Source organism: Carettochelys insculpta, chromosome 3 (genome assembly GCF_033958435.1).
Source record: "Carettochelys insculpta isolate YL-2023 chromosome 3, ASM3395843v1, whole genome shotgun sequence".
In the NCBI taxonomy this organism is placed as follows: Eukaryota; Metazoa; Chordata; order Testudines; family Carettochelyidae; genus Carettochelys; species Carettochelys insculpta.
Window position 1 is genome coordinate 100044000 of NC_134139.1, and position 288358 is coordinate 100332357.

At 43.6% G+C, this 288358-nt stretch overlaps 1 protein-coding gene across 3 annotated transcripts; it reads left to right on the top strand.

Annotated features, from left to right (window-relative positions):
- The first annotated feature begins 32980 nt into the window (after window positions 1–32980).
- On the top strand, window positions 32981–216769 carry HIVEP2 (HIVEP zinc finger 2). Of its 3 annotated transcripts, XM_074990457.1 has the most exons (11): window positions 32981–33599; window positions 58471–58544; window positions 151248–151345; window positions 186202–186511; window positions 188524–188568; window positions 190496–196100; window positions 197160–197314; window positions 201272–201447; window positions 203826–203927; window positions 204521–205419; window positions 214210–216769. In XM_074990457.1, the coding sequence occupies exons 6-11, from the start codon at window positions 190872–190874 to the stop codon at window positions 215020–215022; spliced, it is 7374 nt and encodes a 2457-aa protein (XP_074846558.1). In that variant the 5' UTR covers window positions 32981–33599; window positions 58471–58544; window positions 151248–151345; window positions 186202–186511; window positions 188524–188568; window positions 190496–190871; the 3' UTR covers window positions 215023–216769. The 3 variants fall into 3 exon arrangements, with proteins under 3 accessions (XP_074846558.1, XP_074846557.1, XP_074846559.1); XM_074990456.1 differs by lacking the exon at window positions 186202–186511; XM_074990458.1 differs by lacking the exons at window positions 58471–58544; window positions 186202–186511.
- Window positions 216770–288358: the final 71589 nt, after the last annotated feature.

Consider the following 288358-nt stretch of genomic DNA (forward strand, 5'->3'; position numbering starts at 1 on the left):
GCGCTGACCTGACCCCCCCACCCGGCTACAGTCTGAGCACCTGTTCACAAAAGCTGGCAGAAACCCCTGCACATTAGTGACTGGTGGTAGCACTGGGGGGGGGTGCACTACCTCCTTGTGCCCCCTCTAAAATTAAATTGCCAAGTGGGGCACCCCTACATGCCTCCTCCCTGCACCCTCTCCCCCCACATACACCTAAGCATACATGCTTACATGTAATAGAGACACTCGCTAGCATGCATACATCTTGACACCTATGCATGAACAAACTTGTGCACATGCATGCACACATATCTGCACATATGCTCAAAGATACACAAAAGTGAGCAAATGTACAGGTACTTTGATATGTTCACATACATACATGCTCACACCCAGCTTTGTTCCCACATCCACACATAAAGAAGACTGGGTGTTTTTGAATGTGAGATGATGTACAAATGTGTTAATTTGTTCCAAAGAGGATGGAGAGAGGCAGTTCTCAGTGGAACAAGGAGCAATGGTCTCAAGATGCAGGGGGGGACGTCTTGGTTGCGTCTTAAGAAAAACTATTTTAATAGAAATGAGGTAGTGCAATCTCCATCCCTAGAGGATTTTAAGTCCTGGTTTGACAAGTCCATGGCTGGGATTGTTTAGTTGGGATTAATTCTGCTTTAGCCAGGGGTATGGGCTTGACGACCTCCTAAGGTGTCTTCCATCCCTATGATTCTGAGTAAAACAAATAAATGTACATTTTTAAATGCACACTTGCACGCATTGCTTTGGTCCTATGCAATGACGATTATGAACCTCTTAGAAATGTAGATTCATTTTTCTTGTCTACAGATCCAGTTTAAATATATACAGTCAAAATAAAATGGCATTTTGCATATCTGTTTTTAGGACACCTGTAGTTCCATGAAGGCAGTATTGTCTTAATGTTGTAAAGGTTGTTTAGTTTGTTTTAGTCTAGGAGTTTAGAACACAATAGATGTACATATGTGATTCAATAGTTTAGTGAATGAATGACAACAGTTTTGTTTTTAAACTTGTCACTGTTCTATTAAACGCTTGGATCTCCTTCACCAAGGAGAATATAAATTACACACACTCCCAGTTTGCCTTCCAGTAAATGCTCTGGGATATCAATTGCAGCAAAATGTGGGCAGCAGATATTTATTTAAACAGGTCAGATTATCAAGTTTTAGCCAACCAAATATGGGGTCAATTTATGAAAAGACAACATAGGCATTTCCTGTGGGTCCATTAAAACAGGTGTCCACTCCAAATAGTCTGTGAGTCACAGCGTACTTCCAAAGTGGGGGTTTTGAGGGAAAGGAGTGGGCAAACGATTTTTTTTTCATTCTCCTGTTGCAGAGAATTGGAGCTGAACAGAATAAGTATAGTATAGAGATAAATATATAAATTAATATAAATATAATACAAATACGGTGTAAAAAATACAGTATAGTACAGAGTAAAAAATATGCTCTAAGTGCCTGATTGTGCCCCAATGAAGTGAGTACTAATTCTACCAACGACTTCAATAGTTGCAGGATTAAGCCCTACATGTATTCCCTGTGTAAATATAATGCAGCATTGTATGCCTGTTGCACCCTGTTGTACTATGTAATAAATAACCTTTAGCTTTTAGGACCATTGCTGTATAGCAAGTCATCCTTTTCTTTCTATCTTTCTTTCTTTCTTTAATTTTACTGAAACCTCCAGATCCTAAATGTTTGCAGCCAGTAAGTAGACTTCTAACCTATATGTCTATAAACTAACTTCTCAAAGGAAAGAAAACACTAAAACAGGCCCTGAAATCATCTGTGTGTTTTATTGCCCAAAGTGCTCTATACTTAAAAAATAATTTGTAGTGTATTTATAAGAGATGACGATATCTCAGTAAAATAGCCCTGTTTGGATTTATTTATTTTAACAGTGCCACAAGGTGAGCTAGGCTTTTAATGGGTTCAAGTTCCAGCTCAGTCCTGTGCCTGGCTTTCCCCCTCCCCAGTTGCATGCATTGTCAGGTGTCAGGGGACTGCAGGCTGACAAAGGATCTGCTATAAAAGAGGCAGATTTCCCTCTCTATAGGGAAAGCGAAGGTTGAGACGATATCTTGGCCATGCTGATCCAAAGGTGAGGCCTGAATGACCTGGGAAAGAGTTGAATGTTCAGGGGGAACAGCCTGTGGGGAAGCAGGGCATTCTCCTGGAATAGGAAAATTAAGAGCAGGATAGTGCGTGGGGTAATAATGAGAGCTAAAGTTCCAGTGTTGGTAATAGTCATTGTTAAGGGACCACAGGAACTTCTGGGGCAGGGCAGGGCGAATCCAATGTGGGGCAGACCCTAATGAAGAAGGACTAGAAGCTGAACTGAAGATGGGTGGCAAACAAAAGACTGGTGGAGCTGGCGAGGGCTGAAGAGGTTTTTGTGTGTGGACTCTTCCCTCATGCTGAAAGGGCAGGCCTCTGAATAGGTCTGAGTGGAGGAATAGATATAAAATCAGTCTGCCAGCTCAGGATGGCTATTGTGCTCCTCCTTTGACAGGCAGGGGCTGTGTCTAGGCAGGGTGAGATAAACTACTACCCCTACAAGCGCCATGTGCACACACCTGCCCTATACAATCAACACCTTGACAAACAATAAGGACCTGGTGCTCTTGCAGTTATACTGGTAGAGGGAAGCAGAGAATGGTGCCAGGCCTACTGACAGGAATCCCAGGGCAGCACAATGAGCCTCTGTCCCGCTTCCTTGGACAGAACCACAAGTGCTACCTCTCAGTATGGTAACCCCATCCCTCACCTGCCTGGATGTGCCCTCACACCTCCTTCCCCTCCTCCGCCATCGCTGTCAACCCTGCACAGCTCTGTCCCTCACCAGTCCTGTGCCCAGCTTGTCCCCTTCCCCTCTCTGCCCACCAACCCACCTCTGCCTCACAGCAGTCCTGTGCCCCACCCTGACTCCACTGGGCTTCTTTCTCCCAACTGACCCTGTCTGCCTCTGCCCCCACCCCTCTGCTCCTTTCCCTTCCCAGCCCAGTTTCTCCACCCCTTTCGGCCTTCAATCCTGCAGTCCTGTGCCCTGCTCTACCCAGAGCTCGGCTCCTCCTTCTCTTCCCAACCTGGCTCTGACCCGCTCCCTTCTCAGCCTGGCTCTCCCCTCCCTGCTCATGCACAGTTACAACCTCTGGGCCCCACTCCCACCCTACAGCTTTGCAGATCCAACCTCCAGGACTCCCCGCAGACCTACCACCCTGCTACAGCAGCACTATTTAAAGGGGCCCCCTTAAATCCACCGGGCCCTGACGCAGTTGCTCCGCTTACCCGCCTCTGTTGGCAGGCCTGACTGGTGCTAGGGTAGGACAGGGTTTCTCAAACATCATCGCACTGTGACCATCTTCTGACAACAAAAATTACGACACAGCCCAGGAGGGGGAACTGAGATTGTCCAAGCCCTGCTGCCCCATGGGGTGGGAGAGGCAAAGACTGAATCCCACTGCTCCAGTGTGGGAAGCACAGAGCCAATACCCACGGGCCTCACCACCAGGCAGAGGGCCTGTAACCTCAGCCCCACTGCCCAGAGCCAGAGCCACTGGGTTTCAGCTTTGGCCCCGGACAGTTGCGCTTGGGTTTTGGCTCCAGGCCCAGCAAGTCTAAGCCAGCCCTGGTGACCCCATTAAAATGGGGTTGTGACCCACTTTGGGATCCTGACCCACAGTTTGAGAACTGCTGCATTAGGAGAACCAATAGCTCTGTGACATGCTCCCTGCCCTGACAACATTCATCTAAGGCCTCTTCACCAGGCATCTCTGGTATCTGAGCCCTGCAGTGTGGAAGGGTATAGTCAGGGAGCCATCCCGCGTAGTTCTTCTATTTTTTTCCATCTACTGGGCATAATAAATGTTGTTATGTGCATCAATGCATGTGTGGATGTGCACCGCTACCAGGAGCACATTCTGCTGGCTGTGGGGGGCTGTGGACACTCTGCCAATCAGCTGAGCAGCACCTGAACCTCTCCTAGGTGGCTGCCCAAGCGCTCACGCTGGCCATCCCCCACCATGACATGAGCTGTCTCAGTTTTTCGCAAACTGTGTTGTGCAGAACATTAGCTGTCTGCGAACAACTCGCGGGTGCGCCATGGGTGTTGGAAAAGATCCATTGAGGGTGTATGTGTTTTCTGTTCTTGAAACCAGATACAATTGTACTTCTTCATTGCTGTGATACCTGGTTTAATTACTTCATTTTGTTTTTGCTGTATATGTTGCTGTTCGGTTGTTTTTTGTTATGACAACAATTTAAAAAAAATTCGTTGGTATTCCGCATAAAATATATTATTGTTCGGTGTTCTGTGATCTCAGAAAGTTCAAGGAACACTGCTCTGTGGGGTCCTGGGAAAGAGAATTTATGCAGCTTCCAGGTCTCTGCCTGCACATCCCTGGAGAAGGGAGTTATGGTTCAGATGTGGACAGGGAAACTAATAGATGCATGGCTTCAGCCAGTGCCATGCTGCCCTGGGGGTACAATAGAGGGGATTGATTTCATGCAAGATTTACATGCAGATTCTTGAGCTGTCCAGGGCCTAGAAGTCCTCCTGTCTCGTTTTCCTCATCAGCCCTCAAGCCCCTCCCCATTTAGGGAGACTGCAGCAAGTCTGAGTCTGATTTCCAAGTGTTTTCTGTGAACTTTTTTCTTTTCAGTCCAGTAAAGATGAGTAGAGGTTGCACTTCCCTGTCCCAGTATGGCTGGGACCTGAACATTTCTGAATGAGAGAATTTGCTGGACAAGGGTAGGTCTCCTGCCACTAGCTCCCAAGCACCTGCTTTGGCTCCTCCCTGCACCTCCTGGCACGCTTGCTGTGTCCTGTGTGGCTCCGGCCTGCTGTGGGAATCCAGTGAGAGCCCCAGGTCCATGCTCATGCTGCTGCACAGCTGCCCTGGGGCTCTGGCTCCCACACTGCCACTGGGGTTCGAGCCCTTGCCCCTGCAGACCTCTGGCTCTGCCAGTGGGGTTCCAATGCCAGCCCCAGCCCCCATGTTGCTGCCACAGGGCTTCACTCTGCCCTGCATGCAGAGCTCCAGCCCCACTCCTGTGCTCCCCAGGGCTGCAATGGGACTTTGGTCTGCCCTGTGCGGCTGTGGGGCCCCCATCACAGAAGGGCTCCAGCCCAGGCTCTGGGCCCCTGGGGCTGCAGTGGGCTCTGGTCTGCCCTGTGCATGGGGCTCCTGACCCAGGCTCCCCATGGTCCCTGAGGGCTCCAACTCCAGCCCCTGCTGGGGTCCAGCTTCTGGCCGTGGGCTCTGTCCCCAGCCCCATGCTTCTGCCACGGGGCTTGAGTCCTGACCCCTTGCTGCTGTGAGGCTCAGGCCCTGGGCTACCCACCTCCTTGCAGTTGGCAGTCTGCCCTTCCACTCCCAGGCTCCCTGGTCCAGAACCATCTGTGATCCAGATGCTGCCAGACCCCAGAGTGCTGGTTTTCCTAGGTGCAACCTGTATTTTACGGGTTTACCTTTATCTTAGCATATACCTGTAACTTACCAATGGGTCAAACACTTAAAATATAAGTAAGTGCTAACCAATGTGTAAATTGTGAAAAGATACCTATACTCGTAAAGGATGATACATAGGGCTGGCCCTAGAATTTAAGGGCCTGGTGCATAATGTATTATGCGGGGTCTTAGTTGGATTCCCATGATTCATACACAATAGCTCATCCGTAGGCGGGAGAGTTTGGCAGCTTGTTGGGTCATGCTTGTCATTCGGGGATATGGAGGGAATTTAGAACCTGGGGGAGGAGAGTCAGGAGGGTTGCTATTTCTGGTTTGGGATGAGGTTGATGGGTTCCATCTACTAGAAGAGCTGTCAAAAGGCTGTCACAAAAGTAGGGAAGGGTTGAGTGGGCCGCTGATTTCAAGGTATCCTGGATGCATGTTAGGAAGGGGTGCCACTGCAGTGGGTCCTCCACATTAAACAAGCAAGGCCCTTTTGAGGCTGCACACCCAACAATAATAATGGTAGCATGCTGTGTTACTATGTTGACAATATCACATGTAACTTCTTCGTCTTTGTGTTTTAATCTGTATTTAGTTGGTTTTAATAGAAGCTATTTTTGATGATGATTTTCTTTATAGGATCATTCAGTGAATTTCTGGGCAATATTAAGAACAGTGAAGGTTAAAATACTCTCAAGTAGAATTTGGTGGCGGATGGTATTTGCATGCAGACTTGAGATTTGTGCAAGGTTGTTTTTTTTTTTTAACTGTGTTACAGAACAGTGGACCTAAATGGATACATATTATCTACCAGGTACTCTGCTACAAACAATTGGCCTCCATCAGTAGGTCATATACTAACTGTTTGAATTCATAGGACATTTATCAGAATTGTCTCATCACAATGTGTTCATGCTAATGCTTCTGATAATATTGCCATTTTTGGTGCCTCAGGTTGAGTGTATATAATCTGCCAAAGCAAACTCTCTTGAAAAATGGCAGATGTACTTCAGTTGTTCGTGACTCTAAGATATATTTAGACTATTTTGTTTTACCATCCATTAATTCTACCTTTTATTAGATATTGGTTTCTATATAGTCCTATACAATGCTGTAAATTACTTTTATTTTAGTTCATTTAATAATAATGTCTAAGTTTTTTCTAAGCACATAAACCTGTATCATACCTTCCATTGATTTTAAAGGAGCAGGATTAATCTCCAAATATTTACATTAAGTATGTCCTTAAGTGCTTTGCTTGTTTTAGGCCAATGTCCTCATGGCACCAGAGAAAAAAACTGTACATAAGAACATAGGTAGGATTTATCTAGAAAAAAACTAAATTTTGAACTTCTCACTAGACTCATCAGCAGAGTTCTTTGTTAAGAGTCCACTTGAATGTCACAAATCAAAAAGCAATCAAGCAAACAGAACAGTCTCTCTCTCTCTCTCTCTCTCTCTGAGATCCTTCGAGTGAAGTAAGATTTCCTCTTGGACGCCTATAACTAATGAGTGCAAAGGTGAGAAATTAAGCCAGTTCTGGCAAGGAAAGCTCTCTGGCAGTGGCTGCACATGAAGTTTCTCTCTCCATCAGCACCATCACCAGCAGCACCGACATTCACCTCCTTACATCTGTCTCTCTGGTTTTCTTCATAGAGATAACACTTGATCTCAAAGTGTTGGGCACTGTTCTTGGTGGTGGTCCTCCAAATTACTCAGTCCTCCACCTGCCTCTCCCAAGTGTCAGCATCAACACTTTAGCAAGGTGTTCTTAAGGACGTCTCGATAGTGCTTTGTCTGCCCACCATGAGACCTTGCCCTGGCCTCAGCTTAGTATAAAGAATCTATTTATGCAGATGTGCATCAAACATCCTGACCACGTGACCAGACCATCGTAGCTGCCGGTGGGCAATTGTTGCCTTAATGCTGCAGGATCAGCCTCTGTAAGGATGCTAATGTTGGTCCATCTGTCCTGCCATGTGATGCCCAATATTCTCCTCAGGTACCTTTGGTGGAATTTCTCCAGATCTTTTATATGACATCTATAGGGAGTCCAAGCTTCAGCTCCAAATAGCAATGTTAAGATGACTACAGCACTATAGACGTTGATTTCGATCTGCATCTTGATGTCACGGTCATCAAAGACTTGCCTCCATAAACAGTCTATAACGTGCACTGGCACTGGAAATTCAGTGGCAGATTTCATCATCAGTGTCAGCATTGCGGATCAGATAGCTTCTGAGATGGGGAAACGGTTGACAAATGGAATAGTGGAAAAAAACCCAAAAAGCTGGTCAAATGAAATAGTAGTACAAAAGAAAATGTCCAGTAGATTCGGGAGTAGTTATGATTCTATCACAAACACCCCACAGTTTTTTTCACATATTGAACTAGATATATTGTTGTTACATTATTCCAATGCATAATAATCACTTAATTTTTACAGAAAAAATATTTTTAGACTGAATTCATACACCATGTGGAGTTACTTACAATTCACTAATATTCAGTTAATTTGTTAAGATCAGCTCTCCTTACTCTTTAATTGTCAATAATCGGTGTCACTTCTCTATGAAAGCACCTCTGCAGTCTAGACAATATGTAGTCATGTGATAAATAATGGATAAATACTGAGTGTGCCATTAGTCGTTAATGTAGTGGATTGATTCCATGCATCACACACTCCCCATACTTGTTTTAGCCACCTGTCTCATGCTTTTATTGCATGCTGCTTCAGTAAGAGGGTTAAATGGGGTTCCCTGATCATTCTCAATTTAGAGCATTCTTATCACCTCATAAATATACTGATAGAAAATAAAGCTCATCTTTCTACAACAACACAGAAGAAGGTACAGATCAAAAGGTGTATTAGGACTGATGCTTTTTTGTAGCATATTTTTAGCACAATTACTTGTGTGCACTACCTGCTGCTAAGATAACATACCCAACCCAATCTTTTCCCCAGCAGGAACATTTAGCATAAAAGGGCTGGTGTCACCAAGCTGAGTCCCAGTGGATGAGTCAGGAAATAATTGGAAGCTTGTTTTCACACCCCAGCATAGGTAAGAGCAGGGATTCTGAGGGAAGCAATCAGCATTTGACTCCCATTTCAAAATGGCAGGAATCTGCAAGAGAAAATTGAAAAGTATCTGATTCCCATTGTCAGAAGCAGGAGCTGCTGTTGGTGGATCTCTCTCTGGGTTCATTCAAGCTCCCAGAGAAGACATGGCAGAACTCCACTGTTACTGAGCCCTCTAGTAACTGAATGCATTGCATGACAGACATGCTCTGTCTTTCTCTCTCTCTCTCTCTCTCACACACACACCCTTTCACTCTTTAGAAGGCTGTGAGACTGTTTTTCAATTCAATTTTACGCCAAAAATTTCTAATGCAATTAATATGAAGACTTGTGCTTTCTGGTTCAGCATTATGAACCTAATTGTCCTCCTTCTTGAATAGAGCCAAAATATTAAAATTGGGACTTATTCATAAAGAAAAAGAAGACAAGTTTTTCTCACATCTACCCACAACAGCAATGAACCCCAAACAGCACTCTCCTGTTTCCCCAACTCATAAAACACAGTGAGCAGCGTAGCCTGATGGTGCACACCTGCTTAAATAAGGCCATGTCAAAAAAGAAATAAAAGTTTGGCCAAAGGAAACAGACCACTTTTGAATGGATAATGCAGAATTAGCCTTTTCGTCTTGATTAATAGCCCTTTCAGACATGTGCACACAAAACCTGTACACAAACAGCTAGTAAAAGACACACTACAAAGCCTGAGTCAATATTTTACCTGTAGATCTGATTTCTCAAACTGCAGCCTCCTCTCTGTTATTTGAATGCAATTGTCTTGCACATCAGGGTGGCCAGCAGAAAACAAGAATACAGAGAAAAGAGTGCTATATTTATCTGTGCACTGTGGTGATGATAATGGACCACAGTACAGAGATGACACATTAGCACATTATAAACACAGCAAAGGGCAAATATCAATCCCTAAACAAAGAGTTGAGAGGTCCAGGCCGTGGTAAATATGCAGGAGATGAGGCATATAGAGTCGTTAGTCTTTGTGAGAACGTAGATTTCATAGCCAGCATCAACTAGTTGCTTCATGATGTTGGTTTGTTTGTTGATATTGTTTGCACAATGTTTGATAGATTTGATTGTTGTGATGAACGTGGTATAGTCTGTAGATGTTTTTGGCTCCTGACGATGTGTTACTCCATAGCACAATGATAAGTTAGGGAAGACAGGCACCCATGAGACACGATTGATTACATGTGTGTGTTTCTTCAGATACCAAGCTTGTGATTGCAAAATGGTATCAATCAGGTCATTGCAGCATTTCTGCATTTCGTTTCCTTGACATAAAAACCGCCCTGTTCTAGGCTCCTTTAGTCTACACTATCCCTTTCCCCACTCCCTGTACTGCCTTAGCATTTTGTTAGATGGTTGTCTGAATCCACACTTTTTGTGGTCTGGGCTTGGTCCCTGCCAAGAGATACATGACCAGACTTCTTCCCCTATTTTACAGGCACAATGTACTTGAAAGACATTTTCCTGTTGGTGACTGCATACCCACCTACAGTATGTTTTGCCTTTTGCATGAGAGTGGGAGCATTGAAGTAGTGGTACCCATTTTTGTACTCCCTTTCCGTATTTCCTCCAACAATCCTCTCAGGGTACAGTGGGAAAATTGGGGCCTATAACTAGATAATAGTTCAGGGTGGCCAAGCAGCAGCTCTTGAGCCACATACAGTTCTTTGAGCCTTTAAATGTGGCTCCTCCTCAGAGCTGCATGCTGGGGGTGCAGTCTGCACACTCTACACATGCGCCCCACCGCTTGGTGGGAGAAGCGCATGCTGGCAGTGGCAGCTCCAGTGACTCTGTTGAGTCACTGCCATCAAATTAGAATGGGGGTGGCAAAGGGAGGGGGCTGGGGTGCTTGGCTCTACGTGCGGGGGGGGGCATCAAGCCACATATAATTATATATATATATAAAATCTATCTATCTATCTAAAATATATAGAATGTGACTCTTTGCACTATATCTACCATTATTTTGATTCTTCATCTCTAACTGGTTAGGCCACCCCTGTAATAGTTAGTGCTAGTCCTACTCCAGCATATACTTACCATACACCTTCTACCATTATATGCACGTTACTTTCCTGAATCTGTGGAGAAAACAACAACAGAAGAAGCAGTCCTTAAACATGTCACAATGTATAAATTGGGTCAAAGCATATCCATGGCTCTGTTACTCTGACAGTGCACTTCGGCCAGAATTTTCGGAAGGGGTCAGCATGTATCGCTAGGGTCTGGTTTTGAAAGAAGTTCAGCAGATAGGATACTCAGGCCACGAGTGTCACAACGGGAGCTGCTCAGTACGGAGCTCTTTTGAAAATCCGTCTCTCTATGGAATGGGAATGTAGTGTAGCATTTAATTAGTAATGGTATAACAAAAAAATAGGGACCTAGCTTTCAACAGCTCTTGAGTTCCATTTGCACAGTGGCAGCTCTTACAGACTCAGTTCCTCAAAGGTAGAAGTGCCTTTCAAAGATATTTCCTTCTGAAAGAAGAAATACACTTTCCCCCCACGTCCTTTTCTATATAAGGCAATGGAAAAACTCATTTTTTTAACATTTAAAATGATTTTTGTCATACAATTGAGTCCTGCTTACTTTCTGCCAACACTTACATCTTGCAGAAATATTAGTATTTAGTATTAGTATTAGTATTAGTAATATTAGAACTGAAGCTCTAGGGGAATATTTCAAAGTGGTGCACACCAGAACCAAATCATCAATCTGGGTTGTTACTGGAAGTTGTAAAAAAGGAGATCATTTGGACAAAGACCAGAGTTACCCTGTGCCGGTCGTGTCCATAGTGAAAACCAGATTGTCAGGGCTTAAAGAAATCTGATGGCTCCAGGGATTGATGATTGTCTCACAGAGAGATTAACAATAAGGTGATTATTTGTGAGATTATCAAGAGGTCGAGTCTTCAGCAAGAGTCAAATAGAAGCTTTTTAAAGAGAGGCTGGTAGCTTGCTCTTCTGAACAGAAGTATCGAGAATGTTCTCCCAATTATGGAGCTGATATCTCCAGTATCCAGTTCTACTTCAAGACACTTCAGCAGCTCTGTCCCCATAGTGTACAGGCACAATGTGCTTCAAAGGCAGCTTCCTGTTGGTGACTACATACCCATCATCAGTACAAAGCCAAGTAAAATAAGAGATAAGCTTGCAGATCAAGGGCTGAATCTCCTAAGTTGGAGAGGTGGGAGGGTAGCTCTAGTGGTTTGAGCACTGGCCTGCTAAGACCCAGATTGTGAGCTCAGTCCTTGAGGAGGCCATTTAGAGGTCTGGGGCAAATAGATTTATTAAAAAAAAAAAAAAAAAGCTGTCAGAGATGGTGCTTGGTCCTGCCAAGGGAGCAGGGGACTTGACTCAATGACCTCCCAAGGTCCCTTTCAGCTCTATGAGATGTGTATCTACATATTTATTTATTTTATTTTATCTAGTATCAAAATGAATTACCTTAGCTAAAACCAGTGCTTTTTTGTGCCCATACGTGCTGGTATTGAGTACCAGCACCCCCAGCTGCCAGATTGGCTGAAGGGGGCGCAGAGTCAGCTGACTACTGGCTCCTTTTTTTTCCCCCAATAAAGCACTGGCTAAAACTAAAACATAAGAGACCCTAATTTCTCCCTGATATGCTTGAATCTGATTTTTTTCCCCTATGGTGTAGATTGAAGATCCTGAAGTAGAGTCACAACCTAGGCATTATGACCTACAATAGAAAAAACTATCATCATCCACATGGTCCTTGCAGTCACCCAGAAAAATGTTTTAATGACTCCACCACACTGATTCATGATTTCCATCATTTCCACTGATTTAGTGGGCAGCTGTTTAACAAATCCATTTTAAGCTCCATCCCAACATTCAACTACAATATGGATACACACTGCTGACATTTACATTTATAGGTTCTCTCCTACAGACAACCTCCCAACCTCATGAGGATCCTTACTAACAGCCACAGTCTATACCCCAGGAACACCAGTCCTGGAACCTTTCCCTGCAACAAAGCCCACTGCCAGCTTTGTCCACATATCTTCTCTAGAAATACCATCACTGGACCTAACCAGGTTACTCACAGAATCACGGGCACTTTCTCCTGCTCCTCTACTAACATCATATATGCCATCATGTGCCAACAATGCCCAGATGCTTTGTATATTGGACAGACTTCTAACTCCCTTGGACAAAGGGTCAATGAGCACAAAACACACATCAAAACACTCCAGATCCACAAACCAGTTAGTCAACATTTTAATGGAATGGGCCATTCTGTCAATGACCTCGAGGTATGTGTGTTACTGAAAAGAAATTATCGCTCCTTTGTAGAAAGGGAAGTGGACGAATTGACATTTATATTCAAATTCAGAACATTAACACATGGTTTAAATCGTGATGTGAACTTTCTGAGTCACTATAGGGGCTCGTCTGCATACTTAACTCAATCTAATTCTTGATCTTCCCCCCACCCCTCCACTCTCCGATTTGCTCACCTTGATTATCTTTTTCTGATTTGTCCTCCTTGCTTACTGTTTTTGGTTCTCTGTGTCTTAAATATTGAGTCTGTTCTGGTCTGGCTATGGTCTGAAGAAGTGGGTCTGTCCCACGAAAGCTCACCTAATAAACTATTTTGCTAGTCTTTAAAGTGCTACTTGACTGCTTTTTGTGCTGACATTTGTTTTGGAGAGTGGGGATTTGTTTTGGGAAAGGCCTACCCTTCAGTCACACAAATGACTTTTATCTCATTAGTCAGATTGTTTTGTCTGCTAGTAAAGCAATACTCCTGTCCCTTTTAGGGGTTAAATGGAAGTCCAATGAAAAAAAGTTCAACTGAAGATCAAAAGCTTTCACCCAATCTTTTCCCTGAATCACAGTCTTCCCTTGTGGGCCTGACAGTCTCCACCCTTCTTTGGAGTAGAGAAGTGATATCCTCTACTGGTTGCACAGAAGCAATAGGACCTCACTTATTCTTTCATTAGCTTTAACTAGTACTCAATAATACATCTACAATGGGGGTCTCACTGGTCAAGGCATCGAAAATTAATCATACTGGGCACTGACTTTGCATTTGACAGGAATAATTTAAGACTTCAGTCCCTGTCGGTTTACATCTTGCCCAAATAAGATTGAAGATGAGACCAGTGGAACTGATATCTCACATGTTCTCCTCTTTTAAGCAAGACCTAATCAAGACAACAATAAAATATGCTTCCTTGTTCAGTATTGGGACCAGAGTCTCTGCCTATTAATATAATTTACCATGTTCATTCATCTCATTCATCTTGACAGACTTTCTTTTTTAAACTAAGATGGTGAACTTTAGCTAGGTTTTAGCCATGTTCTTTTTCTTGAGATCTCTATTTACTAGTCATTCAAATACAGCATCTGCTGGCCTACCTACTACAGCTCAGTTCCCCCTCATCTACAGTCTGAAAAAATCATTTCATTATGTCTCAAGAATAACTCAAATGAGTCTAGATTTTGCTCTCAGTTAATCAGGAATAAGTCCACTGAGTCAAAGCCCACTGCCTCCCCCTCTATTCCCCATCAAAATGGAGGCATGCTGGGAAACTCCATGAGCTAAAACTTGTGGAGATTTCACTTTTCTAAGCTGTAACAATCCTTCTGAGGGACATTGGGGTTGTCTATCTTTGAAGTGTGTGTGTGAGTGTGTGTGTGGAGATGCATATATCTGTAAATGAATAAATTCAGATACCATCGGTGAATCAATTTATGCCCATTCTAATTTTAAAAAATAAAAAGAATGTGGAAAATATCAGTGAAATAGCCCCTCCTCTCTTTCGTGCTTTCTGCACATGCTTCTTCCGCTAATATCTGCATCCCAAACATGATACTAAAATCTCAGTAATTTGCAGGAGAATGTATGACTGCACAATTTAGTGCAGGGATCAGCAACCTTTCCAAGGAGTGCTGAAATTTGTCCTTTTGACCTCTATGTATGGTCCGAGTCTTGTTGGTACTTTTTAAAGTCATTAATAGTCCTACTTACAGTAAACTATGTCTTAACCAGCATTCTATCATCCAGACCTGCCAAATAACCGGCATTTTAACCATACGTAAATTTTAGTTACATTGTCCATAAGTACAGCATTGTGCAAGTAAATGCAAATAAATACAGCAAATACAGTATAAGTTTACAGTGTACAATACTACTGTTGCTGGTAAATAAAGTACTCTACATATTTTTTTTTGTTTCTTAATATCTAATCTTATTTTCCTTTAGTGTTAGGCATTGCTAGGTATACGTCTCTATTATCCAGAATATTTGAATATCTGGAAACCTCCCCGTCCCGCAGTTGCTGGATATGAAAGAGTTTGCTGTACAACAGCTTCATTAATAAATAAATTAAGATGCAGAGCTTTATCTGCATTATTAGCATTATCTGGTCTTCTGTTAATCCACGGGAAGGATGGCTTTGAGTAAGCTCCCAGCTGCATGGGAAGAAGAGGTAAGGGGGCTGCTGACCTCTGATTTAGCCAATTAAATCCATTTGCTTAAAAGAATGTAACAGAAACACACCCTCCTATTTGAGCTGTTTATTCTGTGGAGAAGGTAGATACTGTACCTGAAAATCATATTTATATTAATCCATGAGCTGCCAAAACCAAGAGAGATTAATAATGTCTTTATAATTTAAAATTATGGCATTTTTGACATTAGTTTTACTTAAAGTCTTTGTGGAATTTCAAAGAATTTTATGCAACTGATCCATGAAAATTAACATAAAACCAGAACAAAATAAAGCAACTAACTTCAGTTTCAGTCTGATTAACTATTAGAGTTGAATGTTGGAAAAAGCAGTAACAGGCCATCTTTAAGTAACAAGCATAACTTACTGCAAGCCTAGTTATAACACTGAGCTACACATCCTTTAGTTTCTGATAGCCTGCCTCTTCTCTACAAGTTTTGTTACTGCATTTTGGATCCCTGCTACAACAAAGCTCCTTCGGGCTGTGCATATAATAAAACACGTGACCTGTAAACAACTGTGTCTATGCTAGCACCTAAACTGATTTATGGGCACGGGTTTGCGTATTGCCAGTCTATGAGAAAATCATGCAGAAGAGGCTCAGTCATATTTCCTTTGAATTCAGTGTGAAATTTAACATTTATATGAGCAGAACTCTGGACTTCTGAGTGGTATGGGCCTGGGATTTGTGAGACTGAAGTTTTATGCTTGGCTCTGGCACACCATTCCTGTGTGGCACTGGAAAGTTATCAGAAGTCAATTGAAGTTGCGCCTTATAGTTCAGGGTTTTTTTGGATCAGGCCCATAGCACTAGATTGAGGCTTTGTTTACACTAGGTAAAGAAAGCTGATTGCAGCTATGCAATTCTATCTATGGCAGTTGCGTAGCTAGAATCAATGTCTCTGCAATTGACTTATCTGTCCATCCACAATGAAGAAGGTTGATTGGAGAGTTCCTCCTGTGGACCTCCCCTACTCCTTGCATCTCATGAGGAGTACAGGGGTTGGCTGCGAACCCTGAGAGGCCGGTTTTGCATGTCCCTACCAGACCTCTGAGTGGGTTGATCTGCCAGGCTAGTGTAGACATAGCCTGAGTAATTTCTCTACCTTTCATCCCCCGACCCCATGTAAGGAGCAGCACATGGGAGGAACAGGAATTATATGTTTCAGAAAGGCACACTTCCCTTCATGCTTCTGAAGGTCAGCCAGCTGCAAGTGACCCTGCCATTGACAGATTATTAATCTTAATTAATTAATTAATCCCTCAGCAGTGCTCGATATCAAGGCTCTGACTGTTCCCTGGTGCTCTCCATACATATTCCACAACTGTATGTGGTGGAAGTGAGCAGGTGTGCAGTGACTGTAGCCACAGTATGGTGGAGGTTGCCCAGAACAGTGGGGAAGTTTGCTCCCTGCTTATGTCCCTGAATGACTGAAAAGGTGAGATCAAGAACTGGCTCTCAACCTGTCTTTTCTCCGGTTTCCTATCCATTAAAGGGATAATTCTGATTCTCTATTTTGAGGGTAAATGTATTAACTTTCTGAGAAGCAGTCAGGTTCCTGTGGTCACCTAGAGAGAGAGTTTTCAAAAGGAGCTGATGCAGGTTGAAGAATTGTGCTGAATTTTAAAATTTAGCATGGGTTAGTTAGTGCACATTCATGCACACACATGCACACAAAATGCATACAGGTGAAAGGAATTGGAGGGAAAGAGTAAAAGGCCCTTGAAATATGAGCACTAATTAATGCAGGCCAGTTTGTTATAATAGTCATGAGTGTGAATTCTGACTCACCAAGAGGCGTATTTCCTTTAAAATCATGGTTTTAAAGACCCATTAAAACTCTCCTGTTCACACCTGAGTCTGCTCTGACTTTTCCAGTCATTCTCTAATATCAGACTAAATTTCAGACTGTGTCAACAGACCAACAAATAAACCCAGACAGTCAGCTCAAACAGTGCTCTGTTTCAGTGAGTTCAGTAATAATGAAGATTGCCTTAGAATGTTAAATGGGTATTCTATCACCTACTTTTCCAAATATTTTATACTAGACCTTTGTTAATGTTTTTAACTAATGACCCAGAAAGTTCAAAAGCAGAAATATAGTTAAACTTCATAGTGGTCAAAGATTAATTGCATGGAAGAACTGGGACGTATAAAAAGCCCCCATAACTCTAAAAAAGGGGACATTATCGATCACAGTAGCTATAAAACATTCTAAATAATTTTTATGACTTGTGTAACTGTTTTATATGTTATAAATGTCAATTTATCACAACTATAAATATTAGTACATCACAGTAAAAATCCAATGAATGTATGAAATATAAAATATGCTCCATCAAATGGCACATTAACTCATGTTGATGGTTTTAGCCTTCCATTACTAACCTTACTGGATATTTGGGATATTTATAGTGGATTAAATAATAATTAAGTATTACTTGTGCGGACTATGCAATACAGATTAATAGTTTTAAATGACTAGTACTATTTAATGGTCTCTCCCTGAGCCATGAGAAATACAAACTGTATGTTGAATGATGAAGGCAAATAATTCAAGCAATATCATTCCACTGGCATCAACATGGGAAATTTGAAAATGTTTTATGTATTACCAGAATTTTCAATCTGCAATGGATAACAAAAGCTCTACTTGTTTTAAAAGACCAAGCTGAGTTTATGAAGGGGAAAATGCTTCTCCGTGTTTAATGGATGGAACAGAGAATGGAAATAACCAATAGAACACAAAGAATTTTTGTACTGTTTTGAATGCCTTACCATTGCTCATGCCATCTGTCATGCATGTCTTCATGAAATAAACAATTTTCAGAAATGTTTGTCCTGAAAATGCAAATTATTATAATTTCTTATTTATTTCCAGCCATTTAAATTTTCTGTTTTAAGGCATTTTTGTGTGAAGGTATTTGTACATTGCCTACTTCAGAAAGAGAGTTAAGGTGTGTTTGGGGTGGGGGATCTCAACTTCCTGGCCTGCAGGCCATCCCCAGCTGGAGCAGTTTCACTATCCATGAGTTTGAGACCCCTGGTTAAGAAATTAAGAAGCCCTGTTCGGGAAGGGTGCTTAAGCATGTGCTCAGCTTTTAAGTATGGAAGAAAAAGAGGTGGAGAAATGAGAAGCCCACTTCAGAAAGGTACAGGTTGAATCTCTCTAATCTGGAACTCTCTCATCCGGCAACATCTGTAATCTGGCATGATTTTAGTTAGCCAGAGCACCTCTTATCATGGGCTTGGCCAAGTTTCTCATGGTCCCATAAAGTTTGTTTTCAGCCACCAGTTCTGGCTTTCAGTGTTCTGTGCTTTTATTTAGCTGTAATTTATCCCTAAATGTCTTCTAAGAGCCCAGGAAACAGTGGGAGTGTTGGTAATGTGCTAGACAATATTGACCTCCCATGGTCCAGCAAATTCTCTCATCCAGCAATGGTCAGGTCCCAAGGGTGCCGGATGAGAGAGGTTCAACCTGTACTTGAATACATGCCTAATTTGAAGTACATACACCCTGATTCGGGAAGGTACTTAAATACATGCACAAATCAAGTGCTTTCCTGAATCAGGGCCCATTTACTTTGCTGGTTTCGCTCATTCCATCCACCCTTGTTCTGTCTTTGCCCCTTCACTTTCTTTTTCTCTCTCCTTCTGTCCCCTTCCTCGTTTCACTTATCCTACCCTCCCTTGCCTGCTCTTTATTCTCTATTTTCTAATTCGTCCCTCACACTCCTTATTCTTGTGAGCAGATGGGAATAAGGGGACTTTGAAATAGGTGGGGTCCTTTCGAAAAGGAGCCCCGTTGGGACGAGCCGCGCGGCGGTGAGCTGCATCAATTTCGAAGCGCCGCTGCCGCCCGCATGCTAATGAGGCACTGAATATGCATTTCAGCGCTTCATTAGTAAACTTCGAAATGGCCATTTGCGTGGCCATTTCGAAGTTTGGGGCTAGTGTAGATGTAGCCTATGAGCCTCATCCACAGCTCACTGAGGCAAAAAGAAAAAAGACCATTGTCTTGAATGGGGTTTGAATTAACCCTTATACATGCTTCTTTGGCGCCCAGTCTTACCCATGCTGTGGAAATTGTATCCCTTTCTGCCTCAGCTTCAGCTGCTGATCCCATTTCCTTGAAAATGGAAATCCTGGAGTGGAAAAGTTTCTAAGCATGTTATTGGGGGCAATATGAATAGAGATTCCAAATGACAGGCAATTAGAGTCACCTACGAGTTGCGGTGACTGCCACTACTTCTCTAATTATCTGCAGACACTCTGGGGTTGAGGATGCAGGAGAAGCCACTCTTCTCAGATGCAGTAGTTTTCAGGCTTGCGGGCAGGGGGGTGAGTATCTCTTCCCACCCCTGCAGGTCCAGATGACCTAACCTAGTGACAGGACAGCAAATTCATCAGTGGAATGGGCTGGTCAGCTACAGAAGCATCCGTGGCAAATATACCATTCACTGCAAAGTGAATACAGGTTGGAGCTCTATTGTCTGGACTTCTGCAGTGCAGCAGCTCTGTGCTCAGCAAGTCCATTTGCCACCGGCTGTCCCAGAGCTTCTGGAGTGCTGCAATAGCTCATTTGTGCCCTTCAAACTCAGGGAAGGAGGGGAAGGAGCGGGAACAGTGGGACCCTCAGCAGAGCCTCATGGGGCTACACAGCCACCCTTCCTCTTCCTCTGAGTACCCCCTGCTCAGTCCATGCTGGCCCCTCTGCTGCTGCCAGAGCAGAGACCTGTAGATGGTGGAAGCAGAGGGGTCAGCATGGGGGCGGTAAGGGGAAGATGCAGGGTGGCTGTACAGCCTCAAGATTAGGGGCCAGGAGCATAGCCTGCTGGCTGCAGAGCTCAATGCATCCCTTCCTGTTTGTTTTTCCTGGACACCATTTTGAACTTCAGATTGCATGGGCGCATGTGCTCAGGTGCTAGGCTAGTATCTGCCATTAGCGGATACACCCTGCTAGCTGAGGCTTCCCATAAGTTGTGTATTGGTTCATAGAGTGGAAATCCCTCCCATTATTGTATCAATAAACATTATTTCACAGACCAAAACTTACTGGGGCAGCTTCTGTCTCTTCCTTGTTTGCTGTAGGCTTAGTAGCAGGAGGTGCATCAAATAGCTCCTTTAAGTATGGACCCAGAATTTGCTGCTGGTCTTGTTCCAAAGTGTGTTCTGGGACTGGTTTCGGCAACAGAGTAACTTCATGGCACTCACTCGATGCCTGCTATTGGCTCCATTCAGAGTCTCCATGCTGGATTCGAGGGTCAGGGGGCACCATCCAGGCTGATCAGATCATCAGGCACTATGGTTGACTTTTTGAAACTCCTCATGGACACAGTACCAGTTTGTTGGCCAATGTGTGGTTCTAGTCTTTGGTTCCTGGTCTTTTGGCATTCACTCCTGAGCTGCTTAATCCACTCTCTGCACTGGTCACTAGTCAAATAAATTTGCAGTGCTGCCAATTCTTGGGTATATGCTGGTATGTGAGGTCATTTCTGGTATGCTTACTAAAGTCCACAGCCTTCTTGGCCTTGAACCAAAGAGTTATCAAAATCTGGTTGTACTCCTGTGACAAAGAAGCAGTATGCTTTGCAAAAAGGCTTGTTTTGGTTAGTTTCCATTGCAAACACAAAGGGATCTCTGATGGTGAGTTTGCAGCGAGGTGGTCAGAAGATAATGGAAGGACTGACTCACTGAAATGCTGAGCTACACCTGCACTAGCATTCCTCTTTTGAAAGAGGCATGCATATGAGGGAAAATGCAAATGCAAATGAGGCACAGATTTACATATCTGGCACCTCATTTGCATATTTTCCTTTCAAAAGAAGAAAAGCAGTGTAGATATGTCTCTTTGGAAAATAAACCCCATTGTCAAAAGAACCCTTATTCCTTAAAAAAAAATAGGAAGAAGGTTTCCTTTGAAAACAGGGTTTATTTTCAAAAGTCAGGTCCACACTGCTTTTCTTCTTTCAAAAAGAGCTCTTTTGAAATAATATGCAAATGAGGTGACAGCCATGTAAATCTGCATCTCATTTGCATTTTTGATTTCCCTTATTTGCATGTCTATTTCGAAAGAGGAATGCAAGTTTAGGTGTAGCCCCATTATGTGTTGAAAGGGGGCTGGCATCTGTATTCACCTGAGCGAATTGGAGATTCTTGGGATAGTGAGGACACAGAAAATTATTGCAAGGAATTTTGTGATACTTTTGTAAACACCCAGGACCTGAATCAGGAGATTGCAACTGCACTGGTAACAGAGCTTGAACCTTCAGTCTTGGCTTGACTTAGCCTTGAATCCTTTACAGGATCCCCGCAGGGTCCCAGCATCCTAGGTCTCTGTCTGAATCATAGACAGAATTGCTAGTGTGTAGATAGAAGGGTGGGGCTTGGGTTCATGCCTGAGTTTGAGCCCTCGTCTTTCTTTTCAGTACGGTATAAATGCACTCTTTTAGCTCTGCAACCTGAGTCAATTGACCTGGACTATGAGATTCAGTGCAGCAAGCTTTTTAGTGCAGTGTATACGAACACCCTTGATGGTGTTTTACAATCCACTGATATATCCTTCTTCTATAATGGGTGCTTACACAGCACAGAGTAACTTTGACCTTATTGACACTCAGACACATGACTGTCTTTGCTTACCTGTATACAACCTCACTGAAGTCCCTTTGGATTGAAATCAATGGGCTTGCCTGGATATAATTGTCAGTCAAAACTTTTTCTTGTAACAGAGTCACCTGTTTTGTTTTGTGATTTGCTTTTGCTGATAAAATCTAGTGGCTTATTTTCTTTTATTTGACTGAAAATGTGCCTTAACCTAATGAGTTAAATGATTTTTTCTACAGCAACTTTCTACATTTAATCTAATCAAAACAAAAATGTAGTCAAGTAGCACTTTAAAGACTAACAAAATAATTTATTAGGTGAGCTTTCGCGGGACAGACACACTTCTTCAGACCATAGCCATACCAGACTCTAGAAGAATTCCACAGAGACTTTAAGAATCTGCACCCCACCATCAACTTATGCCTTGATTACTCCATGCAAGAGATACATTTCCTGGACACTACAGTACAAATCAAGGATGGCCTGATCAGTACCACACTGTACCAGAAACCCACTGATCACTATACTTACCTACACCCTTCTAGCTTCCATCCTGCACACATAACTAGATCCATTGTTTACAGTCAAGCCCTTACGTACAATTGCATTTGCTCTGATCCAACTGACAGAGACCAAAAACCACAAGATCTCTACCAAATATTCATAAACCTGAATTACCCACCAGGAGAAACAGAAAAAAAACCAAAAAAACAAATCGACACGACCAGATGAATACCCAGAGACCAGCTACTCCACGATCGGCCCAAAAAAGCCAAGAACAGAACACCACTGGTCATCACCTACAGCCCCCAACTCAAATCACTGCAACAAATTATTAAAGACCTACAACCTATCCTTAATCGGATGCCACACTCCAGAAGGCCCTAGGTGACATGCCTGTTCTCTCCTACAGACAACCTCCCAACCTTATGAGGATCCTCACCAAGAGCCACAGTCTATACCTCAGGAATACCAGTCCTGGAACCTTTCCTTGCAACAAAGCCCGCTGCCAGCTTTGTCCACATATCTTCTCTGGAAATACCATCACTGGACCTAACCAGGTAATTCACAGAATCATGGGCACATTCTCATGTTCCTCAACTAACATCATACATGCCATCATGTGCCAACAACGTCCAGATGCTTTGTACATTGGACAGACTTCTAACTCCCTTAGACAAAGAGTTAATGGGCACAAAACAGACATAAAAACACTCCAGATTCACAAACCGGTTGGTCAACATTTTAATGGAGTGGGCCATTCTGTTAATGACTTAAGAGTTTGCGTTTTACTGAAGAAAAATTTTCGCACCACTATTCAAAGGGAGACAGCTGAGCTGTCTTTTATATTCAAATTCGGCACATTAACACATGGTTTGAACTGGGGTGGGAATTTTCTGTGTCACTACTGGGGCTCGTTTGCATACTTGGCTTAATCTAATTCTTGACCTCCCCCTGTCCCATACCCCTCTACTCTCTGATTTGCTCACCTTGATCATTTTTTTCTGATTTGTCCTCCTTGATTACTGTTTTTGGTTCTCTATGCCTTAAATATTGAGTCTGTTCTGGTATGGCTATGGTCTGAAGAAGTGGGTCTGTCCCATGAAAGCTCACCTAATAAATTATTTTGTTAGTCTTTAAAGTGCTACTTGACTGCTTTTTTGTTTTGATAGTGTATAGACTAGCACACCTCCCTCTCTGTTATTAATCTAATCAGTGCACTTAAAGTTTCTATTTATTTGTTTGTTTGTTTGCTTGCTTGTTTGTTTGTTTAGAGCTTATAGACAAATTCTGTGCTGATTTAGACACCAGGCATTTCCACTGACTTATAATGGATTGGAGGGGTCATAAGTCAATGCAATATTTGGTGTATAGTCTTTAGTTTATTTTTGTTCTCAAACTAAAACCTCTATTCTGCTCCTCTGAAGATAAAAGCACTTCGCTTAAAAATGTAACAGACCTCTTTTCATGACCAGTGCAGAGAAAATGACACACAATTATGCCCTTTTGATTTTTGAGCCTCTGTATGGATATGGCTGTGACAGAGGCTTCCACATTCATGCTCTATGTTGAGTGTGGTCTGTCTTTGATAATGCCAGGGAGAATTTCAGAAATGTTGAAATGTAAGTGAAAATTGGGGTAAATGTCTATATTGTTTTGATTGTTTTCTTCCCTGCTTTTCTGCCTTACACTAGTTCTAGTATCTGATCGACCCAAACATTTCAGGGTCGTATGCATTCCTAGCAATTTTCTGTGGCGTTCACCCTCACGTTGTTGTTCCTTTAAAAATAATGATGTAAATGAAGCACTCGTGTAATTTCCAGACTGTTGCACCGCAGAGCTCCAGTGGCAGAGGACTTTGACCCAGAGCACACAGGAGCTTGAGTATGTCCCATAATGAGCTCTACATAAATGTTTTAGGCTCTATTATGTGACCTGTTCTAGTTGTTCAAACAGAACAGATTCCTTGACTGGGTGTAATCATTATAGCAGTAGCAATTGCTTTTAGCACTGGAGAAAAATAAAGTACTTCTGTACCTTGTTGAATTGGGCCCTTGCTAAATATGCTGCACACTTGCCTGGCACTCTCGGGACCTGACTGGTGCTGGATGAGCGAATTTGCTGGACCATGGGAGGTCAATATTTTCTAGCACATTACCAACGCTTTCACTGCTTACTGAGCTCTTACAAGACATTTGGGGTAAATTACAGCTAAACAATGGCACAAAATATTGAGACCCAGGACTGGTGGCTGTAAGCAAACTTTATGGGACCAACTCGGCCACACCCATGATAAGTGGTCATCCAGCTAACTAAAATCATGATGGATTATGGACTTTGCTAGACGAAAGAGTTCAGATTAGAGAGGTTCAACCTGTACTATAAATACCATATCTTGACTCCTATTGACTCAGGTTCTAAGGGATGTTGAATATTTCATTGGAGAAGTGTTGTTTCTATGACAGTGTACAACATATTTATATTTCAAAAATGTTATTAAATGTGTAGTTTTAAAACATAGTTTATCTTTATAAGAAGCAGATTTCTGTTTATCAATCGTCATGTATCAGTAGATGAGAAATATACTTCATGAATATGGTTAATGAATCGTATTTTTCTTCCATGTTAGTTTATTACATCTGAATGATGTATAGATTATAAACTACAAAATATATTCTGAACTTGTAACTGGAGGTAGAATATGTTCTAAAACAATCATGAGAAGTCCAAAGTATTTTCAACTAATACAAAAGTTTGTTGTCTATAATTGCTCATGTTTATAAAACTGTGGTATTCAGAAAAACGATTTTTATATTTGTGTATTAAATACTAGAATCAGCTAATTCCTAACAAAATAAATACACACTTCTAGGGACTTTTTTCAAAAAGACAGATTTATTTTAAATGTTTCTATTTCAAAAGAGGGAGACGTAAAATATATTTTGCAACTGCATCCATTGTTACACTCTCAGCATAAAAAAGGTAACTTGAAGAAAAAGCTGAATTTTTGATCAAAAGCTTCTGCAAAAACAATGAGAGACTTATGCTTCAAAAAATCTGGTAGTCTATAAGGCGCCATGGGACTTCTCATTATTAAAGCAAAGTTCAAATAAGTACAAGCTGCTACAAGGATAATAAGCCATCCTTAAATATGTGCCAAGTTTTTTTTAAAGATGTCATAATGTTTCAGTAATATCCCAGAATGACACATTCTGCAGAGTAACCTAATAATATAAGATGCAGGTAACCACAGATTATGACAGCACTTCTGGGGGAGGGGGTTCCTTTGTTCTTGCTCAATCAAATGAGTAACTGAAGAAAGTGCACAAAGGGAACTACTATCTTCCAATGAAGCAAGACTTTGAAGGGTGTTCCCTAATTTACTGGGACACATAACGAGCAAATACGTCTGACGGCGGTACACCAGCTCATCCAGCTGATGTAGAAATCAGATGAATTTTTGTGAGAATTCACTTTTGAGACAGAACATTTGTCAATGCAGCAGCAGCAAAGTTTTATATTGGCCTTCAGAACTGAGAATTTAACTTTATCTCAAGCTGTTACACTACTGCAAGTAATGGACTGAACCAGTCTGTAACATATTTGTTCATTTTGGCAGTGAGGACTCTTAGGGGTTTGAGTTTTCTAGCTTTCACAAACTAAGCCGAGTGAAGGCCTGGTCAGTAAGTTGAATGGGCTACCTTTAAAGAAAGCCCTCTTCTGCTTTAGCAAGTAGCCTGTATCATTCAGTAGGTGGCACACTTCCCTCTGAGACAGTATTGAACCAATGCACCAACATAGTATTCAAGGGCACTGTGCCGTGGAAAATACCAGATGGGAAACCAAGGCCCCAACCACTTGCGCTTATTAAGAGTCACATATTGCATTTCAGAAGAGTAATAATGTTAGCCTCAGTAATATGCAGTAGCTGATTTGTTTTGGGTAATTTAATTTTTCCACTCTATCTGCCTCCCCCACCTCCATTCCAATAGCATATGGCATTCTTCTTCACCTATCCTCAGATTTTCAGGCATTATTACTGTGTTACACCCCAAAGTAAGTGAAATTCTGTCTCTAGGACTATATCTACACCAGAAGGTTTTATCGAGAGATTCCCAAGGCGTTCTGTTGATAGTAAGTCAACAGAACGCAGCACTTTTGTGCACAGCTGTACCCAGCTCTCAACAAGGAAGAACACCTCTGTCAACAGAAATTTGGTTTGGACACTCTGGGGGGGAGGGGCCCTTGGTTGACACATAGGGCTTCCAGGACACCAGGCAACCCTGTCTGCTGTGCTTCCGGTTGGCTGTTTTGCCGATAGAGCAGCCGGGCAGATCCACTTGGCAGTTGGCCATGATCTGTCAACAGGAGTTTTGTTGGAAGATATCTTCCCACAAAAATTTATGTCAACAAATCCCTGTAATCGAGACATAGCCTATATAAAAAAAGCCTTCTGGATTTTTTTTGGAATTAAGATATTCTAAAAATTGAAACTGTCTGTTTGAGAAGGCTATTAATCAAAGGATATCAAGTAGTAATGAGAATGTAAATAGTTAAGTTTTAAAAAATTAATCCATTTAATTGTTAAGGTTATGTAACTCAGATGTTGTTAAATCATTCCATGCTTCTGGCAAGCTCTTACCTGCTAAGAAAAACTGAAACAAACAAAAAAAAAAGACTAAATACAGTATGCAAAATACATTTCATAACTGTTTTATCAGAAAAGAAAAAGAGAGAAGTGACCTGTACCTGTTAGAATAGCATGGATGTTGACAGCGGGAATTTTTCTAATGACTGAAAGTAACGGTTTCTTTAAAAAACAAAAAAACAAACTAATCTGAGTCTGATATTAAAATGCAAGATCAAACTCAAGCTGGGGTGGCACTCCAGGGATTAATTTATTTTAAATTAGAAGTGCTCTTAATGGCTTGGCAGAATACACAATGCTGCCTGTACATTCTTCTATCCAGCTTGCTAATTAGCTATTAAAAAAGTGAAGAGTAAGAGTTACATTATTCAAAATGTTTCCAGGATTGGCGAGCCTTAAATGATCCTGAAAGTACCAATATCTGTAGTCACTGTTTTCAGACATCTACTGCTCTCTCTTTTTTTTAATTCCTAAGTACCACGTCAAATGGTGATGTGCAGCTATGAAGTTACAGATATTCACACAAAGCAAGGTAGTTCAGCAGTTCTGCCCCAGCCATGTTTAATTTCAGTAAAAGTATAGCTTTTACAAAGAAAGTCACATTTTTAATAGACAGGTCAGAGAAACATTCTGAGATGAGAACACCCTAGGGTGCATGGATCAGCATTCATATCACCCACCTACTCAGCCCCTGGACCAGACCAGAAAAGCTACTAATCCAACCAGCAGACCAAATTTGTTGATGAATCCTGCTGATATGCCACCTGAGGCACAGTTCATATATGCTGAAAACGAACACATCCCTACTACTAAGCACTCTGTGAAGATTACAGGTCAAACCTCTCTAATCTGGCACGCTCTTATCTGGCAATATCTGTGCCCTGGCATGATTTTAGTTCTCTGTATGTCCACTTTTCATGGGTATAGTCAAGTTTCCCATGGTTCCATCAGGTTTGTTTACAGCCACCAGTCCTGACTCTCAGTGTTCTGTGCTGTTATTTAGCTCTAATTTACTCCTATGTGTCTTCTAAGAGTCTACTAAGCAGTAAAAAGTGATGGTAATGCTGCTAGACATCTTTGAACTTCTGTGGTACGGCAAAGGCTTTCATTCAGCACCGGTGAGGTCCCAAGGGTGCCAGACTACAGAGGTTCAGCCTGTATTTACACACATTGTAAAGCTGAATACCTTCACCTTTGTGCTCTTCCACATCATTTGAGGGTGAGCTCCAAGTAATGTCTTACACAAAGATCTGCTTCCTGTGACTTCATCAGATTAAGTTGACAAACCATGGAAAAAACTTGCATCTGAGGAAAGATTAGTATTATTTAGAGAGTGCATAGGTAAGAAAGGATACAATAGAGTTCTTAAAATAATAACTGGGTTAGAGAAGGTAAATTGGGAACACCTTTTTACTATTCCTTACTACGAGAACACAAGATGGGATTTAATCAAAATGAAAAGCAATACAGCTAAAAGTGAAAAAAGGAAACATTTTTAGCATCATAAATAATTGACTTGTGGAACTCACTAACATTAGATATAACTATACGCAGAATTTATAGGCATTCATAAAATGGTGGCATGTGTATATGAATAAAAATATCTCCAGTCACCTGAGCAAGCAATGCTTTATGGAGAGACCGTGCTGCTCTCTATGGTAGGTCAGAGACAAATACTAAAAATTACTTTCCTTTCTATAGCTCCCTTGCTCTGATTGTCTAGAGCCCTCTCCTCCCTCTTCCTGGTTTCAGAGCCAATACTGACCAACCCTGCTCCTCCCTCTACCTTGCTTCCAATTCCTGCTCCCTCCTCTTTGTCCCCATCTACAGCAGAACACTGAGTGGCTGATTGTGAGGCTGTATCTCCACTTGTCCTTGCTCAAGAAAACTCCTGTCATTCATGAATGCTTTAAAACTCCTCCTCCAGCCCATGAAGGACAAGATCTTGCTGCAGCAGGTGCATGAACGAATGCTGCTTTATAGGCAAGAGTGCTCCTGCCGATAAAGTGAAACCACTCATTGGGGGTGGAAGTATTTTGTCAGCAAAAGTGCTGACCAAAAGCATTCACACACATGCTAACTTTTCCCTACAGGCCTGTCGACACACCTTTGTTGCTAAAAGCTGCTTAGCGTAGATGCACCCTAAGTCAGCTCACTGCCTGGTTTAAGACTAGTAAGCACAATACAGTACAGTGAGTTCAGACCAGTGCTCCGAGCCTAAAGATACAGCTCAATGCCTCTTTCCTCAAAGAGAAAAGAAAAGAATCTTTCTGCAAAAGCCCTTCCCCTGACAGAGACAAGAAAGGCACTCTACCCACAGCATCAGAAGGACATCTTCAACAGTGGGAGGAGATGTCTTTATAGGCCTGAGGGACAGTGTGTGAATGAAAATGTTGCGGGGGGGGGAGCATGGGAAGGTTTGAGGAAGCAGTGAGTGAGAAAACAAGAGAAACTGGGAGAATAAGGCACACTAAAATATACTGTCAAGTAAAATGAGAACAGGCGTGAAGGAAAAGAGAAGGAAGTATAAACAATACATAATACGTTACAATAATATTAACGTAAAGCTATTTCTATTAATGCTGGTTCATTGATTTAGATTCTCATTAACAAAAGATTTCCTATCCCTTGAGCCACTCAGTCCACGAGAAAAGAAAAAAAAACCACACAATTAATGGAGGAGTAATGATAAAACTACTACTAATTTGCACCTCTTCCTTCTGAGACCATCAGTTGTTTATACATTTGAATTAATTTAGCCACACAATAACTACTTTGAAGCAGGTAAATTTTATCAGTTCCTTTCTACAAAACAAGAAATTGTACTACTACTATTATTTCTATAATAGTTGCTTTATCACAAAGTAGTCTAGTCCTCACGTACACCATGTAAAAGGATATAGATCAGGTAATTTTTTCTCAATAAAAGAAACAATGTATTACTTTAAACATGTGAATTATTTTTAAAAAATATTTTACATTTCACTGCAATGATATTAGAGTCAGAAAAATGATGTCATTTTTATAGTCTGGTTGTGGGAGTAGCGGCAAATTTCAAAGTTGATAAATAATGTAAGCGACAACATCAGATTTTAATATAAATTGCAATGTTTAGTAAGTTGTGGACAGTGTGGCTGATTATCATAATGAATTAAAATTTCACTATAGCAAGAGCTATGCTCGGGTGCTTTCCACACGGACAAGAATGAATGATGCTGGTGACCCTGTGAATTTTAAATAACAGTTGTAAATCTCACCTTTTGGAATTCTTTTACTTCTGGATTGTTTATTAAGAATAATGGTATTGTTTAAAATGTAAGTGTAACAATGCAAAGGTAATGTTGTCACAGAGCCAGGGAAGCATAGAGTGTGGGTGATTTAGGTGCCTCTACTGCCTCTGGCAGATTATAAAAGAACCAGCTCTGGCATTTCAGACCATGTCTACACTATTGGGATTATAGTGGTAGTGAGGGTGCTGTAGCTCTACTGGCATAACCCTATCGTGTAAATGCAGCCTTCATAAGGGAAGTGGTTTCTGTCAGTGTAGGAACATCTCCTCCCCCAAAGATGGTAGCTAAGTTAACCAAAGCATTCTTGGTCAACCTAGCTGTGCCTGCACTGTGGTTAGGTTGCCATAGCTACTGTGCTCAAAGATGTGGATTTTTCACACCCCGGAGTTCTGTAGCTATGTCAATTTAAAGCGTAGACCAGACCAGGTAGCTGCAGTACCAACCTGGGACAGTGCTTCCACTGGTTCTCTGCTGATGTTGGTTCTTTTAAAATGCACTAGATGAAACTGCTTTCTAATAGGATGCGTGAAGAGGGAGTGAGGAATGAAACAAGCATCTTTACTACCCGGTAGGGTAGGGATGAGCAACTTTTAATGTGCTGCCCCAGTTTTCATCCTTCCAATTAGCAGGGTCCCCCAACCTGGCTAATGTAATCCAAACTGACAGAAATTTCAGTTATGTCCATATGAAAAAAAAAAGCATTTGGCAAATGTAAGAAAATAAGTCTGTAGACTGTAACAACTTTATTAATCATTATATAAGTGTGAATACACATACATAAAACAGCAACACATTTCAACATTTGTAATGAGATGGGTGAGCTTCAGATGCAGCAGCCAATCATGCTGCTCCCCCCTTATGAAATTTCATGCCCTCCCCAAAGGGGTGCACCCTCCAGTTTGCGCATCCCTGCTGTAGGGAATCCCTCCCAAACTGGGGTCCCTGCAGATGCAGGCTATGCAGCTTGTCAAAAATTGCTTTGGAGCCAGAACTGAAAGAGACCTTCATGACATTGGCTTAAAAATAATTAATGGTGGATTCTTTTTGTCTTCTGGCATGAGAGTCTTCAGTCTTAGTTAATATGAGGGCTGGAAACTTTTTTAAATAAAAGCTGAGATTTTCATATAATCATATTACTTCAGTAATTGGGGCTTTAAGAAAGTTAACAAATGTTCCAAGAGTAGTGATAATTTTTACAAGTTTCTGTACAATTTTTACAAGTTTTCCCATTCTAATATGCCAGTGTACCTTAATTTTGATGTGAAAGGACTGTTACTGGGTTAAAAGCATGTTTGTGTCTAGCCACATCCATATTTTGGCTTTTCTACTGAGGTGGCAAAAAAGGATGCCAGCAGTCAGTGCTAAAATTTTCTGGTATGAAAATTGAAGAATACATTAAAAAATAAACTTTCTGCTCAAGCACAGTTGAGCCAGACTGTAAGACCATTGTGCTAGTCCCTAGAAACAAAAGTGAAACTAGACAGCTTAGTTCTACTCTGAGCAAAATCAAGAACACAAATGGTGAAAAACATAACTGATTTGTAAGGTCCACACTGGTTTATTATTAAAGATATTATTACTACACAGGTCAGGGTTTTTATTTAAATATATGACTTTATTTTGACATTACTTGTCTGGTTAATTACTAGTTTGGAACACCAAAGACTTATTTTATGAAGCAGATAAGAAAACTAGTGGATTGAAGATATAAAAGTTAAATCACATTGTTTCTTTCTTCCTTTACATAGTATTTTCACAGAATACTATGAGATATATACCTGAGTTATTTGCTTATTGGGGACAAAAAGAAAAAGGTGGGAACATATATTCTAGCACAGAATGGTCTGTTTTTCATACCCCCTTTACTCACTCAACCATGAAAGCAATAGCAGCTGATATAAAACATTCTGAATCCTTATTGGCTGGTCAGGGTAACCACTTAAAATAATAGCAAACTGCAGAGACCATATTGGGCACATGTGTTAGAGGCACTTGTCGCGTCTCACTGTCTGCAGCAGCCTGCAGGCCTCTCTTCTCAGAAATACTGCTAACAAGTTCACATGCATGACATCCGGGATTCTTAAAGATGACTGTCACCTGACTCTCATCTATAAAATGGAAAGCAGGGCAGCCCTGCGACTGATAATTTTTGTATTAGTTTTGTATATGTATATTAAACAAGTTATGTCACTTTTTAAACTGTCTTCTAGTGACTCTTCAGATAAAAAAGCTATTAAGTATTTTAAAACAAGTAAACAAAAAGAATCCCAGAAAATGGTTAAAATTGAAGATTCTCCTTTGGACATACAGTTTAGAAAAGGACAATAGATAATCCAGAGTAGCCTGGAAAAAGCCAGTACTCCTCTGAGCAATTTGTTTTGTTTTTATATTTCCCAACCCCCATTTAGAGAGTAATGGAACAACTGCTGAGAACTCCCTAAACCTCCCCTTTGGGGGTAGGGAGCAAAGCAGTACATTGCACGATTTAACCTACACAGTGCCGGACACGTTAGACTAGCTGTTTGGACCGGGATTGCGAACCGCGAGAAACCAGCTTCAAACCCTCACGACAGGCAGCCACCCTCAGGAACTCTCGTGTTATTTGTCCTTCCCGACAGATACCACGATCGTGCCCGGGCGGGGCGGGAGAGGGAGTAGAGGTGGTGGAAAACAAAAAGGGCGGGTGGGGGGAGGAGGATCCCCCATCCCTGGAGGAAATTCTCCGGTGGGAAGACGCAGAACTTTAGCACGGCGAGCTGAGCCTGGCTCTCCTGGGAGTTCCCTCTTCCGAGGAGGGGGAGGGAGGAAGCAAAGCTCTCCTCCAGCTGGGGGGAGGCAGCTGCTTGGGATCGGAAGCCCTGCCCCCTCCCTCCCCCTCTCTCTTGGTCCGCACGGTGCACCTCTCGCTCATGCACACACACGCGCGCGCGCGCACACACACACACACAGAGGCAAAGCCCATCGGTCTCTGGAACTGGCTCTTCTGGTTGAGCCTCCCTCCCTCGCTCCCTCCCTCTCTGGGACGCGCTGGGGGATCCGATGACATCACTGGCGGAGCGCTCCCCTCTCTCTCCTCCTTGTAACTTCTGTTCTGGGAAGTGGTGCCAGGAATAACCCGGTCTGGCTGCAGCTCCGCGAGGCTCCCTCCTCCGGAAAAAAAAAATTAAAAAAAAAATAAAGAAAAAAAAAAAAAAAACCAGCGGCGGCTCCTCCGGCCTCTCGCTCGCCCCGATTTCAGTCTTATCGCTACTCCAGCGCCACCACTGAACGCGAGCAAGGAAGCCCGGGCGCAATGGTCTCCCCTGCGACCAGTCAATGAACCAGACGGCCCTGGGCGGCCGGGATCTCTCGCTCTGTCGCTATATAAAGCAATGCCGCGAGCCCCCTGGCTCCCGGCACCACCGTAGCAAAGGCGCAACAAGAGGCCCCCCCCCAGCGGAACCAGCAACAACAAGGGCACCAGGAGGGGTTTCCTCCTTCCGGCTCGGTGACTTTCCAGGTGAGCAGCAGCTGCTGCTGCAAGGACCCCTCCCCCTTTCCAGCCCCCCTCCCCCCCGGTCACAGGCACCAGCTGACAGCCGCTTGGAGCTGGTGCTTGGGGAAGGGGGGTAGGGGGGAGACTCGTTGCATGGTGATTTATTGATTTATTTTGACTGCAGGGGAAAAAGTCCTTGACAAGTTCGGTGTTGGGGGCGGAGGCTTGCGAGGGTCTGGGGAGCAACTTGGCAGACTGGCGTGCTGTGTAATGGGGGTGTGGGGGGGAGGCTGTCTGGCTGCAGGGGTCCGGGGAGCACACGTGGAGAATGGGAGGGGGGATTGAGGAAACCCCGGGGGAGGGCTGGAAACCCCATCCGAGCGGCGAGTCTCCTCGGGTGGGGGGGGGGGGGGTGCGCTGCGCTGGCTCGGATCCGCCCCTTCTCGCTAGTGTCTGGGGAGCCATGGCCAGTCTCCCGGCCCGGGGCTGGGGGCCGCTCTCTGTTGAGTGGCCCGCTGTTAGGAAATGTGGGGAATACCCAGCATGTAAGTGTATGCAGATGAGGAGCGGGCTGCCTTGCGTAATCTCCTCCCGTGGCGAAGAATGGGCATGGTTACTAAGGAGAGACACTAGCAGGAGGGGACACGACTGCTGGGCTGGGCCGGGCTCCCACGCTGGGCTCCCTATGGCAAGGGGGGGAGGCGCAGACGCTCGCCGGAGGGGCAAGAGGTTGCACGGAAGGAGGTGGAGGGGGGCTGCTGGAATTTCAGTGAGCCAGGGGGGCTGGGAAGGGAGATAAGCGGAGGGGGGAGGTGGGGGGCTTGACGGGCGCCTCAGCTGGCTCGTCCTTGGGCGCGTATGTTCCGGGGAAAGCAAGGGGCGGGGGGCGGCGGGCGCGCGTGTGCGCCCCGGGCTGGAGGCGGCGGGGGCGGGGCTGGGCTGGGCTGAGCGCTGCGCCTTGATGCCTGTTCCCTGAAGTGGGTGGAACGCTGGCCCGTTCCGGGAATGTTCCATGACGTGTAGAAGCCGCAGGAAGGGGGTTAACGAGGGGCTCTGCCTGCTGCTGCTGCCGCCGCCGCCGCCGTCCAAGCAGATGTGCTCACTCTGCTTGTGCACAGGCTCAGCAGACCATTGTTCCCCGGGGCGGGGGGAAGGGAAGTCAGCTTGCAAGGAGGAGGGGGAGAGAGAGCTGTCACTGCAGAAATGGATGTATTATATAACGGGTGCCTATGGGCTTGCTGCATCTTATTATGTAACGCGCACATCCATGTTTGTTGTGTGGGAGACCCTACCTTGAAACCTCCACGCTGCAGTGTGTGTGGCTGCGTGGACTCATAAAGGGCAAGCGGACGTTGTTCGTCAGGGAGCTCTGTGCTGTGAAGGAGGAAGACGAGGGTATTCTTCACGGGTTTTTTTCTCCTCAAAGTTTTCCGTGGACTATATTACCTCTGTAATTATGGGAAAATAACATTTGAAGGGGAAGTCCCAGGCTTAGTTCCGCTCTGTGCCTCCACAGTTACTGTCTGGAGTTCTTTAGATTTTCAAGGTGCTTCATAGACATTCACCAGTCTCTGCTGACAGGGACACGGTAAAGGCCGTGATCCCCATTTTGCAAATGGGAACCTGAAGCAGAGCAGAAGGAAATGCTACCTCTGTTCTGTTTAATATTCTTAGGGTCTGTAATTCTCCAGAATATGCCGAATAATCATTTTAGTGCAACTGATACAATAAAAAGCCTCATCTAGAAAGCCCTAAACCTATCGTCATGGCTTTGTTGCCATTATTTCCATTACAATGGCAATGTGACTTCTTAAGTTGTCCTATTGTTCCCATGTGCTAGTGGAATCTAATTCAATTTTGCGCTCCCATAAATGATTATACTCTTTTATAAAAAATGTCTGATTCCAATCTGTCATGAGCACTCAATAGTTCTCTAATTTATTGTCAGGAATATTCAAAGTATTATTATATTTCTGTTATAGCAATAAAAATTATATGTACTAATAAAGAAGTCTAAAAACTCAACATGTTAATCATTTCCTTATTAATTTTAATTAAAAATTTAGATGGAACTCTTGGAAAATGCCATTCAGCTCCATTTTTTCCAAGAATTTCTGTTCTTTTCTACATGTGCCGTGGAACAAGTTTAAATATTGGAATTTGGATAATTATGCACCTCACTAGTGGTAGTAAAGTTGTGTACATAGAGTCAACAATACTAATCTTTTCACTACCTTGATCTAATAATGAATCTGTGTTATCCTCTACTCTATCAGCATCTAGCACCGGGAGGCTCTGATCATGATTAGGGTTTTAGATTCTAATGTTAGGTTAAGTAAATAATAATAAAATTATAACATTGAAAGAAAAAGTGGTCTACCAAGGAATAAAAGTAGAGAATGAGCCCGACTCTTAAACTCTTTATTCAAGCTAAACTCCCATATACTTCAACAGGAATCTTATTTTCAGATTAATTTAAGGACATGGTGTGGAGTCATAAGTATTTTGATAATGAAAATGACATGTAAACATGTTATCCTAATACAGCTAAGACATTGTAGTGTTTCATTTCTGGGTTTGCAGTATACAAACATATGCCATCACTTCCAAATGATCTTGAAGGGTCTTTACAGTTGTATTTTAAATTTTTCTTCATGTCAGATGTTAGGACTCCCTTCTTTAAACTTTGGGAATTGGAAGCTCTGGTATCTGGCACATGGTGTCTGCGTTTTGCCTGATTTTTTTTAAACTGTGACCTGTGAAAATGCAGATTATTTCTCACACAGAGCTGATTTTTGCACATAGGTTTTTATTTGTATACCTGTAAATGAACTCTAGGTTGGTGTGGTTTTCACCTGTGTAAATGATTTTGATGTGTGACAAAATCAACGTATCATTAATTTTGACATAGCTAATGAAATCTTCCCAAGTGCTTAACATTGTGCAGTATACATTTTTATTGCAATTAGTGGTCATTATTAAATGTGCTAGGACTAAATTCTGGCTGCAGTGACATTTCAATATTGTTGATATTATGAGGTAAAATGAGAACAGAATTTTGTTTGAAGAAGAAGACATTTAGTTGTACATTAAGACAGCTAAGTCCTATTGTGTGGCAACAGTACAAAACTGGTCTCCCCAAAGATAGATTTTTTAGATTCTCAAGTGACTAGATTTCTGCCTATGTGAGGTCTGTTTACAAACCTTGTTACTATGAAGACAAAACAGAATACTATGCATTCATGTGGTTCTTGCTGAATAATGATAGGTACATATGACTGCTTGAGTGTTTGGCATTAGATTCGTGTTTAAATTACTTAATGACACTCTTTTTTAGCTTTTGGCATACTGGTTCTAGCAGAAAGTATTTATTTTAATAACTCTTGACATCCATGTTAATGTTTAAAGACTGTACCAATTGATTTTAAGAAATGAAACTTTATTTTATAGTCAAGTGTTCATTTTAACAGATTTGGTTGGTTTATTTATTAGTTAGCAGGAGTGATTGTAAATTGGCTTTAAGCAAAAGTGAAAGTGACAAGTACCATTTTGGTATTTTCTCATTGTCTCATTATGAAGGACAGTTGTTGATATGTAATTTCAAATCTACGCATTTTGGGAATGGCAGCTGGAATGTGGACATTCTGTGTCTGGCAGAAGGGGTTGCTAAATACTGTAATATTTAATCCTCTAATTTTCCTTTTTAGGGAAAAATATTTACGGTTAAACAGTACTACAGTCGGTTGCAAAACAGCAGTAGGTAGAAGGCAAATTACTAAGATCATCTGTGTGAGATGTAAAGTACTGTGAAATAAGGAAGGTCATCAGACTTCAGTATGTAGGGTGATGGTAGGAGGCTGTAACGAATCTGTGGTTCTGTATACTGGTGGCTTTCAGTCCAACCCTGGAAGAGGAGTATGGCTGACACTTCTTCCACATGATTCTCACTTGAATTTGCACATGCATTTCAGTGCAAGATAAAATGGTCAGGCCAGCATGCTAACCTTCTACCATTGGACTGAGTTATGACTTAAATTAAGTGCATCTTCATGGTAGCATCAGGGTACAGATGAGAGAGTGCTCTCTTCAGTCTAATTCACCTGTTTGCAGAAGAAGTAAACGTGAAAAATGTGTGGTTTTAAAAGATCTGTTGAGCTCACAAGACAGATGCATAACTGTTATTAAATTTAATGGTTATAATCTTTAACAAAAATACTCACTCTTGAGGGAATTGAAGGGAAATGTTGTATGCAGAGAATGCATACTTTTCTGCTTGATCAAGACAAGTTGCAAGGGGACTGAAGCTTAAGTAGTGATTCTGGCAAACATTACAGAGATACAGGAAACTTAATTTTTTAACTGATTTTAAAAAAATCCTGCATTTGAGAGAAGATTTTTTAAATAGTGTGTTCTGAATTTAAAACAATCAGTAGTAGTTATTTTAATGGTTGTTTTGCTTACTTAACTTTGTACGAGACATTTCTGCAAAAAGAAACTGACTATCTGGTATTACAGGGGAAATGGTAAACAGCCTAAAGACACAAAGTAAGTGGCATTTTTTGCTAATGTCTTTCAGTTATATTAATCTTGCATATTACTTGTCATTATAGTAGTCCAAAATTATCATAGAGAAAGGAAAATTTCAGACTAGCAATGTCTCTTTAAAGGCTACAAACAGCAAATAAGAGTCTTCTAGTTTTTCTTTCGTCATTATGGGTGTTTGTACGTTTATTAAGCAATTTTCAGGAATTGTTCTCGCTCAAGAACATAAGAAAAGAATATTTGATAAGGGTACTTTAGCCTTTCTCTAGTGAATTTAGGGCTTATCTCAAGTACTGGATTGACAGCCTAAGAGTAAAAATTCATTGCAAGTACAATTTTTACAAGTTTTCCTGAGCTAATCTTCCAGCATACCTTTATTCTGACCTGAAAGGACTGCTACTGGGTTAAAAGCATGTGTGTGTCTAGCCACATCCATATTTTGGCTTTTCTACTGAGATGGCAAACAAGGATGCCAGCAGTCAGTGCTAAAAGTGGAACCATGAAGACCTGGTCATTTGTGAGATCACTAGCTGTTTACGAATACTACTGAATCACTATAGCATATTTGCAAAATGTTCCTCATTCTGTTTTAGACCCCAACAAAACCCTTCCACAGCTAAAAAAAATGGGTGGGACATTCTGGCCCATGTATTGGGGGTAGCCATGTTAGTGTGCATCCATAAAAACAACAAGAAATCCTGTGACACATTACAGACCAAAATTCTTTGGAGGATAAGCTTTCATGGGCAGACACCACTTAGTCAGATGCACATAGAGGAAATTCCAGAAACAAAGTGGGTCTTTGCCTACGAAAACTTATTCTCTAAAAAAATCTGTTTGTCTATAAGGTACCACAGGACTCCTCATGGATTATTCTGTCCCATGTTTCCCTGACTCCTAATATGAAGTAATGAGAAGAAATAAAAATATTCTAAATAACTGTGACTGTCAAATTAAAATTATGTTAACATTTTTGTTTACCTTATTTAATATTTCACTCTCCTCTTTTGTAGTCAAAATATAAAACTACATCTGGATGCAAAGCCTTAATTTAATTTGCTTCTGATTTGTGCACCTGCAAAAATGGTTAGTTTCTGATCACACCATACTGCTATAATGCGACTGCAGTCTGGATAACAACTGCTTGTGCCCACAACATAGTTTGTGCATCTGTGTCTGCTCATGCTGCTCTGAACATATATTTTTTAATGTTTTTCCTGGCAGAGAGTTGAAGGCAAAGTTGAAAATATGGCCTTTCTCTTTTAGTTTGATATTTGAATGTAACAATGTTGATTTTTCATGAGATAGCAAATGCATGTGGATTTTTTTCTATACTTTCTTTAGATGAGTGCCACAGGTAATGTCTAGTCGCACAGTATTTTACCCCTTTAACTATATCAGTATGTATTAAGTGGTGCAATGTCTCCAAATGTGGATGCGGTTATACTGGTAAAAAGATGTTTTTATTGATGCAGTTTATGCTCCGTATCTTATGGGAATAAGCTATATCAATAAAAGGCCATGTCCACACTAGGGCTATGTCTACACTACAGCAGTCTGTCAACAGAAGTTCTTGTTGGAAGATATCTTCCGACAAAACTTCTGTTGACAGATTGCAGCCAGACATGAAAGCAGATCGCTCTGTCGATCCGGTCTGTTGACAGAGAGTGGCCAGGCTGTCCGGCTGCTGTCTTGACAGAATGGCCCACGAAGCACATCAGACAGGGCTGCCCAATGTCCCGGAAGCACTGTCTGTCAACAGAGGGCTTCCTGGAATGTCCACACTAGCTTTCTGTTGACAGATTCTGTCAAGAAAGACATTCTGCCTCCTGGGGGAACAGCAGAATGCTGTCAACAGAAGTGCCACATTCCGTCAATTTACTGTCGACAGAGTGCCTTGGGAACATGGATGCTCTGCCGATTTTGTTGTCAACAACACTTTCTAGTGTAGACATAGCCTAGGAATATGAGCTCTCATATTGTGGATGCAGCTATTTTGACAAAGCTGTGTTTTGTACCAGTTTAGTAAAACCACTCCTTAGCTGTGTCTACACGTGCACGCTACTTCGAAGTAGCGGCACTAACTTCGAAATAACGCCCGTCGCGGCTACACGCGTCGGGCGCTATTTCGAAGTTAACTTCGATGTTAGGCGGCGAGACGTCGAAGTCGCTAACCTCATGAGGGGATCGGAATAGCGCCCTACTTCGACGTTCAACGTCGAAGTAGGGACCGTGTAGACGATCCGCGTCCCGCAACGTCGAAATTGCCGGGTCCTCCATGGCGGCCATCAGCTGGGGGGTTGAGAGATGCTCTCTCTCCAGCCCCTGCGGGGCTCTATGGTCACCGTGGGCAGCAGCCCTTAGCCCAGGGCTTCTGGCTGCTGCTGCGGCAGCTGGGGATCCATGCTGCAGGCACAGGGTCTGCAACCAGTTGTAGGCTCTGTGTATCTTGTGTTGTATAGTGCAACTGTGTCTGGGAGGGGCCCTTTAAGGGAGCAGCTTGCTGTTGAGTCCGCCCTGTGACCCTGTCTGCAGCTGTGCCTGGCACCCTTATTTCGATGTGTGCTACTTTGGCGTGTAGACGTTCCCTCGCAGCGCCTATTTCGATGTGGTGCCGCGCAACGTCGAAGTTGAACATCGACATTGCCAGCCCTGGAGGACGTGTAGACGTTATTCATCGAAATAGGCTTCACGTGTAGACGTAGCCCTTGTGAATGAAATAAGCTACACTAGTAAAATCTCATCTTTGCTAGTCCAGCTGAATCTATACTGTTTGATTCCAGCTGGAATCATATCTGTTTTCACTCTTCCCACACAGCTGTGCCGGCCAATCTCTGTAGTATAGAATTGGCCTAAGTTACCTCCAGGCTAACTACGTCCACACCAGTTTAACTGTTGTGTAGATCAATTTTCAGTGGCAATTCTCGATTCCTCAAAATTATACACTAACCAGAACTATCTCTGTGTGTTTTAATGACTGCTTAAGCAGTGCATCTTTTTTTTTTTTTTTTTTTTTTTTTGTAAAAAAAAAAAAAGAGGAGCCAGTTACTCAGCCAGCTCCCTGCCCCCCGTTCTGCCTACCAGCTGGGGATCCCACAACTGGGGCTGCAGAGGTGCCGGTACTCCATATTGGCAAGTACCAGCACAAAAAAAAAACCACTCTACTATACTTATGTGAATATTTTGGGTGTGTTTTACTGCACCTTATTTTTGTTTTGTGTGTTCGGTAGAAGATTTATGTGCTGAAAATGCCCTTGACATCATCTCAAGTCCAACAAATTTATACCGATTCATAAAATTGACACTTGCAATATCCAAAAAAACCTCCAGTCCGTCAAAAAGGAATTATTAAAAAAAAAAAATTCCAAGTCCTGAGCACTATCTATTTTAAAATACAGCTTCACTTGAATACAGCCGTGATAGGTAGTGTTGTCAATGGCAGCTATGGTATATTGGCTTTAGCAGAATCTTTCTGGTTTATATGAGCTGCTAAAGAAAAAAATGGTTTACATTGTTTTTGAAAGGTGAACTTTAATTACGACTTTGTGATGTAAATAAGAGAAGTCCATGCTTGAGTGTTGCAGAAACTGTTTTTAACAAGATTATCATAAATTCTAAATAAAGAATTACACAGTAGATAATTTGCATCTATATAGTTTAATAGAAATTTAAAAAAAAAAGCTAAAGGGAATTGAAACTATGATGTTTGCTGACATGTAACAGTAACTCAGTGGTGTTAGAAATAGAAATGATCTGATCCTATTCAAAGAGAAAGCTACAATTCTTTCATGCAAAGCAGGATTATCAGGAAACAATTTCTGTTAATTTGGACTAACTCTTTTTTGATTCGATGCTCCTTTCACACATAATTTCAGTGAGTCTGAAAATTCCACTAGATACCATATCATATGTTAGAAATTTAATAATAATGTATTTTCTATCTATTAAAGCTGCAATAATGTTATGTACCTAATTTCAGAAGATTATCTTTTCATACTACACAGTGAAGTCAGGAGGATTCCATGTGTGGTAGACTTGCAGAACTAGGCCCAATATTTTCTTTCAAAGTGTATTACGAATCAGGATGATTGTTGAAGGTATTGAATAAGCAATTGAACAATATCAAAGAATCTATACATTATTTGTCATGGAACATAACAAAAGTAATAGAAAATAATATTTTAAATTTGTTAAAATAGAATTTTTAACAGGTGTTTTTTGGATACTGTGTTTGTTCATAGCAAAAGAAAGACTGTCTGTTAAAAAATTAAAGGGGCATGATTAGAATTACTATATCTTAAGCCTTCATTGGCTGTGTTATTTTGCCCTTTATACCTTATGAAGCTCAATGTTGTCATTATTTTAAAATAAAAATCTACACTTTTCAGCAGTTCTAGGTTTTAGTTTGGAGTTGTTTTAAAACAAAGTACATGTGTTGTAAATAAACTGGTGGTCAGATATTAACTGTGTTGTTATTGTAGCACATACATTGGCTTGTATTTATTAGGATTATTTTGTAAAAATAATTGTTATCCATGTAAAATAAACTTACTGCGTATAATTTTAATGATGGCATCTAAATAAAACCTACTACTAAGTCATGTGCATTTTGTTTTTTGATTCAGCTCAAGTACAGTCAGAAAACAAATACAACTTTTTCTTTAATAAAGATGTCATGGCTGTTCAAGAAACATATAAAATTGAAATATACTTATTTCTGAGATCGTAATGGGGAATTCCCTTCATTGAAGCATGATCCGATAATATTCAGTTACAGAGGAAGGACAATATGCCAGAGAACATATCTCGGTTGCAGGTATTAAATGTGTTTATGATATAGCAAAACAAATTTTTTAGTGCAGATCTGCTTGGAAAAGAGAGAGATAATAACATCTTATGGAGTTCCATGTTTATCGCCTCTCTGTGATTTCCAGTTAAGATATTTTCAGAATACAGTAAACTCTTTTATATCCACAAGCCCCAACACCAGGAGGTTGCTGGATATTCAAATATTCTGGATAACAGAGAGGTATACCTAGCAATGCATAATACTAAAAAAAACCCAAACAAACAAAAAACAAGCTTAGATATTAAGAAACAAACAAAAATGTACACAGAGTACTTTAGCAATGACAGTAGTCACTGTTGACAGATCTTCCCCAACAGATCCTCTGTCTCCAGAACACATTCACCCCTCATACAGACTCCCTGTCAATGCCCTGTGTCAACAGAGAGTGGCCAGACTGCCCTGCCCTCTGTCGACAAAACAACCAACAAGAAGCTCTGCAAACAGGTTCTGCCCAGTGAACTGGAAGCCCTCTCTGTCGACAGAGGGACCCCTGTAGCAACTACACTATATTTGTCCCCAGAATCTGTCGACAGAGGCTCTATGCCTCATATGGTCAAGACAGAAGTTTGCTAGAAAGACTGCGGCATTCTGTCAACAGATTCTCGACAGAATGCATTTGTAGCATGGACATGCCCTAGTTTTGTTGACAGAAGGTCTCTTGCGTTGACAAAACTCTGTAGTGTAGAGCCAGCAATACTGTATTTATTTGTATTTGCTTTCACTTTACTGTACTTATGGAAAACATAACTAAAATTTACTTATGGTTAAAATGCTGATCATTTGAGAGTTCCGGTTGATAGAATGCCAGCTATGAAAGAGTTTACTGTACAAGTGAGCATATTTTTCTATATGTAAGTGCTATGAAATTATGCTGGCATCTGAGAGTCAACTTTTTTCTCACATGCATGAAGAGTAATGAAGGTTCTACCAAATGAGTTAGATCCTTGGTGACAGCTGTTCAATCCCGGCCCCTTGCCTTCAACTTACAGGTTGAACCTCTTTAGTCTGGCACTCTCTCATCGGACAACATCCGTGGTCTAGTATGATTTTAGATAGCTGGATGTTTGCTTATCATGGGTTTGGCCAAGTTTCCTGTGGTCCAATAAATTTTTTTTACTGCAAGCGGTCCTGGTCCTGGCTCTCAGTGTTTTGTGCTGTTATTTAGCTGTATTTTACCCATAAATGTCTTCTTAAGAGCCCAGTAAGCAGTGGAAATGTTGGTAGTGTGCTAGACAATAGTGACTTCCTGTGGTCCAGAAAATTCTCTCATTCAGCACCGGTCAGGTCCTGAGGGTGCCAGACTAGAGAGGTTCAACCTGTAGTATGATCAATTGTCATTGGCCCTGGAATTGCAACTGAGTAAACAATTTTGTTAATGTTGCATGAAAAAGAGTAAAATCCACTAGTTTCTTTTAGAGCTATGAAGATGCACAGTAAGGAGGAATAAAAAATAGTGTTAAAATAAAGTTTTGGTGATTAAAATACACTTTTAGGTCTGTGAATAAACAAAGAGAACAGCTCTACTGAATGCAATGTTGTCAGTTTTACACAGTCACTTTTCAGAGCAGAGTCACAAACATGATACATTTTGGGCAAGTCAGCTCTATTGTGTGAAAATAATTTCTAGCATGTTGGTGCAGTGGATTACTTTAGATCCTGTAATACATTCATGTCACCACAGCTTATGTGTGGAAATAACCTCAGCAGTAAAATAATCACCCTTGCTTTCTGATAAAAGGATACGATCAATTACATTTGTAAGGTTGAAGGCATTTGCTTTTTGTGCTTTGAGGACACAAAAAAGAGTTTATCTGAAAGCAAAATACTAATATTTAAATGACAATGATAGAGTCAGAATGAAATTCTGTCCCTATTGAAGTCAGTCGTAGTTTCCCCACTAACTTCAGTAGTGCCAGAATTTCACTACAAATGTTAAGATCAGAAGCCACGATTATAATCTAGTCTGACCTGTGTAACAGAGGATATAAATGTGGAATAGATCCATTTAAACTACATGTGACTTTCAAAGAATGACTTTTTCATCTACTTGCCAAGGCATTAAGATGTGGACTTTTCCATAGTACTTTGAAAAGAATAGCACACAAAACATGTAATGTATTAATTAATTCTTTTGTGTGTAATTCTCCAGTCCCGAAACAGAAAAAAATCTCCTGGTTAAACAAGTTATGTTGTTGGCAAGGAGTGGGGTCACAAGTCACTGCTGACGTGCTGGTGAAGTTGTATGGGGAAGCTCACACAGTGAGTTCTTGTTGTTTTGCTTGGCTGTGGTCAGTGCTCTTGGTCCCCAACATATTAAAAGAGGAAAACAATGGGGATTTGTTATTGGCAGATGGAGTCTTTCTCCTCTTTTAACGGATTTGATTTTTGGCTTATGTCACTAGTAATTTTAAAGCTCTTACCACCTTATGGCTTTTTGGTGGTGTTTGTGAAGTGAGTGGTGTAGAACGGCTTGTCTGAATGTGCCATGAAGCAATGGTGCAGCTGATGTGCTTAATGAATACACTTTCTATGCCAACGATAGAGATTCTTCAATAGGCATAGGTACTCCATCTCCCCAACAGATGATAGCTATGTCATATACCAGGACCTGTCATATACCAGGAGCTGTCTATACCACAAGTTTGGTTGACACAACTGCATCACCAATGGATGATGTTTTTTCACATTCCTGAGTGATGTAACTGACATAATTCTGTAGTGCAGAGTAAGTTTTAGCCTAATTTTTTTGTGGTCAAAACCCACCGTCTCAGGCATGGAAATGGAACTACTTTCTGACTCTTCAAAAGGAGACCTTTGGAATAGGGATTGGGGTCCCATTACAGGGAATTAGGGGAATGCTTACCCCTATTACTTGACAGCGCCGACTCACAATTTTAACTGTGATAATTTGGTAACTTTCCTTGATGCTAAATTAACTTGAGGACAAATACTGATACCAAGCAAAGGCCAATTCTCTGAGGAAAGGGAGGAAAGGAATCTTGATCCTATTGCCCTCAGATTTGTAGATTTGATGCTGAGTAGTCATACAACTGCTACTATGGTCTCTAGTAGTGGCTGAGGCCTATGCCTATCCTCTCCATGTTTGAAGGTGGAGATTGCATAGATCAGTGGTCCTGCAGAGTAACAGCCCTGGATTTCTGTCATTCTCCTCCCTAAATCAAACCTCACATTTTAGTGGAGAGGCACGAAGAGGAGAGAGACATCTCCTTGGTGAGTACCCTATAGTTTGAATGTGGCAGATCTGTGAAGTGTTCTTGGCTCATAATGTGCTGTTAGGAGAAGGATTTAATTGTGATGGTTTTCTACGATGCTTTTCTCTTAATTTCTAAGAATACAAGGAACACATAGCACAGTAGATTATTCTATGTGATTGGATACATGCTGGCTGAGGATGAAGTACAGACGGGAATATTGGTGCTTGGTGTTTTGTTAATGTGACTGATAATGGGGCATTATTTCCTGGTAGTAAGATACGTTCATCAACACAGGTGCCATAAAATTTCCAACTTCTGTATGTTTTCATTATGCCTTTGAAAAGTTTTGCCTTTGCTGGGGCATTTATATTTTAGCTGCAAAGGTCATGCCAGTACATATCTGCCGGTAGCTGAGGTCCAGCAGAAATTGCTGCCACCATCTTGGATTAATATAAGTGATATTGCTCCTGATTTTTTATTGTCTCAGTACTCAGTACAAGTGGTAAAAAGTATTTCTTTATTTATATGCCATTTTAGTTTAATTTGGTCACAGTATTATTTGATCATGGTCAACAGTTTGAGACCCCTAACTAGCAAGAAAGGCAATAATGGAGAACAATTATGGTCACCTAAACTCTGTCTTAGTTAAGTGTCTTGTGTGGCAAACTAAGAGTGTAATAAATAGACACTGATTATTGACAGATGCAGGTACTACAGCACTGTTTCTTAAACCATGTTCCACAGAACACTGGTGTTCTGTGAACAACTCACAGGTGTGCTGTGAGCATTTGACACTTTTTTATGTCATACACTGGCGGTATATATTTTCTGTTATTTAACCCAGATACAATGTTATTTCTTCATTGCCATGATACCTGATTAAATTACTTAATTTTGTTTTTGCTGTATATATTGCTGTTTGTGTTTTTTTTGTGTTTTTTTGTTTCTTTTGGTCTGACAACAGTCTTTTTTTGAAGAAAATTTTCATAGATGTTCGGCCTAAAATATTATTATTTGGTGTTCTGTGGTCTCAAAAGTTTAAGAATCACTGTAGTATAGAGATGTGCCATACTTTCCACCTTGATTACAGGGGAATGCTGTGTACTGTCACAGTAAAGATGAAGAGATCGTACCAATGTTTAATTAATTTTCAGCCAGAGAATGCATTTCAACTCTAGTGCATTGACTTTTTTTTTCTGTACAAAATAGAAATTTAAAAAGAAAATATAAGGGTTTGCTTTTGTCCTTTGGAATGGAGAAATATATATATATACACATTTTGCAAGAATAATTGCATCAAATCAGTAGTTTCAGATTTACCAAGCAAAATTTGTCTCTTAGTCCTGGCTTTGGACTTGTGCCTTTTTATAGCCTTTTAAGGACAATTAAAATCATCCAGCTGTTAATGTGTGAAGGTCAGCTTCTGCATCCATGCACACATCACTCGCACTGGGTCATGTTCTGTTTCACTAGAATAAATTTGGGGAACCTCCATTGGCTATGGCAGTATTACAGTGGGTTTATACTTGAGATCAGAGTACATCCCGTGCAGACATGGCTGGATCACTGAGAGTTTTCCATTGTCTTCGGCAGGGCTTGGATTTTACTGCTTCAATTTTAGATCAGTTACTTTGAGTCAGTGAGGTAGTGGCTAAAGCAGTACTTTTCCCCCAATTTGCTCCCAATTAAAGACAAGCTTGGCTTGCGGTTTAGTATATTTATAATAACTTGGTTAGATAATTGAAAAACGTACATGTAGGCTTAAAGAATATATAGTGCAAAAGAGAGACTCTTAACTGAAAGTGCTCTTTTGTTGTTACCAATGATCATGCTATGTTCCGGAAGGTCTTCTGGAAATAAAGAGCAAAAGCATTTCCTGCTCCAGTGTGCCTTCAGTATGATTTGGATTTAGAACCTTTTAAAGGATTAAGCCCAGAAGTTGTGACGGACAGTGGTTTATAAGCTGAGGGAGACCTATATCTCTTCTCCAGGTCATTTGTGTTCCCACTTTAGTGATATGTTAACATGGGTCTGATCCTAGCTTGTCTCAAGTGCCATCATTTCTGAGATGCATCAATGAGATTTTTTTTTTTTTTTGTAAACAATCAGTGTTGTTCATCATGAAAACAAATAAGGAAGTAATACATCCACTTAAGGTTTAAAGTCACACATATTGCTGTGTTGTAAAAGCAAGAATGAATTCTTGCATATCCAGCCTTCTATACAACTACCACAACCAATGATTAAGCATAATCAAAACCAGCAACAGTGAACTGAGTCAACCTGTAACTAAACCTTCCATCTTTACTCCTCTTTACTGGAAGATGTTTTAATTCCACAGGATGACTGTAAAGAAGAGGTAAGGGGAAAGAATTCCTTTGTTATCATCATCCAAACAAAAACCACCACCACCGCAACAAAAAGCCCTTGAGACGTGAATTTAAAAAAATACAAACATGAGCAAAAGAGGTCAAATTATGAACAAATGGAACACATATAGAGTGATTTGATTATTGGACAAGCATTCTGCCCTGTGTAGGTTGCTGCTGAGTGTTGGAAGTGCTCAGTTTTTGGCTCTGTACCTTTTTCCACACCCTGAGGTTTGTGTGCAACCTACTTTAATTAAGATTAAGGTGTTTGTTATTTTGTTAACAAGAGTTATGTTACTGTTTCAGCTCAGGAGTGCCACTTAATACTGGGACGATCTCTTAATTGTACAAAGCTCCAGGCACCTGCAGCTTGCCTGCAATGGAAAGATGAAAAGCGAGACAGTTAATTACAAACCAAATCTCAAAAATCCACATAGCGCCCCAAGCCCCTTATTTGGTATGATACGCTAACTCATTGCCAAGTTAACAACCTAGCAAAGTAGAACAAAGCCTCTGATGTGCACCTAGTCCAAGATTTTTCCTGCAGGGTTGGCTTTAGTTAAATAAAGGAAGAGGCAAAACAAATTCCATTGAAAAAATACCAACCGTTTTAGGCTTTGCTAGCTGTCGGTGAGAAGCATGTACTTTTCCTGTTTACTTGCCCTTTTTAACCACAATGATGAGCCCAGTGTTTCCCGGGTCCTGAGCCTTTCTTGACTACCCTTCTGCATAAGAAGCAGGAACCCAATATGCAAGATAGGAGGTGCGTGCCTATGCCACTAAACTAGTGCCCTGTTACAAATACTGTACCCCAGTTGACAGAAAATCAGCACAAGAGAGAAGATCCACAAAACAGCAGCAAACAGGATCAGTTGGGGCGGGGTAGGGCACATGTACAAAAATATGAGTTGGGAAAACCCAGATTATTACATATGAGACTGTAGAAATAAAACATACTGTACTATAGAAAAGACTAGGAAGTTGCTGCTGCTATGTGAACCTGGCTGGTTCATTATAAAATTAAGTTGGTGAAGTTTCAAGATCCATTTGAACATTTTGTGGAAGTAGGGGCTTTACCTGAACCCAGAAGAGAGAGACATTTTCATGGACCACTTATGCATACTCTTGCCCCTTATTACATTTACTGGTGCCGTGTTCCACAGCTTGCAAAACTGCTCTCTGCAGATTTTGGCTCTCTTACTTTGGCCTCTCATAATCACACCCCTTGTGGTTTGCTGCAACAGTGGTTTTCACTGACAAGAACTGGTGTGTTGTGTAGAACTTGCTATACATCTGTGTCACTGAGTTTTATTTGTTCATTCCAAGGTCTTCAGTTCTTTTTTTTAAAAAAAGGATAAAGATATATTGCTTATGTGTGTAGTCTGGAATCCTTGTGAGAGAGTCCAAATATTTATCTGCTTACAAATCTACTTCAGACTGAAATATTTTCAAGTTAGTGCTGTGTGCATGCTTTTGGGAGTTTTTCTAAGACATTTTGACTCCTTTCAGAATTTTAATTAGCTCAAAACGATTATGGAAAAAGAGATGTTATATCCTGAAAGAGATTCTCTAATAGAATGGAAAAGAATAATACAAATATTTCTGTACAAGAACCATGCTCAGTGAAGCACCAATTCACTTTTAATTCTGGATTTTCTGTATGTGATCTTTGCTACTTTAATTGATATTGTATAGCCAGTTTGAGTGAAAATGGTGTTCCCATAAAGAAAAAAATATTTATTCTACGTATTCTTGTTACCTAGGCTCTTGTTGAATTTGGAAGAAACAGCAATAATTAAGTTGGATTCATTTTTTAAAAATTTCTAGTATGTTTTCTCATTGTTTCCATAAAAGTGATTTCAGTAAATGTTGTAATGACAGCATTTGGTACCTTGAAATAAGATTACTTGTTTTTGAAAACTGCAGATTCTAGCTGTATTTTTCAGATCTGCTTTGGTATTCTTAGAAATGTAAAATAACGTGGAAATATGTGATTGGCATTCCTTAAAAGTAGAACCTTCTCCTCCTCCTGTTAGCTCTTTTGCTTTACTATCTTATTTTTGTGCATTGTAATTTATATTTACACAGTGTTTGTGAATTATAAAAGATGTTTACTAAAGTGTCATTAGGTTTTGCTTCAACTGAGCCTTTAGCTCCTTCTTTCTTAAAGTTTGTAGGCTTGTGTAAATGTTTGCACACTTGCTCCAGCTCACACACACACATACAGATACAGCTTAAACATGCAGCATCAACCCAGAATGCTAGGTAAATTTAATTTGTTTTATCCCATCAAGACCATCTTTCTAGCATAATTGTTGTAGCATTTATCATCTCAATATACTATATTTTCCAGTAACTTCTGAGAGCAGAATCCTGCATTTACTATGTGAAGACACAGTCAGTTAGAGGAGGAGCAGAGTAATCATGGGAGCAATTCTGGCACCGTACCTGCCCTGCTGGCACAAGATAGCATTGCTTAGGGCAGCTGTGTGTGGTGAAAAACACAGGTGGTATGTGGTGTGGCATACTTTCCTGGTCCCAGAGGACCCTATCCATCTCTCAGTGAAGTCTGTGGCCTCACTGTGGTTGTGAATGGATCTTCATAATGGACCAGCATGCAGTCCCTTTAATCCCTTCTATGTAATTGCCATAGACATGCTCAGAGCCAGGGGTCACATCAGAAGCAGGCAGACCACATTTCCCTGAGTGCCTACTGCACTGATTTGGAGGTAGTAGTTCCTGTTTAAGGCCCCATTCAGAAACTCACCCCATTTTAACAAAGCACTAAAGCACGTGCTTAAATACATTGCTGAATGGGGGCTGTGGGGCTCTCTTTTGTGCTATTATTACAGTCCTCCCCTCTTCTGCTGCTTTGATGTACTGTCCTCTCTTATGTCTTCTTCTCCCATTAGTGCACTTGAAGATCACAGGGTAGGATTTTGTGCTGAATAAATAATTACCTGAAATGTAAAAATAAAAAATGAGAAGAAGTGGCACCTTGGCTCACTGCTGTGAGATGTGTGAATTCACAGTGTGATGGACTCCTCAGGTTTTCAGTAGCGAGGGCACTCAGACAGTAAATATATTGTGGCTATGCCTCGGGCTGTGATTCTGTCACTCAGATCATGGTTGTTGTAAAACCACCTTTGGTTAGGCTCCCAGACCCTGTGGCATTGTGACCTGGTGGATGAGACCACAGCACCACTCAGGTTTGGCCAGTCCACCCCTCTGCATCCAATTATGGAGGGCCAGATGGACCAAATCTGAGTGTTGCTGCAGCCCTATGTGCCAGGGTCATGGCATCCAGCACTATGGGACAGGAGGTGATGGTGTGGAGTTAGAGCAGGATGGGCTTGCTCTGAAATACTGCCCCCTTCCTACTGAGCCTCATTTTTCAGCACCTTTACTTATGTATCATATGCAAGCGCAGTGACAATAACATTATTTGGTAACCTTTCCATGATAGATCTTTTGTTTCTCTTCGTATCTCTACTGGAAAATTTATTAAAAGTTTTCATGAATGTGTACCCATACCATCTCTTTAGAGAAACACTTACCCGACTCAGTATTTTTAGCATATATATTTTCAGGAAGTATAACTATGTGGTGTCAGGTGTTAAGTAGCTCCACAGTGAACCAGTTACTCGTTTGTTTAGTTTACCACGTTTTTCTCATTAAAATGGCACTAGTGTAATTTTAATTATTTGTTTAGTGGAGCTAATTCCTTTAAGGATGAGGCAGCTCATCTGAAAATCACAAGATAGTGACTATTCCATTTGCACTTCTTCAAATACCATTCTGTTGTATCCTTAAGAATTATGGTAAACAGAGCAACAAGGTTTTAAAAATTAAATTCCATTATTATGTAACATACTATATAGATAGATTTTAAAGGGTGAGAGTTTAATTAAGGCATTAATAATCTGTGAGTGTGTTGAATATTTTGTACGTGAAAATAAACTTTGTATAAAGCATACAAAAATGTTTGCTGAAATCTTCTCTACATATTTGTATAGTTTTTAAACCATTCCCAGAGTGAGTTGATTTAGAATGGAGATGGCTGTACTTATTAGCAGTATTTCACAAGAACCAACAATTAGACCTGATCACAATTTCCATCTGTTTGTGTTTGCTTTAAGTCTCAAATTTTAAATGAGAAAAAAGTCAGTCGGATTAAAACCATTTGAAGGCATAACAATCATATTTTGCTACAAAATGCACTATAAAGAACAGATGGCATTTTCCCATGTCAGATCTTGTTAAAGATGGTTTAATACTGCTTCGATTATTTGAAAAACTGTATATATAATTACCCAAATATTAACTTTAAGGATGCAGATAGTTATGTGAAAAAAACGTTCCTCATTACATTCTGTCCTGAACAAATACACACCATGTGGTAGCTACTTATCATATTTACGTTCAGTTTAGTTTAGTAGGGCTGAGCTCTGTGGCAATTGTTTCAATGCAATCAGAACTATAATTCTTGTTTCTTAGATGGTCTTAGTTTATAACTCTGTCTATCTTAGATCTGAGACTTAAAGTAAATGACTCAGGCTTATCATCTTGATTCAATTCAGTACAGTATGCTAGATTGAAATTTCAAGAAAACTTGATGGAGGTAGCATTCAGGTCTTTTAGGATGTTATGTTCCATGGACATTTTCTCAGAGCCACTTGATTGACTGTTCGGCCCAACCTCCTTCCTCCAGGAAATCCTTCCATTTTACAGGCACCTTTATCATTAAGGGATAGCTTCTGATTTTTCTTCACCTGCATGTATCTGACAAAGTGTTTTTTACCCACAAAAGATTACGGCCAAATAAATCTGTTAGGCTGGCTGTGGTGCATTACAGTGATCAGTCGAAATAAGTCACTGTCAGAAGAGATTTCCCGACAAAACTTCTGTTGACAGGGTGGCCACACAGAAAAGCCAATCGGAAGATGGCTCTGCTCTGTCAACAGAGCAGCCGGACTGCCTGGGCACTCTATCAGCAAAACAGGCACCTGGAAGCACAGTAGCCAGGGCTGCCCGTTACCTTGGACACCCTGTCTGTTGAGAGAAGGCCCTCCAGAGCATCCACACAGATTTTTTTTTTTCCAGACCCTGTAAATAAAAGGTGCTTTTCCTCATCTGAAAGAGGCAAAAGGTTGTTGGTGAAAGTGCTGACTTTTGTCGACATAACACATTTTGGCTACGTCTACACATGAAGCCTACTTCGAAGTAGCCTATTTCGATGTGGCGACATCGAAATAGGCTATTTCGATGTATAACGTCTACACGTCCTCCAGGGCTGGCAACGTCGATGTTCAACATCGACGTTGCGCAGCACCACATCGAAATAGGCGCTGCGAGGGAACGTCTACACGCCACAGTAGCACACATCGAAATAAGGGTGCCAGGCACAGCTGCAGACAGGGTCACAGGGCGGACTCAACAGCCAGCCGCTCCCTTAAAGGGCCCCTCCCAGACACACTTGCACTAAACAGCACAAGATACACAGAGCCGACAACGAGTTGCAGACCCTGTGCATGCAGCATGAATCCCCCGCTGCAGCAGCAGCAGCCAGAAGCCCTGGGCTAAAGGCTGCTGCACACGGTGACCATAGAGCCCTGCACGGGCTGGAGAGACAGCGTCTCTCAACCCCCCAGCTGATGGCCGCCATGGAGGACCCGGCAATTTCGACGTTGCGGGACGCGGATCGTCTACACGGTCCCTACTTCGATGTTGAACGTCAAAGTAGGGCACTATTCCTATCTCCTCATGAGGTTAGCGACTTCGACGTCTCGCCGCCTAACGTCGAAGTTAACTTCGAAATAGCGCCCGACGCGTGTAGACGTGACGGGCGCTATTTCGAAGTTGGTGCCGCTACTTCGAAGTAGCGTGCACGTGTAGACGCAGCCTTTGTATGTGGTATCCTGAAATAGCTATTCTGCGTCTATGAAACATGCCTGTTATTTCAAAATATTTTTCAAAATAAAGAACTTGCTATTTTGGTATTCCTGTATACCTCGTTGCAGGAGGAGTAAGGGATGCCTTGAAATAGTGCAGTATTTTGACATTTGGCGCTGTCTACGCAGCGCCAAATACTGAAATAGCCTATTTTGAAATAGTCTATACATTGTGTATCTTCTTTTGAGTTTAGGGTGCAGTGTAGGCATAGTCTTAGTTTTTAAGGTGCCACAAGACCTCCTCATTGTTCTTACCACCTGAATTAATCCAGAGGAACTTTGTTGAAGCCCATATTGCATTGAATACACATGGGTAAGATCAGAAGATTTCGCTAAAACAGTAAACTAGAAACTGCTCACCAGTATATAAGGGGTATTATTTTTTAAATTGAATGTTGTTTTGGTGATAGGTATTATATTACAGACCTGAAGACTGACATTTTTTGTTTAGCTGCAGAACAGGTCTAATTGGGTAGCTGTACTAGCTTCCCCATGCCAGCCACAACTGTAATTTAGAGGAATTGTCTTTAATGAATTCATTGCTATTCCCAGTTAGTTACTGGCTCTTGATGAGACCAGTTGTTCTGTTGCTGAATCTCTAATATAGACTTCTGCACCTTAGCAACTGGACTAAAACCATCACATCATTTCACATAGGTCTCTGAACAGCTAGTGGTGGTGAAAACTTTTAAACCATTACAAACTTGTGTTATCTTTGAACCATTTACTTAGAGGAGAAAATGTTCATAATCCCATTACCAAATGACATTACTAGCAAAGTGTGTTATTCTCAGTAAATAGGATGTGTTTAGATAAAAAGTTTGCCATGAAAAATAGATTATTGGACTCTGCTTTAGTACAAGAAGACTTTTAGGCAACTATCAAATAAGCTGCCTGTTCAGAAGATGATGGTGACGTGCAGTCAGATCATGCAATATGAGGTGCTTCAAAATATCAAACAGCATTTCTTTTCACCAGAGAGACAGTGGGAGACAGCCATTGTTTAAAGATCAGCATTTGCTAACTGGTATATCACACCACTGTGTGACTACAGTCTGACTTTTTAAGGGTGACCTGGTGACTGAAGAAAGCTCATCATGAAAGCTCATCACCTAATGAATTATTTTGTTAGTTTTTAAAGTGATACATGACAGCTTTTCTGTGTTCATAGAATGTTATTCCTGTAGACCCTTAAATAATTTCATGAAGTGAAGAGGTGAAGTAGGAAGGAAGCATCTCTGTTCTCTTGTGTTCTGCTGGATGGTCAGAACTATTGAGCAAGGGAATCCCTTAAGAATGCGTTTGATTTTTACATTAAAAATATATGCATATCAAAATTCATTTCCCCATACTACTCCAAAATGTGTAAGGGATCATTCATATCTAATTATACAAACATTTAAATAGGTAAGAGCTTGGTATATTGCTCTACACAAGTGCTACAGAAAAACATAGAAGCAGCTTACATCATAGGCAAATATTGTTTCTAGTCACACATGCTGCTTTAACTGTTTTGCTATGTAAGTGCAGAGAATGCTTTTAGCAGTGAAAGCCACTGCTGGCTTCCCCTCAAACACCTCTCCTCTTGCAGCGAATTGGAAATGACTGAACTTTGGCCCTCTGTCTGCTGATACCCTGAGGGAGTGTAAATGTAATGACGTCTTTGCTTGTTTCAGCTGCACAACAGGAAACGCTCATGGCCTCCCTTTCTTCCTGCTTTGAGAAAATAGTGCGCTCTCTCCGTCTCTCTTTTTTTCTTCCTCCTCCTGCACTTGAGCCTGCTGAGACCTAGTTTCAGGTTTGCACTCTGCAGTGAGCCAGTACTAGCACAGTACCCTGATTGATGTTTCTGTCTCCTAGAGTCAGCCAATCAGCTTGCTATTGCTCTGCTCCACTGTAGTGATGCCAGACACATAATTTTTCTCTCCCGCGCTCCCCTCCCCAAATGACAGAAAGGAGAATACAGTTGTATTGCAATGGCTCATTTTACAGAGCACGTCAGTGGATACAGCTGAGCTGAAAAGACCAGGATGGTTAGGTGATAATTTGCCATGGGGAGTCTACAGCACTTGCATAATATAGAGGATATACTGTCAGGTGGGCATAAAGCATTCATGGGATCCTGAAATATGGTTCAAATAATGCTGAATATAAAGGTCCTGAATAGATTTCTTTGCCACCATGGAATACAGAATCTTGCTTTTTACAAAGCACTAACTGGAAATATCTTGGTTATTCCTTTCTAGTTGCTGCCTTCTTACTTTGTGACTAAAACACAAATACAAACGTTACTGCAAAACAAAAACATTTTGCAGCTATCTGGGAAGAGGATTTTGTTTTCTCCAAGTCATTCACAGTATTAAAGCAAAGCAGAATTTTTACAAATTAATCAGTTCTGAATTCAAGCATCTATCTACAAAAGATTTCTAAAAATGATGGAAAATTCCACCTTTCAAAAAAAGACAGATGCTCTAGTGTTGAATATTATAGTATGATAAGAGACATTACATAATTTTGAGTGCTGTACCTGATGTTTGAAAGAATATTTAACTTTGAATATAATTGGTTTTGATGGAGCTAATTTTTCAAATGTGTAGCAATACTGTTTTAAGAACAGGTTTTGTCAGTTTTTATACAATGCAAGTTCAGAATTTATACCTTTAATCTGCTATTCTCCCCAGCACAGTAGTCATTTGGTTTTAATAATCTGTAGTTATGTAACATGAATCTTTCATGAAGAGATGCTTGCATGCAGGAGAAAGGATAGTGAGATATGTACCGAAATACTGACGTTCATTCTTACACAGAAAAGTATATGACTAGGCTTTGAAATTAAATACGGTATGCTGGTCCTTTCAGTCACATAGCCTAGTTCCAGATATTCATTATACGATTTGAGAAGTGTCTTGAAGCAGGGTCTTGAGATGGAAATGTTCTAACACATTAAGTGTTAGTTCACTCAGCGATGTGCAGACTCCAGAGGGTTTTGTGTGTGTTGGAGTGTGTGTGAGGAGGGGAAGCTGCTTCCCCCCCAACTAAAGTAATATAGATTAATAAGCATAGTCTTTTAAATGTGGCTCTTCTATGTGTATAAGTTAAAAAGAAAATAACTTGCTGGCTTTCTACTGATCTTAACACATTTTTTACATAACTCTTTTTTCCCTTTAATGACACTCCCCCCCACCCCCCATATAGGTTCATTAGATATGTATATAGTACTACAGTCCTGCTCTTGGAAGATTTTGAAACCACTTTATGTAAGAGGGAGGCAGAAGGTTACTTGAGTGCATTTAGAATGAGAGTGATTGATTTTAAATTAAATATTTAATACTTTTTCTTTGACAAATTATTCTACCATTATTTTATTTTGATCCTCAGAGACATGCCCTAGATATTAGGCCTGGACCAGCCTATTTTTTATGAAACAGAGGAAAAAATTCATAAATAATGTGAGCAAGAAGTGGGAGGAATAAGGGTTTATGGACAGGCAGTAGGGTCAAGTGAGTAGAGTAGGGGACTGAAAGTCAGGATTTCTGAGCTGTGATTCAAGACCCTGACACATTCTCTCATTTTGGGCAAGCCACTTGAAACATTCGTGTCTCAGTTTACAGATAGTGTAATACTCAACAATATTGTAAGGCATTAAGAAAATTAGTTAATATCGCTACAGTGCAGGTGAATGTGCCAAGTATTGTTATTAATAATGGAAAGTAAAATATGAGAGTTAATGCTTTTCCCTGTCTGCAGCTCATATTGCTCTGTTTAGGCATTGCATGCCATCACTGATAATGTGTAGCATATATATGGTGTAACAGCTAGGAAAAATAGATTACGTTAAGAAGTGAGTTATACTGCATAAACTACCATTGCAGCTGGCTTGAATTCATACCCTTACTGATAATCTTAGCAGGGCGGTCAAGAGCTGAACATGCATGAACTGTGACTACAGTATTTTCTCACATCTTACAGGTCACTTCAAGTCAGAACTGAGGGACATCTGTAGGGAAACATAAGGACAGACACTTGCTTCCTGGATAAATACGGTAATGTCTTTAAGATGGAATTAAATTTTTGCGGCATTTGTAAAAAAAAAAAATGGAGTATCTGTCTTCAGTATGAATGTTCACTTATGCTGACTCTCCTTTTTATTGTATTTTGACTTAATGTTTTATAGTAATGTATTTTTCCTGGCATGTCAAAGTAATTGCACTGAAAAAATGTGGTTAGCACTTGCATTAACATTAAAACAGGTTTATAAGGGCAAGAAACTTCACACAGTAGCATCTGAATTTGTAGGATTTTTTAGATATGGTATATGCCCTTTTAGTATTTTTCTGTTCATACATTATACACGACAATTTCTTTCTTGCTTTATGGCACTCAGATCTAAAGCTCCTTATTCTACATTGTGGTATTGGTGGTAATGATAAATATTATCTCTAGATATTGTGTTATATTTCTGACTTTTTAAATTCAATCCCAGAGGGTTGGTCAGATTTTCTCTCATGTTTACTTATGAAGGATCAGATCGTGAAGGGTGTAGAAGTCCCTTCCTCATGCAGAGTGGCGTTTCCTGCTAATTTCACCCATCTTGAGCATTATAAATTGTGCATGAGTACGTGTATCTAGCAGTGAGAAGACTTAGGGGAGCCTGTGCTCCTTTTACCCACATTCTGATTGCCTCTGAGAATGCTTCTCTGCCAGCTGCTAGCGCTCTCTCTCTCTCTCTCTCTCTCTCTCTCTCTCTCCTTTGAACTGTCAGTTGGCTCTTGCAGCAGTTAGATTTTGAATAGGGTGCTCAGTCTTCTACAGTTGCTTTGGCTGTCACTTCATGAGTGAGATCTTGTTTCCAACCTGATGTCACTCCTTCATGATATCAATGCCACCCCCACTATACCACACTTGTGGACTACTACAGATGGGATTGGATGGTCTGTGGATATCTGTACTCTTGGGGTCGTAACACTGCTTTATGGATAAGGAACCAGGCCAGACCAAACAACTGTACATAGGCTTCATGAACATAAAGGGGAAGGGGCATGATCCGGGGCATTGTTAGAAGTATAGATAAAGAAAGGTCAGCCTTGAGTTCTTCTAGAATTCATACAGTTGCTTTGGTAGATCTAGGATAGCAATATGGTTCTTAGATTAGAGAAAATAATTACTAAAGGTGAAATTCACCCAAGCAAAGGGCACAGCCCAAAGCCTGTGCATGACTAAAATACCATTTATGTTAGTCCTGAAATAGCACTAAAGGGGTTTTTGTGTTGGCTGTCTGCTGAGGAATTATTTTTTACCCTCTGTGTATATGGTGACTGCATAGAAAAATATTTTTTTCCTTGGGAAAAAATGCTGGTCCATGCTAAGGCCTAAATTTGGCAGAATATTTAGATACATACCCTTTTTCCTTTGCATTTTGAAGCAAGCATCCTACTGCTGCAAAATTTGAAATAATTACCACCAATTACATTTTACTATTTTTTGCCAATTAAAAATATGAAAATTTACACTAATTATTCAGCAACATGGGATGCACTGCATGAAAGTTACAAAGCACAAATTAAATTTAAATGAGAAAAAGAAAAATACATTGTGTATTGGATTTTTTTTTAAATCTTTTCTTTGTATTTCTTTACCAATACATCTGGAAAAAGGTTTCTCTTTGCAGATTGAACCAATTTTTAGAAAGATAAAATGAACTTGTATTTAGTCAGGTAACCTTAAAGCAAAGTTTTAGCCTGAAATGGATTAAACAGGAAGAGTCATAACAATATTCTTTTTATTACAAGCTTATTTACACTGCAGTGTGGTGATATTAGAAGGCATGGTTATGACTTCACTGAACAGTAACTTAATATGGTAAAGGGCAAACTTCTTCCCTGTGCTGCACTGCTAAACAAGTGGTATGAAAAGTGAAGAGAGAGTTTCTTACTGCTATACTAGAACAGGGCAAGACCTCACAGTAGACCTCAAGGGAGAGTTGTGAGAGAGGGTCAGGCAATAAAATACTATCTTCCCAAAAGGGTTGTGTTCAGACTATCAGTTAGCTGATGTACACATACGGAATTCATCTCTGTGCATTTAAGTCAGAGTAAGGCATAACCTGAGTGGTGCATAGGCTTTGGCTTGGCCTGGGTCACAGGAATGAATTTTATGCATGGTGCATTTATTGGCAAGGGACCCCAGCCTCTGCTGTTCAAGTGAGCAAAACCTGTGACCCATTATGCTGCAAGCTGTGCCAAAGAACCTAGCTGTAGCTGGAGAGAGGAGGATCTCAACAAGTACAATCTCTTGCTCCCCTTTGTTGCATTGACAAGGGCAGGCTTTAACAAGTTGGTAAGTAATAGTGGCAAAAATGTGGGCCATTCTGATGTAATGATCATCTAGTTTGTTGCAGAGATGGGCCCTAATCCATAATAGTGATGTGTGTGTTTGGCTGGGGAAGCAGAGGCCATATGCAATTGAATTTTAGTCAACATTGTATCTGCATCCAAGTATAGTTAGTCTCTCTTTTTGCTGTATCTGAATCAAGATCCTTGATCTTAACACTTCCAAACTCTGGAGGTATTTTTGAGTTGGACTTTGCTTCTTGAGAACATTCCAGTTTTATCAGATGCATATTAGTCTCCTGAAGAACTGGGTTCATATTTATGGAGATTCTTGCTTGAGCAGTTGCTTCTCACAGTACAGTCACTACTGGTAGATTGAAACTTTTTCTGTTGCGGTGGTAGATGTTCAGTTCATTCTGCAGCAGGCCAGTTCTGCTAGCAATTGCGATGTGATAACTAGTTGTGTTAGTGGGAAAGGAAATTTTTCATTTCCGCAGAAGTGTTGCATATGTCAATATGAAATAATATTGGTGCAGTGTTAAAATCCCGGAGCTTTATTCCCTTCATCCTGGGTGGGCTGTTTCAACTAGACAATAGACTAACTTTCCTACCGTGAAACAGTGAAAACCTATCAGACTAGTTTCAGTCCAAGTTAGTGCTTGGCGTTTAGAGACTAGGTATTAGCTCTTAAATGATAATTTCATATGGATGCTTTTTTAAGCGTATGTTACTGGCTGCAAAGTGTGACTGCGCAAGCAAGTCTGTACTCAGTCATTCTGCAGTATTTGGTAGAATTCTCCACCTAAGTGAAGCAGGAAGTATGCACTAGTGGTTAGGGTGCTAGCTAGGGGCTCAGGAGACCTATATTCAGTTCCCTTCTGTGTCACAGGCTTCCTGTATGACCTGGGACAAAACATTTGATCTCTCTGTATCTCAGTTCCCTATCTGTAAAACAGGGGTAATGCTATCAAGATCTGGATGGTAGTCTTTATTTTCTTGAGAGCAATGTCTTTTTTATTTTCAAGTAACCCTTCTTGATTAGTTGAAAGCTGTACAAACCTTTTTCCGCAGAGCAAAATGCCATTAAAGATCATGCCAGGCATTGTAAGAATGTGTTGTTATCTCCCTTTCTGAGCTTAATTTTCCATCTTTACTTACATGTTGAATGGTACAACATACTAAGCAAGGAAAAGTCAGACAGATGGGCCATGAAATTTCTGATGTACATCCAAATGTCAAACTCTCCAAAGTTTGTGGATATTCAATTTAACTGGCTTTGTTTCATGCTTCAGTAAACTCTTGAGTTATGGAGGGGTTGCGTTCTTCACAACCTCCACATCACTCAGATTTCACGCAAGTTGGGGGAGATGGGAACCAGGCGGCAGACTGGTTCCCAGCTCCCTTGAGCTTGCAGGAGCCGGAAAACTGACCAGCCCACAAGGCTGGTCATTTTTCTGGCTTCCAGAATGGCAGGGAGCGGGACCAGGCAGCAGCCTGATTCCCATCTCCCCACCGCTTGCGGGACCTGGGAAGCTGATCAGCACATGGCTGATTGGTTTCCTGGATCTCGCCAGTTTAGGGGAGCCGGGAACCAGGCTGCCAAATGAGGGAGGCTGGCAGGCAGACAGCTGCAGAGTGGCTTTGAGTTGTACTCAACTCGTGTTAATGCGAATTAAGCGCAACTCTGTGCATTTTGAGAGTTTACTGTACTAAAAGTGCACTTAAGTTTTGTGTCTGGATTGTGAATTCCTTACTCACACTGGGGAGCTCTTCAGTAAAGCAAAATAAAATGAAACTTCTACTGTAATATTGTGTTGAAACAACAACAACAAAAAAATAAAAATAAAATTATCCATCAGCCTAATACGTCTAGAACTCAACAGCTTTCTTTCCAAGGTGAGGCATTTAAACCAATGGTTTATATCTCTGGTCTGGTAGATGAAAGTTAAATTCTCATCCTTACCTCGGCTCCCTTCCTGAGCAAATTGGTACAATCTCATATGAGAGAAGAGAGTAAAATTCTTCTTCAGCTGGGAATGTGAACTGGAAGACATTACATTTGGGTGAATTAGCTGTAACGTTAACACTGGGGAAGACTTGATGCTTTGCTGCAGAGTGGACGTGTGCGGGCAGAGCTCTGTGTGCCACCCTTTATTGTGAGGTTTGCAAACCTACTGAAATGTGCCAGAACCATTTAAAAATCAGATTAATTGCTTTTAAGGACACTCAGGCATTTTAAGGACACTCAGGCATTTTAAAGGGTGACGTACCTGACAAGTCTTGCTCATGCTAGGTTGCTGTAGTGGTAGAAAAGCTTTTCAATTTCACAGGGCTCTGGTGCTTCCTAAACCCAGAGCAGTGCATGTGAAGTCTTGTAGTGCTCCTCTAGGGGAAACTGGGGAGGGCCCTGGGCTAGCTCCTTAGCTGTTCTAAGCCAGCATAGTTACATTGCTAGAGAAGATACTCTGATTTGCACAGCTGTGAAACAGTCCCTTAAGGCCTCTGTCAAAGAAGTCATATGTGCTCATTTATTTGATTTTCCTTGGGTAATAGAACACAAAGATTTTAGACTTTGATATACAGTAAACTCTTTCATATCTGGCATTCTATCATCCAGAGCTCTCAGATAACCGGCATTTTAACCAGAAGTAAATATTGGTTACATTTTCCATAAGTACAGTATAGTAAAAGCAAATATTAATTAAAAACAGCAAAAACAGTGTAAGTTTATGGTGTACAATACTACTGTTCTTGGTAAATAAAGTACTCACAAAGAAAAATGTATGCATTCTTAATATCTAATCCTTTTCTTTAGTGTTATGCATTGCTAGGTATACCTCTCTGTTGTCCAGAATATTTGAATATCTGGCAACCTCCTGGTCCCAGGGCTGCTGGATATGAAAGAGTTTACTTAGACTGAAGATGTAAAGGACATTGGGACAAGCACAGAAGAATATAGCTGCAAGGCTGCAGTACAGGTTGAACCTCTCTAATCTGGAACATTTGTAAGCCGGCATCATTTTAGTTAGCCAGATGACCACTTATTATGGGTGTGGCCAGGTTTTTCACGGTCCTGTAAGGTTTTTTTTTACAGCCACTAGTCCTGGATCTCAGTGTTCTGTGCTGTTATTTAGATCTAATTTATCCTTAAATGTCTCCTAAGAGCCCAGTAAGCATTGGAAGTGTTTCTAATGCTGCTAGACGATATTGACCTCCTTTTGTTTGACAAATTCTCTGGTTCAGCACTGATTAGGTCCTGAGAGTACTGGAATAGAGAGGTTCAACTTGTACTTATTACGCATCTGTGAAATCCTCTCCCCCTACCCTCCCGTTCTTTCTGCAGTATCAGCTCTGAACCTATCTAATAGTAATAAATGCATAAACGAAAAAGGAAGAGAGTGAGGAATCTAAGAAGGATGCCCAATGCTAATGCCCTTGCAGAGTGGATACCCTTTAACAACTTCTAGGGAGGTTTGGAAAAATATTAAAAATATACAACTGAACAATACTACCTTATGGTTTGTATTCTAGTATTGTCTAAAGGCCCCAATGTAGACCCCTTGTACAGTGCTCTTTCCAGCATATATTAAGGGAGTGTCCTGGTACTGAAAAATTTACAGTCTAAATAGACCAGGAAGGCAAAAGGTCACACACAGGAAATCTGTAGCAAAGCCAAGAACTGAACTCACTTCTGGTGTCCCACTCCAGTGTCTAAATCACAAGACCACTCTTCATTCTCTCATAATAGAATTATGTTTACTAAATTAACATATTTTACTCTACATTGCTCAGCAGCGTTGTAATTCCTTTGCCCGTAATCCTGAAAATACTTTACCCACCAGCTTAATTTTAAGCACACAAGAAGTCCTATTTCTTTGGGTCTCTTTGCATGATTTAAATTAATTACATGCATATTCTTTGGAAGTTTTGAGAGCTATATTTGCACATTTTGTTCTGAAGCCTTGAGCAGCTTTCTGACATACAACACATCTATTTGTCAAGATCCCTGAAAGAACAAAACTGTAGATATCTTTAAAAATGTTACTGACTTAGCCAAGTGGATTTTAAGTCTCTTGGGCTATGTCTACACTTGTCCCCTACTTCAAAGGGGGCATGGTAATCAGCATGATGGGTGAATAGTAATGAAATGCTGCGATGAATATGTAGCACTTCATTAGGCTAATTCTCCCTGCAGCAAGTTTGAAGTGTCAAACTTTGAAGTGCAGGCATGCCATGTAGCTGCAGGCACTTTGAAGTTTTGGGGAATGAAGGCACTTTGAAGTAGTGTGGGCACCTTTCAGACCTGCTTTAGCTTCTGTTTGCATCCTCTTTGTCAGTTGAAGGTGTCCAGATAATGTGGATAGTTTTATTATTTTAATAGTTAAAATAAATGTTAAGGAAAAGAAATTGTTAAAAGAAGGCCGAAATAATCTTAAGAGCATAAAGGAGATATCCTTTTATATGTAGGTCACGGTTTGTCCAAGTTGAGCATCATCAGATTTATTGGCACCTGGAAGGTGCCTGTTTGAGCCTATGAAATGACTTTGTTGTCTCAGCTGACTTCTTAAAGGGGTGGTAACCTTATTGCGAAGGTCATTCATGCAATTGGCACTAATTATCACTAGCTGGAAGTCTGAGCAAAAAGCCATAAAGACTGAACTGCCTGAAAACCCATATACAACATCTGAAGCACATTATCATGGGAATGGATGGTCACTGCCCATGAGGTATGTACCTGCTTCACAAATAAGTAGTTCCAAAATTTCCATTCCTAACAATGAGACAACTTTCAGAAATCCAAAATTATAATAAAATATAAGACATTTGAGAGAGTGAGGCTCATATGTCTTATGTGCACAGAATTGTAGCTTTTAAATTTAGTGTTCCATTTCCTCCTGGAGCTCCTTTGGGAGACAGACTGAATTTTCTGTAGCCACAGAGAGGTAGCTGTGTTAGTCTGTATTTTCACAAAACAAAAAAGCAGTCATGTAGCACTTTAAAGACTAACAAAATGATTTATTAGGTGATGAGCTTTCACGGGACAGACCCATTTCTGCAGATCTGGAAGTTTCTAGATCTGAAGAAGTGGGTCTGTCCCATGAATGCTCATCACCTAATAAATCATTTTATTAGCCTTTAACATGCTATAGGACTGCTTTTTAGTTTTGTGGATTTTCTATGAATTTTATCACTGACTCTCCAAGAAGCGTTATTTAATTCTGAATTCTATTTGCACTTTCTTTCTAGCTTATTTACTGTCAGCCACTTTCACTCTGCTCTAATGCTGCATTGAGCCTCTTAGCTTCCAGGGCACGTAGAGGAGATGCCGGAAGTCTCAATAGATCCTGAAAACAGAGCACAGGTGGCATGGTTGACTGAATACAACAGACAGTAAGTGTGCTCAGGAGCAAGTGCATTTGACAGCTTTCCAAATTACTGGCATTTGCACATCCCGCAAAGACCCAGTTTCCCCACTTAAGAACAAACACTCTTCACACTAAGTATAACACAATTGTCCGGTGTCCTATTATGGTGTCTCCGTTCTCTGGTGGTGGTGTGAGAAGAAATAATTCAGGGCTTGTGGGATGTAGGTTGGTCCTAGTGAGGCTGTAATTTCTTCTTCAAGTAGCAGAATCACAAAGAAAGGGAACTGCATATCTGTTTGCATAGATATGCCAGCATCTAAAAATCAGATAACTCATTCATTCAATCATTATGTCATATGCCCTTTAGAATATAGGCTGAACTGTCCAATACCAATTTAAGCTGCAAGGGGCTGTTCATCAGGCTGTGGAATTCTGACAAATAAACCTATGTAATCTTGTTCTGAAAAAAATATCAATTTACCATCAGCAAACCTAGCCTACTTTTTGTCAGTTAATTGCATTTAAACCAATTTGATTCTGTATTTGGAAGGCTGAAAAGCCAGTTGTGACTCTCACATGGGTTTCTGGCTCCTATTAATAATCACATCCCCTCTTTGTGCTCCAGACTGACTTTTTTTCTCTCTTTCTGTGAGTCTCACACCTCCACTTGTGATCTCAGGGAGTCGGTTCCCCCCCCACCGCATGCTTTCATACCCTGAACACATATAGTCACATTTGCAACATGTTCCACTTAATGGCTTTTGCTCTCTGAAATGAAAGTTTGATCTCTGTTTCCTGATGGAGGGGCTGCAGAAATTGTTGTGCACTGTACCTACTTTTAGATCTTGAGCTGAAGAGTTCTTTTTTCAGAGGTGCTGCTCATTGGAGGGTGTTTGAGTGACCTTATGCTGTCAGGCCAGTACACCAGCTTCTGGATGATCAGCTACATTGCAGATCAAGTATAAAATCCCCCAGTAGTGTTTATTATCTGTCACTCTCAATGTATTTTGACGTGATCACAGGCACTGAGGAGCCCATAAAGATGGGGACCAAAGGGAAGAGGCGAAAGAGCAGCACGTGGCAGGCAGTTATGAAAAACAGTTTGATTACTGAGGGTGTGTAGTGTGTCATAGACAAACTGGCATTTGTTATGCAAATGTATATGCTCTTCAGTTTTGGATTCTGAAGAAAGGCTGAGGAAAAAAACTTCCTGCTGCCTTTATGGGGAGGTGGGGAGATACGGAGCATTGCATTGCTGTGAATCTTGAAGTGCCTGTTATTTCTCTCCTGTAACTTTATGATGCCAAGGGGAATTCTGTAGTTCCTAAGCCCATGGTGCTTTGGGGGAAACATATGCAGTGCAGTTTTCTGCTTCAGTTACCCTTTGTTCATCTGTTAATTATCATCTCTTTTTGTTTCTACTTGTTGATGCTTTTGGTGCCCTGAAAGGTAGTGGTGTTTGATGAGACTTGGAACTTACTTGTTTTGCTCATTGTTCTAGAGAGAAAGCATGTTGGTTGGAATGCTGAGAGGGGAACCGTAGCCAGTAGCTTCTATATCTGGGGTGGGCAGTAATTTTTGATGTGGGGTGTTCCACGAATTTAGAAAGTAGTCAAGAGCTCCACTCTTCCATGACATTAATGGAGGAAATGCAGGGTCTGGGATGAGGTTGCATGCAGAAAGGACCTTGGGGTAAGGGACTGCGGTGCAGGAGGGAGTGTGAGGTCTGGGAAGGAGTCTGGGTGAAAGACGCTGCTATCACATGAGGCAGGGATTTGGGATACAGGAGGGGTTGCAGGAGTTTGGGGTGTGAGCTACAGCAGGAGGGGGGTGTGACCTGGGGTGCAGAGGTTAAGGTGGTGACTTGAGTGGGTGGCATTGTGTCCTGAGGCACGGGATGGGGATGCAGGATCTGGAAGAGAGTATGGGTGCAGGAGGAGGGGCTGAGGATTCGGGTTATGTGGGAGAGAGGGGCTGGATTGCCAGAGACAGTTTCTGGCCAGGAGACTTAACTGGAGGACTCCCGGCCAGCGGCTCAGCAGGGCCCTGAAACAGACTCTGCCTGCTGCAGCCCCAGACTACTCAAGACTGCTCCCTGCAGTTCTCAGCTTGAGATGTTGGAAGGGAGAGGAAAACTGTATGTAGCGCCCACCTCCCACCCTCAGCAAAATCTCTGAGCTCCTATTCGCCAGAAACCATAAACCCATCAATGGGAGCTGAGATATTTTGCAAGGGGACAGGAGCAGCACACAAACCCTCTCCCTCCCTCCCAGCCTCCAGAGCAGAGACATACAGGGGTGGCAGGGTGGGGCTGGTAGCAGCTTAAAACAGCAGCTGTCTGCTCTGTGCTTGAGGCAATTCGGCTACGTCTACACGTGAAGCCAACATCGAAATAGCTTATTTCGAAGTAGCAACATCGAAATAGGCTATTTCGATGAGTAACGTCTACACGTCCTCCAGGGCTGGCAATGTTGATGTTCAACTTCGACGTTGCGCGGCACTACATTGAAATAGGCGCTGCGAGGGTACGTCTACACGCCAAAGTAGCACACATCGAAATAAGGGTGCCAGGCACAGCTGCAGACAGGGTCACAGGGAGGACTCAACAGCAAGCCGCTCCCTTAAAGGGCCCCTCCCAGACACAGTTGCACTAAACAACACAAGATACACAGAGCTGACAACTGGTTGCAGACCCTGTGCCTGCAGCATGGATCCCCAGCTGCCGCAGAAGCAGCCAGAAGCCCTGGGCTAAGGGCTGCTGCCCACGGTGACCATAGAGCCCCGCAGGGGCTGGAGAGAGAGCATCTCTCAACCCCCCAGCTGATGGCCGCCATGGAGGACCCAGCAATTTCGACGTTGCGGGACGCGGATCGTCTACACGGTCCCTACTTCGACGTTGAACGTCGAAGTAGGGCGCTATTCCGATCCCCTCATGAGGTTAGCGACTTCGACGTCTCGCCGCCTAACGTCGAAGTTAACTTCGAAATAGCGCCCGACGCGTGTAGCCGCGACGGGCGCTATTTCGAAGTTAGTGCCGCTATTTCGAAGTAGCGTGCACGTGTAGACACAGCTTTCATGGGCCAGATTCAGTGGCTTGATGGGCCAGATTTGTCCTGTGGGCCATATCTTGCCTGCTGCTGTTCTATAGTAATAAAGAAAAAAATGTTTCGGAAGAAGTAACCTTTATATGTTGGTAAAAGTTTGCAAACACAGAGAGTTGACAATGAGAGTCAGCATATATCCACACAGTACAGCATGTCAGTATCTGAGAAATGGCAATTATGCCCTTGACGAAGTACAGAAAAATACTTTGGCTAAATGCTTTTTAAAAAGATGACCACCTTGCCCACACACTCTCCTTTCTCAAGTATGGTTAATTCAAGTTATGCTAATCACGTGAGTAGTCCTGTTGACTTCCATAAGGCTAATCCTCTGAGACACGGCTCAGCAGCGTGAACGAGGAGTTCACAATATGACATTAATCATTTTCTTATTCTTTAATATAAAAAAGTTCTATTAATGATACATGATGCTGGGGGAGAAGGGAGCAACTTATTTACAACATTGGTTCATAGTCAGGAAGCAAAACCGATCAGTTATGACAACACACCACAAACTTAGTGTTCGGAAGGGCAGGGTGTTAAATCTTTGCTCTTGGAGAGAAGGACAAAAGTTGGCCATTGTCATGGTGGAACATTTCACCAAGAGAGATGGATGGAACACCAGGTGACTGGGAGTCTCCAGCATCCTGAGCAGGTGCATGAGAGGCACTTGCTAGTGAAAGTGAATCAGACCTATGGGGCAATCTGAGTACTAGCAGACCGGAGAGGAGATGTTGTCGATCTGTGATCTTGGAAACAAGAGAAAGATGTTGGACTGGATGACTTAAGAAACTGACTGGGAGTGTAGTATTGTGTTTCTCATTTCCAGGTCCTTACCTGTAGTTGGGCTGAGGTTATTAGTGATCTACAATCATCACCATCTGATGGATGGGAAGGGTGTGGTGGTTTCTGTATGCTTCTTGGTGGACAGATTTTTACTTATCTTTCCCTCCCTCAAAACTGATGCTATTTACACCTTTTGCTAACATTCTCAGCTGAGAAGCCAAGGAGCTGGAAATACAAAATTAATGACTCCTAACTGTAGAACCCACCTTTCGCTAGGGAAACTTTGCAAAAAATTTCCACCTTTGTTAGTACTGTTTTTAGCACCAATAAAAATTAGCAACAGGGTCAGTAGTGTAGGATGGCCACTGGCTGCTAGTGGTGTATATTGTGTGGTCTGCCCCGGTTAGGTGACACGGCGCATTGAGTTCCAGGGGTTGCCCACAGCTCTTCTATACTAGGGTGTCCCAGAGTGAAGTGGGCTAATTTTACAACTGTAGAAAAATTTTGAAAAAATTCCCATGGTGTACACAAGGGTTTGGAATCTGGCCCTGCAAGAAGAGGGCTGAAGCATATTTGTGGGATAAATTTGGTGATGAAGGTTTTTATGGTTGCTTCATGCACTTTACCTGTTGTATGAAAAGTAAAGGGCTTATACTCTAGGGATTCTAGAACTCAATTCAGTTGATTTTTTTTTTATTGGAAGAAAGGCAACTGATGAGTATGTTCAGGCATTTTTTAACAGATTTGTACATTTTATGTTATATAATAAAATTTACAGGTATCATCGTGTCTGTAATGCAGTTATTGACATGAGATATAGTTAAAGACCAGCCCTTTCCTCAAGTGTTAAAAACACTTAAGATTTGACACAAGAAAGGCATATGCCAGGAAATTAAAACCTGAGGCTGAAGCTATGCTCGAAATTCATTAACTCTGTTGTGAAGGGAGGAGGGAAATGGATTCAGCAGATTGTGGTAGGGAGGAAATATCTGAAATTTTGGATTTCTTTGTCATTGTGACAAAGTCTTAACATTTTCTAAACTCACTTCTTTTAGCTTTAATTTTCTTATTTATTTTTCACCATCCCTTTTAAACTATTTTTTCTTGAAGGTTATAGAGTGCATATTTATATTAAAAATTATCTGAATTTTGGGGTAGAAGGATTATTAACCAGACATATGTATATATTTTTCAATGTTGTAACCTTCGCAGGGCCTGGATATTAGGGAGACAAGATGGATGAAGTAAGATCTTTTATTGGACCAACTTTTATTGGTGAAAAGATAAGCTTTCAAGCTACATAGAGCTGTGCTTTTTTCTTCTTTTATACAGATCTTTTCTTCTCATGAAGAAGACATTTCTGTAACCTGGAAGCTTGTCTCCTTCCTGAACATAAAATGGTCCAATAAAAGATATGGCCTCATCCAACTTGTCTTTCAAGTTTATGTTTTGGCACTTTGATGATATTGGGTAAACATGTAGCTAATCTATCTTATCTGAATTTAATTAATCCACTTGATTTTTGTAACCTCTCATTATATAAATTCTTATGAATTATTCTAATAAGAAAATAGCATTTATTCGAGGAGGGGTAAGATTTATTTCTGCGAAGTGTTGGGACACAGCAATTGTTTACAGACTTTGTTATACAACCCCATGTGTAACTTTCTTGATGTGAGTACGCTGCTTGCATCATCCAGTATAAAAGTTTATAATGCAAAAACCAAACCAAACCAAACCAAACCAATTGTCTTAATGCTGTGTTTTAGTTTTAAAAATGTGAAAATTTCTTAGTGGTTTATTTTCATTGTTTTGTCCAAATTTTCTTACTCTTAATGTAGCCTTATCACTCATTTAAAATCAAATTATTTAAAAAAAATTCTTGCTGTTAGGCCAGATAGCAGCAACATTTCTGGTATAGCTAATTCAATTTCCATTGATTTATTTAACTGAGTTCTCCATTTGCATTTCCTTAAAAGTGTGAATTTATTGCTCATGAAAGTTATTTAATCCTTCATTCATAGCACTGGAGATTGAAGACCGCTAGATAGTTATCCACTGAAGAACCGCAGCAGTACAAAGTTTACTGTAATGATCTCTCCTGCTACTGGGCATATTTAGTATATTTAATCTATGGCCTTTGTGCAGAGACTTCATCAGGATTTTGTGTGCCAGTTGTGCAATTTATCCGTCTGTGTCAGTCTTAGGGATTTCCCTAGGGCCCATCACCACTGTACCGCAGTGCTTCCCATCTTCTTCACACTTGTAGAGTAAGGTGCTTAGACTTCTGAATGTTCCACACATCTCTTTTTCCAAGTAGAAGAGGCTCTATTAGGACTGTAATTTCTGTGTTTATATGTGTTTCCACCCTTACTGAGTTGGATACTGAGGAAGGGCTCTTCCAAAAAGGAGAGAGACTTGGCAGAGTCCAAGTTAGTTTGGTTTCTGTTGGGCATAGTGTCCCACAGCCTCCCCATCCTCCAAGAATGATTTCTCTAGAGCAGTCCTTCGCTCTTGCTAAGGCTTTATGAACTGGCTAGGTCAGATGAGAGGGTCACAGATATAGAGGAGTCTTGAGCCATTAGAAGCCCTGAACCTAGTGTTACCAACCATGAAATGCAAAAAACAAAACAAAACCAACCCCCTGGTAACTCTCGCCCAGAAGGCAAGTCCACACAACCCCAATTCTCAACCACAAGGCATTTCTGCAGTTTTCCTTTCCCCTTCAACAGCCACCTCTGGACTCTAGAGAAAGAACACATATTGCTAACATGGGTATTATTTTCTTAACTTGGAGCATTTTCTCCATGCTTTCTTTGTGTCGGTATTCACTAAGGGTTTTTTTTCCTGCAGTCTTCGTTGATTCTGTATTTTAACTGTGTACGTGAATGTGAATGCTTTGGACCTTTGTATTTGACATTTGATTTTGCCTTTTCCATTTTTTTTGTATCAGCAACATTGAAGAGCCTTTAGCTGGACACAAAGGTTTAATATTAGCTGTCCCAGTATTCTGTGCGCAAGCTGAACCTCTCTTATCTGGAACTCTCTCATCCAGCAAACTCCATAATCTGGCAGGATTTTAGTTGGCTGGACGACCATGTATCAAGCGTGTGGCCAAGTTTCCTGTGTTCCATAAAGTTTGTTTACAGCCACCAGTCCTGGTTCTCAGTGTTCTGTGCTGTTATTAGCTGTAATTTACCCCTAAGTGTCTTAAGAACCCAGTAAGCGGTGGAAGTGTTGGTAATGTGCTATAAATTATTGACCTCTCTCATCCAGCACCAGTCAGGTCCCCAGGGTGCCAGACAAGAGAGGTTCAACATGTACTGCAGTGTAAATCTTTAGCTCCACATTTTAAAAAAAAAGCCATAGATTACATTATTTTTCTGGAAACTGAGAAAAGCCATAAAAAACTCCATACAGGCTGGTCAAATACCTGCCAGGTGATAACCCGACCTGAAGATCAGGACAGCAGGCTTGAACTGGCAGTACAAGTGGGCTAGCGTACTTTAAAGGTATCTGAGCACATGATGATCATGCAATTGGATAATAATTACCAATCTCATTTCATGTAGGAGAGTGAGCAGGAGCATGATAATAGCAATTTTTGAGAACTAGCAACCTGTGCTGGATTTAATTTGTGCTGTGGAGGTGAAAGGATGGACGGTCCTTTTATTGTTAATGCATGTACTATCAAGTCACCTTGACTGCATGTTTTTTTGCTGTCATATTACAGTTGTGAGGTGGCTTTGGCTTTTAGACCTTTCTTTGCTGCTTGTATGGTGTCTTTTTCACCATAATTTTTTCAAAGAATACAGGTTAGCCAAAAAAAAAAGTGTTTAAATACATTATTCATCTTCAAAGTACTAGTGATTTATTATACAGTAAATGAGATTATGTAAATGAAGTGATTACATGGATTTATTAAGAAAGGATTGATCAAATGGATGTTAATACATTTGGAAGAAGAACACCATGAACTCACCTTGAGTTGTATTTTCCCATTAAAGACAGCTGGTATTTTCAGGCAGTATCCATGGTGGAAGATAGCACATTTCATCTTTATTTTTCCATGAAGGATGATTTGTCGTGTTTTGAGTTGCTCGAGGAAGACTCGTTCCATTAATAAAACAAAAAACATTAGGAAATACAGTTTGAATTATATATCAATGGATTGAGTCCATCTGACAGCCGGAGAAATGTATTATCCCTGTATGATAGTTTTTCTCCTGCAAAACAACTCAAAAGTCTGGATATTCCCCACTAAGAGAGTCATTTCCCTCATGTCATGTGCACTTGAAGCCAAGATGCAACTCTCAAGCAAGCCTAAATGGGGCCCTCTCTTATTTTGTTGAAAAATAAGTATATATTATGGGATATAAACATAAATAATGTTATTTAATTAGAACAGAACCTTTCAAAATGAATTTGCCAGTAGTCTTTGACATATGTTGATGTAGCCTGAGGCTCATAAATTTCCTTCCATGGTATTATGGTCGATTAGCAGTAAGATGGTTTTTTATGAATGAAAGGGAAAACCTCTTTGCAGTTATGAAATGTGTTGAATATATGTGGGCTGGTTCTTCAGCCTTGTTTGTGCCACAGTGTCCTAATCAGGCTATTGAGGATTCCCCTGGCTTCAGAAAATCCCTGGCTGGTATAGAGCCAAAGTTGCTGGATTTCTGCCAAACCAATGCAGCCACTCCTGGCATACATAGTACAGGGTATTTCATAGCCAGACTTCTTCTGCATTCAGGCAATCAGTGGCTGCCGTAACAGCTCTTGGGGGATTATTGCCAACCAGAGTAGAGTAGGGCAGGGGTGTGGCTAGTTTGCCTTGAATGGGAGGTTGAACTGGGAATCAGGAGCATGTAAAGGTTGTGTTCAGTCATCTTTGTCCATTCTAGCTTGATCTTATGCTGAGTACAATTTAGCCAGACTCAAGGATTGGTACTATAATGTTTTGATCTTTCGATTGCTCTTGACAATTGGTATTTTTACCTGTAATAGCTATCAGCTAAAATTTGTGTATGTAAGATTCCTAGTACGTTGGATTGACACACTTGGATTAAAAAAGTGGGGTTTTATGGGTTCTTAAATGTTGTTAGTTTGACATGCTTTTTTATTCATATGTTAAGGGAGCAAAACAAAGATAAGCTTTGAAGCTTTGTGACTTCCTTGGGCAGGCAATATGTGAAAAAAGAGTACAGTAATCCCTCGAAAGGCGCAAGTTAAGGGCAACTCAAAATCCCGCTCCCCCTGGGCCTGGCTCAACCTCCCCAGCCTACGTGGCCCTGGTTCAACTCCCCACCTAAGCCCCACTCACAACCCGTGCAGGTCTCTGGCTTACCCCTCACCTGGCTCTTGCTCCAGCTCACCACCCCTCATGGTGGCTCTGGTTCAACCCCCTGCCACCCTGGCTCGAGCTCCTCGATGGCTCACAACCCTCACTCGTGGCTCCAATTTAACCCCCACTACCCTGGCTCAAACTCTGTGCACGGCCCCGGATCAACCCCCCCAGCGGCCTGGCTCACCACCCGCACGTGGCTCTGGCTCACCCACCCCACGTGTGGCTCGGGCTCAACTCTGCTCCCTGCAGCCCTAACCCAACCCAGGCTTATCCCTGCCTCCCACAGCCCCGACCCACTACCAGGCTTAACCCTCCCCAGCTGCACCCCCAGCCCCAGGGCTTGCCTTTCGAAAGGAGCTCCAGGTGCTCCTGCTGCTGCAGAACATGCATTCCAGCAGGGAAAAAAGCTGCCTTCCGACTTATGTGAAATTTGAGTTATGCGAGAGTGCGTGGGAATGCAATCTTTGTGTAAATCAAGGCACTACTGTATATGGTGTGAGTGAACCATCTACATCTCTTGTCTGGCCAACAGAATATAATAAATATCAAGGTCAAGCCTTTTTGGAGACCTGATGAGCCAAAAATCATTCGAATAATTTTAAAAATGTAAACTACGGCTAAAATTTCAAAACATCATTTAAAACTCTTTGTCCGATCACTTGCAAACACGCGCCTCAGCAACCTCTTGTCCTAGGATGAAAAGCAGCTTTCAGAACAGTAGAAAGATCAGTTTTTGTTGAGGAAGATCATTTGATTTTTTTTTTTAGGCTATGTCTGCTAGAGGGTTTTGTTGACAAAACCCAGGGAGCATACAGATTACCAAGCACGTTCTGTCAGTAGTAAGTCGACAGAACACAGCACTTCTGTCGACAGCAGTACCCCACACCCCATGAGGGAGAAACACCGGTCGGGACATTCTGGAGGGCCTTCTGTTGACAGAAATGGTCTCCAGGGAGATGCACAGGGGGGACACCCTGTCCACAGCTAGCAGTGTTCTATAGTTCCTACCACCGATGCCTCTTAAAGCTGCAGGGAGCCCGGGAAACTGTGTGGCAGGAAGCTGAGAGCATGGAAGCAGCAGAGTTACAGGCTGCAGTCCCCCACGCCCTCACAGGCATACCGTAGCTGGGAGCCTCGCGGATGGCTGAGCAGTGGCCACCCTGTGATGCCCATGGGCCCTTGAGGGACCAGCCACAGGCTTCCCAGGAGCCAACATGGGGCAGCAAGAGGCGGGCCCTCTCCTAGACCAGGGCCAAGGTCCAGGCTCTCTTGGACCCATGAGGGGAGGCGAAAATGCTGCAAGACCCAAAGGCAAAGCGCCGCAATACCTTGTCTATGCCCAGATGGCCACCACTGTGGTGGTTCACCCTGGCTCCCCGATCCATGGAGCAGGTCCAGGCAAAGATGAAGGAACTTCGCCAGGGCTATGTCTGGGCCTGGGATGCTGCCCACCACTTCGGGGCAGGTCCTGCTTCTATTATAGGGAGCTTCATGACATCCTGAGGGGAGACATATCACCTCCAACCTGCACCATTGACAAGGTGCTGGAGGTCACCCCCCACTGCAGCCAGAGCACCGGCAGGAGTAGGAGCATGCCTCCGAGCCCTAATCCCCATTGGAGCTGGAGGCAGAGACAGCCTTGGAGGCCAGCAGCTCCCTTGTGATCAATCTGGAGCTGGTTCCTGACAGCCATGCCACCTCCAGGTGTCTTCAAGCTGGCCAAGGGTCACTCTGGTGAGCACGCTCCATGTCACACACCCCAGGGCGTGGGAGGTAGGCACAGTGTGGTTTGCAGTGGGTGTTGGCTGGCTGGCTCAGGCAGGATCTTGCGCTGCAGACTTGGTACGTGGAACCATGTGCAAGGTAGTGTGCTCTACCTGGACCCAGCAGATAGTCCCTGGGCTTGGGCATGGGTACCAGCCTGCTGCCAGCCTCACAGGAGGCCGGACGAGCCTCAGACCCTGGGGCTGGAGACACCTTCCCAGCACCTGTCATGGCTGGAAGTGGCCTAGCCACAAGGGCGACATCCCGACCACCGACACACTGAGGAGTGCGCACCCTGCACGCGGGCATGCCCGCAGATGAGAGGCAGCGCCTGCTTCTGCAGACAGTGCTGTGAATTGCAGGGGTGTGTGTGGGCCCGGGGAGGGCTGGGCTGCTTGTGGCTCACCCGCCACCCATGAGAGGACTCCTTTGTGGCTGGACACCACCCTTGGCCACTTTTCAGTCGAGAGGGAGTGGAGGGGAGGAGAGGGTGCTGCGGTCAGCCCAGTCTTGGAGGCACTGCAGAGCTCTCTAGCAGCAGGGCCCGTTGTGCAGGTCACACATGGCTTTGCCCCCGGGACATCCCCGTCCCTTGGCCCCAGGGGTGTTGGTCACTGCTCACCGGGGAGAGAGGGGGAAGGGCAGGGCCCTAGGGGCTGTGTTACATGAATGACTCACTGTCTGCCCTCCTTGTCTTCCTTACAGCTGGGCCTACACCATCTGAGGGCTTGGCCAGCCCCACCCCAGCCCAGGGCACACCTGCAGCTGGAGGAGCTGTCATCACATCTGGGAGGACCTCCAGAGGGACTGCAATGCTGCCCTTTGGAGGATGTCCCAGAGTATAGAGTAGGGTGTGTGGGACGGCAGGAAGTGGCAGTCATGGGCCTGGGACCAACTCAGGTCCTGCTTTGACACCACCACTGGCATCTGGTGGGACATGATGGCTCAGCTGCCTGCAGCTGCTGCCCCCTTGCCCCTGCCTTTGCTGCCCCCACCCCCCCATTGCCACTCTCGCATTGCCCTCACCAGCCATCCCACAGGGCATCCTGGACCTGCTGCAGTGGCGGAAGGCCATGCCCACTCCCTCTGCTCCCCAGGCCCCACCATTATCCCGGGCCACCCAGTCATCACCTGCCCACTCAGACCCACCGCAGCCCCTCCGCCTCCATACCTTGCTCTGCTTCTGGCCCTAGCCCAGCCCTGTTGTGGGGCCCCAAACCCCTGGCAGGAGGAGAGCCTGAAGCTGACACTGCTCAGGGTCTTGCTCTCCCTTGGTTTCTTGGCCCCCCCACCCCCCAATGTTCTGAGTGCCCCCTGCACCCTATGTCCAGAGCCCCGCCTTCCAAGTTCTGATGCCCCCCAGCCCCTGCCCCAAGTCCCACCCACTCTAAATAGTTCACTGCACTGCTCTATTAGTAAACAGTTCCTCTTTCCAAGAGTCCCCCTTTGGAGGGACAACACCCCCACCCCCCTGCCAGTTCAGGGACTACAACCTGATAGTGCTTTACTTTCCCCACGCCAAACTGGCTTCCCACCGAGCGGTAGTTTTTGGAGGTGATGAGCTTCCAGAAGGTGACTGTAACCTGCTTCTCCACAGGGATGCCAGGCTGCTGCTGGGTGTCCTGTATCTGGAGGGCAGGGGCAAGCCAGGCACAGAGCTCTAGGAAGGTGTCCTTACACATGTGAAAGTTCTGGAGCCATTGCTGGTCATCCCACTGCCCCATGACCAGCCAGTCCCACCAGTCAGAACTGGTGTGGTGTCTCCAGATCTGCCTGAGCACCTGGGCGGGGGTGGGGGGGTAGGTGTAGATGTGACCATCTGTCAGCAATGGCAAGTTCCTTGATGGTGGTGTTGGGCTCACCCTTCATGAGGAAGAGGAGGATGGCCACGAGGAGGTGCAGTAGGTGGTGAAGCACCTCTGGGTGGGGTCAGTGCAAGTCCGGGGTGCTTCTCTGGCACTGTGGCTAGGTGGAAAGTGCTGTGTCTCTCTGCAAGCGTCAAAGCCCTGCTCTAGCAGCTGTGCTATCCCTCGTGCAGGTTGGCATACCGTGGCATGGGCAGGGAACAGGTGTCTGGGGGAGGGCCCTTTAAGGGTGCATCTCACCAGGGCTCCCAAAAGGAAATGCTGACCTGCAAGCCTCTCCACTGTGGTTCTGGGTGGCTGTTTTGTCACGAGAGTGGCCAGGCAGTCTGGCCGCTCTCTGTCCACAGAGTGAATTGAAAGTGCGATCTGCTGTGTGGTCTGGATGCAATCTGTGAATGGTAGTTTTGTCGCAAGATATCTTCCAACAAAAACTTCAGTTGACAAATCGCTCTAAGCTAGTCATAGCCCTAAGTTAGGAACTAGCTTTAGTCTTAACTACAGGGCATCTACAACCACTTTTAACAATATATGTTAAAGATTTTATACACACATTAAATTATTTTTATACACACAATATAAAGGCAAACGTACAAATCTGTCTTTTAGTCTGTCTGCCTGCCTGCCTCATTTTCATTGTGACACGTTTAGCGGAATGACTGAGGTGGTTCAACTGAGAAGAACAATCTAGCATTGTTTTAATGTCAGTTTCTTTTAGAAGCTCAAGAATCTTAACTCTCAGGGAGAGGCCGAGTATTTTTGATGGGGTAGTCAATTTAATTGCTTGATCCTGCCTCTGTTCAAATTAATAGTGCTTTTGGCATTAATTCATGGAGGAAAACTACAGAGCCCTTAAACTGGAAAGCTTATTTATTTTCTGTCATTGATATCTTCTAACTCAAGATGCAGCTGCTAATTCTGTTCTGTATCTGTTTATTAATTTTCTATGTTTAATATAAAATGTTCAGTATAGAGATATAATTAATAATCAGATAAATAATACAATTACAGCCACTAATAAGCACAAACGATTCATGTGAATAGCTTGTGAGAAAATTCTAATTCAGTTACTTTTAAAAATCATGATTCATGTTTTTTGAAAAAAATCAGCTCAGTCTGATAGCCGTGAAAGGTCAAATAAATTAGGTACTGCTCAGAGTCAGTGGACGCATATCAGGAAAATGCAAAGTGCTCTCTTTAGCCAAGAACAGATTTAACTGGGCTGCAATGGTGCAAGTCCCTCCCTTTTACTTTGTCACTGTGCTTGAATTCTGATTTGAAGTGATCAGTCAGGGCCATAGTAGTAGAGAAGTTTGCTTGCCCTTTTGTACAACATGGTCTTTTCTGTTGCATTGAAAAGCAGGCAACGATCAATTGGATGCCTCTCGTTTATTTCCCTTGTCACTTATTTTTATTTCATATATTTTTGTATTACTGTTACTACTATTATGGTCCCTTGTTGTCTCGAGAGATGGTGGTTAGCAGTGGTGGTGGGGATTTTTGGGCAGTGTTTGAGTCTGCAGCTTCTCTCATAGCTTATCCGTTCAATATTGGATTTGCACGGTTGATTGCAATAACCGCGTCAGTCTATTTCCGAATTCTTGAGTCTGAGAGTTTTTCCTTCTAACACAAAGTTCTTTTGCTTGGCTTGCACATACACTATCAAAGGATGATGTGCCCAGTCATAGTAGTTGTCGCCATGTATTTCGATCTGATAGTGTATTGGTTCCCAGGATTTTGGGCTTATGTTGAATTTTTTCATGGCGTTTTCCCTTGAATCTTAAAACATAAGAATGGCCATACTGGGTCAGACCAAAGGTCCATCCAGGCCAGCATCCCATCTGCCGACGGTGGCCAATCCCAGGTGCCCCAGAGAAGGAGAACAGAAGACAATGATCAAGTGATTTATCTCCTGCCATCCATCTCCTGCCCTTGTTCTGAAGGCTAGGGCACCATACTTTACCCCTGGCTAATAGCCATTTATGGACCTAACCTGCAAAAATTTATCAAGCTCTTTTTTAAACCCTAATAGAGTCCTGGCCTTCACAGCCTCCTTGGGCAAGGAGTCCCACAGGTTGACTGTGCGCTGTATGAAGAAAAATTTCCTTTTATTAGTTTTGAACCGACTACCCATCAATTTTATTTGGTGTCCCCTAGTTCTTGTATTATGGGAAAAGGTAAATAATTTTTCTATATTCACCTTCTCCACACCATTCATGATTTTATATACCTCTGTCATATCACCCCTCAATCGCCTCTTTTCCAAACTGAAAAGTCCCAGTCTCTCTAGCCTCTCCCCATATGGGACCCGTTCCAAGCCCCTAATCATCTTAGTCGCCCTTTTCTGAACCTTTTCTAATGCCAATATATCTTTTTTGAGGTGAGGAGACCACATCTGCACGCAGTACTCAAGATGTGGGCGTACCATACTTTTATATAGGGGAAGTATGATATCTTTTGTCTTATTATCGATCCCTTTTTTAATAATTCCTAACATCCTATTTGCCTTACTAACTGCCGCTGCACACTGCGTGGATGTCTTCAGAGAACTATCCACTATAACTCCAAGATCCCTTTCCTGATCTGTCGTAGCTAAATTTGACCCCATCATGTAGTACGTGTAATTTGGGTTATTTTTTCCAACATGCATTACCTTACACTTACCCACATTAAATTTCATTTGCCATTTTGCTGCCCAATCACTCCGTTTGCTGAGATCTTTTTGTAGTTCTTCACAATCTGTTTTGGTTTTGACTGTCCTGAACAACTTGGTGTCATCTGCAAACTTTGCCACCTCACTGCTTACCTCATTTTCTAGATCATTGATGAACAAGTTGAACAGGATTGGTCCCAGGACTGACCCCTGGGGAACACCACTAGTTACCCTCCTCCATTGTGAAAATTTACCATTTATTCCCACCCTTTGTTTTCTGTCTTTTAACCAATTCCCGATCCATGAAAGGATCTTTCCTTCTATCCCATGACCACCTAATTTACATAAAAGCCTTTGGTGTGGGACCGTGTCAAAGGCTTTCTGGAAATCTAGGTATATTATGTCCACTGGGTGCCCCTTGTCCGCATGTTTATTAACCCCTTCAAAGAATTCTAATAGATTAGTTAGACACGACTTCCCTCTGCAGAAACCATGCTGACTTTTGCCCAACAATTCGTGCTCTTCTACGTGCCTTGCAATTTTATTCTTTACTAGTGTTTCTACTAATTTGCCTGGTACTGATGTTAAACTTATCGGTCTATAATTGCCAGGGTCTCCTCTAGAGCCTTTTTTAAATATTGGCGTTATATTGGCCGTCTTCCAGTCATTTGGTACCAAAGTGGATTTAAAGGATAGGTTACAAACCACTGTTAATAACTCTGCAATTTCACATTTGAGTTCTTTCAGAACCCTTGGGTGAATGTTGTCTGGTCCTGGAGACTTGTTACTATTCAGCTTATCAATTAACTCCAAAACCTCCTCTAATGTCACTTCAATCTGAGTGAGTTCCTCAGATTTGTCACCTAAAAAGCCTGGCTCAGATTTAGGAACCTCTGTAACATCCTCAGCCGTGAAGACTGAAGCAAAGAAATCATTTAATCGCTCTGCAATGGCACTGTCTTCCTTGATCGCTCCTTTTATATCTTTATCGTCCAAGGGCCCCACTGCTTTTTTAGCAGGCTTCCTGCTTCTAATGTATTTAAAAAACATTTTACTATCGTTTTTTGAATTTTTGGCTAGCTGTTCCTCAAAATCTTTTTTGGCTTTTCTTATTACATTATGACACTTAATTTGGGAGTGTTTATGTTCCTTTCTATTTTCCTCACTAGGATTTGACTTCCACTTTTTAAAAGCTGCCCTTTTCTCTCTCACTGCCTTTTTAACATGGCTGTTTAGCCATGGTGGTTCTTTGTTAGGCCTCTTAGTGTGTTTTTTTATTTGGGGTATACATTTAAGTTGGGCCTCTAGTATGGTGTCTTTGAACAGTTTCCATGCAGCTTCCAGGGATTTTAGTTTAATTACTCTACCTTTTAGTTTCTGTTTAACTAGCTTCCTCATTTTAGTGTAATTCCCCTTTTTGAAATTAAATGCCAGAGTGTTTGACCGCTGCGGTGTTCTTCCCAACACAGGAATATTAAAAGTTATTATATTGTGGTCACTATTTCCAAGCAGTCCAGTAACAGTTACCTCTTGGACCAGATCCTGCGTTCCAGTCAAGACTAGATCGAGAATTGACTCTGCCCTTATGGGTTCCTGTACTAGCTGCTCCAAGAAGCAGTCATTTAAGGCATCAAGAAATTTAATCTCTCACTCCCGTCCTGAGGTGACATGCACCCAATCAATATGGGGATAATTGAAATCTCCTATTATTACTGTGTTTTTTATTTTGGTAGCCTCTCTAATCTCCCTTAACATTTCAGCATCACTATCACTGTCCTGGTTAGGTGGTCGGTAATATATTCCTAATGCCATATTCATATTAGAGGAATGAATTGTTATCCATAATGATTCTATGGAACATTTTGATTCCTTTAGGATTTTTGCTTCATTTGATTCTATATTATCCTTCACATATAGTACCACTCTGCCACCCGCACGACCTGTTCTGTCTTTCCGATATAATTTATATCCCGGTATGATAGTGTCCCACTGATTGTCCTCATTCCACCATGTTTCTGAGATGCCTATTATGTCAACTTCCTCCTTTGATATGAGGTACTCCAGTTCACCCATCTTATTAGACAGACTCCTAGCATTTGTGTAAAAGCACGTTAAAAAACTACCACTATTTATATGTCCGCCTTTCACAGACGCGTTGGATTTTTTTATATGCGATTGTTTCACATCTGATCTTGCCCATATATTATTTCCCACGTTCCCTATCTGACTAACTTCTCGGGAATCCCTATCTATGGAGCCTCGTGTAAGAGAAGTCTCCGTCCGATCCAGGTGCTCCCCCGCACCAATCGGCTTTCCCCCATCTCTTAGTTTAAAAACTGCTCTACGACCTTTTTCATGTTTAATGCCAGCAGTCTGGATCCACCTTGATTTAGGTGGAGCCCATCATTCCTGTATAGGCTCCCCCTACCCCAAAAGTGTCCCCAGTTCCTAATAAATCTAAACCCCTCTTCCTTATACCATCGTCTCATCCACGCATTGAGACTCTGAAGTTCTGCCTGTCTATCTGGCCCTGCGCGTGGAACTGGAAGCATTTCAGAGAATGCCACCATAGATGTTCTGGATTTCAGTCTCTTTCCTAGTAACCTAAATTTGGCCTCCAGAACATCTCTTCTACCCTTCCCTATGTCATTGGTACCAACATGTACCATGACGACCGGCTCCTCCCCAGCACTGCCCATAAGTCTGTCTAGATGCCTCGAGAGATCCGCAACCTTCGCACCAGGCAGGCAAGTCACCATACGGTTCTCCCGGTCATCACAAATCCAACTATCTATATTTCTAATGATCGAATCCCCCACTACTAAAACCTGCTTCTTCCTAACAGCTGGTGCTCCCTCCCCCGGAGAAGTATCCTCGGCACAAGAGGATACAATAGCACCCTCTGGAAGGAGGGTCCCAACTATGGGATGGTTTCCCTCTGCTCCCATTGACTGCTCTCCTTCCCTGAGCCTTTCATCCTCCGTAACAGCATCTTAGCTTTCGTCGTCGTCTTGTTCTCAACCACATGACAGTTCACCGAAGAAGATTTCTTTGGGAGGTTGTTCGTCACCCATTCTTTTCACATGACAAAGCCATCGTAGTCTTTTGCAGTTGAGGATCATTATGAGGCTGGGTATGCCAGCTCGACAGGACATCTACATTTGAAACTTTGTCTTGCCAGTTGATATTTGTAATTCTGTGGAGGCAGCGAAGATGGAAGCTGTTCAGTTTTTTCTCCTGGTTTGAGTAGGTGGTCCATGCATCAGAATCATATAGCAGGATACTCGATACACATGACTGGTAGATTAGTATCTTTGTTTTCACTGTCAGCTTAGGATTGTTCCATGCTCGTTTTGTAAGTCTGCCAAAAATAGTAGCTGCCTTCCTGATTTTGATGTTTAGTTCTTTGTCCATGGATAGGCTTGAGGTGACAGAAGATCCAAGATAACGGAATTGTTGAGCCACATCTTATGGGCTGCTATGCAGAATGGCATTGGGTCGCTGAGGTATACCTTGAATGAATACAACAGTTTTCTTCATGCTTATATCAAGGGACAACAACTTGCAAGAGCTGGGCAGAGAATCCACCAGTGACTGTAGCATGTCTTCATGATGAGCGACAATAGCTGCATCATCTGCAAACAGGAGTTCCCTAATGAGGAGTTTGTTGACCTTAGTTTTGGCCTTTAATCTTGCCAGGTTATAGAGAGAGCCATCTCATCTTGTGTGGAGAAATACATCGCTGCGTGAGTTTTGAAATGAGCAATTTTTGCACTATGGTACTTTAAAACAGTTAGATTCTTTTGTTTTCTGATGGGTTTGTTATGAGAGTGGAATAAATGAAAACACAATAATATACTTGTACGAACCTTATGTGAATTCCTGTTATATGATGAACTCAGTAGATGCCTGTGTTTGTTTTCCAGTTTTCAGACTGAACCCTCTTCTTCCATGTGAGCTGCCCCAGCTATGTTGACACATAGGGTCATCGTGTCATCATTTTCAAATCCATTAACCAGTTTATTCATAATCATACAGTATGTGAATTCCTGCATCCTATATTATTTGCAAGGACATCACTACAATATCTTAAAGAAGCTGACTAAGTAAACTCATGTTGAATTATGAAGTTTGCTGGACAAGAGAGTTCCAGATTAGAGAGGTTCAACCTGTACAAAGTTTACGTGTAGTTCTTTTTGTTGTTGTCGTTGTTGTTAGTTTCCTTCTTAATGCCCTATAACATCTGCATCAGATTGTTTGTTTGCCTGTCCACTGAATTCCAAAGTGCTGCGAGTTACTCTAACTTGTGCCAAAAATACCCCTGTGAGTAGCTTTCACTATAATTTACTTCACTACAGAACTTGATCCTGCAATTTTGATAAGAATTACATCTGCATAATGGGTCTGGATTATATTCAGAGAATGCAGGGAATTTGACACACCACTCCCTAGTTAACGGGAAATGTGGGTTTAGTTTCTGACACATCAGGTTGAAAATTCACATTCTGTGATACTTGACACATTCTTGTTGCTGTGCTATTCTAGCAAACAATTGTTAATGCACGCTCAGATACTGCAGAACTATGAATAAACTGGGAATAGTGATATCGTCTTATGTTCTAGTGACACATCATGTATTTAATTCCTTAGAGCTCTTTGGTTGGATGGGAGGGCCAGATCCAACTCCCACTGAAGTCAAAGACTCTCCCTGACTTCAGGAGTTCATGAGACCTTTTCACTCGTGTTGTTGGGCTTCTCTTTTGGGAGTCATCATGTCTCATCAAACCTTTTATTTTGTAACATTAAAAGGTCTATCGGTCAAAGTTAAAAGGCAAAGGGGCACTAGCCCCACCAAAAGAGAATAGAATGCATTCGTGAACATGCTTTTAAAATTACAAAAAGTGTGAACATGAAACAGTAATGTTCTCATGTGGGTCGTCACCAACAAGGGTCCAGCCTGGGACTTCTGGATCTTATCAGATGAGCCTCTGTTACTTGAACTAAAATACATCTGTATAAACCAAAGCTGCAGTGGGCTCATCACTTGCTATCTGGCCGACACACCACAAATGGGGGACCACATGCCACACTAAGCAGGCAAAGATTACAAAGAGATAAGAATAAAGGAGGATTATTTGCTTCAAAAATACATGTCTAGGTTCCAGGAGGGTGTAATTTTATTTATAATTTTGAAGACACATGTAGCTGGTAATATGGCTCAGGTACGGCTCCTCAAGAAAACTTGTAAGAAATGCTAAAAACAGAGATTAAAGTAGCATAAGAGTATTAATTTTAGCTCAGGTTTTATTCTCCAGGTCTTCAATTAAAGTCTGTTGATAGGAAAGAGAGGTAAATGCAAACTCTGGGCGATTCTCCTTCTTGATTTTTCTAGAAATTCTACATTTCCATTATCCGAAAACCAAATATGACTCACTGAAAACTGAATTTGATCAGCTCTTGTCTGTGGGTTACAAACATGGGCTCCAGAATGAGAAATACTGAAATCAGAGTTTTGCAGATTGGTTGACTTAAGGCAAACACAGTTGTGAGCAAAAATAGGGCAAACTCTTATACAACCTTTTCCTTATTTGGTGATGGTTGGTGGTGTGAGGGGTGGGGAGGAGGAGGAATTCATGTGTTTTATAATATAAGTTTGAGTGCTTACAAAATATAGTTCGGTAAATAGGATGGTGAAAGGTATCCTGGGTCCGACATAATTCTGTTGCTAGAAAAAGAAGCTTGCTGAGAATGTATTTCTCTTAAATGGCAAAGAACAGCTTGTTACCATGTAAAGGACACATAAAATGCCCATGTGGAGATAATAGGTAATTCCAGTTTGGCTAATACGGTTAACACTGTAGTTTACTGTCTGTCTGTCTGTGCAGGTACTTAGATGGTTCCTGTCATTTTAGCATCCTGAGCATTTGAAGATGGGAAAAAGAAAAATAATCCCTGCAGCTCATCCTTTCTTCCCAATTTGTAGGAAAAATAGGTTGACTAATTTATAGGGTTTTTTGTTTGTTTATGTATGTTTTTGTGTGAGTGGCTTTGATATGCATATGAGAAGAAATTTTTGAAGGAAAGCTAAGTCAAAGAAACAATTTTTGCATTTCATGTTGAAAAAAATCTTTCTCTTGTCGTAGACATGTGATCTCCATGGTCTAGGAGCAGTTTCTGTTACAATTCTGTCTCTTACCCATCTGGTTTAAAACCCGTGGTCTGCAGACAATATCTAAGGGGGTCCATGAATGATTGTCATTACCACAGAACAGCGGTTTTCAATCTGTGGTCTTCAGTCTCTAAGATTTCCAAAGGGATCTGCACCTCCATTTGAAAATTTTTAGGGGTCTGCAAATGAAAAAAAGTTGAAAAACTCTTGTCCTGCACCCACTGCCCTTTCTTTATTAGGTAAGAGTTGTTCATTGTTCTGGTGAAATGAAGTAGGTGCTCTGGGGTGTTGTAGTTGTAAGCCAACCCGGGTTCTCTTAGTATCTAAGGTCAGTGTAATAGAAGCAGTGCTTTTTTTGTGCCAGTACTTGCCGGTACTGAGTAGCGGTACCTCGGCAATCCCAGCCATAGGATTGGCTGGGGGCGGGGAGGTGGGCAGGGAGCTGCCTGAGTACTGTCTCCGCTATTTTTGTATGTAGACAGTGCCCTGTATTGCTATACAAATTGGTTGTAGTGTTTTGTACCTATTAGAAATTCATGGTTTGTTTAATAGCTTTGTGATAGGAAGATAAATGACAGACATAAGATTATAATTTTCATGGATTTGGCACCCTCTACCCCACTCAAAAGGAAATTGCTTTTGCCTGTTAAAGCCTGTTGAAGGGAAAGGCGGGGGTGGGGGGCTGGGAGGAAAGAAGCTGCTTGCCCCACCCACGTTTGGCAGTCTCCCCATACAGCATTGCAAAATATTTTAGGAAACCAATCTGCACAAGTGCAGTTGATAAAAAATCATGTCCTCAGAAGCACTTGTCTCCTCCTGTTACATAAAAGTGTCTGAAATAGTTACACTTTGAAAGACTACAAGCCTCTGCAGTCCATGTACTAAAAGAGTGCTTCTCTTACTGCTTTATAACAATGAAAAGATAGAAAAGATGGGAGACCAATGTGTCGCTGATTATTGGGTGGTTCAAAACTGGAAGCCCATTATTTTCTGTGCAACTTGTAGGTTTTCCAGGATGTCATTCGCATTTTAGAAAAATTTAATCCCCGAAATTAGTTATTAGTTAGGGTGACCATCCGTCCCATTTTGGGTGGGAGAGCCCCATATTTTGTGCACCAGCATCCTGATTTATTTTTAAAAAGGGGCTAATTGCCCCCTGTTTGGCTCCCTGCTGGCGTGCAGGCACAGCTGCTGGCTGGAGCACGCATACACACGTGTTCTCCAGCCACACCAGAGAGAGCCAGCAAGGGGCCCAGGAGCCAGCAGGGAGGCCTGCAAAATTGAGGGTAGGTTGGGTCCCAGGGGCTGGCTGCTGCAGGCATCTGGCTCCCCCGCGCCTTGGGGAGGCTGTGTGGAGTATCTCCAGCTGCTGCCATATTCCTGGCTCCCTGAGGCTAGGTGGAGCTGAGAGGAGACCTCCGCTCCCTACCATATCTCCCTGTCCTATATTTGGAATAGGGAGATATGGTCACCCTATTATAAGTAGAAAAACTGGATTTCCACTAAAACAAAAAAGCAGTCCAATAGTACCTTAAAGACTAACAAAATAATTTATTAGGTGGTGAGCTTTTGTGGGATAGATCCACTTCTTCAGACCATAGCCATACCAGAAGAGACAGATTTCCACTGGATTTCTTGTGAGTTTTGGATATACTGGACAGATTATATTGTCCTATGCAGAGTGTGGCTGCAGAGTTCATGGATGCTTCATTCTTCATTGGAAGACACATGACATCAAAACAATTATGCCATTAAAATCAGGGTTAGGGCTTCGTTGGGTTCTTCCTCTGACACCTCATTGTGCAAACTTGGCAGTGAGCTGAGAAAAAAGGGCAGAATATGTCTCATCATCCTGTCAGTATCCAGGTCAGAAAGGACCATTGCAGCAATTAAGCATGTGTTTCAGTGTATCTGTGCGAGTAGTCATGCTGAAGTTCTACTGAAGACTCTGCATGCACTTGAGGTTATAAATATGCCTAAGTGATTTACTGGACTGACATCCAGTGCTGTTTCACTGCAGGTCAAAGAAATAAGGAATTAATAATGTAACCCGTCACTCTCCTCATCTCAAAGTCAGCTCAGGACCCCTGAGGAGCTGGAATCTGCATAGACCAGGTTGTTTGCTACAGTAAATATGGATTTCCTCAAAAGGGAATTCTTTCAAAGGGAATAATATTAACCATCAAATTCTACTACTTCTTATAATATCTAGTTACATCGACCTGGAAAGAATGACCAGAAGTGCTGGAGACTTAGCTTTATTAACCATCATAAATCCTTTCCTTTTTGACTGTAATCAGTCCCGGTGGTTTTCTTAAATCTCTTGACATTGCAACGTCTCTTCATTGGAATACAATACACATTCTTCTGTAACTAGACAGATGATGGTGAGGGCCTCATCTGGACCAGAAGTAGTGGAAGCAGTGAAGGTGAAGTGCTGTCCCACCAGAAGTTCATTATCAATACTCGAAACAGAACCCTGGCCACATCTGTACTTTTGGGAATGTGGTTGGACTGGTGACAGCGGTCTTTTCATCCGTGGATTGGATCCTCATGGCCATAGCTGCTGCTGTGCTCCTTAAGACCTCTGGAAAAGCTTCCTAAGCTCCCCACAGAATTTTGGGTTCTGTGACATATGCCAGCTGGTGCCTATGAAAATAGTCATTCTCTGACAATTGCATGAGAAAGGAGAGGAGCCTCTTCTTCCATTAAGAATGAACCAGGCAGTTCCTGGCTCTTGGTGAGGATCTTCCCTAAGCCTCTGGAAGGTAACGGCAGAGGGATGGCTTTAGCAAAATTGCAGCGTGTAGTATAATTTTCACAGACGTGAGCCTGAGATGTGCTCTTAAGACTCCTAAAGACTGGTGAAGAGAATGTAGAGTACGCAGGAGAGGCCGGGTCACAACAGTGTCCTGAAGCTCAAAGGAATTCCCAGTCTAATCCTGGCATTTAGGAAATCAGTGACTAGCCATCTAGCCAGTGTTTGTATCCGCAGATAATACAACTGCTACATTAGATACTTGCAAACTAACTGGAACGAAGGGCAGAAATCCTGCTCAGAAAGCCTAATTTATGAACAGACGTAAACGTCATGTCCCTAAGGGTAACTAACTGCAGGAAATCACATACTCCAGGTAGACTGATTCAATCATCAGGAATTGCTGCAAAGAGAGAGGTCACTTGTACCATAAAATATTCTAAAATCCTGCTAATCATGAGCTATTCTAACAATAGTCCTTGTCTCTCCCTGGAGAGGACCAAAGAGAGGAAGTCCAGCAGCAGGCCAGGGCAATAGATGCCTGTTCTGTGGTATGATTGTCTAGATTTATTGGCTTTCCTTCCTTGCAAAATCACACATGAGAGTCTCTGGAAAATAGAACTGGGTTTCCCCAGCTGATTGTCTCTGTTTCCTTTTGTGCTTCCTGAGCAGTGAGGCTGACAGCCACCATGGATCCTGGGTCAAGGGATGTCTCTGTGTGTGTGTGGTGGTGGTGGGTGGCTGGAAGGGGTGGGGCTTTGGGCAGAAGGGGTGGGGCTGGGCAGATAGCCCTCAGCGCTTCCTGGACCCCTCAGAGCTGTGTTATGGAGAAGGCATCAAGAGAACCTGGCCCTGGTGTAAGAAAACTAAATACCCTGTTATTTATCCATACATTTTTAAAGAGAATCAATCACTCAGTATAATAAGAATGGAAATATGATCCCAGGTCAGCAGAATACTTAGATGCTTGCCTAATTTTAAGTTTTTAAAGCAAATAACTGACAACTTGACTGAATTGGAGCCTAAATTAGGAACAGACTGTGACTGACATTGGTTTCAGATTTTTGAGATGGCCTCAAATTGGCCCTGCATGCACAAATCCCAGAGGTGCGCAAATGATAAATGATATTCATGACCATTTTATATCCAAAAGTTTAGTAATTGTGTATCCAGTTTCTTGAACACAAAAATTGTTGTCAGTGTGATTTTCAGATCTGGGGCTGAAAACTAAACCCACTGTGTGTTTAGGTTAATCTAATTGGTTATATCCCTAGATGATGCATCATCATAGTGGATAATGGATTATTTATTTTACAGTAATATCAGAGCTTCTAGTCACTGTTGGAGTCCCAATAGGCCAAGTTTTATGTACACATGTAGAAAACCTGTCCCCACAATCTTACAATTCAATGTGGTGTGGTTGATAAACACACAGGCTGTGTGTCACAAAATAATTAGACTTGCAGTATCAGAAATGAGCATTTTAAACTCATGTTATAAATCAGCCACTAACGCAGCATGTTAATATATTTTTACAACACAGTCACTGAATCATATTCCGTTTCATATACAATGGTTCTTGTCTCAGGTGCTGCAAGCGTATAAACCCCTTTTGATTTTAAAAAGGGAAAATCTGAGTTTGGTGGACCCTGTAAATGTGCTGAGCATATGACACGTTGGATTTATATAGACAAACACAGATTTGCATGTGGCAAGATTGAAAAAACAAAGGCTGAGTAAAGACGAGATGAGAAGCGGAATGTCTAGTACCAGGGGAGTTAATGCTATGCAGTGATTTTTACCTCTGTCTTAAGCAGTGTAAGAACAGTATGCTTCCTGGCATACATCACCATCAGAACTGCAAAGATTTCAGTTCCATGGCAACACAAAGAGCCCAGTTATGTTCAAGGTGGAGGTATTGATATATTCAGAGTGAGGGGTTGGAAGTGAGTTGAAAAAAAATAAAACAGAATTATTTATATTAAAAATATAAAAGAACTGAGACAAACGCAAGCTCCTTCCAAGTTAGTGGCAGTCTTTGCATGGTTTGTTCTTTTATCATTTTTTTCAGATGCGAGGCAAAATGAGGACATTAAATTAAAAATGTTCTTGGGAAAAGAGAGCAATAGCAGTGAGATGTTGAGCCAAGAGAATGTACGTAATTCTTGAGATGGTGATGTATTCCCTGAAGATGAGGGCTTTGTCAGTCTGCGTAATCCTGGGAATTATTTTTCCCACAAGATCTGCTACTTCCTTGCTATTGTCCCCAGTGTTTTTATTATTTTCCCTCCTTTCTTTGCATACCCCTCTGGCTTTCCTCACCTCCTCCAACAGAGAAGCAGGAACTCCTACAAATGTGTCTGTTTCCTGACATCCCAGCAGCTGTAGGAGTACGAGGAAAAAGCAATCTGTATGTTGTCTCATGTTGCTGATGCGGGCCTGTTTTGCACAGAGGCACACTGGTACTAGTGCATTAGGGTTAGGCACCCTATGCTGCCATATTTCCATGGTAGGCAGGCAGATGGGGACCTCCAGATGTTAATTCTTTGCACGCCAGTGGTAGTCTGGCAAGGTAAAGTACCAGTTTAATTGGTTTACAGTTTTCAGTGGCGTTACATGGGTGTAACTCAGGGGAGATTAGAGGCTGGCAAGTGGAACTGAGTTAACTGCTCTGTTGATGATGTGTAAGCAGGGGTAGAATTCAGCTCACTTTATCTTTTCTGTGTTAGGTTTTCCGTGCTAGCAGGAGGGAAAAACAGTAAGATGCTTATTTTTTCGCTGAGATTGGAATGCCTGATTATGATAATACACAAAGGGTAAAACTTATCCTTGTTCAGCAGGCCAGCATGGAGTTTATACATCTTTCAGAGGACTTAGTGGGTCATAGGAATTGCAGTGGCCCTGTTTTGGCCTTCTGAAAAGGGGTGAATTTCACCTGCAGGGAATAGAACCAGTAAGAAGGTGCAATTTTTAATTAGTCCGTTTTTCAGCAGCACTTGGAGACCTAAACAGCTTGACTAATGCCATGTTTGATATACTCCCTCATATGTGATTGTTCTGATTCCTGGTTGCTTGCTACATAGCCAAAAATAAATAACAAACACAATATGCTAAAATCTTGGGTTTAAAATTAGTCTCATATTATGTGATACTTTCATCTTCAGTTTCCTTCTCCTGGAGGAACTGTAAAAACAGTGCTGAATGAATAGCAGGGTCATTCACACTGAACAATGTCGTATGTAAGGCTCCAAATTCCTTTCAGGTGCCCAGAGCTGGTACAACGCTCTGAATGTGGTGTCTGTTTTTGAAAATGATCTTCCCAGTGGGGGACCCCACTACTCATTCTGACAAGAGAGATGAGAAGAAAGCGACATCAAAGAGAGGAGAAATGAAGGAGAGAGAAGAAAGAACAGGGGGAGTGAGAAGTTGGGGAGCCAGGGCAGCAGGACAACCGAGGACTAACCGTGACTCTGGCGTTGGGAGAATAGAGAGAATACGAAACAGAAAGAAGATGCTACTCTGGTGGGGGGTAGGGTTTTTTTTTGTTTGTTTTGTTTTTTGAGGAGAAACAGGAGAATTAAAAAAAATGGAGGAAGGGGGGAAAATACCAAAAATAACAGTGGAGAAATGAGAGAGAACCGGGGGGAGAGAGTAAGACTAGAGCTGTGTCTTCACTATGCAGAAGACAGACTCAGTCAGGTTTGATCTTCCAGGGTTCAGGATTGCAAGCCCAGTAGAGATGTGCGAAATCAAATTGTCTGGGTTTGACTGTTGACCCTTGTACTCCTCAATTTCGAGAGGAGTAAGGGAGATAGGTGGTAGAGTTTCTCCTGTTGACTTCCCTATGTGAGGATGGGCAGGTAAGTTGATTGTAGATAAAGTCAATTCTGTCTACGCAATTGCCGTAGCTAGAACTGCATATCAGTAATCAACTTTAATGTCTAGTATAGATCTAGCGTCAGAATAATCTAATAGAGAAAGGTATAGAAAACATGGAATAGAGATAATAAATACAGTTTTAAAATATGGCTACCAAGGTTGTGGTGTCCTCAATGCTGCTTTTGAGTGTTGATCTAAGTTCAGTTGTTCACGTGCTAGGATGAAATTCACACCGGTGCAGAAAACCAGTACAAAGTCTGGGGGCTACTTAAGCACCACTCAAGCCTTATTTTGAGAGCTGCTGTGGGACTTAATGTATATTGTCTGTAGGTGCTGTGCTGGTTCTCCCCTGCAAAGGAGTGAATATTATCTACAAATTCATAATTGGGTGATTAAATAAAGTGTCATCATTGGAAAGCAGGGCCTGCAGTGATAGGGTTAGAGGTATTATTTCTGTGGAAATCTTCTGACAAGTGTGGTAGTTTTGAGAGGGAAGCGGGTAGAGTAGAATTCTGTTGCTAATAAGATTTGAGTCAGATTGATGTTAATTGTTAATGTAGGACTTGTAGAGTAATTAGATTATCAGGTCAGACTGTTAAAAAAATTGCATATGCACTACTGTGTTCAAGTCCCTTCACAATGTCAAGCTCAGTAGTAATGCAAAAGGATAAGAAAATTGATTTTGCATTGAGACTCTCTGTAAACAGAATATTATTATTGACTCTGCTCTTTGACAGCAGAAGCAGTGTTATTGTTATGCAATCAGCTATTGATATTATGCTACACTGAGGGCTTCTCTCTGCATAGCTGTTCTTCCTTTTGTTCAAAGGAGACTATCCAAAAATACCAGACAAAAGTGGGATTTTAGACTTGGCTTGGAAAAGAGTTTGTGAATAAATTAAGTATCTTATAAGACATTTATTTTTTCCTGCTCCAAAGCAACTGTTTTCTTGCACAAATCCATTATTATCATTCTGTGTTACTTGGGCTTAGTTCATTAGGCTAATAGACCTCTCTCTGTCTCCCCCCAACAGTTTTATTTTTCTTTGTTGCCTAAATTTTTCACTGAGGGATGAAAATGTGGGAGAACTTTTGTTTCTTCATTGAAGAGATCAGGTCAAAAATTTGATGATCTAGATTCAAATATATTCAATTTCCATTGAATTCAATGGAAGTTAGGTGCCTAAATACCTCTGCGGATCTAAGCCTGAGGCGCTTTGCTCAATGGAATGCAGAGTGAACATGCATGGGAGTGAGTTAGAGAGCTGGAGGAATGCATGCTGGAGGTTTAGATTTATAGTTGGAGGAGCAGAACACTTAGGGGACATGTTAATCACAGCTGCAAGGTATGTATCGAGGAGGTGGCATATGGTCTTTAGTAGTGAGAATGCACAAGGAGGGTGGGAGGGTCTAGGGAAAAAGAATGAGGATATGTGCTCACTCACATTCGGTGATGGTATCTCCTGTGAGTTTTCCTGCTATTAGGCAAGCAGATGATAAAGAATCATAAAAGGGGATTATATCTATGAGTAAATGTAAACTCCTTGTCACCACTCTGCCGCAGTCTTGTTGTCTCTGGAGTAGCAGGAGGGAAGCCCCTTTGGATTACACTGCAGTCACACAGAACAGTGACTGATTTCTGTCACTAGTGACTGATTCTTTCTTGGATCACTGCTGAAGAACTGAAGTGAGAATCTCCATGTAGATTTGGCAAATTGTAACCCATTAGGGTTAATATGCTGGATCAGCTAAAATCAAAACCAGCTCAAGGGGCAAATAATTGAGGGTTGTGGTTTCATCTGAGTGTTCAGGAGAAATTAGTATATATTATTAGATTTGGAAAGAGATGGAATGGTATGTCTGGAAGCAGTAGCTGCATAGTAAATGACAAAGAACTGACTGTGTCAGTGAAGAAATCACTAGCTTCTGGTATTTTGGAATTTTAGTTTTGGCTTTGGAAGGGGATTTGTGATTGAATTATGTAGCAAATAATTTCTGGTTTTCATTTCAGAGTTCACTTAATGCTTTTAGAGCAAAGTCAGATGATACAATCAATGATGTATAAAAACTCAAATGTGTATATAGTCTCTCAATGGCAAATTTATACATGGTCTCCATATCCATTTAATTTTATTTTCAAACCTCAACAATTAGTTCCCCCGCTCCATCCTTTGGCTTCAATATTTTTAGCCCTTGTTAAAAAGTCTTGTAGGAGTGTTGACTGATATACATGCAGGTGCAGTTGATATATCAGCCTAATGCATTCTCAGTCTCTTGGAAAGTTAAAAAACAACATCCTTCATTAGGCAGCCACATTATCTCCCAGGCTTTGGTAGATGGCATGAGAACTGGGAGTTTATGTCTCTACTCAGACACACTTAATCCTTCTCCAGCTCTTTCTTCTTGTAGGGTCAGTACTACAATTAGGAGCTGTGTTTATTTTACTTACAGTTTTTATTATAGGCTTGCTGATGCTGTTCTTTCTCCAGTAATGTAATGGTCTGTATTGGTCACTTGCATGTCTAACTGTTAAGTTGCTTATAATCAGTGCTTTTTTTGTGCCCTTACTTGTCGGTATTGGGACTAGGGCAGTTGGGTACTGGCACCTCCTTTTTTACAGACAAGGCACTGCTTATCATGAGTTTTTCAAGAGGTTGCTTTAATACCGAGGGGCAATCAGTTCTGTGGGCTGCATGTCTTGTGACTCCCTGTCATTCTGGTCAGCTTTTACATCAGGGCACTTAGGCTTTTAAATGGAAGTATCAAGCAGCTTCTGGTATTGGAAGCTTGAAATGTGTGAGCTGCCTGCAGAGTAGCTATATGCTAAATTCCAGGCTGGGGGGGCCCAACTGAGCTTGGCATGTGTTGCCATGCAAGCATGAGTCTGTGTAGGAGCTGAGAGGGGATAGGTAGCTGCCAGTCCTAATTTTTAGATCCCTTGAATGGGTTATAGCACTCCAGCTTGCTGGACCTGAAATCCATAGGATTCTCTTTCCATGCTGGTGACCAGCACATGTGGTGGTGATGTTACAAGAAATTAAAGATGTATTCAGGTCTCTCCAAAAGGCTTGTGTCTTTTCTCCCTCTCATTTCCCCTGCCATCTCTTTCCATTTTTGAACTGTTCTGCAGGACCCCCTAGTTCTCTCCAGGCTCTCTACCTCGGCTGTTCTTTTCTCTGTTTCATCTGTTTTTGGAAATTGGAAGGATGCGTTTTGCGGGAGAAGTTACCTGTTGTAAAACTATGACTTGCCTTCTTTTCATCTGTCCTTGTCTTTCTTCTCATGATCTCTTTCTCACTTTGACTCTCCCCATGCAGGTCAGTGGCACAGTTGTAAGTCTTGGTGAATGCTCTTTGTATTCCATAAGTGACTACTTTGTGCAGAGAAGAATGCAGGTTCACAAGCTGTTCTCTTGCTTTCCTTCCTGCAGCTGCCATTAATAATTCCTTTGCTTTTGTGGCTAGGCCAGTTGGGTGAAAAATGCATAAACAACTGAGTAGAGTTGGGAAGGCAGTGAAATACTGACTGTTTTGCACTTTATGTATTTTTACATTAGAAATATTAGGTGCTAATTTGCTTTTTTTTTTGTCTTGCATCTTTGTCAATCTTTGGAAGACTTGGAAAGAGCAATTACAGCTGGAATCTGGAATCTGGTCTGCAGTTAGGCTGGGAGAGCAGCAACTCAGGTTTCAACCTCAGCTGAATGGGAAGGAAATGAGGAAACCTTTGACTATCAATGTATCATCAGTGTTGTAGCTCACGTCTCAGCTCCAGCTGTGATGTCATGGTCTGGGTCCTCCAAAGACTGCCAGAGTTTGCCTGACAAAAATTATGCATCTGGGAATCGCGGTGTGTTGGGTGTACCCATGAATGAGAGATGCAGTACCCACTATTGGCAGGAAAATGAGTGGGTAGCACAGGTAGAAAAAAATGGGTGATAACATTATTATTCAAAGAAGCACAAACTTGAGGAAAGGTTCTGTAGAATTTAATAGGCATGAAACCCAATAGGATTCAATTGGAATGTTGTAGGGTGTCTACTGAAATTTCTCTTAACCTGTAGAATTTAATAAAGAATAATCTCCTTTCCGTAGGTTGTTAGAACCGTCCTATGGAACACAATAATACTGTGTAATTTTTCCTTAAATTCTGGTGAATGGTTGGGGGAAAAACCATAGAAAAGTGTATAAGTTTCCATTGTATTTGGCAGGATTTTTTGAGGGAATGTTTAAATGGAAAACATAATAACTATTTTCACATAAGTACACTTTTTCCTCGCATGAAGATACTTATACAGAATAAAATGCCTAGGTCTAGTTTAAACTTTAACTTTCATAGCGGCAGCTGGGATTGTATTATTTGTGGTGCGTATGGTTTGAATGGATGCTCCACATTCAGTGTTGTGTATCGTGTAGTACAGTGTTGCTGGTAAGGATGACTGAGATTTTGGTCTGAAAGGGAAGACAGGCTCCCTGTACTTCCCCTTATGTTAACCTAAGTACCATAATGTGTTTGTCTTTCCAGATCGAATTAGAGATGAGCAATGCTTTTAGTATTCAGATTCCAGTATTTAAGATTATTCAAGTTTGCCCATACAAATTCACTATGAAAGTTCAAGCTAAAGGGAAGGTGGTTTTTAGAGTGGTTTGTCTGAGGTCTTTGTACTTCCCTGCAGAAGTAAAAAGGATCTGGTAGAGATTAAACGAGGCTGCATCTAGTTCTGCAGCCCCTTACTACTAAGTATAATTATACTTACTGGGCCTAGACCTGCTGCTCCTGACTAATTTATGAGACAGCCCTCTGATATTGTTCTAATGTCATAAATCTGATGTAAACAGCCACCACCACTTATCACCCCTTCCTGTATAACAGCTCAGTGTAGGGGACTTGTCTAGGATTGGTTGGAGACAGGAGGGGAAGGACAATCATGGCTAGCGTATTATATGGCTACTGCAGCCTGATATCATTATGTATAGACTTGACTTGACTTAAACCCTTGTACTCTGGGTGGAGCATAGGTCATCTACAAGTCTCTTCCACTTCACTCTGTCTCAGGACAAAACTTCTAACAGACTCCAGGAGTAGCCCAAGCTTGTTGTCCTTCAAGCTCAGTACATCATCTCCATATTGACTGAGGTCTTCCTCTTTGGTGTTTTCCTTGCAGGTTCCATTTGAGAGCTTGACGGACTCGCTCAGAAAATCATCATCCAGCAGTGTGGCCTACCCATCCCCACTTTCTTCTCTTGATTTGAACATCAATTGGTTCTTGTCCTGCTCTGTTTCAAAGCTCCTCATTTTGTGACAAAGTCCTGCCATTTGATGTGAAGGATGTACCTCAGGCATCTGTTTATGTCTGTAGCTTGTGATTTGAAGACTTGTTAGTACACCAGGCCTTGTATCTATACAAAAGCACACTCTTCACATTTGTGTTGAAGATCCACAGTTTTGTCTTCACAGATATTATCTGTGAACTCCATATGGGACAAAGTGTTTTGAATATGGCTGTTGCTTTCTCGATTCTATCATTGCTGTCCTTATCTGTTTCTCCATCTCTGCCTGTAATACTCCCCAAGTAGGTGAACTTCTTCCCATCTTCCAGGTCATCCCCTCCTCGTGTGACAATGTTGTTGTTGGACAGGTAAATCCTCATCGTCTTGGTCTTTCCCTTGTTAATGCTCAGTCCAATCATTGAGGCTGTTTTGTCTAGTGATCAGACCTGTTCTTCCATGCTTTCGTGTCAGTGTGAAAGGAGGGTGACATAGTCTGCAAATTCAACACCCTCTAGCTGTTTGAAAAGTATCCACTGAATGCCTTGTTGGTGGCCATCTGTTGTCCTGCTCATAATTTAGTCCACTGTGATCAAGAACAGAAGAGTTGACAATAGGCACCCTTGTCATACTCTTGCAAGTATGCTGAAGGAATCTGTCAAGACACCATTGTGAACAACTTGGCATGTCAAGGGTTTGTACGTTAAACGGATCAGGTTAATAATTTTGGATGAGATGCCACAGTGTTGCAATAGAACAATTACAATTCAGTGCAACCTAGAGCAGTCTTAGGGCTTTTCTACATTATGTGAGAAGTTGAGCAATTCCTTAAAACCAGCTTCCCGCCCTCTCTCCTTGCTGGGGATTTATTTCTGTAATTACTGATGGAATGAAGAAATGTAGAATTGGGTCATTGACTTTAGATGAGCTATTTTCACAAGAAGGGACATCTTAACATGGACAATGGTTTTCAGGATCAGACCCTTAATTATAGAATAATTTATAAGGCAACATTAGAAAACTGTCCCCTTGGGCAATGCTTAACATTCATTTTCCAATTAAATTGGCATACCTGATTTGCAAATGTTACAAATGTGCTGTGCAACAAAATTGATGCTCTTATGTCTTTGTAAGAAAATGCGCTGCAAAAAAAGGAAAAGTCCTGTGAGAGTGATGCTGAAGCACTGTGGTAATTATGGACCTTTTTTGTGTTTCTTATATCAACATCACAGTGTATCTAATGTTGTCTGACATCATAGCTAAATTTTTCAGTCTGCTCCATCCTCAGCAAACCATGTGTTACTCCCAAAATTGCATTTTAAAAAACCTTTTAAAATAATTTCATAATTTATGGTTTAGGTCTGCATGTTTTGTCTACTCAACATTTCTCTCTAAAGTTCTGCATTCAGTACAATTCCCAGCTGCAGATATATAACAGCGGTTTGTCTGTTTTCTTTTTGAAAATACATTGTATATCTTCTATGATGAAAATTGCGTACTTACTTTAACTTCCATCTTATACTGCTTCCTTTCTCTTATGTTCTCTTGTATGTCTGATATGCTCTGTATGACTGGTTATGTAAGAAAAAAGGTTGTTCTGTCAGCAGTACTGTCTGCAATGTAGAATCTAGAAATATTACTGTAGCATAGCCTTATTAAAATGAAAAATGGGCGTTTAGGGGGTAATTAATCATTTTTCTGCTCAAGAGTATGTATTTTCAAAACAATGTTGAAGCTTTACTGCTCCAAATATTCCTGCAATATTTGTTTAGATGAGAGAGCTTATATAGATGTGACTCTAGATCTCCTAGACTTTACTTTGCATTTCCTCCTGCTGATTTCATTCATGCCTACCACTGTCATCGGTAGCAATATATCTGCCATCCCCCAAGCCTTTCCAAATCCTTATCTTCCCCTTACTCCTTCTACCTTTAGACCCTGTGGATACCATCTCTTTTTCTGTGGAAGCATGTATTGCAATTAGGCCTATTTTGGGTGGGGTTTTAAAATGAGTCTTTAATCTAATTAAAAACAGACTTTAAAAATGTGAATGTTTTTCCTCAGGTGTTGAAAACTCTCACACACTAGCATTTTGCTAGTTCTAAGCAAAATGGTTTTCAATCTTTTCTTGCATTTGCAGATCCCTAAAAAAAATTTCAGGTGGAGGCATAGGCCTCTTTTGAAACTTTTGACTTAGTTTATAGATACCCAGGGGTAGATGGATTACAGATTCAAAACCACTGTTCTAGTGTATGATAACTGGAAACTAAAACCAGCTATAGACTGAAGTAAAACTGGTCAAATGTTTCACTTTCTAAACTGAGTGAAAGGTCAGAAATAAAAGATTTTAAATATTCTTCATGTGAATAGTCTGTGGTGTCTTTAGTAACACAAATGAAGATTTCTGGTTAGTATTCAGATTTTATCTTTATTGTGTCTCTTTTGAGTAATATAAGTTTTGTTGCCTCTGGAAGGTAAAAACAGGTTTTTCCTCTTTGCTCAGAATAAATGACAAATTATCAAGTGGTTGGCCAGGTAAAGGTGATTTTAATTGCCCAACAATGCAGTTATAAGGTATTGGCCAAACACAACAGCAGAATCTTTGCTAAATGACATGGCAGTATAACTGACCTTTCTGTATGTCAGGACAGAGAATATGTACATGTAGGAAATTTACTTTCTCAGTGCAGCTGAATGTTCCAGGATCAGCCCTGAGTTCCCCAATCAGCTGTATGAGCACGGTGTTAAAACTGTTGCCAAGGGACACGTGTAAGGCTGTGTGGAGAAGCGTTTTCTGCTGGGTTGCCAAAAAACAAACATTCAAAAATCATCAAAACAAAAAAGCAGTCAAGTAGCACTTTAAAGACTAACAAAATAATTTATTAGGTGAGCTTTCGTGGGACAGACCCACTTCTTCAGATCACAGCCAGACCAGAACAGACTCAGTATTTCTCTATGTATTAAATATTGAGTCTGTTCTGGTCTGGCTGTGGTGTGAAGAAGTGGGTCTGTCCCACGAAAGGTCACCTAATAAGTTATTTTGTTAGTCTTTAAAGTGCTATGTGACTGCTTTTTTGTTGTGATAGTGTATATGACTAGCCCGGCTCCCTCTCTCTTACTATTCAAAAATGATGTGTCAGGTCCTCAGATATTGTAGATGTTTGAAAAATCGTGGATTTTTAAAAATAAGTACTGGGGAATAGGTGTTGATGTTGCCTTCTGGGCTCCAGCCATCACTACCCTTGTCCGCAGCCATGTCCTGGCACATTACCGTACACCAGGGACAGAAACGTGGTAGTCAGAGAGTGGAATATGCCAGATGACTATGGGATTTCCCTGTGCTAGTGAAATCCTCAGCTGGCTAAACTGGCCAGTTTTTCACCTGTCTTGCTGTCAGACCAGAATGGGAGGCAAGATGTGTCTTATGGTCACTGCCTCAAAGCATTCACAATCCAAGTAAAGGGAACTGCAGAGGGATAAAACAAATACAGTGGTCCAGAGGAGGAACAGGTGAAGGCAAAGATACCAGAATAAGGTTATGTGGCTGTATAGAAAAATAATGTGCGTGCCTTGACTTTAGATGTTAAACCTTCAAGGAGGGACTTGAGTTAGAAGAGAATAGAGCCATGGTATGTGGAGCTAGAAAAAATGCTTCCTGCCTAAAGTACAAGGAAAGAGGCCCAATCATTCTCCCATCAAAGACGAGGCAAAACTTCCGTTAACATCTGGGGGAGCAGGATTGGGCTCTTACATTGTTTGGAGAGGTAGGCTAATCATCATCTACTATGTTCATTTCAGAAATGTGACAGAAATCATGTATAATTAACAGAGAGGGAGCTGTGCTAGTCTATATACCATCAAAACAAAAAAGCAGTGAAGTATCACTTTAAAGACTAACAAAATAATCTATTAGGTGAGCTTTTGTGGGACAGACCCACTTCTTCAGACCATAGCCATAGCAGAACAGACTCAATATTTAAGGCACAGAGAACCAAAAACAGTAATCAAGGTGGACAAATCAGAAAAAAAATTATCAAGGTGAGCAAATCAGAGAGTAGAGAGGCAGAGGGGTGGAGGAGAGTCAAGAATTAGATTAAGCCACGTATGCAAACGAGCCCCTATAATGACCCAGAAAATTCCCATCCCGGTTCAAACCATGTGTTAATGTGTTGAATTTGAATATAAAAGAGAGTTCAGCAGCCTCTCCTTCAAGAGTGTTGTGTAAGTTCCTCTTCAGTAAGACCCAGACTTTTAAGTCATTAACAGAATGGCCCACTCCATTAACTTGCTGGCTGACCGTTTTATGAATCAGGAGTGTTTTTATGTCTGTTTCGTGCCCATTAACTCTTTGTCTGAGAGAGTTTGAAGTCTGTCCAATATACAAAGCATCTGGGCATTGTTGGCACATGATGGCATATATGATGTTAGTTGAGGAACATGAGACTGTGCCCCTGATTCTGTGAATAACCTGGTTAGGTCCGGTGATGGTATCTCCAGAATACATATGTGGACAAAGCTGGCAGCAGGCTTTGTTGCAAGGAAAAGTCCCAGGACTGATGTTCCTGCGGTATGGATTGTGGTTGTGGGTGAGAATCCTCATAAGGTTGGGAGGTTGTCTGTAGGAGAGAACAGGCCTGTCACCTAGGGCCTTCTGGAGTGTGGCATCCTGATTAAGGGTAGGTTGTAGGTCTTCAACAATGCATTGCAGTGGTTTGAGTTGGGGGCTGTAGGTGATGACCAGTGTGTTCTGTTCTTGGCTTTTTTGGGCCTATCTTGGAGTAGCTGGTCTCTGGGTATTTGTCTGGCCTTGTCGATTTTGTTTATTTCTCATGGTGGGTAATTCAGGTTTATGAATATTTGGCAAAGATCTTGTAGTTTTTGATCTCTGTCGGTAGGATCAGAGCAAATGCGAATGTACCTAAGGGCTTGACTGTAAATAATGGATCTAGTTATATGTGCAGGATGGAAGCTAGAAGGGTGTAGGTAAGTATAGCTGTCAGTGGGTTTCTGGTACAGTGTGGTACCGATCAGGCCATCCTTGATTTGTACTGTAGTGTCCAGGAAATGTATTTCTTGCATGGATTAATCAAGGCATAAGTTGATGGTGGGGTGCACATTCTTGAAGTCTCTGTGGAATTCTTCTAGAGTCTCTATACCATGGGTTCACCAGGAGAACCACTGCTATGCATTATTGAAGACCTGTAGCCTATCCTTAATCAGGATGCCACACTCCAGAAGGCCCTAGGTGACAGGCCTGTTCTCTCCTACAGACAACCTCCCAACCTTATGAGGATTCTCACTCACAACCACAGTCTATACTGCAGGAACAACTGTCCTGGGACTTTTCCTTGCAACAAAGCCTGCTGCCAGCTTTGTCCACATATCTATTCTGGAGATACCATGACTGGACCTAACCAGGTTATTCACAGAATCACGGGCATATTCTCATGTTCCTCAACTAACATCATATATGCCATCATGTGCCAACAATGCCCAGATGCTTTGTATATTGGACAGACTTCAAACTCTCTTAGACAAAGAGTTAATGGGTACAAAACAGACATAAAAGCACTCCTGATCTGCAAACCAGTCAGCCAGTATTTTAATGGAGTGGGCCGTTCTGTTAATGACTTAAAAGTCTGGGTCTTACTGAAGAGGATTTTTCACAACACTCTTGAAAGAGAGGCTGCTGAATTCTCTTTTATATTCAAATTCAACACATTAACACATGGTTTGAACAGGGATGAGAATTTTCTGGGTCATTATAGGGGCTCATTTGCATATTTGGCTTAATCTAATTCTTGACTCCCCCTGCCACTTCTGCCCCTCTGCTCTCTGATTTGCTCACCTTGATAACTTTTTTCTGATTTGTCCACCTTGATTACTATTTTTGGTTCTCTGTGCCTTAAATATTGAGTCTGTTCTGGTATGGCTACAATCTGAAGAAGTGGGTCTGTCTCATGAGAATGTGCCCGTGATTCTGTGAAAGCTCACCTAATAAATTATTTTGTTAGTCTTTAAAGTGCAACTTGACTGCTTTTTTGTTTTGATAGAAATCATGTGTGTATATTTTATGTGCCTGTGAGTGACTTAAAGTTTCGTGACAAAGAGAGAGTTACAGTGCCAATTCTTATTAGTGAGGGACTGTGCATTTCATATGAAATATTGCAGGTCGTGATTTCCTCTTAAATTAACAAACTTTCTATAAAGGCCGTTTCACAGGTCTTCAGTGACGTGGAGCCCTACACATTTACACCTCTGCTGTTTTTCACCACACTTATTTATGTGTTGTGTGAGAGCTCCTACAACTGAGTGCACTACAGGATTGGATTGTTTTGTCTCCCACATTTTCTGTAATCCTACTGAGAGACTGAGCAGGCACCCAGGGAAAAAAAGGCAGGGGGCTAAATAGAAGAAGGCAGAAGGAGAGAATAGTAATAGAGAGGGAGCTATGTTAGTCTGTATTCTAACAAAAGAGAAAAGCAGCCTTGTAGCACTTCAAAGACTAACAAAATAATTTATTAGGTGATGAGCTTTCCTGGGGCAGATTCACTTCTTCCGATCTGGAGATAGTGCTGTACTGCAAAGGGAAGGAGAGAACAAAACAAGGCTTCTTCCAGCAACTTAGAGAGGATCATCAACTAGGGGGCACCGATGAACACTTGTACTTAGGGTTGTTAAACTAGGCCGAGCAAACTGCCAGCCTGTGTGCACAGGAGAAAAATGTGCATGCTTTGTGAAATTGTTGTGCTAAAAATAATCTACACTTTTATTTATAGCAGTGTTTTCATATTTGCAGAAAGTGAAGTGGAACTTAGTTGCCTGGGACAAAAATGGCCTTTGTTGTTGTTTTTCATGCTTGCCAAGGACAGGGGTATGGATCCCTTTGTGTATGGCTAGGTAAGATAAAGGGTAACATTTTCTAAAGTAGCTAAGTGCCATTTTCAAAAGAGGTGATTTAGGTATTAGGTACCTGACTAATGGAAAGTTAATATGATTAAGGACCCTAAGTGCACAATCATCCTTGAATATGAGACTTAGGAGCCTCAGTCATATTAGGGCTTTTGAAAATGTTATCCAAAGATTTTTAATTTGAGGAGAAATTGCAACAGAACTGCTAACACAGATGTTGTCAAGAATTTTGACGGGCTCATTGATATCCCAGTAAATACCATTGCAATTGAGAGCATGTGGAAATAGGATCAAGGGAGTAAGAAGTTGTCCATAATCGGAGCCATTCTTACCCAGGCACAGAATATGCAGGTGCATAAGGCACCAGAAGATTTGGGGCATTGCTTGGTCTTAGTCCTCAACCATCTACCTCTTCCTGTTCCTGTTTTGTGACATTGCTTCCTCTGGAGAGGATCTAGTTAACTTAAAATTGAGAAAGCCTGACAGAGCTATGAGTAGAACCTGTGAAAGAGCCATTCCAGTGGTACAGAAGCCAATTAAAAAAAGGCATTTGCTGAACCCTGTCAGTTTCTGAAGTTACTGTGTTAGTGGACAGGTCTATATTTTAAACTAAATTTTAGTCTAAAATTTGTGTTTGAACACATTTCATTAGTATGTTGCTGAGTATTAAAAAGTCACATCTCTAAAAACATCGCCATGTGCCTCCTCACCCCCCTCCCTGCCCCCAGCTGCCACTGGGCATAGGGGTAATAGTTTAATAGTACTATGTAGGGCCCAATAAAACCTAGGGGCAGCCCTGTTCATAATAACTATTTTATGTAGGACATCTCTATTTTGAGCTAGATATTAATGTAAAATATACAATTTATTTAATATAGTTTATATATTTTACATATATAACTTTCATATATAAAGATATTAATGTAAAATATCTGGTAACTTTTTAATATGAACAGTAATGTATCTTGATATGATTTTGGATTCTGAACTAAAAGTATAGTTCTTTTTTTAACAGATGACAAACAAGTGATGCAAGAAGGGCAGAACATAAAGCACAAAGTAGTATGTAAAGGTTATGGCCAAGATAGTTGTGAACTGGCCCATGGAACAGACAAAATAAATCAACTGTTTTTTTGGGCTGGGAGTGGGGGGTGTTAGTACTTTATTTCAGACAAACAATGCACACAGGTATGGGGGGGTGAGATGCTTAATTTGAATAAGATGGATTAATTTGAAATTGTTTACTTTATCCCCCCACTAATATGTTAGAAGAGTTGGTAAACTCAACTGAAAGATGCAAAGTAAAATATGAAGACTCTGTAGAATTTTTTAGCCAGCACTTTTCTTTCCGCTCAAGCCGTGTATATTGTAATGCTAAAGTTTACAAAACACCTTGTAATTGCAGTATCTTATTTAAGCTATCTATTTGTGGTTATGGCTGCTGAGGAAGCTTAAACTTCAACATTCCACAGCCATCTAATACTAGCAAATTGACTTCAGGTCTCTTGTAAGAATATCTAAATGTAGGCTGTTGAATAATCCCTTTGGGGGCCCTGTAACTATTTTTATGTCTGGATATGCGTCATCAGTGGGTATTTTCTCTGGTGACTAGCTTACATCAGTAGGTCTCCTAACATACATTCTATCAGCTAGTGAGTTATGATTGATGGGAGTCACGGACTGTGTTTAGCTTTTATCTGTGACCTCAAATAATGGACAGCAGGAATTTCCAGGCTGTTGAATTCTTTGAATGACTGAAGATACAGAATTGCAGTGCTGATAAATGGAGGTAGTAAGTACTGAGATATTTATTCAGGGAAGGAGGGAAGCTAAGGGGGGTGGGGGGTTTCCTCATCTGAGAAGTGGTAAATCCAGCTCTGTTGCTTTGCTGGTAGTGGAAAGGTATGCTTCCCATGCCCAAAGAAATTTGCTGTGCTGGAGAATTGTGGAACATGATGCACTGAATAACTCTTCATGGCTTTCTAGTGGTGCATGCCTGACTGTAGCAGCGAAATTTAAATGTGTTTAATTAGGTGATCTTTATGGCAGTTTGTCAGTCTGTTTTTCCCCCACAGGGGGCACATGCTGTTTGCAGCTGTACCAAGGGAAATGCGGTTGAATTTGAAGTAGATTTTTAGCTGCGAATAGGTGATGGATTTATCAGTCAATTTAATCTAGATGTTATCTGGAGTAAATCTAAAGGAGCAGTAGGTTAGGTGATTTTAAGGTTGTGTTGCACTTGCCACAGTGACCCACTGAGCTTGTGGTAGCAGTTCATTTCCTGATATTACATCCTTTCTTGTATGGGAAGGAGTATGATGAGCGTACATAATGGCTTTTCTCCCTTATTTCTTTTTGCTGTGCCTTTCCCTTCTCCTCTGTCTCTGACATGTGTAAATGAGGCTGCAGTATAGTTGTGAGATTGTGTCAGCAGTATTCAGTGAGAATTTAGCAGCTTGAGCCAGCTCAAGATAGGGAGGCACTTTCCCTTTCTTCTTTTCTCTCTCTTATGCTTACTGCTCTTGACACAGATGTGACCAGCAGATACAATATTCAGCTCCTCCTGTACATTGGCTCAGAGACCTGCCAAACCCTTTTGCTGGCAGTCAGACTTGCGGGGCATGGCAATGAGGTGCACAGAAACATAGGCTGGGTGCAATATAAAGAGCTTTGCGTCTAGTTCATTAAAATTATCTTTGTTTATCAAACTATAATAAAAGGGGCGGTAGATAGCGGGCTGTGAATTCCTTGCAGGGGATTTTTCCTGCTGCCATGTGGTGCACAGTTTATTTTTCAGCATTCTCATCTATGAGCTGCGTGATTTCTGTGGCGGATTTTAAGATTTTTTTAAAGCTTTCAGAGGAAAAATGTGACCCTGATATTTATTTCTCCTGCAAATCCTTTTACCTCTAACAGCACACCAAAGAATGGTCAGTGAAACGGGATTTCCTGTGCTAGTTAATTAACAACCCTACTAGTGATTGACTCATTAGTTTTGATAAAACTAGCTAGCCTCTGTAGAGATGAACATGCTGTTGCAACATTGATGCCGTCTGTCTATGGAGAAGCAAGCAATGTATATTGCAGCTGAACAAGCAATACAAATAGCCTCATGCAATGAGATGTCTACTGTGTCTAAATCTGCTTTTCTGCTTGTTGGGCATTGGTTAGGTTACGAGATACATTCAACAGAAATACCAGCAAGCAGACTTGCAGTTTTAAAAAAGGCTTACAATTCCAGGGAATATGAAGAAAAATTCTTGGTTTAGTAATATGGATAAGCGTTTACTACAGAAAGAGGTATAAAGAAATTACAGTGACTTTGGTGTGGTTTTTGTGACTCATGACAAGCTAGTTACGTAATTCAGAATCTGTTAAGTGTTAAATACAAGAAGTTTGGTGAATCTTGAGTCATTTGCAGTAGAATTCACTGTACTCTCCTGGGATGATGCACTTTGAAAATGTAAAGCCTGTGAATGTTTGTGAATGCTATTTTTTTGTGTTTATATACTGAAACTTTCCAGGATCCTTTACTGATCAGTTTCCCTTTTATACCTATGGGAAAGCCATACAATGAGTTGATGTTATCTTTTTTACCCTTCCCTGCAAGGGATTGTTGTAATGTTTTATGGTAATTTTTTTATAATATTTTTGCAACTCTGTGTCACAATCCAGAAGAATCATATAGGTCTTCAAAAATATTTTACTGGAGTTGGAGTTTTGCAGAAAATAAGTGTTACCAAATTGTTTATGGATTCCTGATTCTCATTACAAAGCTATGTGTGTAAGAATAAAGGTTGCAATCCATTTTGACATGTGCCAGTGTGTAGGTGTCACTCCCCATGTCTTGTGCCAGGATGTTGCTCTAGGAATGAGTACAAATTTAGGCCTTGATCCTTCATTGAACTTGTTGCAGATGGATCCTTGTACCCACTTGTGGACTTGGTGAGCATAAAGAGGTGCATTTGCAAACAGTTCATTGTAGGGTTAGGGCCTTGATGGTAAAACCATTGTCTCCTTGGGAGAGCCTCTTTGTGTTCAGTGTTGATCCTCAAAATCTTGCCTCCAAATTTTATCATTTTAGATAATGCCTCACTAAATATTTCATGTTAATATTTATATAATTGTGCTTACTCCTTACGGGGAAGACTGTGAACACTCTGGTAATAATCTAATGTGCTAAGGCAGAACTAATAAGTGCTTTAGGGCAGTGTTTCTCAGTGGCCAGGTCATGGACCAACACCAATCACTGAGATCTCAATGACACAGTTTAGAAGGCAGCAATCATAGAATCATAGAATACTAGGACTGGAAGGGACCGTGAGTGGTCATCGATTCCAGCCCCCTGCCCTCATGGCAGGACCAAGTACTGTCTAGACCATCCCTGATAGAAATCTAGCTAGCCAGTTCTCAAATATCTCCAGAGAAGGAGATTCTACAACCTCCCTAGGCAATTTATTCCAGTGTTTGACCACCCTGACAGTTGGCAACTTTTTCCTAATGTCCAACCTAAACCTCCCTTGCTGCAGTTTAATAATAATGCTATAGGCAAACGTTTAGGTGCTTTAATGTGTTTCTGACTCTCTTGGTGCACACAGCTCTAGTTGTATGTTGGGAAGGAAGACTCAAGATGACAAGTTAATAATATTAGTGATGAATTCTACCAATATTTTGGATAAACTTAAAAATTATAAGGGTAGTTAAGCTCTGGAATAGTTTTCTGAGTGAGACTTTGACATCTCTGTCCCTGGATGTTGTATGAGCAGGTTTAACAACTCCTCTCAGGGCTGATCTAGGGTTACTTGGTCCCGCCTCAGTACAGCGAGTGCACAGGACCTCTACAATTCCCTTCTACCCTTAGTTTTTCTGATTCTGTGCATCTAATAATTAAGTCCTTGGCAATCCAATTCTGTAACTCCTACCCACTCAAGTAGCCTTAAGAAAGTCAATGTGATCTCTTTCATCAGGAAGGGCAGTGCGAATAAGTAAGGGTTGCAGGATCAGGCCCCAAATGTCATATAGCATACTGAGATAGTGACATCAAATGAGCTTTCTGTGAGCCTGCTCATATGAGCTTTATTACATGTCAGCATATATAATAGGAGGGGGAAAATCTCCATTTTTTATTAACTGGATAGAAAACCACAGTACTCAATCATTCATTTTTCTAATTCTTTATATTTTTAATTATACTGCTTCACTGTACAGCTTTTGGTTGTTTTTCCTCTTTTTTTGCTAAACATAATAAGAACATAAAATGAAGATCAATAATATTTTTTCCCTTGCCACAAAATAATAGACAAAATGAAGTGTTTGAAAAGTGTATTGGATTATCATACCTATGTTTCCTTTATGGTTCTTGAAAGGTGTCTGGCAACATAATCAACGCATCTTGTGCCCTGTTTTGCAAGCTGGCCCATACTGGAAAATAGCACACATGTGAAGAATCAGTAACTTTAGCAAAGTTACCCAAAGATTCAATGATTTACCTGTTTGGGTCAGCATTCAGGGTTGGGGCTTTTATGGTCTCAAAATTACAGAAAGGGAAAGCTGGAAGGAACCTCGGGCTCGAGAGATCATCTAGCCAATCCCCCAGGTGCTGAGGAAAGATCAAGTAATCCTGTATCATCCCTGACATGTGTTTGTCTAACCTGTTTTTAAAAACATCCAATAACAGGCATTCCATCACCTCCTTAGACAACGTGTTCTAGTGCTTCACTGTGGGTTTTAATAATATTGTTAAGAACTAACACTATCATAAACATTTTTTGCATTCCTAGAAGTGGTTAAGTCACTGCTCAGGCTCATACTTCAGAATGTCCTTCAGATATGAGACTGATTCATGCCAACAACATACCTTGACTTGAATGAACATTTTCATTGATTAGTAGACAGTAATATCTCCTCCAAACAGTTGCTCTTCACTAACAGCTGTGGGTTAAAGAGGGCCTCAGGCAGAGTGGATCATGCGTTACTTCTCACATTCATTCTACAGTGTACAGCCCATGCTCAATGGTTCCTCCTTATCCCCAAGAAAGCTGAAGCATGGGATCATTGTGAGTCACAGGCAGTGGTGCAGACAGCTGCCACAGGCCCCAGAGCAAGGTGGGAGGGTGTGCTGGCTCCCCACCCCAGAAGGGATGGGGCCAAGGGCAGAATGGGTGGAACTGAACGCAGTCAGCCCTGGGCTACCCCACCATACTCCCTCAGAGCCATGCGCAGAGTGGTGGTGCAGTGCTCTGTGATATTTCAAATGTAGTTATTCTTCTGCACACACTCAGGACCTGAATCTCCTACCTTGTTCAGTAGCTTACCTCTACAATAGTTGAGTGTAACATGATCATATTATTGCCAGGGTCACCAGATGGCTCTGCTACACATAGTCTTACAAAGCCTCTTTTAAATAACTTGTGATCTTTTGAAGAGCTACTATATTGCCAGCTTTGTGTATGCACGTGATGCGGTTTCTCTGGGAGGGAGCTGTTGCAAACAAGTTTTGCCTTTGTCTTAATCTCACTAAAAATTCTAGTTACTTTCTGGGAATTAGTCCTTGGAATATAGGTTGGGATTTCTAGAAGAAGAGTTTGACTGTGTAGTTTGTGGCCATCTCTGTTCAGAGACTAATTTATTCAATATAAATAAATAAGCTTTGCTAAGAAAATACATTCATTTCACATCACATATTTGCTCCTCTGTTTGGAGACCAACTCGCCAAGGGCCTGACATCCGACACTATTCGGAAAGATAGTGATGCCATTTGGATTTGGCTGCATTTTATGCTTACTTTGCACAAGTATGAATGACTAAGCAAGAGGTAAGGCTGTGGAGAGTCAGGCAGTCAGGCTACACTAAGACAAAGTCATTCACTCTGATGGAAGTTCTTACTAGAAATAAGAAAGAGGAGGAGTTATGCTGTGTGCGGGGGTGTAAAATATTTAACACCTGCTTGGCTAACATTAGGAGAGAGTGACGGTGCATCAGCTTACACTGGTATAACAAAATGATGTAAAACAAGTAAGGAACCGTATTTCTGGAGTTGGTGCAGAGCGTTCCCTCTCTAGTAAATTTCCACCTTCTGGAGCTCAGTGTTATATCATTAATGCTACTCATGTAGCCACTGTATTGCTGATTTAAACACAGCCTTTCTATCAAATAGGAAAGCTGGCCTTTTTTTCCCTCTCTTGAGTCCTGATCAAGTGCTCAGTCCTGCTCCCACTGGAGATTTGCTATTGACTGCAACAAGCTCAGAGCCTGGCCCTATATCAGAGGATCAGTGTTCTACTTTTAATTGAGCTTTTTTTTCATAAGGTACCTTTTCCCAACTTCGATAGGTTTTAAATTAAATATAATTCTGTGTGAGTACTTCAAAGACTTAACACTGAAGAGGTTAGTGGTAATCTTCAGGGAGTGGAAGGAGATGTTATAAGGAGTGAAACTGAACAAAAGGAATTTTAAAAGTTGTGTATCAGAAAAAAAAAATCCCTACTGCTAAAATCTGCTGGACTGTGAACTAGTCTCCTGAAGCAAATTATGGAAGCGTTATCACTTGAGTGCTCCGGAAATCATCTGGACAAAGCAGTGGGAAGCGTGCTATAAGGAATACTCCTACATTGGCTGGCAGATGAGTAGGAAGTGCTTCCTCTCCCCCAGTTTCTATGTTCCTGTGCTCACTCTTTAAAAAAAGAACGCAGATATTTTTAACTTCAAGAGAAACTCATTTGTTTTTTCTCCCTCTGTAGGTTAGATGGGTTTTCTTATCATTTAAATATATTTTTCAATTTTTTGCATTTATGGTCAAGTCCAGCCATTGTTCTACTTGTGAATTTCCTGAAGCAGATAATGGAAATTTTACACAAAAATCAATAGCTGGATCTGGGTATTACCATATCTACTCCTCAGAGGCCTTAACTGATTGCCACACATCATAATATATGAAGAAGTGGATCTGTCCCATGAAAGCTCATCACGTAATAAATTTTATTAATCTTTAAAGTGCTACTTGACTGTTTTTTTGTTTTGAAAGAATAGAGACTAACACGGCTATCTCTCTGTCACTATTCATCATAATATATAATCATTAGAAGCTGTAATTTCTGTTGAAGCTATAGTCTAGGTTTTTCAGGAAATAATAGTCATTATTATACAATAATTTATACAATACTGTAATTTAAATACCCAAGCACCTCACGTTTGCTACTTTATTTTGTTCTGCTCTGACTGTAATATAAGCAAAAGTTTATAAAATGCATTAGCTTTCAATTGCAAGTTTACCCAAACCACAGTCTTGTAGGGAAGTGTTACTGAACTACACGGTTCAAATCCAAATAATGTATTAAGAGTAAAATGAAGAATGAGCCTGTTTTAAAATGTGCTAATACAGTTTGTTTTTGAACTAGGTGTTCCACTTGTATCACTTATAGCCAATATTCCCCTTGGACTTCTAACAATTTTCCTAACAATTTACTGAATCAGCTGCTTAAATGGCACCGAAAACTTGTTTCACAACTGCAGTATATTTGAGGAATCTCATTTTTTCCCTTTGTAAAAATGGACAGTAAGATGTATAAACAGAAGGAATGGGAAATCAGAGGTATGCTAAAAGAGTTCTGAATTCCTTCCAACTAGTTACTGGGCTAGGCATGAAATTCTAACATCTGTTTAGAAAATGTGGGCACGGCATTGTTTAAGTAAGGTTTGTATTACGGGTAAACTGCTTGCTTTGAGCTCATTCTGCCTGCCAAAAGATCGTAGATTTTAACCTTCCCCTTTGTGGGCTTTTACTGTAACGTGGCAGCACTACAGGGAGCCTAGCTTTTGCTAGTGGGTGGATGGGAATTCAACTGCCAAATGCCTATGAGAAACTTAAAAAAAAAGGCAGAAGGAAGTGCACTGCTCGGGTCAGCATCAACAGACAGAAAAGCGGAAGGCAGGGGAAGCACTGCTAGCCCTGGCTGTTCTCTCCAGTTTCTTTCTTGAGATTTACACAAACAGAATGTGACAAACTGAAATGAGATGCAGCTTGAAGTTCTGTTCTGAAGCACATCAAACAACCAGTTTTGTCCTGAAGTGTCAGAATTGTGCTCTTTTCTGTACTGGATTCCAGAGAGGAAATTGTTAACTAATTTTGGCTTTTAAGGTAGATCCCTTATTGTTTGTTTTAACAGTAATACTCAGTAGAAGCATAATCTGGGTTGTATTACATTCTTATGTCTGCGGTATGCAGAGATTTGCTTTTCTCTGAAGAAAGAAAGGTGATTCCATGTGAACAAGAGTGAGATAATTAAAGAGGTTGCCAATGAAAAAGTCCCTGTGTTTGGGGAGACTGCTGGTGCATTCAGCAAATGCCCGTTAGAGAAAAGCTGGGTTATCGTCACACAAATGCTTGTGGGATTGCACAGTTGGACAAAAATTTTAATTTACCTTCTCCTCACAGCTGTTCTAGGTCAAACAAAACTAAGTGTGAGGCAGTGGTGAAGGCAAACTGTAAAGCAATGGACATTCATTCGCATGTCCTCTGTATTGAATAGAAAACAGCAAATGTATCAAGCAAGGTGCAGTTTAAGTTAATTTGTACCATGTCTTTCCAAGGGATAAACTGGAAATGCCAGTTTAACCTAGCAAGGAAGCCAGCCCTTCCTGCTGATGCTTAAACGTTAGTTAACTGCTGCTTTCTGACTCTTGCAAATTGAAAACAAAAAAGCAGTAAAGTAGCGCTTTAAAGACTTTTGTTAGTCTTTAAAGTGCTACTTTACTGCTTTTTTGTTTTGATAGTATATAGACTAGCACGGCTCCCTCTCTGTTACTTGCAAATTGAAAGTAATGTATTTGTTTTGTCAGTTTGCCTTCTTTTATGATGAATTACTTACCCTCTGTATGCCTTTGTAAACTGGTTCATATATTTCTAATTCTTTCCTGGTGTTATACACATCTTCTATTTAAGGGAATACCTTGCTGTCAGTTTTCATGCAGAGCTCCCATCAATCTAAATAAATGGCAGCTCCTTGGTGACATGGTAGCAAGATAAGGCCCCTGGGGTTCGTGACTGGAGTTGTTTGCAGGTATCTGGTTTTTGGTTTGCCTCGGGGGGGATGATTTTTCCCAGCTTCATTTTTGTGCCTGTTTTGAGTGTACAGGGAGTTTATGTTTGTGGGATGGAAAACTGAGCATCAGTGTTTATATGGATGTGGGGGTTTTCATGCTTATGTGATTGATCTTATGAACAGTCTGTTAGCAGCTTTCAGTTATTTGAGTAAAATATTATTCTTCCTGTGATCAAAATGGCTTTTGTTATAGCTGTGGCCTTGAAGAGTCTTTGTGTGCCCCAAACTCCCATTCGCAGCACTGGAAGATTTAGGTCAGTGGTTCTCAACCAAGATACCAGTGCTCTCCCAGGAACACGAGAGCTATCTCAACTTTTCTGTGAATAAAGAAATTGGACTTATTTTATGTTCACCTAATTTTTTTATTTATCCTTTTTCTGCAAGCGTGAGTACGATGTCAAGTTTATTGTCTGTAGTCAATTTCTTCCGACCAACCAGTTATGATTAATTTGTTTAAACAAATGTGTTGCAATGGTAGGAAAAAAATTGCATGTCTGAAAATTGTAGGGACTGGGGGTACTTAATTTTTTTTTTTAAAAGAGGTACTTTATTTAAAAAAAATTGAGAAACCCTGATTTAGGTGTTTGTGCAATGCAGGACGATGGCCTCTACGGTAATAACACTGAGGGCTATGGGTTTGGATCCTCATGTGGTAAACGTAGAGGCTTGGCAACCTTTTAATTGCACAAAACCAAACATTGACGCCCTGTCTCTATACCAGGTACCCACTTCTGTTCCACCACCATTTACCATTCTGCCATCCCTCCTCCCACTGTTGTTCGCTGTCCCCTACCCTTACTCACTTTCACTGCGCTGGGGCAGGGAGTTGGGGTGTGGGAAAACGTGATGACTTTGGCTGGGGATGCAGGCTCTAGGATAGGGCCGGGGTGAAGGTTTTGTGGTGCAGCAGGGGCTCAGAGCTGAAGCTGGGCTTAATGGGTGCAGGTTGCTGGCTCTGAGAGGGAGTTAGGGTGTAGGAGGGGGTTCCAACATGGGACAGGGGGTAGGACTGTGGAAGGAGGGTCAGTGCATGGACTCCGGCTAGATGGCACTTATTTCAGGCAGATGATGCTCAGTGTTGCAGCAGAGCTAAGGCAGGCTCCCTGGCTCCACGCAGCTTCATGTTACTAACACCCCTAGGCATAGGGGCCAGGGAAATCTACGTGATGGCCATGCCCACAGGTGCTGTCCCTACAGCTCTCATTGGCTGTGGTTCCTAGCCAGTGGGAGCTGTGGAGTCAGCAGCACCTGGAGGTACCCTAGTTGCCTGTCTGACGGGCGCTGAAGGGATCTGCTGGCTGCTTCCAAGAGCTGCACAGAGTTAGGGCAGGCAGGAAATCTGCCTTAGCCCTGCTGGCTGGGCATTTAACAACCTGGTCAGTTGTGCTGGCTAGAGCCACCAGCATCCCTTTTCAGCTGGGCATTCTGGTCAAAAAAGAGATGCCTATCAACTATGAACATACAGGAGAATTCCTAGCTGATTATTCCTTTTACAGAATTAAAACTACCATGGCCCTGTACTGCCTCTTGACTGGTCTCACCTAGGAGTATCTACAGTGCAGTATCAAAAAGACTCACTGGGATGTATTATTTTCCGAAGCAAGGCAGACTGCAAGAGGTTAAAAGAAGAATGTTTATTAGAAAGGTTTTATGAAATCACCCTTCTTTTCAATTAGTTTATGCAGACAACTGTCTGGCTTGCTGCTTTGTCCTTAGTTAATCACTGCTGTTTATGGAAAAATCGCTGCTTTACAGAAGTGGATCCAAAGGTTTGTGCTATTGTTTCACTTGCTGGAGATCTTCACGTTATTACTGGGCACACAAGGACATGGTCTGAAATGGAGATTAATTACTAAGCCCATGGTGAATGATTAACTGTTTGACTAGTTCCCAAGTCCTGTACTCATTGGGCTAGAAATGATTTCCCAAAGTGCTGAAGATAACAGAGGTTATTCCTGGTTTCACAATGTCCTCATTGTTACTGACTTGTGTAGTGACGTCAGCTGATACCTAAGCAAGTCTGGTCCAGCTTCTCAAACAAACCACTTCCTGGGGTTTTCTCGGGTAGTGGCAGTGATTCAAAAGATACCGCAATGCCTCAGAGCACTGTTTGTTATACATTGCACTGAGACATTATGACGGGGACAATGAGGTTCTGAGGAAAGAACTTTGCTATGCTTCTATTAAAACACTCTGTTGTTTTGAATTAAAAATTAAATGCATACGGTTTGACAGGTTTGCATATTTAAGTCTCTTCTTGTACATAAACAGTAGTTATTGTGGCTTGTGTGTATTCATGGACATGCGCTTATGTGTATATTAGATAGGCACTTGACCCTAACAACCGGATAAAAAGACTACTGAATTTTGGATCTGTGTATAAACTTTGTGGCTATTTCCTATTTTTGTTGCCACAATGAAACAGGAACCATCCAAAATTATTAAGTAAGTCAAATACAGATAATAGTTCTTTGTAGCAGGTTTCTCCTGAGGATTTTGGAGTGCTTTAGAAAGATTTATTGATGAAGCTTCCAAACATCTCTGGGGGGATAGATAAATGTTATTACCCCCATTTTGCAGACTGAGGTCTAGGAATGCTAAGCAGGTCTCACAACAAGTATATGTGAGAATGCATGAGCTGCAAATGGAATCCATATTGCTTCACTCAAAGTACACACCCTATATGCAGATTCTAACAAAGATCAATACTTACAAATTAAGTCTTGGTTCCCCTCTCCTTCAGGGAAGCTGGTGGTGAATTTTCAGATTCTGATCATTTTCAGGATGGTTCATTGTAATTTCAGTGTTTATTTTACAGAACCAATTAATCTTCACAAAGTACTTCTTCTGCTTCCCCCCATCCGGTCCCCCAGAATCTTCCCTTTGTTACTGTATGATTTTTGGACTCATGTGTGGACAATTAATGGGAGTGGTCGAACATGCTCAGATAAAACATGAAACAACCTGAACTCTCAGCTGTCTCTTAATCTGGATCAAAACCAAGTTTTTGATAATGTTCAGAATTGTTTAGTTGTTGTTTTTTTCCATTTTATGCTCTTACAAACTAATGATTGAACCTCTCTAGTACAGCACTCTTGGGACCTGACGGATACTGGACAAGAGAATTTGCCGAACCACAGGAGGTCAATATTGTCCAGCAGCATTACCAACGCTTTCACTGCTTATTGTGCTCTTAGAAGACAATTAGTAGTAAATTACAGCTAAATAGTAGCACAGAACAGCGAGAGCCAGGACCAGTGGCTGTAAACAAACATTATGGGACCATGGGAAATGTGACCATACCCCAATAAATGGTCATCCAGCTAACTAAAATCATTTGCCAGACAAGGGAGTTCTGGATTAGAGTGGTTCAACCTGTAGATGCTTTCTGTGAGAACCAGAAGCACTGACAATCTGGTGAGAGAGCTTTTTCTTCGTGAGGTTTGCCAGTTGAGGTTTTAGACCCATGAGGTTTGTGTTATGAGTAACTGTAAGAACTAAAACAGTGTAAAAGTTGAGGTTCATCATTTGTAGTAGCAAAGAGGATAATTTTGTACCCTAACATTAATAAACTTGCCCTAAGCCAGAATAACCCACATGTAGGGAATGAAACAATGTTCAACTTGCCAGGCTTCCTTCTGATTCCAGCTTCTGAGACAGTAGACAAGATTTCACCTACTGTGGCAGGGGTCTCCCTAACTCTGGGGATCTCAGGGGATCTGCTGACTTCACTGCTGCCTGGCTCCAAGTTTCCTAGTTACTTGATAATGCAGCAGCCACTGGAAACTCCCTTTAAACTCTGTGGTTATTTACCCTGACTTCCCTTTTGGTTTTATGAAGGAAAACCCAGCCACCCCCCTGCTTCCTCACCCTCCCCTCCCAGTCCTTGGCGTTTGTTTTAGCAAGGACTGAGCAGGGATTTGGAACGTGGACTTTTTAGGATTCTCATTCCCTTTAAACCAATATTTGTTCTTAAGGCCTTTTTGAAAGGGTGACTGCCAGTAAATATTAGTGCCGTCTGTCTTATCAAGTCTGCAAGGAAGTTGACTCTAGCGGCATGTGGTTCCTGATCCCTCCGCCCCTGGTTCTCAACTTTTCACCCCTCCTTGTACATTTCCCATTTAGTAAAAAACAATCCTAAAGTTTAATTGCAACTTAACATAATTTTCATTCTTTGAAAAAAAAGAGTGGAAAAAGTTTATTTGCAAATTAGTAATTTGCCTCTAAAGGTTCACAGTTCAATAAAATGGGTGGCAGCATTTGTTAATCTGGACCTTTACATGATGATATAAAGTTATTTTAAACGTCTTCATTGTATTCTTTAACGATAGATTTATCCTAAACTCAAACCTTCTTGAGCCAGTAGACTAAAGCTGTGGAATTGTGTGTGCACTTACGGGCTCCGGTTACACTAGTGAGTTTTGCCAGCAAAACCTGGTTTTGCTGACAAAAGTGGTAGAACAGCCACACACAAAATGCATTTTGTTGACAGTTTGCCGACAAAACTCAACACTTTCACCGGCAGTGTTCTGCCTCTCAGCCATGAGGCATAACACTGCTGTCGAGTTGACATGAACGCTGCGTGGATGCTCTGTGGGGCCTTCCCTCAACAGACAGGCATCCAGAACAATGGGCGGCCCTGTGTGCTGTGCTTCGAGGTGCCATTTTGTCAAGAGAGCAGCTGGGCAGTCCAACCACTCTGTCGACAGAGCGGAGTCTCTTCTGATTGGCTTTTGTGTGTGGCCGCACTGTGTAAACAGAAAACTGAAGTGTAGCGTTAGCCACGTGTTGGAGACCATAACTGACTCTCAGTAATATTAAAGTGGTGACACACTTCACACTGACCAGCATTAAATTCTTCAGGGCCATTTTTTTGCCCCATTTAAAACCACTGAAAGTAGGAGTTGACTGTGAAGTTGCTGACAAAAATATTAGCTGTAATGCTATGAATTAATCACTGTAATTCACACTTATAATTCTGGAGATATTTAAGAACAGGTTGGATAGGTGTCTGTCAGGAATGGTCTAGACGTGAGGGCAGGGGGTTGGACACGCTGACCTCTCAAGGTCCCTTCCTGTCTTAGTGTTCTATGATTCTATGTCGGGCTGTGGCTGTGCTACCCCTCCCTTTCAGAAGGGGCGTGTTAGTGAGGCAGTTTAGAAGATGTTAATGAGGTGCTGGCATGAGTTTGCAATGCCTCATTAGCATAATGAGGAAATAGGCCAAATAGGAAGAAGGGGCTTTCGAAGTAAGGGGGTCCTTTTGCAAGGCCACCAGCTACATGGGCGGCATAAGTTCTGAAGACAGCACTTTCAAATCGCGTGTGGCTGCCATTATGCTAATGGAGTGCTGCATATTCATGTCAGTGCCTCATTAGCATCTTCCGAACTGCCTCATTAACATGCCCCTTCCGAAAGGGAGGGGTAGTGTGGCCACAGCCTCAGTGTTTCTTAAACTACGTTCCACGGACATTTTTTTGATATCATACGTTAATGGTTTTTTTCCGAATATGTTGCTGTTTTTCTTTTTTTCAAATAAAAATATTATTGTTTGGGGTTCCATGGTCTCAAAAAGTTTAAGAAATACTGATCTATGTCATTCAGATCCAGAATTCAGTTGTGTAGCATGCTCTTTCCAGCAGACGCCGTATTGCTGTTGTGTGTTTGTATAGCTCTACTGAATGTCTTTGAGTCTGATTTGCTCTTACTCCAAAGTTTTAAAGCAAGTGAAGTGGTGTGTTTACTATTATTTTATTCTAAATAAAGTGCTTATACAGTAGACCCTCGAGTTACGCAAGGGTTCCATTCTACACACCCTTGTGTAACCTAAATTTCACGTGAGTGGGGGCCCAGCTTTTTCCCTGGTGGAACACATGTTCTGCAGCTGGGGAAGCAGCAGAAGGACTTGATATCAGTCCTGGGGTGGGGATGGGGCAGCTGGGGAGGGTTAAGCCTGGTGGTGGGTTGGGGCTGTGGGAAGAGGGTGGGGGGATAAACCTGGGGTAAGCTGCGGGGGCACAAGGGGTGTAGCTGAGATGGAGCTGTGTGCAGGGGTGGTGAGCTGGAACCCTGCTTGGGTAGTGAGCTGGGCCACGAGGGATTTGAACTAGGGTGGGGAAAGGGAGAGTTGAACTGGAGCTGTGCGCGGGGGGGTTTGAACCGGGGTGGGAGGATGGAACTGGAGCTGCATGTAGGGGGAGTGAACCAGGGCGGGCGTGTTGAACTGGAGCTGCATGCAGTGGGGGATTTGAACCAGGGTGGGGAGGGGTTGAACTGGAGCTACGCATGGGGGGTTTAAACTGGGACAGGAGGATGGAACCAGGGCTGCACGTGAGGGGTCTGAACCAGGGCAAGGGGAGTGGTTTGAACTGGAGCTGCACAGGGGTTTAAACCAGGGTGGGACTTGAACCATGCATGAGGGATGGTGAGCCGGAGCCGGGCTTGGGTGGTGAGCCAGCAGGGTGGGTTGAACTGGGGCTGGGGAGGTTGAGCCAGAGTCACAGGGGTGGTGAGCTGGTGGTGGGGGTGGGCAGTGAGTGGAGTGGGGCGGGGTTTGAACCAGGCCTAGGGGGTGTGAGTTGAGCACAAGTGGAAGTCGCGCATTTCCAGGCTTTACTGTAGTAACCAGAGTCAGCCGTGTAAGAGCACAGTCGTGTACTCTGGGTTCGTGTACTTTGAGACCTTACTGTAATTTATAAAAGTCCAATTTTGTAATTTTTGTGTTATGTGATGCCGGCAGAGACATGGAAGACTCTTCTCTTCTGTTAGAATATTTACCGTCGGATTACCATAGGAATGAAAGAGAAATGTTAGCTGCCACTGCTAGTCTTTCAAAGTGTATGTTTTGTTAATATAGAATGTGTAGTGAGCAGTGAACCACAAGTTACCAAGGGAGCCAGCTGAGAGGAAGGAATTCGTCTGCTGCGCAGTGAAAGGAAGTATTTGTTGTGTTATTGCAGTACGTGGCCTTTTGCCATCTTTGATAAAGTATTTAAATGTTGTGCACCCAAAGTCTACTGCCCTCTTGACCCACCATCAATCATCAGCTGTACTGTGAGGCTGGATGAAACAGTAGCTCCATAGGAGATCTATTGTTTAAGCTTTGTGCAACTTTTCTGAAAACGGAAGCTGCAGACAAAGTTGTTTCTCGTAGTGTTGGATGATGCAGTGTATCACAATATGACCGCTAACAAATATGCCTTTTCTGGCTCCCATCTGTGCCACTGCAGGCTGGTAGACAAACTAGAAATTTGTGGGACTGCACTTCATTCTGATGAAATTCATTGTCTGTGAGTAAGGCAAGGATTTTTTTTTTTAATTTACGAAAAAAAAGGACAAACACCATAATGGTGCCCTATGGCCATATTTTTATATCTAGTTAACAAAACTCTCCATTGACAGTGCTTACAACTCTGAATACACCCATAATTGTTCTAGGTTACTTTACAGTGCTTCCCCTTCTACCCCCTCCTAAGTAGTTAGAGTGACATATTGGAGATTCCATCAAATCTCATAAGAGTTCCCTGGATGCACAGCAATATTTTATTCTCTTAAATTAATAGAAACAGCTCCAAAACAGAAAAACTTCCTTGAGTCCAGATCATGTATTGTTTACTTGAGAAATCTGCACTGGTGTCATATCAGGCAGTGGTCCCCAATATTTTCAGTAACATGGCACACTCCAGTGAGACAGTTCCATAGCATACTCACTTTTTTCGGCTGAATCGATTGCTTGTAAACGTCACATTTATTTACATTTACTCTGGTCATGGTCTTACTAGAGAGATTTGCAACATAGTAGTGCATGCAACAAGCTAAATAAGGATCAAATGCATCAGTGTTTCAAATCCACCGCAGAACACACCGTTTTCGACAGGTGGAGAAAAAAAAAGCTAGGTGAGTGAATAAGTGCCGTACTAAGGATGTAGAGCCCCGTGGGAAGGAGGAAAGGCAGCTTCAGAGAGTAGGTAATCCTTTGCAAAGAGCCACAGCAAGGGGAAATTGACGAAATTTCATGGCACGCTTGGGCAGTTCTCCAACACACTCATTGAAAACTGTGGATCTAAAGTGTGAATTTAACCCAATAATAGAACTAAACTGACACAAATCTGTGTGTAGCCAGTCTTATTTTCTTCTAAAGGGGCTTAATTTGTGGCTTATTTGAAATCAGTTGGGAAGAGATTTTAATTGAGTTGGAGTACAAATGTTGATACAGGGATTTACAGCAGTTTAACTGTGGTGGTGTCAGTTGTGCCCATGGAACATGCTGATCTAAAGAAAGGTTGAGATACCCAGTCCTAGAGAGATTTTTCACATTTCACCATAAGTAAGGCTAAAATCCAGAGTCCCAGGCACCATCCACAGCTCACTGCTAGAGCCCCGTGCAGGTACGAAATTGGTATCTACATCTGCAGAAATGATCTGCAGATCTCAGCATCCATGGATGTGGATATCCATGCATATAAAGTGGAGAGCCGCAGATATGAAGGGTTCTAGATAAAAAATTTGAATCCACTCCTGCAAAAAATGAGCCATGAACATCCACATCCACAGGTGCTGATATCCATGGATTTGCAGGGCTCTACTCATTGGGCCTGAGGAAGTGTGTGTGTGTGTGTGTGTGTGTGTGAGAGAGAGAGAGAGAGAGAGAGAGAGAGAGAGAGAGAGAGAGAGAGTGTGTGGGGGCAGAAGAGGAATGCCCAGCAGGAGAGTGATTACAGAGCTGCTCCATAGAAGCAGTGGCACTGACAACTGCCATGGGTCCTGGGGCACGGTGGAGGGGTGGGACCCAGCTCTGTGCCTGGGAAGGGATGAGGCTAAGAGTGGAAGGGGCAGGGCCAAAGGCAGTCAGCCCTCAACACTGCCAGGAATGCGGCTCTGGCCCCCCTCCCCACACCCTCGCAGCGGTGCACAGCCAGAGCAACACTGCCACAGCACTTCAAAGGAGCCCGCTGCTGCCTGAAACACCAGGCCTGGGCGCCACTGCCCCCTTTTCCCCGTCTCCCCACCCTCTCTGCAGGCCTGCATAGAAGCTACTCCAAATTAATGGCTGAAATAACTTACTTGATGTGAGGCACTTACCAGGATTCCCTGTGGGGGACGTCTATGCCGTGTAAGATGCTTCCAGACCCATCTCTTTTCTGTTCCTCTGGCCCATGTGTGCTGCTCTCCAGAAGGCTTGCATGGAGCAGCATACCATGCTTTTCCGAAATTGTCATGTACATGCATCTTATTGGTAATAACTGGCTTAGGAAAAAGCTACTAGGATCAATGTAAATTGCACCCTGATTTATGGCATCCGTCCGTGTATCTGAGACTCATTTCTGTTTGCAGGAGAGTGTATAGTAATTGGATGAAAACTGCACTAAAGGGAGCAAGCATGCCTGGCAGGACAAGCGTTGCTTTTAGACGGGAAAGCATGTGGTATCACATTTCTCTGGCCCCTGCAGCTGACTTGTGTTTTTTGTTTGTTTGTAGTAATCTTTTGTGTTTATGAAGTAACTGTACATTGCTGCGGGCTGATCTTTATTTTTATGTTCCTGATGAAGAAAAGTAAATATTTACTGCAAATGATATCCTTTGTAGTTTGATTGCTTTTGAGCAATATTAAAGTAAAAAAAAAAAAAAAAGTTCAGATTCTTAAATTTACTCCGGGTGTATACAAGTGTAATTCCATTAAATCTATGTATTTGAGGGAGTTTGTCTGTCTGTCTGTCTGTTCAAGAACAGTTAGGATCTCCCAGTTCAGTATACAGCTTCCTCTTCTCATAACGTAAAGCAAGACCAGGGAAATGGGATGTGCGTGGAGTGGGATTGATTCTCATAAACCAAACAGAAAAGAGACAGGATCATCAGGCAGGTGACAGGGCTGGCTGGGGCCATGTCCCCTCCCTTCCCCTCTGGGACTACTCCAGCCCTGAGCCTGCCACACTCCCTCCCGGGGTGCCCATTAGGAAAGGTGGGGAAAGGGCAAAGTTCCCCATACCCCCGATTCGTGTGGAAATGATCTTGGCGGCTCCCTTTCATCGGGGAGTGAGGGGAAAGATGAACCTGGACCTGTGACATACACCCTTCCCCTGGCTGTTACGGAAGAGCTGCAGCTACCATGGAAAGGCACTTCTCACTTGGCCGCAAGCTACAGTAGACCCCCGAGAGGTGCACACTGGAGTTGCGGGTATCTCATGTTAGTGTGATTAGAGGGGAGACCCCAGTGGAAACCACAGCCCCGGGGAGCTGCTGCCTGAACTGGGGGCAGGGAATCCCTCTGTTATGGGGGAATTGAGCTGATGCAGTGCTTTGCTCCGCCAGCTCAGCCGCAGCAGCTGCCGCCATGGGCGGGGGCAGCACAGGGGATCCCCCTGTCAAGGGGCTGGTGAGCTGGCAGAGCGCTGTGCTCCTCCATCGCACCAGCCCCTTGACAGGGGGATCACCTGCGCCCCACCCCCTCCGCGTCAGCAGCTCTTGGGGCTGAGCTTCTGCCAGCTCTCTTCCCCCTTGACTGGGGGGGCGGGACATCCTGTTTCACCCCTGCAACAGCAGCTGCTGGGGCTGAGCTGGTGGCCCCACCATCACTTGGCTTGCATGAAATTCGAATTAGACCTGGTTTCCCAGGAGCGTAATTCCTGCACAAGTCGAGGGTCTACTATACTGCAATGAGAGAGGGTTGTGGTAGTCCTCTCTCCCCAAGGCAGCTTGCATACTGAACCCCACATCCCCAGCCCCACCCAAGCGTCCCCTCCCCCCAGGGAGGGCAGTGGGGAAGATGGTGATTTGTATGGGGACATTGCTGACCTAAGTAAAGTTGGTTAAATCTTCTACAGATTGAACCTCGGTAATCTGGAATTGTCTTGTCTGGCAACATCCATAATTGCGCATGATTTTACTTAGCTGGGTGACCAGTTATCATGGGCTTGGCCAACTTTCCCACAGTCCCATAAAGTTTGTTTATAGTCACCAGTCCTGGCTGTCAGTGTTCTGTGCTGTTATTTAGCTGTAATGTACCCTTAACTATTTTCTAAGAGCCCGATAAGCAGTGGAAGTGTTGGTAATGCTGCTTTGACCTCCCGTGGTCCAGCTCCAGCAAATTCTCTCGTCAGGCACTGGTCAGGTTCTGAGGTTGCTGGATTAGAGGGGTTCAACCCGTAATTACCCATAATTTTCATTCATGTATGTGGGGGAAGTAAGCCCTAAATATTACGGTATTAAGTGAAAAGACTTGTATTATTACACCGAGTGATGCAGATAGTCTGCAATATTTTCACATGCAAGATTTTGACGTACTAAAATGGAATAATCTGGGTAGAGGATTGTTATACCTGTAGCCCACAGAATACTATTGACTTTATCTCTGGTTTAGTTTAAGAGATTTGTCTCTCTGCAATCATGTTTTCTGGGTATGGATGTAGCATAAAGGTGTACGAGAGGATATTTGCTGATTATTTATAAAGAAGGAAAAGGACATTCATTTTTATAAATAGATTTTAGGCTCAGTTAATGTACTGTTGCTAGAGTCACTTTAGGCTATTTCCTGGTAAATCTAATGTGATTCACATGTGCAAAAAGACTAATTCTAAGAGAGATTATAACCAGTATTCTTAGGAGGAATACAAAATTATGTACAAGTCTACTGTACATCCTGTGTTGCATATACCTCAATCATCACAGGTGTTCAGATACTAGATAGAAACATTAAGCTACTATCAGCTGTGCTTCATTTGACAGTATTTCTAGTTTTCCGTGTTCTGTACTAGTCTATTCTTGTTTATAAATCTTTAAAGTGTGCTCATTAAAAAAGTAATTAAATTGTCACTATAATGTATACTATGCCTGAAGTCTGTCGCCTAATTAAACTGAAAGAGAAGAGAGGTAGTAGCTTCATAAGCATTTATTAAGTACTACATTATTAATTATGCAGGGTTTCTGAACCAAGTAAAAGAGGAAGAAGGAATAGAAACACCAATTGAAAAAGGTTTTCCATTGCTGTCCTTTTCAATGCAATAATATGAGACACCTTCCCCCCGCAACACTCATTAGTAATACAACACTAGTGCTTTCTTTTTGTTAATTTTTAATGAAATTATTGTTTTTTAATGACTTACAGCACTTTCCTGTAATATTTTTGAAAATAAAAAACCATGGAACTTCTCAGGTGCCTCTAAAAATGGGAGTAGAACTAGAATATATACTTAAAAATATGGTGGTAGGTGGAATATACATTATGGGTGTGTCTACACTTGCATTCCTCTTTCAAAAGAGGTATGCAAATGAGGTAAATCGAAAATGCAAATAAGGCACACATTTGCATACCCAGCACCTCATTTGCATATTCTAATTTCAAAAGAGCTTCTTTGAAAGAAGAAAGCCAGTGTAGATGCTGCTCTTTCAAAAGTAAACCCCATCCTCGAAAGAATCGTTCTTCCCATTAAATAAAGGGAAGAAGGATTCTTCCAAAAATTGGTTTGCTTTCGAAAGAGCAGTGCCTTACACTGGCTTTCTTCTTTCGAAAGAAGCTCTTTTGAAACTAGAACATGCAAATGAGGTGCCGAATATGCAAATTTACACCTCATTTGCATTTTTATTTGCCTCATTTGCATACCTCTTCCAAAAGAGACATGCAAGTGTAGGCACACCCTGTGTGCTTGATTCTGATTTGTCAATTATCTAAGTGTAACTCCATTAGCTACAATGGAATGACATCTGTTTGGCACAGGGGAAAGTAAGATCAGAATCAGGTTTTTGATGAGGTGGGACATTACAAGTGTATGTATGATTTAGTTCACCATAGAGTGAGTTCAGAAAAATAGCAAGAGCCTAAAGTTAAATTTCGTGTTTGTTTAGCTTTGTAACAGATTTTAGCACACTGGAAGAAAAACCTTTTTATACACCCCTTATGGTGTATTCCACTTTAGTTTTGGGCACTTCTTTTCAGTCCTAGGTGGGGTTCATGTCTGGATCTTTGACGTAAATCGATCCTGAATAGCCATAATGATTTATTGTAGCATAGAGGGTCAAATCCCACAGCTATTCTGTTCATGGAACTGTGGTTGATTTAAAATGACCTGTCGGTTTTGAGAGTGAGCAGGAGCACAATACCGCAGGTGAAAGATTCATAAGCTTGCAGAACAAAAATAAATTTTAAATTGTGCATCTCAGTCCAGTGCTAAGTGCTCTTTGGAGGAAAGTCCTTCATTCTTTCCAACAAACAAATGCAGCAGAGCAAGTGTCTCCACAAACAGGCAGGAATTCTCTCTTGACCTGGACAGTTCTGAGGATAAGAGGTCACTTTTTCAAAACTAATATTAGACGATGGGCAGATGGCAAATGCCACAACTGCTGTGGTCAGTTTAAGTGTTTGGAAACCTGGCACACGGGCAGCAATCTAGTAATGACACCTAAAAGCGATGGGCCTTCGTTATTTGTGAGCTGTCAGCATTATCCAGTAGTCTTTACTCTGGCAAAACTTGGAATAAGGGATTGGACTATAAATGGAAGGACCTGTTCCTTTTTTGTCCTCGTTTTGACAGCCTGCACAAAGTTGGAAAACAAACCAACCCCACCACCTCAAAATTGGTCTGTGGATGATCAAGGAAATTATGATCGTTTTCATTTACACAAAATAAAATGAAACATGTTTGTCAGTCAGCAGTGCAGTGTTCTGTGTCACCTTTCATCTGTATTGAGTTGATTTGGGATGTGGAATAGTATGCATTAAGGCTCCAGTCTAGCAAAGGGGTTAAACACAAGCTTAGTTTTAGACCCATAAGCAGTCACATTGACTTAGGTGGTCCAGTCACCACCTGGAAGTTGAACCTGCTCTTAAGTATTTGCTGGCTTGCAAATACTTAAGTGCACTGACCATAAATAAGAGATTCCCTAATGATAGGGAATGGCCTTTCATCTTGTGTGGAACTGAGGATATTGTTCATAGATTGGTGGATTCTGAGATCACAAGAGATCTCCGTGATTTATCCTGACATTTTACCTAACACAGTTATTGACAGCTATGGGTTTCGGTGATTCTTGATAGCAGTGTTTCCTCATACTCTTGTTCAGTCACTGTCACAGTCACTTTTGGTTAGTACTGGGGCATCTTGACATATGGGAAATAACTTGCGGGTTTACTGGAAAAGGGGTGGGAGAGGAAGAATGAGTAAGGGTAAATGACGCAGTGCAAGTTGGGTTATACAATGTATGTAGTAGTCAATAAGCCCATTTTTCTGAGATTTTCACTGGAGGCTTAATGCTTGTTTGTGTCAGACTTTACTGCTTTCTCTGTAATAAATAAGTGGCTCATGCCATTTGGTTGTTAACCATGTTTGCAGCATTTTATGCTATCAGTGTGCAGAGGTACAGCTGTCCCACTTTCTAGCTGATTGCTAAGACAGATCCATGAAAATCAAGAAAAAAAAGGCCCACTCTTGCTTTCATGGATTCTGAAAACACACAGACCGCATATTAGAGCACAGCTATCTGTAGTAATTGTGAAATCCACCACTCAGACATCCGTCCTCAATTTTATCTTCAAAGGAGACAAATAATTATTTCCTTCCTCTACCGCTTCTTCCATTACCACTTAGTTTATATGTTTTTATTGGTTTAAGGCACCTATGGTGTGGTACAGATGCAACTTTCTAATGCTGCATCCTCTCATTTGGCAACATCCATATTCCAGCTTGATTTTAGTTAGCCAGATGACCACTTATCTTGGGTGTGGGCAAGTTTCCTGTGGTCCCATGAAGTTTGTTTACAGCCATCAGTCCTGGCTCTCAGTGTTCTGTGCTGTTAGTTAGCTCTAATTTACCTCTAAATGTCTAAGAGCCCAGTAAGCAGTGGAAGTGTTGGTAATGCTACTAGACAATATTGACCTCCTATAGTGCAGCGAATTCTCTCATTCGGCATCAGTCAAGTCCCAAGGGAGCCGGATTAGAGAGGTTCAACCTTTATAAGCACATAATTCATTGGAATTCCCAAACTTGGGGATTTTGGATCATGATCTTCATTTATACAAATTCTGTGCTATTTTTAAGCTTTTTTATATTTACATGCAAAATTAATGTAACTTTTTAACACACGCCTTTGGAACTATTAACTAATTCTCAACACCACTCCTAGTAAGAGAGGAATTATTACCATCCTTTCATAGGTGGAGGACTGGGGCACATAAATGTTAGGGCTGCGGTTTTCAAATGTGGGTGCCTACCCTTGACTGACTGACTTACTTAAACCCTTGTACTCTGAGTGGAGCATGGGTTATCTACCTGTCTCTTCCACTTCACTCTGTCTCAAGACAAAAATTGCATCTGACTCCAGGAATACCCTAGTTGTTGTCCTTCCATCACAGTAGATCTTCCCCACGTTGTCTGGTCTTCCTCTTTTGTGTTATCCTTGCAGGTTCCATGTGAGAGCTTGACAGACTACACTGGATGATGGTTTTCTGAGAGTGTGGCCTAGCCATCCCCTCTTTCTTCTCTTGATTTCAATGTCAATTGGTTCTTGTCTTGCTCTGTTTCAAAGGTCCTCATTTGTGACCAAGTCTTGCCATTTGATGTGAAGGGTGTACTTCAGGCATCTGTTTTGAATGTCTGTAGCATGTGATTTGAAGACTTTTCAGTACACTCGGTCTCACATCCCTACAAGAGAGTACTTCACATTTATGTCGAAGATTCGCAGTTTTCTCTTCACAGATATTATTTGTGAACTCCATATGGGTTGAAGAGTCTTAAACGCAGCTGTTTCTTCTCCTATTCTGTCATCGCTATCCTTATCTGTTCCTCCATCTCTGCCCATAGTACTCCTCAAGTAGGTAAATGCTCCACGTGTTCCAAGTCATCCCCTCTCAGCATGATGTTGTTGTTGGACTGATTGAGCCTCATTGTCTTGGTCTTTCCCTTGTCAATGTTTAGTCCAGTCATTGAGGCAGTTTTGTCTAGTGTTGAGACTTTTTCTTTCATGCATTCATGTTGGTGTGGCGACATCATCAGCAAAATCAATGTCCTCTATCTGTTTGAAAAGTGTCCATTGAATGCCCCATTGATGGACATCTGTTCTGCTCATAATCTAGTCCATTGTGAGCAAGAATAGGAAAGATGACAATAGGCACCTTTGTGACACTCCCGACAGCATGTAGAAGGATTCTGTCAAGACAGCATTGTGAATAACTTGGCATGTCAAGGCTTCATACATTGAATGAATCAGGTTAATAATTTTGAGTGTCTACACTGAGACACCTAAATTCCGATTTAGGCACAGAAATTAGTGGCCTGATTGTGAAAGCACATCACTTCAATAGCAGCTGTGGGTCTCACCCTCATAGAAAATAAGGCCTCTTCTGAATTAATGACAAAAATGGCAATATGATTTTTATACTTCATGCATCAGTAGGGATTTTAAAATTTTATTTCTGATGAGGGGTTCTTGGCTAGACTTACAGCTGTGAATGGTAGTATCATTATTTCTATAATCTGACTGGCTTTGGATAGTTTCCCTTCAATGGAATACATCAACATGGGAAGAAAGATGGTCCCATGGTTACAAGGCTCAATAGATCCAGACTTTGGCTCAAGCAAAGACTTTGTATCTGAGCTTGAGCAGATCGCTTACCTTCTGTGTGTTTTAGATTCCTATTTGTGGCATGGAGATCACATTTCTCAACCTCACATTAATATGAATGAGATTTTGGGTGTCATAAGAGTGTATCTTTGTATATAGATGTAAGTTTTCTGGAGTTACAGAATGTGCCCTACAAAACCACCAAATACCAATACCAGTTTAGCATATACAGTTTAAAAAGAACATCCCATGTGAGTGATATCCATTCTGAGTAGATAGAAATACTGCTAGGAAAAAAGGGCAGATTTAATGACTGATCTCATTGCATACACAGAAGGCTGACTTGTGTAATGCCCAGTCTCACATAACATGCAGGCCAGATTTACACCTTACATGCCTGTAGGCACACACCATCTTCTGTACCCCTTACCCCCGAACCTACAACTGCCCATTGTGTTTTGCATAGAAAATGAAACAAAAGGGAATATAAATGGTTTTAAAACAGTCAATGGAAATACAATAACAAAAATACATAAAATTAAAACAATCACATAATTAGCAGGTAGGTTCTACTTTCCTGCATGTGCGCATATTTCTTCCTTGAAATTTGTTCCAGGAATGCACTAATGAGATTCTCACCATCCATAAGTTTTAGAAGTCCTTCAATTGTTAGAAGGGTCCAGGTTTCTGAGCCTTGGGAGCATGTGGCTCAAAGGCTTTAGACCCAGCAGGGAGCACTCTGGCTCAGGGCTTCAGCCCTTTGGCTCTGCTCTTGGTGTGAGTCCTGTGGGGCCACTGGGTCTCGGGGTTGAAACCCTGCCACTCTGTTCTGTCTTCAGTCCCATGGGGTTGGTGGTGTTAGGACTTTACCTACCAAGGGAACACTGGTCTTAGCCTGAGAGCTCTTCCTGTTGCCCCAATTTGCCCCTCCTCCACTGAAATCTCAGTTTTCCTCCGTTGTGCCTTTGTAGGGTGGCCCTTCCTGTGTTCTTGCTCATTGTTTTTCTCTTTTTGATTTGCTGTTAAGCACAGGCCCCCTCTCTCATTGGGAAAACCCTGAGATATTGAAGGAGATCTTTGAAAGAAGTCAGTTTTCTACTGTAAATTTGCCACAGTCCCAGCTGGACTAGGTGCTGCTTACGGCACCTGAACAAGGTCCAGGGGCAAAGACTGCTTAAAAAACTATTTTTTTGATCTCCTAATCTAGGAGTGGCCAGGGGTTAGTATGGGCTCCAGTGTAATTTGGAACAGCCTCAGGATCCATGTTAAGAAAGTCCTCACCCAACCATTTAGGGTACCTTGAAGGCTTATTTGCACCATTCAAGCAACACAAAGGGCTCTTCCCATTCAATGGCACATGAGTTTTGTTGTTTAGCTAAAGAGCTGGTGGGAGGAGAACTCGCACCTGGTCATGTTCCGCACATGCTCTCCCAGTGGGAGGATGGTTGACTGAGAGAGGGCTGGGCTCGCATACATTCTGTTACTAGCTTCATAATATCCTATCGGTGCTAACAGCTTGCCCCGTAAGAAATACTGCCCTTTAAAAAAAACACATCACTATATTAAGGTTTGACGACAGTGGAATGAAGGTGGGCGGTTACTGACAGATGGAGATGGAGATAGCATGCAGCGTTTTAGTGCCATTTATTTCATTCCAGCTTTAAAATGACATGTGCCAAAGAACAGCAGGACCGTACGTTGGATAGAACAATATTTGTAAGCCAGGAAAGCTCGGGCTATGCTTGTGTGTTATCGCTGAAGTAATGATTCTCATGCCAAGTGTTGCACATTAGACAATTATTATGCAGGGAGTTGTCTGAATGAACTTCCTGGTAATCCAGCCTTATGTGCCTTCACAGTGACGGTGTGGGAATCGAATCTGTCTGTCCCAACATTTCTAACCCTATCACTGCTGCAACTCTGAGACAGCAGCAGCTTTGACTGAAAAACATTGCAGAAGGCAAGTCAGTCAGCAGTGCCATATGCTTTTCAATCACATGCTTGCTACAGTGTGCAGTAGCGAATGGTTGAAATTCCCTTGCAAAAGGATACTGGAAACCTCTCTTATCAATACAGTCTCAGGAGCCCTCCATATCCCTATTAAACATAGCCCTTTACTTCAGACTATTCACCAGGTTGTTGTTAAATTTTTCTAAGATTAGCACTCTAGCTTTTGCAGTGATGATTGCGTCACACCCATCAGTGGTTATTTCCAGGTCCTCAATTTTCTTCTCAGCCTCCTGCCGTTTTAATCCCAAAACTTCAAACTTCCTGTCCATGGAAACCATAGTATCCTGGATTTCATCCAGGCTGCCAGAAATATCTGCTGCTGGCCTTGTAATGAAATTAGATAGGGACCAGAGCTCTAGACATTGCCGAACCAAAGGCAGGTAACCCCTTCTAGGGCTACAAGCTGCATGTAACTAGGCTGCCAAAGCATCTGCTGATCTTGATTTATTCAAGGGCATATTAAAGTCAGGTACGGAAATCACTTTCAGAGATGACAATGTTAAAAATCTTGAACAATATGGGTAATTGGGAACAACAGAGTAAACTATAAACAGCGTGCCTGGATGATGTTTCTGTTGTCCTTAAGGATCCTCAAGATGATCACTCTAAAATATGGTTTAAATTATAAGAGTTTTTCAGGGCCTCAGTGAATTTGGTTTATTTCCTTTATGTCTGTCTAATTCAGCGGGATTGTGGTTTGTTTCTTTTGTTTGTTTTGTAAAAGTATTCTGGTACACTTCCAGTCACACTGCAAACAGGAAGAGAAGCTTTCTCGCCCTGCTCTATCTGAAGAAGAGCTTCTCTGTGCAGAGGTGAGAGTTTGATCTATTCTGGCTGCTTCCACTGTCTCGTGACCCATGGAAGGGAGTCCAAAGTGTGGGTGTAGCAGGGGTGGGTGGGGGCAGAGCAGAGTGGGCGAGATGGGCTGTTGGGTTCCAGCTTTCTCTCTCCCAACTAGAGGGAGGGCCGGAGAACGAGTCAGTGCATGGAAGTGTAGAGCTAGAGCTTCGGTAGCCTTTCCTGTACAGTGCACTCTGCTAAGACATCATCTCACACGTGTTCCTGTAAAAGCACATTAGAGTGTAAAATTTGCAAGACTGTCAGAGGGCAATATCTTAACCTTTAAAGAAAGGCAAGTCTCCTTCCCTGGCCTGATACTACAGCTGAAATACAGACTATTTTTGGCATTGTTGTGTCAATCGGAGATGTGAGGAGTTGTCATCTGTGACCAACATAGTTGTGCCAGCAAAAACTCCTCATGTAGACATGGCTATAAAAGCAAAACCATACTTTTGGGGGCCTGGAGTAAACAATATTGGCCCCAGCCAAAGAATGGTGTATATTCTGTCCACACTACGAATGCTTTGCCGGTATCCTATAATGGAACCTTCCAAGTGGGAAGACCTGACCTCATATTGTAGTTTATTTTTGTAATTAGGGCTATCAAGTGATGTAAAAATTAATTGGGTGATTAATCACACTGTGAAACAATAATAGGATACCATTTATTTCAGAATAATTTTCAAATATATAAACTGCAACATGGAATGCAAAGTGTACAGTGCTCACTTTATATTTTATTACATATATTTGCAATGTAAAAAATAAAAGGAATAGTATTTTAAATTCACCTAACACAAGTACTGTAATGCAATCTCTTTATAATGAAAGTTAAACATGCAAATGTATAATGAAATACAAAAAACTGCATTAAAAATAAAATATAAAACTTCAAAGCGTACATGTCTATTCAGTTCTACTGCTTGTCCAGCCAATCACTCTGACAAGCGAGTTTGTGTACGTTTGCGAGAGATAATGGTGTCCACTTCTTGTTCATGTCATCCAAAAGTGAGAAAAGGCACTCACGTGACGCAGTGGTTGTAGCTGGCATAGCAAGATATATGTGAGCCAGATGTGCTGAAGATTCATATGTCCCTTTTTTGCTTTAACCGCCTTTTGTAGAGGACGTATGTGCATGCCTTCAAGGCATTGTGGACACGTTCATTTTCGTCATCTCAGCCAGATGCATCCAGTAAAAGGTTAATTTTTTGGTGGTTTGCATTCTGTGTTTTCCCACTTGGAGTGTTGCTCTTTTAAGACTTCTACAATCATGCCCCATACTTTGTCCCTCTCAGGTTGTGGCTGGGACTTCAGATTCTGAAACCGTGAGCCAAGTGCTGTAGCTGTCTCTTTGAAATCTCACATTGATACCTTCTTTGCATTTTGTAAATCTGCAGGGAAAGTGCTCTGAAAATGAATGTGCTGGGTCATGACCTGAGATTGCGCTAACATGAAATACACGACAGGATGTGGGTAAAACAGAACAGGAGACATACAGTTCTCCGCCAAGGAGCTCAGTCAAAAATTTAATTAACATATTATTTGTTTAACAGTTATCATCATCAGGGGAGCATGTTCTTTGGAATGGTGGCTGAAGCATGAAGGGGCATATGAATATTTAGCATATCTGGCATGTAAATGCCTTGCAGTGCTGAGTACAACAGTACCATGTAAATGTCTGTTTGCACTTTCTGGTGACATTATAAATAAGAAGTGGGCACCATTATCTCCTGTAAATGTCAACAAACATATTTGTCTTAGAGACTGGTGGAACAAGAACTAGTACTGAGTGGTCTTGTAGAGTCTAAAGTTTTACACAGTTTTTATTTTAGTGCAGTTATGTAACAAATTTCTGTATTTAAGCTTACTTTCATGATAAAGAAATTGCACTTCAGTACTTGTAGGAGGTAAATTGAAAAATATTGTTTCTTTTTACAGTGCAAATATTTGTGATAAAATAATACAAAGTGAGCATTGTACACTTTGTATTCTGTGTTGTAATTGAAATCAATATATTTAAAATGTAGAAAAACATCCACAATATGTAATACATTTCAATTGATGTTCTGTTGTTTAACAGTGTGGTTAAAACTGTGATTACCTGCATGAGTTAACTGCGATTAATTCACAGCCCTATTTGTAATGTATTCTTGTGTTTCTTTATTATCTCTCCAGAGTTCTGAACACCACCCAATGCTTAAAAAACACAGTTAGGAATATAAATAATCAATTTTTAAATTAGAAGTTTACTAGCTAATAGGCTGTCTTAAAAGATATGAAACCACTCTTTCAAGCCATATGACTAGCACCCACCAAAATCATCCTTTAACCTACTTTGCCTTCATCTACAAACTCACAATCACCCTGAAATACTTCAAGGTGAGATGGGCTTTGCAGATTGCCTGAAAGTTAATAACACTGGACTCAATTGCATGAAAGAAGGCAGTGAATTACACAGCCAGTGATCTTTTAGGGAGAATGACCTGACAAACACAGTAGCCAAGGAATAGTGTATGTGGCATCAAACATGTCAGGTATCTTTTAATATTTCATCTAGTGACACCTGCCAGTTCAATTTTATTGGAGTAATTTTTTTCACAACACTATCATTAAATTCACTATCAATTTTTAAAGAAGTGTTTGCCTCTTATTACATGATTGCATGGCTGCATTCCTCTTAGGCGGATTGGCATGTCTCTTTGATGGCAGGTTCACAGTTGGAATCATTAAATCAATCAGTCATTTTAGTGAGGTGTTGAGCACAATCAGATTTGAATTTTAAAAAGCCATAGCCACAGTTATAGCATCATAGAGGCCAACACCTGACATAATTTGCAAAGGTTGTTTGAAGAACTGCTGTATATTGTAGTAATGTAATTTTGTCAGTTTTACCTTTAGACTAATTCTCTTTTCGATCAGGTTTTCTCAGAAAGTGTTTTTTTAACATACAAAAGAAAAAAATGAAGACTGCAACACAATTGTGACAGCATAGGGATAATAGAGATTTTTCATCCACCCCATGTTTGAAATAATGCTAGGAACAACCATGCTAAAAATAGTTGTTCTTGTTTCAATTGTTTTAGTTACCGGTGTAGGAATCACTTTTCCCACCTGACAAACATGCGAGAAAAAACTCTGCTAACACTGTTTCTGTGACAATTTGTAAAACAGTTTTGTAACAGAGTAATGGCTCTCCAAGGCTACGGTTACACTCCAACGATCTGTCAACAGAAGTCACTGTCAGAAGAGATTTCCTATCAAAACTTCTGTCGACAGAGCGGCTGGACTGCCTGGCTGCTCTCTTGAGAAAACAGGCACTTAGAAGCAGAGCAGACAGGGCTGCCCATTGTTGTGGATGCCCTATCTGTCGAGAGAAGCCCCCAGAGCATCCACACAGCTTTTTTGTTGACGGAATCTGTTGACAGCAGCATTATGCCTCGTGGTTGAGAGGTAGAACGCTATCTGGGAAAGTGCTGACTTTTGTCAACAAACTATGGACAAAACACGTTTTGTGTGTGGACTTTCCACCAGTTCTGTCAACAAAACTCACTAGTGTAACCATAGCTCCAATAGAAAGTCCTGTGGCACCTTATAGACTAACAGATATTTTGGAGCATAAGCTTTCGTGGGCAAAGACCTGCTTCGTCAGATGCATGAGTTGGGTGGGTTTCAGACGAGGATTTAAAGAGGGAGTCTCAGTAAAGGGGAAGACCAAAGTTGACAAGGTCTAGTCACTCAGGGAGCATGCGGCCCATTATCAGCAGTTAATGTGGAGTTGTGAACATCTTGATCCTCCTCTGAACCCCCCCCCCTCGTGAATCTGATGAAGCAGGTCATTGCCCATGGAAAGCTTTATGCTCCAAAATATCTGTTAGTCTATAAGGTGCTGCAGGACTTCTTGTTGTTTTTGAAGATACAAACTAACTCAGCTACCTCTCTGATACATGGCCCCAGTGTCACTCTCTAGCCATATTAATAAGGAAAAGACTCAAGTTCAGAAACTGTTAACTTAGGAGGAAGTAGGGAGAGTGATTAAGTTTGAGTTTTTTGATTGAAACCTCACTAGCAACACCCAGACATGGCTACTGCTACTTTGAGGCCAGAGTCTAATGCTTTAAGAGTATTTTTATTTCTCTGGTAGCCCCTGTGACATCAGTGGGACTGTTTGAGCAGTAAGTAGTAAAGTGCATTAAAATCTGGCCCTTGGTTGTCATTAGTATCATTTCACTGATGGGTGTGGACAGGGAAGACCTTTCTAAGTATGAAGTTCTGAGTGTGTCATAAACCTGTTCATGATTTTTCTAGCATTTTTTTTAATATGATGTCTCATTTAAACATGGCTGTTACTGACTGTATTGCAGCTATGCAGTTGGACAGTACATTTCTGCTTTCCATCAGTTGTCTCGCTTATATTTTCTGTCTGCCTCCCATATTTCCAATTGTCTCTTCTCCGTCTCAGTTTATCCAATTTTCTGGGCTGGCTGGCCATTTCAGTATTATTGCTGTCCTAATGGCTTCAGAAAGAGCAGCGGAGCTTTTTGCTAAATATTCTTGTTGTTGTTTGTTTACAATGCTGTTGCCTTCGTGCTTTTGTGTGTTTGTGCTGTGTGCTCTCTGTTGTGTCACTGAGAGATCAGATGTTTGCGTAACATGCATTGTATTGTAATTGTTTAGTTTCTGTAAATGTGCATAGTGTATTGTATTATGTACAACTCGTGCCTTTTGAGGCAGTGATAGACTGTGGTCTCAGAAAGAGACTGGGTCCAATCTGTGCTTCCGCTTTGGATGCTTTGGCACCATAAAGCAGCCAGTACCTTCTCACAGGGGATGTGTTTGGGAGAAAGTGGCCATGGGGCAACCAGAGGCTTTTGTGGTTTTTGCCAGTTGCTGGCCTGGTCCTTGAGAAGTGCAAAAGTAGAGCCACTTAAAGTCATCTTTATACCCCACCCATTGTCTTTTGGTGGGCATAGCAGGGCTCAACTGGGTTTTTTAACCTGTCATATATGTTATTTTTGCTGTATCCATCTCTCTGTCCAGGCAAGGTTCTACCATGTTTCCCTCGCTGCACTGTGCCGGCTTCAGCCCCTCCCCAAGCCAGCCTGGGGCCTGGCTCAGACCCCCAATGGACCCCACTCCTGGACCATGCCAGCCCTCCCCCATCCAGCGTGGGGCCCAGCCCGGCCCCCTACCTTAGCCATCTCCTGCACCATGCCAGCCCCAGTCCCTTCCCTGGCCAGCACAGGGCCTGGCCTAGTACTCCCAGCAGAGCCCCCTCTGCACTGTGCCAGCTCCAGCCCTTCCCCCGGCCAGCACAGGGCCTGGCTCAGCCTCTAATGGAGCCTGTTCCTCAGCCAGTGCGGGGCCCTGCCCAGCTCCCTGGACACCATGCCAGCCCCTCCCCCACGCCATGCCAGCCCCACCTCTCCCCTGGCCAGCACGGGGCCCAACCCAGCCCCCAACAGAGCTCCTCCCCTGACGAGCACAGGGCCCGGCCCATACAGTTTGGTGTGTATTACAAGAAGTTTCTGTGTAGGATTTTCTTCCAGCCCAATTACCGCTTGCAAGTGGAGCTGTGACTGGGCCTCTAGCTGACCGTAAATTGTCACTGAACAGTTACAGGCCTGATACTGGCGATATTCTCTCCAGACATATAAGATTACTCCTGGGAAGTTGCATGTGCCTGGGAGTTCCGCGGGATTCAGTTCCCCTGCTCCAGTGACTTTTTAAATAATTTCTCCACGGTAGAACAGCTTCAGGAGAGACTGAGAGAATCCTCTGTCAGAATATCCCCTAGCACAATGGTTAGGGCACTTGCCTGAGAGGTGATAGAGCCTTTCTCTTGCCTTGGCTAGAGGGGAGACTTGGACTGGAGGTCTTTCACACCCTGATTGAGTACTCCTACCACTGGGCTAAAACTTATGAAAAGTGTGTTCCTCTTTAGTCCCTTGTGTTAACTTGGCTGTGAGGATCTGATCTGGCTTGGGCCCCACAGGGGAGTTAGGTGTGAGAATGCCTGTCTTTTGCTGGTACATGCATTTCTTTAAGGCTTAGGCATCTGGACATCTGATGTGTGCACACAGTACACGTGTTCGAAATAAGGGTCACAGGTGACTAGGGAATGTTTACTGCAAAAATATAGGTGCTGCCTGGTTTTAGGCACCTATTGGATTTGGCAACAGCTGGGATGGGGTTTTGTGAATCCCAGTCAGGCGTAATTCAGGGATTTAGTGGTGGGTAGGGATCTGAATCTTTCCGAGACCTCCCACCCTGCATGTGAATGTCTGTTCAACAAAGGGAGAGTCCCTGGATATTTGTTATTTCTGAAGGCCAGGTGAATTGGAGCAGACTATTAAGGTTTTGCTGGATTAACCCATTGAAGAATTTAAAGAAAAGTAATTTACATCTTTAGCGTAGAGTTTAGATCACTCTTAACTAGATGGCGTAGTTGGACTAGAAGCCCCAGTTCTGCCTTCCTCAGGCTAATTGCCTGTTGAAGATATTGACGCTCATATACAGCAAAGTGTCCGTGTTCAGAAACGCACTTACTCATCTTCCTAAGTTCTGTTGATTTTAGCCTTCAGCGGTACTGAAGCACATTCTAAAATGCAGCTCTGTCTACGCTCCGGTTTATGTCAGTATAACTGTGTCACTCAGGGATGTGAATAAGTGACATAAGTTACAGGGACCTGAGCACTGGTGTGGACAGCACTCATGTGGTATGAGAGCTTGACATAGGTGCCGCTGCTCTGTGGCTATGGAGTAATAGAGTCAGCAGAAGAACTCTCTCCCATCGGCTCACAGCAGCTACACTAAAGAGCTTACAGAGGTTTTCTCTAGCATAGCAGCCATAGACTGCCCAGCTGCAAAGGGATGGACACATGTTCAAGTGCTTTGGTGAACTGGAGCTTGAATGAGGAAAGCAGGATTGGACTTTAGTCAGGCATCCTTCAGTTAATCTCCTAGAATTTTCCTGTTGTCTTCAGTGGGAGCAGGGTTATGCCATATAGACTGGAAAGAGGGTAATCAGATTATTGATTATATACCGGCTATGGCAATTATATTTTGTTCTTCTTGTATTCTAAAAAGAGGCTTTGCTGTCTCAAAGCTGCCAAATTCAGGTCAAGTGTAAGTCTTGATCGGGCCAACATCACTTTATGGGAAAACCACAGGAAAGCATGTTTTTATTTAGCAAAAGGCATGTACTATCATTGGCATCTCTCACACATAACCATTGTTCCAGTAACCAGGTCTCTGAAATTCCAGCCTGGTTGTCATTCTTATTTCTTGACTGTCTTGGTTCCACTGAACTAAATTGGTCCCTGTACTGTCCAGAATATCTGAGCCATTAGAAAGCTTTGATTAGCAGCAATCAAAGGAAATGATAAATTTAGATAATGAAATAAGGAAGTCTAAAATAATTTTGGATGAACTGAGTAATTTGTTAGCCCTTGATTTTATTTAAAATCCCAAACATAAAATCAGACCTTATTTGAAGGTCTATTTAACCAATCTGATTTTTTTTCCCCCTTTAATATTGCTTCCAACTAATTTTCTTTTCTATGAATTGATAGGTGAAAAATTGCAAACAAAATGAGTCGGTTTGGCAAGAGTTGGAGTCAGTTGCTTGGCTAAAGTGTGCTTCAGGAGCTGAAAATATCTGTGTACATCATGCGTACAAATCAAATACTGTGCTTTGGCAACACCCAGAAGGCTAGAAACTGAGTTTGAAGTCGTTTCTTCTCCTGCATGCCATGAATGGGTGCGGGCCCACATTTGTAACAAAGTGCTGATCCCAATGACCACATAACAAGAGAATGGTGACATCAGTGTGGAGTGATTATGGCTCAGTAGGAGAGCCTTCAGTCTTTGCTGCTTTGCCCTTTGCATGTTCATTTACACCTGTGCAGTGTGAGTGTAGTCAGAATGGGAGAGTTTTGCTCACATCTTCTTGTAAACATAAATGGCAAATGAATTGGGAAGAGGCTGTGTATACCTCCCTGAAACGGAAACAAACTAATCTTACATTTAAGCATTTTACTGGAAATTGTATAACAAAGTTTCCATTCATATTTTTGTCCCCCCCAACCCATGTGCCCTGGTAAAAAGAATGTACTGCTTTTTGTTTCCGTCTGTCAGACTTGAAAGACATCATGTACACATTCATGCCATGTAGGTGATCTTTGCACCTAAAAACTTACGTTCAGATTCTGGTCTTAATTATGCTGGCATTAATCCGTAGTTACTCTGTTGGTAATTATGGAGGTGCTCTAGACTTAAACCACTCTAAGGTCTTAATTTTATTATATGTTGAAAAATAACTTAGGTTGTGCAGTTTTAGTTGTTCTGGTTGTTCTAGGGCATTGAACTTCTGCACCTCTGGCTGGTTGCCTCTGTCTCAGGGCTAGTTGCCACTGCCTTAGTTGTTTGTGAAGAGATTGAGCTACTGCCATTGCTCTGCTCTGATCTCAAAATCACAGGGAGCGCCTGCAGGGATCCAGCTCTTGTGAGATACATTTTGACAACACAAGTGATTGTCATGGGCTTGTAAGAAACCTTCTGTCTTGCAGTCTTCTGGATGACAGCCATGAGTGCCTTTGCCTTAGCCTCTTCACAATGCAAGTGTCCTTTCCGCCCTCCCCTTCCAACATTTGGGTCATTAGGTAAGAGGCCGTGCTTGCCAGTTATCTAGAGGAGGACACAGGAACAAAGGCATTACGCTGCAGAGGCTCCTCAGGGAACCACGCTGGACAGGCTTTACTTGCTCTGTATTGATCGTTTCCAGTACTGGTTTTCAAGCCATGGGGTGTGCCCCCGGACAAGTTTTATTAGAGGAGCACAAGGTGGGGCATGAGGCTATGTCTGGATGGGTGGCCAGGGCGGGGCAGGCTTGCAGTGCACAGAGAGCCCCCAGTGGTTGTGGGGAGAGGTGGTGAGCGCACAGCAGGGCCGACAGCCACCACAGGTCCTGGAGAAAGATGGAAGGGCGGCCTGGCCTCAAGCCCCAGGAAGGGGTGGGGCCTAGAGCAGTAGGGCTGGGGACTAGCGCAGTTAGCTTTTTGTGCTGGACCCTCCACCCCCAGCTGCACAGGGTGGTGCAGCCACAGCATTTCAAAGGGGCTGGGGGCAACTGCCCCCTTTGCTTCCCATGCTGTCGCCGGTCTGGGAGTAGAGGCCCCAGTCCCTATTTGTTCTGGCAGCAATTGGCTTTACACACTCTCCCCATTGTGCCCTGCCCAGGCCTGCCTAGTTGTGTACCTACATATTTAAAAACCCTCCACAGCCTGTGGGAGAGAGAGACTCTTTGCACAGGGTGAGAGACAGTGAGGGGACCCTGGTCAGCTCTGCGTTGCCATAAGCTCCTCCCAAGTTTGAGCAAGCTGGGGCCTGCCACCACCTCAGGTTTGACCTGCCTGCTCCCCTTCGTGAGCCATTTTCTGTTCCAGATGTGAGGAGGTCCTGGGGGACGGGGGTGGAGCTGTTATGTGACTCACATCAAGAGGGGAGGCACAGCGGAAAAAAAAAAAAGTTTGTGAACCTCTTTGTGATTTACCGAGTGGGCTTTATGTGGTGCCCTAAAATGGGCTCCTCATAACCTTGACATGTTCGCTCGCCTACCTGCTTTCACATGATCGCTCGCTGGCTGCAAAATGGCGGTATATTCTTGGCAGCTGTGAACTAGACAAATGGGTTGTGCAGCTTGTGTATAGACACACTCTCAGCTATCGCTTTGCTTCTGAGCCTCCTGCTGGGATAGTCAGGGCACAAATCCCAGCTGTCAACGTCTAAACTTCTATTCGCGCTGCAATTACAGGTCTATAGTTGGGGGATGTGCTTTTACAGTACTAATTTAGCCCTTCCCCTGAATAAAAACCCATGAAAGTGGTGTTCTGGTCAGCCAGAAGAGGGCAGAGTGTGCAACAGCTGATGGAAAGAAAGTGGTCAGGGAATTTACATTTGACACTTTACAAAAGAATCACTCACAAAGTTTCTGGTGCACTTTGCAGTAGAAATCGGATCCAAGATTCCAACCAAATTTGTAGAGAACCCGAAATGCAAATTTCCGTAGTAGCATTACAGTTGTAATGTAGACTGGGCTTTGGATTTTGTTTGCACTTTTGTGGTACTAGTATATACTTATTGTAGTTTCCTAAAGCCTCGAAGAAATAAATGACAAAATATTTGTTGTTTTTAGGAAACTTTAAATTCTGGTTAAAATATTTTGTAAGGTGGAAGATATAAAATTGACTGTCAAACCACAAATCAAATGCTGTGACTGAGTTTATAAGATATATGTAAAGTCCCAGTTCCTGTTCAGCCACCAGAAGGAGTCATTCACGTTTAATGACAGATGTAATTATGATGGGAGGAGCTTCTGATACATTTTGCTACCAAGTTGCAAGTTTATTGTTTATAAAATAGTTTGTGGAACTCTCAAGGGGCCATAGGGAGAAGTAACCCGACAGAATAGTCTTGCAGAAACAGACTGTAACAATTATTACCAGTGGACTTCTTCCTGTGTGTAAAAACTAACCCCTTGATTTATGAGCTGCGAAGTTCAAACTGTAAAACCAATTTTGAGCAATAAGCCATGCTTCACTTCCCCTACTGTATTTAACTTCTGCAGAGTTAAAAGGTATCTTAGTGTACGTGTTCACGAACAACTGCAGTAGGTTAGAAAACTGTTGCACAGGCTTGATCACATACTAGCAAATTATTAGATAATTGTTGTATTGCTGTGCCTGTCCAGTGGACGGTTCTTAGAGGACTGATAACGCCCCCGTTATTTAATCATGTTATCAAAGAAGCAGAGATTGAACACATTTTAAAATCTTCTTTTAGTCGTTCAAATGATTCAAACAAATTAAAAATTGATGTTTTTTTTAGTATGGTAACAATGCTTCTAAGTGCGTTAATAGGGCATTATAATTCTGTTCAACACATGCATTACGTGGGATTGTTACAGACCTTAGGGTTTGGCTATTTCCTCATAGCGTATATTATACTTTAACTTCAGTGTTGTTATAAGATGTGATTAAGGCTTTGTCTACACTAGGCAGATAAGCTGATTGCCGATGCACAGTTCTAGCTATGGCAGTTACATAACTAGAATCGACTTATCAGCAATCGACTTACCTGGCCACCCTCAGTGAAGGCAATAGCAAGGAGTGCAGGGGTTGACTGCCAACCCTGATAGGTTGATTTGGTGTGTCCCTACCAGGTCTGCGAAATCGAAACCTGTAAGATCGACCCTGAATGGGTTAATCTTCCAGGTAATGTAGGCATGGCCTAAGAAAATTCAAAAGGATTATATGGACTAAATCTTGCCATCCTTCACCAGCCAAAACTTCTATTCACTAGGATTTTTGTCTATGTAAGAAGCTCATAAAGAATCTTGCTCTGGATTAGGGGCTTGATCCATCTCTAACCATAGTCAATTGGAGGCTTTGACAGATCAGACCCTATATTTGCCTCTGAGTTATGCCAATCTAATTGTATTGAATCAATGAACTTACAGTGATATACATAACAGGCGAGTTTGGCTCCCATATGTAAAAAGGCAAATTTGAAATTCATGAAGATCAAATACAAAATTCCTCCCTGATTCCAGATTTAATACTCCCTTTGCAGCTGTTGAACTGGGACAGCAGTGTGTTGTTTGGCTTGTTTTTGCAGCGTGAATAACATGTCACACACTAGGCTTCATTCTTATTTACATTAAATTTCCTTTACTATTGTCAGAGTGATATACAGTGGTCTCAGTTAAAACACTGGACTTAATTCTCATTTACACTATGTGGATTAAATAAGCATATTTAGGACATGCTTGGAATTTTAATGAAAAACAACTCTCTGCAACTTCTGTGAGTGTCCATGAAATCAGTGAGTCCTGTTTCCACAGAATGCAGGAGTGAAGCTGGAATTTATCCTCACCTCACTATGGGAAACACAACCTCTGTGGAAGAGCACTGAAGTTTTGTTGCAGGATGGGGTGATCTGGAGCCATGTCATTTATTTGTTTGCTTGCGAGAACTTTTTCTGTTGTGTGTGTGTGTATGTATACTGTATAGGGTAAAATCCTAGTCCCATTAAAACCTGTGAGAGTTTTGCCACTGACTTCAGTGTTGCCAGGATTTCACCCATAAAGATTAAAATCTCATTGGGCCCCGACAGTTCAAAAGTTCAGAAGTAGCTCTTTGACTCTATATCCAAATTAATTTCCTAGAAAGTTATTTGACGCTATAAAGCGTAAGGGTCTGGAGCCAGAACATATGGTTTTTTATATGCTCAAATGCCTGCATAGACCACTGTTTACATTGCTGGTTAGTAACACATTATCATTTGCCTGTTTGTTTTTGTTGCTGATAGCAAACATTACAGAAAAAAACATAAGCATATGTCTTTTATTACTAACTGGTTCCAGGCCTATTTCATTCTTTGGATTTTGGCACTGTTTTTCTATTAAACCACATCTGCATACTTCTGACAGTGGAAATCCTGTCCTTAGCCCGGCCCATCATGTCTAGGTATTGCACCACACATGATGCAGCATGGAAAACTATGTCATCAAATCCGTTAAGATTTTTAAAGTCAGTGGGAGTTTTGCCATCAACTTTTGTGGAAGCAGGAACAGGTCCTAAGACAGGAAGGGCTGGAGTGCCTTTTGTGGCTTAAATATGTCCGACGCTTGAAGCAGCCTCTGGCCGACTCTCAGCAGGCAACACCACTGTATTGAACTCCAAGGTGGTAATCATCCTCTCAGTTGCGTATGGAAATTTGATGTAATCTCAGCCTCCTGGCAAGTTGCCACTGTGCCCTAAATAACCCCATTGTATGCACTAGGGCTCCTACTAAATAAGAAGAATTTAATGCTGCGACTGGAATTTTGTGAAGTATTCGACAGAAGCTGTGTGCTCAGGCACAGTCTCAAGCTCACTCTCGCACTGCTGTATTGGCTCTGTAGCACAAGCGGGTATAAACTCTAGAAAGCAGTAACACATCTTTTGATCACTTATTTCAGCAGATCTGCCTCTGAATACACACAGAGACCAGATCTGTAGGGTGAGAAAGGTGTCGTTTTTAAAGTCATTTTCAGGTTACTAATACACTTAAAGCATTACTTGAGATTTGTGAGTTAAAGTGTGAAATGGAAGTCACAACATACACGGGTCGTTCTCTTCTGAAGCTATCTCATATAAAGCAAAACTGTGAATATAAAAATAAATCTAATTTTAAAGCGCAGATCTGCAAGGCAAAGCACTAGACTGCAAAATAGGATTTTTAGAACTACAGTACAGTAGTCCCTTGGGATACGCAAGGGTTGCGTTCTACACAACCCTCGCATATCCCAAGTTTTGGGTAAGTTGGGAGGCTTGGGTGGTGGGTTGGGGCCATGGGAGTTTAAGCCTGGGGTGAGTTAGGGCTGCAGGGGGCAGGTGGGAGGGTGGAGCTGAGCTGGGGCATATGAGGATTGGAGCCGGGTCTGCAGAGGTTGGAGCAGGGTCCACAGGGGTGATGAGCAGGAGGCTGGAGCCCGAGCCTCGTGCAAGGGTGTAGTGCGCTGGGGGCTGGGAGCCCTGTGTTTGGGTTGGGGCTGAGCTGGGGCCGTGGGGGGGGGGGGGCATTTGATCCTGGGAGGGGCAAGGGGTTTTTAGCCCCCATAGCTGCCCACAGCAGCGGGCAGCTAGGGGAGCTAAAACCCTCCTCCCTACCTTCCCAGAGCAGTGTCACTGTCAGCTTGACAGCAGCGCCACTCTGGGAAAGGGGTTTTAGCCTAGTGCTGCTCTGGGAGGGCAGTGGGAAGGGGCTCTTAGCCTGCCTGGCTGCCTGCAGCTGCGGGAAGCTAGGCAGGCTGACAGTCAAGTGTCTTCAAGTTGTGTTAAACTCACGTTAAAGCGAGTTTCCCACAACCCAAAGGCTTGTTTTTAAAAAAACGCTTTTATTCTGATTTTGGGCACCACATTTTCAACACTAGGTACACCTCCCAAACTTGGCAGTTTAAAGTATAAATGGGCATGTGGTTCATGCTTTCTGAATGTTACTCGTGAGGGCGCTCTGGGCCACAAGTTAAAAACTCTGCAAGTTTTATTAATCCAGTAAGTAAATGCAGAGGCTTTAGCATGGCAGTGGGGAGCCCCGGTGACTGGCTACACAAAACTGGGAAATCACTCTGCTGCCTCCCCAGCCCCCACCTCTGGGACATGGACTCAGCAATGAGGCTACACCTGGGGGCCTGCACCCAAATCGCCATGGGACCCTGCCCATTTGTAGCAGGCACACCAGACATGTAGCAGGCAGGCTGAACCAGGCAGGATTCAAGTGTGGAGGGACTCAGTGTGTGTGTGAAGGGGAGGAATTCAGGTGTGATTGAGAGAATTCTGTGTGGGACAACCTGGGTGCAGGCAGCTCAGTGGGGAAGGTTTAGATGTGGGCGAATCGGGATGCACAGATGGTTGTTGTGTGGGTTTTAGGTGCAGGGGCTTGGGACTTTGCAGGGGTTTGGATGTGTGGGGGCTGTGTTGGGGAGTGGGGTGGGGCGCAGGGGAGAACTGGAGCTTGGTGGAATGGTAGTCTGTGTGCAGCTAGGTGGGGAGTCAGTGGCATAGGGGTCTGGATCTAGCATGATCCACATCCAGGTGCCAAATAACGTATCTGTGCTGCCAGGCAATGGTGTGTGTGGCTGCTCTTGCAGCTTCCCTCCCCCACCATGAGTAGAATGTGGGTGAACTGCCTGCTTGTATAGATTTGGCAAGTTCAATTTTGGTGCCTGTGTTTGAAAAGGAATCCATTTATGTACCTTTTGGGCCCAGCTATCAAATATCTTTAGCAGTGAAGAATTTTTCTACATGTATTGTTAACTCTGTAGAGATACAAACTGCTTGCACCATATTACTCACAGAAGGATCCCAGACAAGTAAAAAAGTAGCAGTGACCAGTGTGATGGTTGTATTTATTTATACAAGCAACACTGTGATGCCATTACATTGTCAAATTAAAGAGCAGACTTAAGTCTCTGTAGTTTTTAAAACTTATTGTTTCAACTTTTTTGTTTAAATAGGTGAAGACGATCATCAGCAGACATATTTACTGGAGTAGTGAACCAAATGGCCTTGATTGGAACCATTATTTACTCACACCTTTGACATCATCAACCAGGTAAGAGAAAAGTAACAGAGGATGCACTTTTGATGTAAGTGTGACAACAGGCCTAGTGGTACAATTTGGGCGAACATTTCAAAGTCTTATAAGCTGTATAGTTTATAAGCTTTACCACTGATCACTCACACCACTTACAAATTACACTGTCCTGTCTACATATTTCACGTACTTTTGTTATAAGTAACACAAACTGTTGCTAGAACTGAAATAGGTTAAAGAAAAAAATACTTGTATTCTGTTTTCTGAGTTAGTTGACTTAGTGCATTTGGCAGACATTTTGCATTTTGCTGGTATAATCAACTACTTTTCCCTAGTTACATGGTTTTTCACACCGTGTCAAGGGAGAGGTGTGTTTTTTTTTTGTTTTTTTTTTTTTTTTTTTTAAAGAGGATGATGTGACTGTGAAACTACACAAATTAGCAGGGAGACGCAAGCCCTGACAATAACCATCACTCAGTTTTTTTTAAATTGATCGCATTATAAACAGATGATGTCCCTTTGAGTCTTTGAGAACTTACAGTGCACGGTTTATGACATAGTCCTTGATAAAGGAACTCTTGTTGCTCAGGGCAGGTCTACACTGGATCCGAAAGTTGATCATAGATACACAGTTCCAACTATGACAATTGAGTAGCTATGATCAATGTATCTAAGATCAATTTATCAGGCCGTCTACACAGAGGGAGGTCAACAGGAGAAACTCTCAAGAATGAGAAGTACCGAGGTCCACTGTTGAGCCCTGATGGTTCAATTTAGCGCATCCCCATTAGGCTTGGTAAATCAAACCCTGAACAGGTTAATCTTCTGGTAAGTATAGACATACCCTCTATGTGCTGTATACCCTGAAGTTCTGGAGTTGCCCATAAGGGCAGGCAATCAATGGCTCAGAGCATTATGTACTTATTCAGCCTGGTTCAGTCAGCTGAGCTGGGTTTTCAGGATTCTTCTCCACAGTTATAAGGACTAGAAACATACTTGGGGCAGTGGGGGGGGGGGCGTGACTGTGATGTTCATTTAATAACATTACTTCAGGAGATGGGTCTTTTAAGAAAAATACCAAATACTGTGATGTAGAATTGCCAGAATTGTCAACTTTATATAAATAGCCCTGAACCTATGAGAAAATTATTTTTATTTTGTGCATTAATGGGAGTGTTTAAATAAGGATGGGCTACCTGAACATTTGCTCATTCTCTGAACTGTTTCCAAAACTTTTGGGCCCTGATCATGCTGGATTATGGAGAAGACTCTCAGCATGTGGATCTCTCTAGTTCCACACACATAACAAATCTTCTCCCTCTATTGCACAGTTCTCTTCCTTGCCTTCTCCTCAAGCCAGTAGCAGCCTTTTTTGTGCTGCCTGGAGGAGAGGGGTTTAGACTGAGCAGCCTGGTTGTGGGTGGGGGATGACACATCTCATCAAGAGGGTTTGTGGATTTACCTTTGAAAGAAGAACCCAAGCTGTGTTACCTGTTCTCTTGTCCCTGCTCAGCTTTCCAAAAGGCTGGAGAAGAATAGCAGCTGAAAAGCACTCATAATTAAAATGAAACCAGAATGAATGGAACTCTTTTCTGAAGAACAGAGTCTTGTCTAGGTTCTGAGTCACTGCAGTAGCACAGAGAACGGGCACCAACAGGGCAGAAGGTGAATGGCAAATAGAGCTAATGGTGATTTGAGGTGAGGGTTGCACATTAGCATGCAGGAGAGCTGTGGTGGTTCCTTGAAATGGGGTTGTAATATAAATCTTTCCAGAGACTTTATGGCACTTTTGTGAATTGGGGACCTTATTGCTGTAGCTCTCTTGTGTACTGAAAACTCTCTGCTAATGAGTTGGCTGATAAGGGCACGCTTTGCTTTTTTTTTTTTTTCTTTAAGTGATTGACTTTAGAGAGTAGCACTCTCAGTTAAAGATTTAAGGCTATGCTATTGGTAGTGGAGTAATATGTGTTGGTAGCCTGTGTGCTAATGATAGTAAAACAAACACTTAATAACCATAGGATAGTAAATATGGTGTGTGAGTTATATGAAGATTTCCATTAACACACTGAGCCCTTCCTTGCCCGCTATAAGGGCTAGATCTTGCAGTCTAACTTCAGTGCTGGCTCGGTGGGGCGGGGACAGGGGGAGGAGCCTTCATGTAGGAGGGAAGGCACGAGGAAAATGCTCAGGACGGGTGCATGCAATGCTACCAAGCCTGCAGCCTCAGCCCCATGGAGAGTATTGGCATGAGCCAACATTGAGTGAGTTGGACCTTGGGGCTTAAAGTGGCAGCAGCTGATGTTTTCCAGTCCTGTTGTGACTGTAGGAAGGGGATGTGCAGGGTTCCTCCTCTACCCCCCAGGAAAAAAAAATGGAATGAGTTAGTGGAGCAATGGATCTTGCTGTCTGCCTGAGTATCTAGGATAGGGGAACTCCTTCTCTGAAACATAAGGAGGTGGTGGGGTTATTGTGAGGTAAATGGGAGAGTTGTCTGGGGAGTGAGTCTTCCCATGGAATGAAGTTACTAACACCTGAACTCTTCTTTGGCACCACAGCTGACGCAAGTTGTCAGTATCAACAGGGAGGCCAGGTACTGAATGGGCATGAAAAGCAAACTACTCTCTCACGCTCTAGACTGGGCCTGAGGCAGACTGGCAGGGCAGCACGGGGAAACTTGTTCCGTCACATCCTGTGCTGCGCCTGTTCTGCAAGTAAACAGAGGACACCGTTCTCTCTGGCTGTCATTGCAGCAGGCTGCACAGGAGCTAAGTTAACTGAAAGATCTGAAAGAAAATGTATGTACCTTTCGTACGTTGTGAATGTATGCAAAGCTGTTTCCTCATGTTTGTGAGAAGTAATATTGGTATTTGTAATTGCTGCAAGGTACATGATTGTATTTGTACTGTAATTTTGCTTCATGGATTTATGATGTTTCATCCAATGGCAAAAATGTCCAGACTTAATTAATGAAACCTAATGAGTTAGCTTCATCTTTAACCATATAAAATGCTTTGTGTTTTCTACTTTCATTTCTTGGCAGTGGACAACTATATGATAGATGACAGTGCATTAACATTCTGTATGTTGGATGGATACATTCCCTGAAATTGTTTGGCACTCTGACCTAGTGCTTCCAAATTAGAACAGAGATAGATGAGGATATTTTGAAGGAGCAATTCAATACTGTATTATGAAATTTTATTGATGCTTTCGAAAACTAGGTTTTTGGGGCAGTGTTTCGTACACGTAGATTTAGAAAACACATCACTGGAAATACTGCCACATAAGCAAATGTGAAAAATTTTCTTCATTTGGGTTATGTTATTTTTGTAGCCTTCATTGTACTAATTAACTAGTTAGTTTTTCATATCCTAGAAGTTCTGGGAATATTCTGATAACTATTCATATGCCGAAGTCAATGGAAAACACCAGTAGAGCTACTCAGCATGGGAGAACGAACACCAATGTCTGGCTCTTTGATGACAGAGCTGTCTCTGAATCATGTTCGCAAATGCACACTTATTTGAAAAGAGAAATCCAACAAATGAACAAACAAAATATATGTTTTGAAAGACAATGTGAATTTTATGCAGTCTAGATAAAATGCTCTCTGTCTAGTGCTGGCTTATGTACTCTCATTTAGAGTTTTCATTTTGACAAAAGAACTAGTATTTTTAATTTTATTCCTGACAGTTTTAATGAAATTACAAAACAGAACCCTTACTACACATGGGTAGCTATTCATATATACAAGATAAATAGATATAGATGCGCGCACACACACACGCACACACACACACAGAGCTTCCAGGCATGTGTGGGATATACTATAATAGTTTAAAAATCCCCAGTGACATTTACATAGGAATGCTGTAACCATGTAACATGTCCTAATACAATAATGTGGCAAATATTATCAAGTGTTTCAACCAGGTTACAATTTTACAGAATTTTACAATTTTAAACTAAGAGTTTTGAATCCAATAATTTTTTGATGTGGTCCAGTAATCCTGTGTGTCATGGTGGGCTTCTTGAAAGTTTTGTGAACTTACCTTTAAAAATGGATCAAATCCAATACACTAGGAAATCCATGTGAAGTACTTCTTTCCCTGACCCACTGATAGTTTGCCATCTAGTTCAGAGACTGCAAATGTTTTGAACTGTCCAGGAATCTCAAATGCACGTTAGTAGCTATCTCCACATGGCTGTGCTCAGTTTTGTATTGAGGCTTTGTAGATTCTCAGCAGTTGCATACCTGGTGTTACGAGGACTGTGCCACTTATTCCTGCCAGAAATGTACGAGGTATTGTTTGACAGGTTGGGACACATGGTATAGTTTAAACAAAGAGGCAATATCAAAGGAGATTATAAAAAAGGAGGGGAAAGAAGAGGAAGGAAAAGCAGCATGGTTTCTAAGTAGATGCATCTGACAAAGTGAGTCTTTGCCCATAAAGCTTATGCTCCAATAAATCGGTTTGTCTATAAGGTCCTACAGGACTTCTCATTGTTTTTTCAGTAGATTTTGTGTGTGCACATGTGCATGCATGTGCAGTGAATTTCAACTGTTCACCTGGCAAACGTAATTTGACCTCAAGTTGTGAACTTCATTGAGTTGCATCCAAGAAAGCCACAGATGAGCAATGTGCAGGAAGCCATCTTTTCCTAGAAATGTGCAGCTCCAAACTGCACAAATTCTTCTGCCATTCATAAAGAGTGTATGCACTGCTAAACACAGACAGTTGTTTTCTGTTGAAGAGAGACCTGGGTATCTGCATCTTAAAAAAAGGCATACCAACATGGAATTAGGCTTTTAAAAAAAGAAATATATACGGTTATCTAATGATGCACCAGTGATAAGGACAGCTCATCATTTCTGGTGCAGCTGTTTCCTGACATTTCTGCAAAAAGTTGTGGAAAAATTAATGAAGGTTAGTTCAGTAATGGTTTCAAGCTTGTCTAGTGGAAAATATGACAGTGTTTCCATTGCCAATGAAGAACAAGTTAGGCTATTTTTTTCTATAGGGGAAGTGGTAGGCACTTTGTACTGCACCGGAAATAGTAAACGACATCAGCACAGCTGTGTGATAGTAACAGGTATGTGAAGAGTAAGGGGAAGAGTCCTTCTCCTTTTACTTACCTTGGTTTTATTTCAGTGGTGTTATCGTTGCTTTACATTGAAGAGGAGCACCCAGCCTTGTGACAAGTGGCTGCTGCTACTCTTAAGCATGCCCGGTTCTCCTCATGATGTTCAGCACCAAAAATGCGGGACCTTTTGTTTACGGTTATCAAAATATAATGGCTATGTCTGCATTACAACAATCTTTTGAAAGAAGGCCTTCCAGGAGATCTCTTCTGAAAAGAACTTCTTTCGAAAGGGCACATCTGCACTCAAGAAAGCAGAGTGAAAGATCAATCCGCTCTTTTGATAGAGCGAGTCCAGACAGCCCGCACTCTTCTGAAAGAACAGGCCAGGGATCAAAAAATCTCATGCTATCAGAACTGCTCTTTTAAAAAAAGGCCTATGGAGAGTTCACACTTGCTTTTTTTCCAAAAGAAGCTTTTGAAAGGAGGCACTCTTCCTGATCTGTGAGAGGAAGCCCACTTCTGGAAGAAAAGCCACGTCCTTTCAATTGTGGATCGAATTTTCCAAAAAACTTGCTAGCATAGACGTAGCCAATGTGTTTGAGTCAGTTTGATATGCATTCTGTCATGAGCCTATAACTATGTGCTATCAAGGTACTATTTGGAGAAATACTCCTCTCAGAAGACAGTTGTAAGAAAAGTCAGGTGTTCTGGGGCTGGGAAGACAATCAGACGCATGTGAAATGATAGTTGCACAAATTGCTAGGGTTCATGTGACACACACACCGTGTGGTTTGAGCAACTCCAGCTAGCTCCTTTTACATAGGAAGAATGGATTTCTCTAGCTGATCTCAGAATTTTATAATGCACCTAGTAGCATCTCAACATCTGCAGTTTTTATAACAGTTCCAATATGTCTTGTTTTGTACTTAAGATAGGAGACCCACTTCTCCAATGGTGCCACTCCTCTAGTGCAAAACAACAATAAACATGGTAGATGTTGCTGCAGTAAAAGAGTTCGGTGGGTGGCACAGAGCAATTGTTGCAGCTGAAAAATCACCCTGGGCCTTCCTTAATTTTGGCTATCCCCTGTGGCTGCTGCAGCCACTCAAGAGCTCATGGTAGCCTTGTCAACTCAAGCTGACCTCAGGCTGTTCAAATTTATGCCAGAGACCAGAGGCGTTTCCTTAAGGCCATAGCATTAGGCTGGAAAGTCAGGGAAAGGTGACTTAAAAGCTTCTCTCAATGCCTTCTTTAGGATTACACTGAGTGGTCCTTGAATGTAACAGAAGATTATGACCATAGGCTTGGACCATTTATATATTTAACTGATGTGCATTTACTGTATCCAAACAGACTTGCAACAGCTGTTTTGTCAGGCAGATGTTACATATATGACGACAGTATGTTCTAAACTAATCAAAATTGAATATTTTGGGTCAAATTCAGCCATGGTGTAAGTGGACTCCATCATTACAGGGAGTTGCGTTTGCTTACCCCAGGACTGAGTTCATTCTGCTCCCTCATGTTTGTTTACTTCAGAATATTAACCCTTCCCTCAGGTGCGTGTTGCTTACCATTAAAACTAAACATTTAAATGTACTATTTTGATTCCTCATTATCCATCCTAGTTGTATGACTTATTAGCAGCATGTCACAGAGCTGTTCTTGCTGAAGACTTCTTGACAGAAGGTTATCTGCCAGGCTTGACCACTGATTCAGCAGCCTGCTTTACCTTAAACAGGTATGGTTCACTTCTCTGTTTGTTCCTTTCCTTTTTCAGAAGTCAAAGCTTAGCTGGCAGATGAACACCCTGAAGTTTTGCTAGCTAGTCTGTTTATAATATAACTTCTTATTTTCTTTGTTCGTTAAGGAAGCTTCAGCAGGTTTGAGACAGCTCTGGATTTGGATTTCTAGACTTGAATCACATCTGGAAAAAGTTTTCTTGTGCTTTATCAGAATGAAGCGGTGTGCAGTTTACATTGGAGTGGGTTAAATAATTTCACTGAACAATTTAGTCATAGAAAAAATACAGGTTAGGACTAACCGAAACTGTCTGCATTTGGTAGATAGTTTTGCCTTTAAAAAAAAAAAGTTTCATTCTGACGTTTTGTAAGAGAAACCATTTACATTTGTATTTCTTTTGTTTCTAAATTTAGCTAGCTTTAACTAAAGTAATTAAAATAGCATAAAAATATCCCGCAGAAGTCATAGGAACTTTTTTAAAAAATTTTCTTTTCAGCAAGAAAAAAATAAAAATTGTTTAAATTGTTTTTTTGAACTGACCCAGACATTTTTGTTTGGATTTTTTCAGTTCAGCTACCCAACTGAAAATCAATTTTTCACACAGATTTATTTTGAAATAAATAAGGATTTGAAAATAGGAGACTAGCATAAGCATGGTTTAAGTAGGAATAATGGGACTAATACAAACCAACAAAGGGGGGTCTTTGCCCATGAAAGCTTACGCTCCAAAATATCTGTTAGCCTATAAGGTGCCACAGGACTTCTTGTTGTTCTCAAAGATACAGACTAACACGGCTACCTCTCTGATACAAACCAAAGGAAAATTGAGGCTGAATTCCCCAGTGGTAGGCCAAATAGCATCCCAGGTTACCCATGTGCATTAGGCCCCAAAGCAGTAGAAGTGGTATGCTAGGACTACATATGTCAACAAATCAGTAGAAACACTGGAGGAATATCTCACCCTCTAGTGCAATATGTATAGTTACTGTATGTATATGGAGTGTTTTATTGTGCTGGTATTTGCCAGTACTGAGTACCGGCACCTCTGCAGCCCCAGCCCCGGAATTGGCTGCGGGGCAGGGAGCTGGCTGAGTACTAACTAGCAGCTCCTTTTCTTTTTTTTTTTTAAAACAAAGAAAAGCACTCCGCATGTGTATTGTGACATGGAGCATTGCAGAAAGACAAGCTGAAGGCCTGTGATCTGGAAATGTGTTCATGTGTATCACTAATCTATGCAGCCCAAGGTCACTGTAGAAGCAGAGATATAGTCTGTGACGTACTTCATCTAATTTCTGCAATAGTCCAGCCGTGCAGATGCCTTTAAGGATATGTCTACCCTGTAGTGTAACACTGGGGTTAGTGGAACTTGAATCAGCTGATCCTGGGTTAGAGGACCCAGGACTTGGGCATCTACACTGAGTTTTTCCTAACTGGGCTCAAGTGTGGGGTTCTGGCATCCCCAGTGCAGCATGCCTACATGAGACAAACTATATGCCCAGATTCCGTGTTCCCTCCCAAAATATGGCCACCACTATGGTGGGAAAACTTGACTGTTCATCTGGATGTTATAGGAAGTTTGAACAGCCTGCTGCCGTGTCCTGCCAAGCTATGAATTAGGTCTGTGCTTGCCCAGATACCAGAGTGAGCAACTTGAAGGAACTGATATTTTGAGACAGAACTCACATTTCTGACTTCTGTGTCAGAAAATGGGCGGAGCTTATGTGAAATGCTGGTGGAAATTTTGGTGGCATTTTGTGACCCACTGAAATTACCTGACAAAGCTTATGATGGAGGAGAAAACAGAGGAGGGAGAGTACTCTGGCATGCCTGACCCACTCTGTCTGATGCTACTCATTACAGTCAATTTAGTCACCAATGACCAATTTATAGATCAGTGCTTCTGGCACAGGCACAGACCGGTGGGATCACATTGGTCATCCCAGGTCTGCTTGACAGCAGTGAACATAAGAACGGCCGTACTGGGTCAGACCAAAGGTCCATCTAGCCCAGTATTCTGTCTGCCAACAGTGACCAATGCCACGTGCCCCAGAGGGAGTAAACCAAACAGGTAATGAACCCTCTCCTCCCATCCATGTCCAGCTTCTGTCAAACAGAGGCTAGGGATGCCATTCCTTACCCATCCTGGCTAATAGCCATTCATGGACCTAACCTCCATGAATTTATCTAACTCTTTTTTTAAACCCTGTGTGACAGGCCCCTCGATCATCCCTAAAGGGCCCTGTGCTTCCGGGCAACTCCTTGTGGGCCTGAGAGACTCAGGGAGGCCCACTTCATTGCCGTGGGACTTCCCGAAGGCAAGGGTCTCCCTTCACTGAGCCGTTTTCATCAGAGGCCAGTCTGATTTTGCAGTGCAGCAGGTTCCTTCTGCACCAGCCTTGAATTGCTCCGGCCCTACCCCAGCTGGCCAGCTCAACCAGGGAGAGTGGTAGGGAGGAGTCCAGTTCCACCCACTCTCCTGGACTCCAGCCCAGGGACCCTAGGGAAGGAGGGAGCCAGTGGAGCTCTTTGCCTCTGTCCCCTGGCAGCTCCCTTTCCCTGGGCCTCTTCACCCACCACTACCCTCTGGGGTCTTTCCCCCAGTACTGTACTGTACTGGTCTGGTCTGGTCTGGTCTGGTCTGGTCTGGTCTGGTCTGGTCTGGTCTGGTCTGGTCTCCACACCTCCAGCGTCCTTCTCTCTGAGCGCCACACCCCTTCCTCTCCTGCTGCCTGGGGAAAGCCTTTTATAGAAAGCCTGAAGGCCTTCATTGGTCCCACATGCTTTAATTACGGCCTGATGCTGGCTGACTCTTGATGAGCCCCAGCTGCCTATCCAGCCTGCAGGACTATGCCCTCTGTGAACTTACAAGGGGAACTAAATGGGTTCCTCCAAGGCCCAAAATGTTCCCCCTCCCTCAGGCACATGTCAGCTGCAGTCTGTGATCTGCCACACCTGTTATGGTCCTAGCCTTCACTGCTTCCTCTGGCAAGGAGTTCCACATTTTGACTGTGCACTGTGTGAAGACGAATTTTCTTTTACTTGTTTTAAACCTGCTGCCCATCAATTTCACCTGATGTCCCCTAGTTCTTATATTATGGGAACAAGTAAATAGTTTTTCCTTGTTCACTTTCTCCACTCATGATTTTATATACCTTATCATATCACCTCTTAGTCTCCTCTTTTCTAAGATGAACAGTCCTAGTCTCTCTTTAACCTGTCTTCATATGGGACCTGTTCCAAACCCCAGTCATTTAGTTGCCCTTTTCTGAACCTTTTCTAATGCCAGTATATATTTCTTGAGCTGTTTGCTTTTTTGACTGCCGCTGCACAGTGCTTGGATGTTTTCAGAGAGCTATCCATGGCAATTCCATGATCTCTTTCCTGATTAGCTGTGTTTAAATTAGCTGCCCATCATATTGTATGCATCGTTAGGGTTATTTTACCAATGTTCATTACTTTACATTTATCCACATTAAATTTCATTTGCCATTTTGTTGCCCAATCACTCCGTTTTGAGAGATCCTTTTGTACACTGTATCTACTAAATCTGCTAGATTTAAGTACACTGTATCTATTCGATCTCCCTGGTCCACATCTGGGTTCAGAACTTTTGCATGAAGAGAGCAATGTTTCTGGAGCTGTACAAGCAGCATACTCCAACCTTCCATTGTGAAGAGACATACACCTGGGTGCCCTTACTGGTACAAAAGAGGGTTGCTGTACCCTTCTGGAAGCTGGCTACTGTAGACTGTCACCTGTCTGTTGGGAATCAGTTTGGTATTGGAAGGTCTACTGTGGGTAAAATTATGGCAGAATTTGCTAAGGCAGTCAGATGTTTGGTTTATCCCAGGGTGGCGGGCATAAAAGGTATTCCTGAAATGAAATAATTGTTGGCTTTGCAAATTCTCATGAGATTTTTAAACTGTGCAGGACCACTGATGAGACTCATGTGCCCATAATTTGCTTTCTTTAGGGCACTCTCAAGGTATGCCTACACTTAGGGGAAGATTGACATGCTGGCGGTCAATATTCTGCGGTCCAGTTTAGCATATCTAGACTGGACGTACTACATTGAACTGTTACGGTGCTGCCATCAACCCTGGTACTCCTGGCAGTCACAAGGACTAAGGGAAGAGTTTCTCCCATCGACCTTCCACTATGTGGATTGTGGCAAAAAAATTGATTTTTAGATAAGATAACTCCAGCTATGCAATTCTCCTAGCTGGATTGGTGCATCTAAAATTGATTTTTACCTTCTAGTGCAAACCTGGCTTCAGAAATTTGTGTGGCGACAGAAGGAGGGTTAGGGCTCAAACTTGAGTCTGAGACCAGGCTTACATTGCAGTGTGTACAGATGCTCAGTGATGGCTTGGAGCTGACATTCCTGCTCCAGCTCTGCTAGTTTTGAACTCATTTCCTGCTTTGGCACGGCTTACTGTTTTGGAATGGTCCTGTTGTAGTGTGAAATAGTTTACCTGGGGAAGAGATAGAAGAGCTTTTGAACACTGAAGCCTAGATGCTGCTAGCATATATGCATGTGCTTCAATCATATGACTTATTCCACTGCTGTCACTGTACTCCTACCAGTGAGATTTAACCACATGTGTAGTGATTAATAGGCTCTGGGCCTAAATCTTGTAACATATCCAGTGCAGGAATCTGAATATGTATGTATTCTGATGTGAACTACTTGCTGACTCTTCAGAGTGAGGGATGCGCATAGAACTGGTAGGGAATTTTCTGCCAAAACAATTTGTTGATGGAAAGTGCAGTTTTCTCAAAAATACCTTTTTCACCAACATTTTTCTTTCTGTTTTCTTTGTGAAAATCAGCGTAAAATACTTCATTTTCGGTCAGTTTTATCCATATCAAAAATTTTTAGTTTCTTGAACTGAACCAAAAAGGTCAGTGTTCAGTTCAGTTCAGTTTGCAGCCTCAGCCCACTTCAGCCTTTAACATGCCACCTGCCCCATGGACCCAACTCGCCGTCAGCCTTAATCTCTGCCCCCCTGGTGCTCCCTGGACCCAACCCACTGCCAGCCTTTATACCCCACCCACCCTTTGGACCCAACCTGCAGCAGCCTGAACCCCCCACCCATCCCATGGCCCCAGCCCACCACAGCCTGAACCCCCCCCCCCCGCCTGCTGTGCAGCCCCAACCCATGGCAACCTTATCATCCCACCGGCCCCACAGCCCCAATCTGCTGCAGGCCTAACACCCTGCCTGCCCCACAGACCCAACTGTCCGCAAGCCTTAACCCCCCTGCCTGCCCCGTGTACCCAACCCACCATGGCCTTAACACCCAGCCCACCCCACAGACCCAACTTGCCACCAGGTTTTAACCCTCCTTCCCACTCATGGCCCCAAACTACCTCCAGCCTTTAACCCTCCCCAACCCCCCCAAACCCAACGCACACTTACCTTTCAAAAGCAGCATCATCTGCTGCCACTCCTTCACTGAGTTTTGAGCACTTGGAATGAATCAGAGACTTTTATATGTATTTTAATGGGAATTTTGAGTTTTTGCCTACGAGCAGAAATTTGGGGACCAATTGTGCTCAAGTAGTGAGTGTACAGTATATGTTAAAAATAAAAATGGAATTGCATAGCGTTTGCCTGCTGTTAGAGCAGAGTCCATGTTTTTATTTTTATTTTTGTTTAAATTAAAAAGAAAAATCAACATTCCTGTGCTTTGATCTACATTGCTTATTTTTCCCCCCCTCCAAACTGTGTTTTCTAAATGCATATAGAAGCAATTGATGGATATTCAGTACGTATGGATCTGGTTATTTAACTTTTTTTTTTTAAATACGATGCAGCAGTTGCACTTAGAATATGCCCATGTAAGTTATATACACCCAAGCGAATGTTGGATGCAGTTACCCTGCTTACTTTTGTGACTTGTCCATAGCTGGAAATCTGACCTCAGCCTCAAAGATATTTTAAAAAAAAAAAAGACAAGGTGAAAAATAAAAAGCAATCTTTCCTGACATTCTACATAAAATTCAGGGGCTTGATTCAGTACAATAATGTAATTCCTGCATTTTTATTCAGCTTTTGCATTTAAAGGACTATGAGAAGTGGAAAATCATAGAAATCAATTTAGATACTTATTACAACACAACTTATGCTGGATTATATTTCACTGTAACACTGCACGAACTATATTAAGCAAATGGCTTCAGTCTTTCTAGGCATGAGGGAGACAGAATTAATGTGAAGTGGTGTGCTATGGGTATTTAAAGAAAGTGTGTGAATTCTCCATTTTTAAAAAATTATCTTAAGATTGAGTGCTGAGGCTGAACTGTTAAATTATTGTAGACTTGATATTTATTTTATCAAATGCAGGATAGATACATTATTCTGGTTATAAGATTCTTGGAGAAATTAATCCCAGTCAGATAGAAATTCACTGTAAGCAACTCTCCTGCTTTTATACTTGAAGTATTTTTGAAGATGCAGTAGCTCTTGGAAGGAGCAAAGTGCACAGTGCAATAACGTGACCTTATGTTGTGTTGACATTTTTAGATTTGGAACGTGACATGCCGAAGACTGGGAGTGGTGGGTGGATGTGGAGCTAGACTGGAGCCTGAATGGCTGTGTTTGTGTGGTGTGCTGAACTGAAACTGAATACTGCTCTCTATTTATCTAGCTAAAACCAAAAGTAAGTTTTGGAGTGACATGGAGTTATAGTGTAACACCTTGTGAGCTTCTAAGAATTTTCAGCAACCTGGACCAAAACAAAGGAGGCCACACTGAAATCTGTCAAACCCCAAACCACAGCTGCCCAAATTGCGTCAGAGACGTCTGATGCTGCAGCGAGGTCAGCTTCCCCCACACCTGTGAGTCAGGAAGACTCTATTAAAGGAAGCTTTTGTTGGATTCAGTCAGTTGGGAGATAGACAACCTGCAGATGCTGAGGACATTGTGGAAAACAAATTGGAGCCTTCAACCACACAAATGACAAACTTGGAGGAAAGAGTAAATATCACTGAAAACCAGAAGGATTCTGAGGAAAAAGTCATTTGTTTGCACAAGATAACTTACTATGGTTTTAAACAGTTCACCCATCCTCCCATTAAAATTACCTCAACCTTTCGGCTGGAAAGGAAGGCAGATCCAAACCTGAGAAAAGGAATATTGGGGTAATGGGAGTTCCAGCCTTACTGATTTTGCTGCTCGGACCTTCCCAGATCTCAAGACCGAGGAATACCCCCTCTGCATTTTCCTTACAATCTTCCACCAGTTCTGCACTCATGTCAGTTAGACTAGTTCCTGGCATTTCAACCAGTCCAGCTCAGCATGGCTTGACATAACATGGTGGTTAAGTGCCTGTGACAAATGCTGTGTTGTCTACCTTAGTGATACTAAAGCATTTTTCTTCACATTCCCTGCCTGCGCTATCTCCTCTGCAGCCCCACTACTGAAGCAATAATGGGAGTGCTAGTGCAATGAACTACATTTTAACCACTGTCTACACTTGCTCTGGTCTTTGTGCAACTAGTGATGCTCATTGATGCTCCCCTATTGCAGTGCTACATTGATGGAAAACCATTTGCTGCAAAGCGATCCACTCTTTCACACACAGTGGCAAAAGTCACAGTCCTTCGTACCAAGATATGATTAGTGGCCCTGCATGCATACATGCATTAACACATAGTTGACTTCCTGACTCCAAACTGATTTGCAATTGAGTGGTAGCAGTCTGGAGTAACCATCTTCCATATCTCAATAGCAATCACTGCTGGGAGGGAGGTCCTCATTTTGATGGTTTTGCACTGCAGGGCTGGAGCAAGCTCCACACACAGTTCCAGGAAGGTGGCCTTCCACAAGTGAGAGTTCTGCAGCCACTGCTCAGCATCTCAGAACTGCTTATCCCACCAGTCAGTGGTTGTTTCATAAGCCCTAAAGTGATGGTCCACCATGTGCAGCTGCTCTGTGAGTGCCAGTGTTGTTTCTTTTCATGGCATGCAGCAGGTCAGATTGGAAGCTCATGATATACTGCATAACTCTCCATGATGTGTTCATGTTGTGACCCGCTCTGCCTTCCCACAACTCCTAGCCATAAAGGTAGTGAGTAGGCAGTGTGTCAGTACGCTGCTCTCACTGTTGATGCTACAGCACCAAGAGTGGGCACACTCTGCCAACAGAAGGGTGAACATTCACAAGGGATGTGATACTTTGATTGTCTGCTTAACTTATGTCGACAAAACTTTGTAATGTGTCCAAAGCCGGCAGAGGGAAAAGCAGGGGTGAGGGGTTCCCTGCTGCTAGAGACTTTCACTGTCCCATGTACCTACGTACCACGGTGTGGACACATTGCTTAACACTGCCACATGTAGTTACTGCACATATCTTACAACAGGGGTCAGCAACCTTGCTGAAGTGGAGTGCTGAAATTTGACCTTTTGGCCTCTATGTATGGTCCAAGTGCTAATGATACTTTTTAAAGTCACTAATAGTCCTCCTTACAACACCTTCATTAATAAATAAAGGAAAGTGCTGAGCTTTACCATTTAGGTGGGGGTTGGTAGCATTAGCTGATCTTTTGTTAAACTACTGGCTGCATGGCTTTGAACAAGCTCCTGGCTGCATGGGGGGAGGAGGAGTGGAGCTGAGCTTCCATCTCATATGCTGATGAAAATCAACTTGCATGCCTCTCTTGGCATCCATGCCAGGAGTTTCTGACCCCTGCCCTACACACTGTTGCTATGTGTGTGCAGTGTAGCCGTAGCCTTAATGTGAAGAACTGTACTGCAAATAAATGTTGGCAAAGCAGTTTTCATTGCACTCCTGTTACTTTACTATACAGTTTTATATACTCAGAATATAAAAAGTCAAGCCCAGTCTTAAAATTAATTCTGTTGTGCACTCAAAACAATCATGGAGAAAGATAAATGGTTATCCTGAAATGTGATTCAGTATCCTTTGGAGAAAAAAAAAACTATGAAGGAAAAATCAGATTGCTATCTTCTTAGCCTTGAAGTTTTGCAGATCAGAAATAAGAGGCTGAATTTTGGATCAAACATCTGTAATATTCTTATGCTATAAAATAGTACCAGCTTGTGAAGATATGAACAGCAACTCCTCTAGCTTGTCCTAATGATCAGGGAACATTTTTTTGAAGTGAAAGTAGTGTGGTTACTTAGGATTCCTGGTGTAGGAACGGTATGTGGAAGTGATATGTCTTATACATTTGCATCCAAGTGCTTGGTGTTATTTTGTCCCAGGAGTTTACTGATCCAAAATCGTAAGATGAAAATTTCATTTAAATTTAGAGAGCAAGTGAATGTCGTTCTGTTCAGATGATGAGATGCAGACGCAAGCAAAGGTCTTATGCTGGGTAGCAGTTGGATCATAACTGAAACAGTTGCTTAATTCAGTATAGCAGAGGTGTAGGTGGCCTTTCTCAAGTGTTAAAATACATCTCAAGAATGATAATTTTGCAAGTATAGCTTCAGTCTAGCAAGGGGGTAGAAGCAATATCTTACATACCTACTGCAATTTCAGTTGTGGAATTTATGGGGTGGTGGTATGAAGAGCCCCAGTCCTGGGCCAGGACCCCCATTGTGCCAGGGGCTGTACAGACATATAACAAAACATATCTTATAATCTAGTAAGTGCTCTGAAATAGTTTAGATTGATCTTTTCTTGTAGAGAATTAAAAATCCAAATGATTAGAGTGCTGTGAGTTCAGGTAAGCGTTTGTCTTTTGTGTGTGTTTTGGTTGCCATGTTTGCAGTTCATTTTGCTGTCCTTTTTATTCACCATAAGACAGAGTTACATTGGACTTACTTACTGGTGCTGGTACAGCTCAGAGTGAAAAGAGGAAGCTAATATTAAATGCATCTTGGAGTGTAGCGTAAGATCAGCTGTGGAAAACAAACCTGGAAATGTTATTGATGAAAACTGTTAATATATTATTACTTCAATCATGCAGCTATCTCATATTTCCCATCTTTTAACTGAGGATCCTAGTTAAAATGATCTGTTTTACTATAGCTTCACTTTCGTCAAATCCCCTGCCCACCTTGTAATAAAATTATAATAGCCAGACCACCTTTTGGCCTCCTTTCTAGGGTTATGAGCGTTCCCAGTGTAACAGCAAGATCTGTAAAAATATTAGTAAATTAAATAAAAGGGAGACTGGTCCTGAGGGTAAGATAGGTGATCAACAGATGACAAAACAGAATATTAATTATACAAGACACTTAGCTGGCCCAGTGCTTTCACCAAACAACACAGATGTACGTCAGTGTATAGAACAAGTCATGCCTGTGGCGATGTAGTTCTCACAGACAAACAGGTCTGCTCTATATTTTAAAAAATTTGCTGTAGGAGCCAAGTTGCCTGCCTACAGTAGCTGCAATAAAATGTTAATCCTTATGTCTGTGGAGATGCTCTGTAGATTACACCTACTCCTTTTGCTTTGGAGATCCTGGATTAGATTCAGAGATGACGTAAATGGTGAAGTACATTGTATATTAGTAAGTGAGAGAGAAGTATAAATTGGAGAAAATGACACCATTCCAGGAAAGGGAATGTGAGACTGTAGCCAGGAAAGCCACCAACAGGAGACTATAAGACAAGAGCAGCCCCTCTCTATGTAATGTTATAACTTCTTACTGCCTCTTGCTTGTTTCTTTCACCCTCACTGTTCTGTCCCTTAATTGTGCAAGTTATGCCACTTATCCCCAGTTCCCCACACCTAACATGCATAACCATTTATATGTTATGTGGCCTCTAAATTTGACCTTTAGTTTTGTAGAAACAGGAGCTTCCAGATTACATACAACTCATGTTCCCAGTGGTCCAGTATCCTCTTTCTCACCCTGGCCAGTACCAGGTGCTTCAGAGAAAGATGTGGGAGACCCTGCAGTGAGCAGAGAGGGAATAACCTATCCCTGGAAGAAGTTTATTCCCAACACGCATTGAACAGAGACTTGGCTTTCCCCCGAAACACAAACAGAACTTATGTAGTCACAGGGATGTATCTGTGTTAGTCTGTATCTTCACAAAAAAAGCAGTCCTGTAGCACTTTAAAGACTAACAAAATGATTTATTAGGTGATGAGCTTTCATGGGACAGACCCACTTCTTCAGATCTGGAAAATCCTGATAAATGAAAACTGGATGAAGTGAATTTAACAGAAAGACAAAAAATTAAATAAAAACTGATGAATCAGCTACACAGGATGGAAGGAGCGGGGGAGGGGGAAGAAAAGCACTTACTGTAAGTATCTGTTAAGTTAAGTGGGCTGCCTGAGATCACTTCAAATATGAAAGGTGGGAAAATTGTCCTTGTAACACATAAGGTAATTGATATTTTTGTTGAGACCGAGGTGTAAAGTACCAAACTTGAGAATGAACTCCAATTCAGATGTCTTCATTTGTGATCTGGTATTAAAGTTTCTTTGTTTTAGAATGCAGACTTTCAAGTCTTGAATACTATGGCCTGATTGATTGAAATGCTCACTGATGGGGTTTTGCGTATTCAGAATCCTAATGTCTGCTTTGTGTCCATTTGTTCATTCTTTGATGAAGTGATTGTCCAGTTTCTCCAATACACATAGCAGAGGGGCATTGCTGGCACATGATGGCATATATAACATTGGTGGAGATACAGGAATATGAGTCCCTGAGCATGTAACTGTTGTGGTTTGGTCCAGTGATGGCTTCTCTGGTTGGAATATATGAATAGAGTTCGCAACAGGGAAAAGTTCCAGGATTAGTATGTCTGTGATGTGGCATTTGGTAGTTAGTGAGAATCTTCCTGAGGTTGAGCAGCTGTTTGTAGGAAAGAACAGGAAGGGCCTGTAAGAGTTCAGCTTCCTGTTCCAGTATCAGTTGCAGATTGTTGATAATGCACTGGAGGGGTTTGAGTTGGGGGGCTATAAGTGATGACAAGTGGTGTTCTGTTATATTATTATATATAGTACATTATATTTTCCAGATCTGAAGAAGTGGGTCTGTCCCACGAAAGCTCATCACCTAGTAAATTACTTTGTTAGTCTTTAAAATGCCACAGGACGGCTTTTTTGTTTTGAGAACTTACGTACTACTGTTCCGATACTATTTAACATTTTTATCGATGATCTGGAAGACACACCACCTGCAAAGCTTACAGATGACATGAAGAGGAAGGAGTGGTAAATAATAGCCTTTTAGAGTGTGGGAGAAGTGTGTACCTTCCTCCATTCCAGGTAAGGAAGATTTCAAGCCCAGCTGACACTTCAGTTTCAGGGCAATCGGCTACTCATGTTTTGGAGATTTACGTCTCCCCTTGTGCCATCAGTAGGACTCACTGGCAGCCATGGACACAAGCCTTACTGCTGTGTAATCAGAAAGGTTTTGCACCTGAGCAGAACTTCCCAATTTAATCTCTACAGAGCTGTGAGATGAGTCATAGAAATGGTTGCTTGGCACAGGGAATTCCTCCACTCCTGTCCCCCAAACACACACAGGGATTCCACAGGCACTTCACAGCTGTGGAGTCAGAATGGGCTGTGAACTGGGTCCTGGAGTTTGCAACCTTCTGGTGTTGTGCAACAGAATGTAGGGGGTGGGGTTTGTCCCATACTGAACTAGCTAAGAAAATGTTTTGCGTGGTGTTTAAAATCCTACATTCCTGCATATACACAGTGCAGTTAGATTTACATTTTGCCAATATGCAGCCATTTTAGGTTTTCACTGGAGTTTGTCCTCTGTTAAAAAAATATCCTTTTCAATAAGGACTGAAAAAATAAAGACCTAAAAGGGTGGAGAGGCAGAGGGCTGTCTGTGGAAGTGCCGAGTTTTTCAACAAAACTCTCTAGTGTAGGCATAGCCCATGATGAGGAATAACACCTTTGTCAACAGTTTCTGTCGACAAAAAAGCCATGTAGAAGCTCCAGAGGGCCCTCTGTCAACAGACAGGACATCCGGTTCACCAGGCAGCTCTGTTTGCTGAGCTTCCTGTTGGCCTCTCTGTCGAGAGCAGTTGGGCAGGCTGGCTGCTCTCTGTTGACCCAATGGATTGCTCTTTGGATCCGCTTTTGTATGTGGATGTGATCTGACGACAGAAGTTTTGCCAGAAGATCTCTTCCGACAACAACTTCTGTCGACGGATTGCTGTACTGTAGATGTAGCCTTTGAGCCAAATTGTGGCTTTGAGTATGTGGCTCCTGTTAACTTTACACATATATGTCTACAGCCAGAGCATGGTCCCAAGTATTCAAAGATGATTAGTAATTATTTTACATCCATATTTCCTCCTACATAATAACATTGCTGTTACTTTCAGATCAGAATTTCATTGGCTGTAAAATAACAGCATCATCTAATTTTTCTTGCATTATGTTTATCTGTTCTGGTAAAAAAATTACTATCTATTACCATTTACTGCTAAGGGTAAGGGTGAGAAGACAATACTAAGATGGTGTGCAAACAATGGTATTAGCAGAAGGAGTTAGTCACATGCATGAAGAATATACTCCTAAATTTCCCATTGGAGCTAATGTTAAACAAATAAATATATTACATTCAGTTGTTTCATATATTTTACAATAATGACAAAATATAAGGCCAGAGTAATTATTTATTTTCATTTTACTCGTATAGTCAATAATGATTTATATAGCAGACTGTTTTCCCATTTACTGTGAGTTCTGTATTTGTGATCAGCAATAATACATTTTTGTTTAAGCTCAGATCAGAAGTGATTGATGTTAGGTATTTGTATTTACACAAGAAGAATGCATAATAATGAAACAGAACTCCCATGCAGACATCAGCAAAGGGATTCATAAGATTAAGTAGGATCAGAATTGTAGAAAGATCACTTTCTTGCACAGCTCACTTGAAAAAGGTACCTGTTTATCCTTATGCACTTCAAACAATTGCAGAGATACTTAGGGGACCTCAAAGCTTGACTGGCTTATCTTTAAGTTAGTAGTAAGAAGGCATGAGCATCCTGAAGTGTCACAGTGCAGCCAAAGGACAGTGCCTTGACCATCTGAGTTGTAAAGCCATTGATAGTTTTCTAAGATGTAATATGTCAAATGTTCAAAGTTCCTGCCACCCACTTACTGTGTGGAAGACAGTGGGGCTGGAAATATCAGTGTGACTGATCTATAACCCCGGTACATACTGAGCAAAGTCAGCTGGTCTGTATCCAGTGTAGAAATCATTCATGACTCATACCAAGCCCTCATATTTCCGGGCATAAGACGACCACTTGGCTACAGATATGGTTTTGTTTTTTTTTTTTGGAGATCACTTGATAATGAGTTGGACGTCTTCATGTCTCCCTCCTAGTTGTGAGTATGTTGGTGGCTGATTGGTGGCCACAGATCTTATTGCAGAAGAGGCAGGTGTTGGTAGCTGTTCAATGGGTGGAGGACAGTTTTTAATGCTCTTTTTTCCTTCTCCATCTCTCCTCATCTGCACTGTGGTGGAACCTCTCAAACTGAGTTGCCCCCTCATGGATTACTGTTCTCCACTGGGGGCGATCTTGGGCAAGGTTCTCCCAAGTATTGACACTGATGCTACACTTTTTCATGTATGCCTTCAGCATGTCCTTATATCGCTGGCACCCAGCACTCCTCTGTCCTTTCTCCAATTCCAAAAACAGAATCTGTTTTGTGAGGGGCTGATCAGACATTAGAATCACATGACCAGTCCAACGAAATTGTTGCTGATTGATAATGGGTTCAATGCTGGTCATGTTTGACTTTTCCAGGACACTAGTGTTTGCATGCCTATCCTCCCAAGAGATATTTAGGATTCTCCTGAGGCACCATTGATGATATTGTTCAAGCGCCTTCAGATGACACTTGTGTGTTGTCTAGGTTTCACATGTCTATGGTAGCACTGGAACAACCACCACACAGTATACAAGGAGCTTTGTCTTGGGACAGGTGCAACAGTTTTCAAATACCCTTTGTCTTGGGTAGGCAAAAGCAGAGCTTGCACAGCTCAGACAATGCTGGGCTTCTGCATCAATGTCAACTTTAGTGGAAAGATGACTTCCAAGGTGTGGGAAGTGCTGCACCTCTTCCAGCAGTTCTCCATTGACTTCAATAGAAGGTGCATGAGATTGTCCCATTGGTGAAGGTTGGTGGAGCACTTTGGTCTTTTTGATGTTCAGTGTGAGGCTGAGATTCTCATATGCTTCAGCAAAAGCACTAAAGATGGTCTGAAGGGCTGTGGGAGAGCAACAACCATATTGTCATCTGCATACTGGAGCTCCATGATCAAGGTCATGGAAGTTTTGCCTTTAACCTTCAGTCTTCTGAGATTGAGAAGCTTCCCTTTCATCTATAGACAATCTTCACACCATCTGGAAGCTTGCCATCAATGAGGTGAAGGGTCGCAGCAGTAAAGATGCAGAACAGTGATGGGGCAATGATGCAGCCTTGCTTGACTCCCATTTTGCCCTCAAAGGGGTTGCTCTGGGATCCGTTGTTGCTCAATACTGTGGTAGTTACGTTGTCGTGAAGTAGTCTTAAGATCCTAATGAATTTTTTGGTGTGGCCAGTCTTTGAGAGGATGGTCCACAGGTGCTGTGATTGACTGAGTCAAATGGTTTGGTACGGTCAATGAAACTCATATATAAGGCTTGGTTTTGTTCACAACATTTTTCTTGCGTTGCCAGGCAGTGAAGATCATGTCTGCTGTTCCTTGGAATGGTCAGAAGCCAGACCAGGATTCTGGGAGAATTTCTTCTGAGACTGGCAGGAGCTGGTTTGCAGGGATTCGAGCTAAGATTTTCCCTGCTGTTACCAGGAGAGAGATGCCATCATAATTTCCACAGTCCGACTTGTTGTCCTGCTTGGAAAGATTGACTATCAGTGTGTCTCTGACATCTTGTGGCATCTGCTCCCTTTCCCAGATCTTGGGAATCAGGAGGTAGAGCTGTTTGTGGAGCTCTGTCCCACCTTCTTTGAAGACTTCGGCAGGGATTCCATCTAGCCTAGCTGCCTTGTTGCACTTCATCACTTTGATGGCAGCTTGGACCTCACTCAGGGTAGGAAGTGTTACAAGTGTCTCTTGCCAGTTGCTGAGGTATTTGGTTAAGGGATTCTAGGACCACTGTGTGATGCTGTGGAGCTATTTCAGGTTTCTCTGCCCTGCAGCTTGCTCAGCTTGTTGTGCGAGGTCTTCCATAATGTTGTTCTTGTCCCGTTTTACAACCTTTTTACTCCTTTGTTGGCTTCTGAATAGTCTCGGAGCTTCCACCTTGGCTGCTCTTGTTGTCTGCTGCTTTTCTGTCCTTTCATTCCCTTGCTTTTCTTGGATTCTTTTTGCTGTGATCCATTCTTTCTGACACCTTGTCCTCTTTCCCAGTGTTTTATCATAGGTTTCTGTCCAGGCTGTTTTGGTGTGTTCCCAAATTTATTCCATGGTAGCATCTTTCGGGATGAGTTTTGCCAGAAGTGCATATCTGTTGGACAGCTCCCCTTGGAAACCGGCTCTTGTCTTTTCATTCTTCAGCTGCTTCATGCTGAATCTCAATCCCAGCTTGGTCACTTTTGTGGTGTACCTCTTGAGATTGAACTTCAGTTTTACTGTGACCAATGGGGGTCTGAACCTACATCTGCTGCTCTTCTAGTGCGGTTGTCCTGCACTGATCTTCTGAAAAATCTGCTGATACAGATGTGATTGGTCTGGTTTTCTGACTGGTGGTCCAGTGAAACCCAAGTGACCTTATGGATCCTTTTGTGTGGAAAAACACTACAACCTATCACCAATCCATTGAAGCAACAAAAGTCACTGAAGCGCTCTCCATTTTCATTCATGGAGAGCCTAGGCCTTCTTTTCCCATGGTCTGTTTCTCTGTGTGTATTTATGCTTCCAATTTTCACATTGAAGTCGCCCATCAAAATCAACATATCCTTCTTTGCTTTCTGGTTCACCACACTTCATAGTTTCTCATAAAAGTCTGTTTTACATTGCTCAGCTGCTTCATTTGTTGGTATATAGTGTTGCACAATTAGTATCTTTCGCACTTTGGTGTAGAATCTGGCTGTGATGATGCATGATGATACTGCTGTCCACTCCATTAAAGAACTAAATGGTGAACAAGCTGCAGAACAGAGAAACTTCAAAGAGTTCTATCACATCACATGGAAACTGGGTCATGTTGTGCAGTGGATCAGCCAGTACAGGATAAGGAGGGGGTGTGTGCTAACAAACCGAAGAGAGCAGCTCAGTCGATGGAAGGAACATTCTGAAGAGCTACTGAACTGCCCTGCCCACATGGAACCTCCGGAGTTACCACCTGCAAATATACTGCTGCAAATTAACAACAGCAGACCTACAAAAGAAGAAATCAGAAAAGCCATTACCCATCTGAAAAGCAGAAAAGCCCTGGTCCAGACAACATCCCCACAGAAACAATCAAGCCAGGAAGTGAGACATAAGTCAACATGATGTATAATCTCTTTGGGAAAATTTGGGACACAATACTGGAAACATGGCTACCTTATCAAGCTTCCAAAGGAAGGCAACCTGAAGGAATGCAAGACCTGGAGGGACAGCACGTTACTGTGTATTACAGGAAAAGTGCTCAATAAGATTCTCTTGGAGAGAATGAAGACGGAAATTGATAGAATGCTCAGGGAAGAAGAGGACGGCTTCTGAAGCGCAAGATCCTGTACTGACCAAATAGCAACTCTCAGAGTAATCATAGAACAGTCAGTCAAGTTGAACTCCCCCTTGTACATAACCTTCATCGACTTAGAAAAAGCCTTTGACTGCATTGATAGAGACACTTTGTAGAAACTACTGCAACACCATGGCATCCCATCCAAAATTATTAACTTGATTCAGTCAGTGTATGAAACCTCAACATGACAAGTTGTTCACAATGGCGTCTTAACAGAATCCTTCAGCATGCTGTTGGGAGTGCGACAAGGGTGCCTATTTTCACCTTTCTTGTTCTTGATCACAGTGGACTGTGTTATGAACAGGACAACAAATGGCCATCAGCGAGACATTTAGTGACATTAATTTTGCTCATGGTGTCACCTTCCTGTCACACCAACATGAAAGCATGAAAGAAAAGATAACAACACTAGATAAAACTGCCTCAGTGACTGGACTGAGCATTAACAAGGGAAAGATCAAGACAGTCAGGATCAACCAGTCCAGCAATGCCACCATCACACTGGGAGGGGATGACCTGGAAGACGTGGATCAGGTCACCTACCTGGGGAGTATTATGAGCATAGATGGAGGAACAGTTATCAGCGCCAAGATAGGGAAAGCAACAGCTGCATCCAAGACTTATGGAGTTCACAAATAATATCTGCAAAGACGAAAGTGCAGATCTTCAACACAGATGTGAAGAGTGTGTTCTTGTGTGGATGCGAGACCTGGTGTACTGAAGAGTCTTCAAATGATAAGCTACAGACATTCATAAACAGATGCCTGAAGTACATCCTTTACATCAAATGGCAAGGCTTCATCACAAATGGGGAGTTTTAGAACAGAGCAGGACAAGAACTAATTGACATTGAAATCAAGAGAAGAAAGTGGGGATGGCTAGGCCACACTCTTAGCAAACCGTCATCCAGCATAGTCTATCATGCTCACACATGGAACCCACGAGGAAAACATGAAAAAGAAGACCTCAGACAATGTGGAGAAGGTCTACTGAGACTGAAGGACAAGAACTGGGATACTTCTGGAGCCATCTAGAAGTTTTGTCCCAAGACAGAGTGAAGTGGAGGAGACTTGTAGATGACCTGTGCTCCACATAGGGTACAAAGGTTAAGTAGTAGTAGTATTCTATGACCATGGTGGAGGGGCTGTTCAAGAACTCATTATATGAGTTCCCTCCAGGGATAAGCAATGACTTGGTTGTCTTTCAAGAGTTGGGTACCATCCTTTGCTCTCAAGGGATTGATTCTATGGTTTCTCAGTCCATAAACAGCTTTGGTAGCATTGAAGAAACGTCTTGTATCATTGATGTCTGTGAGATGCTGGAGTTCTTGTGCCTTCTCAGTCCACCACTGGTTTTTCAGAGCCCTTGTTTTATTCTGGACTTCTGCCTTGGCCTTGACATGTGCTTCTCTTTACAGCTGGTTGTACTCGTATCTAGCTTAAGTGAAGGCTAAAGAGTGACTTGATTACTGTCTATATATACTTATCTGGTGAACAAATATTGGATAATGAGCTCTTCAGTCTATCTGAGAAAAGTAGATAAAAGTTGGAGGTAGCCACATTCAGATGAGTAATAAGGTATAGTGTACCTTTTTAATGAGGAAACTCAGTGGAACAATTTACTAATAGTTGTGGTGGAGTCTCCATCACTGACCATTTTGAAACCAAGGCAGATTGTTTTTCTGAAATATTTGGGGGGAAATTCTGTGGCTGGTGTTATTCAGGCAGTCTGACAAGATGATCACAGTGGTCCCATATGGCCTTGGAATCTGTGAATGCTCTGGAGTGCTAATGCCATCTTTAGCCTTTCAGTTCCTCAGTATCCCCAAGTTTAAAACAGAAATAATATTTAAGTCTCTGAAAATTCATTGTTTTTTGTTTTAATAGAGCCCTGAATATTCCCAGTCCTTTTAAACATACCCAAGCATAGTTCTAACGATGCTGAGTCATTCCATTGGACTTGATTATTATTTACACTAAGCAGAGGCAGTGCTAGTACACTGAGGGCCTTAAACCAGATTATTTTGCCCCCCCAACATTAATTAAAAAGCAAATAGGCATTCTCTTGAGCTGCTTAGGTCCCTAAACAATTGCTTAGTTTGCTTATGCTTTGTGCTGGCTCTGATGCTAAAGCCACTTCACACCACTTTAGTATAAGGAGGCCTTAAAAGTGGAAGCAAATTATATTTATACCTACTGTAAGGCCGCTTACCATGCTACAGTAGTATTATGTAGCCATAGTGTACAGTAGAACTTCAAAGTTATGAATACAAAAGAAATTGAGTTTTTTCATAACTTTGAACAAAATATTTTGGTTCTTCCAAAAGCTTACAACTGACTGTTGACTTAGTATATCTTTGAAACTTTGCTATGCCAAAGAAAATGCTGCTCTTAACCACCTTAACTTAAACGAAACAAGAACAGAAACAGTTTGCTACACTTACTTTATCAATTTTTTTAAAAACTTTCCCTTTGTTTTGTGTTAATTTAGATTTAATATAGTATTGTACTTGTTTCCCTTTTTTTTCCCCTTTCCGGTCTCTGTGGCTGCTTGATCGCATACTTCTGATTCCAAATGACATATATGATTGACAGGTCAATTAGTAACTCTGCTGTTCTTAATTCTGAAGTTCTAGGTCTTGGCTACACTGAGCCCCAGTTCAGATAGTTTGATTCAAATAAGCAGTCTCGAAAATGCAATAAGGTGGCTCATTTTCATGTTCATATAACTAATGTGAATATTCATTTGACCAATTTCTGTACTTGCAGCAGACCTTGAACAGTGTAGATGTGGTTCTGCTGGCAAAAACCTCCTTTGTCAGCAGAACGACATCTATGTCGCTTGATTTCTGCTGTGAATATGCATATTAACCTCATGAATATTCATATTGACCACACAAATATACAAATAACCCCCCATTTTGCATTTTCGAGACTGCTCATTCGCATCAAACTGTTGGCACTAGGGCTCAGTGTAGACCCAGCTCTACTGTAAACGAGACTTGTGGCCATTGTGATTGCAGGATTGAGAACTTAAGTGCAATTGCCATTCATTGGCCTACTGCTTATGATTATGTCCTTCTCTAGCAACTAATCCTGGTCAGTGTTTGGCCTTCTACATTCTTACTTCTTTAGTTCAAGTGATAGAGGCTAGGTGCATAAGGTCCAGGTTTTGATTCCTCCCTACACACATGGTACCCGTTACTCTGTATCTTAACAAAACAAAAAGGCAGTCATGTAGCACTTTAAAGACTAACAATATTATTTATTAGGTGATGAGCTTTCGTGGGACGGACCCACTTCTTCAGATCTCAAAACAGTATGAAGGAGTGGATTTGTAAAGTGACCCTACTTAAATGTGCCTTTGTGTGGTTAGCAAAAGGGAAAAAATGTTTCAAATGCACAATTACGTTTTTCTCAATCTGTTCCATATTCTAATTGACTGTGTACTGGGAACTTTTTATAAAGAGCTGTTGCCTATATCCTGTGACTACATCTAGATTGCTGAGAACCGTCACCAAAAGATATACCAACTGCACCACGTATTTGTGTATTTCCTGCCAACAGTTCTGCTGGGAGAAGCTTTCCTGACATTTGGCCCACCCCCTTCTGCTGGGACATCCCTTCTTCTTTGTGGAACAAGGATGACCAGAATGTCAGTAGAAGGGCTCCCGGCACAGCAGTCTTCTGTTGGGAGAGCTCTGGGCTCCCAACAGAAGCTTGCAGTTTTGAAATAGCCTGTGAGATGTTAAGGGTATAAATCCCCTGTATGTTTTCTATGCTGTCTTGTCAGATATTAGTTCTTTGGTTAGCCTTTCAGCACTCTGAGTGAAAAGCGGCAGCTTTAAGAACTGTATTTTATTTACTGTGTCATTCAGTTCAGCTCATATTCTCAAGTTAAATTTAGAAAGAGGAAGCTGCTTTGCATAAAGGTAAGAGTTGTTTTTAAAAATGGAAGGGAATAGTGAGGGAGGCATCAAAAACCAGTGGGCACTGAGCCCATGGTTGATGATGATGGTGATGATGTTTTTTTAAAAAAAGTAAACTTGGTAGACTTGCCAGATAGACTCACAAGGTCATACACATTGGGTAGCTCCTGGCTATTTTTAGGCTTTGCATTTGGCTTATTTATTTATTTATATTTAGTGGCACCTTCAGTGTACATTCTGTTACATTTGAAATGCTTCCCCAGCTTGTATGAAACTCACAATTATAGGAGGAGCAGAGCTTGTCAGGTGTCATTACTTATTATGCATTACAAATGGCTTATTTTGAGGAGGAAGAACAAAGCTTAATAAAAAAGACAAGCATTCTCTTAATAATTTGCCCTTTGCAACAACAACAGACCCTTATCTGATCACCCACGCTCATCTGGCTGCTGACGCTGATCTTGCTTCATTTGCAAGAGCTATTTTTACACCTTTTGTGTCTTTTGAGGAACCAATTGGGCATGCTTGCTTGCTGTGATTCACCATCTCCAAGTGAACAGGGTGTCCTAAAATGTTGCAAATGGGGCGGGGGTGGAGGGTGTAGCTAAATAAGCAAGCTCATTTGTTCTTTTAGGTATTTGGAGTGCTAAAACAAAGCAGTAGAGTCCAATTAAAATAGCATGTGTGCTTTTGGTTGGCAGCACAGGGTCTCCCAGAGAACATTAACTGCTTGGTATTTGTGCAGAATTTTGAAGATGCAAAGCACTCTCTATCTATATATGTGCTGTTCCTACTTTCATTTGTAAAGCACTGTGAGGTCTATGGGTCAAAAGCATTACATAAGAAATGAGGGCCAGATCTTAAGCTGATGTAAAGCAGACTAGCTTGACTGAGTTCAATGGATGTAGCCGTAGCAACACACAGCTATAAACCGTGCATACCATAGACTCAGAAACCTGAAGCTTAGACATGTGGGACCAGGCATTTAGGTGCATTTCACATAGATTTCTGACAGTCCAGGAGGGTTTCAGAGGGACGGTGGGGGTCACGCTAGGTTGTAACAGAGAGCTGCTCATTTTCGTGTGCAGCTGAATTCTCTTTTTCCTTTAAAATATTAGGTTGGTTCATATTCTGTTTTTTGTCCAGTGTAGTTTAGAAATCCACTTAAACTTACCTGGTTTCATAGCTTAAAATACCTATTTATTTTTATGTAATGGCTAGAGTGTTTAACTCAAATGTGGAGTGCCAGTTGGAATAGCCATACATAACTGATTAACCGAAGACACAGGAAGGATAGTGGAAGAGACAGTGGCAGGGGTGGTACAGCCATATCAGAGGTACTGCTGGTGTGGGGTGCTGGCTCCTGGGAATGCTGCCTCCTTTTCTGCTCCTTTCACTGCTGTTGTTCACAAGAGAACAGGTTGCTGCCCGCAGTTCTGTGGATACTCATTTATTTCCATGGATAGGCACATCTGCAGATATAAATTTGTATTCACATAGGCAGGTGTCTGTAACTAAAATAGCGAGAAAAGCCATTTTTTTCAAATTCCATTATAAAATCCATACTTCAGGAGCTGCAATACACGTGAATGCAAGACAGTCCTTAATAAATAACGTCAACCCATGCTTTTTGTAACCCCTCTTTTAAGAACAGCGCACACAATGAATTGTACCAGTTAGAAAGTTTAAGTTACTTTCACCCCTGGACTGGAGAGCAAATAAGACCAAAGAAAATGCTGCACCTGGGGGACAGGCTCTTAAGCAGGAAGGAGCCATGTTCACATCAACCCTCCATGCTGAGGAGGATGAACTGGCCAGCAAGTTCCCTGCAGATGCCGCTCGACATCACTCCCACTCTCCCGGCCAGAGCTGAAGTGCCGGCCCCCTTTGGCATCCCAGGAACCGATGCTGCTGCTGCTACTTTGAGGCAGCCCAAGTTCCTGCGCTCCCAGTAGCAGTGGCGTGTGGACGCAGCAGCTGCTGTCTGCCAGAACCAGTGGCAGCAGCATGCCCCGTTTCCTCCCTGCCCCGTGCACCCTGGCGGAGTGGGACCCTGCCTGAGGCGAGCTCTGTGGGCAGGCCTGGCCTGGGGGAGTGCTTGTCACCTGCAACAGAGGCAGGCAGGCAGAGGGGCCAAATCCCCGTATATCCCCCTGCGCCCATGCAGCCTTCTCCAATCCTCACAGCCCCTGGATCTGCTGGGAGGGAGGGAGCAGAACAGAGCTGGCCAGTGTGGAAGATGCAGATGTGGTGGGGAGGTAGGACATTGAACTGCCCCCTCTAATTCCTCCTTCTGGGACCAGACTGCTCTCTCCCAGGGCCTGCATGGAGTCATGGCAGCTCCAGACGCTGACACTGCTGAATGCTCTGTGTCTCCCTGCCTGGCACCGCTGCAATAATAGAACTAAATTCAGTTAGTTTAATGGCCAGATCCCTCCCGCTGCCCTGCCACCTGCTCAACCAGCTGCATTTCGTTCCATTGTTGTAGCAGCAGCAGGGCAGGGAGCTGCAGAGGAGTCAATGGCGGCAGTGTCCGGAGCTGCAAATGACTCCTTAAAGGGCTGCATGCGGTTCCAGACCCATATGTTGCTCCCCATGCACATAGGCCTCAGTTCTGCTCTGCTGTGGAGTGGGGCAGCTAGGGGTTCCTGCCAGAAATTACTGGTGCCTGCTGAGAGGGTAGGTGGGCACAATTTAACAGTTTAGTTCTGCCAATAGCAGTACTGGCTCAGTGGCTTCTGCCTTTAGCTTCCAGGCGTTAGCACCACGTGGGGCAGCTGTGGAAAATAGCTGGGAGCTGCAGGGAGGGTCCTCTGCTTCAGGTCCTTGGACAGAGGCAGCAGCAAAAGCATCAGCTCTCCTTGCAATTCCCAGTGATTTGCTGCCGATCCTAGCGGTGCTGCAACTACCTGCTTTCCAGCGGCAGCAGTTGCCTTGCAGAGAGGGGTCCCAGCAGCACCATGTGATTGAGTGGGACCAGCAAGCCCTGGCAAAAGTCTGGGAGGGCACATGACCCCATGTGCCCCACTCCAATGTTGCCTCTGGTTTCTGCTCAGCAGGGAGGAGCTCTCCTGGCTCTTGAATTTCAGAAGATAGGTGTGTGCAGCTTCGAGGATCAGTAGGTTAGGCCACTGTCGACAGAAGGGGAAAAATGAGAAGTAAGTTAGGTATTTTCTCTTAGGTGTCTTGAGGGCTATGAGCTAAGCAGCAGTGGTGCAAGCTAATAATGGAGTGCTATCTAATTAGTATACCTGATGTGCCAAAACTACACTTGCTGCTCACCTGATGCAATAGAAACTAATCTCATCTGGCATAGTGAAAATTCTGTATTAAATCACCGGTTGAAATAAATATCTCTAGGAACTAGCATGACCACTGGAGGAGGAGGATGAATGGAAGTGGGAGCTAGATAGCTCAGTCTTGGTCCCACTGAAAATTCAGGGTTGACTGCAATGCAGAGATCAGTAAATAACTGTTCCCTCTCCGGGTCATATAGTTTAAGGCCGGAAAAAAGAGCTCCAGATCATCTAGCCTCACTTTCTATATATCAGAGACCACCAACACCACCCCCACCCCCACCCCCACATGGAACAAGCAACAATGTGTTAGACCAATGTGTTACAACCACAGGAGACTAAACAATTCTGTGTCATAGGCAGAGAACAGGAAGAATTGAGGTGCACCAGTATTCAGTATCTCCACAGTGCCAGGGAAATAATTAAATGAGAGAGCTCCACATCATCCCTTCAGCCCCATATCATCATCTTCAACAAGGAGAAGTGTAGAGTCCTGCACCTGGGGTGGAAGAATCCCAAGCATTGTTATAGGCTGGGGACCAACTGGCTCAGCAGCAGTATGATGGAAAGGGACCTAGGGGTTATGGTGGATGAAAGGCTGGATATGAGTAAACAGTGTGCCCTTGTAGCCAAGAAGGCTAACAGCATACTAGGGTGCATTAAGAGGAGCATTTCGAGCAGATCTAGGGAAGTAGTTATTCCTCTTTATTTGGCACTGGTGAGGCCACATCTGGAATATTGTGTCCAGTTTTGGGCCCCCCCAGTATAAAAGGGATGTGGATTTGCTGGAGCAGATTCAGTGGAGGGCAACAAAAATGATTTAAGGGGCTGGAGCACAAGACCTATGAGGATAGGCTGAGGGATTTGGGCTTGTGTAGTTTACAGAAGAGAAAACTTAGGGGTGATTTAATAGCAGCCTTCAACTTCCTGAAGGGGAGCTCTAAAGAGGATGGTGAGAAACTGTTCTCAGTGGTGTCAGATGGCAGAACAAGGAGCAATGATCTGAAGTTGAAGAGGGAAAGGTGTAGGTTAGATATTAGGAAAAACTACTTCGCCAGGAAGGTGGTGAAGCATTGGAATGCGTTGCCCAGAGAGGTGGTGGATTCTCCATCCCTCAAGGTTTTTAAGTCCCGGCTTGACAAGGTCCTGCCGGGATGACTTATTGGGGTTTGATCCTGCTTGAAGCAGGGGGCTGGACTAGATGACCTCCTGAGCTCCCTGCCAGTCCTATGATTTTGTTTGTGTGTGATCCCAGCAAGTAAAGCATGCCTCCCGCTGCCCAGGAAGATAAGGACCTTGAGGTTTCACATCAGTGTGACCTGGGGAAAATTCCTTCCCTACCCTGAAGACAGCACTTGGTTAGACCCCAAACATGTTAGCTAGAATTCATTTAGAGAATGACTATATGGTGTTTACATACTGACATTTTAGTTTTCCTTTTCCTTTTTTTGACCTTCAGAATTGCTGCTACAGTCAGGTGTTTATTCTGTCACTTGAAAAGTGTGAACTTTATCTCATATATATACACATACACACACACACATATATAAATATTTTTCTACATTTAGGCTTATTTAATTTTTTGCCAAATCTCATTTACTTTTGCCAACCCTTCATGTACATATAGTGAAGTACTCTCCACGAGCCCCTATTTTCCACAAGTTTAGGGGATTCAGTATTATTAGAATTTGTGGTGTTGTGAAAATTCCACCAGTGACTCACATCTATTTGCTGCAGTTGTTCCAACAGAACTTTTTAAAGTGCACGTGGCAGTTATTGATGTTTACCCATCAGTTTTCATGCTTTAACTTATTCACAAAGGAAATAAATAGCCATGTGAAAAGATTAATAGTTTACACAGTTTTCTTATTTAGTGCCATATCTGCATAATCCCAGGTTTTCTGCTGTGTATCTGTGTATACCAATAGAGTCAATAAGTCCTTTTTGGAACATTTTCAACTATGACAGTTAAGTGCAATATTACTTGACATACTCAAAAGCCTCCAGCAACTATTATGCAGTGGCCTGTAGGTTAGGCAATCACATGCAAAATGTTTACCCCTTCTTTTAAAAGCAATATGATCAGAAAGATGCACATCTCATAGAGCTTGAAGGCTGGAGGTCATCGAGTCCAGTCCCCTGCCCTCTTGGCAGGACCAAGCACCATTCCTTTTTTTTTTTTAATCTATTTGCCCCATGCCCCTAAGTGGCCCCCTCAAGGACTGAGCTCTCAAAGCCTGGGTTTAGCAGGCCAATGCTCAACTCACTGCGGTATTTCCTCACCTCCGCATCAATAAGCTGTGAAATGATTCTCAAGGTTGTATGTACAACAAGCCATTTGGCATCTCTCTGATAGCAATCATTTGTTCAAAAAGAACTGTGGTTAGTTTGGAACTTTTTACCAATAAAGGAAGTGTTTAAGATTAAATTGGCTCCTATATAGCTTTTTTTTTTAATTTTTTTTAATAGTCATCCTGTGGAAATAACTCTGTGTTCAGTTGGACTCTGGCAACGTGTAAGCTTTTTTTATACATATTTTCCATCCGGTAGTAATGTGTACATTATGTGTGATGCTGGGGCAGGAAATTGTGATGTAGTTTGAGTGAGCAATCCTTGTCATTATCATGAAAAGGTCAACGGTAAAGCAGTGCTGCTATAGTTTAGCTTCTTAAAATACCTCCAACTTAGGTTTAAAGATTTGGATTTTTTTAGAGAGAGTGGCTGATGTATTTTTAAAATTATATTTGTGATATTTAATTTTGCAAGAATTGTGTGTTTGCCTGCAGCTGGGCTGTGAGGATCTATAAACCAAGCCAGGATCCTAACAATAACCAAAAATCTACACCTCCCTGCAACACAGCAACTACAGACTTAGCACAATGTGCTGTTCATTTTTTCTTTGTGAACATGCTGGGGGTGGCGGATTTGTTTACTTCCAGGTCACAGCAGTTAACCTCAAACAGTTATTTGTTACAATGTTAAGTTAAATAAGCACCAAATTCTGCTCTTAGATGGTATAAATCTGGAGTTACCTCCTTGGCTTTAATGTTAATGGCTTCAGATTCACATTGATGTGATTTAGGGCAGAATTTGGCCCTCAATGTAAGCTGTCATTGAAGTAATTTAACACTTTCTCTGGAAGTTTTCACATAAATCTTCATGCTTGTGTCCACAGACCCTTGCAATCAATTCATAGACTTTTATTGGCTTGAATATGCTTTGGGACAGCCTGACAGAATGGATATAAACCTCTCTGCTCACTGGCAATATGCCTAATCCTTGATTTGGAGGAATCACATCCAGGACAGATGGAAAGTAGTTCCATCTCTAGGCCCAGTTGTTATTTGGCCCTTCTGTCTCTATACTGAAATGTCCAGGAAGGGTGCATCTTGCTGCAAGCTGAGATGGAGTTTTGGAAATGGACAGATGTCTACTGAGGACTAACCTGAGAACAACTTACTGCATAGACACATATACATGCTCAGGTAACTCTTTGTTTTAGTCAGCACTGACTGCAACATCCTAGAGGTAAAAGGCCTTCATTTCTTAGGACTGGTCCAGCACACACTGAAGTAAATAATAAATTTCTACTTGAATGAGATTTGGGCTGTTCCCTAATCTTCTGAGTCATTCAGCATCTTTCATGTAGTCATTTGTGATATAATTCCCTGAGCATAGGAAGGCTGTAATGAGCTGGGCAAAACCTAAATAGTAGAAATAAAGCATCCCTTTTGTAACTTGCAGCCTGGAAGATTCCAAGATGTTATGCAAAATATGAAACAAAGTTTAGTCACAACATCTAAATTGGTGAAATGTGCGTATTAGGAAGCTTGATGTTATGGCCATGATGCTTTTATAAATGCATATTCTGTCCTCAGAAGCCACAGATTACTGTGCACATAAATAATTGTGAATAAAATACTGGAACCAGCATTCTCTCTGTGGTTCTAGAGTGTTTAAGTGTGTCAGAATTGGTCCTTCAATCTGTGATCTGATCTTGTATTTTGATATACTAGTGTACCACCCAAACTCATGATTTTGTTGAGAATCCCAGCAAGCACAAGCGTGTGCCCACATTGATCAGACTAAGGGCAAGTCTATATTACAGGGGAAAGTTGAATTAAGATACCTAATTCCAGCTACTTTAATTATGTAGCTAGAGTTGACATACCTTAATTCGGGCTTCTGTGCCAACTCCACTAAGGGGGGTTGATGGGATCCTGCATTCCCATCAACTTCTCTTATTTCTAACGGGGTGTCAGGAGTATCATGATCACTCTCTAAGTTTGAGTTAACATGTCCTCACTAGGTGCACTAAATCAAACTTCAGAAGGTTGATCACAGCAGGCTCGACCTTCCCTGTAGTGAAGACATACCCTAAAAGACTGTGCTCTATGATTCTCACTCATCAGTTGTGATACTGATTTGTTTGTTTAATGACCAGCATACCATCAGATACATATTTTTGTTAACAGCCTCAGTTAATATCCCCAGTATGTTTGTTTTATACATACATGAAAATCCTAAAATACTGCAAAATGAGATTTTATGAAGCACTGTTAAGATTAGATCAGCTCATTTTAACATACAAATGTTTTCAGTGTTCTTACTAATTCACTGCATTTCAAAGCAACAATTCAGTGGAATGCATCTAGTTCACTGTGTAGAGCATAGCAAATGAATTCCGTAAAATAAGATAATACAGAAACATTTTTGGCCGTGGTGGAATTTAAACAAATGAAGAAATGTGGATAGTATTTTTAGGGTGGAAAAAGATGACTCCAGTACTCAAAAATCCTCAGTACAAGAGAACAGGGTTACTTCACTTAAACTGGGCTACTTTTGTTAAATTGTATGTGCAAAAGGATTCTATGGCATTCCTCCAGAAACACAAACATTCTTCTATTCTCAAATAATACCAAACCTTGCCAAGTGCAAATGAAGAGTACAAGTATTTGTATTCATAGCCAGAGACATTCAAATTCTCAGGTAGGATACAGGGGCACAGGGTAGGGGGGACAGAGAGAGCAGCTGCTCCTAGGCCTGTTGAGTAAAAGGGCCCAGAGCGTCTGATCCCTGCTGCTTCTGTCCTATTTCTAAATATGCGCTATTCCATGTCTTAATGCAACCTATTTTGAAATAGTTATTTAGACACAGGCACTATTCCTCCTGCAATGAGATTTACTGATTTTGAAATAACTCACCTGCTATTTCAAATTTATTTCAGAATAGAGTGTGTGGTATAGACAAGAGAAAAGTTATTTTGAAATAACGGATGTTATCTCAAAATAACTTGGCTCTGTGGCCATAGCCCAAGAGTGTAAGTGCCCTGAGTGTCTTCTGGCTCTTTAGGGCAAGCTTCTTGCTCAGAACCAATGGATGGGCAAGAGTATTTATCAGACACTGCTGTATACAATAGGAAGTTACCATATTTCTCTGTCCAATGTCAGTTATATTTTTCAAGACTTACTTCTAACTGCATTTGTTTCTTTCACAGGAATATTCAAGCTAGTCATGCATATTAGATGGCTAAAAGATGCAGGTAACTTTTTTTATTACGAAAAACAAAATTACACTTTTTCTATTCTATCCAACTTCCCCGCTTGAACTTCCCTGCTCTTTGCCAGTTTTGTTTTTTTTTTCCAATCCAAGTGCAGTCCACCAGCCATAGAAATATAATACATTCCATCACTACCTTCCCTTGATCTTCCATATGGTGTAGAATCCTGACTCCTTTTTTCCTTAGCCCTGTTTCATTCTGGAGATACACTATTCTGATAATATGACAGCAGAGATCTTTTATTTTTCTTAGTAACAGAGAGGTGGCTGTGTTAGTCTGTATTCCAACCAAACAGAACGCCAGAAATGTGGCGCTTTAAAGACTAACAAAATGATTTATTTGGTGATGAGCTTTCATGGGACAGACCCACTTCTTCAGATCACTGAAGTGGGTAAGTCCCATGAAAGCTCATCACCGAATAAATCATTTTGTTAGTCTTTAAAGTGCAACATTTTCTGCTGTTTTGTCTTTTTCTTCCAGTTCAAGCAGTTTGCTTAGATGCATAAATCATGCTCCTGAGCATTAGTTATATACAAACAGACCAGTGGGAGTCAATTGTATTTAAACATATCAAATTAGAAACCTGGCTAGATACCGTTCAGTTCTAAATTATTTTTACATATGACATGCTTAAGTTTCAAAAAGGTGTAGTTTTAAACTGCTGCTTCCATCAGTAATTCTTCTGTATTGATGTACTCTAAAATGCTACAGATAAAGCTGTGAAGTGATGGCTCCAGTGTTTTAGCTTCTATTTCAAACGTGTTTTTTTTAAAGTAACATGTATTTCATTATTTACTGGCATTTTATTGTGACAGAAGTTATACAATCTAGTGATGAAAGTGGGTTACTGAGAGTTAGAACATAAGAATGGCCATACGGGGTCAGAACAAAGGTCTATGTACCCAAGTACCCTGTCTTCCAACAGTGACCCTGTCATACTCTTTACCTTCACAATATCATCTGGCAAAAAAGTTCCACAGGTTGACTGTGTGCTGTGTGAAAAAATATTCTCGTTTTTGTTAGTGTTAAACCTGCTGACTAGTTTTTGTGCTATGAGGAGGAGTAAATAACACTTCCTGTTCTACTTTCTCCAGCATGATTTTAAACATCTCCATCATCCCTCTCCCACGTCTTTTTCAAGCGGAAAAGTCCCAGTCTTATTAGTTTTTCCTCAGATGGCAGCCGTTCCATATCCCTAACCATTTTTGTTGCCCTTTTCTGAACCTTCTCCAACTCCAATACATTTTTGTTTGAAAAGGAGTGACCACATCTGCACACAGTATTCAAGATGCATACTGTGGATTTATATTAAGGCAATGCAATATTTTCTGACTTATTATTTTCCCTATCTTAGTGATTCCCAACATTCTCTTTGCTTTTAGGACTCATCTCAGAAAGGACTTATTTTCAACACTGCCTAGGAATTCTGCAGGCCTCCATTTTTAGGGTGTCCAATTTCAGCCATCTTAAACAACCTGGTTGGAAAAAAAATAGCTATTCAAAGCATTCTGAAAATCAAGCCCCTTGTCATAAGGTGTCAGAAATTGAACATCATAATGAGGCCTGTGAAGTTGTTAGTCATGTCTGAAAACTTAACCCCTGGTTTCTAGTCCTAGTGGTTTCACTGACTTGTTCTGTGACCTTCAGTTGTCTCCTTAACCTGTTCATTCTCTGCTCACACATTCTCTGATCTCATCTTGTCCTTAGGGTTTTGTGAAGCTTAATCAAGGTTAGTTAAAGTCCTTAATAAGCTTGGGAAAAGGTACAATGCAAATGCAAATGACTACAGTATTATTACATTTTCATATTCATCACTCTTCCCTTAGAAAATTTTGAAGAGAATTAAATTGCTTATGTAGTGGTTACCCTATTTTATTAATCTGCGTGTTTTTATATTCTTCTCGAACAGGAAGCTGTATTGTTGTGGAAAGGATGAAAAGGACTTCGTTATAGTAGATTAACAAAAAAAATCTCTTGGTCTTTCTGCATCTCAACATTTACGATGGAAAATGCTCAAATGCCATATCAAGTCCTTGCAAATGCACGATAAACTGGGAAAATTCCTGCCATGAACAGAACTGTATGATAATTACACTAGCATACAGACTCAAATCTAATGCCTATAGACTACTGTGTAGAAAGTTCAAATGAGAAAGAGAAGTCTGTGAACTTGCAGGATTTCTGGAAAAATGGGAGCAACAAAACCTTAGAGAGCACAGCATTGGTCACACTCAATGTGTCTGCCCAGCTTTCAAGTGAACTAGCACTGAGGACCTTGTGTAAAAATGGACTCTGGGGACACAGCGATAGGGCAAAAAGCTACCTCAAGGTCTGGAGAAACTGCTAAAGTACCAACTAGATGGAGGCAAGACCCTTCAGCTGTCATTAAGATGAGCACTTTTGGCAATCAAGAAGTACAGAGGCAACCACAAGCAGATCACGAGCAAATCGGAAACACAGCATCAGCACAACTTTTTTTTTCTGCGAAACTCGGCTCATCCAGTGAAGCTGGGCAGCAAGTCACAGAGGAGCAATATCCGCAGCATCAGCCAAGTCCTTACTCTTGTCACCATTCGCTTTCTTTTCCCCAGCCTTCGTTGCCACAAGGATTCTTGCACAACATAAAGCCACATCAGAGCTTGGAAAGCCACACGTGGCAGTTTCCGGGCCACTTACAATCAGTTGCCTCAGAGGACTTATTTCCTTTTCACTTGCACAGCCATAGTGGTGGTTTCTCTAGAAAGAAGATTTCAAGTTTGAACCCTGCTTATAGCCAGTATTCTCAGAAATCAATAGAACAATCAGAAGATGGTCACAAGAAAGAGCACAAACCCAAAAAGCCTGGCAAATATATTTGTCCTTATTGTAGCAGGGCTTGTGCCAAACCTAGTGTACTTAAAAAACATATTAGATCCCACACTGGGGAACGGCCATACCCTTGTGTACCTTGTGGCTTTTCTTTTAAGACAAAGAGCAATTTATACAAGCACAGGAAATCACATGCCCATGCGATTAAAGCTGGATTGGTACCATTCACAGAGTCGGCTGTATCTAAATTGGACCTGGATGCCAGTTTTATAGATATGGAAGCAGAAATACATTCAGATGGTGAGCAGAGCACAGACACAGATGAGGAGACTTCATTGCTTGTAGAAAGTTCTGAGAAACTAAGCTCAGCCCCACAGATCCCACTGGACATCGCTAGCAGAAGCAGCTTTCACTCATCCTTAGATGAAACATTGGGAAGCCCAATGAAAGTGCCCATTTTGATTATTCCTAGAAGTGGGATTCAGTTACCCAGTGAGAGTTCACAGTACATTGGGTCAGACACGTTACAAAACCCATCCTTAAGTACTAAATCTGATGACTCTCATACAGTTAAACAGCGACTTGCACTAAGACTGTCAGAGAAAAAAGGGCAAGACTCTGAGCAGTCACTAAATCTTTTGAGCCCCCATAGCAAAGGAAGCACTGATTCCGGTTACTTTTCCCGTTCAGAAAGTGCAGATCAACAAGTAAGCCCTCCAAATACTAATGCAAAGTCTTACGAAGAAATAATCTTTGGGAAGTTCTATCGGATTAGTCAAAGGACAGCACTGACAGTAGCAACAGCCAATCAGGAACACAGTTTAATGGGTAGAAAGGGCAATGTGGAGCAGCCACTTCCTCTGGTGAACAGCAGGTTAGATATCAAGATGCTTGAAGAACATATTTCTCATCTAACTCCAAATAAAGAAGCACTCATTGATCCCAATAAACTGAGCACTAGTACATCTACCCAAGTCTTCAGTGGCAGCAGTAGAGAGTCCACACAATCCCAGATGACTTCATCATCCATCAAAAGCGAACTGAATCTTCACCCTGTAAGCCTGCAAGGTGACACACCTGTACTTTTAGAGCCTCCAGTGGATGCTTCTCCACTTATTAGAAGTAACTCCATGCCAACATCTTCTGCAACCAATTTAAGTGTCCCCTCTTCTTTGAGAGGAAGCCATTCCTTTGATGAGAGAATGACTGGTTCAGATGATGTATTTTATCCTGGAACTGTGGGAATATCCCATCAGAGGATGTTAAGAAGACAAGCTGCCTTTGAGATGCCCTCCATGCAGGAAGGGCACTCTGACCCAGACTACCAGGGAAGAACTGGAAAAAATATCCTCGTTGCTTCCAGCAGGTCAGCAGGTGGTGAAAAAGGGTCATCCTTGAAGGAGAAGAAATTGACAGCAGGGGAGAGAACCTTCTATGACTATGACACTTGTGGAAAGCAGTACAGAAAATGTGAAGAGTTTGAAACACAGAAGCAGAACTACAGAGATGTGCCATGTGCGGGGGGAATAAAACAAGGAGGGGAGTGCTTTGTTGATTCGTTTGGACAATCACAGCCAGTGCCGTCTGTATATGGAACCACATTTGAAAACAGAAAACGCAGAAAAGAGAAGAGTGTTGGGGATGAAGAGGATGTTCCTATGCTTTGCAGCAGTGGTACTGGCACCCCCGTGAGGATTCTGCCTTCAGAGTTTGATCACAAACCCCAAAATCAAGAAGGGCCAAAAAGTGGGTTTGCTTTTCAAGGCCATGATAGTGCTGCCCATTGTCACCCAGAGCGTTTTGAAATCTGTAGACCTTCCCTGCAGTCTGGAAGCCTCTCAGTTTCATTAGAAGAGCCACCGTTAACTGCAGAGCAAGAAAAGGCACCAGAGTCACTGAACAGAAAACCTCCTGGAAATGTCATCTCAGTCATTCAGCATACAAACTCATTGAGCAGGCCAAACTCATTTGACAGGTCTGAATCTTCAGAACATATTGCTTGCTTGCAGGATAAAACCTACTCCCTGCCCGAAACTTGTGAGAGTGAGATTTCTGAGTCCCCAATGAGTCCAGAGAGGGCTCAGCAAACAGAAAATGCGGACAATATGAATAAAACATCGCCACAGTCATATCATATGCAGCCCAGACTGGTTCGCCAGCATAACATACAAGTACCTGAGATCCGTGTTACAGAGGAACCAGATAAACCTGAGAAAGACAAAGAAGTTCAGACTAAAGAGCAAGAAAGACCTGCGGAAGAATTCCAGTGGCCACAAAGAAGTGAAACTCTCTCTCAACTTCCAGCAGAAAAATTACCACCCAAAAAGAAACGCTTACGGCTTGCTGACATGGAACACTCCTCTGGAGAGTCCAGCTTTGAATCCACTGGCACAAGCCTCTCTCGCAGCCCTAGCCAAGAAAGTAATTTGTCCCATAGTTCAAGTTTTTCAATGTCCTTTGAAAGGGAAGAAAATACAAAGTTCATCATGCCTTCCAAACAAGACGACTTTGTAAAACAGTCTGAGTTTTTAACTGTTCCAGCTGGTGCTTACTCGCTTTCCGTCCCCGGGCATCACCATCAGAAGGAAATGAGACGTTGTTCATCTGAACAGATGCCTTGTCCACATGCTGATGACGTCCCAGAGATCCGAAGTAAATCCTTTGATTATGGGAATCTGTCTCATGCTTCAGCAGCTGGGGCACCTTCTGCAGGACTGTCTCCATCACGAGAAAGGAAGAAATGCTTCCTGGTCCGTCAGGCTTCTTTTAGCGGGTTCCCAGAGATTCCCCAGACTGATCAAAGTATGGAACAGAGTATAAAGCAGGAACAGATGCAAGAACACATACATGCTGGTCTCCGGACTTCCCAAATTGCTTGGCATCATCCTCCCACCTCTGTGCTTCAGCCTGTTCAGGTAGATGGCTCTGGAAAGCAGGCTGTTGGCTCTGGTGCACAGCTTGCTGAGCCACGGACCCTCCTTGCAGAAAGTCAGGATGTTTTAAGGAATCCCTTGATTCAGCAAGCACCTTATATTTCAAGCAGGTATCCACCAGAGCAGCAGCACCTATTTGCACATCAAGAAAAAATTCCATTTCCCCCACTCCCCAATACCTTGTTTCAGTTCCCATATCCTGCGGTCTCCATGGTTCCCTTACCAGCACAGCAGCCTGTCTTGTGGCCACCATGTACAGAACCTTTGCAGCGACACTTGCAGCATCGTTTTGTACAGCAGTTACACAAAGCTTACATCAAGCAACCTTTCCAAACAGAAATTCACCCTAGTTATCACCTGGAGCATGCTCCAGAGCACGTTGGAAAGAAATCTGCTGAATATGTGCACGCTAAGGAGCAAACGTACCAGTGTTACTCAGGAACATCTGGGCAATATTTGAAAAACGCCATTGCTAATTACCTGCCAGACCCTAGCATTAAGTCAGCAGCTACCTCCTCTGAGCAGCACCTATATACGCGTTTTGACTCCCCGAATGACGGCTCTGTACAGTCTTTACCGGGAACAGTTGTTCCTGTCCGGATTCAGACCCATGTGCCATCTTATGGTAGTGTCATGTATACAAGCATTTCTCAGATCCTTGCCCAGAGCAACAGCCCTGCTATTGTCATTTGCAAAGTGGATGAGACCGTTTCTCAAAGAACATTATCAACAAATGCAGCTATGCAAGGACTAGGATTTAACATAGCCCAGATGTTAGGTCAGCATGGTGGGTTAGAAAAATACCCTTTGTGGAAGGTACCGCAGACTCTACCACTCGGCTTAGAATCCTCAATCCCATTGTGTCTGGCATCCAGTTCTGACACTGTCTCTAACTTGGGAGGAAGCAAACGAATGCTTTCACCCGCAAGCAGCTTGGAGCTCTTCATGGAGACCAAGCAGCAGAAAAGGGTCAAAGAAGAAAAAATGTATGGACAGATTGTTGAGGAGCTAAGTGCAGTAGAGTTGACTAATTCAGATATAAAAAAGGATTATCCCAGACCACAAAAGCCTCAGCTAGTTAGGCAGAGCTGTGCCACTGAGCCAAAGGAAATCATGCCGTCCATGTCATCCTCTTCTCCGTTGTCATCCTCTTCATCTCAAGACTGCTCATCGGCCACCATGCCATCTGCTGACCATTTCCTGAACCGGGAAAAGCTTTCCAGTTTTGATTCTGCATCCCCAGGGCACAAGTCCAGTGGCCCTTCTGAAGGAAGAGAGTCACCAGAAGAATTGGATGTAGATGAAACAGCATCAGATATGAGCATGAGCCCACAGCAGTCTTCATTGCCATTGGGAGAAAATCAAGCAGAAGACCAGCTGAAGCAGAAGAAACTGGCTCCTGGTTTGTTGGTCCAGATGGCATCCTATCCAAATGGGAAAGCAGGACGCACAACCATCCTCCTAACAGATGGAGCAGATTTTCAGCAGATCCTTCAGTTCCCTAGTCTACGCACTACAACTACCGTGAGCTGGTGTTTCCTAAACTATACGAAGCCCAATTACATTCAGCAAGCAACCCTCAAATCTTCTGTTTATGCTTCATGGTGCATTAGTTCGTGTAACCCAAACCCATCAGGGTTAAGTACAAAGACTACTCTAGCGCTTCTAAGGTCCAAGCAGAAAAACACCACAGAAATTTATTCTTTGGCTGCAATGCATAGACCTGGAGCTGGTAAACTGACCTCTTCAAGTGCATGGAAACAGTTCGCTCAGGTGAACATTTTGTTTTTTAAAAAAAACTTTTACTTTAGACATGACACTAAACAGAAAATTGATATAAATTATGCTGCACAAATCAATGTAAGGACAATGAAAAGTAGATATTTGAAAGTTGCAGCTCTCCGTAAGAAGTAAAAATGGTATCTATTACAGCTTTTTAATATTTTGAATAGAAAAATGCGTTATCTCAGAAAGGTTAAATAAAGGTTCAAAGCAAATGTGTACATAATAGGGGCTGTTAAGTATGCACCTCTGTGTCAGTTTCTAAAATATCCACATTCAAAACTCAAAAAGGACATCATAATCTGGGTGATCATTCTAGCACCATGGGTCTTGTTTCCTTTTCTCCCCGCATATGCCCCAACAGCTGATTCAGGGGATGATTTCAGTGATACTGGAAGATGATAGAAGAGCAGAACACTTGAGGGCCTTATTTCACATGGGTTACTTAGGTTTTTACTTCATCTTTTTTCTGGTAACAAACATTAACGGGTGTTGCCTGAATAAAGCCTGAATGGCAACTGAATAAAGACCTGCGCATTCAGTCCCAACTTTGTGATCAGCGTACCACAGCTATAACTGGTGTCAGAGGCTTTGAAGACTCACAGAGGTCTTCCTCAGGGACAAAGCACTAGAATACATATGCTAGAGAAAATACTGCAGTCACAGCCAGCGTTCCTTGTAAGATGAGCACTTGAGTGGCTGCCCAGCAGAGATTCAGGTGCTGCCCAGCCGATAGCAGAGTGCCCACAGCTATCCACAGAGGGCAGCGTGTGTTTCTGTTGGTGATGCTCATCTGTGCATGCCTCAGTGCACAAAACAAAATTTATTCTGCCCTGGAGGGAAGAAAAATTAGAGGGAGCCCTGCTCAGAGCAGATGAGTTTAGAAGACCTGGTAAGTCTTCCCCACCTTTGATTTCTATGATTGGCTTCATGGAATTGCATCCAAACTCAGAGCTGAATTCAACCCAGAATGTTTAACCTGCTTGAAGTGAAGAGTGTATTTAATGTGTGTTCCAGACTCTAATAACGCTCATTGGCTTTGTTCCACAGATGAAACATGAACCCTTCTTCTTGCTTGGCAGCAAACTTGAAAAGAAAGTGGTGGGGAACATTATAAAAGAGAGAGTAAAAGGAGAAAGTCATGGAGATAAAGACATTTCGTCCAAACAAACTGAGCCAGTGCGAATTAAAATCTTTGAAGGAGGGTAAGAAAATGCAGCTGGAAATATCAGACCTACCCTGTCAATTCAGATTAAACTGATTTGAACTTGAATGTTGATGAATTAATGAAATTAGCAGCCTTCTGGACTCATGCCATGCTTTGTGGCTCCCTGTATATCCTTTCTTCTGTTTATATGTCAGCCATGCATCAAAATAGTAGAAAACACAGTAGAAGCTGTGTACTTACTTCCAATTCTACTTTGCCATTAGCCAAGGATGCGGTAACAGTTTGTGTACTTGGAGATCTGTAAACCCAGAGTATGAAGGACACCACTTCAAGCCAAGCGGTACAGTTGTACCCCCTGCACCCCTGGTTTCAGTACCTATGCCATTTGTACAACTATATTTTCCATATTCATAGTAATCATTACTGAATTTTGTCAACTTCTGATGGACAATATTTTCATTTCTAGGCAATCTTCCTGCATTTATTAGACACCTGGAAAATAATCTGTTATTGTGTTCTAGCCTTAACAAGGAAGTTGTGCGCTCTTATTTTTATTCCTGGAGTATTTTAATTTTTTCCCCTATGTTGACTTTCAGATCCAAAATGTTTTGTTGGTTATAAAAATATGTGGCCTCAGTGTGCGGATATGAGAACAATACTTTTTAAAACAGAGCTTAGTCTCCTGCTGGCTGTAATAGCAAGTGCTGTAGCACAATTAATTGTAAACAAATAAATAGCAAAGAACCAAGAAAAAAGAGACCTTACAATCCACTGGTGTAACTTTTAGGCTGAAAAGCATGTTAATTGTTGAATGGATTGTCTCTTACAGTGTATTCTCAGTACATGCACGATAGTTTTATTTGTACAGTACTATGAAAATCTAAAGCAATAGTGTTTCTATGTTGGGAATGTTCATGTGACCAGCGGGGTGGTTCTTTTCTCACATGAGCTCTTCTTGCCCTGCTGGGTGGGGGAGGGGGTCTCAGAATAATTAGCCAGTCAGGACAGAGTTACCATGCATTCAGCAATCCTTTTGGCCTTCTATCTTGATTCAGCATTTTAGCATCTCTCATTAAGAGGCTTGTGGGTGTGTAGAGGCAGTCTCCATCACATAAACTTTGATATTTCTCTGTAACCTGTAGCCAAAAGGGGGCATAACCTACATCTCTCTTGGAAGACTGAGAATGCCACCTCTGAAATTGTTCCAGGGCTGGCCAACCCAGGAATCCCTGATCCTGGGGGTTCCCTGTGGAGAGGTGTCTTATGCTACTGACCAAAAATCAGTAAACTGACAACAAAAGAGACTTTTCAGTAACCCAAATTTAGAGGTGAGTCTAAGTTCACAAGACACATAAAGTACCCACTTACAAGTGTGTATCTCACACATGTGCCCCTACATATCATCTATGAGTTTGGATCACCCATCCCACATGATTCTAAATTGATAAAATGTGTTTGCTGAGTGGCCAGAAGAGCATCTAGTTCAGCAAGAAAAGCCGTGAACAGGGGGCTCTGAAAGACATTAGTTTCAGCATGCCACCATATACCATACTGAAGTCTTTTTTGCACCTTCATCAGGAAACTGGATGTCTTAATTACACCATGTTAGATTTCCTAATGCGCTGATAAGGTCTGAGAGAGTATGAGAATAAATGAGTCTAAGTGAGTGTAAGAGAATACAAGTTAAACCATCGTACAGTTCACTTAGAAATTTGTCCTGGTGTAGATCAGGCATCTTTAGCCAGTTATAGTATGGAAGGAAGAAGTCAGGAACCTTGCTATGTATTTCTGTAGCTGGGCTTTAGTAATCTAGACTGACAGGCTGTATTTCTCTCTTTCTGACATACGGGGTTTTCCCATTAGAGATCTCTGATCTGCACGGTGACAGCATGTAGAGGGTGGCGATTCTGTTGTGTTAATGAATCTTGCTTATAGATCCATTTGAGAAGGGTATCATTTTACATAAGAGTGGCATGGTTTGCAGAAGGGAAGAGTCATTCCTTTCACTAGCTTGTGGTGGTTCTTGATAACAGATCTAATATCCCCTTTGTGTCATCACCTAGCATTAGTTCATCCCTGTTTATAAGAGAGTCAGCATTTTGTCTGGTTTTTGTTTCATGCATTCCACAGAAAGTAGTATACAATAAGAGCAATTCTTTAGTTTAAGCTTAGTCTTTGTGCTTTGCCTATGCATATTTCCTCACAGTTGTCATTCTGAAGGTCAGGTAGCTTGATTCAAATCATGCTATTTGAATAGCAAAATCTCTTCCCATCACCCACAACTAAAGAACCCTACTACTACTGGAAGAGATAATCTGCTCGGAAATGTAACAGTTTTAAATTTCATTAGCTTTTATTCTTTGCCCTACTACACGTTTCAGTCAGTTATTTACAGTTTACACAGAAAGCAGGGCATGGAGGTATTGGTACAAAATCTTCCAGCTCTTCAGACACCATGCTGTTTAATGACATGTCCCAGATTGCAGCTAGAGTTCACAGCTTGTTTATTTTGTTCTTTTATACTGGTGACGGGATCACATTAGAAATCCAAAATAAAAATGGCAGTTTGGAGTGGACCTGCATGACTTTGTCATATGCTATTGAGCCTTTGAAATCTACTACAGTGAGTTCAAATGCAGCCCAGATCAATAAGGTCCACAGTTGTTGCGTGGTGACTGTGTGGTGATAAAGGTGAAAGGAGAACAGAAAGGGGAGCAAGAAGGGGGATACAGGATGGAATGTGATGGGCTTGGGATTGTAAGAAAGAAGGTGAAACCTAGGAGCTGAGGTTTCAATGGATTGGAGAGGGGTAGTGTAGCTGGCCAGGCAGGAGATGGGGACACAAAGAAGGCCTCAACAGGAGCCTTGGGTGTCTGAACAGAACAAAAAAGTTGTATCTTTACCTGTCTCCTGACATAACATTTCAAAGAGTTGAGCACAGCCTAGATATGTGGGTGTGAAGAAGGGACTAGTAAGAGACGATGCCCAGATTAGGGAGAGAGGCAGTGCTTTCCTTGGTGACTGGGAAAGGGAGGAAGAGGAGGAGGACTGGAACTGATGGGGAGAGATTAAAAACAGTAGCAGCAAAATGTGAATTTTAGATGATTAACTTCAGGTGCCCAAGTATGAAAATAATGTCCACATATTGGTGGATAATGGGACAGAGATGAGCAGGGAAGAATATTTTACACACTCACTGGCGATTAGTCTCAATGCCTTCACTCAGGGATGCTGCTTCACAAATGAATCAGGTGAAGTTTTTTCTTAGGCAAAAGAGCCATCAGAAGTGTACACAGCACTCAAATTCCACTTCAGCCCTCAGAGTAGCCCTTGCACATGTCCTTTGCACAGCTGGGAACTGGATCCTGGCAATTATCTATTTCAGTGTTAATTCTTCATCATGATGGTTAAGGAAATATGCATAGGTTTGCATGTCTTATTTATTGCCTGAGACAACGTAAGGAGGCAAAAGCACCAGGGAATACCTTTAATAATACCTGGTAAATTTCCAGTTTAATTTCAAGAAAGTAGGTATCTGAATGTGCTCCACACAGGGTAGCCACATAGACCCATATTTTGGGTGGTTACAAGAACATACTGGGTCAGACCAAAGGTCCACCTACCCCAGTATCCTGTTTTCCGACAGTGGCGAGTGCCAGATACCCCAGAGGGAGTGAACAGAGCAGGTAGTCCTCAAGTGAGCTGTCCCTTTTCCTTTTGTCTACTCTGAGCAGATCTAAGTTGCTGGTGTCGAGTTCTTAAACAATAACTAAGACATACAAACATATGCAAATCGCTTCATTTCATGAAAAGTAAATGCACTCTGAGTCCCCACCTGACAGTGCACCATTCATAGAACTCCCAGTGATTACAGAGGAAGCTTTGTGCAGGCGATCCCTGTAGGATTGGGCCCCAGAGGGATATTATGATACCGTTTGTTTATATGGCTGACTTGGAAACTATATAATTCAAATACATTTCCGTTTTCCAACAGGTATAAGTCAAATGAGGATTATGTGTATGTCAGAGGACGTGGGCGAGGAAAATACATTTGTGAAGAATGTGGAATTCGCTGCAAGAAGCCAAGCATGCTCAAAAAACATATCCGCACTCATACTGACGTACGGCCTTATGTGTGCAAGTTGTGTAATTTTGCCTTCAAAACTAAAGGTATTTGGCCTTTTCTGCTTGAAAAGTCCTCCCTTCCCCCATCAATTATGTAATTATCTAACATCCATCATTCCCATCAAAGAAGAAACCTTTATCAAAATAAGTTGGATTTATTTATGAATGTGGGATTCCATTAAATATGTTTTCCCTCCCATCTAAGTGATTCAAGGATTTATGTGAGACTGTGAGACTCCTTGCATAACTTAATTTTGAGAGCTGCGGGCTCCTTCCAAGCTGATCTGTCTGCAGAGGAAATGTAGTGGCATAAGATCTGACCTTGCAAATATTACTTTATGCTAAAGATGTTACATGGTGCAATTTTTAATTGTTGCGATCTAAAATACTCCACTGGGGACGCCTGTAACATAATGCAGGTGCAGAGCTTCTGCTGCAGAGGAAAGCATGCCTTCATGGTCTTGCATGGTGGCTCAGTTTCAAGTTTATAAATAATGTACAAATCCACAGACTCCCAGGTGGGCCACTCCATCCACAGTTGCATTAATTATGAATAGAGATCTGATAGCTTGCCTTCAGATGTATGTATCAGCACTGGGGGGGGTGGGGTGAGCTTCCGTTTATCACCCAGAGGCCGTGGATAATAACTTCCTTTGGAATTAGGATTTACTTTGAAACTACCTCTTTTTTTTTAAAAAAAAACAAAAAACAATTTCTTTAGCAGCATTTTTCCTGTGTCAAAAAGACATTTGAGTCACCTCCTCTGCATTTCTTAACCTTGTTTTGATACGGGTAAAGAAAAGGTACATGAGGTCAAATCCCGTTCTCTATGCACAGCCTGAGTAGCTGGGTCCCACACTGGGAAGATTCATAGTGTAAAAGGGGAGGAGTCCACGGCCAGGTCACAAAGTGATAGCAGTGCAGCTGCATAGGTGCAGCTGCAGACTTAGGTCTATAGTGGCTGTGGCTCTACAGCAGTGTTTCTTAAACTTTTTGAGACCACGGAACACCAAACACTAATATTTTTATGCAGAACACCTGTGAAAATTTTCTTAAAAAAATTGTCGTCAGCACAAAAGCAGCCAAACAGCAACATATACAGCAAAAACAAAATGAAATAGTGTAATCGGGTATGATAGCAATAAAGAAGTAACATTCTATCTGGTTTTAACGACAGAAAATATATACTACCCATGTATGGTATAAAAAGGTATCAGATGCTCCCGGTGCACCTGTGAGTTGTTCACGGAACACCAGTGTTCCACGGAACATAGTTTCAGAACGCTGCTCTAGAGCACCTCTCTTCCCGCCATAGGGAATAACTGGTGGTGATCCATATTAGCAGCTCCATCAACCCCATCCTTTCAGTATGATCTTAAACTTTCTCCCTCTCCACTCAAGATGCCCGAGTGTGTTGGAATTCAGGGAGTCCCAGTGGAGCACAAATTCATAGATTACAAGGCAGAAGGGCACTGTAATCATCTTGTCTGACCTCTGGTATAACAGAGGAGGTAGACCTATGGTACAAAGAAGCTGTGGAGTCCTGTATAGGGTCTGAACATCCACTTCTTTGCACTAGCTGTGGCATGGGCCCTTCATGCCTGCACAGTACGGTGACAGAAATGATACCAAGACTGGCTTTGATTTCACATGGCAGCCTTCAGGAACCATGAATCAGGATTCCTGAATATTTCACACTGAAATAAATCACGATTGGTGATTAGAGGACAGGAGCTAGAACCAGGTCTTCTAGATTCTGTTCCCTGCTCTGTAGGGGAATCACTACGTGGCTTTGGGGAAGTCATTTAATTTCATTGTGCATCTTTAAAAGAGATTACAGATGCATATTGAAATGCATTTTAACTCTGGAATCATGGTAGGAATCAGCCTTGAAGAGGGATTTGAAGGAGGCTGGGACTGTGGCTTTAAAAAGAGTTCAGAGAGGATGTTCTGTGCGTAAGAAGTAGCATGGTAGAAGAAATAAAATTTCATGTGGGAGAAACAAACCTGAAGGCAGCTGAGACTGGCATCTCTGGCAGGGAATAGGAAGGGGGGGTGAGATGATAATACACAAGATGAAGATGAGTAATAAAGAACTAGGTTGGAATGGCCTTCAGCACTTACAAGAAGAGTTTAATTGATATACATTATTGTTCATTGCCAATTGTCAGCTCTTGGAAATACCGCCACTATTTTGCTGAAGAAAGAAGTTGATATGAGCAGTTTGGGGGAAGATGTGAAATCCCACACTCATTAAATTACACTGGTTCTGGTGGAGATTGCATTTGAATGAGTCAATTCTGCTTGTTTTTTAACCTAAAAACCCTTCTATCAATTAGGTGGGAAATGGAAAAGAAAAACTGACTGGGAGAGATTTCTTTGCTGATGTCAACTAATTATCATCATCTCTGTACCTTCGATAGGAAATCTGACAAAACATATGAAGTCTAAAGCGCACATGAAAAAATGCCTGGAGCTAGGAGTATCAATGACATCTGTGGATGACACTGAAACTGAAGAAGCAGGTATGTCACAATGAGTTAATTTAGCTGTAGTAGCCTTTGTACTAGGCAGACAAGTCACTGCAGTTTGGCATAGTGGATGATGCCAGAGGATAAGTTAAGGATATTTGGGGTTGGTTTTATTTTTAATAAAAGGCTTTTCAGTGCATCTTGTTAACAAACAGGAAGCACAGAAATAAACTTGACACATTTGTTTGACGTGAATTCTAATGATTTAATACCACAGCAGCTGAGGCTGGAAAAAAATTCTTATTATTTAAATGTCTCCTGTGTCAGGTCCAGTTCTGGTCTGGTGAGTGTAAGTGTTCAGATGCAAGTGGCCACAGAGGATGAACTTTCACCCTTCTTCAAAGGCCTGGAGGATAGGCTTTGGCCTGGCCTTTTCCCCAGAGGTGAATTTCACTCAGGTTGATTATGGGGGAGTTTATGGTTATGAATATTAAGAACTGCAGTTTAGTTTCTGTTAAGGACCTGACCGAGGAACCCTTCTACACAGAAAGCATCCAGTAATGGCAAAGGTTATTCTAAGTATAGAATGGGTGGGACCCGAAATGTGTCTCTGGGAAGACTTGATTGACTTGACGTGATTTTTCCAGAAAACATTGAAGATGCGCACCAGGGAACAGAGAAGAGCAGCAGCATGGCAGGCGTGTCAGCAGAACACCAGTTTTCTGATGCTGAGGAATCTGAGGGGGATGATGGAGATGACAATGACGATGATGAAGATGATGATGATGATTTTGATGATACCCAGGGAGACTCAACACCAAAAACGAGATCGAGAAGCACCAGCCCCCAGCCCCCCAGATTCTCTTCTCTATCAGTGAATGCTGCAGCAGTGTCCTATGGGGCTTCTCCTGATATGGGACATTCCTCCCTGATCAGTTACTTGGTTACGTTGCCTAGTATTCAGGTTACGCAGCTTATAACACCAAGCGATTCATGTGAAGATTCACAGATGACAGAATATCAGAGGCTTTTCCAGAGCAAAAGTACTGATTCTGAGCCCGACAAGGACAGGTTAGATATACCTAGTTATATGGAGGAGGATTACATGCTTTCGTTAGAATCCACCTCATCTCCAAGGGACTTCTCGCCTTCCAGCCGACAGTCTTCACCGGGATATGATTCTTCGCCATATAGAGATAATTCACCAAAGAGGTATTTAATGCCCAAAGGAGATTTGTCACCCAGAAGGCATTTATCACCAAGGAGAGATATTTCACCCCTGAGGCACCTTTCCCCAAGAAAGGAAGCTGTCTTGAGGCGAGAGTTATCACCCAGACGGGATGTTTCACCAAGACGTCATTTGTCACCCAGGAGGCCAGTGTCACCTGGAAGAGATGCATCTGCCAGAAGAGAACTGTCTCCAAGGAGGGAGAAAAGATACATGACCTCAGTTAGAGCGGCATCACCCAGAAGGGGTCTCTACCACAATCCAGCGTTGTCTATGGGTCAATATTTGCAGTCTGAATCCGTTCCACTGGGACATGCAGTAAGTGTGAAAGAATATTTTAATGTTTACTGTCAAAGTCAGTGCTCTTATATATCTTGTACTGAGCGTTTAATATAACATTGTAAACTTGTGTGCTGGAATCACTCGCCTAAAACTTCTGTAGCAGGAGGAAAGAGGAGGCTTGGAGCCTTGTTAAAAATGTGGGGAAAGAATATTGGAAATTTAGAGTAGGTATGGCCAAGCCACTACTTTAAGTCAGCCACATGGGGTGGCTTGGAAGAGAACTTTATAGTCTTGGGGCCAGATCTCCAGTTGAAGTAAATCACTGTAGCGGCATCGACTTCATTTTCAGTGGAGTTAGGCTGATTTATACCATCTGAGCATCTGGCACCTGAATTAGACCTTGTACACTTAAAATGTACTTAATCAAGTTATACATAGTTGATCCTATCCCATGGTGATGAGGATGGCAGCCTTTCACCTTTGGGTTGCCAGATTTTACTCAGCCCAGACTAAGGCTGCTTCTACATATGTCATATCCTGTCAGAGGTGGCATGGTAATGAGGCAATTCGAAGCGGGCTAATGAGGTGCTAACGTGTATATTTTAGTGCCTCATTAGCATAATGGTGGCCATGTGAATTTCAAAGTTCAGACTTCGAATTGCAGATTGACAGTGAAGATGGGGGCAGCTTCGAAATAAGCACCCCACTTGGACATTCCCTTACTCCCACAGAACTAGATCAAAGTACGGGAATGTTGAAGTGGGATGCTTATTTCGAAGCTGTCCCTATCAACATTATCAATCTGCAATTCAAACTCTGCACTTCAAAATTTGTGCAGCTGCCATTATGTTAATAAGGCGCTGAACATGCATGTTAGTGCTTCATTAGCCTGCTTCGAATTTTCTCATTAACATGGTACCTCCAACGGGAGGTGCATTGTGTAGAAGCAGCCTAATACTGAGTGTGGCCCTTTATACTGCCATGTAACGTACAGAGGTACACCGCTGAAGCACAGGTGAAATAAATGGAAATATTGATATAAATGAGACTCCAGATGGAAGTGGGGGAAGCGTCCGTATGGACCATATTTCAAGATTAGGGTCTAAAAATTCTCATCTGATTGTAGTGTTCACATCACACAAACCACTACCAAAGTTGTCACTCACACCAGTGACACAAAGGCCTGAGAGAAAACTGAACTATTTTCAAACTTAGGCTATTTCTACACTAGGCAAAGTAAGTCAACCACCGATGTGCGGTTCTAGCTATGGCAATTGCATAGCTAAAACTGATGTATTTGTGCTTTACTAATTTGGCTGTCCATACTGGAGAAGGTTGACAGGAGAGTTTCTTCCGTGGACCTCTCTTACTTCTCACATATCATGAGGAGTACAGGGGTCAACTGTGTCCCCTAATAGTTCGATTTTGTGCAACTGTAGTGGACACGCGAAATCGAACCCCAGAAAGATCAACCCTGATTGGGGTGATCTTCTGGTGTAATGTAGACGTAGCCTCAGAGATGTTTAATCCCAATTATTCTGTAAACATATTGGCGGGACAGTGGGAATATAATTCGCACTGTCAGTCTTAATGCTGTACTTGCTCTGTGAATGAGCAGTGACTTGGCTTTCTAAAACTGTCAATTCAGCCATTTTCACAAGTCCTAACATTCACAGAGCTCTCCAGTGTTACAATAATATTAAGTAAGAATAAATGATCTATTTTACTCTAGGATTTAAGGAATCACTAAATTTTTGTTTAGGATCCTTCTTTTGGTCACATTGGCTATGTCTACAGTAGCCAAAACCTTTGAAATGGCCATGCAAATGGCCATTTCGAAGTTTACTAATGAAGCGCTGAAATACATAGTCAGCGCCTCATTAGCATGTGAGCAGCCGCGGCACTTCAAAATTGATGTGGCTCGCCGCCGCACGGCTCGTCCAGACGGGGCTCCTTTTTGAAAGGACCCCGCCTACTTCGAAGTCCGCTTATTCCTATGAGCAGATGGGAATAAGGGGACTTCAAAGTAGCCGGGGTCCTTTTGAAAAGGAGCTGCGCAGCAGCGAGCCACGTCAATTTCAAAGTGCCGCGGCCACCCGCATGCTAATGAGGTGCTGAATATGTATTTCAGCGCTTCATTAGTAAACTTCAAAATGGCCATTTGCATGGCCATTTTGAAGTTTTTGGCTAGTGTAAACACGGCCATTGTGTTCAGAGTGCCTTACTGGCTTGCTGCAATTTGGTTGGGAATACCGCCTTCACCCACACGTATTGGGTCAATATGGGTAGTCAGTGACAGAATTGCAGATCCCTTTGTAGGACCGTCTGACTGTGGTTTCTTCATCTTCCATCATTTATTTCGTTTGTTCACTACAATTATAATTTTTCTCTGTGAATTGATCCCTAGTGCAATTTAGTGCTCCTACAGATATGAATGTAGGAAAAGGGCACACAAGCCATTTTACTAGCAAATTAAGGAAGTAAAAAAAAAGGGGGGGGCTACATAGTTGTTCATTTAGCAGGCATAGCACATCTTGGCATTGAATGTATATTGTGTGAGACTATTAAATATCCTATTTGAGAGGACAGTCATAAGCTGTGTCTACACGTGCACGCTACTTCGAAGTAGCGGCACTAACTTCGAAATAGCGCCCGTCGCGGCTACACGCGTCTGGCGCTATTTCGAAGTTAACTTTGATGTTAGGCGGCGAGACGTCGAAGTCCCTAACCTCATGAGGGGATCGGAATAGCGCCCTACTTCGACGTTCAACGTCGAAGTAGGGACCGTGTAGATGATCCGCGTCCCGCAACGTCGAAATTGCCGGGTCCTCCATGGCGGCCATCAGCTGGGGGGTTGAGAGATGCTCTCTCTCCAGCCCCTGCGGGGCTCTATGGTCACCGTGGGCAGCAGCCCTTAGCCCAGGGCTTCTGGCTGCTGCTGCGGCAGCTGGGGATCCTTGCTGCAGGCACAGGGTCCGCAACCAGTTGTAGGCTCTGTGTATCTTGTGTTGTTTAGTGCAACTGTGTCTGGGAGGGGCCCTTTAAGGGAGCGGCTTGCTGTTGAGTCCGCCCTGTGACCCTGTCTGCAGCTGTGCCTGGCACCCTTATTTCGATGTGTGCTACTTTGGCGTGTAGACGTACCCTCGCTGCGCCTATTTCGATGTGGTGCCGCGCAACGTCGAAGTTGAACATTGACGTTGCCAGCCCTGGAGGACGTGTAGACGTTATTCATCGAAATAGCCTATTTCGATGTTGGCTTCACGTGTAGACGTAGGCATAGAGAGGTAGCCGTATTAGTCTGTATCTGAAGAAGTGGGTCTGTCCCAGGAAAGCTCATCACCTCATAAATTATTTTGTTAGTCTTTAAAGTGCTACAAGACTGCTTTTTGGCTCTATTTATGAGACAGTCCATTGTACATTGTAAGGAGATATAATAAGACGAGTGAAAGGCATAAGACAAACTTCCCCCTGGGCAGCATGACAGTTCTTGCCATTATTGTCACTCTGTGCAGTCTGTGCCTAATCCTGCAAGGTCCTTAACACATTTTGGCTGTGACTATGCTGCCTCTCCCTTTCAGAAGGGTCATGCAAATACGGCCGAAGTGAAATGCAAATACGATGCAGATTTAAATATCCTAATTTTTTCAGCAAGAAGGGTGCTTGCAGAAGCGGGGTTTCTTTCGAGTGAACCCCGTCTCCATGGCTGTTTTAGCTTTCAAAATCAGCTCTTCCAGAATCAAGATCCTGTGTGATTATGCAAATGAGGCATGAGATATTTAAATCTGTGCCTCATTTGCATTTCCAGTTGCATGCACTTTCCAAAAGGGAGGGGCAGGGTAGCCATAGCCTTTGAGAGGTGATTAGCGCGATCTGTTTGCTCTTTCAGAAAGTGCTCTGCACCTTGTCGGATTGGCTCATGAAAACGTCAACATTTCTGAGACGTCAGACCCCTTTCAATAACATACATATAATTCATGTTCCAATGAGTGGCAATAATTCGCTGTTATCTTTTGTTTCTTGCCTTCGTATTTTTGGACTAAAGCCTAGGTGGGAGATCTGTATGACAGGGCTAATTTTAAAATCTTAACCTAGTGGAGAAAGTCATGGCAAGAACCAATGGCTGATAGCTGCAGCCAGACAATTTCAGGTTAGAAATTCAAAAATTTTAAAGTAAGGTTCTTTACCCACTGAAACAAGTTACAAAGGATAGTGATGGATTTTCCATGTCTTGATACCTTCAGGTAAGGACCGGATGCTATTCCAGAAGATATGTGTTAGTCAAACACAATATACTGGGCTTAACAGGAGCAAGTAGGTGAAAAATAATGTCCTGAGATGTACAGGAGGTCAGATTAGATAATTTAATGGTCCCTTCTGACCTTAAACTCCATGAACCTAAAACACAATTCAGTCTATAGTTTTGTCTACTCTTATTACAATAACATGTGAGATGTAACTGAAAACTTAAGAAGGGAAAAAAATCAGACTATTTTTCACCTTTCAGGATTTGGAAATTAGAATTTAATTAATAATTTTGTCATCACTGATGTAAAAACTGGGGCGGGGGGAGAGAGGGGCAGGAATGGGAAGAAGGAGGCAGAGAATCTTGATCAATCCTGCCTAGCTGTGCTGGCTCCTCAGTCTAGTAGGAGTGCAAAATTGTTTAAGAAACCCTTCCCATATTTTTTGTGCAAAACCAGCCAAACTCTGAATACACAGTTAGCAGATGAGTTGAGTAAGAAGGGGTTAATGTTGTGTGCTTTGCATTGAAATTAAAACTCCCATGGCACTTTGTCTATGGGTAAGGATTTGCTCTACTTTCCTTGGCCAGAACTATTCCTCCCGCATTATTCTACTGGGCTTTGATTGGCTGCCACCCTCCATTTCAGATTGGCTGCATTTTGTTAGTTCTTTATATGTACCTTAAAGTGCTTGGGGATTAATAAGCACTAGACATCTATGAATTAATATTACTGATATAAGAAATTGAAAAGAACATGAGAGAGGCAATTTTTGGTAGGGGCTACAAAAAGACTGTTTTCGCTTCTGGCTGTACAATAGCAGTTAACTCACAAAACACTAAATCCAAAGTTGGTCTGACCCTGCTATAAAGTTGGCTCACAAGTAAATTTGCTCTCTCTCTTGTGCTGTAAAGGCACAACCCTGCATTACAAGGTATTTGGGCTGTGACGGGGTCCTTGGAGGTACGCTGCATTGTCAGTTCAGTTGACCAATAAAGAGTATCAGTGTTGGCCATGCAGGGGCCTCTTTCCCTCCCTTCCCCTTTTGAGAATTCCCCCCTAAGTTGTGTGGCTGCACAGCTTACAGTTAAGCCCCGTGTAGGGATTCAGACCTGCAGCAATTAGAGTTCTTTCTCCCCAGGTCTGAACCTGCTGGGGATGGCAGGGAGGGGTTCCTCCCTCTGGTTCAGCATGGAGCTACCAGGGAGGGCAGGGAACACCCATCCTTGCCAGCACCAGCCACCCTGGTGAGTTCAAGCCCTCATCCCTGGCTCCAGGCTCTTAAACAATGTAGCAGCTTGTATCGTAATAACAATTTCCATGGAGGTGGACAGACTGTTTGCTCCCCTTTGAAATTGTTGCTGGACACAAGAGGGAGAAGTTATTGTTTACAGATTCTTTGTCCATTAGGAGTTCTGTATTCCAAGGTTCATTCTAAGAGTCACTGTACTCTGCAGCTTCTTTCTGTGCTGCTGTTGCTGTGTTTCTGTTTTGGTCAAGTCATTGTCCAATGTGGTAGTTTGAGACCATAGACTGGGAAATGTTTAAGAGGGAAGGCAGATTGAGAAACCGTCTGGCAGACCAAAGAAGGAAAACAAATTCAAGCAGCTGTGCTGAGTGACTCTGAATTTGCAGAACCACAGCAGGCTGATTTTCTAAAGCTCATGCCTTCAAGAGCACTCAAATAGATGTCTTTCAGCCTGAAATTCCCTTTTATTCCTCAAACTTCGTATCTCATTTTGCAGCACAGCAAACTGCCTCTGAGCTTATTTAGGACAGGATTTTTAATGGGGTTTAAATGTCTTCTCCTTATAGAGGAGAAACCCTGACATAGATTATTCTGTGGCATCTTGGAGACTAACAAATTTATTAGCTCATGAGCTTTTGTGGGTAAAACCCACTTCTTCAGATGGGTTAAAAAAAAAGGAGGCAAATTTAATCCAGTATTTGTACAGCAGGGCAACGGGGGAGGGAAGAAAAAAAAGGTGGGGTTGGGGGTTAGCTGTCACTAACAGGACCAGTGAATAAAGCAAATTAAGCAGGGTATGTCCCACTCTTGTGAGTGTTAAAGGTGGGGAAATTGCCCTTGTAATGCATAAGAGAGTTAAGGTCTCTCTTCAGGTCAGGGTTAAACATGTCAAATTTGTAAATGAATTCAAATTCAGATGTGTCCCTCTGCATTCTTGTGGGAAAATTATTGTGTAGAAGAATGGCTTCTTTTAAATCCATTATTGAAAGTCCATGATGGTTAAAATGATCCCCCCATAGGTCTACATGTTTTCTGTTTTTTCACTCCATTTTTTTCATCTGAGGAAGTGGGTTTTACCCACCACTGCTCATGGCCTAATAAATATGTTAGTCTCCAAGGTACCTCAGGACTGTTTGTTATTTGTGAAGCTACAAACTAATACAGCTACACCCCTCTGAGACTATAGATTATTCTCTGAATGAGAAGCTGGACATGAGTCAACAGTGTGCCGTTGTAGCCCAGAAGGCTAATGGCATATTAGATTGCATCAAGAGGAGCATTGCCAGTAGATCCAGAGAAGTGATTATTCCTCTTTATTTGGCTTTAGTGAGGCCGCATCTGGAGTACTGTGTCCAGTTCTGAGCCCCCAGTTATAGGAAGGATGTGGATACGCTGGAGAGGGTCCAGCAGAGGGTGACCAAAATAATTAGGGGGCTGGAGCATATGACTTGTGAAGAAAGGTTGAGGGAATTAGGACTGTTTAGTCTGCAGAAGAGAAGACTGAGAGGGCACTTGATAACAGCCTTCAACTTACTGAAGGGAGGCTGCAAAGAGGCTGGAGAGAGGCTGTTCACAGTGGTCATGGATGGCAAAACACGGAACAATGGTCTCAAGTTGCGGTTGGGAAGGTCCTGGTTGAACGTTAGGAAAAACTTTTTCACTAAGAGGGTGGTGAAGAATTGGAATGGTCTACCCAGGGAAGTAGTGGAGTTTCCATCCCTGGAGGTGTTTAAGTCTCGCCTTGACAAAGCCCTGGCTGATCTGATCTGATGGGTTTGGTCCTGCCTAGGGCAGGGGGCTGGACTTGATGGCTTTTTTAGGTCTTTTCCAGCTCTATTGTTCTGTGATTCAAAGATTCTCCAAGTTTAACCAATCTCATGTCACCACCGCTTGCCCCAGCATTGATTTTATATTGAACATGACACAGCTGCTGTGTAATGTGAGATTCAGCTATCAGGGAGTACAGACACTGAATTTTTAATTGTCCCATAAACCAGTTCCTGAGTACAGGATCAAGGAGTTGGTTTATGCCTTGGGAGCTAGGATTTCCCAGTGAAGTGCTGATGCTTAATGCCTATTGAGGCACAATCTCTAAACTGGCTATACCAGCACTATGGTTAGCTGCACAGCTCTTGAGCAGTCAGTAAACTTCCCATCACTAACCCCTTCCACTTTAAAGCAGTGATTAGGATGTAGTCATTTGATTCCCATGAGAGTCTTTGGAAGCTGAGTGGACAAGACCCACATAACATTATAGACATATTTCCGTAGCCACCAATAAGCAAGATGTAATTAAATAAAAAGCAAATAGGATAATTTAAGAGACCAAAGAGGAATGTCTGAGTGGCTCAGGCTATGGTTCGTACAGACTGGAGGTGAGCTTTCAACTCTGGGTCACACTTTCAAGACAGGATCAGGTGGAGGAAGGCCAAAAGGCAGTATCGTATGACTGCAATACAGTGGTCTGTGGAAAATCCCTCCATCTTATTCCAAGTGGATAAGTGTCCGTGTCACAAAACCACCACTTAAAACTGGTACCCTTCACATTTATATTGGAAAAATGCCCAGAGGACCCAGACAGGATTGGGCCATCATTGTATTAAGTGTTGTGTGAAAACTTGCCTTCTCTGCATGGAGGCCAAGCTTTTAAACAGGTGTGGAAATAGACTATCCTTTCCACAAAGAGGTGTTATGAAGGCAGGCGTGTTGCTAGGACACTCTGGGGAAGCTGGCGCCAATGTTACCTTTATCATACCAGATTGTGAAACAGACGGTTTTATTCTTCCTGGCTTCAGTCCAGCAGTCCAGCACATTTTACCAGAACTAAAATATGCATGTGCAAGTAATATTTCTTATACTAAGAAGTGTGTTTCCCTGAGGTACGCAAATGATATCAAATGCAGATTACGGGCACCAGCACTCTAGTAATTTACAGACTTCACAAGAATAAGAGTGTTTAACCCTGGTAATGTCCCAGCCAAATTTCACCTGGGGCCATAGAGTCTATCTGCCTATAATTCCCTGTGCAGTTTCAGTTGGCTGCAGTGTTCATTGGCTGGCCTAAAATGTTGTATAGTGGTGTTGTGTGCCATAAAGCAGCTGCCACGTGTCGCCTCAGAGGGATACATCTGTCCATGCTGAATGCCATGAACCCTGCACACACCTTATTTAAGCAGATAGTAGAGTTTACAGAATGCTTGAGGGATCCATTTGGATTAAAGTTGCTAAGCAAGCAAAAGTTAATAGTTTCACATACACAGATTAAGAGAGAAATGAGTAGGATTGGAAGCTTCTGCGGGGTTTTTGCTGATTGTGTTGTTGTTCTTCTGTTTACAGAGAAAAGGGTTGACTCAGGGTCCTTACTTCAGCGTGTACGGAGAAAAAGGAATTTCGGACCATCATGGTTCTAGCCTGTTCCCTGAGAGTCCTAATGACTATGTCTTCAGTCACCTTCCGTTACACTCCCAGCAACAAATTCGAGCACCTATCCCCATGATGCCCATTGGAGGTATCCAAATGGTCCATTCAATACCTGTGGCCCTGTCAGATTTACATCCTCCATCCATCTTGCCCCTGCAGAGGGAGAGCTCTGAGGAAAAGCAAAGAATAACTTCAGAAACCGTTACAAAAGAATCCTATGCCATTTCTAAGCACCATAAGAAATGTACCTCTCCTCACATTTTGCACCCAGCTGTTCCATCCAATGTATCCTCCTCTCCATTGCTGAAACAAAGCACTTCCGAGGACAGTTCAATAGCTACAGAAAAGGAACAGGAGGAAAACATACAGACTTGTACGAAAGCCATAGCCTCTCTGCGAATCGCCACAGAAGAAGCCGTTCTGCATGGGGCGGAGCAGCCGCAGAGGGCTTCTGAGCCCCATCAGAAGCCCTCAGAAAGTGCACATTTTAGCATTAAACACTTTAGTGGATCTGAGCCAGGCCAGGCCTGTGCTTCAGCCACCCATCCTGACTTGCACAGTGGTGAAAAGGACAGTTTTGGTACATCACGGACTGCATTAGCTCATTCTACCTTTTACAATAAGAGCGGTGTGGATGTCAGACAGTTGGGCTTTCACAGCAGCAAAGAATCTCCATCAAGCACACAGGAGAGAAAAGATGCATCATCTGAGAAGAGCAAACTTCATTGATCTGAGATGCCTGGACTTTTACCCATACATTTATTCCCCAACCCCTTTTTTTCTAGAGGTAGAAGTATTCCACTTTACAGCATGCCTGTCCTAAGTTACAGTAGTTTGCTATTATATATACTTTTGTTATATCAAAAAAATTCGATAAAATGACAAGTCATCATGAGCCTGACCAAAATGAAATTTGAAATTCTTATTGGGTCTGGTACTTTTAAATTGTACAGATGTTTGTGCCTTTTCTTTACTTTGCTTATATTCTTATAAGCATTTTTTTAGCAGTAATTTGTACATATTTTAGAATTTGTGTATCTGCTTTGTAATAAATGTAATTTCTTTCCTTTTTTGGACACTTGGATTTAAATGATGTAAAACAAAACAGCATCAAAATATATGTGAGGTTGCACTAAAAGCATATTTTTATATGATTAAAATTGAAAAGCTTTTATGTACAGCTCTGATTCTGTAATACTAATATTTATTTACTTTGTTTCATAAATTGTACATTTTTTTCTTAATGTTGTGGATTGCTTTTCTATGTGAAGCATGGGATTTACTGTTGCGTAATTAGAACAAAAATGTATATTGTAAACAAGATATTTAAATTAGAGTATCTTATCTTATTCTGCACTTATGCATTAGTTTAAAAAAAAAGCAGATAAAGGATGTATCAGCCAGTTCTTAACTCTTGTAATTTTTTTGTCTCTTGTTTGCTGGATTGACTATAACTTAAGTGCTGATTGTGATTTTAAATTGATAGTACCGTGAAGCATTAAAGTAAAAACAATGTGCTATTGTGACTTTTTTCAAAGCTTTATAAAACAGTTATAAATATATTAAAAGTATTTGGTCTTATGTGAACATGTTGATCTATATATTCTCCTTAAAGAAATGGGAAAACATTCCACCCCATGTAAATATGTACAAGTGCATCACTGGTACAATTTTATGTAACTCATTTGGACACTAGGGGTTTGATGTGCTCTCACTGGAGTCTACGGGACTTGAGCCATTGATTTCAGGGACAGCAGGATCAGGCCATAGGTGAACACATACCTACGCCGGAGTGTCTTTAAAAACGAGGAGACAAAGCACATCTGACTCTATGGAACTTGGTTGTCCGCTGGCCCAATGTCTTGGCAAGCAGTGCTGTGCGCCGCTTGTAGGAGAGCCAAGCTTGGGAGTGACCTTGGGGGTCTCTGCACAAACTTACAGTGTGGAGCTCAGGCACATTGCAAAGGGGTCACAATTGGGGTCTAGGAAAGTGGGAATGGGGTGCAGTGAGAAAAGAAGATTGGGCACTTGCTCTGGAACACCTCCAGCTGGTCAATCCCTACAGTGATACTGGTGTCAGCTTTAGTGGGAGGCTACCTGTCCTCTCTCCTGACAGGAAGAAGAGCGACACAATAGTAGTTATCATCCCTCCTGAATAGAGTGCAGGTATCTACAGGGTTCAGGGGCAAGATAACATTCTTGCTCTTCAAGAGTACAGCATCCTTAGGACACCATCTGGATTGATATTCAGTCCATGTGCGGGACAGTCAGGAGGAACCCATGCTTCTGCATTTGGAGGTGTAGTGGTTACCACTGCCAGCAGCGCGCGCGCGCGGATACACACACACAAGAAAAATATGGGTTATCTTTTGTGCTCTTTGTTAGATTATAATTCTGTGAAACCAAGTTTGTATATTGAATTGCAATACAATTAAGGAGTGTTCTTTAAAAAGAAATAAAGATACATTTATGTGAATGAGATGTCTACTTTTCATGTGTTCTTTGAATTTTCCAAGTTTATCTCTGAAGTGTATTGAACACAATAGTAAACTAGCTATGCCATCTATTCCTAAATACATGGCTTAGTTGTCAGTAGGAGAGGTTTTGTGTGGGTGCAACAGCTGAAAACACAGATCACACTTTGTCCTCCTACCCACTACCATCAAAATACGGCTTATTTTCCAATAATGAGATGTTGGAGCAGGTCCTCAATTGCCACAGTTTGCACTAGCTGAAAATCTGCCCCATCATTTGCATTGCAGTGTGCTTACTGATATCTTGGGTTCTTATGGGAGACTTGCCAAGTTGCAGACATGCGAGAACTGGCTCATCTAAATCTGAAGAGAAGAGAAAAGAAACCGCCTATCTAGATGGAGCAAAGATTTATACAATATAATGCACTGATATAAGAAGGAGGAGTCTGTAAATAATTTTTAGACTTATATTTCATTACCCTGCTGCATTTTAGTGTATTAACTCACCTAAGAACAACAATTGTGTGCAAAATGGACAAATATTCCCACCTTTTTTCAGAATGGAGTCCAGGAGTGCTACAATGCTGAAAGGTCTATTAGTATGTCCACTATAAGACCCACTCTATTGCAGGGTCTGTGACTTGCTTGTTTTAATCAATTTGCAGCTGGAAAGCAATTTTTCTTTATAACTGCTGATTGAGTATCATTGAAATTCCATGGGTTTTTTTTTTGTTTTGTTTTGTTAAAGTGAAGCAATTCCAGAAATGGTGTCAGATACCACCTCTTTTAATATTGATGATATGTTTTAATTAATTAATATTTATGTAGTGCTTTGAAAAACAAGACATTTGACAAGTGCTAAGTATGTATTAGAATTATTATTTTTGTGTTTTGGAAAAAAATATTGAAAAACTAATCTGCTGCAGGCACTTGGGACAAAATTTTCAAGAGCATCACAGAGGACGGTAACTCCACTTTTCAAAAGTGACATGTGGAAGATTCTCAAAGTTGTTTAGCCATCTAAACATGCAGATAGGCACTTAGTAGTATGTTCCAAAGTGCCCAACCAGGTTAGGCTCCTAACTCTCATCGATTTCAGGAGGTTGGCTGGTAGAAATATGTGCTTAATAGGTGCACCGTTTCATGCCCCTTTCCTTACCCAGCCTTAGTCAGATGTGTCTGGTCACTGGTCCTAGCCCCTTTGTGTGATGGCATGGATGGAGGTCAGCAGTGTAGCTCTGAGGTATACATGCTCTTATGTAAAACTTCTACAGAAATTAATAGGATTGAAAAGAAGTGATTTAATACAGTGAGATTTAGATGGCCGCTATAGAAATTACTCTGAGAACACGTAAAAATAGGGAATGTTTTGTTTTCTATAAAGTTTTGAAACATCCTATAGAATCCTCAAGCAGGGATGTAATTACCCCTTGTATTGTATTAGAATGTTATTGATTTTTAGTGTAATCTGTAGAACTTTTTGCATAAGGATAAAGGGTGAAACAGACCCCCTGCCAAATTTCTTTCCTCACAGAGTAGGGTCATTATAGCAATATCAGCACTTATAATTTGTGACAGCAAAGAAAAGGGTAGTATGGGCCCCCACCTTACTACTTGTACAATCATAACCTTAGTATTACACACTCACTACTATCTGCTCTGTGCCATGTTAAATATCTGCATGCTGACACATTCCATATTAGAACACATTGACAAAGTTGGTCAGATTTGCAAAATGCCTTGGATGGACACAGACAATGAAACTTGTCCTCCTAAGCCATTCAGGTGCCCCTCAAAAGCCCAATTAATGTGTTCCAGAGGTGCTAAAGAAAGCCTTTCCAGTAATTGCAACCCATGCAGTGCAAATGCCTGCCCATTCTACCATGTTTGTAAGCCTCTCCAAAATGTTTATACTCATGGTTGTGACACCCCTCACAAAAAAACAGCGCAGCCAAGTCTAGGTGCATTTGCATCAGTTGAGTATAGTAGAGTGACAGTACTCAGATGTGCCCTCTGCTTCCTGAGTTGCATACTTGAATGTTGGTTTTGTGCACAGGCTGTCTGGAAGCCCTATTTAAGATGTAAGTGTTAAGCAGTTCAAATAGCCCTTATAGCACCCTTTTGGGCTTTGTGTGCACTGTGCCAGCCATATGAGCTCTAGCTTTGGTGTGACGGGAAGAATTAGGTATCTAGAGGAGCTTTTTATAATACTTCATCCACGTTGAACAGTAACAGAGAGTAAGCCGTGCTAGTCTATACACTATCAAAACAGACTTGACTGCTTTTTGTTTTGATACTTCATCCATGTACGAGACCTCCATGAGTTGTGGTGATCTGCTGTGTTTAAACAGGGCTTCTTTTATGTTAAGCAAGGAAGGTTCCTCTTTATGATTTCTTTCATTTTTGAGTGAGGAGAGAATTTTGAAAGTGTGTTTTGTAGCCAAAACAGGTTTTTGCAATGTCTTTAAACTTGCGTAAAGGGCTATCTGATAGTCACGTAATCAAAATCAAATACAGGGTAAAGATAATCTCAGCTTGGAATAGGCTTGCCAATTTTCATAGGATGTATTCTGGGAACTTTCATCACATGACATGATCTTTAATTGCTGGAGACTCTGGTAACCAAGTCTTGGAGCACAGCTGGTGCTGATGGACTAAATTCACACTTGTGAGAAGCCCAGCATGAGGCCTGTGTGCCCCATGAGGCCTCACAGAGGGCTTAGCTGGGATTTAAGGCCTTATGCTGCCTTTCACATCAGGGAGTAAGTTACCCCCAGACATTTAGAGTCATTTTCACAGATATTTTAAGGATTGTAAATTGCCTCCTATTGTACTGTACATTCCTGTGCATTACCAAAGTAAACCTATATAGAAATGCAGTGCCTGTTCAGGTGAGATCCTGAGCTGGTGTAACGCAGTGAAGGCCCATTGACTTCAGAAGAGCTTTGCTGATTGACACTAGCTGAGGAACCATGTGAAGGCATGTTTACACAGCAGTAGAGCTTTCCTGCAGCAACTTAGTTGTTCACACATTTGGTAGAAGGCTGGAGAGAGGACTGCTTAACAAAACCAGAGGTAGAAAAGTAAGCAAAAACAATAGTATCCCTGTTTCACCTATATCTGGGTATTCATCCTGATTCAAATGATGAGATGAGGAACTTAATCAGCAACAGAATTGATTAAAAACAAAATATGACCATATAAACCACCTTGTCACATCCCTCAAAGATGAGTGACAACCACTTATTGACATGAATATTCTGAGACAAGCTGGTAAGCGTTAATTTATCCAGAGGTATACACTCAAAATTGCTGGAGAAACACTGGATCAGCAGATTCCATAGTGCAAAATACAACCTCTTTTTCCTCCTCAAAGCCTGGCTAGAGGAAGGGGTAGTCATTTTGGGCCTGATTCAGCACCAACAAATCCAATGGGAGATTTAACATTCACTTCAGTGGCATGAGGAACAGGCTGTAAGTGCTCATTTTGGGGAGGGGCTGAGCATTCTTACTGCCCCTTACCGGAAAGGGAAGTGGCTGGGCTCAGTACTTTGCAGTCCTTTCCATTCCTTCTGCTCCTTGAGACTGAATGTCCTGTGTCTTTTCCTGCTGAGGTCAACAGGGCTTTTGCCAAGGCCTTCAGGGATGGTAAACATGGGCCTGGAACTTGCGAGTGTGCCGTTAGATCATAACTGTACAGCATCCTTGTGTGCATTTTCAAAGCACACAGGGAATGGGATTGACACTCTTTAAACATTGGCGCTTACAGACGTCAAGCCAAATGAATGCTTTAGGGCATGACCTGTGTGCTTGTCTTTAGTGCATATGTTCAAGTCTCCAAAGGGTTAGCAACAAGTAATGAATATTTCAAGAGCCACGTTTTCCAGAGAGCTGGACAGCTCTCATTTAAGCATCTGACTGAAGTGATTGGCGTTTCAAAAGTGCTGAGCACTTGTTCTCAGTATAGGGCAACCATATCTCCCTGTCCCAAACACGGGACTTGGAGATATGCAGGGGAGAGGCAGCTCCTCCCAGCTCCAACCAAGCCCTGGGGAGCCGGGAAGGAGGTGGCAGCCCCGGGCCATGCTGCCCCTGCTTCCCTGAGGCTGGGGGAAGTGACCTAGTGCTCTCCAGCCAGCAGCTGTGCCTGTGAAGCTGCTGGCAGAAGAGGACAGTGAGGGAGGGCCCAAATACAGGACAATTAGTCCCTTTTGAAAAATAAATAGGGACTCCTTTTTGGCATCCCAATACGAGACCGCCCTGCCAAATAAAGGACGGCTGGTCACCGTATTTCAATGGAAACAGCAGAGCACATTTGAGGTGCTGGCCCTTAAAAATTGCACTTCTCCATAACTGAGCTGGAAAACACTTAGGGCATCAGGTCCATTGGGTGTTTTTCATAATCGTTCTTCCCTGCTCCCCATCCATATTTATCACAAAAGCAAGCAAGCCTGCCTGTTTAGGGTTGAACAGGATTAATTTCATTGCCAGGAAAAATGAGAACGATAAAGTGGAGAGTAAAGAATTTGTGTGACACAGTTTTTCCTCTCAGTTATGTATTTATGGCATTTTCACAATTAAATGTGGGATTGCTGCAGAAAGACTGAGTTTGACCAGAGAGCTGTTTTTTGTGGATGGATTAAAGAGGAGGGAGCGCACTGTTAATGCTACAGTACTCATAAAGAAGAGGGGAAGTACGGACGCTGGAGGGAATATGCCTTCACTAGCAGAAGAGAGGCTAAATGTCCTAATAGCTTTTTTCCAGGTCTCTTTTCTATGGTGCTTCTGAGAGTAGGGAATGCTCAGACTGAGCAGCTCTCCCTTGAGGAGTATTGTATGATGAGCAATCTGATCACCTGCTGTACTATTTATTGTGGGGGCAAGAGCCTGCTGGGGAATAGAAGATTGGGTGACCACGGTTCTGTAGAGTTGCTCCCTCTCTCTGGGACTCCACAAAACTGCTTCTGCTGTTGCAATTGGAGCTCTGCAGATCTGGATCTCTGTCTGACAGGCTTTAGAGCAGGGGACCAGCCACTGTCTCGCCATTGCCCATGTTAATCCTGTGAATTTGCATGCACAGATCCAAGTGAGAGTTAATGCTTCTTAAAACAACATTAACTCTGGCTGGTGTTTCTCTTTGGCAGCTCGCGTGCAGTGGTTTGGAGACTCAATCAATTGTACAGAAGCTTCTGCAGGAACTGTGCTGCCAGCACAGAGCGTCAGAGTGGTGCAGAGATATCGTCTGTTGCTCCCAGGAGATACAGAATTGTCCATTCTACATCCCCATGCTCTCCTGATAAATTTGGAAATTCTTTAAAGTGAACCTTTGAGAGTTGTGTGGCATCTCCAGTGAGATTTCGCAGGACAGGCGATGATTGTTAATCCTTCTGATGCTTTTTTTTGACTAAGTAAAAAGTTTCATATAATCCCGAATACCACATGTTGTGCTACCACTTGCACCAGAAGGAATACATCACAAAGTAGCTGACAAGTTTGTTGTTCAGCTGCACAATACACAAGATTTTTATTCTAGTTTATTTTTATTTTTTAGCTTTTCTGTTTCCGGAATGTCAGCATTGATGGTGGTTTAATAATTTATATTCTGGGTGTTTTAATATAATTCCAAGTCCTGGTTTAAGATTCACGTTTCTTGATAAATGGCCTATTTCAGAAGACATTACATTTGTCAGCTACGTATCAGATGTGCTAACATAATCAATGCCACAATGGTTTAAATAGGTGATGCAAAATGTGACATCTAGGGTGCGTCTACACTAGCCAGCTACTTCGAAGTAGCCGGCACAATGTCAAAATAGCACCCGTCGCGTCTACATGTGCCATGTGCTATTTCGACGTTGAAATTGACGTTAGGCGGCAAGACATCGAAGTCGCTATTCCCATCTGAAGATGGGAATAGCGCCCTACTTCGACGTTCAACATCGAAGTAGGGTGTGTGTAGACGATTCGCGTCCCGCTACTTTGAAATAGCGGGGTCCTCCATGGCAGCCATCAGAGGAAGGGTTGAGATGCTCTGTCCAGGCCCTGCAGGGCTTCATGGTCCCCGCGCGCAGCAGCCTTTAAAGCACCACTGACCCAGATTTCAGGTGGCAGGGAGTGAGAGCGTGCAGGCAGCAGCACACGCACATGCTTGCCCTGCATGCTTTCCAGAGGCCTCAGTCTGCACTGCCACTACCCATGGCCTCAAGCCAGCCCCCTGCGCGCCCCCAGGGCTCCCCTCCTGAGGGGACCCAGGCACCCCCAGCAGCCAAGCGGGGGGGCCAAAAAGGGGTGGGGCCCCTACTGTTCAGAGGCCGAGCTCCAAGACCTGCTGGGGCTCTGGGGTGAAGAGGAGGTGCTCCATGTGATGGGGAGCAAGCGGCAGAATGCAGAAGCATTTGCCTGTCTGGCTGAGGGCCTGGCCACCCAGGGTCACCCTGCCCGCACTCTGGATCACGTCCGGAGTAAGGCGAAGGAGTTGCAGCAGGGGTACGCATGGGCCCGGGACTCGGCCAGATGGTCTGGGGCCACCCCCGCTGCTTGCCCCATTACAGGGAGCTCAGGGCCATCCTGGGACCCTGGGACACCTCCTCCGCGCCAGCCACCTTTGACACCATGGCCGACGAGCCCCAGCAGGCCTAAGAGCCGGAGTCCGGCCTGGAGGCCAGCCCCACAACCTGGGGCCCACCCGAGGAGCCCCCCCTTGGGACAGCAGAGGAGGGGTCCTCACTGACTTCCCCTCCAGGAGCACCAGCCGGGCGTCCACCCACCGGGGTTCCCCCAACCGTGGCAATGGACAGTCAGGTCCGTACCCCACAGAGCACACACCCATGGGCCACAGAGCGGGGGCACCAGACATGACCGGGAGCCTCACACAGCCCCAGCGGACCCCAACCCGCAAACGCCCAGCCACAGTATGGTCCCAGGACGGCGGCATGGCCATCAGCGCCCGTCAGCACCCGCACCCATGGACAACACTCAGCCTTAACCCCGGGGGGCGGGGGGACAATGCCATGGTGATAGCCAACAGGGACACCACACCCACCGATGGGGATGGAGACCCAGCACCCAAGAGGGGGCGGGGGGAATGGGCCACGGGCCAGGGCACTCTACTAACAGCCTTCCCCTCCCTCTCTTCAGCTGCAGCATCCAATGCCCCAGGCAGCCAGGCACCCTCTGTCATCCCCGACAGCCCGCCAGAGGTCAGCCACCGCCAGCACCCAGAGACACCCCCAAGGACAGTGGGACAGTCCTGCCACCACCGGACTCTGGGGATGGCCCCTGTGGAGCCCCAGCTCCTGGCAGCTCTCCGGCGGCAGATGGAGGTGGAAGAGGAGAGCCTCTGCTTTGACCAGGAGGAGTCCACCCAGCAGTGGGTGGCATGGGAGGACTTCATGGGGGTCTTTCGGGACATAGCCGGGTCAATCTGGGAGGCCATTGCCCGGCTCCCACCCCCCTGCTGTCCCCCACCCCACCCTCCCTGAAGCTCCACCCGAGGCCCCCCTGCCGCACCACCTGCCTCACTGCCTGCTGCCCCGCCTGCCGCCCCACCTGCCGTCCCACCCACCTCGCCACCTGCAAACTGGACAGAGCCCACTGGGGCTGAAGACCGGCCAGTGGAGACATCCTGGCTGTACTTGCCGGTCCTCCCAGCCCCCAGCTGGCCACGCCGGGGACCACGAACACGGGGGAAGGGTTGCAAGCCATACCCGCCGGGGGTCATGCCCCTCTACCCCCACCCCAGACTGATGGGCCAATGGCTGAGCTGTCCTCCAGGCCCCCATGTATATGGTTGTCCCCCATGTATATAGTTGTCCCCCTTTTCGTATATTGGTTGCAGTTTCTGTTATGAACAAAACAAGTTATCAGGTTTCAGGAAAAAAAAGGTTTTATTTTCCAAAAAGCTGGAGGCGTGTGCTTTTTGGGGGTGGGTGTTGGGGGCAGTGTGCGGGCTGTGTGTGTGTGGTGGGGGGTGTCTTCTGGGGAAGGGCAGGGATGTACTCAGGGGTCTCCCTGATCGAAGTGGGCCTGCAGGACCTTGCAGACCCATACCCCCTCATGGTGGGCTTGGCAGCTGGGTGCAGTGGCCGGCTGGGGGAAGCCTGTGCCGATGTCAACTGCCCACCCCTGGACAAAAGCCTCCCCCTTGCTCTCAACGATGTTGTGGAGTGTGCAGCACGCACCCACAACCTGGGGGATGTTTTGGAGGCTGACGTCCAGTTGGGCAAGGAGGCACCACCAACGGCCCTTCAGATGGCCATGTTCTCTCCACCACCTGGTGGGTGTGGTTCGGGGGGCACTGAACCACTCCTGGCTGGTGTTGAGGTGGCCAGTGTACAGGTGCATGAGCCAGGGCTGGAGGAGGTAGGCTGCGTCCACCATGAGGCAGAGGGGCATGGTGGTGTCCCCCAGAGGGATCTCCCTCTGGGGGATGTAGGTCCCCGCCTCCAGCTGGCGGCACAGGCCCGAGTTCCTAAAAACACGGGCATCATGTGTGCAGTTGGGCCAGCCCATGTACATGTCCTGGAAGCGGCTCCAACTGTCTACCATGGTCTGCTGGACCACAGAGTAGTAGCCCCTGTGGTTTATGTATCTTCCTCTGCTGTGGTCCGGGGCATGGATGGGGATGTGGGTCCCATCCAGGGCCCCAAAGCAGTTCAGGAACCCCATGGAGGCGAATCTGGTGATGGCTGCGTCCAGGTCCCCAAGTTGGACGACCCTCTGGAGCAACATGGCGTTAAGTGCACGGACCACCTGTGGGGAGGGAACACAGGCACCCATGAAGCTGTGCAGGGTGCCCCAGGGCCCTTCCCCCAGGCCCCCCCCTTCCGGGAACCTCCCCAGGTACCCCACCCGCCCAGTGCCTCCCTCCCCGGTGCCCCTCCCTCCCCAGCCCCACCCCCGGCCCCCCCACCCCCCCAGTGGGTGCGTGCCCAGGCCTCCTTACCTCCATGACAACAGCCCCAACTGTGGCCTTTCCCACTCCAAACTGGTGTCCCAAGGAGCGGTAGCTGTCTAGAGTGGCCAGCTTCCAGACGGCTATTGTGACCCTCCTCTCGGCGGGGAGGGTGCGCCGCATCCAGGTGTTGTGGTGCCTCTGTGCTGGGGTGAGCCACTGGCAGAGCTCCAGGAAGGTCTGCTGGTGCATGTGGACGTTCCGGAGCCACATATCGTTGTCCCACTCCCGCATGATGACCTGCTCCCACCACTCGGAGCTGCTGGGGTAGCTCCAGAGGTGGGGGAGCAGCTGGTGGGGGAGGAAGAGGGGAGCCCAGTGGTCAGGGGCATCCCCCTCTGCCTCCGGGCAGGGCTCCTCTGGCAGGAACCACTGGGCAGCCTCCTGGGCAGCACCTAGCTGTGCGCTTGCCCCCTGGATGACTACCTGGAGGGCCTCCAGCTGCTGCTGCTGGGTGTCCGTATCTACTGTGACTTCGTCTGCGAGAGAGTGGCTACTGCTCTGCAGACCTTGTGCTGTGCAGTCTGGGTGTGTCTGGGAGGGGCCCTTTAAAGGAGTGGCTTGCTATTGTCCCGGAAGGGCTAGTCCAGCCTGTGACCAAGTCCGTGGGCTTTCCTGGCCCCTTACTTCAAAAGAGGGCACTTGTGTGTGTGGACGCTCTGCATTTCCTTCCAGAGTGGCTTCTTTCAATGTTCCCCTTCGCTGCTTTGATGTTGAATGTTGACGGCACCAGCCCTGGAGGACCTGTAGAAGATACGCGTCGAAGTAGCCTATTTCGATGTTTTTACTTTGAAATAGGCTACTTCAGCATAGTGTGCTAGTGTAGACGTAGCCCTAGAGAGGAGAATTGGAAACCATGTGTTTTCCAAAATTTAAAATAAATTGCCTGCTACAGAATTTTGCAGTAAAATGAGGGAATTTTTTTTCAAATTATGCCTTTTTTATAGTGAGGCTGTTTTCTACACTACCCCTCCCTTTTGGAGCATCTCCTTGAACTGTGCACGTACCACAATCTGTGCATCACAAACACATTCTTCCGAACGAAGCCACAGCACAGAGTGTTGTGGAGACACCCACACTCGAAGCACTGGCATCAACTAGATGTGGTCATCACTAGGCGTAATAACCTCAAAAACATCCTTCTGACACGCAGCTATCATAGTGCTGACTGCGATACAGATCACTCGCTAGTTTGCTCCAAGCTCAAGCTGAGACCCAAGAAGCTGTACCGCTCTAAACCTGCTGGAAGGCCCCGCATTGATGCCAGAAAGACGGCAAACTTGGAGAAAACTGAAAAGTTCAGAGAGACCCTCCAGGAAAATCTGCGCAGTGGCCCTGGGGGTGCCGATGCGACGTCCAAATGGCAACATCTCAGGGACACAGTTTACAACACAGCCTTGTCGGTGTTTGGAAGAAGAGCTAGCAACACGAACGACTGGTTCGAAGCTAACTCTGATGAGATGATTCCAGTCATTGAAAAGAAGCGCGCAGCACTCCTGGAAACGCTCACCGAGCCAGAGTACCCAGGAAGCAGTTAGAGAGGCCAGAAGAACAGTACAGCAGACAGCCAGGCGCTGTGCTAACAACCACTGGCTCCAGCTATGCAGCAGCATCCAGACCTGTGCCGACTTTGGTAATCTCAGAGGAATGTACGAGGGTATGAGGAAGGCATTAGGACCCACCCAGAACAAGATGGCACCTCTGAAATCCAAATCTGGTGAAGTCATCGCTGACAAAGTCAAACAGATGGAGCACTGGGTTGAGCACTACTCCGAGCTGTACTCACGCAAGAACATTGTGGTTGACGCAGCCCTCGATGCTGTTGAGCTCCTACCAGTAATGGACGAACTGGATCAAGAACCGACTGTGGATGAACTGAAGACAGCCATCGACAGCATTGCAGCAGAAAGGCCCCTGGTCAGGATGGTATACCACCAGGGGTAATCAAGTGTGCCGCAGACACACTCCTGGAACCCCTACATGAGCTACTGTGCCTGTGCTGGAAAGAGGGTGAGGTTCCACAGGATATGCGCGATGCTAACATTGTAACTTGGTATAAGAACAAAGGAGACAGAAGCGACTGCAACAACTACCGTGGAATCTCCCTCCTAAGCGTCACTGGTAAACTGTTTGCTCGCGTCATCCTTGGCAGACTCCAGAAGATTGCTGAGAGGGTGTATCCCGAATCGCAGTGTGGATTCTGCGCAGAGAGGTCTACCGTTGACATGGTATTCTCTCTAAGGCAGCTGCAGGAGAAGTGCAGGGAGCAGAGAAAGCCACTCTACATAGCCTTCATCGACCTGACCAAGGCCTTTGACTTGGTCAGCAGGGATGGTCTGTTCAAACTGCTCCACAAGATAGGCTATCCTCCACGGTTACTCAAGATGATCCAGTCGTTCCACAAAGACATGAGAGGAACCATCCAATATGATGGTGCATTATCGGATGCTTTCAGAATCAGGAGCGGCATCAAATAAGGATGCGTGCTTGCTCCAACATTGTTCGGGATCTTCTTTGCACTCCTCCTGAAGCATGCCTTTGGATCTTCAACAGAGGGCATCTTGCTGCACACAAGATCTGATGGGAAACTGTTTAACCTTGCAAGGCTGAAAGCTAAGTCTAAGGTGCGGGAAGTCCTCATCAGAGACATGCTGTTCGCAGATGATGCTGCTGTAGTGTCTCACACAGAAGACCAGCTTCAAAAACTGCTGGATCAGTCCTCCAAAGCGTGCAAGGACTTTGGGCTTACCATCAGCCTAAAGAAGACAAACGTACTCAGTCAGGATGTTGCTGAATCCCCATCAATCAGCATTGACAACTATACGTTACCTCGGGTCCACCATTTCGTTTACCTCCGGTCCACCATCACTGACACCCTGTCATTGGACACTGAGCTAAATAGGAGGATCGGAAAAGCAGCCACAACTCTGTCCAGACTCAGCAAGAGAGTGTGGAATAACAACAAGCTGTACACTCACACCAAAATGCAAGTCTACAGAGCCTGCATCCTCAGCACCCTCCTTTATGGCAGTGAGACTTGGACCCTGTATGCCCGCCAGGAAAAGAGGCTGAACGTCTTCCACTTGCGCTGCCTCAGGCACATCTTTGGAATATCATGGAAAGACAGAGTGACCAACACTGCCGTCCTTGAGCAAGCTGGAATCCCAACCATGCACACCCTCCTCAGGCAGCGTCGACTCCGCTGGCTTGGCCATGTCCACAGGATGAATGATGGAAGGATTCCAAAAGACATCCTGTATGGTGAGCTAGCCTCTGGCAAAAGACCTCCCGGACGCCCCCAGTTGCGCTACAAAGATGTCTGCAAGAGAGACCTCAGAGAGGTAGACATCGAGCTGGACAACTGGGAAGAACTAGCAGATGACCGCAGCAGATGGAGGCAGGGGTTACACAAGGGCCTTCAGAAGGGCGAGATGAAGATCAGACAGCTAGCAGAGGAGAAGCGAGTGCACAAAAAGCACAATAAGGACTTGCCAGACACCCACCACATCTGCAAGAGATGCAGCAAGGACTGTCACTCTCATGTGGGTCTTCATAGTCACAATAGACACTGTAAATGAAGTCCTGAATTGAAACTTTAAAGGGCGCGATCCATAGTCTATGCAGACTGAAGGATGCCTACTACTACCACCTCCCTTTTGGAAGGGGTATTTAAATTACACGGATGGGAACTGGTTAATAAGTCACCAATATGAATATTCAGCACCTCATTAGCATAAAGGCATCCATTCATGCTTCAAAAGTGATTTGGGAATAAGGGAATTTCAAAGTCTGAAGTTTAGTTCAAAGTGCCCGTGTCTACACAGCCAGTATGTGTTTCGAAAGCAGCACTTTCCAAGCGGGACTTGCCACCGGTATGCTATTGAGGTGTTGAATATTCATATCAGCACCTCATTAACCAGTTCCCATTCATGCCATTTAAATAATCATTCCAAAAAGGAGGGGTAGATTAGCCATGGCCTGAGGGTAATAAACCTCTGGAGCAATGTACCAGGGATTATGATAACTTGTCCATAACTGACAATTTATAAAATAATATTGGCTGTTTTTTTAAAAGGTGTACTCTGAGAACCATTCTGGGGACAATTGTATGGCCTTTATTGTACAAATGGTCAGATGAGATGACAACAGTTATCCCTTCAGGTCTTGACAGCTTTGAATCTCTGAACTAATTTCATATTACAATGGAGTTTGAAGGTGCAAATGAGGCTGTAACAAAAAGTGTGTGTGCATGCTTTCAGCACCAAAATGACTTACCAGTTGCTAATTAAATCTTGGTGCAAACGGGGTTTCATTTTTATTTTTGAGGGGAAAAGTGGTTTTATTACATTTACTTGGCCGAGAGCCAGGGATACAGCTCAGTATGAATCAAGCAAAGTTAAAAGCCTTCTGCAGCAACATATGGCTTGTTTGGGAAATATGAGTCATAAATGGAACCAGATGCAAAAAAAAAAAAAATTATAAGAAGGTAGCAACTGTCCTAAGGCAGATGCCAATATTGTTATTTCTGATACTGTTTCCACCTCATTGTCAAAGATTTACATCTCTCCATTAGTGAATAGTTTTTTCCAGTACCAAATGTCTGTTTCAGAGCTCTTGGATGGCGCAGGTCCATCTTGCCTCTCTGTTCACAGGGTTCACTAAGTTCCCTCACACGCGATTTTTATTCTTCTGACTTATTCAAACATGATTTCCAGCCCAGCTTGTTCTTCAGCATGCTTCTTGCCATGGCCCTACATGCACTTGGACTGCCAAACCTCTCAGTCCCGCGTTCTTTGAACACACAGCCAGCCTCCTTTACTGCACGGTTGGCTGTTTGTTTATTCAAGGTCGGGTGCTAAGAGAGAGAGATAGGGCCCTATCCAGCTGTCTCCCAACCTGAGGTTGAACACTAGGACCTCTTTGTGACCAGAGCTCTCCTCACACCCACACAAAAGCTCTTCTGCACAGACACAAATCATGTGCTGGAAGCATGACAGGGACATGGGAGAGGGAGAGAGACCCATATGGAAAAGAAGCGCTTTGGTAGCCTGTAGCTGGAGCTAGGCTCTGAACAAAGGAGGAAGGAAGAGACTGGAAGAACAGGAAAGAAGAAACACTGAGGGCTGGGGATCCTGGGGGCATCACTGAGAGGAAGCAGATGGGCAGCCTTTCTGAATCAATACTAGAGCTGTCCGCTCTTGGAGGGGCAAAGGCCCTGGTACATGTTCTGTGAGTTCTAGGCCACCATATAGACAGAGGTACGCCTAAGGATGCCAGAGTTCCACATTCCCTTGCTGACAGTCTGAGGCCAGTATATTTTCAGGTTTTTGCTGCTGATCCCTGCCCCCCCATATAATTCCTCATTGGTGACCTTCTGCATCCATCCTATTCTCTGAATCTTTCTATAACAACTCCTTTCGAACGCCAATATTCTTCTTTTCAAATCTTTCGTTATCACCCATGTCTCACATCCGTACAACATGCTGCTGAATACACACGTTTTCAAGACGGCCAGCTTCCTTCTTAAGCTAACTGCTTTGCTTTTCCAGAGCTTATCCATCGCCTTCAAACTCGCTCTTGCTTTCACTATTCTAGTCACTATTTCCTTACAGTCTAGATCATATGTTACGTTGCTCCCCAGATATGTGAACTTCTCTACATTTTCTAGTTCAATGCCATCCACACGGATCTTTCTTCCTATTTCCTTATCTCCAGATTCCATTGTTTTTGTTTTATCGATGTTCATAATCAGTCCGTACCGCTTCCCTTCTTCGTTTAACACCTGTGCCATTTTCGCTAGCTTCTCCTCATCTTCCTCAATGATAACTATATCATCTGTGAACCTCAAGTTGTTAATTCTTTTCCCGTGCACAGATATCCCTTCTGCCTCTTCCTTGATCTTGTCCATTGCTCTCTCCAGATGTGCAATGAAGATACTTGGTGATATTGGATCTCCTTGTCTCGTACCTCTACTTGTTTTAAACCAACTTCCCAACTCCCTGCATGTTCTCACCGCTGCCTCTGCATTATCATTGATAACGTTCAACAACCGTACCAGTCTGCTATCCACTCCATATGACTCCAACACTGCCCAAGTCACTTTCTGATCTATACTGTCAAATGCCTTTTGGAAATCGACGAAGCAAGTGTATATGTTTTTGTTCTTTAGTCAAGCTTTCTCTGCTATCAGTCTTCATGCCAATATCTGCTGTATGGTACTTTTATCTTTTCTGAACCCTGCTTGCTCATTTGCTATATGTTCTTCTATCTGTGATCTTAATCTCTCACTCAGTACCATCATCAGCACCGTACCAAGATGACTCGTTAGGGCAATCATCTGTAGTTCTTGCACTTCAATGTACTTCTTTTCTTGGGTATTGTCACTAGCACAGATCTTGTCCATTCCTTAGGCACCTTCCCTTCTTTCCAAGCTATATTACATAGTTGGTGTATTTCCTGAATCATGCTTTCTCCGCCGTATTTGATCATCTCTCCTGTGATCTTATTATTTCCAGGGGTCTTGTTGTTCTTTGGTCGTTTCACTGCTTTTTCTACTTCCTCCTCCGAAATATTGGTCTCACTCTTGATGCTCGGGGGAGATATCTCTCTCAATTCTTCAATCAGTCTCTCTGAGACACTCGGGTCCAACTATGCTTTGTATAGATTGGTGCAATATCTCATCCATCACTGCACAATCTTCTCCCTGTTCATGAGCACTTCTTCATTCTCATCTTTGATCGCCATCTGCTTCTGTTGCCATTTCCTATTAATATTCCTAATTGTTTTATACACCTCCCTGGTCTTACATTTGCTGTACTACCTCTCGATATCTTCACATTGCTCCTCTAACCATTTCTCCTTATCCTTTCTGGCTTCTTTCCTTACCTCATTGCATGTCATCCTATATTGCTGTTCTGCCATCTCAGAAACATCTCCTCTGATCTTCAACACTCTTTTCTCTTGAACCAACTTCAGTGTCTTCTGGGTAATCCACTTTGGATTGATCTTTTCTTCTTCTGGAACAGTCTGCTCAATTGCCTCTTCTATAGCGATGGCTGTCCCTGTGACTCTCATATCTAGGTCTTTCTCTGTGGTAATATTCTTAATCTTCTCTTCGAGCACTGTTCTGTATGCATTCCGTGTTTCTCCCTCACATAGCCTAGCCATATCTTTTCTTTTCTTCAACTGTGTCTTACATTTTCTTTTGAGTTTTATCTTGATGCTTGCTATCACTAGACTGTGGTCTGAGTCTATATCTGCTCCTTGAAAAGTTTGGCACTGCTGTACTGATGTTATCTATCTTCTTCTTATCAAAATCATATCTATCATGCTCTTGGACTTCCTGTCATTCGATTGCCATGTCCACTTTCTACAGTCCTTTTGTTGGAATCTCATGTTGCAGATCACCATCTCATGCTCTGTAACAAACTCTAACAGTTCCTCACCTCGTTCGTTTACAGATTTTTTCCCCCTTTTAATTCCATCATGGGGGCGGGGAGCTATTCTGGGCAGGATTCTTCACAGAGTCTAAAAGAGAATGCTAAGCCTATTGCTTTTGGATTGAAACTTCTTTGGGAGTGTGGGTCTCCTCTTTTCTTCTTCAGGAGACATTTAGCCTGGTTTCTTCTCACTTTCTGTTTTTGTTTGTTTGAAGAGTGATTTCAAACTATGGGCCAGGGTAGTCCTCCCAACATTTGTGTTGTCATGCCCCTGCAATTTATTACTGCAGATTACACAAATTAACTTGTAGCCCTACCTGCTACATTTTCATTTCTTCTGTTTCACCCTTATTCATTGAGTCCTGGGCTTCTGAGACTCTGATGAGGAATAGGGAGCCTGGTGGTAAAAGGATCTTGGCTAGTAATAAAGGTACAAGTGCCATGCTGCATGCTGAGTAGGAATTGAAGTTATTAAAGAGCTACCATTCAGCGCCAGTGACTTCATGTGCCCACACAAGCACCCGTGAAACTAAATTAATTCCAGACCCATGGAGGGTCTGCAGGGAGGTTGCAAGGCAGTGGAGTTGAGGGGGCTGTGAATGGGAAGTCCAGAGTCCAGGGGAACGATTCGGCTTGCTTGTGTGAGTTAAATGTTTTGCTTTAAAATGGTCCCCTGTAATGGACCAGTATGTGTACCCTTACTTAGACTGCAATCCTCCTTGGGAATAATCACAAGCTTGTTAACATGAGTAAGGTTTGTCCTATCTAGCCTTAACTCTACCATCATCAGGGCTGGTGAGCCCACTTTCCTGGCTAATGCTTTGTTCTCTGTTCCCCAGCTAAAGAAAGGGTTGGAATGTCATTGAGGTAGTGTGTTCAGCTTCTAGAGGAGCTTCTCTGTTGTGCCAACTACCCCAGCCTCATGCATTGGGAAATGGAGGCTGAGCTCTGTAACATGCTCTGCTGCAATCCTCATGCTTCAGTAAAGGGCTGCAAGAGGTTTCATGTGCAGTGCAAGACCCCATCTCCAGTTGCTCTGGAAATTTCTCCACAGGAAAATTTCTTAAGCCTCAAGCCTGTAAAGACGTTAGCACCTGCTTAACTTTGTGCATTGTGAGTAGTCCTGCAGACAGACACATCTGCTTAAATCTTTGAAGGATCAGTTGTCATCTCCTTGGGGCAGGGACTTTGTTTGCCTCTGTGGGCTAGGTTTTGATTCAGGCTGTGCACCTCTCTAACCATAAAGCTCATGACAAAGGAACGGCATGGCCCTATTTTTCGTACAGTCCTTCGGCCAGTGAGATACCAGTCCTGACTGAGACCTCTGGGCACTATGGCAATAGTGTAATGATGATACTGCAAGAGACAAAATTCTCCTCAGTTCAGGCTCTCTTATAATCTAAAATCTTATTCCCTATTTGCTGAAAGAGTCACTAACTTTTAGAAAATTCCAGAGTGCATAAAGCTGAAACCTCACTCTAGCCTAAGTGAACATTGGCTGGTCCATGGGTCTGCATCACAGCCATGCAAAGCTGTCACTTTCCCAGACTTCTGCTGGCGTGACTTGGTGCAGCGCCATGCACTGCAGCATACCTCAGCACAGAATTTGGCTCTTGGTTTGTGTGGTTTTGACAGGTAGTTTTCCCTGAGTTTTGCTTTTGAGTATTTTGGCTCCCATTGGATATAGACATACAAACAGAATCCAAAGGAAGGGTTTGCTGTAACTCCAGCTGAGCCCAAACTGCTTCGCTACAGCTAGCTCTATTGTACTTGGAGTGACTGTGGGAAAGTCACTTAAACTCAGCGGTGCCTCAGTCACATCAGTAAAATTGGGGTTGTAGTTATTGTAAGCTGTAATTTGCTGGCTCACTGGGCTATTGTGAGGCTAAATTTACTGATGGCTGTAAAGCACTATGAGCTCCTTGGAAGGATGGTGCTGATAAAATGGCACAGTGTTGTTGTTTGTTTAGTGCATTGTATACTGAATAGTGGGCCACATTGTCCAGGCAGCACTTAGAAAGACGGATATGAGTACACCAGTCTGGAGACCTGTGAAAAATCTTGTGGCCTCAGGTTCTTGTTTATTTTTTAATAACCATGAGTTTTCCCCACACTCTGCAAGGTTGACAAAGCAGTCACAAGGTTAGTTAAAGTCAACGGAGGGAAACACACAATGCACTCTCTTGTTGTCTCAGTGCTATAATTTTGCATTCCTCATCCTTCATCATGAGCCTGATGGGCTGACAGTGAAAGACAAAATGAAAGCTTTGAGAAGTACGTTCCCCTCAGCGCCTGTATCTGATAGTTCACTGAGTGCCTGCAGGGAGGAACATCAGCCTATGAGACCTGAAGCAAACTGAATGGGGAGAGACTGTCTAGGAATGACTACAGCAGAAAGGGATCTAGGGGTTATAGTGGACCACAAGCTAAATATGAGTCAACAGTGTGATGCTGTTGCAAAAAAAGCCAACATAATTCTGGGATGCATTAACAGGTGTGTTGTGAACAAGACACGAGAAGTCATTCTTCCGCTCTACTCTGCGCTGGTTAGGCCTCAGCTGGAGTATTGTGTCCAGTTCTGGGCACCGCAGTTCAAGAAAGATGTGGAAAAATTGGAGAGGGTCCAGAAAAGAGTGACAAGAATGATTAAAGGTCTAGCGAATGTCACCTATGAAGAAAAGCTGAAAGAACTGGGCTTGTTCAGTTTGGAAGAGAGAAGATTGAGAGAGGACATGATAGCGGTTTTCAGGTATCTAAAAAGGTGTCATAAGGAGGGGGGAGAAAACGTGTTCTTCTTGGCCGCTAAGGATAGAACAAAAGGCAATGGGCTTAAACTGCAGCAAGGGAGGTTTAGGTTGGACATTAGGAAAAAGTTCCGAACTGTCAGGGTAGTCAAACAGTGGAATAAATTGCCAAGGGAGGTTGTGGAATCTCCATCGCTGGAGGTATTTATGAACAGGTTAGATAGATGTCTATCAGGGATGGTTTAGACAGTACTTGGTCCTGCTATTGGGGCAGACCGTTGGACTCGACGGCCTCTCGAGGTCCCTTCCAGTCCTAGTGTTCCATGATTCTATGAAGGCAGGTCTATGATAGACTTATCTGACTGTCCTCAGTAGGGGAGGGCGATGGGAGAAACTCTCCTGTCGAGCTCCCTTATTTCTTGCTCTAACCTCATTGTCATCATCTCCCCTCTCTGACAGAGAGCATTCATGGGACTAAACAATAGCATATTTCTGTAGAAGCAAGGCAAATTCCCATCTCAAATCAGTGCTATGCCTTTTCATGAGCCACTAGTGAGAGGGGTGATAAAGAGCCATCAGAATGGGGCTGACCAGTTCTGAAACACAGGTTAAACCTGAAATCCATATTTTCAAAAGAGACTTCTAATTTTGGACAGCTCACTTTTCAGATGCTCAAGAGGAAACAGGTGAAAAGGGCATGTGTCATGGCCCTAGTGGCGCTCCCCTCCCTGTGCATGCAGAAAGCTGCTGGATTTGGGCCTCACGTACTGAGCCCATATACTTTTAACTTACTGAGTCGGAATGGGTGTGACCTACATGCTAGTATCACACTATTTAGTAGTGTAAACATGGGCAGAAACCATGAGCAGGATGCATAGTTACTTGGTTTTTGTTCTGGGGACTCTGTCTGCTTGCCAGAGCCCAGCTAGGTGAATGCTGGATGGGCCAGAAACCTCAAGAGATTGGGTACAGTGGGCAACAGGCTTTCTGAACCTACCAGGGTGCTTTCCATTGTGGGCGAGCAGGCTGGAAAACACAGTCAGAGGGTGAGAGTGGATCCTCACAAAAGGAAGGGGCAGAGTTTATAAATAGGAGTGAGAGCCAGGCTGAAGAGCTCAGTGCTAAAGCAGAGTAAGGAACAGGCGTGCCTGCTGTAAGGTCTGCATTCCAGGGACACTGCCTCATTTGGTGGATTTAGACTTCAGGCTCGCTTAGCCCACTGGAAGAAGAAGTTGCTGAAGGCTGTGTGAGAACTGCAAACTTTGTTGTGAAGAGTCAAATGGAACATGTAAGAAACTGGGAGGACTAACACTAATTTCCCAATTTTAAGGAGGGACAGAGAGCATTGCTCTGTACATATTCCTTATTTCTGCCTTCCCTAGCCTTGCCATGTCTCTTCTTTTCTTAAACTGTGTCTTATACTTACTCCTGAGTTTCATCTTGATGTCTGTGGCCACTAGACTGTGGTCTGAGTCTATATCCGCTCCTTGGAAAGTTCGGGACTGCTGTACTGATGTTACCCATCTTCTTAGCTAGATCATATCTATCATGTTTTTGGACTTCCTATCATTTGATCGCCATGTCCACTTCCTACAGGCCTTTTGTTGGAATCTCATGTTGCAGATCACCATCTCGTGCTCTGTAGCGAACTAGTAGTTTCTCACCTCGTTCATTTCTTTTTACGTATCCAAATCTTCCCATGACTCTCTCCCAACCTTTGTTATCTGTTCCAACCCTCGTGTTCCAATCTCCTCCAATGATCAACACATCTCTCTTCAGTATCTCCTCCAACATCTTTGTCAAGCCTTTATAGAATACCTGCAAAAGGTTATACAATGGAAGTTTACAGCAATTCGGCCATATCTGCAGAATGAACGATGAATGAAAAATCAAGACCCTGGTATTTGGCATGATGGACAGTTAGAAAAGGAGAGGCAGACCCCACAGAGAATGGGTAGATGATGTAGTAGACAGGTTTGGAGCTAGTCTACAGAAACTAAGTCACTCTGCACTGGACAGGGAAAGATGGAAAGAAATAGTGAGAGAGACATCAGACACCAATGAGTGCTGAGCCTATGGTTGTCGATGATGATGATGATGATGATGAGAGACAGAGATGGGCCCTGGGTGGCTGTATGTGCACTGCATGCGGCAGTGTGTATGTGTGCACACATACTTCCATGCTGTTTTTGAACTTTGGAAGAAACAAGTTGTAGTAAGCTACAGTGGCCTCCCCGACTCAGAGGCAGAGGGGCAGTCCCAGAGGCCTTGGTGGATGGGCCCAGAACACCTAGAATCATAGAATCATAAAACAATAGAGCTGGAAGAGCCCTTAGAAAGCTATCAAGTCCAGCCCCTGCCCTAAGCAGGACCAAACCCATTGGATCAGCCCTGCCAGGGCTTTGTCGAGGGGAGACTTAAACACCTCCAGGGATGGAAACTCCACTACTTCCCTGGGTAGACCATTCCAATTCTTCACCACCCTCCTAGTGAAAACGTTTTTCCTAATGTTCAACCTGGACCTTTCCAGCTGCAACTTGAGGCCATTGTTCCGTGTTCTGCCATCCATGACCACTGTGAACAGCCTCTCTCCAGCCTCTTTGCAACCTCCCTTCAGTAAGTTGAAGGCTGTTATCAAGTGCCCCCTCAGTCTTCTCTTCTGCAGACTAAACAGTCCCAATTCCCTCAACCTTTCTTCATAAGTCATATGCTCCTGTGTCCCACCCCACAGCGAACTGAACATGGGACTAGAAGTGCCAGAGGCAGGGCCTGGGGCTCAGTCAAAGGCCATCCTCTGAACAGAGCAGAGGCTTCTGACTGGGCTCCTGCAAGCCAGATCTGAAGGGCCTGCTCTAGACATCCAAGCTGGCAAAAGCCCCCAGCCAGCCACCCTTACCAAACCAGGCTGCAGCCAAGCCTGCCTTTGGCCCTGTACCCAGCCCTTCCAGATCTACGGAGACCATCAGACCCCTGGTGAGCCCCACGCCCCCAGGAACAGCCTGAGCCGGTGAGCCTGCCCACTGCCAGTGACCCTGAGAGCCCAGACCTGCCTGCACCATGGGATTCCCCTGCCACCAGTCACCCTGAGGACCAGGATGGGCCAGAGCCGAGGACCCTACCTGCCGCCAGCAACCCTGAGCCCTATGACCTGCTGGAGCCTGACATCCTGCCTCCAGTCTGTTACCCAAATGACGTGGAGATACCCAAATGGATGGAGCTGCCTGTGACCACCTCTCCTGAAGACCCCGAGTGAAGACCTGCGCTGATGGAAACTGAGGTAGGAAGTGGCCTGCAGGACACTCCACCAGAACCCATGTTTGTGTACTGAGATCTGGATCCCCACCGGCCAGCTCCTTGTGGGGGCCCCTTGCTAGGGCCCCAGGCCAGGGTGCAGTGGAGTGGGTGGGCCTGCGCCCCCTACCCCTTCCCCGAGGGAAGCCACACCTCGACCCCCTTCTCAGTCTCATGGTACATGACCAGTGCACCGGCTACTTTGCCCTGCACTGGGGCCAACCTCTGGGACTGCTTGGTCTGCTAAGACACAAGCTGTGAGTGTTGCTGCCCTGCCCTGAACCAGGGCCTGGGCTCTCTACTGACTGTTAGGGTTTGCTGCCCAGTTAGAGGGGACTAGACTTTGGGAGACCACAGCCCACCCAAGGCCAGGCAGCCCATGTACTCCAGAGAGGTGTTGGGGCCCATAGCACCCCAGAGAGGGTACCCACCCCGGCTTACCTCCTCTACACAAGTACTAAGCCTTGAGGAATCCCCCATGAAAACTGCTGATAATACAAGTTGATTATAAGCCAACTGTTATGCCATGTAATCTTTATACACTCACTCATAGGGACATAGTATATTTTTTTCCTTTATAGATTTTGTTACTCTCACCCTCTCTAAGATTTAATGGTGTCTAATATATATATATATAGACTAAAACCTTAAAAAGACTAAAGTCTGGTTGAAATGCAGCAGAGGGGTAAGAAGAAGTACAGAACAGTGAGAGCAATGTTATATTTAATATTATCATAATATTATATTTCCTCAATGAGCTTGTGGAAGTATAAGAGTTACACTGTAAAAATCACACTATGATTCAATGTTGCTTCTGAGTTCAAGAAGGGGAAGTTATGTTGATGCAGTGTGTAGGAATGTAGGGTGAGTTTGGATGGAGCCAGGTGTGCCTGGGAAAGCAGGAACCAGAGCAGTAGGTGCTGGACGGTAATTAATTAATGCAACCAGAGAGTAATTGACAGGAGATTGCTGAAGGTGATATGCAGGGGCTATGTGGAGTGGGTGTGTGTGTCTGTTTTTCTTTTCTTAGTTTATTAGCTTGCCTTCTTTTGTCTGTATAAATTGAGAGACCTGAGCCCTGGGCAGGGGCTCACATTTTTCTGAATGTATTAGCAGAGCAGCTTTGCTAATAAACAGAGTGGTCTGAGAAATTGTGAGTCTTGAGTCTAACTTTGACAATTTGGAGGTTCCACTGAGATGGCAAACGACTTCACTGAGGCTGTGTGATCCCTGACTGCTTTGCAGGACGACTGTGGCAGCTGGTGCCTGGACATTTAGTCCGAGTGGTCCTCCGCGAGACAGAAAGGTGCACAACCGCAGAGCAGTCTACGCCATTGAACCTGTTGGTTCCCACTCTATTCTGGTAGGGGTCCTGGGATCTAACTTCTGGAATCTGGTCCCGATCAGGTAATTATTCTTTCTGGGTTTTGACTGGTCTGAGAACTGTCCTGTCTCTGTGTCTATCTGTCCTCCCTGTGGTGTGCTTGAGTCTGGGCTCCGTCTCCATCTGGGGACCAGCTGACCAAGGGGTTCCCATCCCCACTGTCCGGATAAGTGAAATCTGCACAATTGCAGCCACACTGCACCTTGGGTATAACCCCTGGTGTGAAAGCAAGGGCGATTGAGGCAGTAGCCTGTGGGCTCCTTTCTGTGTGTTGCACCGTGTACTGCTCTGACAAGCCCGAATTTCCTTCTTGTGTGAGTGGTGTGTGAAGTCCTCCTGTATGGGTAACCAGACGTCTAAGGTAGAACAGTTCCCTAAGGGGACGCCGGCTCATTTTATGTATTTTAGAAAGGGTCCAGACTTGTAGATTTCTGGAGAAATGGTCTAAACTGACCCTGGAGGACCCCAAATTGCAGTGGCCACTGGTAGATTTTTGGGACAAGGACTGAGTGAATGCCTTAAAAGACAAACTCATCCTCCCAAAAAACTAAATTGGCTAAAGCAGAGGTAGACTGCTTCATGCAGTGGTGGGAAGAGGAAAATCATAGATGGACTGAATTAAAGCTCACCTCTCTTAGAAATTCTAATGATAAATTAAAAGCCCAATTGGATGCAGTCTCTCCCACCACCAGTCCAAGCGCTCCCCTTTGTCCAGTTCTGTGTAATGATGCGGATCAAACCCAACCCCCACCATACTCCTGCCCTAGTAAAGGAAAGGGGAAAGAAAAGCCTTTGGTAACTACTGAGGATGAGAGTGATGATGAGGAAGATACCCTCATTGGCCTCGAAGCCCTGCAAAATGTTATGAAAAGACAACCCAAATCAGACCACAAAAATTCTCCTGATCCGCTACCTGGAAAAGAGAATCTCATGGGAGGTTGAAAAAGGATTCTGATAAAAATGTGGCACCTTTACGGGTCCTTAAGGTGGAAGGAAGTGAGCCTGTATGGAATTATAAACCCTGGACCCATACGGAACTTTTGTCTATAGTTAAAGGTTTTCCTAAGCCACAGGAAAATCCTATCAAATTTGCTGAGGAGTTTCTGTTAATCTGTGAAACCTATGAACCCTCTGAGACAGACCTCCTCCAACTGTGTAAACTGTTAGCCTCTATCGGTCAGTATGAAAAATGGTTGAGTGCCTCAGACTGGCCAGCTGAGGCACACCATTCAACCATGAAAATTACTGGCCCAGATACTGCATATAGAGACCAGTGTAGGGCTCTTTGAAGCCTCCTGCATGAAGCCATTCCTAAAGAGTGGTCCCCTAAAACAAATGCCATATGCTGCTGTAAACAAATGCCATATGCTGCTGTAAACAAGGGGAAGGAGAGAGCCCAGGAGACTATCAGACCTGGCTAACTGATACTTTCCTACAACATTCGGGAATACAACAGCCTGATGTAAATGGACAGGGGGCCCTGGCACATGCATTTGTTGACAGCCTTTCCCTGCTATAGGCAGTATGTTAAAAGGAATAAGTGTCGGCTGGGAGACTGAGACCATAGACAAATTGCGGGCAGTAGCAGAGCATTGCTACCGCACTTTAAAGAGAAAGGAGGAACAGTCCTCCCAAAGGTTAATGGCTCTACAAATGCAGCACTACTCAGGGCAGAGCAGGCAGAACCTGGGACAGGGATGCGGTCGCAGGGGGGGCCATGGGGCTGGACTTTTGTGGGTTTGTAATTACTGTAAGCAGCCTGGACACTGGTAGAAAGAGTGCCCAAGCCGACCTTGTGACCATGCTGGAATTCAGCTAAACTCTCTGCTGGCCCCACCAGCTAATCTGCAACCCTACCTTGCACCGCAACAATGACGGGATGCCGGGGAACCTTAGGAAATTTTAGCTCCCTTATTACCTCTATCCCCAACTGGGATATTAATGATCTTTCTCTCCCTTTCCTTGTTGATATTGGAGCTTCTCTTTCTACAGTCCGTACCACTGACCTACCTGCTGTTCCCTGATCTGGAAAAACTGTGTCTGCTGTGGGCATTATGTGAGTCCCTACCTCTTTTCCCCTTTCAAAACCTTTATTGGTTCAGGTTGGCCCCCTCTCTGAGGACCATGCACTCCTTCTCTCTGATTCCACTCCTCTAAATCTTCTGGGTCGGGATTTGCTATGTAAACTTGGCTGTACTATTTACTGTTCCCCAGATGGTGTCTACCTACAAATTCCTCAGTCTTCTCTGTGTGATTCTGCAGCCTCCCTGCTGTCTGAAACTTCCCTTTTCACACCGGTTCCTTGTTGCCCTTTAGTCCCATCCCTCGAACACCTCATTTCTCAGGCTTCGTCCTCTCTATGGCCATCACACCCATCTGAAGTGGGCTGATTAAATATTGACCTTGTTCGCATTACTGTGGACAATTCCAAACCTCTGCTTCGCCTGTCTCAGTACCCTTTAAATCCTGAAACAGAGGCTGGTATTGCTCCAGTTATAACTGCGCTGAAGGAACAAGGCATTATTGTTCCATGTTCCAGCCCCTGTAACACCCCTATCCTCCCAGTTCGAAAGGCTGATGGTAAATCATGGCGGTTTGCTCAGGATCTCCAAGCTATTAATCACATTGTCATACCCACTTTTCCAGTCGTCCCTAATCCAGCCACAATTCTGGTTTCTATTCCGCCAGATACAACCCATTTTACTGTTGTGGATTTGTGCTCTGCTTTCTTTTCTGTCCCGGTTCACCCTGAGTCCCAGTATCTTTTTGCCTTTTCTTACAAGGGATAACAATACACATGGATTATGCTTACCCAGTGGTATACAGAGAGCCTATCTTACTTTTCTCAAGCCGTAGCCAGGGATCTTGCTGACCTGGTTTTCCTGTCAGGGTCTACACTGATCCAATATGTAGATGATTTACTCCTCTGTTCCCCTTCATTGTCTGCCTCAGAAACTGATTCGTTGATGTTCCTTACTGCCTTAGCAAACAAGGGTCATAAGGCTTCCCGTTCTAAATTGCAGCTCTGCCAAACCTCTGTCATGTACCTTGGCTTTCTTCTTTCCCAGGGCTCCCGTACACTTTCTCCCACCTGGGTTCAAGCCATCCTTAGTCTTCCCTGGCCTCGCCCTCCACGCCAGGTCGGAAAGCTTTTGGGCATGACAGGTTTTTGCAGGCAATGGATTCCCCAATATGCTTCTCTTGCTAAACCGCTCCAGGAGCTTACTTGGTTCTCTGTGCCTGACCCCATGCCGTGGTCCCCAGAAGCAAACGCTGCCTTTACTTCTCTTAAACAGAGCTTAGCTTCTGCCCCTGCCTTAGGATTACCTGACTATTGCAAGCTTTTCACCCTTTTCTGTCATGAACAATCTGCTTGTGCACTCGGGGTCCTTACCCAAGAGCATGGTGACAAAAATTGCCCAGTAGCTTATTTCTCTGCCACATTGAATCCTGTTGCCTAGGGTTTACCCCTCTGCCTGAGCACAGTAGCTGCTGCAGCAAGCCTTGGAACCCCAGTGGAAGGGTCCATACCAGGTACTGCTCATTACCCAGACAGCTGTAAAGCTATCCAGCATCACAGCTTGGATTCACGCTTCGCAGTGTAAGAAAGCACTGTCACCAGTGGAGCAAGCACCACCTCAGGACCCCGCAGAGCCAATTTTGGCTCCAGAGGAAGACGCAGAGGAACAGCCTGCAATACCTTACAACCTACACCCCCGTAAGGGTTGCCAGAAGCAGACGGTAAGCGGATATCAGGACCCAAAAAGAAACAGTAGTGAGCCTAGTGCCTGCTGTCTGGTGGACATAAAACTGTGACTGCCGTTCCCTCAAGACAGATTGTCAGAACCAGAAAGTGTCTTGCCTCCAACATATGTCCCTGGTGGAGCCTAATCCTCAGCTACTGGTGTCTTAAGGTCTGGGGAATCTGAAGTGACAATGACAATTCTTTTACTCAGCAGCAAGTGTGGATAGCTCAGGCTCTCAATATTTCTAATTGCTGGGTCTGCAGCCACATCCCAGCTCACTCATGAACTAGCTTCTCAATCATGGCAATTCCTCTTAATTCCTCAGACCTCACTGGAGGACCTCATCCACTTGAAAAGACATGGAAAAGAAATTACACTTGGCAATTGGTGAGAACAAATGTTTCTAAATGGACAAGTGTGGTGGAGGGAAAGGACCACTGGTGCTGGGTATGTAATGGGACAGGGCTGAATTTAGGGAGGAGCAGCTGTCTCCAATATATTGTGACCCGTGGTGTGTGGGACTATTCAAATAAGATTGGAGAATGGCGGACCGGATATGGGGATATGACTTTTTTCTCAGCCTGGGATCAAACAGGAAAATCAATCTCTTGCTTCCCCTACAGCCTCCCTGAGAAAAACAATACAATCTTTCAATGCCATGCAAATGTTACCGCTCCCCGCAAGGAGGATTATCCTGTGCCCCTCGGGAGATATTACTTCTCTTTTACAGACGTCTATATGTCAAATAGGTGCAGTCAACCTTTTCCGGCTTTAATAGGGCATCATTGGGTCTGTGGCACAAAAGTTTATACCACGTTTCCAGCTAATTGGTTGGGTATCTGTTATCCTGCTCAGCTTTTCCTGCAATTCTGTGTGCTACAATCCCTCCCACGAAATCGCCTCTGTAATTTAAGGCAAAAAAGAAGAGATTTGTCAGATGCCCAATGGCATGTGGATAACATAAGCCCTTTGACCTGGGAAGAAGCTATTGGTGGTTCCTTTGTCCCAGTTGGAGGAGAAATCCACCATGCAAAAAGGCTTTTAAGATTACAAGCGGTAGTTGAAATCGTGGCAAATGAAACCGGAGAAAGTTTAAAGGCTCTGGCCAAAGAAACAGGAGCGGTCCGACAGGTGGCCCTCCAAAACTGTCAGGCATTAGATATAATATTGGCAGCAAAAGGAGGGACCTGCGCTCTCACTGGAACAGAATGCTGTGTATATAAACCTGATAATACCAACGATGTAATAAATTGCACTAACCACTTGGAGCAAATTGCATACCTTCCCCACGAAGAGCCAAGTTCCTTGTGGAAATGGCTAAGTGGTTTGTTTAATTTCTCTAGCCTAGGAAACTGGTTATTTCAAGGAATTCTGACTATCTTATTTGGAATTTTAATGATTTTTGTACATTTCCAATTAATCTCTTGTTGTATCCAAAGCTGTGCTAGACACACCATCCAGCGGGTTACCCCTAACCAGAGTGCTAATCTGATGGTTTTAAATATCACTGATGAAAGGAATGAAAAGGAATGGTTAATGTATGTAACCCAGTAATTGTTGGTCATAGGGGTAGCTTGACCAAAAGGAGGGATTGTGGAAGTATAAGAGTTACATTGTAAAAATCACACTATGATACAATGTTGCTTCTGAGTTCAAGAAGGGGAAGTTATGTTGATGCTGTGTGTAGGAATTAGGGTGGGTTTGGATGAAGCCAGATGTGCCTGGGAAAGCAGGAACCAGAGCAGTAGGTGCTGGATGGTAATTAATTAAGGTAACCAGGGAGTAATTGACAGGAGATTGCTGAAGGTGATATGCAGGGCCTATGTAGAGTGGGTGTGTGTCCGTTTTTTTTTTTCCTTTGTTTATTAGCTTGCCTTCTTTTGTCTGTATAAATTGAGAGACCTGAGCCCTGGGCAGGGGCTCACATTTTTCTGAATGTATTAGCAGAGCAGCTTTGCTAATAAACAGAGTAGTCTGGCAAATTGTGAGTCTCGAGTCTAACTTTGACAGGCTCCAGCATTGTTGCTTCCCTTGGCCTTTCAGGCTCATTTCCTAAAGGCAGCCTTGTCATCTGTTACTTCACAAAAACAGGTCCAGCTGCCCTTGATGCTCAGGCCCAACGGGTACCCCTCATATACCAGCTGCTTAAGCATGCCCTTTAATTGAGCTCTCACTAGTGCATGATAGTGGAAGCAAGTGGACACGCAAGCTCCACAACATGCCCAATCCCAGTCATTGTTTGCGCAGAAAAGAAACATACAGCTTGAGACAAATAATTAACATTTGGGTTTAGTCAGACTCCTGTAAGGAATCTAAGATCTCCTGCTCCCCACAAAATGGCTTCTCTTCTGAATCATGCATTTTTATGCTTCTTCTCTGCTGAGACTTCCTTCTTGTTCAACTTGTTCTGCATTTAAAAAAGACCTCTCCAGTTTGAAAGAATAACCCTCTGTTTCCTTGTCCTTCACAAACTTTCTTTGACTCTCTGAGTTCCTCCTCTGATGTTTAAGACCAAGCATCAGCAACAAATCTTTTTGCCCGGTTTCTGGGTAAATTCCATTTCTTCCAAACCCAGCAGGCAGTCTCAGACCATTCTGAGGCTGATGGGTGTGCTAGCTACCCCTTACTCAGGATAACTGTAAGGAAAAACTAAATCTTATTGTGGTGTCAGATAGAAAGCCAATGAAAGCCACGGCCCTAAGGACTATGTTACATGTGAGGCTGAGCTATAGGGATGGATAGAGGATATTTCCAAAGGGGTTGAATGCACATTCAGGGGCTGTTTGTGTTGCAGAAGCAGATGGAAGAGGGAAAGTTAGGAGACAGCCTGAGAAGCAGTCAGAGTGTAGCCCAGGGTGGAGATGAGAGAAAGCTTCTTTGGGGTACAATGATGTCTGGAAAGAAGCTTAGACTTATAAGCAACTGTACTGCCTTCCTGTTGCACGTTCCACTCTTTGTAAATACATAGTTTAGCACCCAATAAATAGCTATGTGCCTCATTTTCTCCTCCCGATTGAAACAATCTGGGAGACCCTGAAAGCTGACTAACCTCGTGGGCTAAAGGGCAAAAATGGAGCAGTCGCCATTCATTGGACATAGATGGATGTGCCAGATTACACCTTTGCTCCGAGCTCCTCTCTTTGGGTGGGAACGCTTTCCCAGAGCTATATAAATGTCCTTTAGAAGTAATAAAAGCAGAGTTGTTTTTCCAGAGAATAGTGCAACCTAGTGATCAATTTACTTTGAGGCCCAATCCTGTTCCCACTGAATTCTATGGGAAAATTCTTCTTGACTTCCCTGGGAAGAGGATCAGGGCTTCTGTGTATCTCCTGCAGGTCTCCTCGGATTACAACATAACTTTCCCCCCTCTTCCTCATGCCTGTTGGGCACGTTTAATCTCAGCACATACCCTTTATCAACAAAACCAGAACACCCACTAAGGTTGCTTAATAGAATATGACTGGCTGTGAGAGAGACACATTATAAACAGTGTTCCCTGTAAATTGTGCATGTGTGTGGCACCTCAGGAGACAGTCAAATGATGCCCAGCAGTTTCTACAACTGGTGCACATTTGCATGTGCCTCGGTGCACATTAAATTTATTCTGCACATGGATGAAAAATCTGCAAATCGATGAGAAAGATTAGGGGCAACATCAATTGTCAAGGTGAGATTACTATAACACAGTAATTCTTTGAAGCAGTCTTAGTTATAGATCAGAATTTTCTTGGACTTTTCATAACGGCAGGATTTGACATTCAAAATTTTGACAAATCATCAACATTTATTCCTCTGTGCTTTTAGAAGGAGGAATCCATTGCACTGCCTTTAGGTAAGCTGCTGTTGTTTTCATCTGTGTATTGAATGTTTGACCTAATTACATGTGACTTCATTTGACACAGCAATATTTGTTATGATCTTTTTCATTTATTGTGCCTTCCTCTTCTTCAGTCAAGTCTGTTCTTATCATTTGGCTTAAAATAAATAGTTGCTCTTTCTATCATTCAGAGCACAAGGGTATATATTACTGCCTGCATAGCTCATAATGGAAGATAATAAACACAAGTTAACATATTGTTTTATTTACTTTTAACATTGCCATTTGTTATCATGAGTGTTTCTTGGCCTTAATTTTCTATTGTTCCAAAATGATGGCCACTGACAATTTACTTGGCTTGTGGTCAGATGATCAAATAATATAGGCTTTTGGAAATCAATGTGGATTGAAATAAACTCATATGTTGTTATGGTCAAAACAAATGATTTGTTTCCTGAGTTTTGCTCAAATTAACCATTGGAAATAATGTACTGGTATTCATATTAAGCAGAAGGCATGCTACATAGTATTCTTAAATAATATTTATCAGTTTAGATTATAGCTCACTTTTGCTTTGCTACTTGAATGGAAATCCTGATTAACTGTGCTGACGTCAAGTGGTGTTATTCTAGATTTAGCCTGATGTAAATGCTACGTCTACACGTGCCCCAAACTTCGAAATGGCCATGCAAATGGCCATTTCGAAGTTTACTAATGAAGCGCTGAAATGCATATTCAGCGCTTCATTAGCATGCGGGCGGCAGCGGCGCTTCGAAATTGACGAGCCTTGCCGCCGCGCGGCGCGTCCAGACGGGGCTCCTTTTCGAAAGGATGCCACCTTCTTCGAAGTCCCCTTATTCCCATGAGCTCATGGGAATAAGGGGACTTCGAAGTAGGCGGGGCCCTTTCGAAAAGGAGCCCCGTCTGGACGCGCCGCGCGGCGGCAAGGCTCGTCAATTTCGAAGCGCTGCTGCCGCCCGCATGCTAATGAAGCGCTGAATATGCATTTCAGCGCTTCATTAGTAAACTTCGAAATGGCCATTTGCATGGCCATTTCGAAGTTTGGGGCACGTGTAGACACAGCCAATGAGAGCAGAAATTGGCTCCACTTTCCTTTCCTATACAAGAATATAAAAACAGCCATGCTGGATCAGACCAAAGGTCCACCTATCCCAGTACTTTGTCTTCCAACAGTGGCCAATGCCAGGCGTCTCAGAGGAATGAACATAACAGGTAACTATCAAAGGATCTCTCCTCTGTCACTCATTTCCAGCTTCTGACAAAAAAGAGGCTTTGGATATCATTTAAGGATGACTTTACCATACAGTACATACATAAGGACTTTGCTGAATTGATACTTTGATCAGCTGAATAGCTTGGCACCAGGAAGATGTTTCAAATCCCTCAGGAATTTGTCTTTGAGACAAGAAGATTTGGTGTAGATATTCTGTGGGAACGATCTGCCCTGATTTATGTTTGGAAGCCTCAAAGAAATGTTAAAGTTGCATAATACCTTCTTAACACTGTTCAGATGGTCTGTGTAGGTACAATAAAAGTGGACTTTGGTAGGAGCTGAGATATTCTGTGCCTCTTCATGCTTCTTTGCATAAGACAATTATAGATATGGACCAGCTGGGCAGTTCATTTTTGTTTTTTTCAGTAACTGTGGTTCTCAGTCTATTTACCATTGTAGGCTGCATATGTTCGGGTGACCATATCTCCCCTGCCCAAATATGGGACAAGGGGAATGATGCCATCCCGGCCAAAACAGGACAGATGGTCACCCTGTCTGGGAGTCGGAAGGTGGCTGCCCTGTGGGGGCTGTCACCTCCCAGTGAAGTTCCCAGCTTCCACTAGCTGGGAGGCTACTGTGCTGCCACTCCAGCGCCTGGATCCCCCAGCCAGGGAAAGCTGGGGGCAGCCGTGCCGCAGTTGGGGAGCCAGGGGAAGCTGCGGAGCAGCTGTGCTGCTGCGGGGGTCCGGCTCCCTGCTCCCCCAAGCTGGGGAAAGCTGGGGGGCAGCTGTGCCATGGTGGGGAAACTGGGGGAATCTGGGGAACAGCCGTGCTGCTGCGCAGGTCCAGCTCCTGGCTCCCTCAGATGGGGGATGCTGGGGGAAGGGGCAGCCACGGCTGGGTCTGGCTCCTGGTTTCCCCCAGCCAGGGGAAGTGGGAGGGCAGCTATGCCACCACGGGGAAGCTGGGGGGCAGCCGTCCCTCACACAGTCCAGCTCCTAGCTCCCCCAGTCAGGGGAAGCAGTCAGCAGCTGCTTGAAAATAGAGGGCAATTAGCGCCTTTGACAAAATAAATTGGGACTCCATCCTGGCATGCCAACTATGGAACTGTCCAGCCAAACCCAGGACATATGGTCACCCTACATATGGCATTCTTCATGTGTTGCATGGGACACATCCACAAATCCACATAACATATGTACTATCTGTATGGCCCTGAGGATGTCACTGTCTACAGAAATTAAGCCACTCCACACTGGACAGGGAAAGACGGAAGGAAATAGCGAGGGAGGCATTGGACACCAACGGGCGCTGAGCCCAGGGTTGTTGATGGTGATGATGACAATGGCACATGGGCCACAACTGTGGGCTGATTGGGCCACAACTATCCTTCAGGTTGTCTGTTGACGGCCACTGCAGTAGCTTCTGTGTACATAAGATCTGTTTTTGTATTTTCCTATGTCTGCTGCTGGTGTTGCTTCATCTGTAGGCGTAAGGGCTTGATACAGTTATAGGCATTACTTCTTTTAAATACCATCACCACTGTAGTGTTGTCTTAGAGTTACAAGGAACCATACAGAGTGATAGATTTAGCCTCAGAGAGATACGTACTTGATACCATGCAAGTTTTGTATATTAAGAAGAGTGGGATCAGGGAGACAACCTATTGCTCTGAATAGTATATATAGGCAAAACAGGCATTTGGTACTAGTGGAAATGTAAATCACTCCCTAGAGATAAACTCCAATACGTATTGTGATGAGGATTTGGCTGTCGGCGCTGGCATGACACTCAGAGATAAAGGCCAATGGATATTGTGAGGCTCAAAAAGCTGTTTAATAAATAAGAACTTTAATACACCTTGGCAGGGATGGCTCAGAATTATCAGTGTAAACTCTAGCAAAAGACAACTCTTCAGTTAGCTCTTACTCTTGGTGATGGCATGACTAAGGTGACCATCGGTCCTGTTTTCACCAGGACAGTCCCATATTTTAGGCAGGCATCCTGCCTTTTTTTTTTTAACAAAAAGCTAATTGTCCTGTTTGTTCACTCCCCTGCTGAGCTGCCCTTCCCCAGGTCAACACAGCTGCAGGTAAAATCAATCAGATGTGGCTGGACAGTACATGAAGCATATATTGACAGGCCAGTACAGGCAGTAGCAGCAGGGAGCCAGGGGCCCTGCCATAGAGGGAAGGCAGGGTATGCTGGGGGGTAGGGAAGTGTGTTTTGTCCCCCCCTCTAAGATTTGAAGGGGGACCTGGTGCCCCAGCAGTGCTGGGCAGCTGCCTCTGCAGCTGGGGAGGCCACTGTAGGGAGGTAGCCCAATCCCCGCTGCAGGGCAGCCTCTTGTGTAGCTGCCCCGCCGCCTCCCCACACTGGGCAGATGCCTCCACAGCTAGGGAGCCCCCATAGCCAGTGAGCTCTCTTGCAGGGCAGGAGCACTGTTGTCAGCACCCCAAGGTATGGGGCACCCCCGGGGCTCTCCTGCAGGGCAGCAGCCCCATTCTCAGCACCCAGAGGCATGAGGCAGCCAGGCAGCGACCCTCTGTGCTGGGCAGCAGCCCCCATAGGGCAGCCACCGCTAGAGCCAGAGAACAGCCCTGCAGCATTCCCGGAGCCTGGTGGCATGGGGCAGTTCACGAAGCCCCGCTTCCCTTCTGCAGGGCATCCGCCCCTGCAGCCAGGGAGCTCCCCCTTGGGGCAGCACCCTTGTTCTGGTGCCCTGTGGCATGGGGCAGCCAAGGAGCCGCACTTGCTTGGTGCCACAGCTGTGGAGTCCCCTTCCCCAGGATGTCCTGTATTTGGCCTAGAGAAATACGGTCACCCTAGGCATGACCCTCTCTGACAAATCCAGCATGGAGCTGTTGGGCACAGAAAAGGATAACAGTTCTAGAGAGGGGGAGACTAGAGGGAGGGAACTAGGGGAGCAGAGGGCGTCAGAACAGAGTCCCTTCTGGATATACTCAGCACTACTTCTGTTTGCTGCTGTGCTGGCTTGATGCCTTCCATCCACAGAGTGGGTACAGCTGTTGTGGATGCAACTGAGGGGAGAGAAAAATACAGCCCAGACTGAAGTGATGGATGGAAAAACCTTCAGATGTACTCATTGTGCTGATTAATATCTGAATCACTGCCTCGGGGACATGAGAGTCACCTCAGTCAGACGAGGTAATACAGTTCCTTTCACCAGGCTGGGATACATGAGACACTGTCTAGATACATGGAATCTCCCTTATTTTTCACTGCTAGGAATTTTGGCCCACCTAAGGATAGCAGATATCACATCAGTGTGCTCTGAAGGTCAGATTGAAGAAGTGCCCTCAAGAGGGTCCACCTGAGGCAGCTGGAAATGGTGGGTCATGATGAAAAGAGCTGCAGCTCGGAGTCATTGCTATCATCAGCTGGCTGAGGTGTTTCTAGACTCTAAACCCTTGGGCTCGTGGTTTGTCACTTCATAAAGAGATTCCCAGTCTGATTCCAGGAGATTATCATTGTGTTTGCTCCCAGGCAGGGAGAGCGGAGAGCTGTAATGGCACAGCAAGGCCTCTCCGATGGCAGACCCAGACGTGGGTGGTGACATTAATGCAATGTGAAGCCTCTCGGAGAGCGAGAGAAATCAGGCTGTCTCTTTGTCCGACTTTCAAGACATTTATTGCACAGCAGACATGAAAAAATATGTTCCCACTACTTTATGCAGCACGTGCAAGTTTCCTTGCTTTGCGTGAATCTTGTACAGACATGCGATTCACAGAAAGCAGCAACCTCTGCTGTGCCTGGGTGTGAGAACAACTGCAGGAAAACGTATTTACGAAAGGTCGGGCCCTTGATGAACCTCATTCCTCCTCTACCCCCACCCTTTGGCCAACAAAGAGAAAATCCTGCAGCTCCAGTTTGGAAACAGCCTGTGCCCTGGGTTCCATCCCAACAGGCTCTGCAGGTTTCACCCCCACAGGCTCTGTAGGCTGTTCTGGATAACAAAACCTGCGCTGAGAGGATGTTCGACTGCCTCTGCCACACGCAGCAGGTTACTGTCTGTGAAACCAGACCCTCCGAAAATCAGCAGTGAGATGCCAATATGGAATTTTAGTTTCAAATGAAAAATAACCAGTTAACCTGCCACAAATAGATTAATAGTTCCTGTTCCACTGAGCAAGACGAGTTGCCAATTAAATCATTGGAGGGCCCACTTTGCACAGGCCAATTTGGTAGTGAAAGGGGAATGTGCCCCTTGCATTCTGAGGGACTTTTCCCTCTAGCATTTATAGCTCTTACTGTACCTTCTAATGGTTTAAATTTCACTTTGGGTGGGGGGAGGGCTGGAGTTTCAAGATGCTCCTCATTACTGCCTTTTACTTCTTAGTGCCAGACTATTTTTTATTTTTTGCAGAGAGTGATGTATTAATAGACCAAGAGGTGTTGTGGTGATAACGCAAACAAAAGAACTCACAGCCAGCATTATGTAGAGAAAGGAGTGAATATTATCACTGTGTGGATCTCATTCTAGCCAAATCAAGTTTCCTACCCAGCTTCAGTGACTTTGAAGTAGTGGGAGGGAAAATGGCACATAAGCTGGCATGAGAGCTGTATGTGAAGCTGACGCATAGGAAAGAGCCCTAGTCACAGTGCTACACTCCAGCTCTGGCTTCAGATTTTCCTGCAGTGTGGAGTGGGGTGGTTAGATTTTGAGTTCTTGTACAGCTAATTATAGAACTAAGGGCTAAAAGTAAAGTTCAGCTCCAGATACAAACTTTCCCAACGCATGCAGGCGTTCTTGCTGGGCTTCCCCTTCGAGCATATCTCGAGTTCCTTGCTCAGCTTCTTTAAACGGCAGTAGCCTTTTCTTTAACGTGAAACATTTGTCTAGTTCTTTACTTCCTTTCAAGATAACGGGTCTGAATACCCGCTCTGTAATAGGAGGCATTCTGCTCTATATATGTAGGAGACAGATGTAACAATAACTATCAAAGCAAGGTTCTGCTACGTTAGCAAATGAACTTCTGTTAAAGATAAGAACATGCTTTCATGTAAACGTTGTTTATGCATGACACGTCTCTTGAATAAAAGACAGATCATTTTATGAAGGTATAGGGCACACTTCTCAGAATATTTGAATTACTTTATCAGTTATCATAATTATGCAGTTGTTGTACAAATTTATGTCACATATCTGTAGTGGGTACCATTAACAAAACACAACTAATACAATATTTGCCACTAAAAATGAGAATCATCTCAATACGCTCTGTATTCTGAATATGCCAGTTTCCTCATCCTGTCTTCTTTCATATCATCCCTTAAGACCTACTTGTGTGGTGCCCAGAAGAAGAATTAGGGACCTCCCACACAAGCCAAACTGCCACACTCTCTCTGATTGCTGTCCTGCATATGACTTTAAAAGTACCACAGCTAGTAATAGTCATACCATCATAGGGCAAGAGGAAGAAGGTTTATGAGATCACAGGGACCTACATCATTTAATTCTTTACAGATAATGATCACCAGCTTGAAATGCATTCAAATGAACTGACAGTCAATGCAGAATACAGAGCATTGGTATAAAGTGCTCACATTGATCTGTGGGCAAGCTACATGCTGTCCAAGCTGAAGCTTTGAGGGCAGCCCTTGATGGAATTCATTAGAGTAATTTAGTCGAGAGGTGACAAAGCAAAGGTGTGTTTGTAAAGCCCAACCCATGAGAGGAAATAATTAAATTCCTCAATTGCCAAAAAAGCAAGAAAAGCCATTTCTGGTCCTTGCTGCTTACTTAGGAATCCCAAAGCTGTGATGAAAGCTGTAAGACCAGATCTTGCAAGGCATCTAAGCTCTTAGCTCCCACTGGAATCAGTTTAAGTCAAGAGCCTAAATATCTTTGATACTCAGTCCCTAACTCTGCAGTATAGCAGATTGCCTTGACATTAGAAGACATTCACCGTCAGTTGCTAGAGTGAGCACAGCTCCTTCCAACGCCTCAGAATACTTCCTACAGCTGACAAGACTCTTAGCTAGCCCAAGTCAAAGCAGGCTAATCTTATAAGAAGCCCCTAATTCAGGCAGGAACTGGGGCAGTAAGGGAAGGGCATGGGTTCAGGGGTGTTGGAAACGATGACGTGATGAGTCTCATGAGGATGCTCAGGGCGTTGCAGCTCTTTGTGCTGCCCTACGTGGGATGAACAAAAGGGGAAACGGTAAAATATATTCTGCTGCAGTCATGGGAGCATTGTGATGGGGCCCACACTGGTCCTGAGAAGGTAACTTAGGTCCAACCCACTGCCCAGGCTGTGTCTGGAGGAAGAAGCAAGAAGCAGGGACTGATGAATTAGACATGAGGTTCAGCTGGGCAGGGACAGGTGGGGTTAGGGCCAACATTGTATTTGTTAAAAATAACTGTTTCCCAAGTACCCCAACCTATCCCTCCTGCCAATATTATTAATTATTAATGGTAATAATCAAGAATAATTAATAAACAAGAAGTGCACACCTACATATTCAAGGGACATTTCTTGCTGGGTTTTGGACCTTTCAGCTACTTCAAATCTTGTAATACAGAGATGAAAATATAAGGGATGTCCCTTGTAATGAGGGACTGTTGGTAACATCAGGCAGGGCCTAGATATGCCAGGAAGCTGGCCCTAGAAGGGGGTGAAGAGAAATAGGCTGCTGTCACTCCTTGGGAGGAGAGAGGTGTCCTGGGAATATAAAAGGTGGTCCACAGTTGCTTCCTGGAAGAAGGGAGTTGATAAGATGGCAAGCTGGGGAGAGGGGCCAAGCCAAGAAGGCAAGAGAAGAATCAGGCACATGGCTGCAAGGAATAGCAGTGAAAGCCAGGGGTCTCCTGACATGGAACCCAGAATAGAGGGACCGTCTGGGTTCCCTCCCCTACCTCCAGGGGCTTAGCAAATACCAGGCAGCGAACAGTGGATTGCCTGGAATGAATTGGTCCTGGAAAGATTTTGTTACCTTTCTCCACCCCAGAAGAGGGAACATGTTGTGACCTGGTCAGAGGGCTGTGTCATAAAGAAAGGCTACAGTTCTTGGAGCAAGAAAGGCTGCGGGATAAGAGGATAGTGGGAGAGACACTGCCAGAGGTGGGTGGACAGGGCTAATCTCCGCAATGGCCAGCAGGAGGTGCCACTAGCACAGAGAGGACCCTATGACATGCTTGCTGCTCTACCACACTGCAGAAGTACTAGATACTTAGTTTTGCTACCATAACACAGCTAATATCCACCTCATGTTCCTCTTTGGCACTATCTGTACGTGGAGAATATTTTTCAATAGCTCTGGATATTCAAGTTTCTCCTGCAAGCTCCACAGTGGAGAGTTTCCTCTAAGGCTTCTGTGAGCTGCTCAAGATCCATAGCTTAGAGCCGGCTTCTCTCTGGGTCTGCTGCCTCTTACAATGTAGTCTGCTTTGGGTGTTTGTTTTCCCTCTGGGCTGCTCTGTTTTTTTTTTCCTTCTTCTACTTTTGCCATATGCAAAAGAGGGCAGAAGAAACAAGATCTTTTAACCCTCTCCCCTTCTCCCCACACCCCCACAAAGTGCTTTGGCAAGGAAGATGCCTTAAACTAGTTATTAAATGAATGATTTTAGTATCTGTTAGGAAGTTTTGTCTTTCAGGGTATTTTTATGGTTTTGAAGGATGTTGATTCTCTTTCTCAATGTTATTTGCTCCTGGCTTTTTGGCAGCATGCTAAAATCATAATATTTCTGACAGGAAGTCTGTAGAATAGTGGAATTTCATCCCTTTAGGTCACTCTTGTGAAATGAAATGTCTTGACAGTTTTGTAGTGTCAGTGAAAGTGGAGTCATCCAATAGGACACCAGGGAAGTACCCCTTTCTGAGTGGTTTTGTGTTACTTGGTAGTTTTGTTTATTTACATGCAGTACCCTTGGCAATCTCATGTGTAAGTGGTCCCAAGTGTTGACACATTCCATTTATCTGTGTCTCTGGAGTGCATCAGGAAAAAAACAGGCCTTCTTTACATTCTGAATATGACCATGAATATAATGCATTGTGGAGACTGTATTCTGCATATTGAACATCCAGTTAATGATAGCTGTAATTGGAGCTGGTTATATCTTGACAGCCAAATAAAAAGGAACTATATTGGATAACGTGGAAGTGCGGGGGCAGTACAAGTTTTATGGGCACACATGAGTGGCTGAGTTATGGGTGAATTATACAAGTCTAATTAAATAAGTAGCAATTTAAACTTTATAAAACTTTATATAAAACTCACACAGGTCTTTGTTTTATGACAAAAACAGCATATCCGGCTCTCATTTACGCCCACAATGATGTAACTGAGAGCAGGATGTGTCCCATATATTCAGTCTAATGGCATGGTTGTCTCATTTTTTGGCTGGATTCTTCCTTGCGGTGTTCTGCTTCTTCTTTGGACTATGTTAGTGATTATGGGAACAATAGGAGTGGAACTTACTGCAGTATTAATGGTTTGAATGATTGTATAGCAAAGGTATATTTGGTAAAATGGCCACAGATTATTTCTAGACATGTTCTAGATCAGGGGTGTCCAATCTTTTTTCTTCAGGGGCATGGCAATTTTTTATGTGTGCTGGGCGGCTGAATACAAAATAACCCCAAATCACCCCCTTGGGTTAAACCCCTTGGAGCCCAAACCACCACCTCCTGCAGCCTTAGCCCTGCCCCACATAGCCCCAACATGTCCCCTGCCCTCCCAAGCTTAATGCCCCTTACAGCCCCCAAACCACTCTGCTTCTGGCTCTGAGCCCCAGCCAGGGCTCTGTCGCCAGGGCTAACAGTGGTTTGGCACTCTGGCCCCCGGGGGCTCTGCCACTGGCCCCGCAGTCCAGCTGGGACTCTGCCCCCAGGGCCGGTGGTGGTTCTGTGTCCCAGCCGCTGGGGGGTCTGCAGCAGCTGGCCCCGTGGAAGCTGGTGTCACTGCAGCAGCCAGCACCTTGGGCTGGATAAAAAGGCTCTGGGGCCAGATTCTGGCCTTTGGGCTGCCTGGTGGGCACCCCTGTTCTAGATCCCACTTATGAATATGAATGGTCCTGAATTTTGGGGCTCCTTGTATCTGCATTCAGATCCGGATCCAGATGGTTATGTTGAAAGCCTAGGGCTGACTGACATTTGCCCTCCTCTCCCCACTGCTGTTGCAGCTCTTTTTAACTTCTGGTCCTCCACTGCTCACCTATCAAGTGCCAGCCTTAACCAGGCCATGGGTAAGGGGCAAAAAGGAACCAGTTCAAGGTGAAAAAAATGAAGAAGAAAACCGATCAGGATTAAAAATTGCAGGAGAACAAGTTGCCTTGTGGGATCAGAGGAGAGGAGCTGCCTCTGTTGGATCAGGGCAGGAAATATAGTAAATGGCCCGAAGAACTCTTTCTCCCCAACCTTCAGTTGCCCCAAACTTGTCTGACTTAGCCCCATGCCTATGATGTAATAGCTTGCTTCAGCCCCTACCTTCGATAGTCCACTGCTATCTAATCCTCATCTCTGGACTGTTAACATGCTCATCAACATGGTATCTGAGTCCAATTTGCCCGGTTACTGAGATCATGCTGTAAACAGATCACATGTACGGGGTGGGAGGGTGCTTACAGGGACAGGGCTCATCCTCTGCAAAGCTGCAGGAAGTTGGGAGGGCAGTGAAGTGATGGTCAGGGTTTAGAGAGACATATTGAACTGGAGGTAGGAAGGGCAAAACATAAAAATGAGGTAACTTCGAAGTTATGAGGGACAGAGAGGTCACAAAACAAGGAGTGGCTGGAGACCCATTGTGCTGAAAGCTCTTCCTGCTCAAATGTGCTAAATGATTTTGGGCCAGATGAGCCCTTTGTTCTTATTGTGTGATGAGCTCATGTCCTTCCATTATTATTTAAAAGTGTAAATAATTAAAGCCAGCAACTTGGAAAGCAATAGCAGAACACTTTCTGAGACAAATGAAATTACTAAATGGGACAAGAAATTGGAGCCGTTTAAGGAATTTAAAATATGATATCTCAAAAAAAAATAAAATAAAAGGTTTTTGAAAGGGAGAGTTCCTGCCCAATGCGTTGCAAAGTTTCGGAGCTCTCAGGGCTATCTATTCCTCGGCATATTTAAATGTGGATGAATTGGAAGCTAATGTGTGTGACTGGGCAAACAGAACCTGGCTACGTGGAACACATACTCAGAATATACCCCCCAGGCTGTGGAAAGTCAGCTGGTGAGAGGAAGGCATCAAGGCCATTTCGGAGCTCAGCACTCAGATGGAATTCTAAAGCAGCCGGGGCCTCGCCTAGGCAGCACTTCTGTCTTTTTTCCTGTTGAATATTCTGGGAACTGTTGTGACTTAAAATAAAAACCCTCCACAACAAGACAAGCAAGAGGGACAGTGAGGTGGAACAAGAGGCACCTTGCGCACCACAAGGGCACAGCACTGATGAAAAATTTTATCCTTTCTACGCCACCTAGTGTAGGAAGCAAAGTAATTCCCCTGTTCTTAATGCTGAGAATTAGACTCTGGAGTCAGTGGGATTTAAGGGCACGCAGGTGTCTCAGAACTAGGCCCTGTGTGCTCGAATGGGTTGGGTAGGCAGTATACTGGAATCTGAACTGCTTGAGCCATTCACTTCATAACTAACTCAAGCATCTCAGTGATTGGTGCCATTTATTGCCAGATATATTGGGTACTGTAATAGGTGGAGGTTTTTAGAGGGCTACTTTCTGTTTTCCTTTCCTGGAATCTGATCGAGGTAGTGCTAATTTTTCATTATTTTTGGTGAGGTCAATTTTCTTTTTTTTTCTTTTTAAAGAAAAGATTAAAGTTAAATTAAGTACGTAAACAGCACCTCAGTCACAGATCCTACTACAATGTGTGCCTTGGGCTGCTTTGTGTTAAGAGGTAGCTTGAAAGCCCTTATTTCAGAGAAGTAAAGCTGCTAAGACCTAGTGTGTACTTGTGACAGGAGGGGAAGAAAAAGGCTATCTTTGCAGCTGGTCTGGGGAAGCCTGGTGGGGGTGGGGGGTGGGCATATGCTCTTACTCTGTCAGCATTATCTGGACACAGGGCACACTTGGAACAGCCCCAACAAGTGGTATTTAGTGTCTAACTGCCAAATGTACATATACTTCAGTTAAGTGGTTAGGAATAACTTTCCCTATGGGCAGGTTTATTCCATTACTGCCTTTTTCAGGGCTTCTTCCATTTTACTTTTACTCTGTCTGTTGTTGGGTACTGGTGAAAATAAGAGAATAGATTAGCTGGATCATTGGTCTGGTTCAGTGTGGCAATTCCCATGTTACTGCTTGAAGTGGGAGAGGGAATGTTTTGACCTCAGTCAATAAAAACTGCTTCATGTGATGCTGTAGTGTTCCAAAAGTTACCAGTTTCAGCACAAGTAGGTATATATGCATATACAATTTGAACTTCTCTAATCTGGAGCTTTCTCATCCAGCAACATCTGTAATCTGGCATGATTTTAGTAAGCTGGACGACCACTCACTATGGGTGTGGCAAAGTTTCCTGTGATCCCGTAAAGTTTGTTTACAGCCACCAGTCCTGGCTCTCAGTGTTCTGTGCTGTTATTTAGCTGTAATTTATCCCTAATGTCTTCTAAGAGCCCAGTAAGCAGTGGAAGTGTTGATAATGCACTAGACAATATTGAACTCCCACGGTCCAGCAAATTCTCTGGTTCGGCACAGGTCAGGTCCCGAGGGTGCCAAACAAGAAAGGTTCAACCTGTATTTCTACGGTATTCGCAAGTGTTTAAGAACCCCCGTGTCTGATGGTTCCTGAACTTTGGCAGATACCTTGCACGAAAAGTGTGAACTATGCTTAGGGGTACCCTTGCAGTGCAAAGTTCCAGAAGTCATCACAGTGATGCAGACTATTAGTGATGGTGTATTGAAATATGCTATTCCAATAGCCAAATTCATACACACAACCTAAGTACTGTGGTACAAATCAATCTCAAGAGCAAGACTCATGTGGTAGTAGTAGCAAGCCTCTTCTGCTCCTACATCTTGAAGCATAAGCCAGTGACAACCATTTGCTGGCATTCCCTGTCCTGGGAGATCTTTTCCAGTTCTGACAAGGTATAGCCTGTCTTTTTAGTGTCTGTCTTCAGGGGTCTATGCCACATGTTTCTTGGATGCCCCCATGTGGGTAGGTTCTAATTCTTGTTGACTTTTTGACCTAGCCAACATTCCATCTCTGATTCCCCGCCTTTCACTTTGTTCCTACAGCATGCTTATTCACTCTAATAATCTTGTATTTAAAATGCCAAGCTGCTGCCAATAAATAGTGCTGCAAGCACGTCTGTCCAGAAAATTCCACATTTTATATTCTTGGCTAATTTAAAACAGTCAGATTCCCCCACTCTTACACTCTCCAACTCATAGATACCTATACACCCTTGCATACATGCTTCCATACTGCTACAAGTGTATCATATGGGACATGTCAAATTTAGATCGTGGACAGACAGACAAGGATATTTCAAGGAGCAAAACTGCATGAACAGTTTGGCATGTGTGAAGAAAAACTAAGAAAAATGATACATAGACTGTGGCATTAATAAAATCTATATGTCTTGGTGGTAGAGGTAAAACATACCATATCAGAAGAGGAAGCAGGATTCCACCATATGCTTTCCATTTACTCCATATAAAAAGGCAGTACTTCTACTCTTTCCAATGTGATATGATGTGTGTGTCTGGTGGTGTTATTGAAAAAGAAGTTAAAATGATTAAAGTATCTTTTTGTAGGGGAAAATGTAGTGAATGTTGATCATTTTGAGCAAGTAGCCAAATAGTTGGTTTTCTTTTTTCTTTTTCTTTTTTTTTTTCCTAGAGTTTGGAATCTCACATACCTATAGTTAACAGATCCACTGGAGATGATTGACTGTTAAATATTTCAACTTTTTTTCTAAACTAATTACTGAGCCCACAATGTTTGGTATCCGGGAAGCAATCTCAAGTTCCTGAAATGAAAACCACCTTCCAACGGCAAAGCTTTATATAAAGATGAGTCATTGGCTGGCACTTGGAAATTTTTTGGCACTCAATTTAAAAGTGAGAGGTTTTGAGGAGAACGCTTGTGTGTGTGAAAGTCAGAATGAAATGCCTGTCAACTTTCAAAGAAGAGCATAATAAAATCACAACATGTCCTGGGTGAATCACGGGGCACTTATATTTGGTGCTTTGTAATGAGTCACTTAAATCACCTCTAAGAGTTTCACAGCATGTGAATTCTCTGTGATTTTTCAAACCCGTGGAGTCCACTTCTGCCTGAAGTGAATAGGGCATAATTTAAACAGAAGCCAACTAAGAATACAAGAGTGTTTGCCAATTCTTCTGGTCACTTAGGAACTGCATTTTTAAAAATCTTGTTCTCCCTGAATTAGCACTACCTCTTTCCAAGAGGAAGATGGGATCAAAGGATAGCAGATCCAAGACTTGTTAGCATGCTCAGCCCAGCCAAGCAATCTGTTTGGCTGAGCACACAGCCCGTAAAACAGACAACGTATCAACTCCAAGCAAATACAAAACAGCTAAACAAACCAACAGTCTACACACACACACGAAACGAACTGCTCCACCTTCATTTGGAGAACTTAGCAAAACTCCCTCATTTGCTGATCCTGTTTGCTAGCTCTATTGCCGCTATATGGAAAGTAAGTTATCACTGCTGGAATTTTACTGCCATTCTTCCAATGGGAAATGGCTGAAGATAGAAATCCCCTCAAAACAACAGTTCTCTGGAGATCTATATGGGCTTGTTTAGTTTGGAAAAAAGAAGATTGAGGGGGAACATAATAGCATTTTTCAGGTATCTGAAAGGGTGTCCTAAGGAGGAGGGAGAAAACTTGTTCTTTTTGGCCTCTGAGGATGGAACAAGCAGCAATGGGCTTAAACTGGAGCAAGGGAGGTTTAGGTTGGACATTAGGAAAAAGTTTCTAACTGTCAGGGTGGTCAGACACTGGAATAAATTGCCAAGGGAGGCTGTGGAATCTCCATCTCTGGAGATATTTAAGAACAGGTTAGATAGATGTCTATCAGGGATGGTCTGGACAGGACTTGGTCGTGCCATGAGGGCAGGGGGCTGGACTCGATGACCTCTCAAGGTCCCTTCCAGTCCTAGCATTCTATGATTCTATGACTTGCAGCACTGGCCAGTGAAGATCAAGGATGTGCCTCCTCTCAAGTACGTGGCCCTTTGCCTGTGCAGCTTCAGCATCATTAGTTTACTTACATGAGCTGTACAATCAGGGAATACTTGGGATACTTCCTTGGGAACAGTTGAACTTCCCCCCACCCCTTTCAGCAGTGGTTCCAGAACAAGGAGCCGGGGTAACAGGTAAGCTAATGGTTAATGTAAGTGCTTCCACCCTTTCTTATACTAGAAGGATAGTCCAGATGGAAACCACAGAGCCCTTCCACTGGAAACAGTGGTAACAGCACAGCAAGTTGTGGATTTTTTCATTAATGTCATTGTGACAGGGTGCACTCACTCTGCACTGGATGAAGGAGAGTTAACCCAGCATTGTGGGCTGAAGAAGCCACACCCCCTCTGCCTTATTGGGCATGCATCACTTGCACTGGTATAAAAGAGGGCAGCTCAGTTCATTCAGGGCTGGCTCCTGGAAAGGGAGGATGAGCACTATGTGCTCCAGACAAGCCTCACAGGACTGGAGCTGGTGCAAGTCAGACTGAAGGCAGGATGCTGCCTGTGGCACCACAGAGTTCAGAAAAACCAGAGAAGGTCAGCCCAGTGACCTAGGAGGTAAGATGGATGCCAAGACCACAGCTACAGGGACAGTGGAGAGAAGTAGCCCAGGGGAAGGTGAGAGTGAATTGGTGAGAGAGCTGAAGCTGAAAGTCAGCGTGGTTTGGAGTTTTCCCTGCTGGCTCAATGTTCAAGCTACAGCCACTAATAGGGCTCTGGGCTGGGGTCTATTGGAGAGGGATGGCCTGGACTCCACCTGCCAGGGGATGTAACCCCATCCATTTCCTGACTTTAACCAGTAGCCCCCATAGCCCTGTCAGAACTGGTGGGGGCAGGAGGTGTTATTGACTCTGGCCACTGAGCTGCACTGCCTCACGGTGAAAGGTGAATGTACAAATATTGGAAGGGAGGAGCAAAGATGGGAGTTGCATGTATGTTCTTCTATTCCCTAAGGGAAACAGCTCCCACTGAAAGCTGCAGATCTACTTGTGGAAAGCTCCCTCACTGAGACAACCAAAGATTAATACAAAGAAGATGGCAGGAGTGGTGCGGGGAGGGGAGAAAAACAAAAACCCTACTTCCTTTGCATCTGTGAGCAAATGTTTGCATTCTAAATACATCTAGGCTTTCCCCAATTCACAGAAATTGTTTACAGGAAAAAAAATTCCAGACTTTCCAAATGGTTTCTTCAGCTGCCTGCATTCTGATCTCAATGCCCATCCCAGCACCAGGATGGGTCAGGGCAGTCATTGCTGAAAGTCAAGAAGTAAGCCTGAGAGGGTGGGAGTGGAATGGCACTGAGCTCAAGCTCAGACACATGGTATAGCTTCCCTGCCAGAATATGAGTCCTTGGAGTATAACTTGCTCCTGTATCAGTGGTAACAAGGCCTGTGCTATGAATGCCCCATTGAAGACTTTGTACTACTAGTTCACCAACAATAAATACCCACAGGTTTATATACATAAGGGTAATAGTGGTGCTATTTTACGATCCTATGCAATTTCCTTCAAGCAGACCTAGAGAAGTACATCTTGGCCCCAGATTCATTCTTGGTTTGAGTAAGAGTTTCTACGAGGGATAAATTTGGCCCGGCATGTTTACCTATTGGAAATAATCTAAATACTGAAGTTTCTCCAGAAGGCGGAAGGGGCTAGATTAATCTTGCGAGGGAGAAGGGTATTTGCTCATAAAGCAAAGTAGACTGCAGCAGACTGTCCCACTTAGCTACCCCAGAGAACTGTTGGGTATTCTGCATTCCCAGCCAATGAAGACTTACTTGGCATGGGCCTGATTCTTCTCTCCTTTACACTGGTCTAAATTGGGAGTAATGAAAACAAACCAACCCACTAGCTGTGAGCGGAGAATCAGGCAGTACAGTAAACCCTACAACCCCCATGTAACTCATTTTTTTGCAAGTTGGAGTGCAGGGGAGGACTTGCAGGAGTTGGTAAACTGACCAGCCCACTAGGGCTGGTCAGTTTCCTGGCTCCCAAAGTGATTCCTGGCTGCTTTGTCCTGCCTTGTCCCAGCTGTGTGATTTCAGACAGCAGCAATGCTGGAGAAGGGGCTCTTACAGCCACAGTCTCAGACCACATTTGACAACACAGAACAGGTCCTTGTAACCTCAGTGGACAGAAGGCACAAAATACCTCTGCATAGTTATATCATAAAAGGGCCAGGTAATTTGTTCTGAATGAAGAATACCAGATCTGTTATCACTACAATGTGTTGTGTGCTGGCAATGTGCTCAGTTATGTACAGTGTGTGTGTGTGGAGGTGGTCACAGACTTGATTGCTTGTGTAGACCAAGCTCATTGTACACACCAGAGGCTTCTTGTATCCCTGCATCTCAGTCCACAAACTCCTTTTGTACTATCCTCCCATCCTGTCTCATTAGGGACTGTCTATCTCTCCTGTGTACACCCCTTCCCCCATTGACCCCATCACCCAATCATCCCGCCACCTGAGGTTCCATATACCAGTACTCTTTCTCCTAACCCCACACCCTCTTGACAGAGTCTCTGTCCATCATTCCCACCTTAGCTCCATGTTCCTACATCTCATAGCAGGATCCCCAATTTCCTTCCCCCAGTCTGGGGTATGTATTTCACCCCAACACTTCCCTCCATAGCCATGTTCCCACTCTCCCTCCAAATCCAAGGAATGCGTGCACAGCCCCACTAGCCACATTACTTCCAGCATACTGCCCATCACTACCATTACTTATCTTGGCAATAAGTCATTCAGAGTGTGAGGATGCCAACATGTTAAAGTTGCTTATGAGGGGTAGCTGTGTTAGTCTGTAGCTTCACAAAAAACCCAGCAGTTCTGTAGCTGCTACGTGATTGTTTTTCGTTTTTTTTTCTCTTAGGCCTTGTCTATACTAGGGAAATAAGTCAATTTCAGAAATGTGATTTTTAGCTAAGGCATAGGTAGAATTGACATACCAGAATAGGCTAGTGAAAATCTAGCCTCCATAGTCACGTGTCGACTTCCTTTACTCCACACAATAGCGTGGAGTATCGGAGTCCATTTCCAACCCCAGAGAGATCGATATTGCTGCATCTTCACCTGAAGCACAAAATCAAACTCCAGACGATCAACTCTGACCAGGTCAATCTTCCACTTAGTATAGACAAGCCCTTAGGAGGATAATCAGAGTTCTGTTGGAAGGTTCTTTCAGATGCGGCATTAAAAAAGTATCACATTACAGACAGCCAGAGAAATGCCTTCAAGTTGAGTGGAGGTACCTACAAGCTTGGCTGACAAAACAAAATCAAACAAAGATCCTGTCCTGAAATACTTAAGCTCTAAATATCAGCCATAGAAGACAAGATGGATGTGGCAACCCCATGGACGGAGTCAGCTCAATACAAGTAGTTAGATAATTCATGTCTGTCCAAATTTGATGGCTCACTACTGACCCTTTGAAATAATGGGAAGGGGCAGAGTCCCTTGCTGCTTTCTGCTCTGACCCCTTTTGGTGCAGGGGATAAGAAAGGGCAGGAAAAAGCAGCAGGCTGGAGGGGATCTGATATACCTACCCTCCACTGGAAAAGGTCCCCAAAACACACCACAGTAATGACACAACTTAGGATTGGCTGCAGCAGCTTTAGGTGGCATGGGAGCTGCAGCTGGCTTTGTCACCAGCTCTCAGATGGTCTTCATCCCTCAGAGTCTGGTGCAGAGACAATTTGACTTTTCATCTCTATTGTAATTTGGGGACCAAGTGAGTTCAGTGAAGACTGTTTGGGAGCGACAGTTTTTGGAAAGGGTAAGTAGAAGTTGTCATATATTTCCAAGTGTTTCACAGTCTCATACCTGTTTCTTTATCCATCTAGCCATAACTGCCTCTATTCTGCTCTGTGAGCCTCCATGTTCTTCTTTCAAAGCCCACCAGCACTTTGCTATTGAATAACTCAGATGTCCCAGAGCTCATTCTTCTAACGGTGTATAAATTACAAATGAATGTCTCCATGGGATTCAGTCATTTTTAACATTAAAGAAATTCAATATTGCTCCTTTTTCATGGAAACAAAACACTATGTAGAAATCAATTGCTTACAGTCATGCATGAAAAACTTAGTGGAGTCCAAACCACAAGAAGAAGTTCTGTAGGATTTACTCACCAAGGGTGTTTTATAACTTCCCTACAGCATCTGTCTCCTTTGGACTGGTCAATCTGGAATTGCAGTAGTGGAAATCTTAAATTATTATAGGCAGGGCTGGTTGTGCCACCTATCATTAAAGTTGCTTGACTCTTCCCATTGTAAAATCCTGTTTTCAATTTCTTATAACTTTAGCAAACACAAAAAAAAAGTTTGGGATAAAATTGATTCTCGATGTCTGTCAAAATCTGAATTGTTCTGGAAATTTTCAGCCAAAATTGTTCAGTGATTTCCAAGAACCAGAGGACAGAAAAATGTCATTTTGCCCATGGAAAAAAGTTCTGGCAATCTTTTCTCTGAAGACTGCTCCCATTACTCTGCTTTTCAGCAAAGGCCTGGAATTTGGCAGGAGAGACAGTCATATCAGGGAGGTACCTTTTTCCATCGCTGTGAAAATCGATGCAAATTTGGCCAAGTTATAAACCTTTGAAACATCAGAGTTCACATGTGCTTGGCAGTGACTTTTTAATGTTAGTAATTAAAATATCTATGGATTCCATCCTCACTGAGCATGAATGATTCTCACTCAGCTTGCAATGCTGACAAGACTATATACGAACCACTGCCATATCGCAACCTTGTACATACACCAGTCCTCACAGCTGCAAGGGGAAGCCTGTAATGCTTTATTTTCTATTTTTTTTTCCAGCTGCTCTGGGCTGGGGAAGTGGAAATGAAGCGCAGACACCATCCTGCCTGTTTGCACTATGAGCCGTTTGCGCCTAGGTAGCATGACATCTATGCAGCATGGAGGGGGAAGCCACTTGACACGAAATGCAGCAGGGACCAGAGCAAGGCTAGCCACCTGTCCAGATTGTCCTAAGATTGTTCTCCCCACCTTTTTTAAAGGCATCTGTCCCACAAAATCAGTAAAGGTGTTCATTGTACACTGCCAAGTCTTTGATTTTATGGTCTCAGGATCATCCTGTGTGTGGTGTACCTCATGGATGGCAACCCTAGCAACAGTGGAAGATATAAAACGGGAAGGAACAGATTGGGTCAAGGAGTCTGAGACTGGGAGTGGTGCAAGGAAAGGGAAGAGAAACAATAGGACTGACTGAACAAGGAGACTGGTACTGGGAGCTGGAGGAAGAGTAGTCTGGGACTGGGACCTTGTGTTGTGGAGCCTGGGATTAGTCAGCAAGCCTGGGGGAAAACTGAGAGCTAGTTGTCTGAGGGAGGAACAGAAATGTGTCAAGGAGGTGAAGGTAGGGAAGGATGCAAGACTGGATGATCCTGAGGGAGTCTAGCACTGATGACTGAGGCTGGGAGAGGGGAGAGACAGATTAGATAAAGAATGGGGAGTGGGGACTGGGAATGGCTGGCCAGTGAGGCTGAGAATGAGTAGGGGTGGGGAGACTTGAAATGGAAGTAGATTTGGACTTCAGACAGTGAGCCTGGAGAGGGGTCTGAGGACTTGGGGCGGGGGGGGAGGGGCAAGGAAACTAGACAGGGGTGTCTTATGCTCCCTGCAGTGATAGTTCAGTGATGGTAGCTTGCTATCCTTGCCAATTATTTTATTAGCTCAAGTGGCAGAGGTCTGAGCAGTGGTTCAAACCCTACTTATGTACCAGGTGGGGTCAGTATGATTCCACATGAGTGAATTTCTAATTTTTCAGAGTATTTTTACACCATTCAAATTAAAAAGGCACACTAACTACATTCAACAAGAATTATTAAAGTTCAAAAGTCAAGCACTAAAACTGTAGGAAATAGCAGATTAAATCTGGCCTCTTGGCACGAATGCCTATGATAATATTTAATAACATGATCAAATTCTAGTTTTCTCACAGGACCCCTGCCTCATCCTCACTCAGTACACAGGATGGGTGGTACTCACTTAGACTATGTCTACATGGTGTGGTAAACCCGCTGGTAGACCCTTACCTGGAAGCTTCCAGAGCCTTCTAGAAGGATAGTATACTGGGTCTATTTGGAGACCAGGGAGTGGGCGGGCTGTGCCCGCCCATGACTAAAAGGCCCCTCTTAATAGAAGAGGGATCCCTTTAAAAAAAAAAAAAATGGCCCCAGCAGAGTGCGGGGGGACAACTGAAGGAAAAACAGGGATGGGAGTGGAGGTCAAAGGTTTAAAATGAGGGAACCAGAAGGGGACACCAAGCAGAGAACCCCGGACAGCGCCCACTGCCCCTCAAAGGTATCGAGAGAGCCAGTGGATGCCCAAAGGAACTCTGCCCGGATTCGTGAGCGGAGCGGAAATAGGCCCCACAGTTGCAGGCTTCCCCCCCCGCCAGCCTCCTCTCCCGAGTGTTATAAATGGCTACCTTGGCCATAGCCAGGAGGAGGCTGACGAGGAGGTCCCGCGACTTAGTGGGGCCACGGATGGGGTGTGCTAGAATGAGGAGGTGCGGGGCAAAGTGCAGCCAGAACCTCAGCAGGAGGTTCTGGAGGAGCCGGAAGAGGGGCTGCAACCTGATGCACTCAATGTAAATGTGTGCCAGGGTCTCCCTCGTGCCACAAAAGAAACAGGTATCCGGGAGGGGGGTGAACTGCGCCAGGTACACGCCCGTGCTCTCTGCCCCATGCAGGATTCTCCAGCTGATGTCCCCGGTGGGCCGCAGGACCAGGGAAGAATAAGGCTGGCCCACCGGGGCTCCCCACCCTCCAAAGATGGTAGAAGGTCCCGCCACTTGTGGTCTGGGCGGGACATGAGGGTGGGATAGTGAAGCATGAACGTGTACAGATGATGTCTGGGTGTGGTTCGAAAGGGGACTGGCTGCAAGGTGTGCAGCTGGCTGGGATGATGCAGGGCAGGGGGGTGGGAAGGCTCACAGAGCCGGGGGCCCACAGAGAGATCCAGAGGGCCAGAAGTGAGAGAGGGGCGGGGTGCACCCTCTCGCAAGACCCGGCGCAGGTAGACGTGAGCAGCGGGTGGCAAGGCGGCCTTCACCTCCTTGAGTACGCGCCGGGGAGAATGTAGGGTGGAGAGCCCCATGCGCCGGGTGAGTGCTGGGGCCTCCATCCAGTCTCCCCAGCCGTAGTCCAGGAGGTCTCTGACCCTGGTGATTCCACCAAGGACCAGCCTCCGGCACACTGGAGGGGAGTCCGCCGCCTGCACACAGAGGTACGGGTTGTGTAGCAGGGGCTCCGCGAGGTCTTCCCCCTGTGGCGGCCCCTAAAGACCAGGAGACTGAGAGCAGCCGCCATGTGCGGAGGAGGTGCTGGTGGAAGGCCGGCAGCTCCGAAAGGTCTCGCGGATGGCCTCTCAAAGGCAAATAAAGGAGCTGCCGGTCGTATTGGAGCCCTCAGAAGCGACAGAGGAAAGCGTGTGCCAGCGTGCTCCACGCTGGACTATCTGCACCATTGCTGTTAAGGAGTCCCTGCAGGGCCCGGAGGCGGAAGACATGGACCTGAGTGTGTAGGCAGGTCAGGCCCTGCCCTCCCTCCTCCGGGGGGAGATGAAGAACGCCTGCAGGGACCCAGTGCAGTCCTGGCCAAAAGAGCTCCAGAACTACCTTCTGGAGGGCGGCCAGGAAACCTGGGGATGGGACAAGGGTGTTGAGACGGTGCCAGAGCAAGGACAGGACTAGTCGGTTAAGCACCACTGCCGTCCCCTGTAGGGAGAGGCACTGGAGCAGTCCCACCCACCTCCGCAACCGCTCAGCCACCCTGCCCTCTAAACCCTGCCAGTTTTCTGGCGGAGAGGGATGCGTAGCAGATAGAAAGACGCCTAGATAGGATAGCGTACCCGTGCTCCACCGAATGGCCTGAAGCGTGGGTGGGAGGTGGCCCGCCTGCCACACAGCCCCAACCACCAGGCCAGAGCTCTTGACCCAGTTGATCTGGGCAGAGGAGGCTGCTGAGTAAACGGCTTGGCAGGCCTCCAACCGCACCAGGTCTCCCGGGTCCTGGACCACAAGGAGTACATCGTTGGCGTACGCTGATGGAACCAGCCGCAGCTCTAGCTCACAGAGCACCAACCCCGTCAACCTTCGTCGAAGGAGATGGAGGATGGGCTCGATGGCCCGAGCGTAGAGCTGGCCGGACAGCGGGCAGCCTTGACGTACCCCTCGCCCGAAGTGGTCAGGATCCAGTTGAGCTTGACCAAACACTCTGAGGCAGTGTACAGCACCCAGAGAAACCCGATGAAACAGGGTCCGAAACCGAAAGCCCGCAGAGTGCCCAGGAGAGACCCATGGTCCACCTTGTCGAACACCTTCTCCTGATCCAGGGACAGGAGGGTGAATGACAGACCATCCCTACATCCGAGATCCTGGACCAGATAGAGATTGTCAAAGATGGTGCGGCCCGGGACGGTTTAGGTCTGGTCGGGGGGGACCACGTCCTGCAGCACGGACCCCAAGCGATGGTAGATGGCTTTAGCGATAATCTTGTAGTCTGTGCTGAGGAGCGAGATGGGACGCCAGTTCCGAAGGTCACGGGGGTGCCCCTTTTTGGGCAGCAGGGTGAGGACGGCCCTCCTGTACAACAGGGGGAGGACCCCGCTTTGCAAGGACTCGGCCCAGACGCTGAGCAGGTCTGGACCGAGGACGTCCCAAAACACATGGTAGAACTCCACGGTCAGCCCGTCCATGCCCAGGGACTTGTTGGTGGGCATGAGACAGAGGGCTTCCGAGAGTTCAGCCAGAGTGAGAGGAAGCTCTAGCCAGTCCCGGTAGCCTGTGCTGACCGAAGGGAGTTGGTCCCAAAGCACTCTGCAGGCGTTGGTGTCGGTCGGATCCAGGGAGAAAAGGGTGGCGTAGAAGGTGCGAGCCCTCTCGCACATCTCCACCGGATCCATAAGAGGGGTGCCTTCCTCTGCAAGGAGGCAGAGGATATGTTTCTTGGCACCCCTCTTTTTCTCCAGGGCATAGAAGAAGTGGGAGCCGCAGTCCATCTCCCGAAGGAGCTGGATCCACGACCTCACAAAGGCCCCCTGTGCCCGAAGGGCGTTGAGGGCCCTGAGCTCGTCCCGCTTCTCCCGGTATGTGCCGCAGATGGATGGCTCTCTGGGGCTGACGGCCAGGTGCCTCTCCAGCTCAAGAACCTCCCACTCCAGCTGTCCTATCAACGCATTCCGCCACCGGCTGGCCCCCCGGGTATAGTCATGGCAGAAGATCCGCGTGCGCACCTTTCCCAGATCCCACCACCACTGCGCTGAGGTAAAGGCACGCTGTTGCCCGCACCAGGCCAGCCAGAACTCCTGGAAGGATGCCATGAAGCCCACATCCTCCAGCAGCTTGTTATTAAAATGCCAGTAGGCCGACCCCTGCTTTCCCGGCGAGAGGGAAGCCGTCACGGCCACTAAGTGGTGGTCCGAGAAGGGGGCTGTCTGCACGCTGGCGGAGTGGGCCCGTGAGAGATGGTGGCGAGAGATGTAGATGCAGTCCAACCGGGAGTGCATGGATTTGTGGCCCACCACCTGGACGTAGGTGAAGACGGTGTCCTCATCCGGGTGGTGGCTGCGCCAGACGTCCACCAGGGAATGATGATTGATAAGCTCCCTGAGGACGTCTGCAGTGGCTGGGCACTGCTCCGTCCCTGTACGGTCCCGTTCCTCGAGGGTGCAGTTGAAATCCCCGCCAAGGACCAAGCAGTTGTAAGGATCGATGGAGTCAAGGAAGGCCGCCACCTGCCGAAAGAAGGATGTTCTCTCCGGGCCGGATGTTGGGGCGTACATATGTTGATGAGGTGGAGGGGCAGCCCCTCCACCCGTACCCGGAGATACAGCAGGCGGCCTGGCACGACCTCAACACTCCCCAGCACCTCGGGCTGCAGGTCTGGGGAGAACAGGGTTGCCACCCCGGCCCAATGGGCCAAGAGGTGACTAAGGTGGACCCCGTCTCCCCACTCCAGCCGCCAGCTGGCTTCGGCGGCCGGAGTAGTGTGGGTCTCCTGGAGGAAGGTGACCGAGTACCGCCCCCCCCTCGGAGGAAGGAGAGCACCCGGCACCTGCGGAGACCCGACCCACAGCCCCTGCTGTTCAAGGTGGCAAAGATGATCGGTGGCATTTAGAGGGCTGGGGAGGATCCTCGCCGGAAGGAACACCAACGGTCCCCGTGGGGCTGCGCAGCATGCCATGGCCGACGCCACAGATGATTAGGGCATCACGGAAGCCGTGGGCCCATTGGTAGGCCATGGTGTCCCTCCTCCTGGTCCCCTTGCCCTCCTTCAGAAGGGCCCTTACGGACTCAAGGATGAGATGGAAGTCACCCCAGTGCTGGAGGGCGAGAGCTACTTTGTTCTTGGAGCTGCGAACGTCCTCCAAGAACTCGCGCATCTCGTCCGCCAGTGCTTGGGGTGCCGAGGCGTTGGGGTCCTGAGTGCCCCTCGGCCTCGTATCCTTTTGGGCTCCACGGCCGGCAGGGAAGGTCATGCAGTGGCTGGGGCTTGGTTTTGGGAGGACTAGGGGTGGCGGAGGGAGAGCAGCCCCAGAGGTGCTGGGAGAGGGCAAGACAAAGGGGGCCTCAGGAGCAGTTATGAGCAGATGAGGGTCAAGGGGAGGTGCAGGAAGAATGGGGATGGGGGCAAAGGTGATGAATGTACTGGGGGGAGGGTGAGTGTTGTGGAGAGAAGGGGAAGGCGGAGGGAGAGGGGGCGGGGGAGAGAGAGGAGGAGGAGGAGGAGGAGGAGGAGAGTCTGGAGGGGGTTGGGGCACAGTTTCTGGGATGGGACTTTGACTGGAAGAGGGGGTACAAGTGGGGGTATGAGTAAGAAGGGTGTGGGGAGGGGGGGATAAGGGCGAGGTGCCATTGCGTCTAACAGCAGGCACCAGTAAGGTGGAGGGGTCGGCATTGGGGTTTTCGATACCGGGGGGGCAGGGTACAAGGGGAACACAAATCTCTCTGGGATATCCGGGGGCAGGACAGCTACAGCTGGGAGGTGATCCTCAGCTGGGGGGAGGTCGCATCCTGTGACGTCGCAGAACAAGGGAGGATAATGGTTGGGGGATCGCTGGCAGGTGGGGAGAGAGAAGGTGAGGGGGGCGGCTGGGTATGGGTGGCTGGCGCATAGGCCTCTAGCAGCAGACCCCCTACGTCCAGAGCAGCCGGCGTAAGGCCTAGGGCCTCGACCTCCTGCGAGAGGAGGGCGAGGCTGAGGCTCATCTCCTCCAGGCACACCACGACAGTGGTCTGGGCAGCAGCCGGAGGGGTGTCGGAGGAGGGCACAGGCTCAGGACAAGCCCCCTCTGCCCCTTTGGGCTCGGGCTCCGGGACAGGAGGGGCGATATTCTCCATTGCCACCGCCGCAGCCTCAGTCACCCCCAGCAGATGGTCAGTAGCCAGGGGTTCAGCAGATGGATCAGGGCTGGCAGCTCTTCTTAATGCTTTGTGTGGCACATCCACCCCGTCCTCCGACAGGGTGGAGTGCCGGGCGCGTGCGCTTCTTTTCTTGTGCTTCCCCTTTACCAATACCTAGTCCTCCAGAGAGGTGGGCTCAGTGGTAGAGGAGGAAGGACCAGGGGACGGAGGCAACGAGGAGGGAGGGAAGGAAAAGGAGGACGGGACAGCGAGGGAGAGGGACAGTCCACCCTGGGGTGGGCCCTGTCCAGGTCCTGCCGCCGGCTCTGCCTCCCTCTCCTCCACAGACCTGGCTTGAATGCCCGCTCGGGCACCGGTGCCTGCTTCTTCTTGCCCCTCACCATGTGCCTGGGCATCCTCCGACACCTGAGCGGCAATGGTTCCGTCCGGGGCGGGAAGAGGAGGGGCGGTCCCAGGGCCTGTCGCGGTCGGGGTGTCGCCAGTCGTGTGGCTGGCACCCCCTGGGTCGGAGGAGGTCCCGGGCTCTTCTCTTTCGTGCCGGGCCAGGGGGCAATCCCTCCGGACATGCCCCACCACCTGACACACGAAGCACCGGGCCTCCCCCCAGGTTTAAAAGACCCGGTACTGGGCCCCTTGATGAGGCACCAGTATAGTCCCCTCCTGGGCCACCCCGCCCTGTGCTGCTGCTGGCGGCAGTTGGATTCGTGCCTGCCGGCGGAATGAGAGCAAGTGCCGAAGGGTGGAGTCTTTGCAGCCAAGAGGGAGGGGACTCAGGACCGACAAGAGTTGGCCCAGGGAGGTGAGGAAGGGCGGAACTGGGAAGGAAGGGAGGGACAGAAGAGAAAACCACCCGCACGCCCAGGTCCTCAAGCGGCTCCAGGGGCACATAGATGCCCCCGACCACCAAGCCCCTCTCCAACGCCTCTTGCGCGGTGGCCTCCGACGCCAGGAAGAAGACAATCTTCCCGAGCATTCGAGAGGCCACCACAGCTGCGGGCCCAACTACCCACGCCAACACCCGCCCGTAGGTCTCCACGTGGGGCGAGGCCGGCACCATGAGGCAGCAGACTCCATGCCTCCTGGTGAGGGTGGGGAAGGGGCCGCGACCCTCGGGGATGGTATTCCGAGCGGAGGCGGAAGGAGCAGGGTGCAAGGCAGCCGCCGCCACCTGGGTGCACGACCTGGGGGCCGGGGGATCTGAGCCCTCAGGATCAGTGGTGGGAGCAGGGGGGAGGGAAAGAGGGGCTGCAGCAGGTGCATTGGCAGCTGGGGTGGAGGGCCCAGCTACGGGAAGTTTGGCCTTCAGGGCAGGGCTCTTGCCCTTTTTGGTCCCCTGGCCCTTCCTGCCCTTTTGGGGGGGTGGATTAGGGGCGGGGTCACCGGAGGAGGATGCCGCGGTGGGGGCAGCAGGAGCCCCGGAGCCCATGCCCGCGCCCTCAACTGTCACAGAGTTCCCGGCAGCCCTGGTCAAGTCGGCCTCTGCTGCAGAGGTGGAAGGAGGGACAGTGGAGGGGGAGGGGCGGAGGGCGGCATCTATGGACAACCCCCCAGTGGGTGGGGAGGCCATTTTATAAGGTATAAGGATTTGTGAAAAAATGGGAGTGGGGCCTTTAACTAGTGGGGGGAGGGGAGAAGTGAAAAAGAGAAAATGAAAAAGAAAATGGCTGCCCCCCCCCCCCCCCCCACCAGCCAGGCTGAGGACCTGGACAGGCAGGGGTGGGGCAGGAGGGTAAAAAAAACAAAGGAAAGGGAACACAAAAAGGCCACAACTCCCAACACAAGATGATAAGGTGGCTCCTGCTTCTGCATTGAGATGTGGGGGGAATTCAAGATGTGTGTGTGGGGAGGGGCGTGCAAGGAAGGGGAAGGGGCTCAGGCACCTGACGAAGGGGAGATTCACGGGCACAAAGGGGAGGGAGAAGAGGGGGAAGAAAGGGGGTGGCAGAGCCAACCAGAAAGTGGGGGCAGGGGGTATAAAGGGAGGGATGTGCCCACGGGTGCCTGAGGGGTGGGCCCACAGCAGCTGCTGCAGAGCCTCACAGAAACAGAGGAAGGAGGAAGGGGCAGATGGTTAGGGTGGGGCCCAGATGGAGAGGGCCCCAGTGGCAGCTGGGTGTGGGGGGGGCAGCAAAGGAGGCAGTGGCTGCAGGGGTGGGGCAGGGACCACACCCTAACACCCCACCCCCAACTATGCAGCCACCCCTGTGGAGCCCTGGTGGAGAGGGACCCCACCTAAACTCATCCCCCCCAGCCACTCCACAGCAAGCTGTGGAGGGGAAAAACCAGCCACCGCCCAAGAAAGCCCCTTACCTCCTCCAAAGCAGCGAGGATGCAGCAGCCAGTAGATGGAGAGTGGGCCCAAAAGGAGGGCCAGAAAATTCCCCCCCAGAATATGGAAAAAAGGGGGGGAAGGGTACCCCCTTCCCTGCCAAGAGGCAGGGCAGCAAGAGTCCCCCCCCCACACCACCCACCCAGCAGCTCCAGAGGGAAACTAGCCAGGAAGGGTGGAGTGGGGGGAGGAAAGGAGCAACATGCCCAAGGCAGGGAAAGGGGAGCTGGCCCAAGAAAGGGGCCAAAAGACAGTCTCAGAGGGGGCTGAAGCAGCCAAAGGCTGCCTGTCCCCAAGTACTCACCTCCCAACTGCAGGGCTCCCCAGGTGGGATCCCCGCAGCCTGGAGGACAGAGCGTTTCCGTTCCCTGTCTAGGCCCAGACCTTCACTGGTCAGATAGGCCCTGTGCTCCCTATAAAAGGCTCCCCATCTGGTAGCAGGGGTAAGGTTTTGGGAGGTGCACCAGAGGAGCGGGAGCACGAGCACAGCGAAAAGGTACCACGGGGAAGTGGTGGGCGAAGTGGCCCAGGGTGAGGCTACTACTTTGGGGCAGGGGTAAAGGTCCTGCCTGTTGCCTCTTGTTCTCATAGGGACCCTGGGCCGGCATCCAGGGTAGAGGGTGGGTCTGGACTCCCCCCACCCTTCCCCCGAGGGATCACTTTACTGGAGTAGGCGCGGGCCGGCAAGGGGACTGGTATTATTCTCCCTGTACTGGTCCTGCCTATGATGAGGATGGCTCACTAAGCAGAGAGCCCTGCCTTTGGAAGGGCCTGGGCAAAAGGGGGGCCTCCGTGAGTCTCTGAGGCAACACAGATCCGCCAGGAAGCGCAGGGACCCACAGAGACTGACAAAGGACTTTGTCACAATGGTGGGAGTTATTTCAAGATACTGCAGTATCCTGAAATAGCAGTCTGTGTCTATGCAATGCACCCTTTGTCTCAAAACAGTTTTTGAGAACAGGCGTGCTATTCCAGCATGAGGAATACAGGGAGGCCTCAAAATAACAATTTATTTTGGCATGATACCGCTACATGCCAAAATAGCCTATTTTGAAATCTACTCGGAATAAGCTATGCAATTTACCTCTGACCTTCATTTGCTGGACTCCACTGCAACTGCTGAGAAGAGCATTAAATGTGTGGCAGTGCTGTAGTTTGTGTGATGTGTCTATTAGGAACTGTAGAGAAACTACCAATCTACAGAGACCACCAAATCATTTTCAAATTATAATGATCTTCAACTTCATTCATAGCTTGGAGTAGCCTTTTTCCAATTCCCTGCACCATCTAATCCTCCACACATTTATTTCTTTAATAAATTCCTCGTGTTGTCCTGGTCTCCTGACTTTCTGCTTTCTGATGCTGAAAAAACTGAATTCCCTTATGGGAAAAGTACATTTCCACATTTATATATTTTTGTATCCTTTGTAAGTAGTATTTTATGAAGCAGTTTGAAAATATAACCCACCCCCTCCCTGCCAAAACAATAACTAAAAACAAAACAAACCCCTATCAGATACGTTTTTAGTGGCTTTCCCGTGGGAAAGTGTCCTACAGAAGTGCTAAATGACATAGGCTACGTCTACATGTGCCCCAAACTTCGAAATGGCCATGCAAATGGCCATTTCGAAGTTTACTAATGAAGCGCTGAAATGCATATTCAGCGCTTCATTAGCATGCGGGCTGCCGCGGCGCTTTGAAATTGACGCGCCTTGCCGCCGCGCGTCGCGTCCAGATGGGGCTCTTTTTCGAAAGGATCCCACCTACTTCGAAATCCCCTAAGGGACTTCGAAGTAGGCGGGATCCTTTCGAAAAGGAGCCCCGTCTGGATGTGCCGCACGGCGGCGAGGCGCGTCAATTTTGAAGCGCCGCGGCAGCCCGCATGCTAATGAAGCGCTGAATATGCATTTCAGCGCTTCATTAGTAAACTTCGAAATGGCCATTTGCGTGGCCATTTCGAAGTTTGGGGCACGTGTAGACACGGCCCTAATGTTATATTCATATAAACATGATTGATGTAGTTCAAGGTAGCATATATTAAAGAAATATGTCTGAGTAAATGGCTGCCTAATGATTTGTACAAAACTGAATTTAGTAGGTGCCTTTCAAAGCCCCTGTATACTCTGCCTTTATCTTAACAACTAATAAAAATAAAACAATACTGGCTGTCTGGAAAATGAACATAACACCATTTGGCAAGTTCACAGTGATAAGGGGATGCATAAATAATATGTTAAGAGGTGTGAGGATTTCTCAAGGCTGAGATCCAAATTCTGGGTGCATCTGAGCTGCATCACTTACAGACCTGGGGCAGAGGAAAAGGGATGTTTTAGATATTACCAAAATGGGCAAATTAGAATGGTGCTGGACAGATGAAAAACTCCATAAATGTCTAATCCTCTGAGCTATCCATTCTCTTGTATTGCTGCATATTTAACAACGTTTAATTCCATGGACAAGTTGCAACAGTCCTAAAGCTGTTTTACTTTTCAAACTTTTCTAACAGTGAAAGTCTGAACTGATAGCTAAATGCAAACAGGCACAAACCTAGAGTCTGGCAAAATGATCTCATTGTTCATTCATGTACATGTGGAGAAAAAGGTGCCGTTCAGTTTCATGGTGGAGACACAGGGGTCACTCCTACCCTTCAGCAGCTGTGAAACTTGTCATTGATAGAGGACAAATTTGCCCTTAAGGCTGACAGTGAAATAGAGTAAATTTATGCATGTGCTTTTGTGTGGTTATTTGGGGCCAGATGGTGCATCCCTTCCTGAGATAGGACTCTTGCTAACTTTAATGGGTGTTCCTCATGAGACAGGAGTGCTGAATCAGGACCGTAACTTTAGAAATTGTAATGGACATGCAGAATAAGAAACCCAGGAAGATCAATTGAAACAAATAGTGCAAATGATTTTTAGAGACCTCTAGCTTTATTTCCAGCAAAAGATGGAACATGATATAGCAGAAAGCATGAACGTGTGATTGAAATTAACCAAAAGACAAGTAGTTATATCCATCATGAAACCATTTTTCTTGTTCCTAAAATTTCTTGTTTTATCCTAATTTATAAAACATATTCCACACTTGGTGCATTTCCCACTGCAAAGCACTGTACTGCTCATTGTTACTCAACTCGCAGGACCAACAACATTTTAACCATTAGCAACTAAACAGTATTGATATTGGGTCACCAAGACACCACACATGGGGAACAAAATCCATTCAGAAGTTAGTGTAACATTACCAACATAATGCTCCAGATTCTTGGCTCTTCTGGGAGAAGGCCTTTGTATTCTCTTAAAGCTTCTCAAATGAGGTTTCTCCTAGACATGACTGTAAAGCAAGCACAGAAGAGAGGGACACAGTGCTCTTCCTCATTCCAGACAGAGAGCCAGAAGGAACTGCGGTTGTTGGCAGCTTAAATAAGAACTTGGTTGCTCTATGATCTCCCAGAATCACCTTTGCATGTCTCTTCCTGGCATTCACTTCTAGCCCTGGAAGGCACAAAGGTATCAGGCTCCAATTCTGGGTTCCACCACATTCCCTTTATGCTGGCGCTGGGGATGTAAAGGTACCATAGCTGGTGAAACTGACACCCCTGAGGATGTCTCCAGTGTGTATATGGGGAGGTGGGCAGCGGGAGAGGAGCGGGTTTCCCAGACAGTGTGGAAATAGTTTTGTATCTCTCCCTTTGTAGTTTCTTATACAGAGACACACTAGGCAGAGAGAGAGGGACAGGCTGTCACTAGAATGCACGGTCCTTTGTCTCTTCTGGGATGCCACAGTGGTGTATTGAGAGGTGTAGCAGCAAAGCGTTAAGTTAAGACAGGTCCTGTGGCAGGTCTCTTTTACACCCAGTCCCTGGCTGGCTCTAACATGTGAAAGGTATAAAATCACTTTCTCCTTCTTTCCCCCTGTTTTTACACCAAGCTCAGCTTGGCCAATAGTGAGAAGTAGGACCATCAAACCTTAAATTCATGACATTTTTGCCTAAAAGGCTATTTAAAATTGTAGAGGTCTCCACAATTTGTTTATGCTTTCTACCTCAGCACTTTAGCGGAGCATAGCAACTAAGTCATCTACGCATGCTTGCAGGGTTACAAAACGATAACCCAAATGAAAAGTTCAAACTTTATCTAAAATATTTCCAAATAGTTGTTCTCTAATGTATGTCACAGAGAGAGAGAAAGAGTATGTGACAGTGTAGCAGTATGGGATAAAGGCTTCTTGGTAGTAGTTTGGAATACCCTGCTTAAAACATGTGGCTCTGCATCTTATGAGGCATATAGCTTCCTATTTTTATATTGATAAAAACATATCACATCACATCTCTCTCTGATATGTATGTGTATTGCAAGCTACATACATAGTTAACAGGTCTGGTAGAAAAATAATAACCCTGTACAGAAACACTTCAATTTGATTTCCATTTTTTGCTTTGACCTCAGTTAATTTTATTCTAATTGATAAAATGTAGTGGGCAAGACAGTTAGCCAAGTGCCTTATCTGGAAAAGTACTGCACTTAGGAGTCCCCCCAGGATAAGAATTGTGTTTATTTTTGCTATACTGGTATATTGTCTGTGTTTACACTAGAGGCTATATTTTGTTTACTATTAAAAATATATTGAAATTGGCTGTCAGTTCGCATCAGTTAACACTGTTACATGGTGATAGTCAAAACCCTACAGTCCAATATATTGAGTAGTGGGTATATTTTTAAGATGTCATCTTAACCATACACCCTTTTAACTGGAGAAGCCAAGATAACTATCAAATAGATTGTAGTATTGGACTGGCCCAGTAGCTTAGCTGTAGTTCTTGGTAGTACATGCAAGAGAGGCCATTCAATTGCTAGTCAATCCACACACTCTTCTAAACTATACTCCCAGTTGTCCCAAGGGACCATCCATTAGCCAGAAGTTGCTGGAGTACAACATCCAAAAGAACCCCAGGACACCTTCTGCACTGGAAGCTGCTGTGGCATGTCATGGAACTCTCCCTCCCGGCTCTGTGCCTGCTGGGAGATGACCCTATACTGCAGGAAGACCCAGCTGGGAGAATGTGCTTTCTATCACTTTCTCATTGGCAGAGTGGTGTGAAGGGACTAGAATGAGAACACAGACTGAAACCCCCTTTCTATAGGTGTACATGACTAGATCAGGTGCAACTCAGTGGTATGAGTTTTAAAACTGTAAGGTTGGGTTCACATGATATAAATACACATTTGACACATTTACTTTAGACACAGTTTACCTTAAAACTACACATTTTGCTTATTCCAGTGGTTCCCTACCAGCATCAATATGAAAAAACTCCACCATAAACCTAATGACAATAACTAGATAGCTCAGCTTGCAGCTACAGTGTCATATGGCATGGTGGAAATCTCCTAACTGCAGCACAGAAGACCAGCTGACCAGTGCAAGGGTTCTGACAGCAAAAAAGCTAATGTCTGAAGTTTCCTTGGTGCTGAACTCTCAAAAAAAGATTAAGTATAGCATCCTAGCTCAACAATAAAAGATTGGCAGGGAGTCCAATCCTGCAAGCTCTGCACATGGGGTACTCTCTTTCGTGCAGTGGGGTGCAAATCAAATAAGTGTCAATAGATAGTTGCTTTCAGAATTTACACCGTGAAGTTCTCATCCAAACTCTTATTTGGTGACATCCTGACCCTATTGAAGTTTATGGGAGTTTTGCTGTTGTCTATAGTGGAACTAGAATTTCAGCCTTTCTCTTTGATTTGCCTGGAATCTTTATAGTGACCACTGATAAAAAAAAAATTCTGTGTTCTGGATAGTTGGATATGAGAGAGTGTCAAATATGGGAAAGTCAGATGCTCTTTGTGTAACCTAATGAGTTCAGCATCTTTTTTCAATGAGAGTTTTTTTGCCAGTTGCATGTTTTAACCATTCACCGTAGAAAAGTTTAAATTCTCTGTGAGGAGTGGATGCTGCTTGAATATAAGTAGGTATGAAAAGATTAGGTAAAATCAGATTTGGAACTGGGTGTGCATGATGGTGAAAGGATGGGTGGATAAAACGCAGAGGAGATGCTATTAATAATGATTGGGACATAAAAGCTCCGAGACTGGATAACACTCGTAGTCTAACACAAAATAAGCAGTCCTGTGGCACCTGAAAGACTAACAAATTTATTAGGTTATGAGCTTTTGTGGGTAAGACAACTTTTTCAGTCCTGAAGGTCTTACCCACAAAAGATGGGTTAAAAAGATCTTTCCCACAAAAGCCCATGACCTAATAAATTTGTTAGTCTGTAAGGTGCTACAGGACTGCTTGTTAGGTGTGAAGCTACAGACCAACATGTCTACCCCCTGAGACTTTTAGTATAGTATCTTGTCTCTAACAGTAGTCAGTATCAGACGATTCCATTGCAAGAACCCTGTCATGGACAACAATGCAAGAACACGGGAAGTTTCTTCCTAACTCCAGAAATATATGGCATATGCCCTAAGGCATGAGACTATATACATTTTTTTTCTGATTTATGCTGAGTAGATGTGTAAGAAACAGGAAAAAAAGGTAGTTTCCATTCCCTTCAAAATACATAATTCCACAGTATTGCAACTTCCATTTTTTATTAATTTGTAAAGATGTGCAGGGGAAATGAGCTTTAGGGTTTTTTCCCCTTTGAATGGCTCCATGACACCCTGAAACCCGGTTATCTGAATATGTATCATTGTTGTCAATAAGAGATAAGGAATGGCTGTCCACAGGAAGTTAAAAGACTTCAGATGAGCTAGTACAGGATGAACTAGAAAATGCTTTCTCAGTGAGGATTTCTGAAATTCCGGAATGTCTGACAGATGTGGTTTCTTTCAGATCTAGAACACTGGGAGCTAGGGAATGTTTTTGAGCATAGGTTGGTTGCTGGTCTCATTCACTGCTGTCTACTAGTTTTAGTGAAATCTGTTGGAAGGATTCTTAGCTGAGCATGGGGATTGAAGTCTTAGGCCTTTAGTTACTGGTTACTTTTGTCTACTAGACAAACAACATCTCATCTGTGCTTACTGAGATATTGCTATTATATAGGCCATTTTAAAAAGGGTATTTGGGAAATCAGTTATGATCAATGGGAGTTAGAAACCTAGATACTTTTGCAAATCCCACAGGGCACCTGTCTGCATCTTCAGGCATTTAAATATCTTCATAGGTCTAACCCCATGTGTTTATTATACCAGAGAAGACGACAAGTTATGGAATTGTGCAGAAGATTTTACGTACAAAATATTTTCATGTTTTTATTTTTCATGTTTGTCTTCCTTTCAAATAACCTCAGCTGGGGACAGATTAGGCTGATTTCTCAGAGAAAAGAGAAGATGCATGCTGTGGGAAAGAGTTTTGTGCTGTGAGGCTTTTACTGAAGCTGACTCCCATTAACTTCAACTTGGATTATACCCTAGGTCAGGATTATTTGTAATTTTGTGCTGTTTATTTTACAAGAGTCATTTAAAATGACACAACTCTACATGCAAGATGATTCTGTAACTAGTAATTTTGACCATAGACCAGTGGTTCCCAACTTCTTCACTAGTGTGGACCCCCAATCACCCTCCAACCTGTTTGTGAACCCCCAATTACCTCTCCAAACCATTCACAGACCCCCACCATCAAAGCCAATTTTAACCGTTATGTCCACTTCATTAAAAGAAAAAGGAAACCACAACAGAGATTTTTTGACAGCAATTAATAACATTATTGGAAGACATGTACTTAAAAATAATTATTGATTGTAACTTTGCAATTTATTTAAAATCTATTTTCTATGATTGTTTTTTTTTATCTTTTATTTCTTTATTTTTTGCCATGGACCTCCTGCAATACCCTTGCTGACCCCCAGGGGTCCATGGACCTCACTGCCACAGAGGATTTGATTTAGCTGATCATTAGCCTTGACCTTGTTTGTCAGATTTTTCCAGGTACCATATATATGCTACATATATGTAAGATATTACTAGACATTTACAGGGTACATCTCATGTTAGTATTCTTTATATTAATAGAAATTGCTGCTATTTTAACTCTCCAAATAGGAATGGGGATCCAGGTCCTCATGACTTGATTTTTCCCTTTTCATGTGAAGGTTAGATCAGCCCCATCCAAAGCACTGTCCCTTCTGCCTTGGGCACTTACAGAAAACCCGCTGCAGGTTTGGGTGTTTGCCCAGTCATTCCCTGGCAGCTGCTGTAAATCCATCCCAAAGAACACAGTTGAGTTTGACTTGTAGCTCAATGAATCATCTCACTAGTCCTCCCTGTATTTCTGTTCCCAAATGTCTCATCAGAATGGAGTGGAACTGTTTACATGATGGGGTGGGCTTGAGAGGGGGAGAGGAAAGGGCCCAAGGGTGAAAAATCCCATTGCAGGCCTAACCCAAAATGGAAAGGCACGACTTGCCTTAGTTAGCTCTCTTAAGCTCATTTCTCTAAAGTCTACTTGATAGAGCTGTCAGCAGGATTTAGTCCTAAATGTTGCAAAAAAGCTCAGTTAAGATGGTCATTCATCGTGTGGCTTTTAACCATAAGTACCGCTTTTCTGATACAGAATTTATCTTCCTATGTCCCTCTGACCCTGGCTTGGTGAAACACAAATTGGCCAAGGCCAGGGTTTACTGTGCTGAACTTATCAAAGGAATTCAGAACTTACCACATGTACAGTAACTTTCTTATTCCTCATTCAGCATTTTATTTTAATATAATGTTGTAACAGGACAGGCTTTCCCTTTAAGGGGCTGAGAGGCTGATGACTGACCAGCCTTGCTACCATGCCATTCCTCTGCTAGATGTTGGACTTACCAAGGCAGGACGTGCACCAGGAAGGGGCTGGATGGGGAGCAGAGCAGCTGAGCTGGGTTGTGGCTGGAAATGAAATCAAGCCATGGGAGCATCATGACTGGCTCAGTTAGGCTTGTTTTGGGCTTAATTGGCTTGTGTATAGTTTTTTGGCATGCAACTTGTTGCTTGTTTTGCTTTGCTGCTTCTTTTTTTCTTTGCATGCCAGCAAGCGGGGGCTGGGGGAGGAAGGACAAGGGGACGTGAGGGTGAGGAGGGCAAGGGAAGAGTTCAGGGTGGGCCAGCCACAGTCGCAGAACCTGAACAGCAGGCTGAGGGGATCCACTCACATAGAGCGTGGGGCTCTTTTAGGGACTGACTTGCTTTGAGACAGGTTTAGCTTGATTTTTGGCTTATTGTGAAAGTCAGGGTGTTATTTGCAGTGTGTAAAAGCTGGTAACCCCTAGCTGCAATGCTGGGCTGGTATTCTGGAAGATGAGTTGGGAACTGAGAAGGCATGCAAGTGACTCAAGCCAGGAAGGGAGGGAAAGGTGATTTATCAGGGTTTAATTTTGTTTGTAGTTTTGAGCTCTGATGAGGGGACCAGAGAAGAGTTCTGGCAAGACTTTGCTACTGGCCTGGGGACCAGCTAAGAAAAGCCAGTGTGGGGCCTGACCTGTACCTGAATACTGAGGAAGGGGTTTAAATTTTTCAGTGACCTGGCTGGAGGGCTAGACCATGGAAGACCCAGCTGGAGGCAACCAGCAGGAGGAATAGACCAAGATCTGGCATCCCTGCCCACTAGCCACAAGTTGGTTACTTCTGTGCAAGTGGGGGTTGCTCTGTTGTGGGGCCCTGTAATGAATTTAAATCACATTATACTGAAACACCCCTATGTGAAAATGACAGTGTTACGTTTGTAAAGCCAAACACTCAAGTCAGGAAAATTAGTGGCTCCCTTGCGCCTATACATTGACAGTGAAGTTTTAACTCCTTACTTGTTTTTTTCCACCTTGCTTGCAGTGGTGAGTCAAGGTTGTGTACTGAAAGAGTCTGTTGTCTGTAAGACCCCTGCCTCATTTGTTGCAGAGGTTGGAAGGTGTGCATGAATGAGTCCAGGAATTACACAAGGAAAGAAGAGATTTTCATGGGTTAGGCTGTTGAAAGCCAACCTGCAGAACTGGACTCTATCCTGGCCTCTGTCAGAGTGCCCTTTGCAATGTTGGGTAAGTCACTTTAACCCGGGGTGAGCAATAAACAGTGTGGGACAGAGGCAATTCACCAGGGTTAGCCCTCAATGTCCCAGTCCATGTTCTTTCTGCAGCTCCCGTTGGCCAGGAATGGTGATCTGCAGCCAACAGGAGTTGCAAGTGAACATGCAGGTAGAGTGCTGGCAGCCTGCTGGGGGCTAACCCTGCAGGCTGTCTCCTGTTTATTGCCCATCCCTGCTTTAACCAGAGCTGAGGTTGTCACTGTTGCATGTTCCTTGTTTTCTGAGAGCCCAGCTCGAGCTCATGGGATCTGATTTTCAGAAGTGCTAAGCTGAGCTGACCTGAAGTTAGATGAACTGTGTTTGAATGTATAAAGTGCTTCAGAACATTAAGTCCTATGAAAAATCAGGCCTTGAATATCTCGGTTTATATACCTAAAATTACTGGATACCTTTGGCCTAAATCTTTCTGTACCTCAGTTTCCTGTTAATAAAATGAGGTGAATTAAAAAGGAATGTTGCGAAAAGAAATTATTTAATGTTTGTGAAATACTCAGATATTACTGTGATGTGCCCATGAGTAAATTAACATTTTTTTCTTCAGAGTAAGGTTTAAATTGTGAGCAGTAAATAAGGCCTGTGGCCACACAATGAAAACAAAATACTCAATATTTGCTCATTAAGTTAGCACTTCTGGGCAGCCATCCAATGGAAAAATAATATGATCATATAATAAAAGCCTCTATCATAGTGCATACATGCAAGAAGATTGAACTAAGGCAATTTTTATACAACTCTGATTGCCTTAGCTCCTTTTTTGCCACCAAGTCCAACTGAGAGATAATGTTCACCTGATTTGCCATTTCAATTCACTTTCAGAAGCACAGAGTCCCGCCTCCAGTCAGTGTGGCCTACAATCTTTGTTCCTAGATTATACATTTTATATTAAGTCATATGGGGGGGCGCAAAGAATTGCTGGGCCCTTGAACAATGTATTTGTGGGGCCTGGCTCTGTGCTCCTGCTAAGCGTGGGGCCTCTGTTAGAAGGGGTAGGGCAGAGGGCCAGAAT

What these genes read in the sequence shown, in the direction of transcription:
- HIVEP2 (XM_074990457.1), top strand. Translation starts at nt 190,872, where the DNA reads ATGGACTCTGGGGACACAGCGATAGGGCAAAAAGCTACCTCAAGGTCT. An exon ending in ATTAAAATCTTTGAAGGAGG is followed by an intron (nt 197,315 to 201,271) that starts GTAAGAAAATGC and finishes GTTTTCCAACAG; the next exon opens with GTATAAGTCAAATGAGGATT. An exon ending in CACTGAAACTGAAGAAGCAG is followed by an intron (nt 203,928 to 204,520) that starts GTATGTCACAAT and finishes TGATTTTTCCAG; the next exon opens with AAAACATTGAAGATGCGCAC.